Consider the following 268260-nt stretch of genomic DNA (forward strand, 5'->3'; position numbering starts at 1 on the left):
GTGCAGATCTCACAAAGGCAACATCAAGGTGTTAGCCAGCAGGGTTCTTACCTGAGGCCCCGGGATGCCTCTGTTTCCGAGATCATTCAGGTTGTTGGCACAATCAGGTCCCCTGAAGGTTCAACTGAGGTCCCTACTTCCTTGTTGGCTGTCTTCTGGGGCCACCCACTCTTAGCTCCTGGAGGTCTCTCTACAGTTCTTGTATGTGGGTCCCACACCTCAAATCTCACAAAAATACACAAAAATTTTCTCTGAATGTCCCTTCTGCCCCATCTCCCTTATGCCTTCCTCCTCCTCTTCTAGCAGGACAGAGTTCTCTGCCTTGAAGGACTCACAGGATTGGATTGGGCCCACCTGGACAGCATATGAAACAGGTTCCAGGAATTAGAGGGGGGCCGTCTTTGGGGGAGAGGACTTCCCTGGGAGCTCAGCTGGTAAAGAATCTGCCTGCAGGAGATCCTGCTTCGATTCCTGGGTCTGAAAGATCCCCTGGAGAAGGGATAGGCTAACCATTCTAGTATTCTTGGGCTTCCCTGGTGGCTCAAATGGTAAAGAATCCACCTGCAATGTGCGAGACCTGGGTTCAATCCCTGGGTTGGGAAGATCCCCTGGAGGAGGGCACGACAACCCGATCCAGTATTCTTGCCTGGAGAATCCCCATGGACAGAGGAGCCTGGCAGGCTACAGTCCATGGGGTCGAAAAGGGTTGGACACAACTGAGTGACTCAACACGGCATGGCATCTTTGGGGAAAGCCATTATTCTGCCCACTGCATGTCCAGACTGTCACCTCCAGCCCCCAACTATGCATGTACACTTCCATCTCACATCCACACCACTTGTTTCCACTCTCATCTTTTTTTTTTTCCTGGCCATGCCACACAGTGTTGGATCTTGGTTCCCAGACTAAAGATCAAACCCATGTGCCCTGCATTGGAAGTGCACAGTCTTAACCCTTAGACCACCAGAGATGTCTTCCTCATTTTTATCTTCTCCTTCCCTCTCAAATCATATGCTGACTCCATCTTGACTCGCTCTGTTTCTCTTTCCCTTTGTCCCTCTGTCTGTCCCTCCATGCCTGGCACTTCAGACTCCATCTTTGAGAGCTAGGCCTGCTGCCTCAGCCACCTGGAAACTCACAGTCCCTGTCTTGGGCACCCTGTCCACTTTGCCCATTCCTTCCAAATCCTTGGAGCAACTCCTATTCCCTCCAGAACACCTCCCTCAAGACACACCATTGAGAAGGCACATCTGGGTCTTTAGGTGCTGGGTCCTGCAGGGGAGGCAGACACAACGTGTGTTTTCCCCCCTCGAAGCCCAGGTTCCAGTTGGAATCACCCTGCACAGAGACTCAGCACATTCAGGAAACTAGCAATATGTGAGTGTAAATAAAAGAGAACTTTCTTTTGGGGGGAAAAATAGATTTTTTTTTTATTATCCCAAATAAGCATCAATATGTCTTCATGGAGAATATCAAAACCTGATTGGCCTTTCCATACCTTCTCTCCCCAACCCACCCCCAGTCCCATTCACTTTCCCACCATTGACAACTATTTGTGTTTAATGTTTATTTTTGGTAAGTGTATTTTTGGTATATTAGTCAGCTAGGACTGCCCTAAGAAAATACCACAGATGTGAGTGACTTAAACAAGAGACATTTATTTTCTTACAGTTCTGGGGCTGGAAGTCTGAGATCAAGTTGTTGACAGGTATCATGTCTTCTAAGGCCTCCCTCCCTGACTTGTAGGCAGCCATCTTTGTATCTTCATGTGGTCTTTTCTCACGCACGCACACATCTGTGTCCAGATTCCCTCCTCTTATAAGGACATCAGTCATTTTGGATTAGGGCCCACCCTAGAGAACTCCTCTCTTTTTTAAAAAGAAAGATATTTATTTCTTTGGTTTTGAGGGGTCTTAGTTGTGGCATATGGGATCGTTAGCTGTGGCATCTGGGATCTAGTTCTCTGGCCAGGGACCGAACCCCAGCACCCCCCTGTATTGGGAGCACAGAGTCTTGACCACTGGACCACCAGGAGGTCCTGAGAACTCATCTTAATAATTCTTTTTTTAGATTTTTTTCTAATGTGGACCATTTTTAAAGTCTTTATTGGGTTTGTTACAACACTGCTTCTGTTTTAAGCTTTGATTTATTTTGGCTGCGAGGCATATGGGATCTTAGCTCCTCAAACAGGGATCAAACTCCATCTCCTGCACTATATGGCAAATTCTTAACCACTGGACCTCCTGGACCTCCAGGGAAGTCCCATCATCTTAATTATCTCTTTAAAGATCTTTTCTCCAAATATGATAGAATTCTGAGGCACCAGCAGTAAGGGCTTCAACATATGAAATTTCAGGGGACACATTTCAGCTCCTAACAGTAAGTAGTCTTATTTAATATAATTCCTTTTGATGCATGTATCTTTAATTTTCATTGGAAAAGATGATGGGAAAGATTGAGGATACGAAGAGAAGAGGGCGATGGAGGATGAGAGTTGGATGGCATCACCGACTCAATGGACATGAGTTTGAACAAACTCCGGAAGGTAGTGAAGGACAGGGAAGCCTAATGTGCTGCAGTCCATGGAGTTACAAAGAGCTGGACACGGTTGAGCTACTTGAACAACAAAAAATTTTAATTTACATTGGTGGTATTACATATGTCATTCCGGTGGGCCTTTTTCTTTTCAGTACCATCTTTACTTATTTTCTTGGTTGAATTGTGGAACATATGGGATCTTAGTTCCCCAGAGAATGAACCCACACCCCCTGCAGTGGAAGCACGGAGTCTTAACCACCGGACTGCCAGGGAAGTCCCTCAGTACCATCGTTAAGATGCCTCCATATTGCACTGGTACATCCAAAATCCACCCAGTTCCATGGTCAACCTCGCCACCCTCTCAGTGATCCACACCTGAGTTGCCTCTGATTTCCCACCATTACAAATAATGGTACAATAAACACTGGTAGAGAGCTTCGCGGGGCTTCCCAGGTGGCACATTGCTGAAAGAATCCACCTGCTAATGTAGGAGGAGGAAGAGACACAGGTTAGAGCATTGGGTTGGGAAGACCCCCTGGAGAAGGAAATGGCAGCCCACTCCAGTATTTCTTGCCTGGAAAACTCCATGGACAGAGGAACCTGGCAGGCTACAGTCCATGGGGTCGCAAAGAGCCAGGTATGACTAAGTACAGCACAGAAGCAGCAGCAAACACTAGTATATAAGCCCCTTTGTGGTCCAGAAGGACAGGATGGGGGGCGGGGCTCTAATCAGCAAAAGAATTGCTGGGTTGTAGGGGATGTATCTACCTATTTTGATTAGGTAGAATTTTCTGACAAGTCTGCTCCCTCTAGCAGACCATACATGCATGCTAAGTTGCTCAGTCGTGTCCAACTCTGTGACCCCACAGACTGTAACCCGCCAGGTTCCTCTCTCCATGGGATTTCCCAGGCAAGAATACAAAAGTGGGTTGCCATTTCCTCCTCCAGGGAATCTTCCAGACCCAGGGATCAAACCCACGTCTATTAAGTCTCATGCATTGGCAGGTGAGTTCTTTACCACTAGGGCCACCTGGGAAGCCCCCAGTCCATAGGGATACCATAAACCTTAACCACATCTGGCATCTGGGGAAACAGATGTTTGTCTGCAGAACAGTTGAAGTATGCATCCACATGTGATCCAGATACTAATATTAAGACACAGATTTTAAAGTAACTATGATGAATAAGTTCAAAAAATAGATGAAAAGATGGAGAATTTCATCAGAAAACTAGAATCTAAAAGAGAGGGGAAAACAGAATAAAAGAGAGGGGAGAGGGAGATGGAATCCAATGTATATTTTAGAATTTATAAATTAAAAAATCAGTAGATGAGTTTCACAGCAGATGGGACACAGTGGGAAACAGATCGGGAGACAATATCCAGACTGGGGACTTCCCCGGTGGTCCAGGGGAAGTCCACACTTTCAGTGGAAGACTCCTCACTGTGAATGCAGGGGGCAAAAGTTCAATCCCTGATTGGGGGGTGAAGATCCCACATCCTGTGCAGCCAAAAATAATAAACTCAAAAAAAAATCTAGATGAATCACACTGAATAAGGACAGAAAATACAGGGCATTTCCTGGTGGTCTAGTGGTTAGGATTCAGCGCTTTCACTGCTGTGGACCTGGGTTCCATCCCTAAGATATCCCACAAGCCAGAAGGCATGGCAGAAAAAAAAGAAACAACTTATATCTAGCTTTTAGGCAAATAGAGAAGGGCATCTATATCTGTTTCTCGACTGTCTTCAGCTCAAAATGATCCTTATGTCATAGTGGGATATTTTGGGAGTGGTATATTCTGCTACCCTTCACTGTATATAATATTAACCTACAAAAATCAATTATATCCCTAAACATTATGAACAAAAAGATTTTTACTGAAATTTTTAAAAATATGATTTGAATCAGCATAACAAGCAAAATACCTAAGAATAAACCTAACAAAAGATTTGCTAGATCTCTAAACAGGAAACTATGATACATTACTGAGAGTAATTAGAGAAAATCTAAATAAATAATTCATAGTAACAGTATTCATGGCTTCCCTGGTGGCTCAGTGGTAAAGAATCAGCCTACCAATGCAGGAGACACAGGTTCAGTCCCTGGTTTGGGAAGATCCCACGTGCTGCAGAGCAATTAAGCCCGTGCACCACAACTACTGAGTCCGTGCGCTGAAGCCCAGGAACTGCAACTACTGAAGCTTAGGCACCTAGAGCCTGCACTCTGCAAAAAGTGAAGCCACTGCGATGAGAAGCCCCAGCACTCTGAATAGAGATTAGCCCCCGCGCATCCCAACTGGAGAAAAGCCCGTGCAGCAACAAAGATCCAGCACAGGAATCAATCAATAAATAAAATTCTAAAACAGTATTCATAATTGCCAAAAAGCAGAAACAACTGATGTCCATTGAGAGTAAAATGGTTCAATCGTGGCATATTCAGAGACTGGAATATTATACGACAGTGAAATGAATGACCTACTGCCATGGAATGGATTTTATAATGTTGAGCAAAAGAGGCCATAATTAACAGTGGTCACCTTTAGAGGGGCAATAATTAGGAGGAAATGTGAAGACTTCTGGGCTGCAGGCAATATTCTCTTTTTTTATATGGGTGGTTTCATTACTGTATTACTCTATTAAAAGCTTAATTGACCCATAACCTAGAATTTAGCACTTTATGTATGTTACAATTATACTATAAAACAGTTTTTAAAATTATTTTAGGTCTTACAAAATTATCTTCCTCAAAAAAAAAGGGAAATAAACAAGAACTACTGAAGGAATAAAATGAAAAATAACAAAAAAGAAAAAAATGAAAGAATGAAATCATATTAATAACGTCAGCAGGGTCCACCACTTGTCAGCCGTGCTAAGAAAACACTAGGCAAACATTCTTATTGAACTCTTATAAGACTCCATAAAGTGGCTATTGTTTGTTCCCATTTTAGGGAAGAAGGGGAGGCTCAGAGAGGTAGAATCACTTGCCAAAGTCACACAGCAATGGCACTAGGCTTTCTGATTTCAAATCTCACACTTTTAACCAATCACCACATCACTTGTTAAACAGGTTCTTTCCAAATGTTATAACAAGCCACCACATTATAGCCAAAATAATAACTATCACCCAACAAGGATTACTACTTCAAGCCCGCAAGGTACCTAAAAAGCAATTATCTCCATTTCTAGGTGAGAAACCTGAGGCTCAGAGAGAGGGTAAGCCTTTGTGCCAAGGTTACAGGTAGAGAGTGATGGAGTCAAAATTAAAACCCAAGAATGTCTGACTCCAGTCTTATCATCATTCTACACAGTCCAACAGTTTTGAGGCGTAGATTCTGTCCCTTCATTCATTCGACAAAAAATGTTTGAGAACTCACCCTGGGACAAGGATATTCTAGTTCCCAACAACCTTCTACCGCTAGGAGCTCACATTCCAGTAGGGGGTGACAAAGACAGTGCACAAATACAGACTATTTCACGGCGGAGAGACGAGCCTCGAGGACGAATAAAAAACTAAGTAGAGAGATGAGTCTGAATTATAGACTGTGTGTCAGAGGAAGGACTCTCTGAGGAAGTAACAGCTGAATGAACGATGATGGGATGAATGGGAGAATGTAAAATGATTTCTGGGTCTGGGCTAGCAAAGAGGCCGAGTGAGTGGGTCACGTGTGCATGCTAACTCGCTTCAGTCGTGTCCGACTCTTTGTGACCCTTTGGACTGTAGCCCACCAGGCTCCTCTGTCCATGGGATTCTCCAGGCAAGAATACTATAGTGGCTTGCCACGCCCTCCTCCTAGGGATCTTCCAGACCCAGGAAGATCTCGCATCTCTTAAGTCTCTTAAGTCTCTTGCATTAGCAGATGGGTTCACTAGCGCCACCTGGGAAGCCCGGGTGGGACATCTTTTATCCTAAATGCCCCTCGTTAGGAGTCTGACGGGCTACAGTCCATAGGGTCGCAGAGTCGGACACGACTGAAGCGACTGAGCACGCTCAGAAGTCAATTTGGGATGTAATTCTCGAGACGTAAGAGACGCGGGTTTGATCCCTGGATCGGGAAGATCCCCTGGAGGAGGGCATAGCAACCCACCCCGGTATTCTTGCCTGGAGAATCCCACAGACAAGGGAGCCTGGTAGGCAACAATCCATAGGGTTGCAAAGAGTCAAGTGAGATTTAAGTGGCTTAGCATGCACCTCTCTCTAGCCCGAAAAGCTGAGGTTATCTTTCCTCTGCTGCTAAGTCACTTCAGTCGTGTCCGACTCTGTTCGACCCCATAGATGGCAGCCCACTAGGCTCCTCTGTCCCTGGGATTCTCCAGGCAAGAATACTAGAGTGGGTTGCCATTTCCTTCTCCAATGCATGAAAGTGAAAAGTGAAAATGAAGTCTCTCAGTTGTATCTTTCCTCTACTCTTTCCTAAAAGGGAGGAATGAAACCGTTTGGGAAAGAATCCTTCGGGGACCTATTAATACATTGTGACTGGAGCCGCAAAAAAAGGCATGGGAGTAGTGAGGTAGGACAGACAGGACATCATTGTGACGGATTGGCAGCCTGGCACGGAACAGAGGGCAAAAATGACACAACTTAGTGGCTGATAAGAAGTGGGGGGGGGGGGGGTGGACAAAGGGTCTCTCAGGCCAAGTTTCCCTTGCCTGGGCCCATTTCACCCAAGCTTGAGGTCGCAGAGAAAACCCCAGCCTTGAGCACTTCTAGCAACCTTAATCTCTTCCGCCTTTATCGACTCAGCCAGTACGCATGCGCCCGCTCCACCAGTCGGGGCACGCCCGGTCAGTCCTACGCATGCGCGGCCTCGCAGGTAACCGTAGCGACAGGAGAGCTCCTTGTCCCGGTGTGCGCCTGCGTCCCGGGGAGGGGCCCGGGAGGGGCGTGGCTTAGACCCCTCGTGCGCTCCCAGTCCCGCCCTAGCACCTTTCTTTTTCCGGTGGGAACAGCGCACGCGCATCTCCTCAGGACCCAACTGTCGTTTGTTTGTCGTTCGTGGCCCTCATTTGTGTCCCGAGACTGGAACACTGCGACGTGGCTCCAGGTGCGCCCAGGCCGTGGCGAGGCTTCCCAGAATAGCCGTGTCAGAGCCCCTCCCGAAATCCTGGCAAGCCCCCAAATCCTAAGGGAGAGTCCCCAATATCAGGGCCTTCCAAGTCTTGTTAAAGGTCTTAAAATCCTGACCAAACTTCCTCAGAAATACTGAAGGGAACCCTCCAGGAAATCTCGTAGATGACCCCTGAAATCCTGTCAGAATCGTCTAGAAATACTGTCAAACTTCAAAAACTGTCAAACTTCTCCCTCAGAATGTCAGACCCTCTAACTGCTCCCAGGACTCAGGGGAGGCTCCCCAGAGGAGCTGGAACCCTCGGCCTGGGAGAACCAGGAAAGATGCTGAGTCCCCCTGAGCCGTGAGGGACCTGGAGGTTGGCCAGGGTAGAGAAAAATGACAAGAAGCCAGGAGTTGCAGGAACCACTCTGTGCCACACCAGCCCAAAAGGCTAGGTAGTTAGTCCTGAGGTTACTAGGGAACCATGGGAGGGCTGGAAACAGGAGAAAGATGGGGTTCAAACTCAAGCAGGAGGCCAACAGTTCCAAATACAGGCTGATGGGCGAGAATGTAAGTAGCCCAAGGCACTGTGGGAACCCAGGGACATCACCTAGCCCAGAAACGGTTTCCAGAGGAGGGGACGTGGGAGCCGAGACAGGAAGGGCAGGCAAGAAGGATGTCCCAGGCAGAGACCTGGAGGTGGGAAGAACCAGCCCAGTTTGGTCAACAGCACAGGATTCAGGGTTGCAAGTGGGTTTGAGGGTGGCGGATGCACGTGGGATCAGGCCAAGCTGGGCCTTCAATATCAAGTCCAAGGTCTAGGCTCTGTCCCTAGGGTGCTTGGGAGCCATGGGGCAACACTGTGCAGGGGATGGGCAGGTCAGCGCTTGTGAGGATGAACTGGAGCGGGAGACTGGAGGCAGGAGGCTGAGGAAGAGGCTGGGCCAAGGAGCCAGGAGGGGAGGTTGAGACCTGACCCGAGCTGTAGGGAAGGCAAGGAGGGGAAAGGGAGAATCATAGGGCAGGAGGGACAGGGCTGGGGAACTTGACAAACTGTGGGGAGGAGGGGTGGCAGGAGGGAATGACCCCCACCCACCAGCCCCGCTTTGATCTCTGCCACCCACTCCTTAGGCCCCCATTTTCCCAGCCCACACCTCCAATCCATAAAACAGGTCTGAGCGAAAGCTGCTCTGGTCTTGGCAGGGGTGGGCAAACAGGTTCTGAGAACCCAGAACGGCCTGGGGCACAGGAGGGGCAGGGCGGGTCCCCACCCTCGGGTGGCTGGTTGAGGAGGCCATTCCCGTTTGTCCTTCTAGGAGCTTGGGGAGCAGCCAGTCCCTTTTTGGTCCCTTCCAGCGACGGAGGGGAGCTGTTAGCTTCTCCACCAGCTGCAGAGCAGCCAGGGTGGCCCATGGACATGCCAGAGGACCAGGCAGGTGGCCCCACTGCAAAAAGTAAGTGACTGGGCCCCTGTTTGTCCCATGCGAGGGTGGGGAGGGAGCAATGGTGAGCAGGGCACCAGGTTGTGATTCAGGGACTTGGAAGAGCTGGCTTGGGGTGGCTGAGCCTCCACTTTGAGGCAGGGTGGGATGCAGAGAACAATCCTTGATGAGGTGCCTGCTGTGTGCCCACCTGTCTGGACACCTTATTTGTTCTGGGGAGGCCAAGCTGCAGGCATAGAAACCTCTGTGCGTGCCCCCTGCCTGCAGCACCCCCTCCAGTGACGTATAGACTCACCGTCACTTCTTGCAGATCTCTGCTTTCTGTAAAGGAGCTCCCCTGTTACTCTCTCTCTCCCCTTTCCTTCTTTACTTTTCTTCAGAGGACTGACATCTCTTCATCTGTCTGTATAGACTTTGTCTCTCCGACTAGAACGTGAGCTCCACAGAGCAGGCTCAGTTTTATTCACTCTGGTATACCCAGCCCCTGGAGCAGTATTGGCCAACATGCAAACCACATATGTATATATACACACACATACTTTTAAATTTGTTAATAGCTACATTGAATTAAAAAGAAGAAACAGACAAAACAGATGGCAATAATAGTATTATTTAACCTAATACATCTAAAACAGTGTCCTTTCAGCATACAATCAATATAAAAATGTACTGAAGTTATTCTCTTTTTTTAATACTAAGTCTTCAACATCTGGCATGTACTTTACACTAATGTGAGTGTGTGCATGCTTAGTCACTTCAGTCGTGTCTGACTCTTTGCAACCCTATGGACTGTAACCCACCAGGTTCCTCTGTCCGTGGGATTCTCCAGACTAGAATACTGTAGTGGGTTGCCATGCCCTCCTCCAGGGGATCTTCCTGACCCAGGAGTCGAACCCACATCTCCTGTGTCCCCTGCATTACAGGCGGATTCTTTACCCACTGAGCCACCTGGGAAGCCACTTTATACCAATAGAGCATGTCATCTCTCACCACAGTTCAGGTCTCAAGAATCACTGTGGCCGTTGGCTATCCTGCTGATCGTGCTGCCCAGGAGCAATACCTGACGTATAATTGGAACCCAGTTACTAACTTTTGAATGATCAGATGGACACAGACCAAGTGGGTGTGAAAGTAGCTTCAGGAGGAAGATGTTGGGTTGTCCTTTCTGAAACTCATCTATTAAACAGTGAGACAGCCCAAGGGAGACTCCCACCCTAGAAGAGAGACAGGGCCCCTTTCTTAGAGGCTCCTAGCATCTAGCCTCAAAGCCGGTGTCTTTTCTCTCTGGCCTCAGGAGGCTTGCCAGGTGAAGGCAGGAGGCAGACACCTGGGCAGGCTGACCAAGTGACCAACATCTGAACGTGTAAACTTCATGTGCACCAGCAGAGGGTGTGCGGCCACCGAGGAACGTGTGGCTGCCGGCTGAGCCAGCTTTGGGAGACTCCCAGAGGAAAGGGGAGGGACACACCCAGGAGAGATGGAGACTGAGGAAAGCAGCAGGTGAAGAGAGAGAGAGAGTAACAGTGGAGTGAGGAGAGAGAAGCCTTGGAGAGTGGAGAGTCGCTGAGTTACGGGAGAAGCAGCACAGAGACCGAGAAGAAGATGGGGATGGAAGATGTGGAGACAGGCGGGTGGGACTTGAGGGCCAAAGAGATGGGGAGGAGGATGGCAAGAGTCGGAGACAAAACTAGAGAAAGGACAGGACAGACAGACAGGTAAGAGACACTGAGGAAGGAGAGAAGCAGAGTGACATCTTCCTGAGGGGCCCCGGGAGGCTGAGGGTCGCATCTGCTCTGTAGATCCATGCAGCTCCTCAGATCCCACAACATCTGGAGCCAGGCAGTCCTGGGTGACCTCACTGGGCCACAGGGTCCTCCTGCATAATGTAGGGGGGCACCACGTCTCCCCTAACTGTAGGTCCTGCTCCCTTTCCCTAAAAGCCAAAGTTCAAACCCAAAGGGGCTGAATTTTTAGCTCAGTACAGAGAACGCTTGAAGAGTTAGTGGGATGAGAAATGGCAGTCAGATGTTGAACATGTGACCTTGGGCAAGTTTCCCACTTGTCTGTGCCTAAGCATCCTGGTTTGTAAACTGGGACTAATCATAGCAGCCGCTGTGGTTCATGTCAAATGCTCAGAAGAGGTTTAGTGTTAGTCGCTCAGTCGTGCCCGACTCTTTGCAACCCCATGGACTGCAGTCCACCAGGCTCCTCTGTCCATGAGATTTTCCAGGCAAGGATACTGGAGTGGGTTGCCATTTCCTTCTCCAGGGGATCTTCCCAACCCAGGGATCGAACCCGGGTCTCCTACACTGCAGGCAGATTCTTTACCGACTGAGCTACAAGGGAAGCCCCCAGAAGAGGCTTGGCTCCTAGTAAATGCTGGATAAATGTTCAGTTTTATTATCGAGCTTCCAGATTTTATTAATATCTTATCTCCTCTCTAGGAGGGAAGTAACCCCCACTCACCCACCCACTCATTTTCCATAGGAAGAAACTGAGGCTCAGAGAGACTGAGTCCCTTGCCCAGGTTGCGCTTGAGTCTGCCAGACCTTGCAGCCTGCACTCTGCTATACCCAGCTGTTAGGGGCAGGGCAGGGAGCTTCAGCAGTCACTTCCAGCCCTGGGAAAGATCTAGTGGGTCCAGGGGTGGAGACTGTATAGGCTCTTGCTATATCTTGGAGCATTTTTTGAGTGCTTCTTTGTGTGGGCACAGTGAATACAGCAGCAGACAGACCCCAGGATGTTCAGTTGTGCAGAGGTGGGAAGCAGGAGGTGCTCTTCACTTACACAGACCTCACCCTCCCAGCCCCAGGGAGGGGGAGGATCAATCTATCCACCCATTTTACCGGTGGGAAAACTGAGGCTCCAGAAGGAAGACAGACTTGGCCACAGTCCTGTGGCTGGAACTCTGAGGTTGGAACCGCTCCCCCACCATTCACCCTGCCTGGATTGTCCCATCCCCCTTTGTTTCAGGTCCCAGCCCGTGGGTGCTGATGACGCCAGCCAGCCTCGGGGATGTGGGGAGGAGAGACCCAGCCATGAGGCGGGCTGGGAGACGGGAGATCTGTGGGCAGGCGGGATCGATCCAGGCTGCCCGCGCAGTATCGGATTGTTCCTGGCTCCTGGGCCCCCTTCACCCTCTGCTTCTCCCAGAATCCTCTCTTCTTCATCCTCCTCTGCCCCTCGCCCCCTCTAAGCCAGGGAAGAGAGGAAAAAAGGGTATAAGAGGTTTTGTTCAGTATTGTGGGCTCCTGAGCCGATTGGACACAAGGGATTAGACAGCGGGGGCACTTCCTGGCCTGAAAGATGGGGGGAGCCCACATTCCCAAATCGGGGGATGGGGAAGGTGACTCAAAGACCCTCACCTTGTGGCCCCCACCAGCCCAAAGCCCAGGCAGCTTGGAATGAATTCCTTCCCCTCTGCAGGAGCCCCTCTTTGTTCTTCATCGGCCCCCTCCCCACAGATGGGCTGGCCCTCTTGTCTCCTCAGTGTACCTCTGGGACCAGGCAGAGGATAGAAGCCTGGGGACACTGCTCAGCTTAGAGGAGCAAATACTCAACTCCACGTTCGAAGCTTGTGACCCCCAGAGAACAGGTCAGAGAGTCAAGGAATAATAAGGAACAGAGCTGGGGGGCTGGGAACTGGGGGGCCACAGAGAGAGGGATGGGCTGGGGTGATGTGGGTGACTGGGAAGCTTCAGGAAGGAAATGGATAGGGGACGGTGAGGGGAGGAAACCTAGGGGAGGAGGGTAAGCAGAGGAAGGCGGGGCTTTGGAGCCTGGGGAAGGGGGGAAAGGCAGCCACTGGGGGCTTGGTGGGCTCAGCTGGTCCTCTTTGGTCCAGCTCTGAGGTGCAGATGACTGGGCCCCGTTTCCAGGTGAAAACGTTGACTCGGGGAAGAGGAGGGAGTTGCCCAAAGGGCACGGTGCAAGGGTGCCACCAGCCCAGCCAGTGGTCCCCACCCCTCCGCCTCTCCTGGCCCAGCCTCCCTCACAGCCTCTCTGTCCCCAGGCACTGTGGCTGTGACCCATCTACTAGCCTACCTGGAGGCCGTGACTGGACGGGGTCCCCAGGATGCTCGCCTCCAAACACTGGCCTGCAGCCTGGACCCCAGTGGGGAGGGCCCTCAGGCCACCGTGGACTTGGACACCTTCCTGGTGGTCATGCGGGACTGGATCACTGCCTGTCAGCTGGATGGGTGGGTCCCCGCACCTCCATCCCCCACCCAGCCCCCCTCAGAAAACCTTTCCTAAGACCTAAGCTCATACCTGCTTACTGCAGCCAGCACGCTTTGGGCAGAGGGACCTGCTGTGGTTGGAAGGAGGCTGAGAAGAGAGGAGAATAGAGATGAGGTTGGGGTGAGGGGAGGGTCTGAGGACAGAAATGAAAGGGGCTGGAGAGAGGAGAAGGGGGATATTGAGGGGCTGACAGAGGCCCCTCCCCAACCCTCCTCCAGGGGCAGTCTTTGCCCCTCCTGCTTTTCCATCTGGCCCCAGGCGCTTGCCATCTGGCCTCACCTTCCTCCCCACGGTGCTTGCTCTCACCTGACCTGGCCCCTCCTCCCATCACCCGCAACCCCCTGTCGGAGGCTGGTCAGGATTGGGGGAGGTGGCTGCAGGGGCCCTAAGCCTCATCCCTTTGATACAGCGGATTAGAGCTGGAAGAGGAGACGGCCTTCGAGGGAGCCCTGACCTCCCAGCAACTGCCATCTGGTGAGATCACTATATATAGAATGAAGCAGGCAGGCCCAGGGTCAGACAGTGGGGGGTACTTCCCATGGGGCCAGAGCAGGGGATAGGGCCGGACCCCAGAGACATTTGTTCTAACCTAGCTTTCTAGGCACCTCCATGACTGCCTCCCCACGTGCCCTGAGCTCTGGTGTTTGCTTTTTTTTCCCTCATCGGTTGTTTTCAACTCCTCCTCCTGACACCAGTCCTGCCACGGAGGTCCCTCCCACCTCTTACCATCATCACCCCTCCCTGCACTCTAGTTTCTGCATCCTCTGTCCCTTTGGTCTTGTCCCCATCTCCCGCCTGGCCTGGGCTCAGGCTGTTTCCTCAGCCTGAACTTTCCACGTCTTCCCTCATCCTTCACTCGGGGTAGGGAAGCCCTGGTGGGGAAAGCCTGGGATGCTGCAAGTGAAGGTCCCTTTCTCTCCAGCATCCTCAGCACAGATCTGCATCCCTTCCCTGTAGAAATATGATTATGACTCATTACCTGCCCTCTTGTTTTGTCAGTTGATTTGCTCACCATTCTGCCCCAAAGCCTTCAACACAGGAGGTGCTCCATAAAAAAGTGCTGGTGTTACTGGTGTTACATTTCTCCAGCCTTATAAAAACAAAAACCAAAAAATAGAGCTTTCTTAACATGCTCTTGAACCTCCTCCAACGTGGCTTGGGGGCAGTCAGGGGAGGGTTGTGCGAAGGAGAGAAGATGTTAACTCTGGGGGAGGAAAGACCCCTTTGGGGCTGAATGAGGAAAGGACAGGAGGGAGAGGCTGGAGGCCAGGGTGGAGGCTGTGGTGAGGGTCCAGGGGGAGAAGGTGAGAGGCCCAAGGCAAGAGGAGGGAGGGAGCCAGGACGGCCCAGGGGCTGGGTGAGTAAGTGGGGGAACTGAGAGGAGAGACAAGGTTCAGGGCAGCTGGAATGCTGCCCAGGGTCTGGCGTGATGAATGTAGGGTGGTTGGGCCCCATGGGGAAATCTAGCCTGAGCTCAAGGTGCCCATGAACAAGAGGCTTTCTGGATGGTGGTATGAGTGCAGCCCCAGGAGCAGGTGGGATCACCTAGAGTGAACGCAAGGGTGGAAGCCAAAGGAGGACCAAGGCTGGAGTCCGGGGGTTGCTAACATCTCGGATCGCCTGGGAGCCCACCACCCTCTGTCTCCCTCTAGGATGCCCAGAAGTTGAGGATCCGGCCAATCTGGAGAGCTTCGGAGGCGAAGACCCCAGACCTGAGTTGTACCTATCCTCAGTCCCTCCCTGCCCTCCCCCTGCCCATGCCCTCCAGCGGCCTAGGGCCCAGGGCCTGGCCTAGGGCCTAGGGTCCTCCGGGGAGTGGGTGAGGGAAGCAGGCTGGGCTAATAGCTCAGGGAGAACAGGGCTGTCTCCTGTTTGTCTGGAGGAGCCAATTTCCCTGCCACCGGCACCTACCCAACCTGGGGAACGGAGGCCAGGGCTGCGGACAGTGACCCTGCCCCTTCCCTGCCCCCAGGCCTGCCACTGCCGACCTGCTGAGCAGCCTGGAGGACTTGGAGCTCAGCAACCGCCGCCTGGCTGGGGAGAATGCCAAACTGCAACGTAGTGTGGAGACAGCCGAGGAGGGGTCCGCACGCCTTGGGGAGGAGATATCAGCCCTGCGCAAGCAGCTCCGCAGGTAGGCCAGGCCCCACGTCCACTGTCCTGCACCCTCCACGTCCCACCTGCCCACAGGCCCAGGTTCCCTCCCACTTTCTTGGTATTTGAGTAGAAACTGGGTCTCTGTCGCCCACTCTGTCTCTTTCCTTCATTTTCTCGCTGGGTCTCTGTGCCCCTCTCTGTAGGTCTCTGTACCCACCCCTCTGAGTCTCTGAGATTTCTCTGTTGCTCTGAGGGGATCTACCTCTGTGACCTCTACCTGTGACCACAGGATCTTCCTCTCTCTCCTGTGGCCTACCTCCCCACCCCCACCAGTACCCAGCAGGCTCTGCAGTTGGCCAGGGGCGTGGATGAGGAGCTGGAGGACCTGAAGACTCTGGCCAAGAGCCTGGAGGAACAGAACCGCAGCCTTCTGGCCCAGGCCCGGCACACGGTGGGTTTTGGGCAAGGGGTACAAAGTTGTTCTCTTCTTCCCACTTTCTTGGAGTCTGAGCAACAGAGCTTGACTACAGAATGGGAAAGGGCAAAGGTCACCCAGGTCTCCCTCAATCCCTTTCCTGCTCACCCCAGACTTTGAGTAGGATGCTTGCCATCCCTCTCATGACAAAGGGGGGCAGCAGGAGCCAGCAGGCCTCCTCAGACCCGTTCCCCCAGCCCTGCTCCTCCATGACCCAACCTGAGTCATGTTCCCAGGGGTGGGAGAAGGGCAGCGTGGGGGCAGAGGAGCCCCAAAAGAAGCCTTTGTTCTCTCTTTGGGCTTGGTCAGGAAAAGGAGCAGCAGCGTTTGGTGGCCGAGATGGAGACTCTGCAGGAAGAGGTGAGCTGAGGCCCAGCACCCCCTCCCACCCCTTCCCCAGTCCTCAGGATCTTCCTGCCTACTGCCTCCCCAAACACCCTTCAGTCTGGTGAAGGAGACCCCAGAATCACAGTAACATGTGAATGTCCCTGAAGGTCATGTGGCTGCATGAAAGGGCTGCTACAGCTGAGAAGAGTGTGGGGCGCCTGGCTGACTCCTGGTTTTGGTGAGGCTGCTGACATCAGCCTGGGCCAGTCCGCCTCTCTGTCTGCCTCGGTGTCCTCATCTGTGATAAAGGGCAAAATATCAGACTCTCCCTGGTTGGATTGTGTGAAATTTAAACAAGGGGATGATTACAGCTCGAGGCACAAGGCAGGACACATGGGAAGAGCTCCCTAGAAGCTAGCTGTTACTGTTCATGTATTAGTATTTTTTTATGATGGTAAGAAAACAGGCCTTACAGTCAGCCCTGATTCAAAGTCCATCCCTGCACAACAGACAGCCTGCAGGTGGGTGACCTCCCCTTCCCGAGCCACAGATTTATTCTGTAAGAACAGGAGAGAAGGGTATCTGTTCATTAGGATTGTTGTGGGAATTAAATGGCCTCTGTTATCCCGGAACCTCGCACATAACATGAACAGGCCCAGTCCAGCCTCAGGTCAGATTCAAGCCTCATTCTATCCGAGACAGAAAACATTATCTTAGTTAATTCGCGGTCCACTTAGTCCTTTTAGGGGGAAATAAACCCCACACACAAGGTGGCATCTGAGCTGCTGGAAACCCACGCAGCGTCTCAGTGCTCCTCACTCAATGTCTGTTCTCTCTGCTGGTCACAAGATTGATGCTCTTTGTCCCATCTGGTCCTCAGCCTTAGTCACCACTGCGTGCTGGCATCCACTGGGAGGCTGACATTGCCTTCTGGTCTCTGGGTACCGTCCTCACTGCATGTGATGGTGGTGGCCCTCGTTTGGACCCCACGACCCAGGAATACCATTGGGGGTTCTCCACACCCTGTAGGGGCACAGAGGAGATCTAACTGCTTTCCTGTGACTTTGTGGCTACAGGGGCCTCACTGGGCCTTCTAGGCTTTTAACTCCTCACACCACCACCTCTATTTTCTTACTCACATATGTTTCTGGTTCACAGACTGAGCTAGGAAACAACCTCCAGATGATATCCCAGAGGTTCTGTGGTTTAACTATATCCATCCTCCTCTCCAGCCCTCTAACCGGTTGCTTGGGGCTGGCCTGGAGGCATTTGCACTCTGTTTTTCTCTTCCTTGACTCTCCTGAACTCCTCCCCAGCCCTGAGAATCTCTGCCCAGTCCAAGCAGTAATACTCATTCCGTCTGGTATCTGTTCATTAGTTTTCCAAAATCTCTTTGTCCTATGTCTGTATTATGGCTTTTACATTCAAACCAAAAAGTATTCCACTACTGTTCCCTGGCTCTTTCATGAAAATTCTCTCTGTTTAGGGCAGTGAGAATCTTGCTGCAGAACAGCTACCATGGTGTGAAGCATGGGCTGCAGGCAGGATGTGACTGTTCTTTCCAGAACATTTCTTTTTAAGAATAAGGAGAGAGACTTCCCTGGCAGTCCAGTGGTTAAGACTATGCACTATTCAGGGGACATGGTTTCAATCCCTGGTCGAGGAACTAAGATCCCACAAAAAACTTGAAAATTAAAAAAAAAAAAAAAGAGCAAGAAGGAACTTTCCCTGAAGCCCCATGATGGGATCTCCCTCTTATATCTCATTGGCCAAGAAGACTTCAAATGATTATAGCCAAACCACTCCCTGGCATGGGTAACACAGCCACTGACAGGTCTGGACTACTTTCAGCTCCAGGGAAGAAAATGCCGAAGACGCGGCAGCTTCAATATGAAGAACATTAACTGACAAGAGGTTTTGAAGGTTCTGGGCTAGTCTGGCAGCTTTTTGGCTTGTTCGTCTGCCTGTGGCCTTAGGATCCCAGATGGCTGCAACAGCTCCAGACGTCATGTTCTCACTCAAAGCAGGACAAAGAGGGACAAATGCTCCTCTCGTGGCTCTCTCTCTCTTCATCAGAAGGAAAAATTTTTCCCGGAGCACCCCCACTCAACCCCTGCAGCGACAAACTTCTCTTACATCTCAGTGGATCACGTGACAAGAGAGGCTGGGCCTCTGCAGTGGGAGGCAAGCGAGTAAGAGGCGGTGAGAATGGCCTCTGGGTTAGCTGACCAACCAGATTCCGGGTGTCCGGAATCTGCTAAGATTTTCATCTTGATTCACCTCTAAGCCTGGGGCTGGGACCCCCTCTCCCCGACTCCCGTGGAGAGTGGACCCCCCAGGAAAGCAGGGCAAATGGCAGTCAGCGGTGGTCTCTCCTTCCAGCCCAGAAGGCCTGCTGCCAGGTGAAGTGCTCTGAGCAGCGCCTGGGACATCCTAGGCGCTCGATAAATCAGCTATTCTTGGTTCCTTCCCCCTACCTTTCCCCTCTCAGCAGCTGCCTACAGAGCATCTATAGATGGAGTTCTCAAGTTACCGCAGAATAATGCTGGAGTAAGGGACACTCAGACACTCAGCTTTCCTACAGACCCCACAGAGCGGGCGGGGCTCAGGTTACTGCAGAAGAAGCCAGAGCGGCTGAGTAACCAGGTTCCCTGCCGAGCGGCCCAGGATCCAGCCTGCAAATCCCAGCCAGGTGGACAGATGTTGACACAGCATTCCTGGCTCCGTCCTTCCTCCGCCCTTCACCTGGCAGCCCAGGCCCGCTGAGACACAGGGAGTGAGGGCAGCTGATGGAAGACTTGGAGCTGAGCTGGGTTGGAGTGAGGGAGGAGCTGGCCTTGATTTCCCCGGGGGCACCAGGAGGAGAGGTGTGGCCAAGGAAAGTTGACTGCCTCTGTGCTTTGAAATGCTTTCCCCATATAGAAACTCAGTGCAGGGCTTCCCCCGTGGTCCAGTGGTCAAGAGTCCACCTTGAAATGCAGAAGACAGTGGTTCGATTCCTGGTCTGGGGAGATTGCACATGTCTCCGGGCACCTAAGCCCCTGCAGCACAATGACTGAGCCCACACTAGAGAGCCTGCAAGCTGCAACTGCCAAGCCCATGTACTGCAACCACTGAAACCCCCACACCTAGAGCCTGTGCTCCACAGCAAGAGAAGCCACTGCAGTGAGAAACCCACACGCCACAGCTAGAGAGAGCCGGCATGCAGCAATGAAGACCCACTACAGCCAGGAAAAGAAGTGCTGAAAAAAAAACAACTCAGTGCAGCTTGCTAGGTTTTTGGTGCCTGGAAGCTCTAGGCTACAACTTGGTCCATTTTATCAGGTCCCATTTTTGGCTGGTGTGAGCTGCCCTCTGTTGGCCCCCTTATTTTCCCAGATAACTGCCTTCCCTCTCCCTTGAGGACTCAGCCTCAGCACAACCTCCTTGAAAAGCTCCCAGAGGGTTTTTGCAAGGAGGCTGTGGGCTCCCACAGGGTCCAGGTCCTAGGCCTCCTCAGAGTCTACCTCAGGCATTATTATCATATGCTTCTGTGTCAGTCTCCACCTCCAGTGATGAGCAACTTGAGATGAGGGGTGAAGCTGGTTCCCCATTCTCACCCAAGCTCCAGAGGAGAGTGAGAGCTAAAAGTGCAGGATTTGGAATCAGACTTGAATTTGACCTTATTCTCCATGTGAACTTGGTCAAGTTTCTTAGCCCCTACACTCCTTAATTTCTTCTGTAGAACTGGGGATGGTGACAGTGTAAACATGAATAGTTGGGACAGCCAGACTTTACATTCTTCTGATGCAGATGTGCCATAGTTGTGGGCATTGTTACATTGTGCCATTGTTGCTCGACCATGTTGAACATCGTTGTTCAATTGCTGAGTCATGCCTGGCTCTTTGTGACCACAGTACTGCATCACACCAGGCTCCTCTGTCCTCCGCTATTTCCCAGACTTCGTTCAGATTCACATGCATTGAGTCGGTGATGCTATCCAACCATCTTGTCCTCTGCCCCTGCTTCTCATTTTGCCTTCAATCTTTCCAAGCATCGGGGTTTTTTCTAGTGAGTGGGCTCTTTGCATCAAGTGGCCAAATTATTGGAAGTTCAGCTTCAGCACCATTCCTTCCAATTAACATTCAGGGTTGATTTCCTTCAGAATTGACTGTTTTGGTCTCCTTGCAGTCTAAGGGATTCTCGAGATCTCCAGCACTGCAACTCAAAAGCATCGATTCTTCAACACTCAGCCTTCTTTATGGTCCAGCTCTCACATCCATATATGACTACTAGAAAAACCATAGCTTTGACTGACACAGATAGGAGAGTAGCGCCCAAGAAATCTTCCTGCCAAAATATTGAACAAAAATCTGAACAAGGCCCTGGATCTATCCATCAGTTTATAGGGAATAATGAGGCAGGAGGAACATGGAGACGGTCCTGCACAGGAAACAAGAAGACAGTAAAGCAATTCTACAGGGAAAATAACCTGGTTTCTTCCACAAATGAAGGGCCTGGAGAAGTGCCCGGATTGGGAAGGTGGGGGAATCACTGCCGGGTGAAATGAGACATTTCAACCAAAAGCCATGGTGGACCTTGTCTGGATCCTCATTCAAACAAACTAAATGTGAAAAAAACATTTGTGAGACAACCAAAACCAAAAAAGAGCACTAGGTGTGCGATGATACAAAGGAATTATTCTTAACTTTGTTGAGAGTGATCCTTGCGTTGTGGTCTTACTAAAGGAAAAGTCTTCAAGTAGCAAATAGAAATGCTGGAGTAGTTATAGGTGAAATAATAAGCCTGGGGTTTGCTTTAAAATAATCTGGTTAAACAAAGCAAACTCTTGGCGCATAGAGAAGAAACAAACAGGGAAAATGTATGTAATTACTGAAATTGGGTGACAGATAATGGGAGTTCATAATTTTTTTTTGGCAGAGTCGAGCAGCTTGTGGCATCTTAGTTCCCTAACCAGGGATTGAACCCCAGGCCTTTGCAGTGAAAGTACAGTCTTAACCACTGGACCACTGGGGAATTTCTGGGTTCACCACTTCATTAGTTTTACTTTTGTGGGTTAAAAATTCATAATACAAAGTTTTAGAAATGTCTTTTTAATATAACACCAAATTTTGGTATATGCTAGGCATTGTTCTAAATGTGTTTGTGTTCATTAACATATATTAAACGTGTATTTGCATGAATTCCCATGTATATAACCTGGGCAAAGTTGCTCAGTCTTTCTGTGAGCCAGTTATTTTTGTCTTCATTTTATCTATTTTGGCCACACCTCACAGTTTGCAGGATCTCAGTTTCTGTACCAGGGACTGAACCCAGGCCACCGTAGTGGAAGCGCCAGATCCTAACCACTAGACCACCAGGGAACTCCCATCTTTATCCTTAAAAGAGGGCACAGAAGTAAGTTAGCACTGGCAAGGTGCTCCGTAAATGTTAGCAGTAATTATTAGTTCATTTAATCCTCACATGCATCCCATCATAGCTCCATTTTTGCAGCTGTTTTTATTTTTTCATCTGCAAATCAGAGCTGAGATCCTATAGGATTGTTGGAGGGATTAAATGGGCTGAAACATTAGGAAGAGCTGAGCACAGGGAATCGGAGAAGGCAATGGCACCCCACTCCAGTACTCTTGCCTGGAAAATCCCATGGACAGAGGAGCCTGGTGGGCTGCAGTCCATGGGGTGGGTAGGAGTCGGACACGACTGAGCGACTTCCCTTTCACTTTTCACTTTCATGCATTGGAGAAGGAAATGGCAACCCACTCCAGTGTTCTTGCCTGGAGAATCCCAGGGACGGGGAAGCCTGGTTGGCTGCCGTCTATGGGGTCGCACAGAGTCAGACACGACTGAAGCGACTTAGCAGCAGCAGCAGCAGAGCACAGGGAATAGGGGGATGGATAGAGGAAGAGATAGTTAGGGAGTTTGGGATGGACATGTACACACTGCTATATTTAAAATGGATAACCAACAAGGATCTACTATATAGCACATGGGACTCTGCTCAATGTTATGTGGCAGCCTGAATGGGAGTGGAGTTTGGGAGAGAATGGATGCATGTATATGGCTGTTCACCTTCACTGTTCACCTGAAACTGTCCCAACATTGTTAATCGGCTATACCCTGATAAAAATAAAAAGTGAAAAAAAAGTCTTAGGAAGGCTGCCATTGAAGGATAATTAAAGCCGCATCTAAAAGGCTCAGAAAAAAGAAAGAGTGCCAAGCATGAGGCCTGATGCACATCATGTGCTCAGCACATGTCTTCTCTGAATATTAACATGGCCATTTGCTGAAGTGATCGTGACCAGGGTCCCTTCTTCCAGAATGGGAAGCTCCTGGCCGAGCGGGATGGAGTGAAGAGGAGGAGTGAGGAGCTGGCCTCGGAGAAGGACATCTTGAAGGTGCCACCCCTCCCTAGTGCCTTGACGATTTCCTACCTCCCCAAGGCCCGTTTTTACCCTCACCAGTTTCAGCCCCTGTGGTCTGGTGAGATCAGGGACTTGACTCAAGCCCTGAGGTCCCCAGGGCCAGTGGGCAGCTCACTGAAGTCCCCCTCGGTGTAGCTGATGTCCAGAGACATGAAGGGAGGTTGAGGAGAGGAGCTCCAGAGAGCGGGATAGGCCAGGGAGGGCAGGCCAGACAGATGGACTGGCTCCTTCCTTGGCAGCGGCAGCTCTATGAATGTGAACACCTCATTTGCCAGCGAGACGCCATCCTCTCCGAGGTGAGTGGGCTGGAGGGAAATGTGCCTTTGATGTGTCTCCTGCCTCAAGTCTACAAAGGAAAGTCCTCCTTGGCTCTGGGGCTTCCCAGGTGGCACTAGTGGTAAAGATCCCGCCTGCCAGTATAGGAAACATAAGAGACACGGGTTCAATCCCTGGGTTGAGAAGATCCTGTAGAGGAGACCATGGCAACCCACTCCAGTATTCTTGCCTGGAGAATCCCGTGGACAGAGGAGCCTGGCGGGGTACGGTCCACGTGACTGAAGTGACTTAGCCATGCACGCATACTAGACTCTAATGCTTGGAAACTCAGCCCAGAGAGGTCAGAGGGTTTCCAGGGAAGCTGATGGTCTCTTCAGGTCTCGCTCTGCCCCCAATCCCATCCCATCCATCCGAACCCCCTTCCCCCGGACCTGACCTCAGGGTCTTTGGTGGGTTGAGCCCAGCCTCAGTCAGCTTTGGGCTTTCCCAGCACACTCGCCACGCGGAGAGCCTGACCGAGACCTTGGAGGAGTACAGAGCCACAACCCAGGTAACCCCCTGGCCCGGCCACAGGCCGCGCTTCTCTTTTGCCATCTCTGGGGTGTCCTGCCTCCTGTGTCTGATGATCTTTTTCTGAGTCTCCACCTCTTGTTTCTACCATCACTGCTGTTTGACTGTGTGCGTGTCTCTCCCTCTCCCCTCTCTCTGCATGTTCACTTTTCCTCTGTCCTTTCTCTCTCTCTCTGTATCTCCATCTCCCATTCTCTGTGGGTGATTTCTCACAGCATCTCCCCTGCCCCTGTTTCTATACCTCTGCCTGGCTGGTTTCAGTCTCTGCCTCTCTCTGGGTCAGTTCCTCCGTCTCCTGGGGTGACTCCTCTCTCTGTCCCTTATCTTCAGAGTCTCTTGCACCCCATCTGTGTGTGATAGGGGTGTAGACACCCCTTTCTGTGTCTCTCGTTTTCCCATGTGTTTCCATCCCTGCTCTCCTTTTCTTAGTTTTCCTGACTGATAGGTTAGATTCCGGGTTCCTGTTGCTCTTTACCTCTCTTTGGCTTCCTAAGTTTGTGCTACTGTTACTTCCCCTTCTCTCCTTGTCTGTATGTGTATGGAGGATCCTAAAGAAGTCAAAGGAGTGGACCTGGCCTTGGAAGAGGAGCCCAGTCGTGGGGCTGGGGAAAAGGCAGAGCCAGGGATCCTTTACTCCTTCCTTTGCAGGAACTGAGGCTGGAAATCTCCCACTTGGAGGAGCAGCTGAGTCAGACCCAGGAGGGGCTGGATGAGTGAGTAGAACGACGGGGGAGGAGGAAGCAGGAGGGGAGCCCAAGGACAGGGAGCCCCCACCGTGGCCTCCAGCCCCAAGGTGGGCAGGGCAGTAGCCTCATAGGCTGGCTGACAGGTGGTTGGGCATGGAGGCAGCCTTCCCTCTCCTGACTGTGTGGCCAGGCTATCCGAAGGGGCCCAGGTGAGGAGAGTGGACTGCACCAACCTGCTGCCGCCGTCGCTGGGTGTGGAGCTCCAGGCCATTCAGCAGGTGAGCCTGACACCCCCAGAACACCCTAAGCCACCACCAGCGGCAACTCTGAACCCGCCCTGACTCTCAGCCCACCCCGTTTCTCCCAGGACCACCTTGGTTCTTAACCTCATCCCTACCCCAGTCCTTGGTCGGGGCACCAAACCCTTCCCGGTGCTGCCTCGCTGACCCCCAGCCACCCTCATATCACTCCCCCCGCCCCCATCCTCGTGCCTTAGCCCATCTCCATGCCACCCCTGACCTCTGCCTTCACTGGCCTCTCCCTGGCCTCAGAAACAAGAGGAGAGAGCCGTTGATCTCTCCAGCCCGCTGTGTGGAGTGTGGCTGTGGGAGGAGGTGGTCAGCGAGATGGATGGGGAGGAGGGGCTTCCTCCTGAAACCCCTCCTGGGGGGCAGGTGAGCACGGGAGTGCCCTGAGACCGCCAGGTCCAGGGGCTGGGAGCAGGGCCCAGGACGCTTTCACTGTTCCCCATCCCATAGGCAGGTGTCGACTGAGGGCCTGATGGGTGCTGGCCTCAGAGCCCCTGGCCAGACAGGACACCACCCCTGCCCTCCAGGGACTGGCCTGCTGATGTGGAAGTGAGCCAACCAAACATGCAACTTTCATGGGGGTGGTGGTGGTTTCAAAAACACTGTCTCGGAATCACCTTATTTAAAATGTTACAAGGTGGGAAGGGAGGAAGTGAACTGTTCTTCCTGATACCATGTAGGTACTTTAAGCATTTACCTTTTGAATACAAGTCACTTTTAAGAAAAAACTTAACAAGCCCACTCTGTAATCCAGAATCCAACAATAGCCATCATTTTATGACTTCTGTATTTACCTGAACAATATTTCAGACCTCATTTGAAACAATGAAGACAGCTCATCTTCAGTGTTCACAGTTGAAAAGTGAGATTTGTAATCTGTTAGTGACAGGAGGATTTTTTTTTTAAGAAAATATTGCTAAAAGTTCTGTAAACAATGCTTTATTGTCTTGAAAATCATACTGCTTCCTAGCTGCTCACCACCCTTGAAAGAGAACGTTTCTCTGTTCACTTTTTCCCTGAGCTGAGAGAATCTTCTGTTGGATTCCTCGCTGCCCTCTCCCACTGTCTCTGAGGGCTGTAGGCACCCTCATCCCTCACCCTGTTATTCTTGGGAAACTGAGGCTCAGAGAGAGATCACACAGCTTGTGGGGGCCACAGCTGCATCCCTCAGGGGAAGCATACATTTTAAAAATTATATTTAATTTTGGCTGTGCTGGGCTTCATTGCCGCGAGGGCTTTTCTCTAGTTGAGGCCAGCGGGGACTGCTCCCTAGTTGCTGTGCGTGGGCTTCCATTGCAGTGGCCTCTTGTCGTGGAGCATGGGCTCCAAAGCAAGAAGGCTCTGGAGCACAGGCTTAGTAGTTGCGACACACGGGTTTAGTTGCTCCTCCATATGTGGGATCTTCCTGGATCAGGGATCAAACCCATGTCTCCTGCAATGACAGGCAGAGTCTTTCCTGCTGAGCTGCCAGGGAAGCCCACGGGTGCACCTTAGAACTGCTGCTGAGAGCGCTCAGGTGCCTCCTGGAGGGGAAGACTGAGCCAGGCCTCTGGGTACTGCCTGCACTGGGTCCTGGGGACCCCTTGGGGCTCAGGACCTGATAGATCGTGAAAATGGGCCATCTCAGTGCAGGATGATCTGTGTGCGAGGGGGTCAGGGGGTGGGCCCTGCGGAAGCCCAGAGAAGGGAGTGCCTGTGTGGAGTAGGAGATACCACAGGGAAACTGACACTTGAGTTTATATTGAAGAAAAAAAAGAGAGAAGTTAAGTGGTGTGAGAAAGGAGAGGTCTTTCAGGCAGTGGGAACAGTATGCAGAGAGGACATGGGAGCGTGAAACCACATAACACGTTTGGAAGGTAGAGGGCAGTTGGGGGCGACTAGCCAGAGATGAGGTAAGGCCGGATCATGAAAGGAATCCCCTGCCAGTGAGGCTGAGAGGCTGTGCCTGGGGAGGGGCAGTCAGCTCTGGATGTACTGCACAGAAAGATCCCTCTGGGGCCACATGGGAGGCTGGGAGGCCAGGGAGGAGGCTGGGGTAGTGGTCTAGAGTTAGAGGATGAAGCTGGAGCCAGGCCAGGGCCCTGGGATGGAGAAAAAGGGACAGGCAGCGAGAATTAGGCAGGGGAGACAGAGCTGCCAACTCACCAACAGGGGGCTGAGGGCTCTGGGTTCTGGAAAAGGGGGTAGACAGACACTGAACCTACCTTGTGACCCCCTAAGGGGAGCACCCTGAGGGATGAGGGATGCTGCCCCGGAGGCAGTGGGTGCACAAGGGTGGAGCTCAGTGATGCATTTAGAAAGGTGTCTAGTTGGTGGTTGAGGCCACAGGCAAGGCTGGATGTCTCCAGAGAAAACAGAGAGGGACGTGGATGCCCACGACTGGGAACCTCAGAGGAGAAGGGGGTTGGAAGGGAAATGCTGAGCCTCTTTGGGGCCCAGACGAGTGAGAGAGGCTTGTGAGTGTGAAAAGTTCAGGAGGACCTGAATTCCTGGTCCCAAAGGAAAACTGGTCCAGTTTCAGGCTTCTGCCCCTGGAGGGAAGGTAGAGCCACCCTCGAGGAGGAGCCCAGGAGAAGGGCAGGTTTTAGAAGTAGGTGGGGAAGCCCAGGATACCTAAGCTTTTCTTTCCCACAGAGAAACTTGCAGGAAGAGTCAGCGCACCCTCAAGAAGGAAGGGAGGAGCCATCGACGAGGTAAGGAGATTGGTCTTCCCTGAGCCATCCCTCTGCCCCAGGGTGACTCTGAGATGGCTGGAGTACAGGCCTGGAAGAGCCCCAAGGGAGGCTTACACAGAGGCGTGACCTCTGGGCGCCTCACTCCCACGGAGGCGACCCTGGGCCCGCGGACCAAAAGGAATCAGACCAGCCTTACCCCCAGACCCTGGTAGTTCAGGAGGACATCTAGCCCCTGACCCCGCCTGAGGGGAAGACTTGAAGGAAGCCCTGCGTGGGGTCCTCTGGGAGTGATATTCATGTAGGAGACCCATAGGCAAGAAGACAGTCATCAGGCGGATGGGACAGCTCAGTCACTCAGTCACTGTGACTGAACACACTTCTCCAAGGCTCCCAAGGAGCCCTGGGGCAAATGAGACCCAGATTGTGCCCCAGCAGAGCGCTCAGACAGCTGGGAGACCCTGGGGTCTGTGTGATCACACAGCCTGGGTTCAGATCTCCGCTTAGTTACTCTGATGGGATGGGGCAAGCCCGTGCCCTGTGACTGTTAATCGACTATTACGAGGCTTATGTGCCGCTTCCAAAGATAGGGAAAGCACCGGATGTCTGGGCCCACCCTCCTCCACGGGGCCTCTGCCTCCCTGCAGGGCCTCTCTCTCCCTCCTCCCCTCTTTCAGGCTCCTGGCTGTGACAGCTAATGAGGCTGCCTGCCACGGCCTCTAATTGGACTTGTCTGGGAAAGCTGAGATTGGGCGGGATGGGGGCCCCCGGCGCTGTAACCTCCCCCTGCGTCACCAGGAAATGGAAAGAAGACAGCGCTGAGCAGCAGCGGGGACCAGGGCTGGTGCAGAGGCTGGGCATCCCAGTCTCCCTGGGGCGGGGGAGGGCAGTATGGCCCACAAAGTGGGAAGCCGGGTGTGAGGGAAGTGGTGAGTCCTGTGGCCCAGGGCTCAGATACTGAGAGGGGCCGGGTCCCCCCACCCCACGTAGAAATCCCAGGGGATCAGACAGCTGGTTATCTGACTGGACCAGAGGCTGGGGGCCAATGAGCCTGGGTGCCTTACTGAATCGGAGTTGAGGAAACAGCTGTATCCTGAGGGTGTGGGGTCTGAAACTGGTGGCTAAGGCTGGATCGCCGGGTCCCTGGTCCCCAGTAAAGGTGGTGATGGGTGGTGCAGACGTCTCGGCCTCCAAGGGACGTTGGGGCTGGGCAGTTTGTGTCTTGAGCCCCCAGAGAGGCGCCTGTTTCAGGGGCTCAGGCAGCTGTGACCACGGGGGGCACAGAGGCTGGGGCTTCCATACCTAAGAGAAATGACTTGGGATGGGGGTGGGATCCACAGAGTTGAGTTCTGGAGTCAGGGAAGCCTCAGCTGGAGTCCCAGTTGCAGTGAGACCCAGACTCCCTGAGCATGGCCCAACCCACCAGGCAGGAAGCTGGGGCAGGAGGCAGGGTCTCAGAGATGTCTGAGACCCAGAAGCCTCTGATCACCTGGGGGACCTGCTGGGAAAGGAGCAGCTGAGAAAGCCAATAAGGTGGAGGGGCCCCTGACCCTTTAGGGGTCACACACAGACTCTCTGGGGAATTTGGTGAAAAAATATAGATGCTAACCTACACGCAACAGTCTGCTCACGGGGCTCCAGGGCACCCTCCAGGTCCATGTACGTGAAGACCCCCTGCTTTAAAGGTCCTGCCACACAGCTGGTGAATGGGAGCCAGGCAGGGGAGACGGATGCTTGCAGTGACTTTGTTGTTGCCCCAGGTTGCCCAGAAGAGAGGAAGAGGACGGAGCAGAGATCCAGGTCATGGTAGGCAGTCCCCAGCACCAGGCCCTCAGATGAGGCTTCTGTAGTCACAGCTCCTCCCCAGCCCCTGCCCACACCCCCAAGCAGACAGAAAAATCGTTTGGCCGAGAGTTAACAACGCCCTCGCTGTAGCTAATGAGAGCAGACGGTGCTGTAGTGGGAGGCTTCAGGCCAGTGGGCAGCCAGAATGTTCCCAGGGGACCCCCACACACACACTGCACACGGGGCCACAGCCTTTACGCCACATACGTGGCTACACCCCCGGATTGTGGAAATGCACACGTATGTACGCCCACACTCCGGAAGAGCCAGACCTTCCCCGGCCAGCCCAGAACTCCTGGGGCACCGCATCTGTCATAGCTGCCCTGCCGGCACCACACACAGCAGATCCTTTGCTCCTCAGAGCGGCAGGTGACAATCCTGGTGCTCAGGCAGAGGAAGGGAGGGAAGGAAACATGAGGTCAGAAGCCAGAAGGTGTGCCAGCTTCCATTATGGGCACCTGGGACTCTTCAGGGTCCACACTGACCAAGATGCTCTCCCTGGCCCACCTCTTTCCCACCACACCACACTCCCGTCTGTGGAGACTGGGGCCCGCCTCGGCTTCCTCATGGCTAGTGTGACGACGATCTTACCCAGCTCCCACGGTGGGGATGAAGGTTAAGGATCGCATCATAAAGTGCCTGGCACAGAGCAGACGCACAGTAGGTGACAGAGGTGAAGACAGTGGCTGAGACCAGGGTGTTGCTGGAACTCCTCATTTATTATTGTATTGTTACTGCCATAGTCATCATCCCCAGACCAAAGGCATGCATGAGAAAGCCTGAGGTCTACAGAGCGAACACCCTTTCAGAAAGACACAGGGAAAAAGAAACACATGGGGGATGAGGTGGCAAAGTAAGGAGTATTGGGGGCTTTAATCTTAAAATACCTGCTGGGCCCGGTGCGGGGCAGGAAGATGGACCCAAGGAGTGTCCATGCTGCACTAGGCGCAGGCCAGGGCTGGGTTCCTGGAGGAGATAGTCTTTGACCTCAGGGGGCTTGGGTACTTCCAGAGTCAGACAGAAAATGGAAATAATAATACTGAGTAGCTCACATGGTTACTGGGTGCTGTCCACCAGACACTGTTCTAAGCTCACCTCCTGATAGTTTAGGTTTTGCCCACATTTCTCTCATTCATTTTCCACTTCAGCCCTTTGAGGCGGGCGTTGCCATCTCTTCTGTCTGGCAGATGGAGAAAGTGGGGCCTGACAGGTGGGGTGATGTGCAGGCGACACTCGACAGGAAACTGGCAGAGCTGGGAGCCTGGCGCAGCAGCATGTGCTGGGGAGGCGCTCGCACTGCACCACTGTGTCCCGCCCCCTTCCGCGTGCTCACTTCTGTCCGGTGGGCTGACTCGAGCGCCTCTCCTGGTCCAACAAACCTGAGGCCGTTTGTCCCCTTTGTCCTTCCAGGTGGACCTCCCCCTCCATCCAGAAGACTCACACCCTGGAGACATCCTCGGAAACCCTCCTGAGAGGTAGCGGGACCCAGGGGCCTGGGATGGGAGTTGGGGGCCCAGGAGAAGACCAACACCATTGCCCTGCCTTCCTTTGTCCTTAGCAGCCCCTCAGAACCACAGCTGCAGCAGGCCCTGGTGCCCATGGTGAAGGAGCTGGTCCCAGTCAGGAGGCCGGTCTGGGGCCAGCTCTGCCTGTGGCCCCTGCACCTCCGGCGGCTCAGGTGCACCCCACAGCATCTCCAGAAGGAGGGTGGTGGTCAGACATCTGGGACACCACGGGCCCCCCAGGGCGCCGCCAAGCACTGTGCTGCCTCCCCGCAGGGTCACCCGGCACCTCCTGATCCCAGCGCCACTCCTGGGCCTGCTGCTGCTGCTGCTGCTCTCCGTCCTGCTGCTGGGCCAGTCCCCGCCCCCCACGTGGCCCCACCTCCAGCTCTGCTACCTCCAGCCTCCTCCAGTGTGAGCCATGCCCCCTACCCCTGCAGAGCAATGTCTAGTTCGGTGACTTCCTAGGGCTCTTTCTCCTGTTATTCCCGTGGTCGTGCTACTGTGACTTGGGATTATCCCGCTGTCTGGGACCCCAGATACAGTGCTCCAGGAGCCACACCTCTGTATTGGGTTTTTATGTGAAGTCTCTTGGTTTTGTAGTGATAGCAAAACGCTAGGGGTTATAGTTTCCTCACAAACCAAGTCTGAAGAAGGGCAGCTGTCAGCCCACAGCTCAGTCTCCACAGCACTGGGGCAGAGTGCTGTAATTCTCTCTACCTCTCTTGGCCCTTCCCTTGTGCTCAGGAGATGACACTATAGCTTCACAAGTGATGTCTGCAGGGAGAAGTGGACACACATCCCCTCCTTTTTATAAAGGAAAGCTATAGCCTTCCCAGAGCCAGCAGCAGACTCTGCCTTGTTGGCCAGAACTGTTCGGCATGACCACTCCTCACTGTAAGGGCAGCTGGGAGACTCCTGGCAGAAAGAGGGAGAATGAGATGTGGGCCACCACGCACACACACACACACAAATGTCACCAACAGCAGGAAAGGATGTGCTCTTTGTTCATTCAGCTCATTCTTAGTGATCATCTATTTGCCATGGCTAGATCTATAAGACAGAAAAGCAGACCCTCCAATGCCAGGCTGAAGAGTGTTGATTTTTTCCTGAGGATGACAGGGGTTTGGGGATGTTTTGTTACTTGTTTTTGGTTATTTACTTTGTAATTAAGCTGTAACTGACATACAGTGATAAATGGACAAATCCCAAATATCAGCTGGGTAAATTATTGTACATGTAAACACCCATGAAAGCAAAACCCAGGTCAGGATATAAAGCAGTTTCAGCACTGCAGAGACTTCTTCAAGACAGCTTTGAGCAAGGGAAGGATTGTGGTAGAGGTGGCCCAGGCTCTGTGAGAGCTCAGAAAAAGCACCTATCCCCGCCTGGAAAGTTAGAGATTTCTTTCCAAATATGGGACAGATTTTGCATTTAGTCTTGAAAGATGGATAAGGTTGGTTATAGTGAGCAGAGGCGGCGAAGCGTATCCCAGGCAGAGGGAAAAAATGAATGTGTAACGACCAGGTGGATGGAAAACTTGTCTGTGTGCAGAAACATAGCACTATGTTGCTTGAATTAAAAAAAAAAAAATGAAGCCAGAGATGGATTTGGTGCTTTAAAGTTGAGAGAAGTAAGATGGGTAGACAAGAGTCCATTAAGCGTTTTGAACACCAGCTTGAGCTGTACTGCCAAGTGTCTGAGAAAGGGCTCTGATCAGAGAAAAGGCAGAATCAACTCTAGGTGGGAAAGAGACCGCCTGAGCCTGTACAGGGGATGGATAATGGAGTGAAACTGGAGGCAGGAAGCACGGAAGAGATAGGAGGGCATGAGGCCTGAGCTGGGGTGGGTGGGTGGATGAAGCGCAGGGCAGAGAGTGGTAGAGCAGGAAGGACAGCACCAGGCCTTGAAGGAGGAAAGCAAGGGCCGGCATGTGACCCAGTGACTGGTGGACAGTGGAGCCATTCCCAATGTGGGGACCCCATGAGAAGGAGTGGGTTTCGGGGGACACTGAGCTCATGTGGGGTGGAGTGTTCCAAGAAGGCTGGAGCCCTGAACCTTGAGCTCTGAGTCTGGAAATGGAGTCTGGGTGTTACTATCTATGATGGTGATTGAAGTATGGAGATTGCTGAAATTTCCTGAGGAGAGAGGAGTAGTGTGAGAAGGGAAGGGGTTCCAGGCACCATTCTCTGAAAAGCCTCAAATGCTAGGAAAGAGATCTGGGGAGGAGAAAGTACAGGAAGAGCATAGGCCAGGATCCAACAAGACACAATTACCAGGCCCTTCAGCAAACAGAAGATAAGCCTCCTCATGACATTTTAATTCTGTTTCTCCATGAAAGTAGAGGAATGATCAGACTTCTGAAGTTGCACATATTTGGGTTCCAGTTCTTCTGTCCTTTCCTAGTGCTGACAACCTGGGAAAATGCCCTCAGACTGCCGGAGTCTTGTTTGTAAACTTTGGCCAACTCCTTGTTTTTGTGACATGTGCATGCTCAGTCATGTCTGACTCTTTGCGACCCCATCAACTGTAGTATGCCGGGCTCATCTGTCCATGGAATTTTCCAGGTGAGAATGCTGGAGTGGGTTGTCATTTCCTACTCCAGGGGATCTTCCCGACCCAGGGGTCGACTCTGCGTCTCCCAGGTCTCCTGCGTTTACTGCATCGGCAGGCGGATTCTTTACCACTGAGCCACCAGGAGTACAGTTATTCATTGCTTAGTATTTCTGAGTAACAGGGAAATAGGCCCCACCCCACAGCCTAACGGCCAATTAGGGCGCGATCCGCCTCTCGGAATGCAAATTATCGGGGAACTTACCAATCACAACGTGCCAGCCCCGCCCCCTTTCCCCACGATGACGTGCCCAGCTCCTCTCTTCTGAAGCCCAATCAGAGCGCGGTCCGCGCGAATTGCCCCGGGAGCATGACTCAGAACCCCCTGCGTCCGGTTAGGGGAGTGGGTTGCCATGGTCACCACTGAAGGGCAAGACTGAAGGGCCAGCGGAGCCTCCAGACACAGGCAAAAAAAGCAAGGGGCAGATTCTGATAAGCTGCTTCCTCGCTTCCTTCACGGGTGGGCCAGGTGTTTCCCCGCCTCCGTCTCATGCCTCCTGGAACCTGTTGCCTGTCTCCTTTCTCTTCTCCTCCTGTCCCGACTGGCACCCGGATCTGGAAATCGCGCAGTTCGAACAACAGCCTGCAGAAACTGCTGCAGGCTGCTGCAAGAGAGGCCTTTTCTATTTTTTTTAAGGGTGGGTGGGGTTGCGCTCCGTTTGACTTGTGGGATGTGTGTTCCCGACCAGGGACTGAACCCACCCCAGCAGTGAAAGCGTCGAGTCCTAACACTATCACCAGGGAATCCCCAGAAACCCTTTTCTGATAATACATTTTGCTTCCAGAAGGGCACTGTATTTAAGTCTTCTAATTGTATATCTGGTTTAAGTCTTACAATAGATGAGGAGAAGGGAGCTGAAAGGTTAGAAGCCCTTCCCAATACCACACAACTAGGTTTCGGGGAGTCTGATTTTGAATAGCAAGTACTTCTCCAGGGCCCGCACCCCATTCCACCGCCTCCGATCTTTCCACTGCGCCCAAAGTAGAAGTCGGGAAGTGATGAGAGAGTGAGAAAAAAGGAATTCAGAGAAAATGAGAGCTGGATGAAAAAGATGGAGACCTATAGGAAGAAAGGGGTAGGGGGGAAGAACATGAATGAGTCAGGCAGAGAAAAAGTGATTAAGAATTGAAGGAAGGTGCTCACTTCAGCAGCACATATACTAAAATTGAAACGATACAGAGAAGATTATCATGGCCCCTGCGCAAGGATGACATACAAATTTGCGAAGCGTTCCTTATTTTTCAGAAAAAGGAATTGAAAGAAGAGTTTTAGGCATAAAGAAGAAGAAAGGAGACGAAGAATCCCCAGAGGGCCGGGAAGCCAGGAGGAAGGAAGAGACTTATAGAGACTCCGAGAGAGGAGGACATATACCCAGTGAGCTATAGAGACCCAGAGAAGGGCCAGTGACCCAGAGGGGACAGAGACCAGGAAGGTTACAGAGAGCAAGAGAAGGGGGGAGGATGGAGACTCAGGGTAGGTTGGGAGCAGGTATGCGAGTGGAGAGGGACAAAGGCACAGAGTGGGAGCAAGGGGCAGAGCTGGGGCAGAAGTGTAGAGGAGGTGGGGCAGAGGGGAAAAAGAATGAGTGCAGGGAAAAAGAACAGAGGGGACGGAGGGGTAGAGGCCAGCGTAGCGGACGCAGGGCCCGCCCCCTGCACGTGTACACACACACACACACACACACACACACACACACACCACCACCACCACACGCACACGCACACGAGGCGCAGGAAGGAGGCGCAGTCGGGAGGCACAGCACGGTCTTTATTGAGGTGGGGCGGGCAGGCGCTCAGGGCGCGTCCAGCACCAGCAGCTTGTGCATGTACGAGTTCAGCCAGTGGCGGCGCTCGAGGGCGGCCAGCAGCCGCGCGCGCTCCCGGAAGGCCGCGTCGTCCGCCAGCGCCAGGCTCCGCCGCGACTGGGGGGTGGCCGGACCCGCCCGAGCCTCGCCGGGGGTGCGGAGTCTGCCGGGAGATGGAAAGAGGCGGTTACCGTGGGTCTCGGCCCGCGGCCCGCCGCCTGTTCTCCCCGCGGTCTAACTCGAAGCCCTGTGACTGCACCAGATGCGGAGGGGCTCGGTCTCTGTCCCCTGTCTCTTGCTCTGTGTGGGTCTTCGGCTCAGTGTTCACCAGTTCCGAGCCTCCTGAGTACAGAGACCGAGTCTGATGCCCCTGTCCCGCCCCAGCGCTCGGCGCACGCGTGGCACACACCCCAGACCCAATAAACGTTGCTCAAGGAACAAACTCGTTCCTGCTTCGACTCCTTTCAAGTCTCTCAAAGCCTTTCTCAGAATCCTTTTGTATCTCTTTATTTTGCAGATTACCTACCTGTCAACCTCCTATCTCTGGCCTCCTCTCTGGGTCTCTATTTCCCCTTTCTGAGTCTTTGTTCCCCATTCTCTTCGGGTCTCTTTCCACCTCTCGGAGTCCCCACCCTTCCCTGGGAGACTTGGATGTCCCACTTACCTGAAGACCCCCGCAGGAGGTAGGGCGACTCCTGAGGCCGTGCGGTGGCCCCAGGACACAAGAAGCAGGAGCAGCAGCAGCAGCCGCACCCGGGGGCTCCTGGGTACCTGGCGGGTCTCCATCACCTGTGGAGAGACAAGAAAGAGCTCAGTGATGCCCGTGTCTGGGCCCAGAAACCAGACCCCATCATCCACCCACCCACCCCCGAAGCCCATTTGCAGGGTGCCCTACCGCGCAGTGGGCTCCCGGCAGCGAGGCTGGCAGCCCCCTTATATCGCCTCCACAGCCCCCGCAGCGGCCAGTGACGCAGACCAGGGGGCCGGGGGCACCGGGTCACCCCCACCCCAGGCTCATTAGGAGCTGCCAGCGGTAATGAGGAGCCGGGGGTGGGGGGCCAGCCGCTGCCTTGGCGGCCACCCACTAATTGGGACCAGGAGCTGGGACCTGAGGAGAATCGGGAGGGGGAGAGACAGACAGACAGAGAAGTGGACACAGGGGGTGTGTCAGAGGGATAAAAATAGAGACTGGCGGAAGGACCATCAGAGCAGAAGCCAGAGACACAGAGAAAGAGAGACAGGGGAAGGAACAGAGGAGGGACAGATGGGGAGATGCAGAGACACAAAGAGATGAAGCAACCATGAGAGGGAAGGACAAAGACTGACAGAGAAGAGGAAAGAGAGGGAGAAAGGGAGCAACAGAGGAAGTAAGGAAAAGGGAAGGAAGAGAGAAAAGAGAGGGAAAAGGGACCAAGAGAGCAGCTATGAGATGGAGGATCAAGGGAACGGCACTTGGAAAGACAGAAGGAGATGAAAGGACAGCCAGCCAGCCTGGGCAGAGATGTCCAGAGACAAATCCAGGCAGGCAGAGACCAGAAAGACTGGGAGGTGGGAGACGGGTAGGAAAGAGAAGGCAAAGGGGATGTGTGGTGGTGGGATGTGAAGGCAAGTACAGTGACAGGCAAAATCAGGAAAGTCTTAGCGACCCTGCACAGAAGGGAAAAAGACAAACAAGAACCCTGACTACCCTGAAGTTGTGTCCAAGCCCTTCCCGCGGAGGAATTTGGGGGTGCTGTGAAGATAAGGCCCATCCCCCCAATACTGGCTCTTAACGGGGTGAGCTCTTCACCATGGGATGGTAGGCAAAGGTTGGGAAGTCCCAAAAGGCAGCAGCAATCTGGGTCTCAGATTGACAGGACGTGGGAACCAAGACTCCTAGTTCCCCAGAGGAGGGGAACAAGGCCTGGGTCTGGGAACCTGGATTCCTGGATCTGAGGGGAGAGGTCTGGGGGGAGGGGTCCCAACTCCTGGATATTGAAGTGGGAGGCTACCAGAGACCTGGATGCTTGGTGTGGGTGTAGGAGAGGGCAGAGGGCTGGGACCCTTGGGTTTGCAGGGAGGAGAGCTGGGTTGGGTCACACCCCTCAACCAAAGGATCCAGTCCCTAACTCCCTCCCCCACTCCAGAGACACTATCCTTTATCTCTGGCCCTTTAAGAGCTCAAGCTGTCGCTAGGCTCCCAGGATCCCAAGGGTGGGGATCAGTTGCATCACCTGTGCCCCTGGGATCCTATGTCCCGCCACCCCACCCAGAGCCATTCTGCAGCATTCACCGATCTCTGCATTCAGCTCTGTTCACCTGTTGTTATCTTGGACCCCACTGAGCAGGTAAGAGACCTCAAACCCCAAGAGGCCCCAGCCCATTTGGGTGTATGCCCACCCCACCTTCACCTAACCACAAACCTAGGTATCTCTGCCCGAGACCAGCATGAGACCTGGGGATCCCAGCTTCCATCCTCCATAGAGATACGAGTCCTGCCCCAAGCTGTCTCCTCCTGAAGGCTGAGGAATCCAGACCCCTTACACACCCATCTCTGGAGGATAGGAGACTCAAGAGTTCCCAATCTCCTTCTAACTCAGGACCCAAGAGTTCCAGACACCCATTTCCTTTCTCTCCTGCAATCCACAACCCACCCACCCCCCAAGCTTTGCTCCCTCAAAATTCTAGGCATCTGAACCTTCAGGCCTCTCCTTTCTAGAGAATTAGGAATTTAGACCCACATTGCCCTCCACCCTCTGGGAACAAGGAGTCTGAACCCCAAGCAGCCTTCTTGACCAGGATCCAGGAGCCTTCTGCCTCCTCAGATTACAGGCATTTAGGTCCCCTCATCTCTCAAATCCAGGGGGTCAGGCCCCCAAGTCGTTCCTTCTGAGCTTCCTCTAATGTAAACAACTGTTGAGTCAAGATGTCCCCAGGGACCTTGAAGAGGAATTGATCCCATGTCCCCTCAGAGGTCTACACACTTCGAAGCCAAAGTCAAAGATCTGGGGGCTCGGAAATGTGTCTTTCTTTCCCAATGTTCCTGGGACCCCCTTTGGGTAAACAAATAAGGAAATTTACTATGACTCCCAAGAAGCCCTGTGCCTCAGTCTCCCTTAGCTACCATGGCTTCCACCCCACAACCTACTGGGGAGTTGCAGGTGGCATCTCCTTTTCCTGGCTCTGACCTGGGCGGTGCTAATGTGGTCTATCTGGGGACCACTGGGCGTGGCCTCCGGAGTGGGCAGAGGGTCCTCCCGGGAGGCTCTGACCTTAACCCCTTCCTTCCCGCTCCCCTGCTGCTACAGGTATCACCCAAAGCTATGAAATCCTTCAGACCAATCCTCTTCCTTCTCGGCTTCCTCTTCACCTGGCTGGGCTCCAAGGCCGCCCCTACAGTCTCACTGCCTGCGGGCTCCGACTTCTTGGGGATAGACCACCCCTCCCAGCCCTACTCTCCGGCTTCTGAAAATTCCACTCTCTATGGACCTAACCCAGAATCTCCAGGGGCTGCTTATCCTGAGCCCTCTAAGACACCTCATGCGGTTTCCCCGGAGCCCTCCCCGCTTGCCTTCACTAAGACCCCCAGTACTGACCTCCAAGAAACCCCCCACCAGGAGCCTCCTAAGGCCCCCAAACCTAACTCATTCAACACCTCAACACCAGGGTCCCTGGACACCCTCCAAATTAACCCCTCCAAAATGATATATCCAGAACCATCTGAGACCCCCAAAGCTGACCTGACTGAACTTCCACACACAGAATCCCCTGAGGCCTCTACACCTAATTCCTCTAAAACCTCACACCCAGCATTTTCTGAGACCCCAAACCCTGACCCTACCCAAACTCCACACCAAGAATCCCCAGAGATTTCCAAGGTTAACTCCATGGAAATCTCACAGACAGAATCCCGTGAGAATCTCAATTCTAATCCCTCTAAAACTTCACACCTAGGATTTTCTGGGACCCCAAACCCTGATCCTACACAAACTCCTCATCAAGAATTCCCAGAGATTCCCAAACTTAGCTCCCCTGAGATGTCACTTGAAGAAACTCCTGAGACCCCAAATTCTGACCCCACCAAAATCTCTGACATCAAATCTCTGGAAACCCATGACTCTGACACCCCAAACCCTAAATTCCTCCAGACCCTCCATCCTGACCCTACTGAAACACCCCACCCGGTATCTCATATAGGCCGCGAGCCCAACCCCCCTGAGATTCCCCAAACAAAATTCCCCACAACCCTCTACCAAGACTCAACAGAGATACCCACAGCCTCTGACCCTGAAATCTCCACTAGCCTTGCTCCAGAAACTCCTGCACCCTTCAAAGAAGAAGTTACTGCTCTTAATGAGCAATCCCTGAATCCCAAACCAGAAGCACTTGCAGTCACCCAGCCCACCACCCTTAAATTGCCCACCTCAGATTCTCCGGGGACAGTTGATCTGAAAGCCCTCCAGAACTCCAGCCCTAAAGGGCTCGACGCCCCTCCTCCCTCAGCCCGGATTGCAGGGCCCCCTGCTCCTCCAGGGCCCCCCAGTCAGCCGGCCCCAGCCACTCCGCGGGCCCCCCAGCGGCGCAGCCGAGGTGAGAGAGTCAACACTATCATCGTGTTGGAGAGAGTGCAGGAGACCGGTGAGGGGCTGGGGAGCCGGACCCCTGGGTCTGGGGGAGGAGGGGCTGGGGTCCTGGATCCTGGGACTGGGGGAAGAGGGGCTGGGGGCTGGACCCCTGGGTCTGCGGGAGGAGGGGCTGGGGGTCTGAACCCCTGGGTCTGCGGGAGGAGGGGCTGGAGGTCTGGACCCCTGGGTTTGTGGGAGGAGGGGCTGGGGGCCTGGACCCCTGGGTCTGCGGGAGGAGGGGCTGGGGGTCTGAACCCCTGGGTCTGCGGGAGGAGGGGCTGGAGGTCTGGACCCCTGGGTTTGTGGGAGGAGGGGCTGGGGGCTGGACCCCTGGGTCTGCGGGAGGAGGGGCTGGGGGTCTGGACTCCTGGGTCTGCGGGAGGAGGGGCTGGGGGCCTGGATCCTGGGTCTGGGGGAAGAGGGGCTGGGGAGCCGGACCCCTGGGTCTGGGGGAGGAGGGGCTGGGGGCTGGACCCCTGGGTCTGCGGGAGGAGGGGCTGGGGGTCTGAACCCCTGGGTTTGTGGGAGGAGGGGCTGGAGGTCTGGACCCCTGGGTTTGTGGGAGGAGGGGCTGGAGGTCTGAACCCCTGGGTCTGCGGGAGGAGGGGCTGGAGGTCTGGACCCCTGGGTTTGCGGGAGGAGGGGCTGGGAGCCTGGATCCTGGGTCTGGGGGAGGAGGGGCTGGGGGTCCGGACCCCTGGGTCTGCGGGAGGAGGGGCTGGGGGCTGGTCCCCCGGGTCTGAGGGAGGAGGGGCTTGGGGTCTGGCCCCCCGGGTCTGAGGGAGGAGGGGCTGGGGCCTGGACCCCCCGGTCTGAGGGAGGAGGGGCTGGGGCCTGGACCCCCGGGTCTGAGTCGGGAGGGGCTGGGGGTCTGGACCCCCGGGTCTGAGGGAGGAGGGGCTGGGGCCTGGATCCCCCGGTCTGAGGGAGGAGGGGCTGGGGCCTGGACCCCCGGGTCTGAGTCGGGAGGGGCTGGGGGTCTGGACCCCCGGGTCTGAGGGGGGAGGGGCTGGGGTCTGGACCCCCGGGTCTGAGGGAGGAGGGGCTGGGGTCTGGACCCCCGGGTCTGAGGGAGGAGGGGCTGGGGGTCTGGACCCCCGGGTGTGAGGGAGGAAGGGCTGGGGGCCGGGACTCCCGGTTCCGAGGGCGGAGGAGGGCGGGATCTGGACTCGGGTCTGAGGGTGGAGTGGGCTAGGAGGTTAGATTGCTCAGTCCCTGGGCCTCATTCCTCCAGGCGTGACCCTGGTGGGGCGTCCCCGGGGCGCGGCAGGCGGGGCCCTCTGCCTATTCCTCGCCGGGATCGGGCTGCTCATTGGCATTTTCCTGCTGCTGTGGTGTCTCTACCGCCGGGCGGCTCGACACCGGCCCTTCGCACACCACCGACTCCCAAACGACGGAGATGAACCGGGTGAGCCACTCCTGCAGCGTCCCGCTCCTTAAGTGCTTGCACGTTTCCTTAACCTGGTTTCGCCTGGCACTTAAGGGCGCCCTACCTAAAAGTACAGGTCCCCATCCAAGGTCAGCAGAAGCCCTGACACCCATTTCTCTGGAAATTTCACAAACACCTGTGAAGTTGCGCCCCCAGCGCAGCGCGGAGTTGCCCCAGGCAGGGGAACTGCAGGTCCCTACAAGCCCCGCCCCTTTCCCCCTCCTAGCGCGCGGCATGCCCCGCCCCAGCTGCGCGGACACCACGCCCCCTTGATATTTAAGGCCCCTTTATTCGAAAACCCGGTTCCAGTGGAAGCTTGGAGTCCTCGCCCCCGTCTCCTCATCGGCCAGCGGCTCAGTAGAGGGGACAGGCCCCCAGTCAGACCGGGGACGACCTCGCTCTTTTGTCCCCATAGTTATGCATTTGGACGCCCCGAAGGAACCCTACGACCTCTACTTTTACGCGCCGGACGCCTGGGTCCCTTCACACATCGCTACCAAGCAGCCACCACCCACCCCCCCGCTGCCGCCCAAGCTGCCTCCGCCGCCCCGCGGGGGCCGCCCCCAGCGCCTAGAACCGCTCTCCCCTGCCACGCTCCCAAACAACTTCCTGTGAGCCTCTCCAAACCTGCGCCAGCCCCAGACGGAGGAAGCACCCAGGGGTCCTGTCCTCAGGGTCAGCTTTGCTACCTAGTGGTCCTCTAGAATAGAGGACACCCTGAAATGCTTTAGATGTCAGCGGAGAACACAGTCTGAGACCGAATAAATCGCATGTTCCCACAGCTAGACAACTCCTCTGGCCTAAGACCTGGGAGAGGAGGGTGGCTGGGGTCAAGGAGACTGGGGGCTTGGGCTCCTCGGTCCGAGGGAGAAGGAGGTTGGAGATTCCCAAGGCCAGTGACGACGGAGTGTGTACACCGAAGCATTTTATTGGGAGAGGGGCAGGGCAGGATTTACAATCACAGAGACAGAGACACAAAGACACAACCCTGCCCCGGGGAAAAACACCCCTTTTCCCCAGCCCCATTCCCTTTCCTGGGATTCTGTGACTTCTCCTTTACATATGTTCCCCCAAATTCTAAGCCGAAATAGGGGAGTCTGAGAGGGGAAGGATCCCAGATTTGGAGTCATTTAGCCCCTGAGGGACGCAATAAATGGCCACTGAGAAAATGAGGGCAGTTCAAAACCACCCAGGAGAATAAAGTGCAAGGAATTGGGGGTAAGGGGAGCATCTTGAAACCACCATGGGGAAGTTCAGTGGCGGTGGCTTCAAACCGTTGAGTTGATGGACTTGAGCAGCCGCTCTTCTTAGACCTGAAAATCGTGTCAGAAAAAGTGCATGGGGGTGAAGAGAGGCATATTGTTAAAACTGCCATTTTGGTTGTTTCCCTAGGCAATGTGCTAAGCTGGGAGAAGGTTTTGGGGAAATTTGGTGCTGCAGCAGAGTCTGCTGGTGGGGGAGGGATGAAAAGGTTGGGTGGGGGTACTTGAAACTGCCATTTCCCCTCAGAAACGCTGGTGAGAATCAATCCCTAGAATGGCAGGGATGGGTGATTAGTTAAACCAACTTGGAAAAAGCAGAATACAGTTGGGAGAGATTTGAAACTTCTAGAGGAAGACCTTGAATTTTTTTGAAAGAGGAGGGGGGGTTGAGTAATCTCAGGGGTTCTCCTGAGAGTCCCAGGGGTTCAAGGAAAGGGGGAGGTGCCCAAAACCACAAGAGAGAGGAAGAGTCTGAATTGTCCATTCAAATAAAGCCCTGAAAGGAGAGATTTGAAACCACTGAGGCAGAAAAGAGTGGAGAAGAGAAGCTTTAGGGGAATTTGGGTATCCTTGAAACTGCCAGTCTGCAGCTTCACTACCCCTGAGAGGCAAATAGGATGGGAGGAGGATCTGACAGCACTGGGAGCAAGGGAGAGTGCTTCTTAGGCCTGAGGCAGGACAGAGAGGACTGGGGTTCCTTGACACTGTCATTCAGGCCAGAGATATGAGGAATGGAGGTCCTGGAAACTGCCATCCAGTGGGAGGCACATGGTCAGTAGTCCCGGACAGGGGGTGGGGGTCTTGGGGGTTGAACTGTGCTGTGTGTAGCCCCATAGGATGGAGGGGGAGCAGGGGGTGCCCCGGGGGGCTCAGCCTCATCCTCCATTTCGCTTTCGTCGCTGCCAGCCAGCTGGTCGTGGCCAACGAAGCCACATTTCTCTTCGCTCATCTCCTCAGGCTCCGCCCACGGCTGCTTCTCTCCCGAAGCGAAGACCCCGTAGAAGATGACGCCCCCATAGTGCACCAGGGAGGCAATGAGGAACACATACTGCCACTCCTCCCGAGTCTGTAGGGGGGACAACGGGGAAATGAAGTCAGAGGACAGATAGGAGAGGGAAGGGGCTGGGATAATACGAAGGGGGCGGGCCTTTTCTCTGGAAAAGGAGCCGGAGATCCAGAGAGTTGACGTGTGTCAGGAAGGTGCTGTACACAGATTTGGAGGGCAAGTGGGTCAGGGCCCAGGCACGGACCTTGTGCTTAGTCATGGCACCCACGATGATGGGGCACACCATGCCGGACAACGTGCCCACGCCGTTGGAGATGCCCATGAGGATGCTGGCATAGCGCGGGGCGATGTCCAGATGGTTCACGTTGAACCCTGGCGAGGCGAGCCGAGAGGCGTCACAACCGATTCCCACTCCAGTGACTCCTCCCCCAGCCTAGCCTCCCCGACCTCCCGGCCGCTCCGCTTTTTCCAGTCCGCCTTTCGCCAGGCTGGGAGGTGCTCTACCTGAGCCAGGAAGTTCCCCACTGAGCTGAGCAGAGTCCCCCCACCCTCAAGCTGCAGATCGCCGGTTCTCACCGGAGATGGCGAAGCCGCTGAAGCCCACGGCGAGGACTAGGAAGGAGATGGCCACGCCCTTGGAGTGCGAGTAGCCGACCACCAACAGCAGAGTAGCTTCCATGCCAAAGCCTACGGAGGGCCGCCCCCTCTGAGCACAGGCCGCCCCGCACCGCCTCTCCAGACCCACTCCCGGCTCCCAGCCTCCCCCAGTTTGACCCTGTCCTGCCACTTCCACGCCTGTCCCTGGCTTTGTCCTCCATTCTGCCCGCGCCCGCCCTAACCAAGCCCTCAGTTCTCTAGTGCCTGGCCCTTGACCACGTGCACAGGCTTCGCTGCCCCAGCTGGGACCTCAATGGCCCCACCCCCTGACTAGACCACGCCCTGAAGACCGAGGGTGTAGGCCCCACCCCGGCACCTTCACGGCTTCCCTCTCAGTCCCCATTCATTACACTCACACCTTTGTCTCTCCGAGTGTCCCTCTTCATCACCCAGTTCCCATCCTACTCTGGCCAGCCTCGTATAGGCCCCGTCCTTCCAGACCCAACGTGGTCTCACCTTTGCTTCACCTGGGCAGCCACACCCGCCTTGCCCTTCTACAGACACTGCCCCGGAGGCTGCCACCTGAGATTCTGTTCCTGCCAGACCTGGTCTCGCTCCGCCTCCGCCTTTTTGGACACGCCCCCATGGACACGCCCTCTGACCCCGCCCCATCCGCCATGGTCCAGCCCTCTAGATCCGCCCAGCCATGCTCCGCGCATCCCAGCCCGGTCCCATACCAGATCCAGGCCCCGCCCCACTCACCCCCACAGTTCATCAACTTGCGCACGTTGGTGGTGGACATGATGCGGCGACTCCTCAGGAAGTCGGCGATCTGGCCTCCAATGGGCACGATGATGGTCATCACCAGGTGAGGCAACGCTGACACCAGGCCCACCTGCGCCGGCGGGCGTACAGGGAGTCGCGGCTCAGCGGCCACCTGCCCAGGGCTCTCACCACGGCTCAGGTACCATGGGCTTCCTCCCTGCCCCCTTTCCAACCCCTTGGGATCCAGGTTCCTCTCCTTCCCGCGCTCACCCGCCCGCCGCGCCCGCAGCTCTCCCCTTCCGGGCCCAACCTTGCTGATCTCGAAACCGAACACTTCTTCGAAGTAGGCAGGCTGGGAGATAAGAAGCAGGTAGAAAGTCCAGCTACGACAGAAGTTGGCCACGATAATGGCGTAGACTGGCATGGACGTGAAGAAGCGCCTCCAAGGTGTGTTAAATTTCTGTGGTGGGCGAGAGGAGGGAAGGGCTGCTAGGACAAAGAACAGTCCCAGGCGCTCTCCGAGTCCCTTCAGGGATCCCACGATAGTCCCGCAGAGACCCAGATTTCCCTGTCTCACTGAAGCCGCCGAGGAGGCGGGGTTGCCGGCCTGATCGCGTCCCTATGGGAACGCTGACATCCTAGCCTCAGTGGTCCTCAGGCTGGTGGGTGTCCAGACCCCATGCTGACCTTCAGAGAGTCATAAATGTGGACCCAAGAGTCTCCTTCCACCCAATTATGCCCCCTAATTCGATCCTCACCCATCCTGAGGTCTGAGCAAAACCCCACATTCTAATCCGCCTCTGCAGGTTTAACCAGGCCCATCAGTGGTTCCGACCACCTCGCCACCTAGCCCTGCTCTCCGCACCTCCTAACTCCGTCCTCCCTGGGCTTTAATCACGCCTCCTAGGTTCTAGCGCCATCCAACTGGCGATCCCATCGTCTCCTCTAAATGTCTATGGAAATGTCTATGTAGATCTACCAAGATCCACACGCAGTGCGGATTCAAAGCCCCTCTTCCTCCCGTCTCCCCTGCCTTGATAGCTCTCCTCTCCCCACCGCGCCCCCACCCCCCAGGCTTGGGCCCGGACCGTGACGGGGTTCATGAGCTTGGCGCTCTCGCCGATGGCGTCCTCGATGTACTTGCGCTCCTCCTCCGAAATGCTAGGGTGCAGCGCCGGGGACTCGTAGGAGACGAGCAGCCAGAACAGGTACCAGAAGATCCCGAAGCTGCCTGGTAGGTGGAGGGGGTCAGGAGGAGGATGGAAGCGAGGTGACCACCGGCCTCGCTCTGCCCCGGCGCCACCCGGACCCAGGCGTCCGGGCCCCTCACCATAGACGTAGAATACAGAGCTCCATCCTGAGTACTGCACCAGGACTCCGGCGAGAGGCATCGCGACCACCGCCCCAGCATAGGAACCTAACGGGGAGGGTGCAGAATGGAGAAGAGCGCATCTTTCTTCAAATGCAGTAGTGCGGATTCCCAGACCCTACCTTCCTGGGACACAGAAGTACCAACCACTGCCCCTCCTCCCTCAGACACATAGGTCTGGGTCACCAGCCCCCTCCTCTCTCAGATCCGGGAGTTCAAGCCCGCAACCCACTCCTCCTTCCACCGAAGAGTCTAGACTCCAGCACCCCCTACCCACGAGTCCGGATCCCAGCCCCTTCCTCTCACCGCAAAAGGCTGTCGTCGCCAGGCGACTCCGCTCTAAGGGCGGGGCCCATTTGCTCCAGATCCCGTGGCAAGCAGGGTACGTGACCCCCTAGGGAAGAGAAAACCAAAGTCAACGAGAAAAGATGGGGTCGGAACAGCAACGGGGTCATAGGGGGCGGAGCTTTACCTCTACCAACCCCTGCAGGATCCTCACGAAGATGACACAGCCATAGTGGACACGGGCAGCCGAGGGAATCAGCATGTTTAGAGTGGAGGTAGCCACAATAGCAAAGCCGAAAACCCTGGTAGGAAAAGTTTGTGTTCCGAGAAGAGTCCAGCTATCCTGCCAGACCTAGGACTCTGCCCTTTCCTCCTTCAGCACGCCAGGGCCCGGGCCAATCAGAACCCCAGGTCCCACCTTCTATGAGACTCCCCGCTTCCACAATACAAACCCCACCTTTCTCTAGGGCCTCGGCCCTGAACCCAGGCTCCTCCGGTTTTCCCGGAGTCAGCCCCCAAATGCAAGGCCACAGCCTGTAACTCCACCCACACAACTGTAGTTTCTGCCCACTTTGAGACATCCGCCCCGCCCCCCACATACCTGTTGGCTGCGAATTTTTGGCAGATAAATCCTCCAGGAATCTGGGTGACAATGTAGCCCCAGAAAAAGGAACCGTGAATGAGGCCAACAGTCTCTGGATCCCAGTTGAACTGAGCTTTCTGTGGGCCAAAAGGCACATCAAACCAGCACCCCTGCCCCAGATGCTCTGCTTCTCCACCAATCAGCACCCGCAGACAGTCCCTCGGCCAATCAGCAACAAGGATCCCCTCTCGCCTTCAAAACACCTGCCAATCAGAGCTCGGGCCATCTACCCCAACTTTGCTCCTCCATGTTGCTAGGGCCGCACTACCTTAGCAACAGAGCCTGTTGCTGCCTAGAGGCCTAGCTCTGTCTGCTTGCCTGCCTCAGGGTCCCTTATGCGTAGGAGCCCATATATGGGGTGGGTTTCTTCCTCCACTTCTAACCAATGTACAAACTGTTTGCAGATTGGATGCGTTCTAGGAAGAGACAAGAAGTAGCCAAAGGGTTGGGCATGATTGGAAAAGAACAGGGGCAGGTAGGCCACAGCCCAAATCAGGATTTTTTTTTTGGAGGCAGGGGCATGGCCTATATGGAAATTAAAACAGAAAATCTGAGACGAAGAGGGGCTTCAGGTTAATGGCCAGAGCAGATGGAGAAGGGATGTAAGCAGCGGTGGAACTTTCAAAAAGCCAGAATCAAAATTCACAATGGGGCCTTCCTTGGCGGTCCAGTGGTTAAGACTCCCCCTTCCAATACAGGGTTTGATCCCTGGTAGGGGAACTAAGATCCCACATGCCTTATGGCCAAAAAACCAAAACAGAAGCAATGTTGTAATAAATTCAATAAAGACTTTAAAAATGTCCCATATAAAAAAAGAAATCTTACAAAAAAATTTCACGGTGGAGGGACTTCCCTGGTGGTCAAGTGTGTAGGACTCCCTGCTTCCACTGCAAGGGGTGCTGGTTAGATCCCTGCTTGAGAAAGTTCCGCAAGCCGCAAGTTACGGCAACAACAACAACAACAAATTCACGGAGCCTGAGTTGGCCTGGGAGTAACATTCAACACTGGAACAGGTGCGGGAGATGCAGGTGGAGCGAAGTTGCTAGGATGCCCAAAATGAAACAGGAGGAGCCATATCATAGGGAACCAAATGCTTGGCAGAGTCTACACTTTGACAGCAGAGAGGTGAAACAAACAGGAGCGGGGCTTCATTTAGATAAGGGCAGGACTTAGGAAGGGAGAGCCCTGAGGTGAGGTGGAGCTGAGGTTCTGTGCCAAGTGTCCGACTCTTTGTGACCCCATGGACTGTAGCCCACCAGGCTCCTCTGTCCATGAGATTCTCCAGGCAAGTATACCGGAGTGGGTTGCCATGCCCGTCTCCAGGGTATCTTTCCCACCTAGGGATCGAACCCACATCTCTTATATCTCCTGCATTGGCAGGCAGGTTCTTTACCACTAGCGCCACCTGGTTAGGGCCCAGGGTGCGGCAGCGCAAAAAGGCGGGTCTACTCAGGCCTGGGCGTGGAAGGGGCGTGGTCTGGGCCTCGCGTAGGTGAGTGTGACGTCATCAGAGGGCCTGGGCAGGGTTTCCCCCAGCCTCAGGCAGCTCCCGGCCCCGAGCTACCTGCATCACCACGTGGCCCCCGCGGTGGGTCGTGCTGTTGTTGACCATGGAGACGATGGCCACGCCCAGGTTGCAGCGGATGCCAAAGCTAATGCAGAAGCCCAGACCGCTCATGATGGCGATAATGTAGCGGCGAGGGAGGCCAAAGCAGGTGCAATCCACGACCGGCGGGTCCCGGGTCTGCGTCGTGACCGGGCGCCCATCTGCACTCAGCTCCAGCGTCTCGGCACCTTCTTGCCGCTTCTCCAGAAGACTGCGGCGAGGCAGCAAGGATCAGACTCGGACGTCCGGGCCCCTAGCCCCCTCCTCCCCATGACACGAGTCGGGGCAAAACTTCTTGCTTTTCAAGACCAGGGATTCTAAACCCGCAACCCCTCTTTCCCCAAGAGTCCAGCCCCAACTTCCTTCTCCCTCCAGGGTCCAGGAATCTGGACCCCTGGTCTCCATCTCCCTCAGACGAGGAATTCCCACGCGCCCCCAGCCCCTTCCTTCCTCAGACTCGAGTATGGAACTCCCCAGTTCCCTTCTCCACTAGCCTTGTCACCTCTCAACTCAGTTGTTTTAGACCCAGGCTACCCTTTGTGATCCAAAACCCTGTGCCCTGAGCCCCCATCCGCAAGGCCCAGACTCTCTCCAGCCCCGTCTTCCAGATATGAGTCTATTTGTGGAAGCAAAAGGCGCTAAGGAGATGCCTCAGCAAAGGTGTCAAAAGAACAGATGCTTCTCAGCCACATCTGCTATATATACTGCATCCCCTCCCCTGGCCCGGGACATGCCCTGCCGGGCTTCGAGGCCCAGGTGTGGGCTGACATCCAGCTGACTCCATTCAGCCACTGGAAGCCCACTCTCAGGGATCGGGGGTGGGGGTGGGGGGGGAGAGAGGTCCAGGGCACTGGAATCCAGCAGCCCAGCTGGATATATCTGGGGAAACTTGAGTTCAGGCTGTCAGTCTAGGGGGTGGGGAGGAGGAGTGGCGGGTGGTGTCCTGGCAAGGGACAGATGGCCCTGGTAGGGGGGTTGGCTCAGTCCCCAGCGTGACTCTCGCCCCCGCCTGTTCTGGATCCAGGATTGAATCTGTGACGAGGGATAGGGTACTTGGAGGGCCACCTCCATTCCAGAGAGAGGCTGCAGGGATAAAGAGGTGCCCTGAGACAGACGTGGAAAAATTCAAAAGGAGAATGTCAGAAATGGAGTCGGGGGGTGGAGAGAACAGAGACTGAGAGAAAGAGGATCAGAAACACAGGAGGGAGAGAGACTCAGAGAGAAGGAAACAGATACCCAGAGAGGGAGAAACAGACAACCAGTCTGAAAGAGACCGGGGCAGAGACCCTGAGAAAAGATGGGGGAGGGGCAGGAAAGAGACCCTGAGAAGGAAAGGGACTGAAACCCAGTAAGGGACCCAAACACAAGTGGGGACAGAAACCCAGGAGAGAGAACGCAGAGACAGAGACCCAGAACGCTGAGAGAAAGACGGAAAGACAAGGAGCCTGAGGAGAGACAGGCTGGGGACATGATGTGTGAGGCGTGGCTCTTCTCCGAGGCCGGTAGGCAGCCAGGGGATCCGGCTGGATCCCAGGAAGGGGCTAGAACAGATGGAGGCGAGGGAGACTGGGACGGGGGAGGAAAGAACAGCCAGACGGTCTGGGAGGAGGCGGGTGAAAGAGATGGGAACACAGCAACCCTCCCCATCCTGGAACTTAAGGAAGTGGGGGAGGGGGTTAAGAAAGTGGGGAGACTGGGGGAACGGACAGAAACTAGGGGGATGAGGAATAAGACCCTGGGTAGGGGACAATGAGCCAGATAGTGGGGAACAGAAGCCCCCCAAAATGAATAGTGCACGGTGGTAGGGACTGGCCCCTCCCATCAGAACAGGTCGGCCAATGAGATTAAACTTTGACCCAGGTTGCCCTCCCATGCTGTTTGACCCTGAAACTCAAGATGGGATTGCAGCCCCTGAAATTTGATATTCATTGTTAATATGAAGACATAGATCTCGGATCAAGGTTTTCTAAACCACGGAACGCAGTCTCAGTATTCTGTATCTGTAAAATGGGGGCACGAGTAGAATGTGAGGTTACAAGGAGGGAACTTCAAGGTGACATTGTCATTTCAGGAGAACTAGAGACGCAGAGGTGAAGGTGGCCCCAATGCTTCATGGAGGGTAAGAACAGATCGCTTTGCCCTCTCAGAATGCCTGGAACTCAGGATTAGGAACTTGGTGATGATGAAAGGCAGTGGTTAGGGAGCACGTAGGTCACTTTCCTGGTGGTTCAGACAGTAAAGAATCTGCCTGTAATGCGGGAGACCCGGGTTAGATCCTTGGGTCAGGAAGATCCCCTGGGGAAGGGAAGGGCTACCCACTCCAGTATTCTTGCCTGGAGAATTCCATGGACAGAGGTGGCTGACAGGCTACAACCCATGAGGTCGTAGAGTCAGACTGCCCCCTTCCACTTTCTTTCACCCAAAATGAAGAGTGTCTCAACCTCCATCTCTGGGTCTCTGCCTCTGCTTCTCAGAGATTCTCAGCCCACCCCCCTACTCCCCCCTCCCCAATCTCTGTCCTCATGTCCCTTTGGTTCTCCCTTACCCTCCCATTGTACAACTGAGAAAACTGAGTCTCAGGAAACAGAAGCAGCATGTCCAAGGTCACACACAAGTAGCAGTGGGACCCGATCACTTCCTGGTCCTCCAAATTGCCCCACCCCAGGCCTGGCTCTCAAAGGAGGCATATTGGCTCCTGTCTCTTGCTGTATTCCCTCTCCCCCCTGGTCCCTGTCCCAAGTCGCCCTGGGTTGCTACGTGTTTCCTGATCTGAGGGAGTTTTCCACCCACTCCAGCAGCACTCATCTCGAGGAAATCTGCAGCCCCCACCCAAGACTTGGGCGGGAGACTGACCTGGGTTCAAAAGATTCCATGTGTACTCAGCCACTGACTTCCCCCCTTTTCCCAATGGTGCATCAGTTTCCCCAGCTTTGTCTAGAGGATTAAAAGGAGTCAGGTGTGGGCATTTCCCCCTCTCAGCAATCACCAGAGCAGACCCCAGGATTCAGATGCGATTGTTCTCCTGGGCTCAAACTCCTTAGTGACTGTCCTGGTGGGAACCCTGAACTCTGGGGTCTCTAGGGGCTCCCAAGGCAGCTGAGAAAGGTGATGATCAGGCAGAGTCAGATAGAGAGAAACCCAGACACAGGAGAAGCGGAGACTGAGGAAGAAAGAGAGCCTGAGAAACACATTCCTCCTCCCTCCATCCCCCTTCCCAACCCCCTCCACCAGCACGTCTCTCTCCCTCTCCTGACTTCACGCTGATGTATTTTGAGAAACTCGTGAAAGGAGGTGAGAAAAAGGGTGGGGAGGGGCTGGAAGATTGGGAAAAAGAAAGGGTGAGGTTATCTCAGCTCCTCCACCCCCTCCCTAACACTGCGCCATCCTCCTGCCCCCCTCCCTTCTGTCCAGCTTTATTCCTATCTCTCAGGTTACTAAAGGGTGGGGTAAGTTTGGAGCGTGGAGGTAATCTGCAGCAAGCAGGACTAGTGTTAGACTTAGAGAAGGACTTGCATGGTCTAGTGAGCTGCACTGAAGATCAATCAAAGATAGGGTCAGGGCTGTGGGCCACGGGGACCCCAGGGTCTGAGGGAATGGCAGCAGGGGCATGGTGCTGATGAGGCCCCAACTCCTCCCTGCACTGTGGCCAGATATTTTTAGGCTTCTCCGCAGCTGAGTAATTTCTCTGACTTGGAGCCAGGGCTGGGGTTGGGGGTGAGAGACTCAGGAGAGGTGTAGCAGACTGCTCTGGGGACACCCAGGTCATTGGGGTCATCTCCTTGACTGGGAGGAAGTCCCTTTCAGCCCTAGTCTATACCCTTTGGAAAGTCCATCCTACTCCAGGAGCCTAATGTTTGGCCTGCAACTTCCTTCTCCATCAGAGACCCAGGATACCCTGGCTTCTTCCAGCTTAGCTCTCCTCAAGGACAAGGACCAATGGACCTCAATCCGATTTAGCTTCAGATTAAACTCTCTGAGAGATGGCAACTGACAAACACACAGAGATGGAGAGATCTGGGATGAGGTAGTAAAAAAAAACCAGAGAGAGTGCCAGAGTTCCTAAAGGAGAGTGTCAGAAATCCTAGGGCAGGGAGTTGGGGGACAGAGACTCAGAGAAAGACACAAAGACCCAGAGAGAGGGTTGTAGAGATCTAGTGAGAGCAAGAGAGAGGGACGGGAACTCAGAGATAAAAGGAAATAGAGACTTGGAGAGAGTGGACAGAGATTTGGAGAGAGGAGGCAGAGAGAATATAGGTGAAGGGAGACCTAGAAGCCGGCGAGGGAATCAGAGATCCAAAAGAGGGGGATATATATTTATAATCCCAGAGAAAAGGGCAGAGAGCCTAGGGATGGGGTGGGGCGCAGAAAAATGATGGATGAGACCGGACCGTCGGAGACCGAGGGAGAAAACTGGACAGATGGGTGGCCCCCCCACGCATGGGTACCGCCTGTCCAGCTGTTCATCTGCGCCCAGGTGGGAATGAGCGTCCTCCTCGGACCCTCGCGTTCTTCCACGCCCAGGACCCCCACCACGCTCACCGGTGTAGCTTCCCGAGGGCGCGACCCGCTAGCTTCCGAAACTCCTCCTGGCGGAACTCCATGGTGGCCGCCCCTGCTGCCGGACCCCCCCGCCGATCCCCCCGCCCGCGGGCCCGGGCGGCCGCGTCCGGGTACCCGGGGTCCGCCCCGGCCCGGCCGGCCCCGCAGCTCCGCTCGGGGGGAAGGAGGCTGCGAGTGCGGGCTTTCTGGGGGCTGTCACCGGACTCAGCGTCGGGGGCGGGGTGGGGTGGGACGAGGCCCCGCCCACCCTGCTATACCCCGCCCCTTGTATTCTAGTCCCGCCCACCTTCCGCTGCCATTCATCCAGGTTCTCGCCTCGCCCAAGACCAAGCCTCTGGGTTTTGAACTCACTTGTCTGGGTTGCATCGCTCCCAAATCAGTCCCTTCCCGGAGTTACTTCTCCCTCACCCATTCCCCACTAGCTCCTTCTATCCCAGATTCTCTCTCCTCCAGAGTTCTTTCCTGAGATTTGCTCCCGCCGCTTGTTTCCCCTAATTTCGTGCTCGCATTTTCATCTTCCTCTAAATATCCTCCAGCGTTTGTCCTCCCAGTCCTACCTCTCCGAATTTCTGTGCCCCCCAGTTCCTCATCCTGCCCAGGCATGCCATCCCCAACCCGCCGCTTCCTCAGTTCCAACTTTCTCATTCAGAAGGTTCTTTTCTCATTCAGGGAATTCCTTCCCCTTTCGTAGATTCCAACCCCCATTTCGATCCACCCATTGTCCCCTCTAGTTCTTCCCCATCCACCTGTTTCCATCTTTCCCCTTTTGGATTCCATGTCCCTCCAGTTCTATTTCCCCTCTTGGCCCACCACCCCTTCCAGTTCCTTCATTTCCGATTTCCTTCCCTCTGGGTTCATCTCTTCAGTTATACTCCCCCTACCCTCCTGCAGGTCATTATTCCCTCCCTAGCCTCGGATCTATCCCCGCCCTTTTATTTCTCTCATCCTGAGTTCTGTCCCCACCCGTTGAGTGTGTCCCCTTGGATATTTCTTTACCCCTGAGTTCTGTCCCCTCCCCTGGGATCTATCCCTGCTTTGATTTTTGCCCACACCCTCTGGAACCCGATCCAGGTATACATCCGTGAGTACTTTCCGCGCCCGTGAGTTCTAGTCCCTCCCTCTGGAATCTGTCTCCGCCACCTGGGATCTGTCCCCGCCCTCTGAACTCTTATTGCACCCCCTGAATTCCAGCCCTGCCCCTCTGGGGTTGAACCTCGACTGTCCTCGGCCATCTCCAGCCCGAAGGCAGGTTCTGCTCCGCTCCTTTCGCCGCCAGCCCCTTTCCCCGACGCCGAGTCCACCTCCAGATACAGCCCCCAGCAGGGTGCTCCTTTCCCCATCGCCTCCCTGCGTCGGGCCAAAAATGCACTTGGGATTAAAATTTCATGATGTGGCACAGGTCCGCGAGGGAGTGGGAGGGAGCAGCCAGCGCGGCGGGCGGGCGCCAAGGACGAGGCGCAGCCTCTCGCCTCTAGCTTTGCCTCGCTGAGTCTTTGGGTGTCACAGTTTTGCCTGTGTTTGAGAAAACCTCGAATTCTTAGGGAGGAGAGGCTGGGGGCTGGGACTCCTGGGTTCGAGGGAGGAGGGAGCCGGGAGCTCGGACTCCAGAGTCTAGGGGAGAAGCCCGCGGAGCCGTCCGCACGCGCCACCCTGCGGCGGCAGAATCCCCGGTCTGGGTGTGGAGGCGGCGGCCGCGGCTCCGAGCCAGGTGTGAAGGTGGAGCAGATGGTGAAGAGGAGGGAGTGGGAGGGGAGCCCCGCCGCTGCCAGATCTCAAGCTTTCGCCGGAACCATCACCATGGAGACCGCGGAAGGCAGAGAGGACCCAGCCCCACATTTTCGGGACCCGGGAACGAGTTCTTCAGCCTCCCACGGAGGGTTCCTTTGCAAACTACAAGTCCCAGCGGCCGCTGGACTTCACCGTTTTCTTCTGAATGACTGCATACTCAAAGGGCTGCTGGGAGTTGTAGTTCTCTGAGACAATGGATTGAAGTTGCTTTGCGCCCTCTGTTGGACACGAAGCCCAAATTCACTCCTGAGGACCAAGGGATCCTATTCAATGTCATCCCCACAACATTTGACTTTCTCACCACTCAGTTCATTCATTTTCAGCCACATTGGCCACCTGGCTGTTCTTTCAACATCTACCACTGAGGCTCCTGCATTTATCTATCCTCCTAGGATTCACTATGGAAGAAGAGGATGTTGGCAATCATTCATTAACTGAACAAATAGTTCCTACTAATGCTGAAGCTGAAGCTCCAATATTTTAGCCACTTGTTGTGACCATCCGACTCATTGGAAAAGACCCTGATGCTGGGAAAGATTGCGGCAAAATGAGAAGGGAGCAGCAAAAGATGAGATGGTTAGATAGCATCACCGACTCAATGGACATGAATGTGAGCAAACTCCAGGAGATAATGGAGGACAAAGGAGCCTGGCAGCCCATGGGGTCAAAAACAGTTGGACAGACTTAGGGAGTGAACAACTGCGAGTCAGGCATTGTCACACTATAGGGTACATCGCACTAATGAGAGTAACACTGAGTACTGGGGACCACCAGAGGAGGAAACCAGGGAAAATCAGAGAAAACCTGAAGAATTGAAAGGCTTTCCAGGGAAAGCGCACTAAAAAGGAAAATTGGGAGGGTGGGGGCAAGGTGTGGGTGGAAAGTCAGATGAGCCCTGTGAGGGCAAACGAGATGTACTGGAGTAGATCTGGGTAGGTGTACTCGAGAAAAGGATCCTACGAAGGGGAACTACAGAAAGGTGCAAAAAATCAGTGTGGTTCACCGTGACTAGCCTGAGTGACTGGAAGAGACAAAATGGAGTGTGAAGGGGACCGGATAGCACAGAGCCTTGAGTGCTCGGCGGAGGGGCTTGGACCTTCTCCCAGGGGTGCTGGAGAGCCAAGGAGGGGCCGTGAACAGGAGCCGGGCAAGGTCAGCCCTGAGACCTTGTTGGGGACAAACAAGGGGTAAGACAAGAGGTCAGGAGGCCAGGGAGAACATCCGGGGAAGAGGACGAGGCCTGAGCTGGGGCAGTGACCTCTACGGGACTCCAGCCCAATGTCCATCTTCCCTCCCATTCCCCATGTACTCCTAGCCACACACAAGACAAAGGCAAACATCTTTTATTTCAGTTTTAGAGAAGCCACCAGCCTCTCCCCTCAACACAGAAGCATAGGAAGACATCCGGTCAAGAAGGCACTGACAGAAGGGGCATGGCCACCATCAGTTGCTGAGAAGAGAAAACAGAGAGAGGATTCAGAGCCCAGGGGTCCAGCCCCCTGCCCCCTCTTCCCTCAGATCCAAGAGTCTAGGCCTCCCAGGGTTCCTAGCTTCCCCAAACCCCCAGCCCCCCAGGTACCTTTCTCTTCTGATGGAAGGCTGCCTTGCTCTCATCACAGTTGATCCGCAGGGGGATGTAGGTATCCAGATGGTACAGCTGCTGGGGGCCCCCCATCACCAGGCGATTCTCCCCAACTTCCAGCGACAGCCCCAGAGCACCATCCTGGAGGTGTGCGAGAATCAGCCCACCCTTCCCTTCCCAGCAGCAGGATGATCAGAACACAGACCAGAGAGAGAAGCCTCACGTGTTGGGGTACCATATTAAAAGAGTCTAATCTCCCAGGAAAAAGGTGAAACTCAAAGTGTTAGTCACTGTCGTGCTCCACTCTTTGAGACCCCATGGACTGTAGCCCACCAGGCTCCTCGGTCCATGGAATTTTCCAGGCAAGGATACTGGAGCGGCTTGCCATTTCCTTCTCCAGGAGATCTTCCCAACCCTGGGATTTAATCTGGGTCTCCCACATTGCTGGCAGGCTCTTTACCATCTGAGCCACCAGGGATGCCCCGGAAAAAGGTGGGACACAGTAATACAGGTCTGAGCACTGTAAGGACAGCACCGGAAGTGGGCCTAAGGACCCCGGGGAACAGAGAAGGCAGCTGGGCTCACGGGGCAGCACTAGCCAGGCTCACACTGGTCTAGCAACATTTGTTGCAATCTCTCCCATCACTCCCTGTCCAAGACCCCAGACCTCAGGGGATGCGCTCACCAGTTTGGGGAGGTCGATTTCAGCCAAGAGGAGGTCAGGGGCCTCCAGCCAAAGGCTCAGGTGAGGCTTCTCAGGGCTGGGGAGGAACAAGACCCAGAATTCAGGAGAGCCGCCAAGACTTGGCCAGGACTATTGCCTCTCTTTCTCCCTCCCAGTCCTGGGGCCTCAAGACACCTTCCCAGGTGAAATTCCACTTCGCTTCCTTCTGTGTTCCCAGAGCCCCAGGACCCCGTCCCGAAGTGGAGCGAGATATTACAAAGAATGTCGGGGAGACAGGAGATGGGGGCCCCGTTGAATGCTCACCCTGCCTCAGGTCTCGGGGAGCTGGGCGTGTGTAGGTTCCCCAGCTCCTGGATCCGAGGACGCTGCTGGGAGCGGATATTTTGCTGGGAGATGGAGCCCAGGAAAGGTCTGTTCTTCAGTATGCGCCACTCTGAGGGGAAGGAGCACAGGGTCAGAGGTCACATGAGTCCAGGTTTCCTTCCGTTCTTTCTCCGCAGGGCAAGAGGGTCCTGTGCTGGGAGAGCCTCACAGGAGAGGCTCTGCCCTCTGCCTAGGAGGCCAGGCGTCTGACCACACCCGAAAGCTAGACTTTAGAAAGCCTGTCTGCGATAGCCCCGCCCCTTCGGGTTCTTCAGACCCCGCCCTTCTCTGAAATCCTGGGCCTCTTTCCCTCTCCTCCCAGAGCCCTCTCCCCGAACTCTACAGCCCAGAGTGCATGCGCTGTCTCTTCAGTCATGCCCAACTCTCTGCGATCCCGTGGGCTGTAATGTGCCAGGCTCCTCTGTCCATGGAATTTTCCAGGTAAGAATACGGGGGCGGGATGCCATGCCCTCCTCCAGGGGATTTCCCCGAGCCGGGATGGAACCCCTGTCTCCTGCGTCTCCTGCAGTGTAGGTGGATTCTTTACCGCTGAGCCACCTGGGAAGCCCCCTACAGCCCAGAGGCTAGTATAATCCCTGCCCACACTAGTCCCACTTCACGCGGGAGCTGCCCCCGAACTGCACTGGGCCTGGCTCCTCCCGGTGGCCCTGGCCCCACCCCCTCACCTGGATTCAGCTGCAGGCCGTATTTGTCCTCAAGGCCCTCCCTGGCGATGGTGATCACGAGCTCTCGCAAGAAATCGCTGTTCTAGGGGTGAAGAGAGGGAAGACATGCGGGACGCTGAAGAGGTGGAGGGAGAGGCCCCGGCCCAGGCCTCCCCCGCAGCCCCGCCCCCAACCTGCATCCTCCGGAAGAAGTCGCTGTTGACAGCTACGTCGTAGGCGGTACAACCCTGGCCTTCTGCAGGGAGAAAAGGGGGTGAGACCCCCAGCCCTCGGTGGGAACCCCAAGGCCCAGGCAGAGTTAAGGAAAACACAATCAAGGAAAGCAGCCACAGACCCAGAGAAACCCAGAGACAATTAGGAAGTCAAAGACACCAAACTTGCCAGTTGGACTCATACCCACCGCCTCGTCTCCAGTCTCTTCCCCTCTGGCCCTTTCCCACCAAGTCCCAGAGCTCACCCTGTTCACCCTCCCCAGTTCACAGTCCTCCCAGGGCTCCCCAGCGCCAATGGGAGAAGGCTGAGTTCTTCAGCCTGGCGCTGGAGGCCCTGCGTGGTTAGCTCCCTTCCAGCTGCAGAGAATTTCACTTCTCCCGCACTTCGTCCCTGTAAATTTCCTCCCATCACTACTGTTCACTGACCAATTGAATCATTTCTCTGGCCTCTGGACCCCTCTCTCCTCTCTGCCTAAGACCCTCTTCTCTACCTTGGCCTGATGAACTGCTCTGATTCCTTCCAATCTTATATCCAATGTGTCCTCCTCCAGGAAGCCTTCCCTGATCCTTTAGTGGGAGTGAAGAACGCCCTCCAGCCCAGCACAGAATCACACCATATTGAAATCGCATCTGTCTCCTTTGCCCTCATCCAAGACTGAGAGGTTTTTCAAGGGCAGGTTCTGGGTTTTGATAAGTGCCTACTCCCCAAGGCACTGGCCAAGGCATCATCCCAAAGGCTTGATGGGGACATATGTGAATTGAAAAAACAAGGATACAGAGACAGAAACTCAACAGAGACGAGACAAGGCAGAGACATAGAGACAGGGGAGAAGGGTGCAGAAGAAAACAGGGGTGAGTAAGAGCTCGCCAAGGACTAGAGTCAGATCAGCTAATGAGCACCTGCTCAGCCCCACTATCTCCTGGGGTGAGGCACGGAGAACTGCCAGCCTGGCCAGTTGAGTAGAACCAGGACTTCCCAGTGAGATTGTGGATATCCAGGAGGTTAGAGGGAGAAGGCGATGGCACCCCACTCCAGTACTCTTGCCTGGAAAATCCCACGGACGGAGGAGCCTGGTAGGCTGCAGTCCATGGGGTCGCAAAGAGTCGGACACGACTGAGCGACTTCACTTTCACTTTTCACTTTCATGCATTGGAGAAGGAAATGGCAACCCACTCCAGTGTTCTTGCCTGGAGAATCCCAGGGACAGGGGAGCCTATTGGGCTGCCGTCTATGGGGTCGCACAGAGTCGGACACGACTGAGGCGACCTAGCAGCAGCAGGAGGTTAGAGATATGCCTTGGGGAAAAGGATTAGATAGAGGGTTGGGGGCGCGGGGGAACAAGTTTCTAGGTTCTGAGGGAGGGTGATCCCGGGTCCTGGAATCTTTGGTCCTAGGGAAGAAAGGATCATGGGGGTGGGGGTGGGGGGTAGATTCCTGGGTCTTCTCAAGGCACTGACTTGCATCCAGTTCCGCATGTGGCTCTCCCAGACTCATGGGGATGCGAAACCCGGCCTGGTCTTCCTCCAGCATTTGAAGCAGCTCATCCTCAGTCAAGTCAGCCGGTGGAGGGATGGAGGGAGAGTGACAGATGTTGATGAAAACCTTCCCTTCAGCTGAGTTGGTCTTGATGCAGAAACCTGGTGGCAATGGGTTTGTCCTTGACCATCTGTCTCTGTGTGGGTCTCAGTGTCCATCCTTCTTTTGATCTGTTCCCCCTCCTTGAGTATTAGTCCTCCACTTTCTGGGTCTCTTCCTTGGGATTTCTGATTCTCTTTGAATCTCTGGCCCCCGAGTCACCCATTCCCTCTATCTCTTTTTAAAAGTTTTATTGGAGTATAGTTGTGTTACTTTCTGCTACACCGCAAAGCAAGTCAGTTCTACATATATACATACTCACTCTTTTTTAGATTCTCTTCCCATACAGGTCATTACAGAGTACTGAGTAGAGTTCCCTGTGTTACACAGGAGGTCCCTATTAGGTTTTGGGTGTTGTTGTTGTTGTTGTTGTTTTTTTTACTTTTTGGCCACTCTTAGTAGCATGCGGCAGAGAAGGCAATGGCACCCCACTCCAGTACTTTTGCCTGGAGAATCCCATGGACGGAGGAGCCTGGTAGGCTGCAGTCCATGGGGTCGCTAAGAATCGGACACGACTGAGCGACTTCACTTTCACTTTCCACTTTCATGCACTGGAGAAGGAAATGGCAACCCACTCCAGTGTTCTTGCCTGGAGAATCCCAGGGACGGGGGAGCCTGGTGGGCTGCCGTCTATGGGGTCGCACAGAGTTGGACATGACTGAAGCGACTTAGCAGCAGCAGTAGCAGTAGCATGTGGGGTCTTGGTTCCCTAACCAGGGATTGAACCTGAGCCCTCTGCAGTGGAAGCTTGGAATCTTAACCACTGGACCGCCAGGGAAGCCCCTAGTTATCTATTTTATATATGTGTGTGTTAGTAACTCAGTCGTGTCTGACTCTTTCCAACCCCATGGACTGTAGCCTGCCTGGCTCCTCTGTCCATGGAACTCTCCAGGCAAGAATACTGGAGTGGGTTGCCATTCCCTTCTCCAGGGGATCTTCCCAACCCAGGGATCAAATCCAGGTCTCCTGCAATGCAGCCGGATTCTTTACCGGCTGAGCCACCATATAGTAATATATATATGTCCATCTCAATCTCCTAATTTACCCCTCTCCCCTCTTTGGATCTCAGTAACCTCCCTGCTTTCTCTGGGTCTCTGTTCACTCTCGCCACCCTAGGCCTCTATACCCCACTACTGTGTCTCCTTCCCCCCTCCTCTCCCTATGCTCCCTGTCCCCAGCTCTCTCTGGGACTCTATCCCTCTCTCCTTGGGTTTCTGTCTTTCTCACCAGGTTGAGGCTGTATCTGTGTGGATTCGGGTCTGCTTGTCTGGGCTTGCTGGAGCTCCTTGGAGGCCTGTGTAAAGAAACACAATTTCCAGGTTTGGCATTTGTGCTCTCAGAACCCCCTCATTTGTTCCTCAAGGGTTCAGTGAGTACTGTTTACCTATATGAGCCAGGCAGGGCCTAAGACATACTATGTCCCCTTCCTACTTTGAGGAACCTGAAGAACAACCCCAATCTTACTCCCATTTCATCCAAAGAGTAGCAAATTTAAACAACTACAACTCCCATAGGCCCTGTTGCCTCCCCAGTGCATGCTGGGAACTGTCGTCCCCTTTCTTAGCGCGCGCGCACACGTTCACAAACCACACCCCACCAAAAAAGAAAAAAAAAGAAGAAAAAAAAAAAAAAAAAATCCCCTGAATCCCCTGGGACCCAGGAGTCCATTCAGTCTTCACCTGCAGCAGCAGCTCCTCGAAACGCGACGTCTCAGCGCCCATGGTCTCTGCATCGTTCAGCTCCGGCACCAGCATCTTCGAGTCGGCCATGGCCCTGCAACAGACCTAGGCGTCCTCAGCAACCCCGACGTGGGGGAACCTTCACCGGGAACCGAACTCTGAGGCCTGCTTCCCGGCCCTCAACCGACTCCCGACACCCACAATTCTGTATGAAGATCTGCGAACCTGGCCTGAGACTAATTTCACTCAGACCAGATACTGCGTCAAACCTCTCGGGAGCCAGTATCTCTAGACTAAGTGCCGAATATGTTAATAACAACCCCTCTTCCGGTCTCTGCGTAACAAAGAACTCTGGTAAGCCACACTTCCTACTACCGCAAAGCTCATTCACCAATCCTACAACCGCATTCCTAATCACCAATCCAGTCTAAGTCTGTAGCCACGCCACTATCTCAACCAATCAAAACTAAATATTGGTAGTCACGAAATGACACACTTCCTGTGTGGTTTAAAGCCACACTTCCGCCCCTTCCCGCCAGCCACAGAAGCTACACTTCCGCCCCTTCCCGCAGCCACACCCGGCCAGATTACTGGGCAAAGCTAGCACACTTTTAAAGCCTTAACCTCAATGAAGTGAAAGTCGCTCAGTTGTGGCCAACTCTTTGTGATCCCATGGGCTGTAACCCGCCAGGCTCCTCTGTCCATGGAATTCTCCAGGCAAGAACACAGGAGTGGGTTGCCATTCACTTCTCCAGGGGATCTTCCTGACCCAGGGATCGAACCTGTGTCTCCTGCATTGCAGGTGGATTCTTTACCGTCTGAGCCACCAGGGAAGCCCCTTTACCTCGGTGTCCATCCTAAAAGACTCCTGTCTGATCTCAATCACCTCGTCCTCAAGAGGTAGATTCGATTCTCAAGTAAAGGTATTTCGAACTAAAACCACACTTTCGATCTCCAATATGAACAAGGTGATGGGAAGACACCAATTCGGCCACTCTTCTAAATCTGAAGGCCTCGGAACTATTTGAAGGCACCCATATTTTCGTTCTGGGCTTCCCCGCTGGCTCAGCGGTAAAGAATCAGTCTGCAATGCAGGAGCCGCAGGAGACAGGGGTTCGATCCCTGGGTTGGAAAGATCCCCTAGAGGAGGGCATGGCAACCCACTCTTGTATTCTTGCCAGGAGAACCCCATGAACAGAGGACCCTGGCGGGCTACTGTCCATGTGATCGCAAAGAGTCGGACACGACTGAAGTGACTTAGCACACACATTTTCATTCCTCCGCCTTTGAGCACTGCGCATGCTTCAAACCACTTCCCACGCACAGACCTATAAGCGGAGTAACCGGGTGCTAAGGCGGAGTTACGCCCTGTGTCCTGTAGCTCCGCCCTTTGGGCTAGAGGGGGCGGTGCTGCCCTTCGGACCTCCAGGTTCCTTCGGGCAGAGAGCCCCGCAGTCCGTGGAAAAAGGTCTGAGAGAGTGATGGCTGCGACGCGGACAGCATCGCGGGCCTGCGAGATCTTCACGACGCTGGAATACGGACCGGCACCGGAGAGCCACGCATGCGCACTGGTGAGGGCTTGCCTGGATCCGCGCTGCCTATCCCCCTTCGCGGTCTTCAGGGCCCAGTTTTGCGCGCGGACTCCCGTGATCCACCGCGGCAGCTCAGCAGCTCCGCCCCCTCGGCTCCCGCTGCTTCTTAGGATCCAGGCTGGAGGGCGTTCCCTTGGCCTTTGACGGTTGTTGTGTCTTTGCCGTTTAGTCTGTTCTCGCGAGTCTTCGTGCCTGTTCTGTTCCACGCCCAAAGACTCAGTGTACCGCTTCTCCGAGTCTTCAGAATCCGTCCAGTGGGTCCTGTCGTTTTTCAGGGTCCCCTCAGAACCTCCTGTGATCCCCGCGGACTCAGAATTCCTGTGGCGCTCAGAATTCTGAGGGCGCTCAGAGCCTGGGTAGATTTCCTGTGATTCCTCAGAACATCCTATGGCTCCCGGGGTCCTAGAATTCCAGGAGGAGGTCTCCTTTGACCATCTGGAGACCTCCAAAGAGTCCCCGGAATTCCTTAGCCATCACTTCAATACTTGTGAAGTTTCTATAGTCTCAGGAACTCTCAGAACCCCAGGATATATCAGAACTTCCTATAATTATCTTCGACCCCGCAAAATAATCTCTTGGGGCTCCAGTGATCCCTCAAGAGTCCCCCAGAACGCTCTTGGGGTTCCCTGTATAAGTAGTGAAAGTCGCTCAGTCATATCCGACTCTGCGACCCCATGGACTATACAGCCCATGGAATTCTGCAGGCTAGAATACTGGAGTGGGTAGCCTTTCCTTTCTCCAGGGGATTCTTCCCAGCCCAAAGATCGAACCCAGGTCTCTCTCCCACATTGCAGGCGGGTTCTTTACCAGCTGACTCACAACAGAAGCCCAAGAATACTGGAGTGGGTAGCCTATTCCTTCTGTATCAGTAGAGTGCCTCAAATTTTCTATACAGGTCCCTCAGAATCCCCCACGGAGCCATCCTGATCTCATAGGGCCCTCTAGCACCCACGTGTGAGAAGCTTGGGCTTCTCTGGAGGGAAAGAGGAAGAGGTTAGAACAGTGGTTCACATACGTGGAAGAAGATAAGACCAGAGCCTGGTGTGGGCTGTAGAGATGGGGAGGAGGGGATGAGGCAGAGATGCAGGAGGAACAGGGTTTGAGATACTGAGAGGGCAAGGACAATGCCTCGTGTCTGGCCCTGTCCTTGTCCTCCCACCTCACCCAGGAAGAGTAGGGTCGCAGAAAGGTTGGGCTTGGTTATCACATAGCTATGATGAGAGGGACCTGGGGACAGCCTTGGGTCATGTGCAGGAGTCAGATACTGCCTGTGCCTGGGCCTCAGATCTGGAGACAGGGAGCTCACAGAAGAAAGAGAATTGAACAGTGGGAATGATAAGATTATTTAGAAATGTAGTGCAGGGCTTCCCCGGTGGCTCAGCGGTTAAGAATCTGCGTGCAGTGCAGGAGACATGGGTTTGATCCCTGGGTCAGGAAGATCTCTGGAGGAGGAAATGGCAACACACTCCAGTATTCTTGCCTGGAAAATCCCATGGACAGAGGAGCCTGGTGGGCTACAGGGCATAGAGTTGCAAAGAGTCGGACATGACTGAAGTGACTGAGCACGCCACAGTGTAGACTCAAATAAGTGGATCTGGGATGGAATACAGAGAATTCCCACACTTGGAGGTTGGTTAGAGATAGACTATCCTGAAATAGTAATAATGGCATAATACTCAATAAATTGCTTATATTTGTTGGGTGCTTTCTATGTTCCAGCCTCTGTGCTTAGCAAGTGCTTAGTCACTCAGTTGTGTTCAACTCTGCGACCCCATGGACTACAGCCCACCAGGCTCCTCTGTCCATGGGGATTCTCCAGGCAAGAATACTGGAGTGGGTTGCCATGCCTCCTCTAGGGGGTCTTCCCAACCCAGGGATCGAACCCAGGTCTCCCACATTGCAGGCGGATTCTTGACCGACTGAACCACCAGGGAAAGCCCTGTGCGCAGCATGATATCATTTAATCCCCAAAACAGTTGTGAAAGGGGATTATTGTCATTTAGTGATAGCACACAGAGGCTTAAAGAGGTAAGTAATAGGCTGATGGTCAACACAGCTTAAATGTCAAACTGAGATTTGAACCTGAACCCTGGATTCCAGAGTCCATGGGCCCCGACAACTCTCACCACCACCCCCCTGCTGCCCTGCAGCTCAACCTTACAATCTGTGGACCAGATTCAACCAGCTAACATGTTTTCTTTGGCCTGAACTTTATTTTTTTTAAATGTGCATTAGTGGACAACTAATTTCAAGTAAACATCCGGGATTCCAGCTTCTCTTGAAAATAAAATTCCAAAGTTTGGCAACCTTTGGCTCACATTCCCTGACAAATACCATCTGGATCCAATAGCTAACCGTCTTTTTAGACAAGTCCTGAGTTCTTAGTCTCTACCAGTGGCCTTTTCTCACCCCAGCATGGCCTGCCAGGACCTTGTGGAACATTCTTTCCAGGTTTTGTTTTTCTTTGGGGGTGGAATTTTGCAAACTTTCACAGAGGACTTAAATTATGAACTCTAATTCACCCATCACTCAATGTCAACAGTCATCCAGTGTTGTAGCTCTTTGTTTTCTCTTTTTTTTCCTGGAGTGATTTAAAACCCGATGACCTGTTAACTTCTCATAAATATTTGAATCTTCATTCCTAACAGATAAGGACTCATTTTGCAACATAACCACCAGGCCATTTTCACATTAGCAACATGAACAGTCATTCTTTAATATTGTCTAGTGTCCAACTCATGTTCACACATCCCCAGCTTTTTCCAAAATGTGACTTTCCATGGGGGCCTTTGAATTTGGAACTTCTGAATTTTTACTTTACTTAAAAATTGTTTAAAGAGAAATGAGGGCATTTCCCTGGTGGTCCCATGGTTAAGACTTTGTGTTTCCACCACAGGGGCTGTGGGTGCAATCCCTGGTCGGGGAACTAAGCCTGGCATGCTGCATGGGATGACAAAAAATAAATAAGAAGAATAATATTTTTTAAAGAAGAGAAAAACGAGGACTTTCCTGGTGGTCCAGTGGCTAAGCTGTGCTTCCAATGCAGGGGGTGTGGGTTCAATCCTTGGTCAGGGAACTAGATCCCACATGCTACAACTAAAGATCCTGCATGCCAAATAAAGATAGAAGATCCCACTTACCACAACTGAGACCCAGTGCAGCCAAGTAAAGAATTTTTTAAATCTTATTAATTATAAAAAAAAGTAAATGAGAAGGCCTACCTGGTAGAGTAAGAGAAAATCAGGAGACTGAGGCATTGGGGATGCAAAGAGAAAACAGTCTGCAGAAAGAAAAAAGTAGGAAGGATATCAGATTTAGCAAGCATTTGGGGAAGACAGGACCAGGGAGAGAAAGAAACAGGAAGCAGAGATGGTGAAATGCAGTAAAATTAATAGAAAGTCTTAAGTAAGTGCCCTTCTGAGCATATGACACATAGTGATCCATTTAATTCTCACCACTGACCTGTGACATAGGGAGGGACTGATTATCCCCATCTTCCAGATGGGCTAGCCAAGGCCCGAGTATTATAAGATCCAGGCTAAGAGTGCCCTCACACAGGAAGATGTGGAAGCCACCTGGCTTAAAAGTCCCACCTCCCAAAGAGACCCTGTAGCAGTGGTACAGTCATTAGACATTGCTTCCAGGGTCCTGGCAAGGGACGTGTCCAGCATAAGAATGCAGAGCACTCCAGCAACGCTCGATTGTTGTTGTTGTCCCGTTGCTAAGTTGTGTCTGACTCTTTGTGACCCTTGCTCAAACTCATGTCCATTGAGTTGGTGATGCTGTCTAATCATCTCACCCTCTGCTGCCCCCTTCTTCTGTTGCCCTCGCTCTCCCGGCATCAGGATCTTTTCCAGTGAGTCGGCTTTTCATATGAGGTGGCCAAAGTATTGGAACTTCAGCATCAATTCTTCTGGATTGCTTTCCTTTAGGAGCGACTGGTTTGCAAGCAGTGATCTTCGGCACCCAATCTTCTTTATGGTCCAACTCTCTCATCCGCATGTGACTGCTGGAAAGCTTTGACTTTGACTTCCGTATAGCTCTGACTATTCGACTTTTGCTGGCAAAGTGATGTCTCCCACTGGATTTTTATGGTCTATTCCCAGTTTTCCCAGTCCAGGTGTAGTGGATCAGTCAAGGGTCAATGTTGTCTAGAAATATAACTAATTTTATCAGATTTCCAGGGAAATCATTTCTTTTTTTTTTTTTTTCTTTTTAGCTGCATCGGGATCTTAGTTCCCTGACTAGGGAGCAAACCCATATTAGAAATGCAGATGCTTAACCACTGGACCACCAGGGAAGTTCTAGTCATTTCTATTCAAGAAGGTCATTTCTCCATGGAGAAGAAAAAGTTTTATTAATGCTTTGTTCACATTCTCCATGTGTAGAAGTCAATAGGACATCCTTCATACACTGCTGGTGGGAAATGTAAAGTGGTTGCTATAGTTAACAGTTTGATGTTTCCTGCATAAGTTACTCTGAACATTGCTATATGATCCAGCAGCTCTGGGGTACATATACCCAAAAGAAGTACACAGGTATTCAAAGACTTGTACATGAATGTTCACAGCAGTACTATTCACAATAGCCAAAAGGCAGAAAATAACCCAAATGGCTATCAACTGATGAGTAGATAAACCAAATGCCATCACTCCAGACAATGGAATATCATATCAAAAAAAAAAAAAAAAATGCTTGAGCTGAATAAAAGTGAAAATACAACATATCAACTTAAAAAAACAGAATTTAAAAATGGTGAATTTAATGTTTTAAAGTGGTAAGGAACCTGTCTGCCAATGCAGGAGATATAAGAGATGCAGGTTCGATCCCTGGCTTGGGATGATCCCCTGGAGAAGGTCACGGCAACCCATTCCAGTATTCTTGCCTAGGGAATCACATGGACAGAGGAGCCTGGCAGGCTATGATCTGTGGGGTCACAAAGACTGAGTGATTTATCACACATATATATTTATATGTATTTTCTTCCTACACAGGAAAATAACTGATGAGGTAAAGGGGGCAGATATTCCTCTCCCAGAGGACTCTGGGTAGGGGTCCAGCTCCCCCAGCCACCTCTCAGATCCCTTTCCTAACTGTTTCCACCTCCCCCAGGCCTGGTTGGACACCCAGGACCGGCACTTGGGTCACTATGTTAATGGACAGTGGTTAAAACCGGAACACAGGAGTTCAGTGCCTTGCCAGGATCCCATCACAGGTATATGATGTCCCCCAGACGTGGGAGGGAGAGGTATCTATGGCCCCAAGTGTCCCCACCAACAACACACCAGTCCCTTTGCTCACGGCCCTGAGGGCAGGGAGCAGCTGGTGGGAGAAGAAGGCTGAGATTTCTGGCTCCCTTTGATAACAGTCTTCCTAGCTATGGTCCTAAGCCCCTCTGGACACTTTTGAAGTTGCTGTCTCATAAAATCCCATCCTTGCCTGTGGGCAGACCTATGTAGATTTATCTCCATTTGTCAGATGATAAAACTGAGACCCAGAGTGGGGCAGGGGACCAGCTTTACTGCCTTGGGCTACTCCTGGGCTCCAGAAATGTCAGCCCCCTCCAGTTCTGACAAAGGCTCCCCCCACCTTCCAACTGGGTCCCCCCATTCATCTCCCTAGGAGAGAACTTGGCCAGTTGCCTGCAGGCTCAGAGCGAGGATGTGGCAGCAGCTGTGGAGGCTGCCAGAGCCTCATTGGAGAACTGGAGCACGCAACCCGGAGCGATTCGGGCCCAACATCTGACCAGGTGATGCACTCGAGGTGTGGACCCCAGGGGATGGAGACGGATTTGAGAACAAAGACTCTTCCCCAACATCACACTGAATTCATTGGCAGCTCAGGCTCATGTTCCCAGCTTGCCTTTGAGCAGCTGAAACATCCATTTCCCACTGTTTGCTGAGATTTGTAATGACAAAGCCTGATTCCCTGAATATCCTTGGGACTCTTCAGGGCACAATTTCTCAACAGCTCCTTGGGGCTGGTGAAGCCCCCAAAACCGTTTTTTGGGTTTTTTAAATATTTATTTATTTGGATGTGTCGGGTTTTAGTTGTAGCATGATGAGTGTGTGCTAAGTCGCTTCCGTCGTGTCCAGCTCTTTGTGACCCTATGGACTGTTGCCTGCCAGGCTCCTCTGTCCATGGGATTCTCCCAGGGAAGAATACTGGAGTGGGTTGCCATGCCCTCCTCCAGGGGATCTTCCCCACCCAGGGACTGAACCCACGTCTCCTGCAGCTCCTGCACTGCAAACTGATGCTTTACCACAGAGCCACCAGGGCATGTGGGATCTTTAGTTGTGTCATGCAAACTCTTAGTTGCGGCATATGGGACCTGGTTCCCTAATCAGGGATTGAATCTGGGCCCCCTGCACTGGGAGTGCAGAGCCTTAACCACTGGACCACCAGAGAAGTCCCACTCCAAAACACTCTTGGGGAAGTTAGAGACAAAGATGCCATTTCCCCAAAGAACAACTGAGATTCGAGGTTAAGCTTTCATTTCCTGGCACCTTTGGGGGAGGTGGCCAAGATCTTGACACAGCAACCTGAGGTTTTGAGTATTTCCCAGATTACATTTCTCATCAACCTTTGGTGCCCTCCACCCCTGGTAAATAGTGTGGGGATGCCCCAAGGGCTCCTGGGAACTATAGTTCAGGGACACAGCCTGTGTTCCAAGACTCTACCTGGCCAAGGGGCGGTGGGAAATGGGCATTCCCTGCTGCCTGCTCCACAGGCTGGCCAAGGTGATCCAGAAGCACCAGCGGCTGCTGTGGACCCTGGAGTCCCTGGTTACTGGACGGGCCGTTCGAGAAGTTCGAGACAGGGATGTGCCCCTGGCCCAGCAGCTGCTCCAGTACCACGCAGTCCAGGCGCACACCCAGGAGGAGGCGCTGGCAGGCTGGGAGCCCATGGGTGAGCCGCAGGAGTTCCAGCCCCTAGCCCCCACCGCCCTCGCCCTCCCCCCGGGGCCTGTGCCCAGTCTCCTCTGTTCCTGCAGGAGTGATTGGTCTCATCCTGTCCCCCACCTTCCCCTTCCTGGACATGATGTGGAGGATTTGCCCTGCACTGGCTGTGGGTAAGTGGTCGGTGGGGTCTGGATCCCGGGTCTGAGGGAGGAGGGGCTGGGGCCCTGGATCCTGGGTCTGGGGAGGAGGGGCTGGGGCCCTGGATCCTGGGTCTGAGGGAGGAGGGGCTGGGGGTCTGGACTCCTGGGTCTGAGGGAGGAGGGGCTGGGGGGTCTGGATCCTGGGTCTGAGGGAGGAGGGGTTGGGAGTCTGGACTCCTCGGTCTTGAACTACCTACTTCCCCCAGGCTGCACTGTGGTGGTCCTGGTGCCCCCAGCCTCCCCGACGCCCCTCCTCCTGGCCCAGCTGGCAGGGGAGCTAGGCCCATTCCCAGGAATCCTCAATGTGATCAGCGGCCCTGCCTCCCTGGGGCCTGTTCTGGCTGCCCAACCTGGAGTCCAGAAGGTGGCCTTCTGCGGAGCCATCGAGGTATCTTGGAGGCGGGGGGGCGGGGCCATGGCTGGGGAGGGGCCAGCATGCTCCGCCCCCTGCTGAAGGCTGTGCGACACCCCTAGGAAGGACGCGCCCTACGGCGGACCCTGGCAGGCTGGGTTCCCGAGCTGGGACTGGCATTGGGGGCTGAGTCGCTGCTGCTGCTGACGGAAGTGGCGGATGTGGACTCGGCCGTGGAGGGTATCGTGGATGCAGCCTGGTCTGACCGCAGCCCGGTGAGACTCCTGCGCCCGTGGGCCCCCCATCCTGGGGGCTGGGCATGTCCGTCACCAGAGCTTGGGGCCGCCTGTCTTCTTTCATTTTAATTTTCAGTTCTTTATGGCTCCAGACTCTTCTATCTTTACACCATCGCTTGTGCCAGACATCGCCCCTCAAGCTTCTGAGTCTCCACGTTCCTGCCTCTCCCGGTCCTGCAGATGAGGGGGCTCTGTGTCTATCTTTCATTGTTACTTTAGTCGCTGAGTCGTGTCCAGATCTTTGCGACACGATGGACTGTAGCCCGTCAGGCTCTTCTGTCCATGAGGTTTCCCAGGCAAAAATATTGGAGTAGGTTGCCATTTCTTCCTCGAGGGGATCTTCCCAACCCAGGAATCGAACTCATGTCTCTTGTGTCTCCTGCACTGGCAGACGGGTTCCTTACCACTGAGCTACCTGGGAAGCCGCTATTGTTCTTTAGGACTCTTCCTTTTTCTAAGTGTCCACGTCCTAGATTTCTAAGCTCTCTGTTCACTCTGCGTCACCAGCTTGCTGTAACTCCACATCCTGCCTAGGGTTTGGAGCCTCAGGGAGTCTCCAGGGTCCTCGGCCTCTTCGACCAGACCCTCCTCTGACCTTTACACGATGTCCCCCCATCTTGGCCCTCTGTGGGTCTGTGGCCCATCCACGTGGGCCCTGAGTTAGTCCACTCTGACACCTCCCTTCTCCTAACAGGGGGGCCTCAGGCTCCTCATCCAGGAGGCTGTGTGGGATGAGACGATGAGGCGGCTCCAGGAGCGGATGGGGCGGCTGCGCTGCGGCCACGGGCTAGACGGGGCCGTGGACATGGGAGCCCGGGGGGCTGCCGCCCGTGACCTGGCGCAGCGCTACGTGAGCAAGGCCCAGAGCCAAGGTGCACAGGTGAGCTGGGGTACAGACTCTGGAGTTCCGGAGGAGGAGGGGCCTGAGAGCTCACTCCTGGGCCTGGGGGAGGAGGGGCCGGGGGCCTGGACCCCTGGGTCTGAGGGAAGAGGGGCTGGGGGTCTGAGTCCTGGTTCCCTGGGGAGGAAGAACCAGAAGGGACTGGCAGGTCTTTTCCTCTTTCTCCCAGGTCTTCCAGGCTGGCAGTGAGCCCTCAGACAGCCCATTCTTCCCCCCGACTTTGGTCTCTGATCTGCCTCCAGCCTCCCCATGTACCCAGGCAGAGGTGAGCCCTTTAGGTCCCAAAGGCCCTACTCCGTCCACCCATCTTCTGCTGGGCATGGGCAGCAGCAGCACACAGAGGTCGCCGGGGTGGCCATTTGGACTGGGTCTGGGGGCTGCTAGCTGTGGACCCCTAAGGTGTCATGGGGTGTTGGAGGGAGGGACCAGCCAGGCCCTCTGAGCCCCTCTGTCACCCCCTCCAGGTGCCATGGCCTCTGGTGGTGGCCTCCCCCTTCCGCACAGCCAAGGAGGCCCTGGCTGTGGCCAACGGGACGCCCCGTGGAGGAAGTGCCAGCGTGTGGAGTGAGAGACTGGGGCAGGCCCTGGAGCTAGCCTACGGGTCAGTGGACGCCTGCTGGGGCACACAGGGGGTCTGCTGGGAGGCCCCAGCTTCCGTCTCCATGTCTTCCCCCTCTGTGGGTCTCTCCCATCATCCCATCCTCACCTCTCCGACTCACCACCCCCCCAACTTTCTACGTTTCTCTCTGATGTCTCCTGCTTCCCACAGGCTCCAGGTGGGCACGGTCTGGATCAATGCCCATGGCCTCAGGGACCCTGCAGTACCCACGGGTGGCTGCAAGGAGAGCGGGTCTTCTTGGCATGGGGGGCAAGATGTGAGTAACCACCTCCCTGCATGGCACCACCCCTTCATCTACCTTGTGCCCATCTCACGGCCTCTTGACACTGCCCCTCTCCCAGGGTCTGTACGAGTATCTGCGGCCTTCGGGGACCCCTGCCTGGATTCCCTACCTGTCCAAGACTCTCAACTATGACGCCTTTGGCCTTGCTCTTCCTTCAACCCTACCAGCTGGACCTGAAACAGGGTGAGCTAGTGTAGGGACTACAACTCCCAGAATTTGTGGAGGGTGGAGGGGAAGAGGGGAAGAGGGGATCCTCCCTGGACTGAAGGGAGGGTCTTTAGGGCCATGGAGGAGGGGGTCCCTGAGTCCCGCTGAGAATTGCTTTCTGAGTCTTAACAGCCTCACCCCCAGCTGCCAGGCCTGACAAGAGTCTCAGTTCCGCTCAATTAAGTTCTGTGCTCCCCCAGAGATTCACGGGGCCAGGAGTGCGGGGTCCTGCAGAGGCTCGTGGGAGCCGGAGTGGTCCATCCAGGGAGGGGTGAGGGTGGGTTCTGGGCAGGGGCGGCCCTGACCCATCCCCACCCCTCATCCTCCTGCAGCCCAGCACCCCCCTATGGGCTCTTTGTGGGGGGCCGTTTCCAGGCTCCTGGAGCCAGGAGTTCCAGGCCCATCCGGGATTCACAAGGCAGTCTCCAGGGCTACGTGGCTGAGGGCGGAGCCAAGGATATCCGCGGTGCTGTGGAGGCAGCTCACCAGGCCGCCCCCGGGTAAGTCGGAAGGGGGAGGCGGGGTGCATTGCTTGAGATAGGCCAGGGGTCATGGGGTGTTAGAGGACAGGGTCTGAAACCCCAGGGCTGGACTCCAGGATGCGGAATCTGAACTCTCAGAGCTGACAGGATGTTTCCAGCCCCTCACTTTCCTCCCTGGGCAGACGGGCAGTGGGGCCTGGATCACCAGGCTAGGGCCTGTGAACAGAGGTGGGGCACTGGGAAGAGCCAGGATGAGGAAGCCAACCCCCAGTGTGCACGGTCGCGTCCGCCCACAGCTGGATGAGCCAGTCCCCAGCGGCCAGAGCGGCCCTGCTGTGGGCCCTGGCGGCTGCGCTGCAACGCCGAGAGCCCAACCTGGTCTCAAGGCTGGAGAGGCACGGCGTGGAGCTCAAGGTCGCCAAGGCGGAGGTGGAGCTGAGCGTGAAGCGGCTTCGGGCCTGGGGGGCCCGGGTCCAGGCCCAAGGCTGCGCCCTGCAGGTGAGAGGGGTCTGTGGGCCGGCAGACAGAGCAGGCAGTCTGGAGTGGGGTCAGAGCAAGGGGTCCGCAAAGAGCCAGACTGGAGGTCCAGTGGCTCTCTGGAGCCTGCTGGTGGGACCATCTATGGGACAACTCCTTTGGGAAACAGTTTGGCACTTTCTTAAAAAATTAAATATACTTTAAACATGATTCCTAGGTATTTATCTAAATGCAATTTCTAGGTTTTATCCCAAGAAAAATAAACACATGTATCCATACAAAGACTTATGCACAAATATGTATAGCAGTGTTATCCACAGTAAACCAAAAGAGGAGTCCAAATGTCCCCCGTAGGTGAACAGAGAAAGAAATTGTGGTCCATCCATACCATAAGGACTTCCCTAGTGGTCCAGTGGTGAAGACCCTGGGCTTCCAATGCAGGAGGTGCATGTTTGATCCCTTTCAGGGAACTAAGATCCCACATGCCATGTGACGCAATTAAAAGATTTAAAAAAAAAAATCTTTTTTTAAGGCATCCATGCAATGGGGTCCTACTCACACTCAGGAAGGAACAAGTTACAGCATGTGTGAAGCTTAAAATGGTTATGCTGAATGAAAGAAGCCAGATAAGAGAGTACAGACTGTATGATTCTATATCTAGAAAATCCTAGAAAACACACACTCATTTATAAAGAGAAAGCAGATCACTGGTTGTCTGAGGACAGAGGCAGAGGGTTCAAGTAGAGGCAGGAAGGAAGGGTTATCTAGGGGTACAAGGAAATTTGGGGGGTGACGCTCATTATCTTGATTGTGGTTGTTGGTTTTGTGGGTATATACATATATCAGAACTCATCAAATTGTGCTCTTTAAAGTGTGTGCAGTTTAGGTGAATTCCCTGGCGGTCCAACGGTTAAGGCGTCCTGCTTCCAATGCAGAGGGTGCGGGTTTGATCCCTGGTTGGGGAACTCAGATCCCACATGCCTCGAGGTGGTGGAGCCAGAAAAATAAAAGTGTATGCCGTTTAGTGATAGTCAATTATTAATATAGTCAGGAAAACCTTAAAACACATACACACACACACATGCAAACAAGCCCATAGGCCAGGTTTTGAGATCTGTACACATGTTAACCGGAGAGGCAACGGCACCCCACTCCAGTACTCTTGCCTGGAAAACCCCATGGACGGAGGAGCCTGGTGGGCTGCAGTCCATGGGGTCACTAAGAGTCGGATACAACTGAGCGACTTCACTTTCACTTTTCACTTTCATGCATTGGAGAAGGAAATGGCAACCCACTCCAGTGTTGCCATTGAAAGTGAAGTCACTCCAGTGTTCTTGCCTGGAGAATCCCAGGGATGGGGGAGCCTGGTGGGCTGCCATCTATGGCGTCGCACAGAGTCGGACACGACTGAAGTGACTTAGCAGCACACATGTTAACTCATTCTATCCTAACAGCAAATCTCTGAGGTAGGCACTATTATTATACTCATTTTAAAGGTGAGTGACTGAGGCACAGAGAGGTTAAGTAATTCACCCAAGGTCACACAGCTGATGTGAATGTCTACATTATGATGATTGGAATTGTCATGGAGAAGCAAACTGGGGGTGAGAGGAGAAAATGGGCCAGTGATAGAGAAGGTTGGAGGAGGGTAGTCAGCTCCCCTGCTCTGCCCTTGACCTCCTTCCCGTCCCTGCAGGTCGCAGAGCTGAGAGGCCCCGTGCTTCGGCTGCGGGAGCCGCTGGGCGTGCTCGCGATTGTGTGCCCGGACGAGTGGCCCCTGCTTGCCTTCGTGTCTCTACTGGCCCCTGCCCTGGCCCACGGCAACACTGTGGTCTTGGTGCCCAGTGGGGCCTGTCCCATCCCTGCCTTGGAGGTCTGCCAGGTACAGTTGCGCGCCTGCCTGCCGCTGCTCCCAGCAGCCTGGGGAGCAGCAGAGGGGATGAAAGATGTCCCATGGCTTGCAGGAGCTCAGGTCTCACCCCCACCCCCTTGGTAACCATGTAACCCACATCCTGGTACCTGAGCCTTCAGTCCTGGTGGTCCCAGTGATGGTTCTCTCCAGACTGTGAGCCTTTATCAGTCATGACCCCAGTCCTGACCCCAGTCATTCCTGCCGCGACCCCCATGGCCACTCCCTAGATGCTCACTGCTCACCCTCCCGACTGCCCCCAGTGTCTCTGACTCCCTTCCTCCCAGCCCTGGATGACCCATTCTCCCATCCGCTAGGAGATGGCCACCTTACTGCCAGCGGGCCTCGTGAATGTGGTGACAGGAGACCGGGACCACCTAACCCGCTGCCTCGCCTTGCACCAGGACATCCAGGCCCTGTGGTATTTCGGATCTGCCCAGGTACTTTTTGTTTTGCCATCTCCAGTGTCTTAAACTTCACCAACAAACTCTACCTTTTCTGGGATCCTGGCTGCACCCCCTTAGAGTTCCCATTGCTAAAGGGGAGAAACTTCTTGGCAGCTAGGTTCTGAGGTCCTGCCCCTTTAGAGCCCCTGTTACTAAGGAAGAGGATCTCCTTAACAACAAGGGCCTGATGCCCAGCCCAAAGACCTACTCTCATTGGACAACCCATTGCTAAGGACCACACCCTAGCAGCAGAGTCAGAAGCCTACAGTCCACCCTCTTGGTCTCCTGATAGTAACAGATGGAAACTCCTCGTCAACAGTTACCGCTGGCCCCATCCTTTTGAGTGTGGGCTGTTACGGAGAGAAAGTTCCACAGCCATAAAGGTCAGCCTTGTTTCTCTCAGCATCTGGAAGGTTTGCTTGCTGGGAGCTGAACTTTCTAGCCACAGAGCCTAGGTCAAGGGTCAAGCCTGTCTTCTGTAATAGCCCTTGTTGCCAAGGAAGCGTGTGCTTAGCAACCAAGCCAGTAGATATGCTGACCATGCCTCTCTGCCTCTCCCCACACCAGGGCTCCCAGTTTGTGGAGTGGGCCTCAGCAGGAAACCTCAAGCCGGTGTGGGTGAACAGAGGCTGCCCACGGGCCTGGGATCAGGAGGCTGAGGGGGCAGGCCCGGAGCTGGGGCGGCGGGCAGCACGGACCAAGGCCCTATGGCTGCCCATGGGGGACTGATTGCCCAGCACTCCCACTCCATCTCGGACAGAGAAGACATGGACCCCAACTGACGCCAGACATCTGGAACTTGCCTTAGTATGGTTCCCGTGCCCTCCAATAAACTCTGACCAATCTTGGCTGTGCTTCTGAGGGGAGGATGGGAGGAAATAGCAACTTCTGGCCTATTGAGGCCATTTCATTCAGAGACTCAGCAGCCCTGTGGGCTGGCTCCAGGACAACGCAGTGCTTGTGAAACAGATAAAGGGGACGCAGAAGCTTTGGACAGGGCTCTAGGGACTCTTGTCTCTTCTCGTCTTTTCCATCCAGTGGCTCCTGCTCCCTGGCTTTCTCTAAGTATGCCTTGCCTCAAAATCTGTGATGTGCTGGTGTAAAGTAAACTGCAAACACACACACAAAAGCAATTATACTCCAAAAAGAATAGTAAAATACAGTGGCTTTCTGGAATAAAATAAAATCCCTGGTGAGTAACTTTGGCCAATGTCCATGGTGTGAAATCTACTGTGTCAATCTTAAGTTCCAAATGATTGAACCGCTGGCTGACGACTCCTGAATTTTTTAACAGTCAGCTCCTATGAGCCACTCCAGCATACTACTGTTTTGAGAATTCCTTTTTTTTAAAAAAATATTCTCTTATGTTTTCATACAGTGTTTTTTTTTTTAATTTTTTAAAAATTATGTATATTTATTTTTGGTTGTGCTGGGTCTTCAGTTACTACATGCAGGCTTTCTTTAGTTGCAGTGAGCAAAGGCTATTCTCTGTTGCGGCACACAGGCTTCTCACTGCGGTGGCTTCTCTTGTTGCGGAGCACAGGCTCTAAGCTCACAAATGAGCTTCAGCTGTGGCTCACAGGCTCAGTAGTTTGGTGCATGGGCTTTATTTGCTCCGGGCCATGTGGAATCTTCCTGGACCAGGGATTGAACCCGTGTCCCCTGCATTGGCAGGCAGATTCCTATCCACTGTACCACCAGGGAAGAAGTCCTCTTTGAAGATTCTTTTTGATGCAAGGAACCCACTCACACTAACTTAGGGTAAAAGGGCATTTTTTGGACGGCTACAGAGATATGGAAAATAGGGCAAGACACACAGGTCCTAAGAACCTGAATGCAAGCAGGAAGTGTATTCAGGTCTGGTCTCTGGGTCACGTGATCTCTTGGGTCTCGTATCTGTCGATCTACTTATTCTAAATCCTTCTAGCCATGTGACTTTAGGAAAGCTTCTTAACCACTCTGAGGCTTGGTTTCCTCATCTGTAAACTGGGGCTAATAGTTCCAAGCTCACTGGGTAGATTCTGTGATGGGTATGCAAACATGCTGTTAGGGGTTGATTTTGTCCTGGAGCAAATGGAAACGGACACCTTCTATCAGCAGTTGGCTAAAGCTGGGCAGAATAAATCACCTCTCCCAGAATCTGGATGTTTAGACAGGAAAGACACAAGGAACATCTTGGAGGAAAGTCCCTGGAAGGCTGTAGTTCCTCTGAGGTTTGATAACAGCTTCCTCCCGGATTCTATGGGCTGCCTCAGTGACCTTCCGATTAGTCCTGAGGCTTTAATTAGTCAAGGCCAACTACAGCAGGTCTCCATAACCCCAACAAAGACCACAGAGGACAATGAATGCCACAGGTGTCTACTAGTGGTCCAATCATCTCTGGCCAAGAGGCAAGAGCTCCTGGTTAAGACAGCCATCTAGTCAGTCAGCAAAAATCAGTTGAGCGCCTGCTGTGAGTGGGGTGCTGGGGACAGCCATGAACGAGACAGAGCTTACTTAGCCTCATGAGCTCATGTAGTGGATGAGAGGCGCATTCACTTCCTGTCAGTGCTGTAACGGCGACCACAAGATAGTGGCTTAAATAAAACAATGCAAATGTATTATCTTAGAGCTCCAGAGATCAGAAGGCTGCAGTGGGTCTCACTGAGCCAAAACCAAGCAAGGTGTTAGGACTTCCCTGTGGTCCAGTGGCTAAGATTCCAAGCTCCCGGTACAGGGTGACTGGGTTCAATCCCTGGTCAGGGAACTAGATCCCACATGCTGCAACGAGGATGTGGTGCAGTCAAATTATTTAAAATAAAATGAAGATGTCAGCAGGGGCTGGGAATTTGTCTCAAGGGCACTTGGGAGCCAGAGAGAGTTTGTAAACAGAGGAGAGGTGGGCTCAGCTCGGGTTAAAAGACACACAGACATGACATACGGTGACAGGTAAAGTACTATAGAGTAGAAGCAGCTCGGGGCACTCTGGGAGCCCAAAGGAGACACCTTTCCCAACTTAAGTGTGTGTGTGTCTGTCTGTATATGAAGTGAGGATGAGAGATGGCAGGAATCTCCACAAGGCAATTGCCATCCTCATTGAGTTTTTCCCCCAGCTTTATGGAAGTATGATTGACAATTAAACATTGTATATATCAGTAGTTCAAGTCTACAATGGGATTTTTTAATGCACTGTGAAATGAGTATCACAGTTAACACATCTGTCACCTATTTGTGGTGAGGACAAAAGATCCACTCTCAGCTACTTCTCAGTATATAATCCAATCTTTTTTTTTTTTTTTTTTTTTTTTGCCGCACTGCCTGGCATATCGGATCTTAGTTCCCCAATCAGGGATTGAACCCACACTCACTGGACCATCAGGGAAGTCCCTATTTTTTATTTTTTGAGGGACCTTCACACTTTTTTCCATAGTGGCTGTACCAAGTTACCAAGCTCCACAATCCCCTCTCCAACATTTATTTATTTTATTTATTTTGGCTGTGCTGCTTGGCTTGTGGGATCTCAGTTCCCTGACCAGGGATTGAACCTGGACCCCAGCAGTGAAAGCACCAAATCCTAACCACTAGACCACCAAGGACCTCCCCCTCTCTGTCATAACCTGTTAGCCAACCTAACAAGTTATGTGAGGTGATAATCTCACCATGGCTCTGATTTGTATTTCCCTAATGAATAGTGATTGCATTGAGCCTTGAAGGGCAATGAGCATCTAATTAGAAAAGGTGTGGTGGGGGAGGTGGCGGGCAGGGAGCATCCCTGGCAGAGGAAACAGCATGTGCAAAGGCCCAGAGATGAGAAACAGCTTTGAGGGAACTAGCGGCTTCAGTGGTGGCGCCACCAAAATACTTCCTCATCCATGGAACCTATGAATGTGATCTTACTTGGAAAATAATCCTTGAAGATGGAAGTAAGTTAAGGATCTCAAGATAAGATATCCTGGGTTATCCAAGTAGACCCTGTATCTAAATACAAGTTTTTTTTTTTTATAAGAGACAAAAGAGGAGGACTTCCCTGATGGCTCAGTGGTAAAGAATCCGCTTGCCAAGGGGACACAGGTTCAATCCCTGGTCCAGGAAGGTCTTACATGCCATGGAGCAACAAATCCCGTGAGCCACAACTATTGAGCCTGTGCTCTGGAGCCCGGAAGTCACAACTGCTGAGCCCAGGTGCCACAATTACTGAAGCCCAAGTGCCCTAGAGCCTGTGCTCCGCAACGAGAAGCCACCAGTGAGAAGCCCACACACTGCAACTAGAGAGTAGCCTCCGCTCCCTGCAACTAGAGAAAAGCCCATGCAGCAATGAAGACCCAGTGCAACCAAAAATAAATAATTCCAAAAGAGAGACAAAAGAGGAGAGGACGGGGAAGAGAAAAAGCCATGTGAAGTTGGAGACAGAAGTTGAACTCAATTTTTTGCCTCCTTCCCTGAAAGTTGAAGGTGAGAGGTTGGAGATTGGAAGTGAGAAGTTTCAGCCCTCTAGTCATGTGACTGGACTTTCTGGTCCTGCCCAGCCCCCATCCTGAGTCACCTCATTAGTGTAAACTCAGATGTGGTCAGGGAGCCCTTCTTAATAACAGAGACACGCCTATCTGGAAGTTCCAGGGAGTTAGGGGTTGTCACCCAAGAAACAGAGCCCAGGAGCAGGTGCGTTATCCAGTATATGACAACAACGCAGAGGGGGCCAGGATCCTTTTGTTCATTCATTTAACAAATATTGATGGAGCACCTGTGAGCCAGTCATGGTTCTAGGTGCTGGAGATCCAGCAGGATAAACAGATACTGTGGTCGTCCTGGAGTTGAAGTCCTAATGGGGACAACTGACAATAAAGAAGATAAATGAACTGCAGTGGTGTGTCAGAAGCTGATAAGTGACAAGGGAGAAAGCAAAGCTCATGTGTGTGGGAGTGCTGGGAGGGGGTTGCGACTTGAAAGAGGTTGGTTGGGGAAGGCTTCACCTTGTGTATTTTTAAAAAAAATTTTTTTGGGGTTGCACTGGGTCTTCATTGCCATGCTCTGGCTTTCTCTACTTGAGGCGAACAGGGGCTCCTCTTCACTGCAGTGCGCGGGCTTCTCATTGCCGTGGCTTCTCTTGTTGCAGAGCATGAGCTCCTGGCACACAGGCTTGAGCAGTTGAAGAAGGCGGGTTCGGTAGTTGCAGCTCACCTTTGCATCGTGTATTTGAGCAAAGACCTGAATGAGATCAGGTTGAGCCATGTGGGTATCTCGGGGAAGGGCATTCCCGACTGAGGGAACAGCCAGTGCAAAGGCCCTGGGGCAGGAATGTGCCTGCCTCAGGCCAGTGTGGCCGGACTGGAGAGAGGCAGGAGGAGAGACCAGCTCTGTTTAGGCCACAATGAGGATTTGGACTTGTGTGGCAGGTGCGCGGGTAAGGGGCCAGCGTGGAGCAGAGGAGGGAGGTGAGGGGACTTAGATCTTCACAGGCTCCCTCAGGCTGCACATGGAGAACAGACTGGCAAGCGAGGGCTGAGGCAGGGAGGCTGGTAGGGTGAGGAGGAAACGATTTTCAGGTGGGTGACGGTGGTGGCAGTGGCGGGGGTGAGATGCGGTGGGATTCTGAACACATTTTGACGATCAGCCAACAAACTTGCTGATGGATCGGACTGTCAGTGGGCGGTGAGAGGCAGACGGAGTCACAGGTCCCCTCCAAGGCTTTGGGCCCGAACACCTGGAAGGTTGGAGCTGTCACTTACTCCCTGTGGAAGGAGATGGGGGTTGGAGAGTGGGGGTGGGGTTTCAAGGCAAAGGTGAAGGGCTCAGGGTGACCTCCTCCTTTCCCGAGCTGCGTTGATTCTAGCCAGAGACAGATCCACGTTGGAGCCCCCGCGCCACATTCACTGTGTCCCACCCGGGCTATCAACCCAAGCTCAGACCCCTTGAGCGTAAGTCCCGCTAAAGCGCCCTCTGCGGCGTCAGCTGCCACCTGTCACCACCAGGTGGCGCCCCTTGCACCAGCCCGATCCACCCCAGCTCACTCTCCCCCCAAAATTTCCTTTCACTTTCGATCTTTGGCTGTCACCCGGCGTGGCCCCTTCCACACCCAGCTGGGGCAAGCCTGGTGCGTGAGGAGAAATGGACTCCGGGTCCCCGAAGGGCGGGGCCGGGGTCCCCCTCCTGGGGCTGAGCGCAGACGGCGGGGGGTCGGGTTCCTGGGTCCCTGGCCTGAGCAGAGTTGCGGGCACCGGACGTCGGAGTTCTTAGAAGGGGAGATGAGGAGTTTTCACCGTAACTGTGCTTTACGCAGGAAGCCCTATAGAGTAGGAGGCGGAAACTTAGCCACATCAAAGGACCGAGGGAGGGGCGGGGAGGTGAAGGGGCGGGCAAGGAAGGGGCTGGGGTGTGGGGGTCCGAGACTCGCTCTTCTGTCCCTTCCAAGATCCGGCCACAGGCATGAAGGGCCCCCGGCAGAAATGGTAGTGCTGGCGCCAGCCTGGAGCCCAACTGTGCGTATCCCTTGGGGTTAAGGTGGGGGAATGGCAGTGTCAAGATGGGCAGAGCTTAGAGGGGAGGTGGACAGAGTTGGGGTGGACACGAGTGGGGAGATGAACAGGGGTGGGGGGAGATGGACAGAGTTGGGGTGGTCAGAAGTGAGCAGATGGACAGAGGTGAGAGAGATGGACAGAGGTGAGAGAGATTGACAGGGGTGGGGGAGATGGACAGGGGTGGGGGAGATGGACAGAGGTGGGGGAGATGGACAGGGGTGGGGGAGATGAGATGGGCAGGGGTGGGGGAGATGGACAGGGATGGGGGGATGGACAGGGGTGGGGGAGATGGACAGAGGTGGGGGAGATGAGGAGATGGACAGAGGTGGGGAGATGGACAGGGGTGGGGGAGATGAGGAGATGGACAGGGGTGGGGAGATGGACAGGGGTGGGGGAGATGAGGAGATGGACAGGGGTGGGGAGATGGACAGGGGTGGGGGAGATGAGGAGATGGACAGGGGTAGGGGAAATTGACACAGGTCGGGGGACGTGGACAGAAGTAGGCGAGATGGACAGGGGTGGGGGGAAGAAACAGGGAGATGGGGGCAAATGGGGAAGATAGGACTCAGATCTAGGGAAAAACAGGAGAGATGAGCATGAAAAGACAGAGGAATGGGCAAAGATGAGAAAATCCTGGGCAGAGGTGAGCAGAAGTGGAGAGAGATGGGCTGAGGTGCGGAGATGGGAGGTGAGACAGACAGAGCGGGCAGAGGAGGGTGAAAACTGGTCAGCACGTGTCCAGAAGCAGAGAGATACAGGGAAAGATGGTCGGAGGTGGGCACACAGGAGCGAAGCGGAGGAGGGGCTGAGAAGCGGGAAAGCTGGAAAGGGGAAAGAGGGAAGAGAGAACAGGGGGCTGCCGGAGGCAGCCTCCACGAGGGAGGGGGGCGTGTGTGGAGTCCATGGAGCCCCCGCCCTGTCCCGCCCGCAGACCTCCCTTCTGCTGCTGCTGTTACTGCTCAGCCCTGGCCTCCAAGGGACCCCCGACTGCTCCTTCCGCCACAGCCCCATCTCCTCCACCTTTGCCATCAAGATCGGCAAGCTGGTGAGCGTCCCTGTTCCCAATCGGAGCCCGAGGTGCTGTCTCTGGCTCTGACTTCCCCCTGTCAAGAGTTTCTGTAGCCCCCTGCCTCCTCCCTCTGGGTTCCCATCCGTCGTCCGTCCCCCTATTCTTGCCCCCTTCGCTATGGGTCTCTGTCCCCCTTTCTCTGGGTCCCCATCTCCCCACCCTGGATCCCTGCCCCCTTCTCTCTGGGTCCCCGCCCCCCCTCTGGGTCCCGGCCCCCCTCTCTCTGGGTCCCCGCCCTCTCTCTCTCTTGGTCCCCGTCCCCTCACTCTGGATCCCCGCCCCCTCACTCTGGGTCCCCGCCCCCTTCTCTCTGGGTCCCCACCCCCTCACTCTGGATCCCCACCTCCTCTCTTTGGGTCCCCGCCCTCTCTCTGAGTCCCCGCCCCCTCTCTCTGGGTCCCCGCCCCTCTTTCTGGGTCCCCGCCCCCTCACTCTGGATTCCCGCCCCCCCCTCTGGGTCCCCGCCCTCTCTCTCTGGGTCTCCGCCCTCTCTCTCTGGGTTCCCGCCCCCTTCTCTCTGGGTCCTCGCCCCCTCACTCTGGGTCCCCGCCCTCTCTCTCTGGATCCCCGCCCCCTCACTCTGGATCCCCACCTCCTCTCTCTGGGTCCCCGCCCCCTCTCTCTGGGTCCCCGCCCCCTCTCTCTGGGTCCCCGCCCCCTCTCTCTGGGTCTCCTCCCTCTCTCTCTCTCTCTCTCTCTCTGGGTCCCCACCCTCTCTCTCACTCTGGGTCCCCGCCCCCTCTCCCTGGGTCCCCGCCCCCTCTCTATGGGTCCCCGCCCCCTTCTCTCTGGATCCCCGCCCCCTCTCTCTGGGTCTCCTCCCTCTCTCTCTCTCTCTCTCTGGGTCCCCACCCTCTCTCTCTCTCTCTCTGGATCCCCGCCCCCTCACTCTGGGTCCCCACCCCCTCTCTCTGGGTCCCCGCCCCCTCTCTCTGGGTCTCCTCCCTCTCTCTCTCTCTCTCTCTCTGGATCCCCGCCCCCTCACTCTGGGTCCCCGCCCCCTCTTCCTGGGTCCCCGCCCCCTCTCTCTGGGTCCCCGCCCCCTCTCTCTGGGTCTCCTCCCTCTCTCTCTCTCTCTCTCTGGGTCCCCACCCTCTCTCTCACTCTGGGTCCCCGCCCCCTCTCCCTGGGTCCCCGCCCCTCTCGCTGGGTCCCCGCCCCCTCTCTCTGGGTCCCCGCCCCCTCTCTCTGGGTCTCCTCCCTCTCTCTCTCTCTCTCTCTGGGTCCCCACCCTCTCTCTCACTCTGGGTCCCCGCCCCCTCTCCCTGGGTCCCCGCCCCCTCTCCCTGGGTCCCCGCCCCCTCTCTATGGGTCCCCGCCCCCTTCTCTCTGGATCCCCGCCCCCTCACTCTGGGTCCCCTCCCCACTTCTCTGGGTCTCCGCCCCCTCTCTCTAGGTCCCCGCCCCCTCACTCTGGCTCCCCATAGTTTGTTTCCTCCCGTCTGCGCAGGCCTGACCCCGTTTTCTCCCGCAGTCCAAGTACCTGCTTCAAGATTACCCGGTCACTGTTGCCTCCAACCTGCAGGACGTGAGTCACAGACGGGAGGGGCCCAGGATGGAGGTGGGAAGGAGAAATTCAAGATTCACCGCCCCCTTAGGGGCCAGGCTAGTGTGCCCACCAGGCCACCCCCTCCCTGGGGACCCAGGAGTCCTGGTCCCCAGCCCCCTCCGCCCACCCGCGGGACCCAGAGCCTGGGTGGTCTCCCCCCAGGACAAGCTCTGCGGGGCGTTCTGGCGTCTGGTCCTGGCCCAGCGCTGGATGGGACGGCTCAAGACCGTGGCTGGGTCGGAGATGGAGAAACTGCTGGAGGATGTCAACACCGAGATACACTTTGTCACCTCATGTGCCTTCCAGGTCAGCCCTGAACTTGGGGGACAAGTGCGGAGAGCCTGATGCTTTCCTAGGGATTGGCAGCAAAGGTCTGCTAGGCCTTACTGGAGGTTTCCCCTTGACTGGGAGCACCCCGAGGGAGGTGGAGCTGGAACCTCAGACCTGCTGGGGCCTGGTGTGGGAGGTGACACTTCTCTAAGTACTGGAGGATGCCCAGGGGTAAGGGCCAAAGGCATCAATTCTGCTCATTTCTCAGGCCCTGTTGAAGGATGTTGCTAAGGGGTTCTTACCCCTAGCAACAGGGAGAAGGAGGGTACCCTAAACACCCTCCTGATCCAGGTCTGACTGGGCCTGGTTGTTAGCAACCAGGGGGAGCAAAGGTCCAGACTCTCCATGAGACCCAGGCCTCACCCTTGACCTGAGGTGACGCTGGGGGTGATGCCGTGGTGACGTCTCCCTCCCGTGCCCCCAGCCCCTTCCCAGCTGTCTTCGCTTCGTCCAGGCCAACATCTCCCACCTCCTGCAGGACACTCACCAGCAGCTGGAGGCCTTGAAGCCCTGGATCACCCACCGGAATTTCTCCCGGTGCCTGGAACTACAGTGTCAGCCGGGTAAAGCCTCCCACTGCCCCCAAGCCCACGGCCCCACCCACTCCTCACCCATTCCACTCAGGGCTCCCATGGGCTGTGTGACTTGGGCCTGTTTCCCCAAGCTCACCCCCCTCTGGGTCTCAGTTTACTTGTCCCTGAGAAGGGAATAACCAGCCTTGCCTGTTTCTCTGAGGCAACTCTATCCCATAGAAACAGAATGAGAGTCACATGTTTGAGTGTAAATTTCCTTATAGCCATGTTTAAAAAGTTTAAAAAGGTAAATTCACTTATTTTTCAGGATTTTTAGTGTTTGTTATTTTTTAGTATGTTATAGGTGGGTTTATTTTTAAAACTTTTTTACATTGGAATAATTACAGATTCACAGAAAGGGGCAAAGAAATGTACAGGAAGGTCCTGGACACTGTTTACCCAGCCTTCCCAGTGGTACATTTTGCTTGGTAATGTTAATTACAGCACAAGAAATTGACAGGGGTGCAATCCACAGAGTTTTTCAGAGTTTATCAGTTATGTATGCATAACTGCAGGCATGCATGTGTGTGTAGTAAGTAGTGTGTATCAGCTGCTGTAACAAGGTACCACCAACCAGGTGATTTAAAGAGTAAAAGTTCATCCTCTTGTAACTGAGGAGTCAGCAGGACTGGCTCCTTCTGAGGGCTGTGAGGGAAGGATCTGTTTCAGTTGTCTCCCTTGGCTTGTAGATGGCCAATTTCATGTTCGTGGTGCTCTCCCCCATGCATATCTCTGTGTCTAGATTTCAATTTCTTATAAGGACACTAGTCATATTGGATTAGGGCCACTACTAACCATCTCATTTTAACTTGATCACATCTTTGAAGACCTGATCTCCAAATAAGGTCACATTCTGAGGGACTAGGGATTAGGATTGCATCTTATGAAAAAAAAATTTTTTTTTTTCTCCTGGCTGTACCACACGGTTTGTCGGATCTTAGTTCCTCAACCAGGGATGGGCCCCGTGCCTCCTGCAATGGGCTAGGAGTCTGAACTGCTGGACTGGACTGCCAGGGAAATCCCTGAGTTTGCATAACTTGATCCTCATTCCCAAACTCCCACCTCTCTGCCCTGGCAATCAGTAATGCTATTTAATTTAATTCTCATAGTTTTATAATTTTTAAGATAATTATTTCAATCACAAAGAGCCCTTTAAAAAATAATTTTATTTACTTTTGGCTGCTCTGGGTCTTTGTTGCTGTGCGTGGGCTTCCTCTGGTTGCTGCAAAAGGGAGCTCCTCTTCCTTGCGGTGTGTGAGCATCTCATTGCGGTGGCTTCTCTTGTTGGGGAGCACAGACTCTAGGCCGGAGGGCTTCAGTAGTCTTGGCACACTGACTTGGTTGCCCTGCAGCATGTACTGAACCTGCATTAGCAGACAGATTCTTATCTATTGCACCACCAGGGAAGTCCTCCTTTTTTTTAAAAAGGTGTGTGTGTGTGTGTGTGTGTGTGTGGCTGCGCTGGGTCTTCATTGCAGCACATGGGCTTTTGGTTGGTGTGCAGGCTTAGTTGTCCCTTGATGTGTGAGATCTTAGTTCTCTGACCAGGGATGGAACCGGCATCCTCTGCATGTTAAGGTGAATTCCTAACCACTTAACCGCTGTTTGGTGTTCATATTTACATGCATCACTAATTATCCATTCAACTAAGTTTTACTAACCATCTCCTTGATGCTTGGCATTGGAGACACAGCACAGAACAAGACCAAGTTTGTGTCCATGGGGCGCTAACCTGCTGATCAGGGAGACATGATAAACATGTAAACATATAAATAAACAGGAAAGTGTCTGAGTGTAATGAGTCCTATGCAGGCACATTAAAACGGGGTGGTGGAATCATGGCTTGAAGTGGTCGGCTGGAAAGTCACCCAAAGTTGCAAACCAGGGAACAGGTAGTGCAAAGGTCCTGAGGCAGAAACCTGCCTCCCTGTTTAAGTAATCAAGAGGGAGCCCCAGTGGCTGAGGCCAAGTAAGCAAAGGGGAAAAGGTGTGGAGTGAGGGTACAGAGGGAATAAAGGGGGCCAGCTCAAGTGGGGCCTAGTGAGCTATCATGGCTTCATACAGAGTATCTTTCATTGTTCTATTATCTGTCCATTCACTCAGATATTTAATTTATGTAAATTAACTATTTGGGCTTCCCTGATGGCTCAGCCTTAAAGAGTCTGCCTGCCGATGCAGGAGATTTGGGGTTTGATCCCTGGTGCCTGGAGAAGGAAATGGCAACCCACTCCAATATTCTTGCCTGGGAAACCCCATGGACAGAGGCGCCTGGTGGGCTACAGTCCTTGGGGTCGCAAAGACTCGGACATGACTTAGTGACTAAACAACAACAGTAAGAAATATTAGGTTCTGGCAATGTCTCCTGTCACCCTCCTGGACCTCATAGACTACTGGGGGAAGAAAATGAATATATAAATCAATAGGTAAGCACTAGACACACGTTTGTCCAATTCTAAAATGCAGGAAATTTCCTGGTGATCCAGTGGTTAGGACGCTGCACTTCCACTCCTGGGGGCCTAGTTTCAATCCTTGGTCTGGTCAGGGAACTAATATCCTTCATGCCTCAAGGCCAAAACAAGTAAAATGATATATTTGAAATAAAGAATTATTGGGACTTCCCTGGCGGTCCAGTGGTTAAGACTCTGAGCTTCCAATGCAAGCAGCACAAGTCTGATCCCTGGCTGGAGAAGTAAGATCCCAAATGCCACCCAGTCAATAAACAAATAAATAAAAGTAAATAATAAAAATATTTTTAAAAATTTATAGGGTCTGGTTAAACAAGTAAACAAGCATACCAATTTAGAAAGTTATTAGTGACTATTTTTTTAAATATACTTTTGGCTGTGCGGGTTTTCGTTGCTGCCCTTGTTGTGGGGCTACTCTCTAGTTTTGGCGTTCAGGCTTCTCATTGCAGTGGTTTCTCTTGTTTTGAAGCATGGGCTTTATTGCATGGGTCAAGCAGTTGTGCCCAGGGGCTTAGTTGCCCTGTAGCATGTGGAATCTTCCCAGACCAGGGATGAAACCCATGTCCCCTGCATTGGCAGGTGGATTCTTAACCACTGAACCACCAGGGAAGTCCTATTAGTGACTTTAAAAAAATCAATAAAATGCAACCTTACTATGTGCTAGGCACTGTTCTAAGCACTTTCTGTATATTCACTCACTTAATCTCTGTGACAACCTTATGAAGTCGGTATAATAATTATACCCACTTGATGGATGAGGTGACTGAGGCCCAGAGAAGTACACAGCCTACCCCCACCCCCTCCCCCAGGTCACACAGCCAGCACCAGGCAGGCCTTTTTTTCCCCTTCCCTGGCCTGGCCCTACTTCTCAGTCACCTGACCTCTCTCCTGGCAGACTCCCCGACTCTGCTGCCCCCAAGGAGTCCTGGGGCCTTGGGAGCCACGTCCCTGCCGGGCCCTCAGTCCCCTCTTCTGCTCCTCTTGCTGCTGCTGCTGCTGCCAGTGGCCCTCCTGCTGCTGGCCACTGCCTGGTGCCTATGCCGGTGGAGGAGGAGACGGAGGACACGCTACCCTGGGGAGAGGGTGAGCCAGCAGGGTGCGCAGAGTGGGTGGAGAGGGTCCAGGGGGTGACCGGAGGTGGTGGATTCCGTGGGCGGCACGGTACCCTGCCCCTCCCACCCCCAGGATGCTCTGCTCCTGCGGCTCCTGGAGGACCCTGGACTTGTTGATGTGGGGGCCATGGGGGTGGGGGATGACAGAGTGGAAGCAGGGAAGCGGTGGGCTAGCTCTGGATGTAAGAAGACCCCTCATGGAGGGGGACAGACTGGGACAGACAGACTGGAGGCCAAGGAGGAGGCCAGGTGAGCGTCCAGGAAGAGAGGACAAGGTCTGAGCAGGGGCTGGGACAGGACCACGGGGTGGAGAGGAGGGGACAGGCAGAGTCAGGGGTCAGGAGGGACGGGGCTGGAGAGTGACAGGCTTGATGGGGTCGAGGGGAGAGCAGGGAAGGGGAAGGGGCACAGGCAGAGGACGCTGGGTCTGGCCCAGCGGGAACCTGGGAGGAGGAGGGACAGTCCGCATTGGGCATTCTGAACAGTGAAGCTCAGCGGGCGGGGAGGTATTTGGATACAGGAGTCTGCAAGCCAGGAGAGAGCCGCCTCCAGGAGCAGGGTCTGCAAAGCCCTCCAGGTATGAAAAAGCTCAGGTTATTCTAGCAACTTTGTCCAGTCTGGGAGTGGGGTGAAAAAAAAAAAGCAAAACGGCACTGGGAGATGTTTGAGGTTACATCTTCCTTACCTCAAAGGTAAGGAAGAGAAGCTGGGGCTTCCTACCCTGGGGAAGCAAGAAGCCTCCGAGGCGAACCTGGGAACCGGTTTGGGGGTGGAGGTGGTTACCTGAGGGAGAAAGGCAGGGAGGGGCCCGTGGGTTCCTTAGTGCCCAAAGGAAACACTTGGCAGCACTCGCTCACCTGTTGTGTGCCTCAGTGCCTCCGGCCTTGTGCTGGAGCTTTCTACAAATTAACTCACTTAATTGAGAAACTGGTGGCCATTATCCCCATTTCCCCTTGGCGGACACCGAGGCTCAGAGAGGTCAATCATTTGCTGAAAGTCACACAGCTCCTGAGTGACAGCCAAGATTGGACTCTCGGCCCTCTGATTCCAGCATCCGTGCCTTTCACTCTTCTGCCTCAGTTTCCTTATCTGTACAATAGACTCATAATCATCCTTCATGCTAGAGTTGTCAGGAGGTTAAATGAAAGGACCACAAAAAAACCCCCTAGAGCAATGCTGTCCATAGGAAACAGAATACAAGCCACACACGTGACTTTAAATTTTCTAGTAGCCGCATATATTTTTTAAATTTTTAATTGAAGTATAGCTGATTTACCACATTGTGCCAATGCATCTTTTTAAAAGTAAAAACAAACAGGTTACCTTAAAGAATTTATGTTATTTCACCCTGTGTATCCAAAATCTTGTCATCTCAACATGGAATCAATACTTTAAAAATTTTGAGATATTTTGACATTCTTGTTTCCATACCAGGTTTTCAGAATCCAATGTGTAATGCGATGCTCACAGCACATCTCAATTCATATGAGAAACTTTTATTAGAAATACTTGATCTGTATCAAGATTCCATGAAACTTACAGTTGCATAAGTAGATTCCTATACTCAAGTTCTTTGAAACCTACAGAAGTTTTCCAATAACTGGATCAAGGAACAGTTTCTAAATTCAATGATTTTCTTTTCATTTCAGCATTTGTTTTGGACAGTACTTTTTGGTTTTGAGATACAATTTTCTATTGAGAAATTGTTCTCTTATCCTTGTCCCTTTTCATACCCTGTTTTCCCACGCTCCCAATAAACACACTATTAGTTGAAGCTTAAATTAGATGAAATGAAAAACTAAGTTCCTCAGTTTTGCTGGTCACAATAGGAATGCCCAGTTTTCACATGGGGCTGGTCTCAAGGGCTGTCTTGGAAAGCACAGATCTCAAACGTGTTCATCATTGCACGAAGTTTTCTTTGACAGCAATGCCCAAACACACAGTGAGTGCTCACGGTGAATGGAGTTGTTTTCGGGCATTAAGTCTATACTTGAGCTTGTACCCTGAGCTTCTTACTTTCCCCTCCTCTGTCCATGGAACCTCAAACAGTCTAGTGAGTCATCTATCATCCCCTTTTACAGCGGAGGACACTGAGGCCCAGAGAGAGCAGTCACCTGCCAGCGGACACAGAGTCGGAACTTGGAGGAAGTCAGCTAGAACCTGGTCCTTTCCTTGGCCACCCTGCTCCTGTCACTGTCCCCCCGGGATGGAGGCAACGCCAGCACCCACCATCGGCTCCCCCTTCCCCACTTTGTACAAAGCCCTTGTCCCCAGGAAATTGTATATAAATCATCATTTTCTACCAGCTCTGGCCAGGTTTGTTTGTGGATGGGACACGGTGTGTGTATGGGGCCGTTTGGGTTCGGGTTTGGTTTTTCAGTTAATGCAGTGTTTCATTCAATACCTATTTTCTGAGTCCTCCCGGGGCCCAGGGCCAAAAGAGGGCAATGCTGGGACCCAGACGTGAGTCGGAACCAGCCCTGCCCTCTCAGGATTCCTGGTTCAGAGGGGAGAGACATCGGCCCCAGAGAGCCCCAGTACACGATGACACACGCTCTAATGGAGGTGGCGTAGGCACTGTGGGAGCCCCCAGGCGGTACCTGAGCTAGCCTGAGCGATATCAGGGAGGTTCTCTAAAGGGAAGGACTCAAGCCAGATTTTAGAAAACGGGATGGGGGTGGGGGTAGAGGGGACGGCAGCCTAGTCAAGGGACACTGTGAAGGCAAAGGCTTTGTCCAGAAAATCCAGAAAGTGAGAAGCTCCTTTGGGGAACACTCAGGCATCTAGAGAAGGAAATGGCAACCCACTCCAGTATTCTTGCCTGGAAAATCCCATGGACCGAGGAGCCTGGTAGGCTACAGTCCATGGGGTCGCAAAGAGTCGGACACGACTGAGCAACTTCACTTCAGGCATCTAGAAGTCATTCTTTCATTCGCCAGCTCTCAAGCTGAAGACTATCCCCACCTGGGGACACAAGCCCATACACGGCCAGGGATTTAGTCAGATCACAAGTCAGACAGGCACTGGAATTCAGATTTCTAAGCCTTGGCGGAGCGCTGAAGGGCAAGCCCTCCTGGCCCCCTGCAGGCCACCACGTGCCCTGCAGCGCGACTTCGCTTCAGGGGGTAACCGCCTGTCCTCCAGCATTCTTGGCCCCGCCCATCAGCAAGCAGCGGGCAACTCACGCGAGGCTTACCAGCCCCTCAAGAATACTGAGGCTGAAAAGCACCGCCCCCTACCCCACGTGATCTCGCCCGGCTCAGCCATGGCCGCCTAGGCTCGATGGGAACGATTCCGATTGGATAGTCAGAAGATGACCCGCCTCCCGGTGGGGCATTTCTGCGCACGCGGCTGACACTCTGGCCAATGAGAAGACAGAAAGCGGCCGTGTTGCGTCACTTCTTCCGCCCCTGTTTCAAGGGATAAGAAACCCTGCGTCTAAGGTTCCTTCTTTCCCAGGCAGCTGCCGAAGATGGCGGAGGGGCAGGTACAGGCTCCGCGCGGGCCGGGGCGGCGTGGGGCCGGGTGGGGTCCAGGCCGGACCGGGGTTGGACCTCTTTTCTCTCGTAAGTGTGCTGTGGAACTTAAGGACATAAGGAACTTAAGGACATAACTGAGCAAAGCAGAAAGCTTTCGGGGTAAGAGAAATCCAAAACGGGAATATAAAGCAGTTTTTGCGCTTTGGGCTGGGTAAGAATGCGGCATTATTTTTTCTTCGAGGGGCAGTCATCTTTGCTTCCTACACAAAAAGAGTTACTTTAAAATTAGGCCTCATTTATCTAGATCTTGGCGGAATTGAACCGGTGTGTCCCCACCAATGGGAAAGCACGCTGAAGGCGGCTACGCCACCTGGGGACGGTGAGAAGCCGGGGGTAGGCCAAAATGGAGAGTATTTCCGCCCTGCCCAGGCGCCGGTTGCTTCGGCCACGTGAAAGTGTGCATCAGGGTTCCCCTGCAACTGGGGGTAATTTGGCACGAAACCTTTGCTGTAGGTTGGGAGAGCTCTTGCATGTGGGGCAGGCACAAATTGGTCTGCTTTGGGGTTAGATGGAGTCTAAAAGTGCTGGTGTTAGCAACTGGACTGAATGAAATGTTCCAGATCCTTGAAACATCCTTAATTGTTTAACCAGCTAGAAGGCCTCATGGAAGGTAGAAGCTTACGACTGACTCTTCTCCGGCTCCTTCCTTGTGTAACCTATTACTGATAAAGGGAGGGAGTGGCTCTGGAAGGGGTGAACATGTGATGGGGTCTGTGGTTCAGGAAGGAAAATTAAGTTTGAAGCCAGGGAAGTGGTAGAGTTCTCTGAACACGGGTCTCTGCGTTCACATAATATGCACTTGGTAAGAGCTGGAACTTCTGAAAAGAAGCCAAGGATTAGATTAGTATTTGAGCTGTGAAAGCTTCCCTAAGGATGCAGAGCTAGTTAGTACCAGAGGAAGCTTGGGTTTTTGACCACCCTGCCTAGCTTCACTGGCTCTTAACCTGTTTGCTTTGATACTCACACTAGAAAGCTACCTTTGAGATCAGAACAGAATCAGATTCTGTCCAGGTTCTACAGGTTGCGTTCAGATTACCGGTTCTTCTAACTGGGTGATCAGTGTTGATTCAGATTGTAGCTCATTCTCTGACCATGGAACATAATCTGGGCATAAAGATGTCTGCCCTTGAAGCAGCTGAAATGTGAGGGATTGGTTTATTTTGTATCTTAGCTGCTCACTGAAATTCTGAGTCATTTGCTTTCTTGGCCATCTCTAAAGTGAGCCTTAAGTTCTAGTTTTGGGTCTAATATCTGGTTAGCAGGTGTTCTGGGAGGTAAGTTAACTAATGGAGAGGAGTAATTGGTTGAGGTGGGCAGTCAAAGTTGTGGGTGCCTCTGAGCCCTTCTGAGCTCTTAAACCTGTCTCCAACAGGTCCTGGTGCTCGATGGCCGAGGCCATCTCCTGGGCCGCCTGGCGGCCATTGTGGCCAAGCAGGTGCTTCTGGGTAAGTCTGCCCGCTGCCCACAGCTCCCATCAGACATGAGCTCAGCAGGTCAGTGATGAGCAAAAATCACCATCTTTCGTTTGAGTCTCACGACCGTGAGATCAACCCCATGCACCGCTCTGAGACCTGCCAGCATCCTCCCCTCCCGGGTCAGGGGCTGTGAATTCAAAACATGTTTTGTTGGAGTAACAAATTGAACTTGAGCATGAGACAAGCTCCACCAGTTAGCGCTCTTTGACTTGGGGTAGGAGATTTGGTGTCTTCTGGTGTGTTTGTGCACAGGGGCCAGTTTCAGGCAGGGCTGGGGTCTCCTTTCTGGGCAGTAACTGGGCACCTGGCTTCCTGACTTTTGCCCTCCTTGATTGTTCCATTTTCCATTCCCTCTAGGCCGCAAGGTTGTGGTCGTGCGCTGTGAGGGCATCAACATTTCTGGCAATTTCTACAGAAATAAGTGTGAGTTAGGGCCTGGAAGGTGGGCTGGAGAGGCTGGATCTGTGTGGAGCTCAGGCTTCACAGACTTGGGAAGCAGACCCCCCAGTGGTGGGACATGCAAGTCTGAGTTCCTTAGCAGGCCCTCAGAAGTGAGGTCGTGGCGTTGGAAGGAGTTACTGCCTGGCTGGGGACTCCAAGGCCTTACACGCTCTCCCTTCTTCCCAGTGAAATACCTGGCCTTTCTCCGCAAGCGGATGAACACCAACCCCTCCCGTGGCCCCTACCACTTCCGAGCCCCCAGCCGCATCTTCTGGCGGACAGTGCGAGGTGAGCTGGGCTCGGGGACCGCAGGTGCTGAGGGGGCAGGTAGCCAGTGATGAAGACTTCTCCCACTCGTGTTCGAGTTTCCCGACCGTGAGATGACTCCACATGCACTACCATCTGAGGCCACCTGTCTGCCTGCCTGGGCGGGACAGCGGCTCCCCCACGGGCCCCACTGAGCAGGCCTGCCGTCCTCTGTCCACAGGCATGCTGCCCCACAAGACCAAGCGGGGCCAGGCTGCTCTGGAGCGCCTCAAGGTGTTTGATGGGATCCCACCACCCTATGACAAGGTGAGCAGGTCCCAGCTCCCTGACAGTATCCCTATGGCTGGCGTCGGTGATGTTCTGCAGTTACCTACATTGTTTGATCCCTGTGAAAAGAGCACCGGCTGAGACGCCTGCCCCAGCCAGCCTTCTTCCTGTCTGTCCCTCGCTCCAGGTCTCTAAGCCCCTCTCCTTCTCTAACAGAAAAAGCGAATGGTGGTTCCTGCTGCCCTCAAGGTTGTGCGTCTGAAGCCTACTCGCAAGGTGAGCCTCCAGATTTGCTGAGTGATGCCCTTGGAGTTCTGAGGCTTCCTGGGAGGGTGCACTTAGGGCCCTAGGACTGGCAGATGATGGTTTTTTTTCTCACGATGGTCTGCGGATGCCACTGCGGGCAGTGCCGAAAATGCCAATGGCTCAGCTGATGCCAGGAGGAACGGGGAGCATGGCTCCCTGACAAGCTGGAAGGCTCTAGGACAGAATGTTAACACCCCTCCCCTAGTCACCCTGGCCTCCTTTTCTAACAGCTTCGTTTCTTCTCTCTCCCCTCTAGTTTGCCTACCTAGGGCGCCTGGCTCATGAGGTTGGCTGGAAGTACCAGGCAGTAACGGCCACCCTGGAGGAGAAGAGAAAGGAGAAGGCCAAGATCCACTATCGGAAAAAGAAGCAGCTCATGGTGAGCATGGGATTGGTACTGGAGGGGCCCCACATTCCCAGGCAGCTGGTAACTCTCGCCTCTTTATTAGGCTTTTGGAAGTCTCTGCCTAAGGCCCACTGTGGGAATGGGGCGTGGGATTGGGTCCCTGGGATGACAGTCCCAGGGAGCAGCCACTGATCACTATCTGTCATCTTGGCCCCACAGAGGCTACGGAAGCAGGCCGAAAAGAACATCGAGAAGAAAATTGGCAAATTCACAGAGGTCCTCAAGACTCATGGATACCTAGTCTGAGCCAAATAAAATTGACTGTTTATTCTTCATGCTTGGCCTGGCCTGCCCTTCCTCCATCGCCACCCTAGGATGTGGGGGCCCCCAGGGGCTGCCGTGCATGTGCCACAGGCAGACGGGTATAGCCGAGGGGCATTAGTCAGTGTAGGCGGGTCCAGGGGCTGTGCAGGCATCGTTGGTCTGCAGCCTGTTTGTTCGTGAGACCTTTAAGACATGAACAGTTGGAACAACCAGTCCAGTTGCAGTATTGGCAGACGTGAGCTGGAAGACTATTGGAAGGGATTGGCATGACTTAAAGGGAGTCTGTTCATGCTTCCCACGTGGTCGGATACTATACTCTGCAGCTGTTAGGATGTGAGAGAATGCCCAAAAAGTATCTCTGGAAGAGAAGTTCCAGCCAAGGGATCACAGGCATCGCCCTCGTGTCTTCCCTATATTTTGTGATCCAAAACCAATAAATTATTTTGTTAAAGAAATGTGGCGTCTTTTCAGTGTGTGTCTGCTGTAGAGGCAGGCCCGGGGAGCAAGGCTCTCGGCTGACGGGGGACTTGGAGAATAAGGCTGGCTGTGCTCTTTCCACAGGTGGATCAGAAAACTGCCTTTCATGGAAGAGTTGACCTTGGTAGAGATTTTACATGCCAAGGGATTTGAGATGCCTGTGGATTTGTGGGTATTTATGGCCTGTAGAGACAGGTGTTGCCCATTTTACATAAAATTGTCTCCCTAATTCAGCTGCAAAGTATGGAATTGGCCACTCTTCCCTAAAACCAGTCCCTCACTGGGGCATGTGGGCTGTTCAGTCTATACCATGCCAGACTGTAATGCAGAGATAAGTGATGAGGTATTAGAGAAGTGAGAAGGGTTTTTTTTTTTTAAGATTAAAACTAGACCTGTTAGATCTGCCAGGATGAGTCCCTGAAAGGGTCAGGGTACCCAGCCCTTGGTCACCTCCCAACACCCAGGTGGGCCCGCTGCCCCATCTTACTGAGGAGGTTCTGTGCGGTCAGTGGTGTCGGCGCTGATGACACCCGGAGGGGTCTGGCTTGACCAAGGTACATCCATCTGTACTGGGAGGAAAGCTAGGTTCCTGCTGCCCTTTGAGACTGGTGGGCAGTACTTGTGTGTTGGTTCACTGAGCAGGTAATAACTTCTACACTGTGCCATTGTATTCTGCTTAGTCTCCAAAATGTCCAAGACAGGCTCAAGTCTCAGGATCATTTTGCAAATGGGTGGTGTCCCTGCTACTCCTGGGGCTCCTGCTCCAGTAGAGCTGCCTCCAGAACCAACTGAAAGTCCCAGAGTTTAAATCTTATGACACTATGTTAGAGCAGCACAATAGGCTGCCCAAACCACTTAATTTTGGCTTAAAACTTACCACTTCAAAAGACATGCAACATTGGGACTTCTGTGGTGGTCCAGTGGCTAAGACGACTACGAATGCAAAAGGCCTGTGGGTTCCATCCCTGGTCAAGGAACTAGGTCCCATCTGCTGCAACTAAAGATCTAAAATCCCATGAACGGGAACTAAGACCCAGTACAGTCAAGTATTAAGCCAAATGTTAAAACACTTTAAGAAGATGACATGTCAGACTGGGAGAAGGTATTGGTGAATCATGTCTCTTGAAGGACTTGAATGCCAAATACATAGAAAAATACTTAAAACTCAGTAACAATGAGCCAACCAACAAAAACTTAGGCCCAGATTTGAAAACAGCTTTCACCAAAGAAAATACACAAATGCTAATAAGCATGTGAAGAGATGCTCATCATTCCCCATTAAAGAAGATAAATGAAATCTTCAGACATAACCTTAATCATTCCTGGGGGAGAAATACAGGGAATCAGGACCTCTGGGCCAACAGAAGGGACGTTCCAAAACTGCCCAAAGCGCCCTGCAACAGCACTCTAGTCCCAGATCAGCTTCAACCCCTGGGCTACAGCAACCTTGGACACTACAGAGGAATGGCTTGTTTTAACAGGCATTTCAGTGCTCACTGAGGAGGGGGCCGTTCTGTACTCTAATATGTGCATTTCCCTTGTGAAATGCTAGGAAATGTCTGAGATCTGTCAGAGACAGGGAAATACACCCTCAAGTGATAAGTAAAGTTGGCTGAAGTTTGTTACTGAGCACCAAGGCTGTTCACACCGCAGTTCAAAAAATTCAAGGTGGTGGTTTGTAAGCAGCCTTAAAATAGTAATGAAATTGAATAGAAATGAAAAGAAAAAAAAATGTATTACAGAAGGTAAAGTGAAGTGAAGTCACTCAATTGTGTCTGACTCTTTGAGACCCCATAGACAGTAGCCTACCAGGCTCCACTGTCCATGGGGTTTTCCAGGCAAGAATACTGGAGTGGGCTGCCATTTCCTTCTCCAGGGGATCTTCCCAACCCAGGGATCGAACCCAAGTCTCCTGCATTGCAGGCAGACACTTTACCGTCTGAGCCACCAGAGAAGGTAAAGGAGAGAGTTAAAAGACTTAAAAATCAGACAAGTTGACGAAGGCAGAGGAGGGTGAGAGAGATAAGTGTGCTTGGTCACAATACAAAAAGGATTTCCTACTGTGAGTTGTGATCAACACCTAGAAGCTAAGGACCTAAACATCTCCAAACTGCCCTCACCCCCTCAGAGTGAAGCAGTATTTTTTATTTGCTCTTCCCTTATCATCAAAATCTCACCAGCTGCTCTTAGCAATTTGCAAAGTATTGAGCATTTAAGACACAGACAGGAAATCATACCTAATCTCACCACCTGGAGATGTAAACCACTAGGTCGCTGTCATGTATTTCCTTCCAGGCTTTTTTCTACATTAACTTTCATACACAGTTTAGCACATATTGTAGGCAGCAACTCCAGGTCCCCCCTTTTTTTAAACTAAATATAAATCCTTTCCAAGTTATTCAAGAACTCTAGAACTTTTTTCTTCAAAAAAATAAATTATAAAACAACTACTAGGTCACAGAGGAAGATACAGCAGGTTTTAAAACAAAAAGTCTCTCTTCCTTAATGCTATCCCAGAGGGACTGAAACAGTGACAATTAAAAATGAACCATTCCTCACTTATATGTGAACTCTAAAATAGGACACAAGTGAACTTATCTATGAAACAGAAATAGATTTTGTAGAGAACAAACCTGTGGTTGCCGTGTAGGGGGTGAGGGAGGGATGGATTGGGAGTTTGGGATTAGCAGATGCCAACTATTATATATAGAACTGATAAACAACTGTATAGCACAGGGAACTATATTCAATATCCTGTGATAAACCATAATGGAAAATACGAAAAAGAATGTGTGTATATATATATATATATATATGCAAAATTGAATCAATACACCTGAAACACAACATTGCAAATAAACTATAATTCAATTTTTTTTTAATTGGAAAAAAATCAGAAGAATATTTTGTGACCCCTGTAGAAGTTTGTTAGGAGCATAGATTGTATATTCTAAATGCAGTGCTTAAAAAAATTTTTACTAGACTTGTAAGTGGAAACAAAAAAAAAACCTCATGTTTTCATCTAATATATAGCTTCTTTTCTTCATGGCTTCATTTCTCAAGCCTACCTAAATTTTATCCCTACACATCAGAAATTTACGTTGGCATAAAGTAGGAACTAGGTATCCAACTTTATCTTCAGATGGTCTCCCACTTGTCCTAACACAAAATTACTGAATAATTTGTATATTCCGCAGTTTTTAATTGCACCTGTCATCATATGCTAAATTCTCAGAGTTGGATCTATTTTTGGACTTCCTAGAAGATACATTTTAAATATTTGCATTAAAGAAGTTAACTTTTTACTTAAATGTGACATAATATTTGCTCAAATATTTAAATATTTATATTGAAGAAACCAACTTTTATTTTTAAAAGAAATTGCATTTAACACACCCACAAAAATATAATAATGTACCAGGATTTCTTTTAAAATGATTAATTCAAAGGCAATTCGAAGCAGAATAAAACATACACTTAAGTCTTATATATATTGATTATGAACTCAGTACAACTTTGTACATTGAACTGGAAAAGTCTAGCAAAAGCCTAAATTTGAGGTCTTTGGTAAATGTGAAGCCTCAGCGAGAGCGCTGGGAAAATTCAGGCCAAGACTTAATTAAGGAAAGAGGCCAAAGTCTGGAGTTCGAATTCTCCCAACAAGGCCCAAGTCAGCACTCTTGCCTGGAAAATCCCATGGACGGAGGAGCCTGGTGGGCTGCAGTCCATGGGGTCGCTAAGAGTCGGACACGACTGAGCGACTTCACTTTCACTTTTTCACTTTCATGCATTGGAGAAGGAAATGGCAACCCACTCCAGTGTTCTTGCCTGGAGAATCCCAGGGACAGGGGAGCCTGGTGGGCTGCCGTCTATGGGGTCACACAGAGTCGGACACGACTGAAGTGACTTAGTAGCAGCTGCAGGGTGTTACAAGACAGAGGGTTGTTGCCAACACTGGCCAGAAGGGGGCGCAGTACGCAAAATGTGCGACTGGTGCTAAGTCGCTTCAGTCGTCTCCGACTCTTGGCGACCCCATAGACGGCAGCCCACCAGGCTCCCCTGTCCCTGGGATTCTCCAGGCAAGAACACTGGAGTGGGTTGCCATTTCCTTCTCCAATGCATGAAGGTGAAAAGTGAAAGTGAAGTCGCTCAGTCCTGTCCGACTCTGAGCGGACCCCATGGACTGCAGTCTACCGGGCTCCTCTGTCCATGGGATTTTCCAGGCAAGAGTACTGGAGTGGGGTGCCATCGCCTTCTCCGAAAAAGTGCGAAGTGAAGGTAAAAAGGACTCTGGTGTTCCTTCTTAAAAAGTTCATTTAAGTTCATCCGCTCAGTCGTGTCCAACTCTTTGCAACCCCATGGCTGCAGCACACCAGGCCTCCCTGTCCATCACCAACTTCCGGAGTTTACTCAAACTCATGTCCATGGAGTCGGTGATGCCGACTCATCTTCTGTCCCCTTCTCCTGCCTTCAATCTTTCCCAGCATCAGGGTCTTTTCAGATGAGACAGCTCTTCACATAAGGTGGACAGCTCTTCACATAAGGTGGCCAAAGTACTGAAGTTTCAGCTTCTACATCAGTGCTTCAAATGAACACTCAGGACTAATCTCCTTTAGGATGGACTGGTTGGATCTCCTTGCAGTCCTAGGGACTCTCAAGAGTCCTCCACCACCACAGTTCAAAAGCATCAGTTCTTCGGCACTCAGCTTTATAGTCCAACTCTCACATCCATACATGACTACTGGAAAAACCACAGCTTTGACAAGACGGACTTTTGTCGGGAAAGTAATTCTCTGCTTTTTAATAAGATGTCTAGGTTAGTCATAACTTTTCTTCCAAGGAGCAACCGTCTTTTAATTTCTCTAAAGGTAGGTGATTAAGTAAGGCTGGAGACAGACTGCTCAGGTTAAATTCCCAAATTCCCAACTATGCCTCAGTTTCCGCATCAGCAAAATGGGAATAATTAACAGAGCCATCCTTAGTGTGTTAGCACAATTCTGCGTACATGGTAATTGCTATTAGATTTTTGCTTTCCAAAAATTGGTAAAATAATAAATTGATACTGATTTAGACCTGCACTGACCAACGCAGTGGATAACTAGCTCCATGTGGCTATTTAAATCGAATAAAATTAAAATTAAAAATTGAGGTTCACAGTCACACGCCCCCCACTTACAGTGCCAGTGACCACTGTATTGGACAGCGCAGATAGAAAATATTTGCATCATAGCGGGGAGTACTATTGGACAGCGCTGTTCAACAATTAGCAGAAGGCCTTTTTGTTTTTTTTTTAATTCGAATTAAAATTGTCTTTTTTTTAATTTGAATTAAAATTTTCAACGAAACCACTCTCTGGGGAAAAAACGGCCCACAAAAGAAACCGACTTTTATTAAACTTCAGGAAGTTCATGGGTAGTGTCCGTCCCTCACAAAGATGGCGCTTCGCAGCGCGTGCATGTTCCTAACACTTTCTGGTCTCTCGCCCCGCAAAAAGATGGCCGCCGCCACGGCCCGTTCAAACCTTGCACGGAAACAGACACGAGGTCCCAAACCCCACGCGGTCTCACTCATCTCAGGAACATGGCCGCCTTCCGATAAATGTCGCGATAACATAGGCTGGTTAAGGCTGGCCACGCCTTCCCAACGTGACCTAGCATGCCGGCGCGCAATGATGGCGTAAGACTCTCGCGAGACAGTGTGCCGCTTCCCGCTCCTCTGCCTTGACCATCATGGCAGCTTTCGTTTTGTCTGCGAATCGCGTGCTTAGGTAGGACCGTTCGCCAATCAGAGTCTCGCCAAGGCACCGCCCCAAACCGTGTTTGTCCCGCCCCTTTGTCGTCACTTCCTCTCTAACCCTTGTGCAGTCGATAAGGAAACCCGGACGCCGCCGCGGCCTTCCTTTTTTCAGGCAGCCGGAAAGATGGCGGACATTCAGGTATGGGCTACGTGCCGATGCCGACTCTGCGGGGTCTGGGTTTCAGAGGCGAGTCCTGGAGAGTGGGACTCCGCGCTCCAGTTTGGGGGTTAATTTCCCAGGGGTTAAATCGGGCAGAGGGCAGTTGTCTTGGCGTTAATCTCGATTAGCACCTCCTAAATGTTCCTTTGTAGCTCGGTCGGTAAATAATCTGTCTGCAGTGCAGGAATCCTGGGTTCGATCCCTGTGTCGGGAAGATCCTCTGGAGAAGGAAATGGCAACCCATTCCAGTATTCTTGCCTGGGAAATCTCATGGACAGAAGAGCCTAGTGGGCTGCAGTCCATGGGGTCGCAAAGAGTCGGGCACGACTGGACGACTAACACTTAAATTTTGGAGGCTCCGCATTTGGGGTTTAATTTAAGGTTCAAGGATTTTGGAAGTTGTCTTTTCAAAAATCAAGATTTACAGAGTACTTTTTTTGGGGGGGGGGGAGGCTTTAGGCTGTAGGGTTAATCCTTTGAGAACTGACGTCTAAGGGCCACTCCAGGGAGCCCGTCAGTTTGGTATTTAATTCTGGAGCCGCCTATGTTAGTTAAGGCGTGCATCCTGGTTGGATGTTTTTGTGTCTTGAATAATTTTTGCTGAACAGTTTTGGTGTTTAAGGCTTGTTTTGTATCGCTGGGGCTTTAAGGATTGAATGCTCCAGGTGGTAGGAGGTGTTTTAGATCATAAATACTGATGTAACCCTGGGTTCAGAGTTGAGTCTGAATTAGAGATATATTTGGGTTAGTGTCTTGGAAGATAATTCTGGGGTGCTTGGCGCTGGTGGCCAACGTTCAGGGAGTTAAATACCCGACAAGGTGGTATTGGGATTTTGTGAAGCTTTCCAGGCCAGGTTGTTGCCTGCTCGGGTCTTACCTGCTTCCTCCTCATCCCCTTAGACAGAACGTGCGTACCAAAAGCAACCGACCATCTTTCAAAATAAAAAGAGGGTCCTGCTTGGAGAAACTGGCAAAGAAAAGCTCCCTCGATACTACAAGAACATTGGTCTGGGCTTCAAGACTCCAAAGGAGGTACGGGCACCCTCAGAAGAAAGGAGGAGACCCCTGTGTCCCTGCACATGTGCCCAAACTGAGTTGACCTATCCACATCTCAGTGGCTGCTGCTGGGAACTGTAGTTTGTGTGTTTAGAAAGGCCACGCCCCTTGTTCTTTTCAGGAACTATTTTCAGAGTTCCCTAATCCTCCTTATCCCTGCAGGCCATCGAGGGCACCTACATTGACAAGAAATGCCCTTTTACGGGTAATGTCTCCATTCGAGGGCGGATCCTGTCTGGTGAGTGAGGACCTTCCTGGGTCTGAGGGAAGAAGGGCTGGGGACACTGAGGCTCCAGGGTCCTGGGTTGGGGAAGGGGTTGGCAGACTTCTGGTGACCCCGGGGGCACACTTTTGGCAAATGATGTCTGTTTCACGATGGTCTTCAGATGCCCACCCTGGGCAGTGCTGAGAAGGCCACTTGGCACAGCTGATGCTGGAAACAGGGCTTCCTGGGAACCCTACTCAACGGCCCCCTGCTTCCTGGACACCCCGGGCTGCCCATGGCTCCCTTCCCTGTGGGGCCTGACCAGGAACTGCCCCCCGTCCCCCCAGGCGTGGTGACCAAAATGAAGATGCAGAGGACCATCGTCATCCGCCGAGACTACCTTCACTACATCCGAAAGTACAACCGCTTTGAGAAGCGCCACAAGAACATGTCCGTGCACCTTTCTCCCTGCTTCAGGTGAGCAGGGTTGGCTGCCCTCCCGGGCAGGGAGGAGGGGGTGGGCTGCACAGGAGTGAGTGACGTGGGACCAGACCTGGCTGTTAACAGGACGCCCTGGCTGCCGTGTGGAGGTCATCAGCTGTGGGGGCGGGTAGTAAAGGGGTCATGCATCACCATCTTTGTGAGCCTCCAGTGCCCTGCAAAGGACATGACAGATGGAGGCCTTCTGTCCCTGGAAGGGTCGGCCCATCCTCCGCATGGCCTGGAGCCCGGGGTCTTACACGTAGTTTGTGCTCAGTAATTACCTGGGGACAGGTGAAACTGGAAATAGCAGCTTGGTTGGGGTTTGGAGGAGCCAAAGCTGAGAGGCTCCACCTAGAGACAGGAAGACGCCTTCAGGGCCTGCTGAGAGCAGAGCCTCCCCTAACCCAGCCCTGCTTCCCTCCACAGGGACGTCCAGATCGGCGACATCGTCACGGTGGGCGAGTGCCGGCCCCTGAGCAAGACTGTGCGCTTCAATGTCCTCAAGGTCACCAAGGCTGCCGGCACCAAGAAGCAGTTCCAGAAGTTCTGAGACTGGACCTCTGCCTGCTGCCCCAAACACAATAAAGTTATTTTCCCAATCTCGGGCAGGCTCTGGCTGTCTGTGCCCCTACAAGAGGGAGGGGTTGATGTGGAAGATGGGATTCGTCTTCATCCTTTGGGGGCATAAAGATGGGGACCACATCCTGCCTCCTGCCCTCACGTCTGGGTGAAGACAACCTGTATCAAGACGCTGCCCTCCTCTGATGTTTTGGTCTTTGTTACCTTTTGGTGTTGTGCTCATAAGGCCTTTCTACCTGGTGTTGAGCTCCCCCCGCAAGTCTCTGGGGAGGAAGTGAGTGAGGGTGGAGGTTCCTGGGTTCTCTAGACTCTGAGCCTTTTCTGGTCTCTGAGGGGAGGGGGAGGAAGAAATATCCGCCCTCTTGGCTTTGCTGGGTGTCAGCGTCGGTGGGTTGGGTGGGCTTGGGTTCAAAGCTGCCTGTTTGGGAGTTGAAGGTCTTGACCTCAAGCTGGGATTGTCTTCTGACGGGAAGGCAAGGCACCCACTTTCCCCCTACACATCCCGCCATCCCTCCTAAGTGAGCACCATGCCTGTTGCAGATGAGCAAACTCATCTGAGGGGGCAAGTTCTCTGCTTAGGATCCCAGGAAGTACCTGAGCCACAGGCATCAGATGATGGTGACTACTTTGCCCAAAAGTCCTAGTGAGGAAAATGGTCTAGAGGGCATAGCGAGGCCAGCTAGCAGTGAAGGTCACAGGTGGCTGCATGGATAGGAAGTCCCTCAGGTGGGACTGAATCAGGACAGACCAGATGGGGTGGCTTTGGGTGAGGAGAGAAATTGGAGATGGGGAAAAATGAGGGTAAGGCAAATGAAGGGGAAGAGATTTCTGACAGAGCCAGACAGGGCTACCTTGAGTGTCGGGGTAAAAACTCAGGAGGAGAGAGCTTAACAGTTGGTATTAACAGGGAAGGCTTTCTGCTAGAGGCAAATGGGGAAAGGAAGAGGGACCTTGAGTGTCAGATACGGAGATGAGAGATGTGAGACACCCCTCTGCTGGACACCAGTCAGAGACAGAAGCAGGTACAGAGACATGCATGGAGCAGGTGAGGCAGGAGGGTGGCAGGTGCAGACAGATGCCAAGGAGAGGGAGACAGCAGAGACCCTCACCTGAGCCACAACAGGGCAGAGATGGATGCTCAGGTTTAGGGGAGGCACTGGTTACCCCGTTAACTCCAGCCCGGAGGCCTGGCGCTGCTGGGATCCCCCAGGTCCCTGCCTCCCCGTACCTGTACCAGGGTCTGAGACACACACTGGTACAAGGGTTGGGAGACAGGGCCGTGAGGAGAGAGGAGCCGCCGCTGCCGCTGCCGCCTCCGGGGACTTTGCGTCTGGACCGGCCCGGGGGCTCCTTTTTACCCAGGCCCGGTGAGGGCGGGGGTTCCTGCCAGAGGAAGTGGGGCCGCATCAAAGAGGGCAGGAAGGGGCAGGGACGGGTCAGAAGGGGGCACGCCCCGAGGTTCAGCCTGCGAGCCTGCCCCACCTGGTGCTGGAGGGTGGGAGACTCCGCGGAGGGGCACTGGGACCCAGAGAGCGGGGGACAGCGATGGGGGACAGGGAAAGGCAGATCGGAGAGACAGGACGGGGAATAGAGACCCAGAGGGGGACCTGAGGCCGCTCCAGGAGCCCCCACCCACAGGTGTTTCCGTTCGGGGTGGGGCCACCGTGTTTACAACAACAACAGGCCCGCTCCCCTGTTTCCTCCCAGCGGTGGGTTGCTGGGCGGCTCCTTGGCACCCCATTGTCGGGTGCAGCCCTGACCTGGTGGGGACCTCCTGATGGTCAGTGCACAAAATCCAAGGAGAAAGCCCCCAGGGCCGTGTCAATTCTCTGTTGCGATGACCTGGATGGGGACATTACCTGCAGTTCTTCTGTTTGTTTTGGCTGCTCTGGGTCTTCCTGTGGCGAACGGGCTCCTTGTGGCAGCATGCAGCCTTTCTCTAATTGCAATGCAAGGGCTATAGAGTGGGTGGGCTCAGTAGTTGCCCCGCAGCAAATGGGATCTTAGTTCACCGACCAGGGCTCAAAACCGCGTCCCCTGCATTGGAAGGTGGATTCTTAACCATTGGACTGAGACAGGAGATAGAGGGGCTCCAGGTTAGACATTACAACTGGCCTCCTGTTTGCATTTCACGGAGCACAAAGACGTGGGCTTCAGGCTGGATCCTTAACAACTGTTAGCATTTCCTGAGATGAGATAAATGAGATCCAGGAGGAATTTACAATCAGCCTTCCGTTTGCTCTGCAAAATGGAAGTAACAACAGAAGCAGGGTAAATAGCCAGTGTTTGTCTGCTGTAAACACTTCAATAGTCATGGCAATAGTCAAGGTAATAGTCAGGGCAAGGACAAAGAGGGCAAAACCCTGTTTGAATAAAGGATTATGGGATCTTCACTCCCCCTCTTTTGGGACAAGGGAGACCCTACACATGCGCAAAAAGGCTCCTTGGAGGCCAAAAGTCGGGATAACGCCAGGCCATAATGATTCTTGCTCCTCCCAGAAGCCTCCACTTTGAGATCCATCTTGGCTGAGCGGTGCGTGTGCACCCAGGGTAAGGGTCCCAGGGTAGGCCAGGTGTGGAAAAAGGAATCAGATATTGGGCTAAAGGTAAACAAAGACCTGGAAGAACTGACCTATGTAAACAACTTAACCGCCTCTTTACCGCACTCCTCCTCGCTACGGGGGACGCCCACACCCTCTCTGGGTGTGCATCTCTGCCTTGCTTCTGTCTTAACAGAGCAAACCACTTCTGTGTGCTCTCCCCACACTTGTTGTGCTCTGTCTCTAACAATAAACTTTGTACCTGCCTTTATAGTTTCTGCCTCCGTGATAAATGCATTTTTCACTGGGGCCAAAGAGCCAGGGAAAAACAGTTTATAGCCTCTAGTCCTTGCTGGTCTGGTGGCCAGGATTCCAGGCTGCCCAGTTCAATTCTTTGGAAGGGAATTAAATCTCGCTTCAAGCCACTGCTCACTGCTGCCTCACTGAGTTCAGGACCACCAGGAGGGGCCCCACTTGCCCTTCTTAGAGCCCTGTGACAGCTAGAGACATGACTCCTGGGCACAGATCACAGCCTCAGAGCTTGCCCTCTGCCTGCCTGGTCCTCCCACCCTCCCTGCTCCCCAGACTTGCTCCCTCCTCTGAGCCTTTGCACTGGCTGTGCCCTCTGCCTGGAACCTCTAACCCCAGGCTTCTACCTGCTGCTTCCCCCACCCCTTAACCTCTAGTTCTCACCAACCTCTTTCCATCTGGCAGAACCTCCAGCCTTCCCAGTCCCCGCTCCCTGCCTGAATGTCCCACATAGACAGGAAAGCCTGCTCATGGCATACTTGTATATTTGTTGCACAGATCCTCTATGGCCTGGCACACTTATTAGTTAACCTGTTAACTGCTGGAATATAAACTCCAAGAAGGGGGGAAAATCTCTGCAACCCCAGCACCTGGAACAAACTGTTGAGTGCGCCTCACACATTTACCCGAGTGCATGAATCCTTTTGAGGTTAAATCCCAAATGAATTAATTTTCTAAAAAGTTAAATCCCCACATTCTCACAGGCCAGGCTTGACCCCTAGCAGTACCCCAGAACCATCTCTTGGTGGGTGTTGAGCCGAAAGACCCAACTGAGCCAAAGATCAGGAAAAGGAAGGTTTGTTATAACTCGCCACAAGTAAGGAGAACACCAGGGACCCTCCCCAAAGGAGTGTCTCGCCAGCAGCAAAATTGGGGAAGTTTTAAGCTAAGGGAACAAGCACATTCATCGGGGTGGGGGCGTGGAGCAGAGGAGAAATCAGCACAGAACTGGGGCAAAGTTCACCAGAGCCCTAACTGTAGTTATTGAAGTCTGGAGGGGCAATATCATTCTACCTTCATCTGGGTGGGGCCTTAGTTACTGCAGATCTCAAAGATTGTATCAGATGGTTCTGTATATCCTTTGAGGAGGAATTAGGACTCTGTTTTATTGTTTCTTGACAGCTTTTCCTTTTTCCTGTATGCCCTCTCTTCCAGTAAAGAATCTGTCTGCAGGAGACCAAGGTTTGATTCCTGGGTCGGGAAGATCCCCTGGAAAAGGAAATGGCTACCCACTCCAGTACTCTTGCCTGGAAAATTCCAGGGACAGAGGAGCCTGTCGCAAAGAGTCGGACACGACTGAGCGTCTCACACTTGCACACTTTACTTGCACACTTTACTTCCCTGAAGATCACGGATTACTGAGACCTGTTCAAGGGCGAGCACTGGACCCAGGCTTAGATCACAGATGGCTTAGGCCAAAATGGCTTCTCTTACATCAAGAAAGTCACTCCTGGTTCTTTGTCTTCAGGGACCCCCTAACCTATCCACTTACACTGGGTCTCAAGTCACAGAGTAACCGGAAGCAGTGAACATACAGAGAAATCTCCCAATGGTAGTATGAAGACTGCAGGCTCTGTTGCAGAGTCTAGCCCTACCCTCGTTAGCTGCATAACCTTGCTGGGAACCACAGGGCTTCAGTTTCCTAATCTATAAAATCTTGCCTCCCTGCCCCTTCGGGAACATGAGATACACTCACCTGTGTTATTGGGGGTAGAACTAGTTCTAGTAAGTGATACTTCTTAAGGAAGTGATTGTGTCACATTCCTGAGCCTATTGTAAAGCAAAGCCTAGTGAGACCTTGGCGAAGCCTTTGCTGAGTCGCCTTGGCCAGCCAGAGGACAAGAGTCTTTGGCAGGGGACTTCCCTGGTGGTCCAGTGGCTAAGACTCTGCGATTCCAACGCAGGAGGCCCAGGTTTGATCTCTGGCCAGGGAACTAGATCCCACATGCCACAGCTAAAGATCCTGCATGCCGCAAATAAGACCTGGTTCAGCCAAAGAAATTTAAAAACTAAAAAGTCTTTGGCAGAAGTCCCTAGAAGTATCAATGGTTATGTAATCCTGGATCTACTACAGCAAATCCTGGTGGTTTGTCATGGGATCTTGAGACTATTTTAGCATGCTTCTGGAATATTCTGTTGCATGCCTCTTATAGGTGTCCCCAGTGGTCATTTTCCAGGGAAATTAGCTCCAAGCATGTTTCAAAGCAGGGTCCCAGGTTATGATGACAGCAGGTGTCAGGCCTGTTACATGAAAACAGGGCAAATATTGGTTATATCATAACATTTTGTGGCCTCGCATCTATCAGAACAGGCCACAGGAATATTCTATTAGAGCCAGACTGGCGAGCATCGTTGCAGCCCCTTGTGGTATTAGAGTACGACCTATAATAGATTGTAGTGGGACCTCAGGGTCTTGTAACTTTTTTTTTTTTTTTAATTTTCCCTGTGGTCACAGTGCATGGTATGTGGGATCTTAGTTCCCCCACCAGGGATGAAACCTGTGCTCCTTGCTTTGGAAGCGCAGAGTCTTAACCACTGGACCACCAAGTACGTCCGTTGTAACTGGTGGTTGCAATACCTGGGTTATATGAGAGCCTGCACATGCATATTATGCGTGGAGCAGGCCCCTGGATTCATTAAACTGGCCCTAGGACTGCAAGTGGAATCTAGGAACATGGAATTGGAGCAGCTTCAGATGTGTGAGCAGCCTTGCTGTCATATGTTAGCACTTCCCTGAGTTTTCCATCATCGGAAAACCCTGGAGTTTCGCATTACAGTAGGTCCGAGCTCTGTTGTATTTAACAGAGACCCACAGATTGTTCCAGGGCTGCACATAGATTCTGCTAGAACATTCTAGAAAAGTTTTAGGGACCTATTAAACCTGCCCCGGGTCTTTCACTACCAGCTTCCTTCATTCTGCTGATGCTTCCTGTGCTGGCCCCTGGGGATGCAAGAGTGAGCGAGACAGTGCCAGGGCCTGCCTACCATCTAGTGCAACCCTGGGGACTTTCACCTCATTGAGTGGGAGGGAGGCAGTGTGGGGAACAGGTTACTTCTACGCTCTACTATGTGCCCCGTGCCAAACCTTTGATTCATTGAAGCCTCTCTACCGAAGGAGGTACAATTATCCTACTTCCCAGATGAAACTGAGGAACAGAGAAGCCCACCGGAAAGAGAGGGAGTTTGGTTTCAAACTCTGGTGTGATTGCATCCTTGGGTCAGGAGGGGGCGCTACAGTGCAGGGGAGAGAGGAGGGGTCGATGTTAAGGTGGTGATTCAGGAAGACAGCTCAGAACTGCCAGGGTCTATGTCCCCAGACACCAAGGGCGGCATCATGAGTGAGCTCCCTGTGCTGTTGTTCCAAAGGCACCTTGGTTCGTTTTGAAGTTGGAACTAAGCGCCCATATTTTCATTTCCCACTGGGCTCTGCACATTTCATAACTGTCCTGCTGTTTTCTATTACTTTATCAGGGGCCCCTGGCGATGTGATAGTAGGACCCCACGGAATCTAAAAGGTATAGGCAAAGGGACTTCCCTGGTGGTCCAGTGGTTAGGACTCGGTGCTTTTACTGCTGGGGCCCAAGGTTCAATCCCTGATCAGGGAAACTAAGATCCTGCAAGCTGCATGGCACACCCTGCAAATGCCACCCCACCCCCCAAAAAAAAACATGCATGAGCCGGGATCATTAGAGCATATGAGACAGGCAGCAGATGCTGTAAATGGTCCCTGAAGACACAGAAGGTTCCACGACACTTAGCAGCGATTCCTGGTGGGTATTAAGGGAACTTGAGAGCTTTTTCTTTTGAAGCAAGGAGGAGGAACATTATGAGGAATGTTCAGGTCAGACCTCTGAGAGGCCTCATGGCTAAACCCCGAGGTCATTCTGACAGGAGGAAAGGAAGACCTGAATGGGGACTCTACAGCAGAGCCAAGGGAGGGCACCCTCCATGACTGTGACCATGCTAGGCTGGATAGTGTTCCCCAAAGCTGCCTGTGCCCTAGAGCTCCAAAGCCTGTGATTACATGACCTTGTTTAATAAAGGGAACTTTGAAGATGTGATTAAATTCAGGATCTTGTGATGGGGAGATGATCTTGGATTATCCAGGTGGGACCAATGTCATCACAAGCGTCCTTAGAAGAGGGAAGGTCAGCAAGTTCCTGAGAAATGTGGAAAGTTTCTTGCCTGGTTCACCAGCAATGCAGGAGACAGCAACAGGAGCTGTGGGTTTGATCCCTGGGTAGGGAAGATCCCCTGGAAGAGGAAATGGCAACCCACTCCAGCATTCTTGACTGGCAGAAGCCCATGGACAGAGGAGGCTGATGGGCTACTGTGCACGGGGTTGCAAAGAGTCGGACACAACTAAGCACGCACAAGTACATGGTTAAAGACGTGTCGACTTGGCGGGGCCACAGTGCCTGGATGTTTGGTCCAACATTATTCTGGATGTTTCTGTGTGGGTGTTTGGGGGTGAAATTACACTGAAATCAGTGGACTCTGAGTAGAGCCGACCACCCCCCACCATAATGTGGGTGGGCCTCATCCAATCAGTCGAAGGTGGAAGACTGACCTTCCCTCAAGCAAAGGGGAACCCTGCCAGCGGACTGCGTTTAGATTTCATCTGCAAGATGAGCTCTTCTGGGTTTTCCAGATAGCCTGCCTTTGGACTTGAACTGTAATTCTTTCCGGCCACCTCTATCACATTTTGAACTCGCCAAGTCTTCACGATCACGTGCGTCAATTTCTTACACTAAGTCTCTTTCTCTCTATATATACACATCCTGTTGATTCTGTTTTTCCAAGAAACCCTGACTAATATATCATATGACCTAGCAAGTCCACTCCTGGAGAAGGCAATGGCACCCTACTCCAGTACTCTTGCCTGGCAAATCCCATGGACGGAGGAGCCTGGTAGGCTGCAGTCCATGGGGTCGCTGAGGGTCGGACACGACTGAGTGACTTCCCTTTCACTTTTCACTTTCATGCATTGGAGAAGGAAATGGCAACCCACTCCAGTGTTCTTGCCTGGAGAATCCCAGGGACTGGGGAGCCTGGTGGGCTGCCATCTGTGGGGTTGCACAGAGTCGGACACGACTGAAGTGGCTTAGCAGCAGCAGCAGCAACATGCAGGGAAAAAAAATGTAAAAAAACAACAACAACCTTGCAAGAAAATATTTGCAGCAGCATTAGTCATAATAGCCAAAAAAGTGAAAACAACCAAATGTCCATCAGCTGCTAAAGGGATGAACCAAGTGTGGTCAATGCATACGACGGAGTATCATCCAGCCGTGAAGAGGAACGAAGTCCTGCCGCATGCTACCATGTGGCTAAATCTTGAAAACGGCATGCTGGGAAATTCCCTGGCAAACCAGTGGTTAAGACTCTGCATTTTCATTGTGATCTTCTGCAAGTCCTGCGGGGAGGCCAAAAAAAGAAAAACCCCACAGTACACTAAATGAAAGATGCCAGATATAAAATGCCACATTAATTTGAAATGTCCTGAATTGGCAAATCCATGGTGACAGAAAGTAAATTTGTGGTTGCAGGGGCAGGGGGGAGAAGGGACCACTTAATGTGTCTGGGATCTCCTTTGGGATGATGAAAAAGTTCTGGAACTAGATCGTGGTGATGGTTGCACAACATTGTGAGTGCACCAAATGTCACTAATAGTAACTCCTTTGTCTTGGGCACTTTACCACAATAAAACAAGTGAATGGAAGCGTTATAGCAGGAATGTGGGCTGGAAGTGGGAGGCTGGATGATGTCCCAAGTATGGTGTAGAATATTGGGTCTGTGCATTACTGAGGTCATACCAGAAGATATCAAGGAATTGCAGGGGCACTTTAAGAGGCCCCTTGCGGGAGGAAGGAAGAAATGTGGAAGCTGGAGGACTTTTATCACCGCAGGCGTTAGTGACCTTTTCGGATGGGGGGCAGACAAGGAGGTAAGGAGGGGACCCACACAGACCTCCAAATTTGGCACTCGGATAATACTGATTCTCAACTTTGTCATGAATTTGCTGGGTGGCTGACATTCTCAAGATAAGAAAATCAGGGAGCAACAGTGCAAGAGAGAGAAAAAAAAAAAAAAAGACAAAAGTTTCTCGAGAGAGGCAGAGACGGACACTCAGCCAGACCGGGCCCTGGGCCCGGGGTGTGCCCTACAGCTGTAGGGGCGGGGTTGGATATTCCTGGAGTCGAAGAGCCGTCGTCTCTGGACAGGATGTGAGAGAGGAACTGGGGTCTCCAGTCACGGGAGCCGGCTGGGGCCGCAGAGGGAAGGGATCGCGGCTGCCAGTGAGTGAGTCCAGAGCTGGGGCCCCTAGACCGAGGGAGGAGAGGGCCGGGCGCAGGACTCCCGGGTCTCAGGGACTAGGGAGCCGGCGATCTGGACTTTGGGGTTCGAGGGAGGAGGGGACGGAACTCGCGGTCTGAGGGAGGAGGAGGAAGGAGGAGGAGGCGGGGCCGAAGTCTGAGCCAGGAATCTCAGCCTATCCAGGCTCTGTAACTAATTAACCAGCGCGGATCAAATTAGTGGGTGAAAGTTCATCGAGGAGGAGGGCCTTGTCATTCTCCCCGCGGGATCGAGCTCCTCCACCTGCAGCCGCGGGCGAGCTGGGTAGCCGAGCCGAGCCGGGCCTGGCCGGGCCGGGTCAGAGCTGCGGGAGGGGCGGGCCGGGGGTCCGGAGGAGTCACGTGCCCCCTCCCGCCCCAGGTCTCCCACTCAGGATGCGGCTTCCCCGGCCTCAGCCCTGGGGGCTCGGTCTGCTGCTCGTCCTCCTGCCTGGGGCGCTGAGCGCAGGTGAGGGGCTGCCGGGCACGAGGGAGGTGCCAGCCTCCGGGAAATGACCGAAATCCAAGATCCCCAGCTCGAGCAGGGGGACTTCCTTCTCGGCCGCATTTCGTCTGGTTTCCCACGATCTTTTCTCCCTCTGGCGGTCTGTCTGGAAAACACCTGTCCCCTTCTTCCTGGGACTCCGCCCCCCCCCCACCCCGCCAGGGTCTGGCCCCTCTGTCTGGGGTGGGGGTCTTTTCTCTCCCGGGGTGTCTGTCCCATCTAGGTCCCCCGCCCCATCTGCTTTCTTCGCCGGCAGAGAACTATCGCTCGCTCCAGTACCACTTCACCGCCGTGTCGGCCCCCGCAGCGGGGACCCCTGCTTTCTGGGTTTCGGGCTGGCTGGGGCCCCAGCAGTACCTGAGCTACAATAATCTACGGGCGCAGGCTGAGCCCTACGGCGCGTGGGTCTGGGAAAGCCAGGTGTCCTGGTATTGGGAGAAAGAGACCATGGATCTGAGGAACCAGGAGACGCTCTTCCTCGAAGCGCTCCAAGCTTTAGGCGAAGGTGAGACGGGGACTTCCTGGGCGGGGAGCCTGGATCCCGGGTCTGAGGGAGGAGGGGACGGCGGACCCCTGCTCCCGGGCCGCTCATCCGTGTGTGGGCACCCCAGGCCCCTTCACCATGCAGGGCCTGTTGGGCTGCGAGTTGGGCCCTGACAATGTCTCGGTGCCGGTGGCCAAGTTTGCCCTGAACGGCGAGGAGTTCATGATGTTTGACCCCAAGCTGGGCATCTGGGATGGTGACTGGCCTGAGTCCCGGACTGTCAGTATCAAGTGGACGCAGCAGCCAGAGGCGGTCAACAAGGAGAAGACCTTCCTCCTCTACTCCTGCCCACACCGGCTGCTGGGGCATCTGGAGAGGGGCCGGGGCAACCTGGAGTGGAAAGGTGAGCAACCCCTGATCACTGCAGGCCCCCTCCATTCCCAGGGCCTCATCCTCTTCCCCAGCCTCTCCCCGTCGGCGCCCCTGACTCCAGTCCACCCTGCTCGCCCACAATCACGTCTCTGAGGGTCTTCCTCCACCCCTTGTGGTCTCCAGCCCCTCTCCTGCACACAGCCCTCCCGTGGCTCCCAGAGCCTTCGGGGCACGGCTCAGGCCCCTGGCATTGCGATCCTACGTGGCATGGCCTCTGCCCCTCACCTCAGCCTCGCCTGTCTCCATCTGCCCCACTCAGCCAGACACAGTCACCCAGAGCCCCCTGAGCTCGCCCCAGCCCTCCCATTTCTCCACCTTTGCCAGTTTCTCTGGTGCCAGAGGCCACTGGTGTCAGGTTCCACTCTGGCCCTGAGGTTTTTCTCTCGCCTCCTTCAGACGCCCGCAGGACCTTATGTGACCTCCATTCCATCCATCACGTGTCACTCTGAGCTATAATTACAGGCATGTCTAGGGAATTCAAGGGCTGCAGTTTAGAGCTCTTTTGTCCGCAGCCTCTCCAACATTGAGTTTCCTGCTTCTATCTCAGCCCTCAGTTCAGACTCTCCTCCACCCAGGAGTCAGGTGAATGTTTTAAAACATAAATGAGCTCCCATCCCACCCATGCTTAAAACCAGACCACAGATTCACGCTAATCTTGGATGAAAATCCAAACTTGCCTCCGAGGCCTGCAAGCCCTGCATGGTCTGGCTGCTTTCCACCACTGTAATTTCACAATGCCCCCAGTGACACTGGACTTCTCCCTTTCCTCCAGTATGTAAGGTTCTTTCCTCCCTCAGGGCCTTTGCACCAGCTGTTCCCGCTGCCTTTTTTTTTTTTTTTAATTAATTAATTTACTTTTGGCTGTGTCAGGTCATCATTGTGGCAACACTGCAGGCTTCTCTCTAGCTGTGGTGCCCAGATGCAGTTGCCTCACGGCATGTGGGATCTTAGTTCTCGGAGCAGGGATCAAACCCCTGTCCCCTGCATTACAAGGTGGATTCTTAATCTCTGGCCCACCAGAGTAGTCCCCAGTGTTCCCTTTGCTTTTGATGCTCTTTCTTGGGCTCCGGCCAGGACTGGGTCCTTCTCATGCTAAAGGTTTGACCTTGAATGTCCACTCTTCAGTAGGGCCCTCCCTGGCTAAAGGGTGCCCCCCAGTCGTACCCCCATTATTGTCTCTCATGCCCCTGTTTTTTGTCCATTCATTCATTATAGCATCTTTCATTTTTTGTTGTTTTTTTTCTTGAGGTGTGACTTACCTATCTAAAGTACACTGCTCAGGGACTGTCCTGGTGGTTCAGTGGTTAAGACTCTGAGCTCCCAATGCAGGAGGCAAGGGTTCAATCCCTGGTCAGGGAAGTAGACCCACATGCCACACAGTGTGGCCAAAAAAAAAAGTACATGGCTCAATTTTTTTTTTTGGCTGTGCTACTCAGGGATCAAACCTGTGCCTCCTGCATTGGAAGCACAGTCTTAACCACTGGCCACTAGGAAAGTCCCTGAACCTGGAATTTATCTGTCAAGAAGTTTTATATTATGGATTAAAATTTTTAAATAGTTATAGGACCACTACTCAATTGTAAAATTTCTTCTTGTGTCTGTTCGGGAACATTGTGTCTCTCAGGAATTTGTCAAGTTCATTTAAATTTCAAGTGTGCTGGCTTGAAATTTTTCATATCCTCTATCTATTGAATGACTGTAGGGCCTGTCTTATTTTCCCTCACCACACTTTCATAGCCTGTTTCCCTTTCATTTATTTTAAAAATATTTATTTTTGGCTGTGTCTGGCCTTAGTTGTGGATCTTCCCTTGTGGTGCTCGGGGTCTTCATTTTGACGAGTGGGCTTCTCTCTAATTGTAGGGCATGGGCTCGGTAGTTGCAGTGCTCAGGCTTAGTTGTCCTGCAGCATGTTGGATCTTAGTTCCCCAACCAGGGATCGAACCCATGTCTCCTGCATTGGAAGGCAAATTCTTAATCACTGGACCACCAGCAAACTCCTCCCTTTCATTTACATATACACAAATATTCATTTCTCTGGTAGCTCAGAGAATCTGGTGGTAAAGAATCTGCCTGCAATGCAGGAGACCTGGGTTCTTTGCCTGGGTTGGGAAGATCCCGTAGGGAAGGGAGTGGCTACTTCCGTATTCTTGCCTGGAGAGTCCCATGGACAGAGGAGCCTGATGGGCTACAGTCCATGGGGTCACAGAGAGTTGGACACGACTGAGCAACTAACACACTCCTCTCATTAGAACACAAGCTCCATGAGGACAGGGACTTTTGTCTCTCTTGTTCACTGCTGTATCTCCAGTGTCTGGAAGAGTGCCTGGCACATCCCATGGTAGATGCGTGTGTCATTGTAGGAAGGACTGGAAGAGAGATGGATACCCTTGTGGTGGGCAGGTTGGATATCAGTACCCCTAAGAAGGCCTTTAGGCTCAGGACAGCATAGTGCACGATCAGGTGTAGTATGGGGGCTTCCCAGGTGGCACAGTGGTAAAGAATCCACCTGCCAATGTAGGAGATGCAAGAGACGCAGGTTCGATCCCTGGGTCCGGAAGATCCCCTGGAGTAGGAAATGGCAACCTGCTCCAGTATTCTTGCCTGGAGAGTCCCATAGACAGAGGAACCTGGTGGACTACAGTCCATGAGGTCACAAAGAGTCAGACACGACTGAGCGACTGAGCACACAGCACAGAGCAGCACACGGCACATGGTGAGACCTGCTGGGTAGAGGGGGAGGAATGGAGGCCTCTCTCCATCTCTGCGCAACTCTGGGCCTGGTCCTGGGGGGTCCCTGGGCCTGGGGCTTAGGCCTGTCTGCCTGTTCGTCTGCAGAGCCACCCTCCATGCGCCTGAAGGCCCGACCCGGCAGTCCCGGCTTCTCTGTGCTCACCTGCAGCGCCTTCTCCTTCTACCCACCTGAGCTGAAGCTGCGCTTCCTGCGGAACGGGCTGGCCATTGGCTCTGGTGAGATAGACATGGGCCCCAACGGCGACGGCTCCTTCTACGCCTGGTCATCACTCACAGTCAAGAGTGGCGACGAGCACCACTACCGCTGCGTGGTGCAGCACGCGGGGCTGGCCCAGCCCCTCACGGTGGAGCTGGGTGAGGTCCTCCTGGGGAACTGTGCTCCCGACTTCCGGTTGTCTTTTCTCCCTCTGCTGCAGCAACCCTTCCTGAGTCTGACTGCTTTCTGCCCCACCGCTGCCAGTTCGTCCAAAGCCTGACAGCCTCTTGTCCTGCGTTGCTTGCCTCCCCACGTCTGAGTGCCTTCCATCCTGGTGCTGCTGGCCTCGTTGATTCTGGCCACTCGTTAACTGCTATGGGACGTCCTCCCTAAGTCTGACCACCTTCCGTCCTGCTGCTGCTAGTCTTCAGGGAGTCTGACCATTCGTTGTCTGCTGCTGCCAGGCCTCTATGAGTCTGATGTTTTACTGCTCTGTGCCCACCCCTCCTCTCCAAGTTGGAACACCGCCCACTCTGCTGCTACAGGTCCCTTGACCAGAGTGATTGAGACCCCTCTTGCTACAGCTGGTTCTTATATCCAACCTGGGGGCTTTCTAGATCTAGAACATCCTGGGAGTGGCCTTCCCTTTACCCACACCCACTCCCCACAACCTGGTGCTGGGATCTCTGGGGTTGGGAGGGACTGCGAACCCCCCATCCCCTGTCCTGACTCAGATGTGGCGGAGGGTCCCTTAAATATCTCACAACATTGTCTGACTGCAGAATCACCAGCCAGGACCTCGGTGCCAGTGGTGGGGATCGTCATCGGCTTATTCCTGCTCCTGACAGTGGCTGCGGGAGGAGCTCTCCTGTGGAGAAGGATGAGGAAGGGGCTGCCAGGTGTGGGACAGGAAGAGGGAGGTGCCTCAGAGAGAGGGGTAGAGACCCCCTCCAAAATAGGGAGATTCATTCCTGCAGGGACAGAGGGGGACAGAGACCCAGAGAGAGATGGGGAGAAAGAAAACTGGAGGGGAGAAAGAGACTCAGAGGGGGATAGAAATCCATAGAGTAGGACAGAGACTGAAAAAGACACAGACACACACAAACAACACACACCACACACACACATACACACACACACGTGGGGAGGGGCAGGCAGAGACTTGGAGGATTTCAAAGTTTCTAATGATCTCCCCTGTCCCTCTTTTCTCAGCTCCTTGGATCTCTTTCCGTGGGGAGGATGTAGGGGCCCTCCTGCCCACTCCCGGCCTGTCCAAGGATGGTGAATCTTAGGATAAAAATGCATTCCCAGCAACTGCCGATCATCCCCCATCCTGGCTGTTACCAGCTAATGTCCTCAGGTCCTTTTCATGCTGTGAGACCTCCGGGAATCCTGGTATTTTTGAGCCTCCGGAAGGAGCCCGATGTCCTCCCTCTGGATTTCTCCTCCTGTGATCTGCCTCAGATCCCCCTCCTGATATATATGGTTCTTTTCCAGCTCCACATATAACATGGGTTTGGGCCCGAATCGTTGTGTTCTCATCGTTTCGACTTTTTTAGGGAATTGCGAGGGGGGATAAATGGTGTAAGCCTTGGGCTTCAAATCTCTCCTGAGGCTAACTTGTTGCCATGGTGGAATTTGCCAACTTTATATACCAAGTCATGTATTTTTAATGAATAAATTTCACAAATATTTACTGGATGTTTGTGCCAGGCATTTTGAGGAATTCTTGGCTGGAGTCTGATCTGACTTCTTGGTGTAGCAGAAGAGGTGTTCCCTCCTTGAGGGAAAGGAAAGCCTCCTCTGGCTCCTAGGTTCCCTTCCTAAAACCTGCGGACAAAGGGAAAGAGATTAAAATACATCTCCCGTGAGGCTTTGAAGCTAGAGCAACTGGAGGTGGTCGGGCAGGGCGCCCCGACGCCTGCCGGGAGTTGTAGTTCCCCCGGCCGTGTCTCTCCGGAGTTGCCCACTTCGCCGTCACCGGGAAGGGGCGGGGCCGAGCCTCGCGGGGCCGCGCTTTCCTTTGTGGACGTGGCGAGGGGCGCCCTTGGTCCGCCCTACTCTCTTTGACCCCGCCCCGTAAGGTCCTCAAGAGCGCTCATTGGCTGGGGGGCGGGGCCTCTGCACTTCAGGAGGCGGGGCCTGACTGGAGAGCCGCCAAATTGGGCATCTTTTTGGAGAACGCAGGGTGGAACGTAGAGAGCGAAGTGAAGCTATCTGACCCGGTAAAGGGAGGCGGAGGCGGGTGGCCTGTCCAGGGAGGACGGTTTGGGTCCGCTTGGGTGGAGGATTGGGGACCAGGCTGAAAGCGATGCCCGGGAACCTGCAAGATTTCTCTCTGGCCACGACCCTGCCCTGAACTACGCGTGGGAAGTGCGCCACGTCTCCTGCTTGAATCCTACCCTCTTGGGGTACTTCTCTGGGACTTCCTCAGAGGATTCAGTCCCCACAGCTGGTTAACCTCTGAGAATCCTGCCTTCCTTTCCCCCTTCCTGTCCCTTCTTCAGGCCCAAACTTTGCAACCAGCTACCAGCACTCTGTCCTGTCCTGGATCCCCCACCCCCCACCCCACACCCCACACCCCGTCCCATCCCTCCCATCCCCTCTCTGTCCTTTCCTCTGTGACCCTGACTCCTAGCCTCCGCCACTCCTCAGGGACTGATGATGTGGCCACCCTCACTTCTGCTGCTGCTGTTACTGCTCAGGCGTGGAGCCCAGGGGAAGCCATCTCCTGACGCCGGCCCTCATGGCCAGGGGAGGGTGCACCACGCGGCCCCCCTGAGCGAAGCCCCTCATGATGACGCTCACGGGAACTTCCAATACGATCATGAGGCTTTTCTGGGACGAGAAGTGGCCAAGGAATTTGACCAACTCACTCCAGAGGAAAGTCAAGCTCGTCTGGGGTAGGAGAGAGATGGAGGGGAAGGAGGATAGTAATTTTCAAGAGGGAGGTTAGGGGAGCCTTCAGTGAGAAGGTGATATTTGAGCCACGTGGGTATATGGGGGAATAACATTCAGGCAGAGGGAACTGTAAGTGCAAAGGCCCTGAGGCAGGAGGGGGAATGATGTGCCTGGTGTATCTGAAAAAGGGAGAGGTCTATGTGACTGGAACCCAGTGAGCAGAGGGAGAAAGTAGGAGGTAGTAGCAGAGAGAAGAGAGAGAGATCAGGTTGTGCAGGGCCTTTGGGGCCCCAGTGAGATGAGAGCTATGGAATGGCTCTGAAGGAGGAGGTGAGCCAACTTTGATTTTAACAGGATCCCTCTGGTTGCCATGCAGGGAACAGACTATAGGGAGCAAGAAGTAGAGAGCCCATTGAGGAAGGGACTGCAGTCTTCCAGGTGGGAGATAAGAGACCAGGGTATCCTGACTCAGGGTGGAGATAGCCGTAGTGGTCAGCTATGCTGACTGGAATGTTGTGCATGGATGGAGTTGGATGAAGTAGGCTAATGCGTTTGTGGTCGCGCTTACTACAATGCCCAGCACCGTTCAAAGGGCTTACCAGGCTTAACTCATTTAATCCCAACATCCTCAGTCTGAGGTATGTTCTATTATGTATTCCCATTTTACAGAGGGGGAAACTAAAGCACAGAGAGGTTATATGACGTGTCCACAGTCACACGGCCAGCAAGAAGAGGCAGCAGGATTTGAATCTTAATGTCTGGCTCTAGAGTCCGAGCTCTTAACCACAGCTCGAACCTCTGGGTAGCCGGAGCAGAGCAGAGACAACATAACGCTGGAGGGACGGGTCAGCGACCTAGGCAGGGCCATCTCAAATTGGATTCTGGGGACTGGGTCAAGGGGTTTTGGGATGGAGACAGGAAGAAGGGCTCCGTCAGCGGTCGGGCGAGGACACAGACCAATGACGGGACGTTACCAGGGATGGGACTTGGGAACCGACAGGCGTGGCCTGAGAAAAGGGGCATGAGGTGGTGGCCTAAAGGGGCTTGACCTGAGACAGAGAGGTGTGCAGGATCAGGCTGGAGTTCGGAGAGGAGTGGATGAAGGCCGAGCCCGCCGTGTTGGGGGTGAGAGTCATAGGGCAAAGCCTGATAACGGCTAGGAAAAACCAGGCGCAAGAGGAGCATACCTCGGGACTGCAGGGCTATTGGCCTGAGATAGACCCGCGCGGCCAGGGAGGGGGCGGGGAAGAGGGCGGAGCTAGAGGGGCTAGCGGGCCAGAAGATTGGCGGAGCCAGGGAAGGGGGCGGGCCAGAGACGGGGAGCGGTCCGGACCGCGTGTTGCCCTGGCAGTCGGAGTTCAGAGTGAATCTTGGGACAGGGAATCTGCGGGCGATGGGCGCGGTGTGATTCCCTGCCCTCCGTCCCCTCCCAGCTCTTTCAAGTGAGAGATGGAACGTGCGCAGGGTTGAGAGGTGGGGCCAAAGTGGAGGGTTGGACCTGGATTGTCATGGGTCCTTCCCCCACGCCGGCTAGTTGTAGAGCGGAGCGCCAGCCACAGGCCCGCTGCGTCTCGGCAGAGAGGTTATCGCCTTTGGGAGCGGAGCCTGGATTGAGAGGGCGGAGCCCTAAGATGGGAGTGGTCCTGGGATTGACAGACTCCTCCCCCCGGTTTGCCGGCGGGGACAGCATTTTCAGTCCTATTTGGGGTTGTGTCTCCAGTGTCTAGAAGAAGGCGGGACCCGGGGTGGGCGGGGTCCGAGACTGACGTGCGCCCACTCCGGCTCGCAGGCGCATCGTGGACCGCATGGACCGCGCCGGGGACGGGGATGGCTGGGTGTCGCTGGCCGAGCTCCGCTCGTGGATTGCACACACGCAGCAGCGGCACATACGGGACTCAGTGAGCGCGGCCTGGAACACGTACGACACAGACCGCGACGGGCGTGTGGGTTGGGAGGAGCTGCGCAACGCCACCTACGGCCACTATGAGCCGGGTACGCGGCGAGAACCGACCCCTGGTCCCCTCACACACCGTGACCCCGACATTTGTGACACCTTCATCCTGAGAACCTCAAGCCACGTTAACCAGATCCCTAACCTTTGACTTCTGACCCTTGACCAGGGCCCACCCCCAATCCCTGATCTCTGGTTTCTCATTCTGACATCCACTGGGTACCTCAGTTTCTTGACCAGGGACATCTAACCGCCGGAGCCCTATCAACCTGACCTTTGACCTCTGACTTCTCATCCTGAGAACCCCAAAGCCATTTCCTCTGCCTCTGCCTCTGAATTTCCGCCTATCATCACCAGGCCCAAGCCCTCTGCCCCAACATGGCTCTTATCCTCTGGCACCTGAACCCTCACCCCAGCCCCCCTCCAGACTTCTTCACATACCCTCAGGGGTATCGTTCCACACTCAGAGCTGACCCTGACCTTCCTTTGCTCACAGTCTCCCATGACTCCCCAGGGTCCTCAGGCTCACCCAACCTCAGCCCCACATCAGCCCCACCTCAGCCAACCTTCCACTTTCAATTTTCTGCATTTTCTGTCCCAGCTAAATGGATCTTCTGCAGTTCCCCTGAACTCACCATGCTCTGCAAACCTCTGTACTCTGCACATATCATTTCCTTTGCTGAAAATGCTCTTCCCTTCCTCTGTTCCCAGCAAGCTGAGTCAGTAAACTGCACCAGAGTGTGACTTCAGGGCCCAGAGGGCCAGTGTCAACTCACAGTCCATCCTTCCTGACTGCATAACCTTGGGCAAGTGATTTCCTCTCTCTGAGAGTCAGTTTTCTTCATAAAGTGAGGACAAACAAAATAACTCACTGTAGTCGCTTCTTGGGAGAATGAATTGCAGTTTGTAGATAAAGAGCTTAGCACATCATCAGGTCTCACTACAAGGTTAATTACTGTTAATTATTATTAATCGGTGGAGGTCTCCCTGCCGTGATTCCCCTGAGTTAGATCCCTCTATCTTCAAGCCCAGTCCACCAAAACCCCTCCTTCCCCAGGTGAAGAATTTCATGATGTGGAGGATGCGGAGACTTACAAGAAGATGCTGGCTCGGGACGAGCGGCGTTTCCGGGTGGCTGACCAGGATGGGGACTCAATGGCCACTCGGGAGGAGCTGACGGCCTTCTTGCACCCTGAGGAGTTCCCTCACATGCGGGACATTGTGATTGCTGTGAGTGGGGCCTGAGGAATCCGGCTTCTTACCTCCCTTCCCGGGACCTAGGCTTCTGACGCCAAGACTTGCGTCCCAGCGTTTACCTTGGGGGCCCCAGTGCCCACCCTCCATCCCCTAGTGTCTAATATCTCCTAATCTGGCCTCTCCCTTACTTTTCTTTTTTTAATATTTATTTATTTATTTGGCTGCACTGGGTCTTTGTTGCTGCACGTGGGATCTTTAGTTGTTTCCTGAAAACTCTTGGTTGTGGTATGTGGGATCCCATTCCCCGACCAGGGATTGAATGCATGTCCCCTGCATTGGGAGCATGGATTTTTGGCCACTGGGCCACCAGAGAAGTCCCTGGCCTCCCCCTTTCTGTGCTCACATTTGGGATCCAAGCACCCAGGCTACCTTCAGAAAATCACCCCCCTCCATAACTGCCTTAGAGGAGACCCTGTCCAAGCTGAATCCCAGGAAAATTCCGACCCTAGACATGGAGTGTCCACTCTGAGGCCATTTCTGCTTGCCCCCCATCTTCTATTATTTTATGATTTTTTTGCCAACTCTGTCTGTATTCTAGAGTGACAGGATTTTTTTTTCTCTTCTCCCTCTTTTTTTTTTCCACTAGACTTTAATCTCTAGAGCCATTTTAGGTTCATAGCAAAGTTGAATGGAAAGTCCAGACATTTCCCCTGTCCCCCTGCCCATGCTAGGGGTAGTTAAATTCTTCCACCTGTTCCACCTGGTGGGGGTTTCAGTATCTTTATTACATTAGACATCTCAAAGGATATTGCTCAGAATATTTTTTTAGTATTTATTTTTATGTATTGGGCTGCGCTGGGTCTTAGTTGTGGCATGCAAACTCTTTTTTTTAAATTAATTTATTACATTTATATTTGGTGGTGCTGGGTCTTCAGTGCTGTGTAGACTTTTCTCTAGTTGCGGTGAGCAGGTCCATTGTCTGCTTGCGGTGAGCAGGCTTCTCATTGCTTCTCTTGTTGTGGAGCGTGGATGTGTGGGCTTCAGTTGTTGGGGCTCCCGGGCTCTAGGCAGGCAGATTCTTTACCACTGAGCCACCAGGGACACCCTCATGCAAACTCTTGGTTGTAGCATGTGGGATCTAGTTCCCCATCCAGGGATCGAACCCGGGTCCCCTACATTGAGAGTGCAGAGTCTTGGCCTCTCGACCACCAGGGACGTCTCTATGGCTCAGAATATTATCTACAGCTCTTGAGAGGAACTTAACGACCAAACTCCTATTATTTTGTCCTGTTTGACTGCTTTCCTCTGTTTCTGCATTTTCTCAGCCCCGATGCCTCTTTCTCCCCAGGAAACCCTGGAGGATCTGGACAGGAACAAAGACGGCTACGTGCAAGTGGAGGAGTACATCGGTGAGTGGGCCAAACTCTCCCCCCGAGGATGCCTGTCCTCTCCACAGCCAAGGGTAGCAGCTGATACGTATCAGCCGTTAGAACAAAGACCCTCTGGAGTGGAGGCTGCCAGAATCCATTCACCCAAACACTCACGGAGCATCAGCTGTGGGTCAGGCCTGGGGGGCCTTTACCGATGATGTATACTTGCTGGGTTTGGGCACATTTTTTTTTAATTATGTATTTTTCTATTTATTTTTGGCGGTGCTGGGTCTTTGTGGCTGTGTAGACTTTTCTCTAGTTGCGGAGAGCGTGGGGGCTACTCTCTAGTTGCGGTGCACGAGCTTCCTATTGCGGTGGCTTCTCTTATTATCGAGCACAGGCTGTAGGGCATGGGGGCTTCACTAGCTGCGTCACAAAGGCTCTAGAGCTCAGGCTCAGTAAATGTGGTGCACAGGCTTAGTTTCCTCGGGGCATATGGGATCTTCCCAAATCGGGAATCAGACCTATGACTCCTGCACTGGCGAGCAGATTCTTTACCACTGAGCCACCAGGGAAGCCCTCCAGCAAATCTTGATCAAACACCCACTGGGTGCCAGGCCCAGAAAACATTTATTGACTTCCTTTGGTGTGCCAGACCAGAAAAGCATGTATCAAGCACCTACCGTGCGCCTCAGTTTCCTCATCTTGTAAATGGAGATAATAGACCACCTACCATGTAGGAGCTATATATATAGTCAACCCAAATGCCCATCAATGGATGAATGGGTAAACAGGAGGGGATCCAGCCAGGCCATGGAATACTGTTCAGCTGTAAAAAAGAATGAAGCACCATCCATATAACAATGTGGATCAACCTTGAGAACATCAGGCCAAGTGAAAGAAGCAGACATAAAAAGCCACATCGTACGTGATCCCATTTATCTGAAATGTCTAGAGTAGGAAAATCCATTGTGATAGAAATCAGATAATCGGTTTCCAGGGGGCTGGAGGGAGGGAGGAATAGGGAGTAACTCCCGAATGGGCACAGGTGTCTTTTGGGGAAATGAAGATGTTCTGGAACTAGAGGGAGGGGGTGACTGCACACTGAGAATGTGCTAAGTGTCACTAATGGTGAATCTTAGGTTGTCGGCTTTTTACCACAATTCCAAGAAAAAAAAAAGAACCCCATGTAACTTCCAGTTACTGTGGTCATCATTTCCCATAAGAAATGATGACTGGGACTTCTCTGGGGGTACAGTGGTTAGGACTGGGCGCTTTCACTTCCATGGCCACAGGTTCAGATCATGGTTGGGGAACTAAGATTCTGCAAGCCGTGAGGTGTGGCAGGAAAAAAGAAAAGCCTGAAGGTTAACTGGGTAATTGTGTGCCCAGCACCTGCTCCATTATTTTTTTCCCCTGCTTGCTCCATCTTTGATGACATCTCTAAGACAGCTCCCTGGTTCAAACCCTGAGGAGAAGAAAGCATTCTGTCCTAATTATGGTGGCTTTGTGTCTGGTATAAAAAAAGACTTGTCTGCTTGTAATGTCTTCCAGATCTATCTGTGGGCCCTTGGGGTGAAGGGTTTTGCAAACATTTACAAATGATTGCCACAAAGGAGGGGCTCCTAGAATCTTGAGGGATGTTCTGGATGTGGTGAGCTGTTCATAGTGTAGATTCAGAAGATCACCTATAAAAATTTTCACTCATTCCTCCTTCACATTCCTCCCCCACATGAGCACCTACCATGTGCTAAGCAGTGCACACTCTTGTGTCACGGGTGTATCAACCAAGTGGATGGATGATTCAATCAATCGAACGACCAATCCATCAGTGCAGTCAGTTTCAAGTGTAGCATAGGGATCACTGGAGAAGGGCATGGCAACCCACTCCAGTATTCTTGCCTGGAGAACCCCATGAACAGAGGAACCTGGTGGGCTACAGTCCATGGGGTCTCAAAGAGTCAGATACGACTGAAGCAACTTAGCACTCACAGCATGCATGCATAAGAGATCAGCTGTAAATCAGGTTTGTTCCTAATCAGATTTAAACAGAAGAGGAAATTAAGGCAAAGGACAGTGAAAGGCCCGGGATCCGGAAATGTCAGAACCAGGCTGGGAGGTCCCGGGAACCGCCCCTGATGTCACCCCCTCTCGCCCCCGACTCCCCCATCCCAGCTGACCTGTACACGGCGGAGCCCGGGGAGGAGGAGCCAGCCTGGGTGCAGACCGAGCGGGAGCAGTTCCGGGACTTCCGGGATCTGAACAAGGACGGGAAGCTGGACGGGAGTGAGGTGGGCCACTGGGTGCTGCCCCCCGCCCAGGACCAGCCCCTGGTGGAGGCCAACCACTTACTGCACGAGAGCGACACGGACAAGGTGCGTGGACGGGGCCAGCTGGCGGGTGGGTGGGATGCGCAGAAATGACCAAAACCCGGGCCTGGGGCTTTGGGGTTCTTGTTTGCAGAAAGGAAGAGGGACAGAAAGTTTGAGATGGGGAGGGAGAAGAGAGGGGGACAGGGACTTAGAGGGCGATGGAGATAGGGAGGCCATCCTTAGTTTCAGGGACGAGCCTCCCGGATGGGGTCCATTGCCAGTCCCCTGACCTCTGACCCCCTCAGGACGGGCGTCTGAGCAAGGCTGAGATCCTGGGCAACTGGAACATGTTCGTGGGCAGCCAGGCCACCAACTATGGCGAGGATCTGACACGGCACCACGACGAGCTCTGAGCCCCATGAGCCCACTGCCGCCTTGTCGCCCCACGGGCTGACCTGGGGCGCCCCAGTGGCCAGGCCCCCACCTGTCCAGCCCTGCAGGAGGTGGACACCGACCTCAGCGTCCCCCTGCCCCTGGGCGCTCCACGGACTCACCACTGGGTCAACTTCTTTCCCTGAGACACTGCAGCCCCTCCCAGCTCCCCAAAGGGGCTCACAGGCCCAAATGATGAGATGAGGGATCACCCCTTTCTCACTGGCAGAGTCTCCCAGCCCAGACCAAGGCCCCCCGACATCAGGCTCAGCCTCCAAAGGCCTCCACTAACCCCCCAGCTCCAAATCTGAGCTTCATCCCACACAACGGAGAAACACACCCCTGGGTGCCCTGAACTTGCCCCCAGCACCTGCCCAAAGGATGTCTCTTCTCTGCCAGGGAGGCAATAAAATCCAGTGCTGGGGCCTCAGCTGCGTGTCTCTCTGAAGGGGGGACAGGGGCCTCGGGGGCTGTGACTGGAAGAGGAACGTGTTGGGAGTTGGGGGACTGCTGTGGGCTGAAGGAAGGGACTAGGCATTTGAAGAGGGGGCTCTAGGGGTTGGGCAGGGTTTGAGGTTGTTCCTTAAATTATACATAATGACCCATCTCGGGGAACCCTGCCTCCCAGGTTATTGTTCGGTTGCTCAGTCGTGTCTGACTCTTTGCCACCCCATGGACTACAGCATGCCAGGCTTCCCTGTCCTTCACTGTCTCCCAGAGATTGCTCAAACTCATGTCTATTGAGTTGGTGATGCCATCCAACCATCTCATCCGCTATCATCTCCTTCTCCTGCCCTCAGTCTTTCCCAGCATCAGGGTCTTTTCTAGTGAGTCAGCTCTTTGCATCAGTGGCCAAAGTATTGGAGCTTCAGCTTCAGCATCAGTCCTTCCAATGAATATTCAAGATTCATTTCCTTTAGGACTGACTAGTTTGATCTCTTTGCAGTCCAAGGGACTCTCCAGAGTCTTCTCCAGCACCACATTTTGAAAGCATCAATTCCTCAGTGCTCAACCTTCTTTATGGTCCAACTCCCACATCCATACATGACTACTGGAAAAGCCATAGCTTTGACTAGACGGACTTTTGTCAGCAAAGGGATGTCTCTGCTTTTTAATATGCTCTCTAGGGTTGTCATAGCCTCCCAGATACTGAGCATTAAGCCAGAATACCTGTGTAACTCATGGGAAACCTACCTAGGTTCACCTGTGGGTGATTGTGGGAAGGAAGAAATGAACACATCCCCTCCAGGCTCTGACCCAGAACCCGGACCTGCTCTTTCCCCTCTTAGTATAAAAGAAGTCTGAATTCTAACTCAGAGAAAATGGTTCTTTGAGACACACTAGTCCACCACCTTCTTGGTCTGCTGACTTTGTGAATAAAGTCACTATTCTTTGCCCTGACAACTCATCTCTGATTTATTGGCCTGTTGTGGGAGGAGCAGTACCAGTTTTGGCAAAGCCAACTGGGAGCCTCCTTGCTCCTAGCCAACCCACCCCTGTTAGGGAATTTTGGGGTAAATCCCTAGCAGCTGTGAGACCACTTGTCCTGAGGATCTTCCCTTCAGAATCCCCCAAAGCAACACCAGCTGCCCCATCGCTTGGCAGTTGGAGCAAGAAATTGACCTGTGGGAGCCGCTGGGTTCCATACAACAGGGCAAGTCATTTCCGGAGGAAACTTTTCTTCCAGGTGGGGCTTTTTCCCTCCAGAATAAGCCAGTTTGTTTTGTGTTGAAGTGGGGTACCCTGTTGGAGAGAGGCAATGATTGCTGAACTTTTCCCTGAATTGTGAACCGGTTTGTCTGATGCTGGCGTTTGTGTGTGCTGTGTGCGTTTTATTTTTTCTTGTGTTTCTGTCTCTGCAAATTGAGGAATGTTCCGACTATCCCTAAAGAAAACCCTCTAGGGCACATCTTGGGTAGATGATCTGATTACAGCTACAAACCCGTGACTGAGAGGCACATAATACTTAATGCGTAACAATGTGTGACCACAGTACCTGTTAGGATCTCCACAAGAGGGTTGGGGAGGGGTCATCTTGGGACTCTGTGCCCCGTGTACCATCACCTTTGCTGTGTTAATTCCATCATCTGCAGTCTCCTGGGTCATTGGTCTGGACACAGCAGCTCTCCAAGGAGTCACATTGCCCAGGGGTTGAGTTGATGGTTCTTGTGATACGTAAAACCTCGAGGCCAAACTTGAGGATTTATTTAGAGTTCTGCTTGTGGTCTGGGGTTTTTAATTTCATTTTGCTTTGGTACCATTTCTTTATTTACACACTGATGTCAAATGGAGGAAAGGAAGACAGACACAGATACACATATACAGACACACTTGCTGATACACACACAAACACCTGTCCATCCCTGTCCCAAACTGGGAGAAGAGAAAGGTTTTACTTGGATCCTAAAATCACTAAAGGAATTATCCCAGAATTCAGCCCACTTGGTGGATGCCAAGGCCAAAAGTCATCTTTTAATGGTTAGAGATGCTCAATTGCTATGTATGGTTTTACAGGAGTCTTTGAATGGCTCTATAGCTATTCTGTGGTGAAGCAAGGAAGAGTAATGGAATTATCTAGGTGCAAGCATTTGTATATGACATCAGGGTGAGAAAAAGACAGTTGTCACTTAATGGTAATAGAAACCCAAGAGAATATCTATCATACAGGAAGAAAAGGAAGGGAGCGAGTTGACACAGAGTTGACACAAAGTCAGTCTGTCCACTGAGGATCAGCACATAGGCTTTACTCAAATGCCTTAAGCTGTGGGAAATTTCAGATACCAGCTTGTGCATGTGGACAGCTTTTTTTTCAGGACAAGTGGAGGCATTTCCCACCCAGACAGAAAAAGCCTCTGAAGTGGTGAAAACCCTCCTTAAAGAAATTATTCCCCAATTAAGATTACCTTACAGCCTTCAATTTTCTTGGGCTCCAAAATCACTGCAGATGTTGACTGCAGCCATGAAATTAAAGACACTTTCACTTTGGGGGGGGAAAAAATGACAAACCTAGACAGCATATTGAAGAAGGCAATGGCACCCCACTCCAGTACTCTTGCCTGGAAAATCCCATGGATGGAGGAGCCTGGTAGGCTGCAGTCCATGGGGTCGCTAAGAGTTGGACACGACTGAGCGACTTCACTTTCACTTTTCACCTTCGTGCATTGGAGGAGGAAATGGCAACCCACTCCAGTGTTCTTGCCTGGAGAATCTCAGGGACGGCGGGGCCTCGTGGGCTGCCGTTTATGGGGTCGCACAGAGTCAGACATGACTGAAGTGACTTAGCAGCAGCAGCAGCAGCAGACAGCATATTAAAAGTCAGACATAACTTTTCTGATGAAAGTTCATATAGCCAAAGCTCTGCAAGGAAATCCAACCAGTCCATCCTAAAGGAGATCTGTCCTGGGTGTTCATTGGAAGGGCTGATGCTGAAGCTGAAACTCCAATACTTTGGCCACCTCATGCGAAGAGTTGACTCATTGGAAAAGACTGATGCTGGGAGGGATTGGGGGCAGGAGGAGAAGGGGACGACAGAGGATGAGATGGCTGGATGGCATCACTGACTCGATGGACGTGAGTTTGAGTGAACTCCGGGAGTTGGTGATGGACAGGTAGGCCTGGAGTGCTGTGATTCATGGGGTTGCAAAGAGTCGGACACGACTGAGTGACTGAACTGAACTGAACTGAATGGTTTTTCCAGTAGTCATGTACCGATGTGAGAGAATATAAAGAAGGCTGAGTGCTGAAGAACTGATGCTTTCGAATTGTGGTGCTGAAGAAGCCTCTTGAGAGTCCCTTGGACTGCAAGGGGATTAAACCAGCCCATCTTAAAGGAAATCAGTCCTGAATATTCACTGGAAGAACTGATGCTGAAGCTGAAGCTCCAGTACTTTGGTCACCTGATGCGAACAGCTGACTCATTGGAAAAGATCCTGATGCTGGGAAAGACTGAAGGCAAAAGGAGAAGAGGGTGGCAAAGGATGAAATGGTCAGATAGCATCACTGACTCAATGGATGTGAGTTTGAGCAAACTCTGGGAGATAGTGAAGGACAGGGAAGCCTGGTATGCTGCAGTCCATGGGGTGGCAAAGAGTTGGACACGACTTAGCAACTGAACAACAACTTCCTTCAAAGGGACAGTGTCCTTGCTCTTGTCTCCAGTGTAACCAAACATATCTAAAGGATTACAAATCAATTGGAAAGTATATTCGTCCTGGAGATTACAATTAACAGGAAAAGCTGAGAAAATGAATCCTATGTTAAAGAGGAGCATTAGTAAAATATGTCATGAGACTAATTTAACTTTGGGTTAGGCCTAGACAGTAATTGTTTTGTCTTACCCAGAGTTTATAATTGTTACCTGTTGGAGGGTTGGAATTTTTTAATCTCTGTGGCTCAAAGCTTTTAATTATAACACACTGCCCCCTAGTGGCGGAAGGTGGAGACTCTGTTTAGGAAGTTCAGTTCACTTCAGTTGCTCAGTTGTGTGCGACCCTTTGTCACCCCATGGACTACAGCACGCCAGGCTTCCCTGTCCATCACCAACCCCCAGAGCTTGCTCAACCTCATATCCATGGAGTCAGTGATGCCATCCAACCATCTCATCCTCTGTCGTCCCCCTTCTCCTCCGCCTTCAATCTTGCCCAGCATCTGGGTCTTTTCTAATGAGTTAACTCTTTGCATCAGGTGGCCAAGTATTGAAGCTTCAGCATCAGTCCTTCTGATGAATATTCAGGACTGATTTCCTTTAGGATGGACTGGTTGCATCTCCTTGCACTCTAAGGCACTCTCAAGAGTCTTCTGCAACATCACAGTTCAAAAGCATCAATTCTTCGGCCCTCAGCTTTCTTTATGGTCCAACTCTCACATCCATACATGACTACTGGAAAAGCCATAGGTTTGACTAGATGGACCTTTGTCAGCAATGTCTCTGCTTTTTAATATGCTGTCTAGGTTGGTCATAGCTTTTCTTCCAAGGAGCAAGTGTCTTAATTTCATGGCTGCAGTTACCATCTGCAGTGATTTTGAAGCCCAAGGAAATAAAATCTGTCACCGTTTCCATCATTTCCCCATCTGTTTGCCATGAAGTAATGGGTCAGATGCCATGATCTTAGTTTTTTGAATGTTGAGTTTTAAGTCAGCTTTTTCACTCTCCTCTTTCACTTTCACCAAGAGGCTCTTTAGTTCCTCTTCACTTTTGACCAAAAGGGTGGTGTCGTCTGCATATCTCAGGTTATTGGTACTTCTCCCATATAGGAAGGAGTAGGGCAGATTTGTAGCTTTTTGAGAGCTGCATGGCTACTTGATGCAAAGAGAAGAACCGACTCATTGGAAAAGACCCTGATGCTGGGAAAGATTGAGGGCAGGAGAAGGGGGTAACAGAGGATGAGATAGTTGGATGGCATCACCAACTCAATGGACATGAGTTTGAGACTGCTCCAGGAGATAGTGAAGGGCAGGGAAGCCTGGCGTGCTGCAGTTCATGGGGTCACAGAGTCAGACACAGCTGAGCGATTGAACAACACTGTTTTAAAACTTTTTTTTTTTTTTTAATCAAAACAATAGACATAGCAACAAATTTGTAGGGAACAAATTATGATTAAAAGCTGCCCAGGGACTTCCCTGGCGGTCCAGCTGTTGAGATGCCACACTTCCAAGGCAGGTGGCTTTAATTAGTCACTACCCAATTCCCTCCTCCCTTCAGTCACTCAGTCATGTCCGACTCTTTGTGACCCCATGGACTTCAGCACTCCAGGCCTCCCTGTCTATCACCAGCTCCCAGAGTTTACTCAAACTCATGTCCATTGAATCAGTGATGCCATCCAACCATCTCATCCTCTGTCACCCCCTTCTTGTCCTGCCCTCAATCTTTCCCAGCATCAGGGTCTTTTCAAATGAGTCAGTTCTTCGCAAACCATTCAATATCACAGTAATCCAAGCCTATGCTGAAGAAGCTGAAGTTGAACAGTTCTATGAAGACCTACAAGACCTTTTAGAACTAACACCCCAAAAAGATGTCCTTTTCATTATAGGGGACTGGAATGCAAAAGTAGGAAGTCAAGAAACACCTGGAGTAACAGGCAAATTTGGCCTTGGAGTACAGAATGAAGCAGGGCAAAGGCTAATAGAGTTTTGCCAAGAGAACGCACTGGTCATACCAAACACCCTCTTCCAACAACACAAGAGAAGACTCTACACATGGACATCGCCAGATGGTCAACACCGAAATCAGACTGATTATATTCTTTGCAGCCAAAGATGGAGAAGCTCTATACAGTCAGCAAAAACAAGACCAGGAGCTGACTGTGGCTCGGATCATGAACTCCTTATTACCAAATTCAGACTTAAATTGAAGAAAGTGGGGAAAACCACTAGATTATTCAGGTATGACCTAAATCAAATCCCTTATGATTATACAGAGGAAGTGAGAAATAGATTTAAGGGACTAGATCTGATAGTGCCTGATGAACTATGGACAGAGGTTCCTGACATCGTACAGGAGACAGGGATCAAGACCATCCCCATGGAAAAGAAATGCAAAAAAGCAAAATGGCGGTCTGAGGAGTCCTTACAAATAGCTGTGAAAAGAAGAGAAGTGAAAAGCAAAAGAGAAAAGGAAAGATATAAGCATCTGAATGCAGAGTTCCAAAGAAGAGCAAGGAGAGATAAGAAACCCTTCCTCAACGATGAATACAAAGAAATAGAGGAAAACAACAGAATGGGAAAGACTAGAGATCTCTTCAAGAAAATTAGAGATACCAAGGGAACATTTCATGCAAAGATCGGCTCCATAAAGGACAGAAATGGTATGGACCTAACAGAAGCAGAAGAGATTAAGAAGAGGTAGCGAGAATACACAGAAGAACTGTACAAAAAAGAGCTTCACAACCCAGATAATCACAATGGTGTGACCATTCACCTAGAGCCAGACATCCTGGAATGTGAAGTCAAGTGGGCCTTAGAAAGCATCACTATGAACAAAGCTAGTGGAGGTGATGGAATTCCAGTGGAGCTATTTCAAATCCTGAAAGATGATGCTGTGAAAGTGCTGCACTCAATATGCCAGCAAATTTGGAAAACTCAGCAGTGGCCACAGGACTGGAAAAGGTCAGTTTTCATTCCAATCCCAAATAAAGGCAATGCCAAAGAATGCTCAAATTACCACACAATTGCACTCATCTCACACGTTAGTAAAGTCATGCTCAAAATTCTCCAAGCCAGGCTTCAGCAATATGTGAACCGTGAACTTCCAGATGTTCAAGCTGGCCTTACAAAAGGCAGAGGAACCAGAGATCAAATTGCCAACATCCGCTGGATCATGAAAAAAGCAAGAGAGTTCCAGAAAAACATCTATTTCTGCTTTATTGACTATGCCAAAGCCTTTGACTGTGTGGATCACAATAAACTGTGGAAAATCCTGAAAGAAATGGGAATACCAGACCACCTGACCTGCCTCTTGAGAAACCTATATGCAGGTCAGGAAGCAACAATTAGAACGGGACATGGAACAACAGACTGGTTCCAGATAGGAAAAGGAGTACGTCAAGGTTGTATATCGTCATCCTGCTCATTTAACTTATATGCAGAGTACATCATGAGAAATGCTGGGCTGGAAGAAGCACAAGCTGGAATCAAGATTGCCGGGAGAAATATCAATAACCTCAGATATGCAGATGACACCACCCTTATGGCAGAAAGTGAAGAGGAACTCAAAAACCTCTTGATGAAAGTGAAAGAGGAGAGTGAAAAAGTTGGCTTAAAGCTCAACATTCAGAAAACTAAGACCATGGCATCTGGTCCCATCGCTTCATGGCAAAGAGATGGGGAAACAGTGGAAACAGTGTCAGACTTTATTTTGGGGGGCTCCAAAATCACTGCAGATGGTGATTGCAGCCATAAAATTAAAAGACGCTTACTCCTTGGAATGAACGTTATGACCAACCTAGATAGCATATTGAAAAGCAGAGATGTTATTTTGCCAACAAAGGTCTGTCTAGTCAAGGCTATGGTTTTTCCAGTGGTCATGTATGGATGTGAAAGTTGGACTGTGAAGAAAGTTGAACGCCGAAGAATTGATGCTTTTGAACTGTGGTGTTGGAGAAGACTCTTGAGAACCCCTTGGACTGCAAGGAGATCCAACCAGTCCATCCTAAAGGAGATCAGTCCTGGGTGTTCATTGGAAGGACTGATGTTGAAGTTGAAACTCCAATACTTTGGCCACCTCATGAGAAGAGTTGACTCACTGGAAAAGACTCTGATGCTGGGGGGGATTGGGGGCAGGAGGAGGAGGGGACAACAGAGGATGAGATGGCTGGATGGCATCACTAACTCGATGGACATGAGTTTGAGTGAACTCCGGGAGTTAGTGATGGACAGGGAGGCCTGGCGTGCTGCGATTCATGGGGTTGCAAAGAGTCAGACACGACTGAGCAACTGAAGTGAACTGAACTTCGCATCAGGTGGCCAAAGTATTGGAGTTTCAGCTTCAGCATCAGTCCTTCCAATGAATAGTCAGGCCTGATTTCCTTTAGGATGGACTGGTTGGATCTTCTTATTGTCCAAGCGACTCTCAAGAGTATTCTCCAACACCACAGTTCAAAAGCATCAATTCTTCGGTGCTCAGCCTTCTTCACAGTCCAACTCTCACATCCATACATGACCACAGGAAAAACCATAGCCTTGACTAGACGAACCTTTGTTGGCAAAGTAATGTCTCTGCTTTTGAATATGCTATCTAGGTTGGCCATAACTTTTCTTCCAAGGACAAACGTCTTTTAATTTCATGGCTGCAGTCACCATCTGCAGTGATTTTCAAGTCCCCAAATAAAATCTGTCACTCTTTCCACTGCTGCTGCTGCTGCTAAGTCGCTTCAGTCGTGTCCGACTCTGTGTGATCCCATAGACAGAAGCCCACCAGGCTCCCCCGTCCCTGGGATTCTCCAGGCAAGAACACTGGAGTGGGTTGCCATTTCCTTCTCCAGTGCATGAATGTGAAAAGTGAAACGGAATTCGCTCAGTCGTGTCCAACTCTGTGCGACCCCATGGACTGTAGCCCACCAGGCTCCTCCATCCATGGGATTTTTCCAGGCAAGAGTACTGGAGTGGCGTGCCATTGCCTTCTCCGCTTTCCACTGTTTCTCCATCTATTTGCCATGAAGTGATGGAACCAGATGCCATGATCTTAGTTTTATGAATGTTGAGTTTTAAGCCAGCTTTTTCACTCTCCTCTTTCACTTTCATCAAGAGGCTCTTTAGTTCTTCACTTTCTGCCATAATCTGCATATCTGAGGTTATTGATATTTCTCCCGGCAATCTTGATTCCAGCTTGTGCTTCCTCCGGCCCAGCATTTCTCATGATGTACTCTGCATATAAGTTAAATGAGCAGGATGACGATATACAACCTTGACGTACTCCCTTCCCTATTTGGAACCCGTCTGTTGTTCCATGTCTAGTTCTAACTGTTGCTTCCTGACCTGAAAACATATTTATCAAGAGGCAGGTCAAGTGGTCTGGTATTCCTATCTCGAAGAATTTTCCACAGTTTATTGTGATCCACACAGTCAAAGGCTTTGGCATAGTCAATAAAGCAGAAGTAGATGCTTTTCTGGAACTTGCTTGCTTTTTCGAAGATCCAGTGGATGTTGGCAATTTGATCTCTGGTTCCTCTGCCTTTTCCAAATCCAGCTTGAACATCTGCAAGTTCACAGTTCACATACTGTTGAAGCCTGGCTTGGAGAATTTTGAGCATTACTTTACAGCATGAGAGGTGAGTGCAATTGTGTGGTAGTTTGAGCATTCTTTGGCATTGCCTTTCTTTGGGTTGGGAATGAAAACTGACCTTTTCCAGTCCTGTGGCCACTGCTGAGTTTTCCAAATTTGCTGGCATATTGAGTGCAGCACTTTCACAGTATCATCTTTCAAGATTTGAAATAGCTCCACTGGAATTCCATCACCTCCACAGCTTTGTTCTTAGTGGTGCTTCCTAGAGCCCGCTTGACTTCACATTCCAGGATGTCTGGCATTAGGTGAGTGACCATACCATCATGATTATGTGGGTCGTGAAGATCTTTTCTGTATAGTTCTTCTGTGTATTCTTTTTTTTTTTTTCTTCTGTGTATTCTTGCCAACTCTTCTTAATCTCTTCTGCTTCTGTTAGGTCCACACCATTTCTGTCCTTTATGGAGCCGATCTTTGCATGAAATGTTCCCTTGGTATCTCTAATTTTCTTGAAGAGATCTCTAGTCTTTCCCATTCTGTTGTTTTCCTCTATTTCTTTGCATTGGTCACTGAGGAAGGCTTTCTTATCTCTCCTTGCTATTCTTTGGAACCCTGCATTCAAATGGGTATATCTTTCCTTTTTTCCTTTGCCTTTAGCTTCTCTTCACAGCTATTTGTAAGGCCTCCTCAGATAACCGTTTTGCCTTTTTGCATTTCTTTTTCTTGGGGATGGTCTTGATCCCTGCCTCCTGTACAATGTCACAAACCTCAGACCATAGTTCTTCAGGCACTCTATCAGATCTAATCCCTTGAATCTATTTGTCACTTCCACTGTATAATTGTAAGGGATTTGATTTAGGTCATACCTGAATGGTCCAGTGGTTTTCCCTCCTTTCTTCAATTTAAGTCTGAAATTGGCAATAAGGAGTTCATGATCTGAGCCACAGTCAGCTCCTAGTCTTGTTTTTGCTGATTGTATAGAGCTTCTCCATCTTTGGCTGCAAAGAATATAATCAGTCTGATTTCGGTGTTGACCATCTGGTGATGTCCACGTGTAGAGCGTTCTCTTGTGTTGTTGGAAGAGGGTGTTTGGTATGACCAGTGCGTTCTCTTGGCAAAACTCTATTAGCCTTTGCCCTGCTTCATTCTGCACTCCAAGGCCAAATTTGCCTGTTAGTCGAGGTATCTCTTGACTTCCTACTTTTGCATTCCAGTCCCCTATAATGAAAAGGGCATCTTTGGGGGGGGTGTTAGTTCTAGAAAGTCTTGTAGGTCTTCATAGAAACGTCCAACTTCCCTCCTCCCTTCAGCCCCTGGTAACCACTAATTTATTTTCTGTCTCTATGGATTTGCCTATTCTGGACATTTTATGTAACAGAGTGTGACCTTTCGTCTGACTTTTTACTTTGTATAGTGCTTTCAAGGTTTATCCACGTTGTAGTATGGATCAGAACATCATTCCTTATGTCTGAGTAATATTTCATTGCATGGATTCAGCCCATTTTGTTTACCCATTCATCAGCTAATGGACATTTGGGTTGTTTCTACTCTGGGGCTATTAGAAGATTAGTGCTGCTAGAATCATTCATCGGAGAAGGCGATGGCACCCCACTCCAGTTATCTTGCCTGGAAAATCCCGTGGATGGAGGAGCCTGGTGGGCTGTAGTCCATGGGGTCGCACAGAGTCGGACACGACTGAGCGACTTCACTTTCAATTTTCACTTTCATGCACTGGAGAAGGAAATGGCAACCCACTCCAGTGTTCTTGCCTGGAGAATCCCAGGGACGGGGGAGCCTGGTGGGCTTCCGTCAATGGGGTCACACAGAGTTGGACATGACTGAAGCGACTTAGCAGCAGCAGCAGCAGAATCATTCATGTCGAAGTTTCTGCATGAACATTGTTTTCTATTTTCTTGGGTCTATGTGTAAGAGTGGAATTGCTATGCTCATTTTTAAAGGGATATGAAAATCTACTCGCACGATATCCTTTTGCATTTTAAAATTTTGATTCAGATAAAGTCCAGTTGTTTTTCTGTATAGGTCTATGAGTTTTGATAAATCAGTCATCCGACCACCACAATTAAGATACTGAACAGATCCATCATGCTGCCCCAAATTCTTATTATGCCAGCCTTGCAGTCAATCCCTCCTGCTCCCCTAGACACCAACAATTTGCTCCCTGTATATATAGTTCTCCCTTTCTAGAAAAGTCTCCCCATTAAAAAATCTCAACCAGTAATTATAATTGTCCTAAAATGCTGTCTGTGGGCTAGCTGATGCTGAAGGTCAAGATAAGCGCAGCATCCCCCACCCCATGCCCATTTCTTGCTCTAAACTGTAGACCACCATCTAGAGAACCTCTGCTGAGAAAAGACAAAATTTGTCTCCACTTCCCGTCCCACCCTTAGCTTCTGCTGTGGTCTGACTCTTGCTTCCTCTCCTTGTTACATTTGAAATCTTAAAGAAAACCTATTTCTTAGAGCTAAGACCTTGACTTGCACCCTACCCCTCCCAGGAAAGGGTATCTCAAAGGGCCTGTGAATTAAGGAGTGAGATTTAGGCTTCTTGTGGAAATCTGGGATTTCCAAGTTGCACCTTTAAGTCTTTATTTGGGGTGGTGAATGGCCTGTACCACACATAAACAGGATTGGAGTCCTTGGGTGGATGTGGTTCCAAGAGAAGACTCCGGGTAGTTAAAGGCTCTTAGGGAGGACAGAGATTGGGCGTGTTTAGCCTGGAAGATCCCATGGACGGAGGAGCCTGGTAGGCTGCAGTCCATGGGGTCGCTAAGAGTCGGACACGACTGAGCGACTTCACTTTCAGTTTTCACTTTCATGCACTGGAGAAGGAAATGGCAACCCACTCCAGTGTTCTTGCCTGGAGAATCCCAGGGATGGGGGAGCCTGGTGGGCTGCCGTCCATGGGGTTGCACAGAGTCGGACATGACTGAAGTGACTTAGCTTAGCAGGGAGGGCTAATCTCATCACTCTGGGTATAAAGGGATGGGGTGAGAGCTTGCCACAGTGGAGAGGTGTGTGGGTGGCAGTGTGTCAAGTCTGAGGGAGGAGGAAGCGTAAAATGATAGGGGGGAAGGGCAGGACTGAAGAAGGGGATCCAGAGGTGGCTGATCTCTGGGGGAACCTGGGTTCAGCTATGGCCTTGAGCAGTGTGACTTTGGGCCAGCTTTCTCAGCCTCAGTGAGCTATTCTGCAAAATGGGTACAAGCATTCTTCCCTCAAGATTGTGGCCAGGACTTGCACACACTGTAGACCGACAGGCCCAGAGGGCAAGGGCGCCCTGAGTGTCAGCAGCACCTCAGCTAGTTTCTGGAGACTGGGATCCCAAGAGCAGGGCATGAAGGTTCTAGAAATGTCTGAGGGAGGAAATGCTGGGTTTTGGGGGCTCCCCAGGGTGCAAGCAAGGATGACCCACCCTCCTACTGATAACTCTTCCCTGCAGCACCCCAGATGCACCCCCTGGTCCTACACCAGACATGAGCTTGCCTAGCATTCAAGGACACTTATGAATCTCGTCTGGGCTTTGGATGACAAGCCCATTTTCCAAAATGAAAGGGCAGAGACTGTTCAATGAACGGAGAAGTATGTGCATGGAAATCTCTTTGGTGGAAAAAACTCCTCTGAGAAAGACCTGGCTGATGAAGACCTGGCAGGACAGAACCCGGGGATCGCTCTGAGAGGCAGGACTTCCAGTCTTTATTTTTACACTCTTTGCCGTATTTTGCAGCTTTTAGCTCTGGTTCTCCACACTGCACAGGGTCTGTTTTTCTGACTCAACGGTTATTAAAAACGTAGCTTGAAAGGGCCCCCCTGCCCTCCCAGCCGAGTCCGAGCTCCAGGCAGGTCCACCAGACCGGGTTGCTCTGACCTCCTCCCACTCTTCACACCCGCCGAGCACATTGCTGCCTCTGGGCTTTTGCACTGCGGTTTCCTCTTCCTCTCCACCCTCCAGCCTTCAGCCGGCGGGGGAGGGGGTGTTCCTCACAGCCTTCTCTAGACCGGGTGCCTAACTTTCTCTCTCTCTCACAGACACAGCACTTCATTTCCTTTGGGTGTCTTATTACACTTTGCAATGGGAGACACGTGCCGCTAAAGCTCCCAGGCTTCAAATTTGGTTTAACTCAAAAGGAATGCGCGGGGATTTCCATCTAGCCCGTTAACGTGGCGCCCTCCGGTGGTCGCAGCTCACATTCCGACTTGGGGCCACTCAACCCATTTACAGCTGTGCGTTTGCATTCCATTCAGACTTCACTCTTAACGTGAGACCACACCAAACATTCCTAGACCAGGCTTTCAAAGCACAGTCATTCCGGAGCGCACGCCATTCCCGGGCTCCTGGGCTCCGGTGCGGTGAATGAAGGCGCCACATGGCCAGTAGCGTCCAAGCCCCTTTTATTTGGTTTCCCGCGCTCAGGCCTGCATCACCGGCCGGGACTTCTCCGCCTGCAGCTTCACTCCGGAGCCCGCGAAGCCGGTGCCGCCCTGTAGGAGGAGAGGGTGCCATGAGGGTTCCCTAGCTGCGGAGGTGAGGCTGGCTGCGGAGGCGAGGCTGGCTGCGGAGGCCCCGGCTTGATGAGGGCGGGGCTAAGATAAAAGGGCGGGGCCTCTAGGAGGAGGGCGGGGTTACCGGAAGGCCAGGGGGCGCCACTCACCCGCTGCAGCACGATGATGTCACGGTCCGTGAGCTTCTCCCCGGTCACCGGGTCCACCATGTCCTTGCGAATCAGCTTCTCCACGCACTCCAGGGTGACCACAGCCCCACTGCGGTGAAGGTGAGGGTGGGGGGTGTGGATCAGGGGCCCCGCCCCAGACAGTGGGCCACACCTGCGCCCGCCGCGTCCAGCAGGTCCCCGGCCTGTCCCCTTGGCGACTCACGAGGGCCGCAGCACGGCGCACGGCGTGGCGTTGCTCAGGCTGTCGCGGGTCACGGCGCACACGTAGCGCTCGCTGCGCGTGATGAGCCCCACGCGGTCCACGGAGCTGTCCAGCGGCGTGAAGCGCACCGGCGTCAAGTCGGACATGCGCAGCGGCTTCCCGGACATGGGGCAGGTCACGATGCGCGACTGGGGGTAGGGGTGGGGGAGGGAGGCAGGGTCAGCAGGCGGCGCTGGAGCCGGGTGGTGGGAGGATGGTGAGGGGACCTTCAGGACCCCCGTTTGGGCGGGGGGTGTGTGTGTGGGGGTGACCTGGCCCTCTCTGGCAAAGAGTACGCACAGGCGCGCGCTGGGGTAGGGGGCTCACCGGCTTCTCCAGCTTCGTGGCCTTCGCCTCGGGGGTCAGCGACGGGATCCAGAAGCTGGGCAGCGCTTTGTCCTTGTCCTTGCCTGCAGGGCCCGCACTGGACCCGGGTTGGGCATCGTCTGTGGGGAGGGGGGGAGGGGCTAGGATGCCGCACCCACGGAGGCACCTGTGGGACCCCCCCCCCCCCACCTGCAGACTCATCTCTCTCACCTGGGCCGTTCCCTGCCGAGGCGGCCTTGGGCGTGAAGGGGTTGAGGGGCCGGCTCACGATGGCTGCCTCCTTCTCCAGGAAGCCCCGCACGTGGTCCTGCGCCGCTGCCCGCTGCAGCTCCTTCTGCTCCTCTCGCCGGGCGCCCCGCTGCTTCTCGTAGGCCTGCAGGCAGCCAGGGAGCAATGAGCCGGGCACCCTCCTGTGGGTTGTGGGTTTGGGGCACCCTAGGTGGGGGCAGGGTGGCTCTCTGAATTTAAAGGAGGGTAAACCGGGACCCACCCAGGGGACACTCCGGGCAGAGGCTCTGTTTGGTGCCGGCTGGTGGCCGCAGTCATATGCCGTGTGTCTGCTGCCTTGGCTGGTTCCTCCCATCAACTGTAGGACGCCTGAACCATTTCCCTTTTAGCTGGTTTGGGACTCGGTGGCTTTTCTGTCCCTTGGCAGCAGAGTGGTCAACAGCTTGGCTGGAGACAGACTGCCAGAGCTCAACCCTGCCTCTGTCACTGATGAGCTCTGTGGCCTCTAGAAAGTGCTGTGACCTCTCCTGGCCCTAGTTTCTTCACCCATAAAACAGGCTCACCTTCATCTGCCGGGCAATTTCCTTCTTCTGGTGCAAAATGTACTCGAGGATTGCTTCCCGCTCATACAGGTAGCCATCTGGGCTGCAAAGACAGGATAGGACAAGAAAGCATGGCCAGTAGTTAACAGCCACCCGCCAAACATCAGCTCTCTGTCCTGGAGACCCCCTAAGCATCTTACAGGCAGCAGCTCACTCAGGGCTCTGCTTAGCTCTCTGAGGTGACTGCGCCGTTTTAACTCTCCTGGCTTTGTAATGTGCTCCAACACGTAGGGGAAAATCTCGTGCCATAAAGGGTTAGCTCAGGAAGCCAAGGTCGTCCACACCCTGCATATTCCAACCAAAGGCCTGGCCTGTGCCTGGCTCCTGGGAGGGTACTTCTAAGCCCTTGGAATGTCCCGCCTGATAAGGGTTTGCCTGGGGGGTATGGCTTATGTGGCATCAGCTGGATCTCTGCAGTCAAGTGAGGGAAGTGAAGTCGCTCAGTCATCTCTGACTCTTTGCGACCCCATGGACTGTAGCCTACCAGGCTCCTCTGTCCATGGAATTTTCCAGGCAAAGGTACTAGAGTGGGTTGCCATTTCCTTCTCCAGAGGATCTTTCCAACCCAGGGATCGAACCTGGGTCTCCCACACTGCAGGTAGACACTTTACCATGTGAGTCACCAGGGAAGCTTCTGCAGTCAAAAGGTAGATAACGGGAAGCACTCTGTGAACTGTTATCATGGGCTGGCGGTGTCCCAGGAGCCCTACCCTCTATTATGAGCGTATTCTCTCCCACACCCCGTGAAGTATACTAGGATCGTGCCCAGTTATCAGAGGGAACACCGAGGCTCCGGGAAGGTAGGTGGCTTGTCTAGGGTGCCTTGGCTGTACAGCCCCTCTTGCCCTTTGCCCCCCGACCAGCCCACCCACGTGCCCAGCTTACGTGACGACAGGGTCGTGGCAGGGCTGCAGCGAGAGGCAGCAGCAGTCGAAGTCCTTGACGGCATCCCGGCTCAGTCGAATGTTCTGGGTGCCATAGCCTGAGGCCGCTGGGGACAGGAACACACAGACGGACGGAGAGACAGGGGACGTGCCCCTGTGCAAATCCGGAGAGAAAGGCACAGCGAGGACACAACAGAGGTGGGGGGCGCTTGTGCCCGGGGTCTGTGTGTTGGGGGCGGGGCACATCCACAGGAGGTGTTCATCCCCAGAGGGTAAGTGACAGGCTCTGAGGCAGCCCGAGGGCCAGCTGAGGGAAGAGGCTTGTGGCTGACTCCCCTCGGGCCTTCTGGCTCTGGGACCCAGCTCAAGCGCCCGCATCTCTCTGGGCCTCAGTTTCCCCATCTGGAATATGGGCTGACAACACTGATTCCTTCCTCTGTGGGTGTTTAGGAGGCTTAGTCGAATTCAAGCAGGAAGGCACTTAATGTACAAGCAGGGAAAAGGTTGTTGGCTTGTGTGGGCTGTTATGTCTCTGGTTATGACCATCAGTCACATGGGCTATGTTAACACGGTCAGGAGAAAGACACACACAGCAAGCTCAACCAGAGGGGCAAAGTGAGCGACCTGGGCATTTTGGGGTCCATTTGCCCCCCTCGCAAACCCAGTACCTGTGTCCTTCTTTTTCTCATGGTAGGTGTAGACGGCCCCTGCTGTGCAGTTCTTGCCGTGCCGCGTCATCCCGGCGGGGAGGAAGGGGTAGCTGCAAGGCGGTGGTGACCAGAGGGAGCCCACACAGAGAGGACTGGACCTTTATGGTCCCCGAGCTGACCTGATGGGGAAGCTGGGAGTGGGGCAGGGGAAGATAGTTTTGTACTCATTAAATGGTTAAGAAAGGCCTCTACCCTCAAAAAAAAAAAAAGCACTCCATCCTGAAAAAGACCTGAAGTTTGCTTCTGGAAGTGGTGTTGGAAGGGGCACAAGTTGCGAGTTATCCTGAGGTGGTGGAAGGAGGGTTACGTGCAATCTGACAGAAAGTTCTGGCATCCGAGGCAATGGGTGGGGCCAGAACTCACGTGGGAGACGAAGCGCCAGGCAGATGCTCTGGGTTCTTGAGCCCATGTGGATGCTACACGCCCATTTCAACTGAGCGCGTCTGGATTCGCTTAGGTGCAGTGCGCCTGTTGCTCAAGTTGTTCCCTCATGTGTCATTTGCATTGGAAAAAATTCCAAGTTTTCAAAACAAGTGTTAGAGGGAGAACTGACTGGTAAATCAACCAGAAAAACCCAGCTACCCTGATAGGAAAACGCGCCAAGGGTGAGAACAGGTGAGTTACAGGAGCGGCCCAAAGACTGACAGGTGGATGCCTCAAGCTCTCCTCACAGGAGAACCAGGATGAGACGTCACTGTGCTCCTCTCTCCAGGGCGACGGGTGGCACCGTGAGCGCGTGCTAAGGCCAGGGTGAGGGCTGGCAATAGGAGCCCCCGCAGGGGGTGCTGGGGGAGCATGTACGAGGATGTTCACAGCGGTGTCATTTATCCTGGAGGGGAGCTGAAGGCAACTGAATATCCCACCCTGGTGAAACGGACAGTGAGTGCCCACCAAGGAGACCACCCAGCAGTGAGATGCAACTGACTGGGTGTGTACAGAGCATCATGGGTGGATCTTAAAGCCATGGCACTGGGTGAAAAGGAAAGAAAACAATCTACACGTGCACCAAACATTACATTTTGAACACCTGCAAACAAAAGGATCAAGCATGTAACAATGGCTGCCCATGTAAGGGAGGGGACTGGATAGGGGATGGATGCACGCATGCTCAGTCGCTTCAGTCCTGTCCCACTCTCTGAGACCCCATGGACTGCAGCCCACCAGGCTCCTCTGTCAGTGGGATTCTCCAAGCCAGAATATAGGGGTGGGCTGCCATGTCCTCCTCCAGGGGATCTTCCCAACCCAGGGACTGAGCCCACATCTCCTACATCTCCCACATTGGTAGGCAGGGTCATTACCAGCTAGTGGAAGACTAGGGGGATTACAAGAGTAATCCCCTTTTAACAAGAGTAAATCAATCGAACAAGCTAAGGGTTGATGGGATCAATGGAATAAGACCTTCTGCCTGGCCTTGGCCCTCTCCTGGCGGTGACTCTGGATGGGTAATTCCCTTTCAGCGCCCTTTGGGTAAGAGGTGCGGAGAACCATGGGCTGAACCTGATGTTAACTGGATGGCTGTGTGGATTAAATGAGGTCATATACAGAGTCTGGCTATGGAATGTTCAGGAAATTATTCTCTCCAGTTCTCCGGCTGCAAGGAGGAGTCAGAAAGCAGGGGTGGGGGCACCACCAGGGGCTCCCAAAATATGAAAAAGCAACTTCATCTTTATTTCTCTGGTTTGTGATGCTTTCAGAAACTTGCCTTTCTCTTTCAAAACATAAACCTCTCCTGGAACTTATGGACCTTGCACGCCCCCTACTGGCGTCTTCCTCCCAGTAGGTACATTTACAGAGAATAGATGCACAGACCCGTAAGATGCAGTTGATGTGTTTTGACAGATGCATACACCCTCCTAACTACTGCCCCAATTGCGATGTGGAACATTCCTGTCACTCCAGCCGCAGCCACTGTGCTGCATGCAGCGGTTCACCTTGGTGAAACACCCCAACTCGACCCACGGCCTCTCCTCAGGCTTCCCCTCACCCCCCAGCTTTGGAGCAGGTGTCAGGCACCTGCTGCCTCCCCAGCTCACCTGCCACCCCCCTCCTCCACCCTGGCCCCCTGGCTTCCGCCCCCATTCCCCCACCCATCACCACTCATGAAGGTCGAGTTCACCTCCGCAGGGACAAATTCCCCACTCTATTCTTAGTTGTCAACTGCCTTGACCCTCCGTGGTATTTGGCACTGGGCTGCCTGTCTTGTGGCCAAGCTCTTTGGCTTTGTGGACTGGGACATTTTCTCTCTGAGAAGAGAGGAACTGCTAGAGAGGGATCATCACTTCTCTGGGCTGTCACAGGAATAAGCACAAGGGACACTGCTTGACCCCTGACCCCTAGGCCAACTCCCCGCGGCCTCATGTCATCAAGCGTCCAACTTCAGCCACCCTCTGAGGTCTGCTCCATCGGCATCTCCACTTTGGAGAGAGGCAAACAGAGGCACAGAAGTGAAGCCACTTGCCTAAGCCAGTGGTTCTCAAAGTAAGGTCTGCCAAGACCCCAGGGGTCCCTAAGATACTTTCAGGGGGCCCACAGAACGATTTCCATGACATCAATATGTATTTGCCTCTGTTCCTCTCATTCCCTAATGAGCGTCTGGTGGAGTTTTCCAGAGGCTGTGCGACTTGTACTTGTACAACCCTGGCTTTAAAAAATGTCTGGTACGGAGTGAAAGAAGCCAGGTACAAAAGGCCCTATTGTTGATTCCGTTTATATGAAAGGTCCAGAATGGGCAGATCCACAGAAACAGAAAGGAGACTGGTGGCTGCCACCCGCTGGGAGAAGGGAGGACGGGAGTGGGGAGAGGCTGCTAAGGGGGATGGGGTTTCTTTCTGCAGTGATGAAAATGTCCTGAAATCCGAAAGTGGAGATGGTTACAAAAATAGTGATTATATGAAAAACCAGAGTTGTATACTTTAAGATGAGTTTTTTGTTATTTGAATATTTCAATAAAGACCCTTTCATGTCTGTTTTCATCTTATAAGGCAAGTCTTTTTTCCTTTGGCCGCACTTGTGGCTTACAGGATCTTAGTTTCTGGACCAGGGATCAAACCCAGGCCTTCAGCAGTGAAAGTGCGGAGTCCTAACCAGTGGACCACCAGGGAAGTCCCCTGATGTGGCCAACTATGATGGATCGAACTTCCACACACAAAAGCTTTTTGGAGTCCTTGCTGATTTTTAAGATCCTGAGACCAAGAAGTCTGACAACCGCTGACTGGGGTGGGCAGGTTTATGGTCTCCTCAGTTAGGACAGGCTCAGAAAACAGAACACTAGCACTTCAGAGAGGACACATCCAAGTAAGAGCAGCTATTATTTATCAACCTTCCCCTCTTAGAGAGGAGAAACCAGGCCCGTGGAGCCCCCCTGGCAACAGAGCCGGACTTGAACCCGGCACTTGGGCTCCAGAGCCGCCCCCCCTTAGTCACGTGACAGCTGGCAGTCCTCCCAGAGAGGTCACAATCCGAGAAGAAAGGCTAATCCACTCCCATTCTCCCAAGAAATCTTCAAAATCCACAGTCTAGTCCACCCTTTTAATATGTCTCGACTCAGAACAATTTTCACTGGAGGAACTTGTCCAACATTTTAGATTTCATAAAATTTACAGGAGCAAATGTACATTCACACGTCCTGGTTGCCCCAGACATACTTAAAAGTTTTCCAGGGACTGAATCCAGTATTGGTGCTTGAATGTAAATTAATTAAAATGAAGTGATTAAAAAAAAAAATACAGTCCCTCGGGGCCCTGAGACAAGTATCAAAGTGCGCCACAGCCTCTGGGGACTCGTGGCTACTGTGTTTAAAAAACATGATCACAATACCATGGATGCATTAATAATTCCTTAACATCATCTACTATCCAGCTGGTATTCAAATCTCCCTTATTATCTCCCCAGGTCTTTTTCTGCAGTCGATTTGTTTGAATCCTCAATATCCTGAGGTCAGAGATCCCTCTGAGAACTAAAGGATGAGAAAACTAAAGAAGAACTAAAGGATGCTACAAGTCCCCTCCCGAGAAGAGCATGGGGTCACATGGATGCTGCTGGCTGTCCCAGGGGGGTGTAGGCCTGTGTTGCTGCTGCTGCTGCTGCTAAGTCGCTTCAGTCATGTCCGACTCTGTGCGACCCCATAGATGGCAGCCCACCAGGCTCCTCCGACTCTGGGATTCTCCAGGCAAGAATACTGGAGTGGGTTGCCATTTCCTTCTCCAATGCATGAAAGTGAAAAGTGAAAGTGAAGCTGCTCAGTCGTGTCTGACTCCTAGGGACCCCATGGACTGCAGCCTACCAGGCTCCTCCATCCATGGGATTTTCCAGGCAAGAGTACTGGAGTGGGTTGCCAGCCTGTGTTAAGGGAACCCAAAGGGCCAATTACATTCAAGGAATTCACAGACAGATATAGGAAGTATCGGAAGCAGGAAGGAGGGAGGCTCCCTAAAAGCAAAGGGGAACATCTGAGATTTTTCTATTAATAGTGACTGGTATTCATCTAAGAGGTTTGGTAAACCCAGCCCTGTTATAAGCACTTTATACATGTTAACTCCACTGAATCCCAGGGCTTCCCTGATAGCTCAGTTAAGAATCTGCCTGCGATGCAGGAGACCCTGGTTCGATTCCTGGGTTGGGAAGATCCCCTGGAGAAGGGATAGGCTACCCACTCCAGTATTCTTGGGCTTCCCTGGTGGCTCAGACGTTGAAGAATCCACCTGCAACGTGGGAGACCTGGGTTCGATCTCTGTTGGGAAGATCCCTTGGAGAAGAAGGGAGTGGCTACCCACTCCAGTATTCTGGCCTGGAGAATACAGTCCATGGGGTTGGAAAGAGTTGACCAAGCGACTTTCACTTTCAGTCTCCACCGAATCCCACAGCACAAATGGCTGCTACAAACAAGGAAACAGAGGCAGGGAGAAGGTGCCCAGTGCAGCCGGGGGTTGCCCCAGGCATCTGCGTCTGTGGCCGAGGCCATCCCATCGCTGGTGCCGCCTGGCTGCAGGTGGCCCCAGGCTCTGTGCTGACTCAGTGTGGAATGGGCCCTACAGGCAGGGCCTGGCTCTGCTCCTGGAAATCCCTGTGGGCCTGGTGCACCCCCTACCCTGCCCTGGAAATCCCATCCGCTTCCTCCTCCCAGGACCCGTCAGGAAGCCTGAGGGAGGCATTCCTGATGCTCTGACAACGCCCTGATTTACCTCCATTACAGCCATCTCAGAATTTCCCCCTCCAGACTAGGAGCCCCCTAGAGGTGGGGCCTGGGCTGGACTCCAGGCTGGGTCCCAGCACTGCCTGGCACCTGGGGGTGGGGGCTGGGCACAGAGATGGCATGATAGTATCAGTTAACGACTTCCAACCATAGGGCCTGGGTAGGTGTGTAATCAATGAAACGAACCATCCATCCAGTCAATACATCACAAAAGAACTATAATAATAGAAATGACTGGACTTCCCTGGTGGTCCAGTGACTAGAAGACTTTGTGCTCGTAATGCCGAGGACCCAGGTTTGATCCCACATGCCATCACGAAGATCAAAGATCCCATATGCCACAACTAAAACCCACCACAGCCAAATAAACAAATAAATATTTAAAAAGAAAAAAAACCAGGATGGTGTGGAGGGGGAGACTGTTGGAAATTAAGAGGAATTTAAAAGACAAAACAATTATTTGAATTGATTCTGATTCAAACAAATGACATTTTTATTAGGGTTGCTTTTGTAAGTATTATGATAATAGTATGATATTATGATAATACAATTATGATAATAGTATTGTGGTCATGGAAGAAAATGTTCCCGCTTTTTTGTGTGCCTGAAAACGAAGATCATGGCATCCGGTCCCATCACTTTATGGGAAATAGATGGGGAAACAGTGGAAGCAGTGGCTGACTTTATTTTTCTGGGCTCCAAAATCACTGCAGATGGTGATTGCAGCCATGAAATTAAAAGACGCTTACTCCTTGGAAGGAAAGTTATGGCCAACCTAGATGGCATATTCAAAAGCAGAGACATTACTTTGCCAACAAAGGTTCGTCTAGTCAAGGCTATGGTTTTTCCTGTGGTCATGTATGGATGTGAGAGTTGGACTGTGAAGAAGGCTGAGCACCGAAGAATTGATGCTTTTGAACTGTGGTGTTGGAGAAGACTCTTGAGAGTCCCTTGGACTGCAAGGACATCCAACCAGTCCATTCTAAAGGAGATCAGCCCAGGGATTTCTTTGGAAGGAACGATGCTAAAGCTGAAACTCCAGTACTTTGGCCACCTCATGCAAAGAGTTGACTCATTGGAAAAGACTCTGATGCTGGGAGGGATTGGGGGCAAGAGGAGAAGGGGACAACAGAGGATGAGATGGCTGGATGGCATCACTGACTCGATGGACGTGAGTCTGAGTGAACTCCGGGAGTTGGTGATGGACAGTGAGGCCTGGCATGCTGTGATTCATGGGGTCGCAGAGTCGGACACGACTGAGCGACTGATCTGATCTGATGCTTTTTAAAATTAAAAAAAAAATTGTTGAAAAATTTTTAAAAAGTTGAGGTATAGTTTAATGTTGTGAAAATGTCTCTGCTTTTTACACATGTATCCTAAAGTATTTAGGGGTGAAATGTCACGATAGACAGGCTTTGCCTTATATATTTAATTAAAAAAAATACCCAGCCAATATGGCAAAAGTATTAATAAACAGAAACTCTGGCCATAGGAATTTTTATATTATGATCCCACTTTTATGTAAGTTGTGTTAGGTAGGAAGTTAGACATGAGCAAGGAGGGGAAGCCTGGCTGAAGGAGACACACCCAGGAGAGCTCACAAATATGCTACAAATATAACCACAGAGACTTTTCAACTCCTGCACAGGTATCCTATTCACACAGTGGATACAAAATGACCACAGGGGCCTCTCCAAGTAACCTTACCTGCGGTGAGGCAGTTAGGAGCCTATTAAGACATAACCAACACAGCCTGCAGCTATACAATTTATAATTAAATCATTGAGCGTATGCTCATTTCTATTCCCTTTCATTGACTGGTGGTGGGTAGAAGCCCTACTTTGAACGGGGCAAAGCCAAAAGAAGACTGGAAGTGTAAAGAGGGAGGCTTGACAGGAAGGATGAGGAGGACTCCTACGGAGTGTTGGATTAATAAAAGATTATCTGCTTGAGCTGAATGGAGCTGTAACTTGTCTGTTGTTCTACACCTTTTCGTCCATTGCTCCACATTTTTGTTGCCACGAGACAAGAACGGAGGAAGAGACATTAACCTGACAGGTGGGACACTTTCATAGTAAAATATTACAGTAAAACTGCTTTAAGGATCCATCAAGACCTCAGTTCACAACGAATCGGCAGCACCATCAAGGTGAGAACCTAGGACTGCCTAACCCCAAAGTTCCACAGAGGAAAACGTTAACCTACAGCAACTCCAAGAGGGAAGGGCCTGTCAAAAAGGTGCAAGGAGGCAGCGGCGGCGACTGCACAACCCTTCCCCGCTCTCCCCATCACGATCTGAGAAACTGAGGCCAAGAAAGGGGGTGCGGGGGTTGCTTCTCATTCAATATCACTCCTTAGACCTCCAGGAGTCCCAGTCTCTTCCGTGCCCTGGGATCCGCAGCCCATTCGTCTGCACTGGAATTAATACTATGGGGAGAACTGCCGGATGAAGGTTTGGCTACCTAAAGGGATTTAAAGCACCTCCAATTCGGCTTTAAACTTGAGGCACCTAGAGCGCTCTATTAATAACTGCCAGGAAGTCAGCATTTCAAAATATTGTCCCAGTCTCCCTCAGGACCACAAGACTCTTGCCCACAGGAAGGCAATCGCACTAACACTATTCTTCTACCGCCTAGAACTCACCTCACAGACGACCCTCTTTCCTCGGTGGCTACTTCAACAGTACCCCTACACCGGAAAGGAGCGCTGTTTTCCCTCTCCGCTCCGACGCTTCCGCCCGGGGAAGAGACCGGAAGTAGTTCTGCCCCTAAAGGCGGAGATAGCTCTTCTGGCTTCGTAAATTCTCCTTTCTTTTTTTTCCTCCCCCCGGAAACGTGAGTGGCAACTCGAGGGTTCCGGCCGGTGAAACTGGCGTGAATAGGGGGCGTGCTTAATGAATACTAGGCGTTTCCCTGGGCGGGCAATTTCCTGCTTGTTCCTAGGCTTTGCGTCTCTTCAAGCCTGTGTTTAAGGACTAACCACTTAGCCCAGAAATTGAAAAGCCCGCTTACCAAAGTATGCATCATCCACTTTTCTGCCGCAAAAGAAGAAACAATAGAGAAGGGACAGCTCCTCTGTCCCCACTTTGTAAATGGAGCAGTTGAGAAATCGAAAGTCAAAGCCTTTCAAATTGTCTTAGGAAGCAGGAATTTACTGCGGCATACCTACCTATCTCTAGGGACTAAGGCATACGTTTCCCTCCAGTTTCTAGATAGCTAGATATCTAGATGTTCATTTCCCTAGCTCAGCCTGGCGAGCTCTCTGGGGTGGGGTGGGGGGAGGAAATTATAGGAGGGGAGGGGAGGAGGCGCCTATCCAACACCCTAAGTGTCCCCATGGTGTCAGGAGACCCAGGCTCTCTATGAGGCTCTGGACGTTATACCCTTAATTATAAGGTCCCTTTATCTATTTATGTATTTTTTCATAAGGTCCCTTTAAATACTCTGTCCCTTACCTGAGTCCCGCCCAGGGCAGGTAATAAAAAACCCCGCCCCTCTTGCCTGGAACCAGGATTGTGCCGGCTTTAATGAACAAAGTACCCTCTGGTTCCTCTCCCCTCCCCTCTCCCCTGCCCCTCTTCACAGCTGGCCGCAGTTAGCCGAGGAGGCCCCGATTAAGTAGAGGACAGTGCTCAGAAGTCTAGGCAGGTAAGTGAATGTCCCTGGAGGCAAAGCTTGGCTTGGGGACCTTGGCGACCTGGCTGTTGGAGCCCCCACATCCAGGAGTCCAGGATCACTGCCCCCTCCCTCAACTGCTGGACCCCAGGATATGCCCCTCTGGTTTTACTTCTTGTATACTCTTTGATCTCTGTGGGTGGAAAGGTTTCCCTGGTGCTCAGGCAGTAAAGTATCTGCCTACAGTGCAGGAGACCTGGATTCAATCTCTGGGTCAGAAGATCGCCTGTAGATGGGAAGGGCAACCCACTCCAGTGTTCTTGCTTGGGAAGTCCCATGGACAGAAGAGCCTGATGGGCTACAGTCAATGGGGTCGCAAAAAGTCAGACACGACTGAGCGACAAAGCTGTAGGTGGATATGGCAATGGGCACAGAGAGATGGGTGTGGATGTGGCAGTGGGCACATGGAGATTATCAGGAAGAAAGGGATCCAATCAATGGACGTGTTTACGAGCGCCTGCTATGTGCCCAAACCCATGCTGGGTGCTGCATGCACAGCTGGGAAAAAGATAAGCTCCTGGCTCTGGTCTCTGGAGGGACACTGCGTTTGCTGAAATCCTGCCTCTGAATCTTGCAAACTGTGAACTTGGGCAAGTTCTTTTACTTCTCTGTGCCTCAGTCTCCTCCTGTATCAAACGGAGATAATAGCACTGTGATGAAAATGAAACTGAGTTGATAGAGGTAAATGACCTTGAACAGTCTCTGGTCCAGATTACAGGCCACGTAAGTGTCTGCTCTTATTATAATTCACGGACCACAGAGTCTGATCAGGGAGACCTGGCCTCATTCTTCAGTGGCTGAGGCACTTCTCATCTAACCACACCTGGTTCCTAGTGTCCACAAAATATGAGGGGCCGCCCCTCTGTGCTGCTGCTATACCTGGGATTGGCCACCTGCCTGGACACTTCACCCAGTGGGAAGCAAGGCCGAGGTGAGTGTTGGGGGGAAGAGCCAGAGTCCAGGCACCAACACCCACCTTCCTCTGGCCCAGGAGAAACCCTGCCTCCAGTCGCCTCCTCCCCAGGACCCCATAGCTCTCCGTCTAAGTTCAGGCTCCTTCATGTCCCCAAGGACTTGCCTGTAGCTCAAACAGGAAGGAATCTGCGTGCAATTCAGGAGACCAGGGTTTGGTCCCTGGGTCAGGAAGATCTTCCGAAGAAGGGAATGGCAATCCACTCTAGTATTCTTGCCTGGAGAATCCCATGGACAGAGGCACCTGGCGGGCTACAGTCTGTGGGGTCACAAAGAGTCGGACACAACTGAGCGACTACATTACACACACACACACACGTGTCAGTCCTAGGAGCCCTCCGTTTTCTGTCCCTTGTGTCTTTTGGGTTCCCCTGGAGGCTCAGACGGTAAAGAATCTGCCTCCAATGCAGGAGACCAGGGTTTGATCCCTGGGTCCAGAAGATCCCCTGGAGAAGGGAATGGCTACCCACTCCAGCATCTTTGCCTGGAGAATCTCATGGACAGAGGAACCAGTGCAGGTTACAGTTCGTGGGGTGGCAAAGAGTCAGACACAACTGAGCGACTAATGCCCTGTGTGTCTTTTGGGCCTAGAGGTCTTCCTGGACTCCCCAGAGGCACAGAGCTTCCTGGGCAGCCGTAAGCGGGTTCCAAGAGCCAATTACTGGGACCTGGAGTTGTTCACACCAGGGAACCTGGAGCGGGAGTGTCTAGAGGAGATATGTTCCTGGGAAGAGGCGCGAGAGTACTTTGAGGATAATATTCTGACGGTGAGGACCTAGGGTCTCCCGAGGAGTCCCCTCTAGGACCTGGGGGTGGGGTCCTGCCCCTCAACTCCCTCTGCCCTCCTGCCTCAGAGATCAGGGTGGGCTGGTCTGGGGATGTGGAATCTTCCAGATAATGCTTTTCAGCCTTCCCTCCTCCTGCCCATTCAAGGATCGCTTTTGGGAGAGCTACATCTACAATGGCAAAGGAGGTGAGTTGGGAGAGCTCTGTCATCCTGTACAACTAGGGCAAGGCTTTACCCGGGAGGCTGAACCACCATCCCCCACCCAAAACTGGCCCCCTCCAGATTCCACGCTCCCTGAGTTCCTGGAGGGAGTTGTCAAAGAAAGCCCTTCCTCTGAGACTAGAGCCCTTGCCTCAGAATCCCACCACACCTCACTGGGAGGAGGTCCCCTGTCCCCAAGAAGGGGGACAGTTGGAAGGAGAGGTTACAGCCCTGAGGCCTCAGACTCAGAAGCCCTGGCCCACCTGAGCCCATCTTTGGAGTCCAGAGCCTCAGCAGCTTGGTTGCTAAGGGGGTTGCTCCCTAGCAACGGGGCCAGGGTAGGCCAGTTGGTGGAAGCCTGTGTGTCTTCACCTGCCGGATCAGCCCAGGCCCAACCCCAACCCCTCTCTGAGTTCTGAGGCCCCCTTGGTGGCTGCAGCCTTGTTGCTAAGGGGGGGGTGCTCCTTAGCAACCAAGCCTGGCCTGACCAAAGAAGCCAGCAGCACTCACTACCTGGTTGGTTCCCCCTCCCCCACAACTCCATCCTGGCTTTGCCCTGGTTGCTAAGGAGGCCTTCTCCCTAGCAACCACACCTAGCCAGGCTCAGGACCCAAGGCCTCCTGCCCACAGGAGGACCCCCCTCCAGGTACCAGGCGTCTCACCCCTCTAGTGGCTTGGTTGCTAGGAGTGTATCCTTAGCAACAGGCCCTAAGTCTGGGCTAGAATCCTTACATTGGTTGCTAGGGGAGGTAACTGATTTGCTACAGGCCTATCAAGGCCTGGTGGCTACTTGAATCTACCTGAAGCGTGTCCAAATCAGGAAGCCCCACCTTCTGAGTGCAGCTTTTTGCGAAAAGGGCTAAAAGCCTGGGGTTTACTGTTTGAGGAAAGTCCCCCCACTACCCAATCCTAAAGGAAACTTCCTCAGCAGCAAGACCTAGCAAGGCCTCAGGAAGCCAGGGTCCTCCCTGTGCCCCACCCCCATTTTGCTCAGATATGAAACCTTGATTGCTAAAGGTACTTCACCTTAGCCAAGGGTCCACATGAGTCCTAAACCCCATTGCTCTGTGACTGAGGGGCGATGTCCCCCTTGATAGATGAGTTTTTCTGACCTGTGTGGTGAGGCCCCGCCCCTCTGTGGGCTGGTTGGTAAAAGGGACTGCATTCCAGAGGGGACAGGGTTGCCAGATAAAATACAGGATTGTATTTTATCCCCACCCTACACCCCCAGTTAAATTTGAATCTCAAATACACAGGGATAATTTTTTTTTTAGTATATCTCATATAGTCCATGAGACATATGAAAAAGTTACTCATTGTTTATCTAAAATTCACATTTAACTGGGTCTCCTCATTATTATTTGCTAAAATCTGGCAGTACTCAGCATGGGGGCTCAGAAAATTGTCTACCTGAACTCCCTACCTTAACTAGGCATGTCAACTGCAAACACCCCACCCCCCGCAGGACGTGGACGAGTGGATGTCGCAAGCCTGGCTGTGGGGCTGACAGTAGGCGTTGTGCTCATCATCCTGGCCGGCCTAGGAGCCTTTTGGTATCTACATGGCCGTCGGGGCCGCAGGCAGCGTTCCTGTCCTCAAGAGTAAGGGGCTTTGGGGGCTTTAGAGCTTTAGAGCAGGGTGAGCAAGGGAGGGAGGGTCATCCTAAGGAGACAGACCAGATCGGGGGCACGTAGGCACTGCTGAAAGATCTGAGGAGATCGTCCTGTGAAGAGTCTGTGAGATTCTGTGTCCAGTTGCAGCATCCAATTATATCCACAGCGCTCGGCACCAAATAGGGACTCCGTCAATATTTGCTGCCTGGCTGTCTTTGCAGTACCCGGTTTACCAGTGATCTTCATCCTGTGGATGCTGTATCTGATGAGGCTGCAGCCTGTGGTCTGTGGGTGTCTGTGGGATGTCAGTTTCTGGGGTGACAGGATGAGGCTGTCTTTGTGTGTGTGTCCGTGTGAGTTGTCTAGGTGTGTCTTTCTCAGTGACAGAGTGTAAGAGAGTGCTGGAGCATCCGTCTTCAAGTGGAGTGGATTTGGAGGTTTCCAGGAAGAGTTTGTTGGAAGAGTGGATCTGGGAAATTTGCGCCTGAGTGTTTCCCTGTTGTGTCTGTCTGTTTCTTGTGTGTTCTCTGCAGGGCTGTCTGTTTCTCCATGACTCTGCCTGTATCGGGGCATATGTGTCTGTGAATAAGCCTGTCTCAGCAACTGTTGATTTCTGTGACTGCCTGTCATGGCGTGGTGCTTTTCTGTGTGCAGAGTTCGGTTGAAGGTGACCCTCTTTTTCCCTGGTCTATCTCCCTTACTTTGTCCCCCTACAACCCTCAGAGTCTCTGTCTCCCTAAGTCTGACCTTTTCCCAAGGCTCTCTCTCCTGTAGGTTTCCCCTGCTAACAGTGCACCTTCTGTCCCCAGTGTCGAACTCATTAGGCCCCTTAGCGATCTGAGCCCGCAGACGCCCCAGCCTCCACCCCCACCTCCAGGCCTCCCCACCTACGAGCAGGCGCTGGCGGCCTCAGGGGTGCACGACGCACCTCCGCCCCCCTACACCAGGTACTGGGCTGGGCTTCGGCCTGGGGGCGGGGCGCAGAGGGAGGGCACGGCCGGAGGAGGGGCGTGGGCTTAGGGGCGGGACTTAGAATTTTGAGCTTATTATCCAGGGAGAGGCTTGGAGAACGGGGGCGTGGCCCAGCCGTGTGTATGTGTGTGTCTGGAATATTATAGGAGGGTGGGTCTTGTGTGTGTGTGTGTGTGTGTCGTGTGTGTGTGTGTGTGTGTGTGTGTGTTTGTGTGTGTGTGTGTGTGTGTGTGTGTGTGTGTGTGTGTGTGTGTGTATATGTCTGGTATATTGTAGGAGGGCGGGTCTTGAACCCAGAGGGTCCGGGATTGGCTGAGACGCCCAGGGCGGGTCGGAGTGGTCTTGGTTGATGGGGCAAAAACAGCCGGGCCTTTGACTCCGCACTGTTATCCTCCCCCTGCAGTCTCAGGAGACACAGCTGAAGAGCGGCTTCGGAGCGGAGCCGGGGTTCTCTGAACCGTGCCCCAGATTCGCACCGGATTCCGGAAACCCCCAGGCCTCTTAAACTCCGGAGCTGAGCTTGGAGGGGTGATGGGAGTAGGGGTCGTCCGGCCCGAGGCCTACCCTAGCACACGTGTTTCCGCTGCGTACGGATACACGCAAGTTCCCAGGCAACGTGTTCCCGCGTCCCGGCCCCTCGCAGGCCCCCACGGTCTTCTGACCTGGGGGTATCCGCCAGCCCTGCCCCCGGGGTAGGAGTGCGTGGAAACTCGGACCCAGGAGCGCAGTCTGGGTGCGCAGACTCGCATGTGAGCGGGTGTGACACGGCCATCGCCCTCACTGTCACGGACCACGGACACGCAGAGACTCGCCTGTGCACACGCGTGTTTCCCTGCGCTCCCCGTGCGTGCACAGGGGCACTTTGCAACCCAGGAAAAGATGGGGGGGGGGGGTGCGTATTGCAAGCGAGCTCGGTTGGGGGCAGAATCACGCTGCACCTGGGGGACTGGAGTTGAGCTCTTTCCCCAAATAAAAACACCTTGGAAAAGAGATGCAAGAGTGAAATAATGCAAAAATTAAAAAAAATCAAATAAACTGAACTGCGTTCCCGGGCGCGTCTGCGCACGGCGGAGCTGGCTTTCTGTACAAACGCTGCACCCTACACCCCCAGGCCCTGCTAGCGCCCTGTGTCTGCCTCTCTCTCTCTCTTTTTTTTTTTTTTGCATTTGCACGGGATTGTGGGAGGAAGCGGAGCGCAGCCAGACACCCCGCCGCCCGCCCCCCCTTCCCCTCCCCCCTCCCCCAGCCGCCTTGTGCAAAGATGGCTGCACCGTGAGCGCAGAGGAGGAGGAGGCGGCGGCGGCGGCGGCGAGAGCGAGCACCCAGAGCCCGCACCCACCCCGGGGCCGCCCGGGACGCCCCCTCCTGAGCGCGCGCCCCCCCTTCTCTCTTGCAAGGGCCGGGGCAAAGGCGGAGACAGCGGGGTCCCTCCTCCCCCCTCTTTCCCTCCAGGGGGAACCCCCCTTCCCCCCTCCTTGGCTCGGCGGCTGCACCCCCTCCCTTGCCCGCCCCTCCGCCCCTGTCCCCTCCCTCCCCCGCCCGGGGCCTTCCCGGGCCTTCGGCGGCTGCAAAGAAAAAAGAGAGAGAGAGAGAGAGAGAGAGAGAAGGGAAAAAAAAGCAACAGCGGAGGGAGAGGCGGCGGAGGAGAGCGCGCGCGCGCCCCCTCCCTCCCCCCTCCCTCCCCCTCCCCCAATTTCCACCGCGGCCAATTCATGGACAGGAACTACCCCAGCGCCGGCTTCGGGGACCCGCTCGGCGCCGGGGCGGGATGGAGTTACGAGAGGTCAGCGAAAGCTAGGTAAGGAGCCGGGGGTGGCCTGGAGGAAGGGGCCAAGGGGTGGGGGCCCAGCCCGGCCGGGCCCGCCCGGCTACGCGTGCATCGCAAACTCCCCTCCGGCTTGCAAGGGAGCGGCCTTCCTCGGTTTGCAACAACGCCGCCGCCCCAGTTTGCAAATTGCAAACTCCGCCAAAGCCAGCTCCGGCATGCAAAGAGAAAGATGCAGCGGGGAAATGGGGGTGCAAAACAATTTCTGATCGAGAGGCCTTGGGAAGGTGGGAGGGACTGGCGAAGCAAGGCCTGGATTTCCCCCCATCCTTGGATTCCCAGCTTGCTGACCCCTCCCCCTCGCGCCCCAGGCTCTGCTCTTGCAAAGGTGGGAAGGAAAAGAGAATTAGAACGCAGACCTGGGGGGCGCGCCCCCCCTCCAGGTCCTATTGTTCCGGGACTGCGCGAGGCCGCGCAACGCGGGCCCCCCCCCCCGAAATTCCGCGAGCAGAGTGGGCACGGGGCCCCGCCCCCTTCCTAAGCTGGGGTTCTGTGTGTGTAAGGGGGGGGTCCTGGCATCAGAGACACGCCCCCTTGAGCTCCCCCACCCGCAAAAAAAGAGAATCCTAGTTGATGGCGAGGAGTGGAGTGTTTGACCTCTTGAGTCCGGGCCATGGATGGGGGCCGCTGCATAGGAAGACGAGGCTGTTTTTCCAGTGTGTGGTTGTGTGTGTGAGCGTGGGCCCAGGCGTACATAGCTGGCAACCAGTTCACCTGCGAATCTGCCCCTTTTCTGCTGTTTGTGTCACGCCCTCACTCTTCACCTGCCCCCTGCTCCCCTCTCCCCACACACCTGGGTTTCCCAGCCTGGCAGGGCAGGACCCCACGTGAGTTAGTATTTTCCATGTGGGACTCCTCGCTCTGTATCTTGCCCCACGAGTGAGTTGAATACTGGTTTGCACACATACCTGGCCTTGCACAGGCCCATGCATCTGAACCTCAATCCGGGGGATGGACGACGTTCATGTTCACACTTGTACCTGGTACTTTCCCGGAGTCCTATCCTCACCCCACCTCCCCATCCCTGCTGTTGGGGAACAATCTGCTGCTGACCCTGGCTCGGTTTGCACCATCTCGTGAGGTTCAGGGCCTCTGTTCCCACGTGTCTGAAGAAGAGGGGGCGTCCCTCGGGGTTGGCCCCAGGGCTTTGTGTCACCTACAGGGTGGGGGCCCTGGGAGCAAACTCCCTGTTTTCAACTTAAGACACTTTTCTCTGACTCTTCAGCCTGTCTCCTTCCTGTGCATGTCTGTGAGGCTCTCTGGGATCTATTTACTGGGGCTCGAGTGGGGACCATGGCTCTTTTAAGTTGGGGACCCCGATTCCCTTGTCTTTCCTTTATGGCCCAAGGTTCCTGATGATAACCCCCAGTCAGCTGGAAGATTCTCCCGAACTCCCTGGGGGATTTGCTGAGTTCCTCACTCCGAGGGCAGCTTCGGAGGAAACCCTAACACCTCCCTTTCCCCCCACCCCCGCCCAGCTTGGTCTATGGCAGCTCCAGGACCTCACACCCCGAGACGGACATCTTACACCGCCAGGCCTACGCGGCCCCCCACCCACTGCAAAGCTATGCCACCAACCACCACCCGGCAGGTACGGCCCCTGTCCCGCCCCGCCTGGCCCTCCCTCCAAAGCGGCTGATTGGCTGCTGAAAGTTCCACCCTTCCTAATTGGCTGTGCCCTCCGTCCTGGCTCGCCCCTTGCCACTTCTTCCCTGATTGGTTGTTCTGAGACTGGTCAATTTCTCGCCGGATTCGTCCGCTCCTGTTTCTGGTCCCGCCTCTTTAGCTCCAATTGGTCCGGTCCTCTCAGCCCCCAAATCCCACCTTCTCTTCCAGGCTTTTCCGCCTCTCCAGCCCACCCGGTCCCTTCCCTCTGGATTTGTCCATCCTCTTGGTTCTCTGAATTCTTTCTTCCTGATTCCCTTTCTTCCTGATTGGCTCCGATTCTTGGACCTCCGCCTCCTCGCTTAGATTTGCCCACTACCTGATTCTTCTGTGACCGGGCCTCTAGTACCTCGGGTTGGTTCTCCTTTGATCCTGCCGCTTCCTTTCCTAAATGGATCAGCAACCAGACTGTTGTCCAGTTTGACCCTAAGACCCTCTTGGTTGGCTCCTTCCCTTTATCCCTCTCCCCACCCCCACCTTTTTTAAAAAATCCGGACCCTCTCACTAGGACTCAACCCCTTTCGACTTGTTCTCTGGTTCTTCCCAGTGGCTCCAGTATCACCCCATCTCTTCCCCTTTCTTGTTAGAATTGCCTAACTCCTTTGGCCTCCCTTGGACCATAGGAACTCTCTGTTTCTCCCACTTTTTTTCACTTCTGGATTTTTCTACTTCTTTGTCTACCTTTCCCCTCCTGGGCTCCCTGCCCTTAGGATTGCATCCTACTCCATCCTGTTTACTGTCTCCTTATTTCTGCCTACTTTCTCCTCTTTGAATCTGCACCTTCCATCCAACCCCCTTTCCTGACCCAACTTGCCTTTGGCTTGCTCTTTTCCCCTTTCGACCTTGCCCTATCCCCCACCTAGCTGACTCAACCCCTGCCCCCACCCTTGCCAGGCCTCTCTGGACTCTTCGACACTGGCCTCCATCACGCAGGCTCAGCAGGGCCCGACGCCTCCGTCATGAACCTCATCTCGGCCCTGGAGTCCCGGGGCCCCCAGCCTGGCCCTTCTGCCTCCTCTCTCCTCTCCCAGTTCCGCAGTCCTTCCTGGCAAACAGGTAAGCCCGCTGCCAGCCCAGGAGGGCCAGGGTGGGGCTGGCTTGTGGTCAACCCTCACCTGTGGTCTCCTCCCTCATTCATCCCTAGCCATGCACACGCCAGGCCCCACGGAGCTCTTCATCTCAGGCGCCCTGCCCGGTTCCAGCACATTTCCATCCTCCTCCGCCCTGTCGGCTTATCAGCACCCGGCTTCCTTTGGCAGCCGCCCCTTCCCAGTTCCCTCTTCCCTCAGCCTCCAGGATCCCCCATTTAGTCCCCCAGCTAATGGGCTCCTGTCCCCTCATGACGTGCTGCACCTGAAGCCCTCGCAGGCACCCACGGTGCCCTCCTCGCTAGGTTTTGAGCGCCTGGCGGGGGGTGGTGTCCTGGGGCCCGCTGGTCTTGGCCCAGCCCAAACCCCACCTTACCGCCCTGGTCCCCCAGACCCACCCCCACCTCCCCGCCACCTCCCGACTCAGTTCAACCTGCTGGCTTCCTCTTCTGCTGCTGCCGCCGCCGCTGCCGAACAGTCCTCTCCACAGCTCTACAACTTTTCGGGTGCTGCCCCCGGCCCGCCACCCCCCGAGCGGGCCCTGCCCCGCCAGGACACGGTCATCAAGCACTACCAGCGGCCCGCCAGTGCCCAGCCCCCCCCACCCCCACCCCCAGCCCATGCCCTCCAGCACTACCTGAGCTGCGGAGGCAGCTACACCTCCATGGGCCATCGGGCCAACTTGGCCTGCAGCCCGCTGGGCGGTGGAGAACCCTCGCCTGGCGCTGGTGAGCCTAGCAAAGCTGGGCCCAGTGGAGCCACGGCCGGGGCATCGGGCAGGGCCGCGGGCCCTGAGGCAGCCGGAGGAGGTGGGGCAGGGGGTGGCGGTGGAGGTTACCGCCCCATCATTCAGTCGCCTGGTTATAAGACGGGCAAAGGTGGTTACGGGGCAGCTGCGGGCGGTGCCAGTAGGCCCCCACCAGCCCGTTCGACCGCCACGCCCAAATGCCAGAGCCTAGGTGGGCCAGCAGCGGCCTATGCCACTGGGAAGGCCTCCGGGGCTGGAGGGGCCGGAGGCCAGGCCTATTCCCCCGGTCAGCCCCAAGGGCTTCTAGGACCCCAGGCCTATGGGCAGGGGTTCGGAGGGGGTCAAGCACAGGACTTGAGCAAAGGCCCTAGCTACTCAGGGGGGCCACAGCAGCCCCCGAGTGGTCCCCCGCCTCCTGGCCTAGCCACGTGTCAGAGCTATTCCCCAGACCAGCTGCAGGGGCAGCTGTATGGGGTGCAGGGTGAGCCGTATCCGGGGCCAGCTGCCCACTCCCAGGGTCTGCCCACAGCAAGCCCCTCGCTCAGCTACAGTACTGGCCATTCCCCAGCACTCTCGGGCCATGGAGGCGGTTGGGGGCCCAGCTCCCTGGGGGGCGGCGGAGAGGCCAGCCCTTCTCACATCATCCGCCCACTACAGTCGCCACCTGCCCCCGGCCGCCCACCCGGAGTCGGCTCTCCAGGAGCCCCTGGCAAATACCTGAGCTCCGTCCTGGCCTCAGCCCCGTTCCTGGCACCCCCAGGGGCCAGCAGCTATGCAGCTGGAGCAGGTGGCTACAAGGGCAAGGGGGATGGCTCCGAGCTGCTGGCGGGCCCTGGTGGGCCTCCCGCTGAGCGCACGGAGGATGAAGAATTCCTCATTCAGCACCTCCTCCAGGCGCCCAGCCCTCCGCGGACCTCAGGGGCAGATGGCCTGGTGGGCGAAGATGGGGCAGCGGATGCCTCCAAGGGACTTGGGGGCAGTGGAGGGGCTGGGGGTCCCCCAGGCACACCCTACGAGCTGGCCAAGGAAGACCCCCAGCGGTACCATCTGCAGAGCGTCATCCGGACCAGCGCCAGCCTTGACGAGGGTGCCACCGCAGCCCTGGAGCTGGGCCTGGGGCGGCTGAAGGAGAAGAAGAAAGGGCCGGAACGGGGTGGCGAGACCCCTGAGGGGCTGGCCACCTCGGTTGTCCACTATGGGGCAGGTGCCAAGGAGCTGGGGGCCTTCCTCCAAAAGAGCCCTCCGCCCCCACAACCCACGGCCCAGTCGGCCCAGCCTGCCCCCCATGGCCTCCTCCTAGAGGCAGGGGGCCCCGACCTCCCTCTGGTGCTGCCGCCCCCTCCTCCCCAGCTGCTCCCCTCAGTCCTCAGCCACACTCCCAGCCCCTCCTCCAGTGCTCCCAAAGTCGGCGTCCACCTCCTTGAGCCGGCCACCCGAGATGGGGCACCCCAGCCGCCCCCGCCACCTCCCCCACCCCCACCGCCCATGCCCCTCCAGCTTGAGGCCCACCTCCGCAGCCATGGCCTGGAGCCTGGTGCCCCCAGCCCCCGCCTGCGGCCGGAGGAGAGCCTGGAGCCACCCGGCGCCATGCAAGAATTGTTGGGGGCCCTGGAGCCGCTGCCTGCTGGACCCGGTGACACTGGCGTGGGCCCACCCAACACCGAAGGCAAGGATCCCTCCGGTGCCTACCGCAGCCCCAGCCCGCAAGGCACCAAGGCCCCCCGCTTCGTGCCACTCACTTCCATCTGCTTCCCTGACTCCTTGCTCCAAGACGAGGAGCGCAGTTTCTTCCCCACGATGGAGGAGATGTTCGGCGGAGGGCCGGCGGATGACTATGGCAAGGCTGGGCCACCCGAGGACGAGGGTGATCCCAAGGCAGGGACCGGGCCGCCCCCCGGTCCCCCTGCCTATGATCCCTATGGGCCCTACTGCCCTGGCCGGGCATCTGGAGCCGGCCCCGAGACTCCGGGCCTGGGCCTAGACCCCAACAAGCCACCCGAGCTGCCCTCCACAGTCAACGCTGAGCCTCTGGGCCTGATCCAGAGTGGGCCGCACCAGGCGGCGCCCCCGCCCCCGCCTCCCCCTCCGCCGCCGCCGCCCCCTGCCTCGGAGCCCAAGGGAGGCCTGACCTCGCCCATCTTCTGCTCTACCAAGCCAAAGAAGCTGCTCAAGACGTCCTCTTTCCACCTGCTGCGGCGCCGCGACCCGCCCTTCCAGACGCCCAAGAAACTGTATGCCCAGGAGTACGAGTTTGAGGCTGATGAGGACAAAGCCGACGTGCCCGCTGACATCCGCCTCAACCCGCGGCGCCTGCCTGACCTGGTGTCCAGCTGCCGCTCCCGCCCGGCTCTCTCTCCACTGGGTGACATTGACTTCTGTCCACCCAATCCAGGCCCCGATGGCCCCCGGCGCAGAGGTCGCAAACCCACCAAGGCCAAGCGTGATGGGCCGCCCCGGCCACGTGGGAGACCCCGGATTCGCCCACTGGAGGTCCCCACCACCGCCGGGCCAGCCTCAGCCTCCACACCTGCTGATGGGGCCAAGAAACCTCGGGGCCGGGGCCGGGGCCGGGGCAGGAAGGCCGAGGAGGCAGGGGGCACTCGGCTGGAGCCCCTGAAACCACTGAAGGTGAGGGGTGGGACCCTAATGCCTGGGGGTTGGAGCCACATTTGAGGTTCTTGGGCAGGATAGGGAATGTGGTATGAACTGACTCCCAGGAGAAAATGAATCAGAGGGCTCAAACTCCAGAGTTCCACGCTTGGAGAGATCTGAGAGTTGAAATTTGTGTGTCCAGAGGGAGGCTGGGAGATAGTGCTTGTGTTCTTAGGTTCTAGGTCCCACAGGACTATTGATCGTGGGGATCCTGGGTTCCTGGGTCTTGTGGGAGGGAGTCAGTAATGAGGGAGGAATATCAGTCCTGTCATTCTGGAATCTGAGCAAAAGGGTTTGTGGGATTCAGTTCTAGGTCTGCAGGCTGAGATTGCTGAGAACTTGAACTTAATAGTCTTAAGCAGGGAGAGGCCTGGGGCCCCAGACTCCTGAGTCGGAGGGAGGAGGGGACTTAGGGGCCGGGACACGTGGGCCCTGACTGCCCACTGCTCCCACATCTAGATCAAGCTGTCTGTGCCCAAGGCCGGCGAGGGTCTGGGAGCCTCATCGGGTGATGCTGTGTCAGGAGCTGACCACAACAGCCTGGACTCCAGCCTCACTCGGGAGAAGATCGAGGCCAAGATCAAGGAGGTGGAGGAGAAGCAGCCCGAGATGAAGTCCGGCTTCATGGCTTCGTTCCTGGACTTTCTCAAGTCAGGCAAGCGCCATCCACCACTCTATCAGGCTGGCCTGACACCCCCGCTCAGCCCCCCCAAGAGTGTGCCGGCCACTGTGCCGGCCCGGGGCCTGCCTCCCCAGCCCCCCACCGCCCCCACTGTGCCACACCCCCCACCCGCCAGCGCCTTCGGGCTGGGGGGGGCGCTGGAGGCCGCCGAGAGCGAGGGGCTGGGGCTCGGCTGCCCTTCACCCTGTAAGCGGCTGGACGAGGAGCTGAAGCGGAACCTGGAGACCCTGCCCTCCTTCTCCTCTGACGAGGAAGACTCTGTTGCCAAGAACCGGGACCTCCAGGAGAGCATCTCCTCAGCCATCTCTGCTCTCGATGACCCGCCACTGGCCGGGCCTAAGGACGTCTCCACTCCAGATGGGCCCCCCTTAGCTGCAGAGGCTGCAGTCCCCGGGCCACCCCCGCTCCCGGGGCTCCCCAGCGCCAGCAGCAGCGGCACACCTGGTGAGAGCTGGGAAGGAGGTCTGTGGGGGCAGGCCAGGGATTCCCCAAGATTCAGGGCACAGGTCTGATGGTGTAGGTTACACACTGGTCAGCATAGGTTGTAAGTGATGGGGACAGGTGGGTGACAGGGTCGGAGAGAGCTTTTAAAACTGATGAGGGGACATGGGATGTGTGAAGACCTCTAGGGGTTAGAGATGTATGACAGAGGACAGAAGAGGGTCTGGGGGAGCAGACAGGGACTTGGGGAGGGTTGGTTAAAGAAACATGCATTAACAACGACTAGTCAGATCGTGGGGTGTGGGGCATCAGGAAAGGCTAGGGGTACAGTCATGTCTGAACGGCATTTAGTCCTGAGAGGGCATGTCGGACAAAATTTCAGGGGCTTTGATAGGGGCATTGGGGATGAAAGAGTTGAGGTTTGGGGGAGGGTGTTTGGAGCAGTGAATGAAGCTTAGGTGCTCAGAGGAGTCTTATGGAATGGTGACGTCTTCTGGAAGGTGGGAAATGGGGAGTAAGACAGTGAGAGACTAAAGGAAAGCATCAGGGAAGAGATGGGAAAGACTGGCAAGTTCTATGCAGAGCGTCTGGATCGGCTGTAATGGGAGAGAGCATCATGGAAAGAGAGGGCCTTGGAAGGGTCAGGAAGGCTCACGGCTAAGGACCCAGGGATGGATCAAAAGCAGTTTGAAGAGTCAGGAGATCTCAAGGCGTTGGGCTGGGTGAGTGAGGATGTTTCAAATATCATGGGTATTTAACAGGAAGGAGAGGGCATTGGCAATTCCGAAGAGCAGGCTGAGGAAAGGAAAGGAAAGGGGAGAGCTTGGATAGAGGAGGATGAGATCTCTGAGCAGATAAGGAACAGGTATACAGAGGGGATGGCCCAGGAATCAGGAGGGACATTAACAAATGGGAAGTAAGCACCAGACTGGGACCCCAAAACAGCAAAGGTAATTCTGGACTACAATGGACTCTGTGGGAACCTGTTTCAGGGGCTCAGAATCCTCACTGGAGTCTCAGGGAGGGATGCTGGTGTGGCAGGAGGACTGTTGGGGAGCTGAGTGGCAATAAGGAAGGAGCCAAGGGGCTGTTGGCACAGGGAGAGACATTCACGGACAAGAGCAGAGGTGCTGGGATGGAGAATGGTATTTGCAGACTGGGGGGCAGGGCAGGGCCAGAAGATTTGTAGGGACTAGGCTAGGGAGCCAGGAGGGGGGTTTGATGGGACCAGAGAGGCCTCCTGGCCATTGTGGTGGGGGGACACTAAGCAATGCAGTTGGGTTGCAGAACTGCCCTATGACACTGGGGGTCTGCGAAGACCGGGGAAAGATGAGGACCAGAGTGGCATGTCTGCCTGAGTGCCTAGTCAATCAGTCACGTCTGACTCTTTGTGATCCCCTGGACTGTAGCCCGCCAGGCTCCTCTGTCCATGGGGATTCACCAGGCAAGAGTACTGAAGTGGGTTGCCATGCCCTCCTCCAGGGATCTTCCCAACCCAGGATTGAACCCAGGTCTCCCACGTTGCAGATGGATTATTTACCATCTGAGCCACCAAGGAAGCCCATTAGGACATTAGAAAGAGGAGTTAAAGGAACGTGGGCTTCTTGTAGGTGTCGGGGATGGGGCGGGTGTTGAAGGTCAGGGAGAGGACAGTGAGCGGGTCAGACAAGGACCCTCTTTGAAGGAGGAGAAAGGGCAACAGAAGAGTAATGGAAAGTAGAAATGGAGGGGGGTTGAGGCCAGAGATGGTTGTTAGGTGAAGAGCTCAGTTTGTTCAGGAGGGATGTTGGGATACAGGGCAGGAAGAGGACTGTGTTGGGAGCCCCCCCCCAGAATAGGCTGAGAGAGTTTTCACCGTCAGCAGGTAACATGTTTGGTGGGAGGGTGGGTTGAGGGGGGGCTCCAGCCCTGATGCCCCTCTCGCCCCTAGAGCCCCCACTGCTGGAGGAGAAGCCCCCACCCTCGCCGCCTCCCGCCCCAACACCGCAGCCGCCGCCCCCACCGCCGGCCCTGCCCTCGCCGCCCCCGCTGGTGACCCCAGCACCCAGCTCGCCGCCACAGCCACAGCCGCCGCCGCCGCCGCCTCCGGCTCCGGCCCTGCCGGCCCTGCCGTCGCCGCCCGCCCCCGTGCCCCCACCGCCGCCGCCGCCCCCGCCGGCCACCGCGCCCCCGCCGCTGCCCCCGGAGGAGCCCGCCGCCCCGTCCCCCGAGGACCCGGAGCCACCCGACGCCCGGCCCCTGCACCTGGCCAAGAAACAGGAGACGGCGGCCGTGTGCGGGGAGACGGACGAGGAGGCGGGCGAGAGCGGCGGGGAGGGCATCTTCCGGGAGCGCGACGAGTTCGTCATCCGCGCTGAGGACATCCCTTCTCTCAAGGTGAGCCCCCGCCCCCGACCGCTGGCGTCGCGGGGGACCAGCAAGCCTGCTGCCGAGGCTGCTGGAGAGGCTGCTGGAGAGTTCGCGGAGCCCTTGTTGGATGACAGGCCCGGTGCTGGGGGCTGCACGTACCGCGGTGGCGGGGCCTCTCTGCTGCACCTCCTAAGACCCGTGGCAGGGCAGGTGGATGGGACCTGCTAGTCAGTGTGGAGGATCCCGGCCTCTGAGCTGTTACTCGGTGTATATGCATATGTCACCGGTAAATACGGTGAAATGATTGTTGGCAGTTATTCCAGATACTCTTACTGTGAGTGTTAGGGTCATACTAAGGGACAAAGCTGAAGCAGGCGCTTTTAACAAGACGATGGGTGCTGTAAAGGCTACTTGTCACTTATAGATGGAAAGGTGAGGTATTGATGTGACCCGTACCTTTGAAAACACACACCTATACAGTCACAGCTGATGGTTTGGGAATGCCTGTGTGTCAGGCCACATCTTAAACCCTTTTTAATTTTTTTTGCCTCACCATAGGGCGTGTAGGATCTTAGTTCTGTGACCAGGGATAGAACCTGTGCCCTTTGCAGTGGAAGCAGTGTTAACCACTGGAACACCAGGGAAGTCTGTTAAATACTCTATATACACCAGCCCATTTACTACTTCCAGTTACTTCATACAGGGATGGGTGCACTATGACACACACACACACACACCCCACCTGGTTTTGGAAATTAAGTTTTATTGGCACATGGCCCCGCCCATTTATTTACATATCATATACATAGGCCGCTTTTCCCATCCAATAGCAGAGTTGGGTATTTGCAGCAGAGCTGAGCTGACCCACAAATCCCAAAATACTTCTTGTCTACTTTGTTACAGAAAAAGTGTACTGACCTCTCCTGTGGTCATTTGTTCATTGAATAAGGTAATTGGATCAGAGGGTTAATGTCAGTGCTTGATAAGGGTAGGTGAATTCAGATGCCTGTGTGGTGCTTCTCACAGGGCATGGGGCTAGAAGGAGTTCTCAGGTCAGCAAGCCATGATCACCCTGGTCAAGATACCAAAGGCTAAGTAAAGCCATTCTTTATGTTAGTTACTGTCACTGACTGGATATTCACTAGGGGGCAGGAACCATGTATCTTAACTTTAATTTCACCTTGGGTGTTGTTTCTTGTCAGTTACAGATAGAGAGGTTGTGGAATGCATTCATTATAAAGATAGACACTATTATTATACTTTGTTACTAAGAGTGTGTTTTGGGAGATGAGCTTAATGTGCTTTTTCCTGTGTTGTTTTCAATTTATTTTATTATGGAAAGAGTAGAGCAAATAGACCCCACTCTACTACTCTTGCCTGGAAAATCCCATGGACGGAGGAGCCTGGGTGGGCTGCAGTCCATGGGGTCGGTAAGAGTCGGACACGACTGAAGCAACTTTACTTTCACTTTTCACTTTCATGCATTGGAGAAGGAAATGACAACCCACTCCATTGTTCTTGTGTGGAGAATCCCAGGGACTGGGGAGCCTGGTGGGCTGCCGTCTACAGGGTCGCACAGAGTCGGACACGACTGAAGCGACTTAGCAGCAGCAGCAGAGCAAATAGAGTAAGGGGGCTGTGTGTATCCATCACTCAGCTTTTACCTTATCACCTTTTTCTTGGTCCTGCTTCCTCTCCACCCTGGCATTCTTCTTCTGCTCCTTTCTTTTTCTTCTGGCCCCACATCGCAGCATGTGGAATCTTAGTTCCCCAACCAAGCATCAAACCCATGTTCCCTGTATTGGACATGTAGAGTCTTAACCACTGGACCACCAGGAAGGTTCCACCATTCTACCTCCTCCGCCCCAGCCCGCCAATCCCAGGCTGTGTCTTCTTACCCATTGTTTTATCGTCTTCATATCATGGTATTCGATAACATACAAACGAACATTCACGAGAGATAGGTAAGTTGTAAAGCAGAGTGAATGCTAGCATGAACTCTCACATCCCCACCCCTCCGCCAGCGACGGGACCATTCCCGATGCCTTGCGTCTCAGTATCCCTCCCTGCCCGGTCCTCCCACCTCCCTCACGGTCGTGCTCACTCTGCTAGTGCCCTGTGCACATCATTTCATTTGACGTCAAGATTTCTGAGACTCTTTGGCCATCAGCTTGGACAAGCGATGGAGATGTCAGATGAACAGCAGTGATGGGAACTGCTACCAGTTCTCAGGGGATAGGATTTTTTTTTTTTTGGGGGGGGGGTTTATTTTTGGCTGCACTGGCCTTTCTTTGCTGCATGTGGGCTTTCTCTAGTTGTGGCTATCTTGTTGCAGAGCATGGGCTCAGGAGCTCAGGGTCAGTAGTTGTGGAACATGGGCTTAGTTGCTCTGTGACATGTAGGATCTTCCTGGACCAGACATCAGACCTGGGTCCCATGCGTTGGCAGGTGAATGCTTAACCACTGGGCCACCAGGGAAGTCCAGGGTTTAGGATTCGGGATGCATCACATTCAGGATTTAATTTGTTTTTTTTTTTCCTTTCGGTTATGTTTTTTGGTTTTTCGGTTATGTATGATAACCGATACACATCATGAAGTTTATCGTTTTAACCATTTTTTTTTCCTTGGGAGGGGGCCATGCCACACCGTATGTGGAATCTTAGTTCCCTGACCAGGAATCGAACCCACGCACCCCCTGCAGTGGAAGCACTGAGTCTTAACCACTGGACTACCAGGGAAGTCCTTGTTTTAACCATTTTTAAGTGTACCATTCAGTGGCATGAAGTATTTTCACATTGTCATGCACACCATTGCCCCCACTTGTAAATTTTATCTTTGTAATCACTTTCTTTATAAGGATTACTATCCTTCTTTTACAGGGAAGGAAACTGAGGCTCAGAGCATTAAAGTGGCTTTTCCAGGCTTTTGCAGCTTGGGACCTGGATACAGTTACTGGCCCTGGGAGCCCACGCTCTCAGCACTAGGGTCAGCTGTTCTCTGGGTATTAGAATTCTAGCAAACACTAGTAGTGCCTCTGGGCACCCAGTACTGGACGAGATGAGCCAGGCTCTGGGACCCTGACCATTCCCAGTTTACAGATGAGGAAGTTCACATTCAGGGTGAGGGAATCATTTGGCTGGCGAGTGCCAAGCCAGGATTGGAGCCAGGGCCATCTGATACCACCTCCCAGCTGGCATGGGGCAGGGGAGGGGGCCAGCCAAGGACTCAGATGCTTAAAATACAACACGGGTATGTGTTCTGATGGGGAACTCAGAGCTCCAGGATTGAGCCACTCGTACAGATGAGGACTTGTTCGTGTCTCTGGAATCCGGGTGGGCTGGCAGCATGGTTATTAAGAGCCCAGCTTTGGCACAAAACTGATTGGCTTGAATCCGTGCCACTTCCATGCTGGACTAGGGTTTGACCGTCCCGAGCCTCAGTTTCCTCATCTGTAAAATGGGAGCTGATTGTGTTAGAATTCCTTCATATAATGTGAGGACTCAGGTGTTACAGCCTGTCTGGTGTTCTGATTGTGGGTGGCATGTCGAAAGCACCCTGTAAACTTTGCTTCTGGGACTTCCCTAGCAGTCCAGCGGTTAAGACACCACACTCTCAGTGCAGGGGCCACAGGTTCGATCCCTGGTCAGGTAACAGATCCCACATGCCTCATGGCCACACAGCCAAATAAAAACAAAACAGAACTTTGCTTCTATTATTCATCTCAGTGATCTTGGGCAAATCTCTAATGTAGAGCTTGGCAAACTTTTTTTGTGAAAGGCTAGAAACCTGGGCTCAATCCCTGGGTTGGAAAGATCCTGTGGAGCAGGGCATGGCCACCCACTCCAGTATTCTTGCCTGGAGAATCCCAGGGACAGAGGAGCCTGGCAGGCTACAGTCCATGGGGTCGCAAAGAGTCGGACACGACTGAGCGGCTAAGCACAGCACACATATAATAAATACTTCAAGCTTTGCAAGCTGCTTATGGTGTCTGCCAGGTATTCTTTTGGTTTTGTTTGGTTTTTGATTTTCTTTTTCACAATCCTTTAAAGTAGAAACCATTCTTAACTCATAGATTTATAGAAATGGGCCACTGGCCATAGTTTATGGTAAAACAAGGGCAGCCCAGTATAAATAATCATACAAGCCATGTTCTTCATTTAAAATTTTCTTACATCTACACTTCTTTAAAAAAAGTTAAAAGATGTGTGAGGTTAGCCATAGGGTTTTCTTTAACCCAGTACATCTAAAATATTTAGTTTCTGGACAGTTTAGGAAGAGTTAGTGAGTTGTTTTACAGTCTTTCTTGTTTACCAAGTCTTTGAAATCCAGACTATATTTTACACTTACAGAACGTTGATTCAGGTGAACTGGGTTTCAAGTGCTCAAGAGCCATGTGTGAGGAGGGCTTACTGAACTGGACAGTATAGGGTTAACAGCCCTCTCTGCTTCAGCTTCCCCACCTGTAAAATGGGCATGAGAATATTAACTCCCAGTCCTTAGGAATGCTGAAGATTTACCAGGAGCTAATCTCTGAGCATGTAAGTTTATTGGATAGAGAAAAGTATGTGGAGGGCAGTCCAGGCAGAGGGAATAGTCTGTGCAAAGGCCCTGTGGTGAGGCATGTCTATGTGATGTGTTGGGATGGAAGCAAGGGCTTAAGTGTCTGGACAGCAGGAGCCGAGGCTGGGAAGGTGGGCAGAGTCCAGATCATGCTGGGGTGAGATCAGGGGTCCTTGCTTGAGAATCTGCTTTGGGTTGTCTGGCTGCTTCTCTGCCCCGGCCAGCAGGGAGGTGGCTGGGAACCTGCAGTCCTGTTGACAGTCTGTCCACTGCCTCAGTTCTGTGACAGACTCCCCTGTGTCTGACCCTGTAGCTTTCTCCTTAATGGCCAAGCTGGGTGCCTCTACCTTACTCATATCCTGCTGCTTACTCCCCTTGTCTCAGCTGGTCACCATTCACTTTCCCAGAAGACAATCTGATTGGTCCAGCACAGCATTTGAAGTAAAGATGAGCTTCATGGTGTGCCTGCTGATTGGCTGTCCTTGTCAGGTCTCCTCCAATCAGCTGTGGCTTCTGTTGAATAGGGGCCATGGGTGGGGCAAGTTTCCCACTTAGGGGAAGTGGGTGTGGTCTGTGATTTGATTGACATGGGGAAAGGAAAGACGTGGCTTTGGGACTAACGGACCCTGGTTTGGGAGAAGGCAAGGAGGATGTTGCCAGGGCCTGGATGATTGGGGGATGGTGGGATCCTGGGAGGAAGAGTGGTTTGGGGAAAGAAGCCAAGCCCAATCGGGATGTGGTGAGTTGAGGGCCCCACGTCCAGTTAAGAGAAATAGCTGGCTCCTTAGAGAAAGGAGATTGGCAGTGGCAAGAGACAGAGAAAGAGGTGCTCTAATGGATTTTTTTCAAAAACATCTGAGAACTGGAACAAGGAACGTTATATCCACAATGAGAGGGAAAAAAAGGCACCCCTAGTCAGGGGCCCCTGCATATTCAGAGACTTGAAAGTCAGAGAGTCTGGGCTTTGGGTGCTGAGCTTTGAGGGCCACCCCAGGATGGCCTGGGATGGGAGAAAGGAAAGGAAACTGAGGCTGTCTCTATGCCAGGCTGTGGAATGTGCTTTGGAGGCCCTGGTGGAAGGTTTTGGAGCAGGCAGGATGTAAATGGACTTTTCAGTCCTTGAAAAGGATGGGAAATAGACTTTTTGATCTTCGGACTTCTGACCTGAGGAGCCAGGAGTGAGGATTGAAAACTGGTATCCTTGGGGAAAGCACTTGGGGTGAGAGGTCTACAGCCCTGTCTCATCCTGCCTCCTTTTTTTTTTTCCTTTTCTGCCTTATTCTGCCCAATGAGATTGCAGCCAAGAACCTCTCTGACCCTCATTTTCATTCGGTTGTTTTAACTCCTCCTTTCTGTTCCCCTGGCTGATGTGAAGGATACAAAAATTCGTGGATGTGAAAACATTTGACCAAAAACCAAGAGTAGATAACCAGTACGTGGCATTCAGGCTTCTGAGCTGCAGCTGCTGTCAGCAGCAGACATCACTAACTGATCCCAGCACTTGCTGCTCCTGAGCCTAGTGCTCAGGGCAGCCATGATCAATCCATTGGCGTTATCGTCTGAATCTTGTTTATCACTTGACTGTGGAGTCTTTGAATGCCAGGGCTTGCCTGTCGTTCATCTCTGGGTTATCACAAAGCCCAGTGCGTATTTCCCACTGTGTTCTTATTCTTTACTTACTGATGCCTGTCAGTTGCTCTTTTCTAGAACCATAGCTGTCCTACATGTTACCTGGCGGTCCCTGGTCATCACCCAGCCCCCTCATGGGAGACACAGCCTCATTTAGGTGTCACTTCCTCAAGGAAGCATTCTTGGATTGAGCCTGAGTCCAGAGTCCTTCTAGGCTTCTGGGACACCTGCCATCAGCACATTTATTACTTGTGCTGCTATTTTTTTTTATGCCCAAGCCTGGTTCCCAGGTACCCCTCTTACTCCCTGAGATCAGATTCTGGGCCTGACATCCTTTGTTCTCAGTGCCCTACTGGGATACATAAGCCTTGGGTTTGGGGATGGGGGTCTGAGTATGCTGAGGGGAGTGTAGATTGGGGAGCCTTTGTGTCACTGTCCTGCCCTGCAGTGGCCAGGCTGATGAAATAAATGGTCTCATGTAACCTGCCACGCGTCTATTCTAGGCACAAGCCACTACCTCACCCTGTTTTGTTTCTTTGCTTGTCTTATTATGTCTGTAATGACGACCCCAAAAAAGGCTTTGTCAGCCTTGTACTCTGCCTTACCATGGTCCCCATCACCCTATCTAGAAGATGGTGGGTGGGTGAGTGCTCAGATTCTGTCATTTCTTTGAGTCATGCAGATGGCTTGTTCCAGAATAGATTCAGGGAACTAGATCTGGTAGACAGAGTGCCTGAAGAACTATGGATGGAGGTTCCTAACACTGTATAAGAGACAGTGACCAAAACCATCCCAAAGAAAAAGAAATGGAAGAAGGCAAAGTGGTTCTCCGAGGAGACCTTACAAATAACAGAAAAGAACAGAAGTGAAAGGCAGAGGAGAAAGGGAAAGATACATCAACTGAATGCAGAGTTCCAGAAAATAGCAAGGAGAAATAAGAAAGCCTTCTTAAGTGAACAATGCAAAGAAACAGGAAAACAGTAGAATGGGAAAGACTAGAGATCTCGTCAAGAAAATTGGAGATACCGAGGGAGCATTTCATGCGAGGATGGTCACAATAAAGGACAGAAACAGCAAGGACCTAACAGAAGCAGGAGAAATTAAGAAGAGGTGGCAAGAATACATGAAGAACTATACAAAAAAGGGTCTTAATAACCCGGATAACCACAATGGTGTGGTCACTCATCTAGAGCCAGACACCCTGGAGTGTGAAGTCAAGTGGGCCTTAGGAAGCATCACTATGAACAAAGCTAGTGGAGGTGATAGAATTCCAGGTGAGCTATTTAAAAATCCTAAAAGATGATGCTGTGAAAGTGCTGCACTCAGTATGTCAGCAAATTTGGAAAACACAGCAGGATTGGAAAAGGACAGTTGTCATTCCAAAGAAAGTTTAAACTACCGTACAATTGTGCTCATTTCATATATTAGCAAGGTATTGCTCAAAAGCCTTCAAGCTAGGCTCCAAACAGTACGTGAACCGAGAACTTTCAGATGTACAAGCTGGATATAGAAAAGGCAAAGGAACCAGACATCAAATTGCCAACATCCGTTGGATCATAGCAAAAGTAAAGGAATTCCAGAAAAATATCTACTTCTGCTTCATTGACTATGTTAAAGCCTTTGACTGTGTGGATCACAACAGACTGTGGAAAATTCTTAAAGTGATGGGAATACCAGACCACCTTAACTGCCTCCTGAGAAACGTATATGCAGGTCAAGTTAGAACTGGACACAAAACAATAGACTCCTTCAAAATTGAGACAGGAGTTCATCAAGGCTATATATTGTCACCCTGCTTATTTAACCTATATGCAGAGTACATCATGTGAAATGCCAGGCTGAGTGAATCACAAGGGGGACTCAAGATTGTCGGGAGAAATATCAGCAACCTCAGATATGCAGATGATACTTAATGGCAGAAAGCGAAGAGGAACTAAAGAGCCTCTTGATGAGAGTGAAAGAGGAGAGTGAAAAATCTGGCTTAAAAGTCAACATTCAAAAAATGAAGATCATGGCATCCAGTCCCATCACTTCCTGGCAAATACATGGGGAAAAAGTGGAAATAGTGACAGATTTTATTTTCTTGGGCTCCAAAATCACTTTGTACAGTGACTGCATCCAGGAAATTAAAAGGTGTTTGCTCCTTGGAAGGAAAGCTATGACAAACCTAGACAGCGTATTAAAAAGCAGAGACGTCATTTTGCTGACAAAGGTCCATCTAGTCAAAGCTATGGTTTTTCCAGTAGTCATGTACAGATGTGAGAGTTGGACCATAAAGAAGGCTGAGTGCCAAAGAATTGTTGTTTTCAAATTGTGGTGCTGGAGAAGACTCTTGAGAGTCCTTTGGACTGCAGGACTGCAAGGAGATCAATCCAGTCCATCCTAAAAAGAAAATCAGCCCTGAATACTCATTAGAAGGACTGATGCTGAAGCTGAAACTTCAGTACTTTGACCACCTGACGTGAAAAGCCAAGTCATTGGAAAAAACTCTGAGGCTGGGAAAGACTGAGGGCAAGAGAAGAGGGCAACAGAGGATGAGATGGTTGGATGGCATCAACGACACAATGGACATTAGTGTGAGCAAGCTCCGGGAGATGGTGAAGGACAGGGAAGCCTGGCATGCTGCAGTCCATGGGGTTGCAAAGAGTTGGATATGACTGAACGACAACCACAATCGCACGGTAAAGCTATGATAAGTAAAACCTGGTAGCACAGAATGAACAGCCTATTTGTAACAGCGTGAACCGAACTAGAGATTATGGTACTGAGTGAAGGAAGTCAAAGACAAATACCATGTGAAAACACTTGCATGTAGAATCTACAATACGACACAAGTGAATTTAACTACAAAGCAGAAACAGACTCACAGACATAGAGAGCAGACTTGTGATTGCCAAGGGGGTGGTGGGTGCGGAGGGAAGGATGGGGAGTCTGGGATTACCAGATGTAAACTGTTGTGTATTAGATGGATAAACTACAAGGTCCTACTGTATAGCACAGGGAACTATATTCAGTGTCCTGTGATAAACCATAATGGCAAAGAATATAAAAAAGAATATGTGTAACTGAGTCACTTTGCTGTACTGCAGAAACTAGTGCAACATTGTAAATCAACTATACTTCAATACAATGAAACACACAAAAAACAATAGAATGAACAGCCCGGTTGGAAATACACATTGTCCTCAGTGGTTCAGTTCAGGATTTTCCAATTTGACGGTGATGCAAATGCAATAGGCATTTAATTTTGAATTCTTTTCTATTCCTGGGCTAATGATACACGCTTTGATACTCTAGTGATGGTGGGCAGTAGCAGGGAGCAACAGAAACCTCCAGTTCGTGGTCAGCCACGCAGTTAATCACAAGGGTGAACAAGTGATACACTTTCAAGCCTCCCGTATCCAGACAACCATTCTGTTTTTCACTTTCAGTCCAGTATTCAATAAATTACATGAGATGCTTTACAGTTTATTATAAAATAGGTTTTGTGTTAGATGACTTAGTGTTCTGAGAACGTTTAAGGCAGGCTGGGCGAAGCTATGCTGTATGGTGTATTTAGGTGTATTCGGTTTATTGGGAGGGAACTCCATGGCAAGTCAGAGAAGCTCTGTTGGGTGAGCTGTAGGAAGGCAGGGCAAGATGGAAGCTGCAGCCCCAGAGCTAAGAGCATCAGGAAGCCAAAGATACCCATCAGCTGCGTCTTGGTTGATTCTTGTTGACGACGATGTCTTTTCTCTTAAGGGGGTATGGAGGGAGGAGAGAGGTCAGGAATTGGGTCTGGAAGGGCCGGGGTGGGGGTTGACCTTGCGGTCTTGCTGTGCCCCCCCTCAGCTGGCCTTGCAGACCGGGCGCGAGCCCCCACCCATCTGGCGAGTCCAGAAGGCGCTGCTGCAGAAATTCACTCCGGAGATCAAGGATGGACAGCGGCAGTTTTGTGCCACCAGTAATGTGAGCCTGCGGAGGACAGCGAGGGCCAGGGGCGGGGGGGAGCCGGGGTCCCCCTCACACATGACTCTGATTTACCGTGGGTCTAAGAGGCGTCCCGAAGGGGCTCTCCAGCCCCCGGCAGGCTCCCGCGGTAGCGCAGGGCGGGGCTGGGAATGCTGGGTGTTGGGTTGCCCATCTGCGGTGGACGGGAGTTCTTCACGTGCTCCTTTACTTTCGTAGTATTTGGGGTACTTTGGGGACGCCAAAAACCGGTACCAGCGCCTGTACGTCAAGTTCCTGGAAAACGTCAACAAGAAGGATTACGTGAGGGTCTGTGCTCGGAAACCTTGGCACCGGCCCCCAGTGCCTGTCAGGTACCTTGGAGGCTGCGGGGCAGGTCATGGGCGGGGCGAACAGTCCTAGGGGTAAAACATACTGGGATATTGACATAAGATCAACCATTTTAAAGTACAAAATGCTTCTAAGCAAGAGTCGGGAAGGGGGTGCAGAGACCCTGAGAGGGGGCCTCAGAGAGACGGGGACAGAAACCAACTGCGTAAGAGTCTGTGCTTTCAGCTGTGGGCTAGGTAGTGGGGGCTCGGGTACCCCAAGGGGGACAATTTGGGTTTTGGGGGCTGCTGAGCACAGTCCCATCTATGTCTCCTTCCAGGCGCTCTGGGCAGGCCAAGGGCCCCGTGTCTGCTGGGGGTAGCTCTGCACCGCCCCCCAAGGCCCCGGTACCACCTCCTAAGCCCGAGAACCCTGACAAGACGACGTCGGAGAAGGCCCCAGAGCAGACAACTGACACGGCCGTGCCTGAGCCCCCTGCCCCCGCGAAGCCCTCGCCGCCACGGCCCGCTGAGAAGGAAAAGGAGAAAGAGAGGGCAACGCGCGCGGAACGGCCGCTACGGGGCGAGCGGGGCATGGGTGGCCGGCAGATTCGGCCAGATCGGAACCTCACCACGGGCCAGCCCGCCACCTCCCGGCTGCCCAAGTCCCGACCCACCAAGGTGAAGGCCGAGCCGCCCCCTAAGAAGAGGAAGAAGTGGCTGAAGGAGGCGGCAGGCAATGCCTTGGCGGGTGGGGGCCCACCGGGCAGCTCCTCGGACTCGGAGTCGTCCCCCGGGGCCCCCAGTGAGGACGGTAAGGGGCCATCAGCAGTCGTTGGGCTGGTGGGGAGGTGACCCCATGGTTTTCAGAAAGAGGCATGGTTGGTTATTATACAGAGGGCTCCAGGCAGCGTCATCAGACAGTCGTAGTAGTAATAAGTTAAAAATCATAGCTATGGCTGACGGTTATCTGGCACCTAACCATGTGACAGGCTGTCCCATAAGTTGTTTATACATGTTAACTTGCTTGATTTTTTTTACCGTGGCCCTATGAAGTAGATACTCCATATTATCCTCAAATACAGGTGAGCAAACTGATGTGGAGAGAGTTCAGCACAGCTGGGTGTGGGTGTGGAATCCCACCTGAGTTGGCTTGCATCCAGCAGAGTCTTAGGCTGTGCCTCCACACTGTTTTGGCTCAGAACAGGCACGTTCTCGGGCTTCCTAAGGTGGCTCAGTGGGTAAAGAATCTGCCTGCAGTGCAGGAGACCTAAGAGACAGGGGTTCGATCCCTGAGTCGGGAAGATCCCATGGAGGACAGCATGGCAACCCACTCCACTATTCTTGCCTGTAGAATCCCATCGACAGAGGAGCCTGGCGGGCTATAGTCTATAGAGTTGCAAAGAGTCCCAGGAGTTGCAAGTTGCAAAGAGTTGACTGAAGCATGCACACGCGTAAGCAGGTTCTGAGGAGCTCTGGGGACCAGCATCTATCCTGGAAGCCCATAGACAGTGGTGTTCCCTATGACCCGCTGGGTGACTCTAGGAAACAGGCGGCAGCACCTCAGTGACCTCACCTGTAAAACGGGTTAATAATAAAGTCAAGTAAAGTAAAAAAAATTCACAGTAAAGCATGTAGGAGGGTACTCGACTATAGTGGGCACCAGATGGGAGCTCCATTGCTTAGAATGATGTCTGGTTTATTATGACAGGAACAACAAAAATATATGTGCACATATGTATAAAAATATAATAGCTGACTTAGTTCTTTTAAGTGACAGGCGTCGTTTTAAGCATTTTACACATTGGCTCATTTTATCTGTAGATAAACCCTGTGGGATTAGGTACTTTAGAATTCTCATTCATTTTAAAATATGTATTATTTCATTTATTTGGCTGCACCAGGGTTTGGTTGTGGCATGTGGGATCTTAGTTCCCCAGCCAGAGTGCAAACCCAGGCCCCCTACAATGGGAGTCTTAGCCACTGGACCACGAGGGAAGTCCCTAGCCTCATTTTATTGTCAACCATTTTTTAATTAATTAACTTATTTATTATCCTCATTTTTAAAGATGAGAACACTGAGGCCCTGGGAGGTGCCATGACTTGCCCAAGGTCACCTACTCTTTGAGGTGTAGTGCAGGGGTAGCTGTTTTAATGGAGGCTAAACATACAGCTCGTCAGTCAAATGAGAGAGATGGAGTTAATTCTCTTTCCATCGAAGTCCTGATGAAGTAGAAGATTTGTGGAGAATAAGAGGCTCCTCTCAAGGTTGTCCAGGTCTGGGTTTCTTTTCCTCTTGTTGCTCTGCCGCCCCCAAGCTTGCTGTCGTCGAGCACGTGGTGAGAGGCATAGCCCAGCAGCCCCACAGCTCCAGTCCTGCCAGTAGGAAAGGACCCAAGGGTAGCGATAGACTGGCCTTCCAGCTCAGTGCCAGATCCGGGAATGGCCCACATCCTGTCTCCTCTTCATCCCACTGGCCAGAACTCATAACATGGCCACACCTAGCTGCAAAGGAGCCTGGGAAATCCAGTCTTCTGTGGGTGGTGGGCTCAATCTGACCAGGTGGAGGCACCCTTGGCCAGTTACAGCTGGGTCAGGGGAAGATGCTGGCAAAGGAGGAGCTTAACCAAAGGCCCAGATTTGCAGGACTTGTTTCTTAAAACAGTTTAATTCTTTTGACTTTTAGTGTAGTCAGAGCTGTGTATCCATCTGGCAATCAACTTTAGAATATTTTCATTGCCCCTAAAAGACACTCTGCTTCCTTTGTCCATCACTTCCCTTACTCCCCCTCTTCATCCCTAAGCAACCAGTAATTTACTAATTTCTATAGATTTGCCTATTCTGTATATTTCACGTAAGGGATATCACACGATGTGCACTCCTGAAGCACTAGCAACTTTGCTTAGCGTGTTTTTGATGTTCATCCATGTTGTAGTGTGTATCAGTACTTCATTCTTTTTTTTTCTAATTGAACTACAGTTGATTTACAATACTAGTTTCAGGTGTACAATATAGTGATTGAACATTTTTATTATACTCCATTTAAAGTTATTATAAAATATTGGTTGTGTTCCCTGTGCTGTACAGTATATCCCTGTAGCTTATTTATTATTATACATAGTTGTTTATAGTATTTCATTCTTTTTTATGGCCAAATACTATTCCATAGCTTGGATATGCCACATTTTATTTGTGGACTGGTTGATGGGCATTTGGGCTGTTTCCACTTTTTGGCTACTGCTGCTGTGAACCTATATGGACAGCCCAGAATTTTCTGAACCTATGAAATGGGAGATTCTAAATTCTACACCCTAAAAAAAAATAAAAAATAAATTCTACACCCTTTGGGGAAGCTGTTCCCCAGCCAAGGGTCAGTATCTTTCTCTCAGTCTGGTTCTTTGTCCATTCACCCCGTTTGACCAGGAGCCCCTCCAGGGCAGGGTGAACCTGACTCCTGTCTGGGTGCCCTGAAGGTTCTGCCCAGACAAGGAGACCTCAGACCAACCCTCTCACTGGTCTAAGACTGGTGACTCTCCTTGTGCTAGAAGCTGATGTGTCTCCTTGGATTCACAATGAAAGTTCTAAAAAGGGGCTGTGCCCTCCCTTCCTTTAGTCCACTCTCAATCTGGCTTTCTCAGTCCCTTTCTGCAGATGTTAACTGAACACCTACTATGTGCCCTGAACTGGGGGTTCTAACCCTGAACAGAGTAGACAAAAACATGTATCCCCATGGGAGTTTACCGACTCTCTGGGGGAGTTGATCAGATAAAGATGTTATGTAATAGAATTTCATAGAAAACTATGAAAAACCATCAGTGTAAGGCTGGTTGGGATTAAGGGCAGTAGAGAAAAATAAATCTGGTAAACAGGATCCGAGTGGGATCCTGGGTGATTATTTTCAGGAGAGGGGGGAGTAGGGGAAGGTTTCTGGAAGTGACATTGGAGCCAAGATCTGAAGGCAACAGGGCTGGGGTGGTGTGACATTAGGGGAGAGAACATTCTGGACTGGGCGTGTCTGAGGATCAGGAAAGAGGCCAGGCACTGGAGGAAGTGAGGGCAGAGAAGGAACAAGACCAGATCCTGGAGAGACAAGGAACTTGGGACTTTGCAGCCCTACTGGCAGGATTTTATCACGAGCGAGACAGGAGCCATAGGAAGGTTCAGGCCGAGGCTTGACGGGGTCTAACTTCTGCTGCCAGGTGGTCACTCTGGGCTTTTGAAACTGCTGTCAGCGAGGACCGTCCATGTGGATAAATCAGGCGGTCATTTCTCGGGCCTCTTCCTAAGGGATTTTTTGGGGTCTTCTCATGCGTGGGCCCCCTGCTTCTGTTTTCTCCCCGCTACTCCTTCTTGAGTTGCTAGTGGGTGTCCCTCCAGTGCTATCTTTGGGGGATTCTCTGGTTAGGACTCTGAGATTTCACCGCAGAAGCCCGGGTACCATCCCTGGTCAGGTAACTAAGATCCCATGATCCAGGTGGCATGCACTACAAAAAGTAAGAAGATGATCTTCCATCCTGTTGCTTGACCTTCCGTACCTCTCACTTGGCCGGCTCCCTCCACTTTCGTGAGCCTCAGACTCCTTTCTTTACCCTGGCCATCCTCCAAGCCTACCCCCATCCCCCTTCCAGAGTTCACGGAGCAGGTCCTGGTTTCTGTATCTCAGATGCAGCCCCACTAGCCACCCGCTCACCAGGCCAGACCCTCCAGGCCCCTCCCTCACCTCTGCAGCTCGGAAACCTCCAGTCCCACCCCTCCAACCCCAACTGTCCCCACCCTACTGCCCTGTCCCACAGCCCTGGCCCAGACACTGGCCCTCCTGCCCCTCAAAATCTCTGTACCTGTCCCTCCAGCCCCATCCCCGCCTTGTTCTTTCTCAGCTGCTCCATTGCCCTGGCCTCTGGTCTCCCTCTCCGATCCATCAACATGGCCTCGGAGAGGTTGCTCTCCAATTACCTTCACCCTTCCCTGCTCACAGCTCTCTCCCATGGCTCCCTGGGACCCCTCCCTAAAAAAGCCCCTGCCCTTTGCACCTCATCTTGGAGGCCCCATGTGGTCTGGCCTAGACTAACCTTTGCAGTCTCAGTTCCCACCTCCTCCCTCAACCTTGCCCTTTGTGATCTGATCTCTCAGACTTGATTCACCGGTTTGGAAACCAATTCTGCTGCTGCTTTAGACTTTACAGAAACTTTGTGGAACTGGTCAAACACAAAGGTCACCGACCTGGAATTCTCTTTCCGATCTCAAGATTTGGTGCTTGTATGACCTTTAATAGCTTTCCCTGACTTGCCAGGCTGAGCTCGTGATGGTACCTGTGATTCACCCTTAGAGTTATTGTCCTGGTATTGGAGCGTCTTCCCTCAGTGGACTCAGAAGTTGGAATAATGGATCCATGTCTCCTTTTTTTTCTCCCCAGAGCGGGCAGTACCTGGGCGTCTGCTGAAGACCCGGGCGATGCGGGAAATGTACCGGAGCTATGTGGAGATGCTGGTGAGCACGGCACTTGACCCAGATATGATCCAGGCCCTGGAGGACACACATGGTAAGTGGACGCAGACCCCTAACCCCTGCTTTCCTCCCACCATGTATTGTCGTGGGGCTAAGCTTTTCTGATGTCCCTCCTCCCCTTTCAGACGAGCTGTACCTCCCACCCATGCGGAAGATTGATGGCCTCCTGAATGAGCACAAGAAAAAAGTCCTGAAGCGGCTGTCGCTGAGCCCAGCCCTGCAGGTGCTTGGGGGGCTGGGCAAGCGGTGTCTGGGACCCAGAGCTCAGGCCCAGAGGAGACACGTGCACGTCAGCCACTGTGCTCCTTCCCAGAGCTTTGGGCCCTGGAGGGGGTGATCATTGGAAGGCTCAGGCTTGGCCAGGAGAGTAGTGGAAGGCTGAGATGTTCCATGGGGATCTCTGGGCCCAGCATCCCCACCCACCCAGATAGAGACAAGCTGCGATGGCCTGGAGGGGTCATTGTCAAGGTCTGGGCTGGGCTGCTGGGCAGGCCCAGCAGAGCATGGTTATGGAGTACAAATTTGGGGACAAAAGGTGAACTAGGACCTGGACCCAGGGCTCGCTGGAGCAGAGTGTCGAGCAGATTCTGATGGCTTCTCTTGTCAACATAATTCAGGCTCTTTGAATTTCAGGCTCGAGCATGAAGTTGTCTATGTAATTTCCCTTCTGGGATGGGATGTTAGGGTGGCTCCGGAGATTCTGGGAGATAACACTAATCTGGCTCTGAGAATTCTGATGGGGATGTTAGTGTGGTGCTGAGAATTGGGCTGTGAAATATCAGGACAGCTCAGAATTCAGCCATGGAATATTAGTCTGGCCCTGAAGGTTTGTTGGGGGGGATGTTAGTCTAGTTCTGAGAATTCTGGGATGGATTTTAGGCTAGCTCTAAAAATTCTTACTGAGATATTAGCCTAACTATGAAAACATGGGGTAATCTGGTTCAGGAACTCTGGGTGGGATGTCAGGATGACTCTGAGAAGCCTGGGATTGACTATTCGTCTGGCTCTGAGAAGACAGGGCTGGGTGTTGTGCTAGGATTAAAAATTGCGCTGTAATGGGAATTCCCTGTGGTCCAGTGTTTAGGACTCCATAATTTCACTGATGAGGGTACAGGTTCAGTCCCTGGTCAGGGAACTAAGATCCTGTAAGTCTTGTTGGCATGCCCCGCCTCTCCAAAAAAAAAAAATTTACATGGTAGAACATTAGGGTATGTCTGAGCATTATGGGATGGAATATGAGTCTGGTTGTATAATTCTGGGGTGGATGTTAGGGATTCTGGGTTTCAGGCCAACTCAGAATTTTGAGTAGGACGTGCAAGTGACTCTAGAAGCTTGGGTGGGATGTTAGCTGTCTCGGGAAGGCCTGGGCTGAGCCACAGAGCACATGATAAGGGTCACCAGCCTGGCCTAGGTTTCTGCCGTCCTTGGAGGAAACCAAGACGCTTGTGTCTTTTCTGATGGGTTTTCTGGGTGAAACCCAGGCATCTGACCACTCGGAATCTGAGAACCGGGGAGGTGGGTGGGTCTGGGGTGGGCGGGTCCAGGGAGGTCCCCCTGATCCACCGGATTCCTGCAGGACGCCCTGCACACGTTCCCCCAGCTACAAGTGGAGCAGAGTGGGGAGGGCTCCCCCGAGGAGGGAGCTGTGCGGCTGCGGCCAGCTGGGGAACCCTACAACCGCAAGACGCTCAGCAAGCTCAAGAGGAGCGTGGTCCGAGCCCAGGTGCGATGGGTAACCGGAGAGTGGGGCCTGGACGGGAAGGTGGGGGGACAGGGGCGGGGCCTAGACTGGAGGTGTGTGGGTCAGGGCCGGGGCCTGAGAGAGGTGTGGTCAGGGGCGGGGCCTTGCGGGAGGGCGGGGTCCGGGCGGGGCGTGGAAGAAGGGGCTGCCTCGTGCTGGGCAGGGTGACTGAGGCTTCTCCTCTCCACTTGCCCAGGAGTTCAAGGTTGAACTGGACAAATCGGGATACTATACGCTCTACCACTCACTCCACCACTATAAGTACCACACCTTCCTGCGCTGCCGGGACCAGGTGAGCCCATGCACGCCCCGCACGTATCACTCTGGGATTCTGCCCATCACAGGCTCCTGGCTGGACCCTGGCAGTCCAGGTCCCCGACCCGTCTTCCCTCAGACCCAGGAGTCCCACTCCCAGCCCCCTTTTCCCTGAGACACTGACCCCGAGGCCCCCAGCCCCCTCCCACCCCAGATCTACGTTTAATCCCCTACAGACCCTGGCCATCGAGGGCGGCGCGGAGGACCTAGGCCAGGAGGAGGTAGTCCAGCAGTGCATGCGGAATCAGCCGTGGCTTGAACAGCTCTTTGACTCCTTCAGCGACCTGCTGGCCCAAGCACAGGCCCACAGCCGCTGCGGGTGACCCCACCCTGGCCTGGGTGGGGGGCACCTCCTCCATGAACCAAGAATGGGGACAGAACTGTGCCCTCAGGAGTTAACCCCTGGGCCCTGTTGCTGGGGAAGGGGGGGTCACTGGTCAGGGTGTGTCCGTGCTGCCCCCACAGGGCAGGGTTCAGAGTTCGACTCCCCCCACTTCCCAAGCCCTCTCCACTCCCTCCCCTTTCCTCCCACTGTCGGGTGTACAGAGAAATTATTTATATATATGTATAAATGTCTATTTAGTAACGGTTTCCCTCCCCCACCTTGCCCCGATCCCCGCCTCCATGGCCATAGCCCCAGCCCCCTCCACCTTGTACATAATGTACAGGAAAAGTCTATGTATGGTTGAGGGGGGCGGGGCGGCTTCAGAGAGCTGGGGGACCCCTTCCCCCTCCCCGCAAGCCCTCCCTCACAGGCCAAGATCTTTGCTAAAGGCCATTCCCTCCCCAGGGCATTTGGCGTCGGGTGGGAGGGGGAAAACGCATCTTGTTAATTATTTTTAATCTTATTTATTGTACATACCTGGGGCGGGGGTCTGGGGAGGTGGAGGGGGGAGAAGGGTCCCCTCCCTTTACCCCTCCCACTCCTTTTCTACTGCGATTTGTCTGTGTCTGCTCCCTCCACCCCCACCCCCTTGTCATCTGGATGTGGTTCTATTTTTTATCAGTCTCTTCTCTCCTCCTCCCTCTCTCTAACCCCTCTGCTCCCATCTCCCCACCACCCTTCGTCTCTTGCTCTTTCTTGGGCTTCTGTACAACTCAACTTGTATACACTGTGTACACACAACCAGCCAAACGAAAACCCAACGGCAAACACTTTATCGGCTGGCTGGAGTGCCTCTGTCCTGCGGCATGGTGGGGCGGGGTAGGGGGGGTGGCATGGGCAGAGTCTGGAATCTGGAATGTGGCTTTTCTAGAGCCCTGGAAGGTGGTTGGGCTGGGTCACTGTTTTCCATTATGTCTTGCTGTGTAACAAATTAGCCCATCCCAAAACTTAATACCTTGAAAACAACAAACATTTCTATCATAAGGTTTCTGAGTTCAGGAATTTGGGAGCCAGTTAGTTGGGTGGTATTAGGGTCAGTCGTGAGGGTGCAGCCCTCATGGGTTTGACTGGGGTTGAAGGATCTGCTTTAAGGTGGCTCTCTCATGTGGCTCTCGGCTGGAGGCCTCAGTTGCTTGCTGTGTGGACTATGCCTATAGGATGGCTTAAGAGTCTTCCACGCGTGACAGCTGGCTTCCCCCAGAGTGCGTGATTGAAAGGAGAGATCAAGGAGGAGGCCACTTAATCTTTACGTCCTAACCTCAGACAGTGTGCTCCACTGCTTCTGCCACACTGTTCATTAGAGGGGGGTCATTAAGCCCAGCACACACTCAAGGAGGGGAATCAAGCTCTACTTTGTGAAGGGGAAAGTATATGAGTTTGGAGGTGTTACCTTTAAACCAGTCCAGGCCGTGATGGGTGTCAGGAGTTAACCAGGTTTCTCTTAGCTCCCTGAGGTAGGCTTGAGGGTTCTCAAACTTGAGGTAGGGTTAAGATCCTAAGTGGGTTGGCATTTTAGAGGTCAGCCTGCAGAGTTGAATGTGAATTCCTGTATTCTCACGCCTTCCTGGAATCCTCAAAGAGCTGGTAGAGATGTAGACTCTTGGGTTCTTTCTCAGCCCTGAGTCAGAACCCATTTTTAAAATAAAATCCTGGGAGGATTCTAATACGCATTCAAGTTTGAGGAACAATGTTGTAGAATAAGAATGTTAACAATTTGGAGGTCACCTGGTGTCTACTAGAACCCAGCCTATAAGGTAGTGAGTAAGCCATTGTTCTAGTCGTGGACGCATCCTCAAAAGGAGACCACTGGTATTTTAGAACTCTGGAGTCAGCGTTGAGGGTGGCTGGTCAATGGATAGAGACCCAACAGAAAGTGTAAGGTGGATTATCAGCATACTAGATTCTCTTCCAGATGAAACTGAGGAAGAACCCCTCTTCTAGAACCTTGGATATTGGCTAGATCATAATCAATGTGATAAATTTTAGAGACCTGGTTTTATAGAATAGAGGACTGCTAGTAACATTTGAGGACCATGACAGAGTGAATGATGAGCCATTTACTTTCTAGAATCATGGAATTAAGATGAGTCATTAGTGCCCTTGAACTCTGACCTATAGCACATGAGTGCAGCCTCTGTGAGGGAGTCACATTTCTGGATTCTGGGCTGCTGATGTCAAATTGGGACCAAAGTTCCCTGGATTGTCCCAGAGTAGAGATCCAGGGTAGAATTCAGAAGAAATGTTCAGAAGGTGACCTGCGGAGGCAGTATCATCCCTTTGGGGACAGAATTACCCTGTGGTTGGCCTTCAGAATTCAACTGTCCAAATTCCTGTATCAGCTCCAGCATTGACCAGACAAGTTGGATAATAGCCTCTACCCTCAGCTTTGTGATCTGTAAAATGGGCTTCTGTCAAAAAGGAAAGCTATTTGTTTGAAGCACTGTTCAGTGCATAGCAGGAGACCCTGAGAGGTTTGGTAGCGGTCCAAGAGATGGTGAAAAGGGAGGAGAAGCAAAGAACTATAAAGATGGATAAAGCGAGGGACATTAAAACCCCCAAGGGATTTGAAATCATTGACAAGCCCTGCTAAGCCCAGGGGAGGGCAGGAACCTGAGACTTACAGGCACACACTTCACCTAGGCAGATGCCAACTGGGCCAGCCCAGCCTCTTTGCTGTTGTCTGACCAGCTTTGGCATGGTGGTGGCTGCAAACTTTCCAAAAATGGCCTGCCAGTTGTCATGTGGGTTTTGTATCTGTGCCTTTTTTAGGGGCAAGCAGTAGCTTTCGTCACTTTCTCAGAGTGCATCTTGGTCTTCTGAGAAACGAGGTGTCCCAGCCAGAACTTAACCCCATTAGACCACACAGAAAAGACCACTAGCGGCGAGACTGGTAGGAGCCGGGGAGAGAGGAGTTAGCAGGGCCCCCCCTGGTTCCTGTTGAGAGGAGCTCGCCCCTGACTGGGGCTTAGGTGGAGATATCAGATCTTAAGTGAAACATCCCCGTCCCACAAGGGGAGGCCTTTGCTGAACAGAGGTTCTTCTGGGGGAGTGGACACTGGGGAAGGGAGGGGAAACGCAGCACAATACATCTGAACCACGCTTATTCCCAGGGCGGAAGGTTGAACCCAGGCCAAGGATTCTGTGATAATGAAACCCGGAAAGGGATCTTTAGCTAATCGTTGTTCTAATCTGGAATACAGAGGGACCTTCATGCTTCTAAGACTGGAGAACTCTGTCATTGCTCCTGAGCGCGGAGTACCTCCCAGGCCCTGCTTTCATCCTCTGGGTGCAGGTTTGGTTCCGAAAGGCCTGTGGCCATGGGAAGCAACTGCAGTCTCCCCCACTCTGTAGATGTGAAAACTGAGAAGCACGCACAAAGGCACTTGCCTAGGAGAGTCAGCGCCGGATTGGAACCCAGGCAGCCTGCTGCCAGGGGCCACGCGGGGTCATCGTCCACCCCAGAACCGGGAAGCAGGTTCTGGGCTGGGTGGGTAGGTGTGAAGGGAGCGTTTTGGGATCAGGGCCCAGAGATTCTGTTGAGAATTAGCCAATGTGAGGGTAGGGGGAAGAGATCATTGACTGTTAACAGTAGTCAGGTGGGGACCAAAGTTCCAGGAGACACAGACATCTTGGTTGAGATTTCTGGTGTGGTGTGTTGGAGTTCAAAGATGGTCTGTCTGGGACTTCTCTGGTGGTGCAGTGGCTGACTGAGTTCTCAGTGCACATGGCCTGGGTTTGATCTCTGGTCCAGGAACTAGATCCCACATACCAAAACAGACCTGGTATAGCCAAATAAGGAAATATTAAAAAAAAAAAAAGATGGCCTCTCTGATGGGCCTGGGCGATGGGGGAGTGGTGTTCTCCGGTTCTGGCTCCAGTCTTCGAAGTTAGCAGCTGCGGTACAGAATTGGGGGCCCTGATCCCCAAACCGTTGTCACCCTACACTTCGGCCCCACCCCCAGAGGAGAGGCTGGCAGGGAGGTTCCTCCACACCAGCCTCCAGTTGAATTCAAGGTTGAGAGTCAGACGTCAGCCCAACCGAGACCTTTCTGGAACTGAGAACCTGCCTGTCTGCGGCTTAAACACCATTCAGCCCACCTGTTCCTTCTCCCCTGCGCAACCAAACCGCCTTTCTCAGTACACATTGGAGGTGGGAGGCAGGTGGGCACGGTTCGTAGCACTTGCTGCTCGTCTCCAAGGTCTCCTAGAACACCACTTCTGTCCGACAGACCTTTCTGCAGTAATGAGAATATTGTGTATGTGCCCTGCCCACGGCGGTGGGGCTGGGGTGTGGGTAGTAGCCACTAAGTCACACGTGTGAATACTGAGCTTTTGAATGTGGCTGTGTGACTCAGGAGCTGAGTTTTTACATTGAAGTTAATTTAAATAGCCACATATAGCTTCCAGCTACCAGACTGAAAAGTGCAGTTCTAGAACTTCCCAGAAAAAAAGATTTTTTTATTTACGCCCCCCCACCCCCACCCCAGCCCCGGTCACCAGCTCCTCCCTGCCTGCCTGCCTGTGGGAATCTTAGTTCTCTGACCAGGGATCCAACCCATACTCCCTGCCTTGCAAGGCAAAGTCTTAACCTCTAGACTGCCAGGGAAGTCCCCCCTCAAATATTAATCCTCATCCCAACAAAATGCCCATTGAGACAGAAAAGGGTGGAATCTGTTAAGAGAGGAAGTGGGGGTCAGATGGCTGGCTCAGCTTGTCTCTGCCCTGAGCAAAGGGTCTTAGATCTGATGGTTCTCGGTGGCGCTAGGCTTTAGCAAGTGTGCACAGGCCTGGAGTTCACCCGGTCCCTTTTATAAAAAAACACCTCCTTGGCAGTGACGTTTATTTCTCTGGGGAGGGGAGTTATATACAGCAGTGACCCGGGTGCCCGGGAGCCCTCACCCTGGGGCTCGGGTGGGGGAAGGCAGCGGTGACAGAAGGCACAGGGTGGTCACGGCCCCCCGGGGGAGGCCAGGAATCGCGGGTGGGGGTGTAGTGTGTCCTGGGAGACCCAGATCGGGAAGGGGGCTCAGCGAGAGCAGCTTGTCCCTACAGAAGGACACAGGGGCAACCTCCGGCCTTCTTCCTGGGGGCGCTGGGCGGGGAGGGCGGGAGCTCTTGTTCCTGGTACTTCCTGTGGGAAGAGGCTGGTGAGTTTGGGTGAAGTAGGGGCTTAGGGGACGAGGAGGATCACGGGAAGGGGGCTCAGCTCACCGGACAGCCCGCACCAGCTGCTCGAAGGCTTCATCCACGTTGAGGCGCAGTTTGGCAGAAGCTTCGAAGTAGGCCACGTGGTGGGAGGCACTGAAGGTGGAGGCTTCAGATCGAGGGACCTGGGGCACGGGGGGCATACGGAGGAGTCAGGTGCCTGCTGTCAAGGCTAGTCCCAGCCGGCAGGGCGGCAGAAAGACAGACTGTGTGCTCTAACTGGGGTAACGTACTGTGGAGGCTCAAGTGTAGAGGAAAAGGTCCGGGGTGATCACGACAGAGGAGCCCAAGGGGCTGGGTGCCATGTAAGTAGGGAGTAAGAGAAGGCGCCACAGACCTTCCTGAGTTGTCAGGCAGAGAAAAGTCAGGGTGTTCCCAGCAGAGACCCAAGCAAAGCTCCAAGGCCTTAATCGAAAAGATGAGTTCTGTGTGGAAATCACAGTCTGTGTGTATAGGGAAATGGTGAGAGCAGAGGAAGGAAAGGACAGGACCGCGGGGGTGGGCATCAAAGGCCAGGTGGCTGAGCTGGGGTGTGAGCAGGGGAGGGGCAGGTGGAGTGGGAGGTTGACTGGAGGGGAGAAATCCAGAGGAGGCCGAGGCCAGGCTCCAGGTGGGAACAAGAGGAGGGGTCAGGACAGAACAACACTGGGGCTGGTAGACCCTGGGAAAGACACCCTTTTTCCTTTTTACCATTCAGCCACCTCTCCTGAGAACCCCCGTGTGGGCAATGCTGGGGACTCAGAAGCTATGACTAGTGGGGTGTGTGGCTGCAGACCGAGGGAGTCAGAGGAGGATGCTGACGTGAGGAGCCTCAGGAGGTGGCGCCAGAAGGAACCTCCCAGACTGAGATGGGGTTGGGGTCGGGGGTAGAGGGGAATCCCAGACCTGGCGCTGTGTTTCCAGATCCGCCTTGTTGCCAACCAACACGACGGGGAAGTCGTCTCGGTCCTTGACTCGAAGGATCTGCGTGAAGAGCTTGCCCACTTCGTTGAAACTGCGGATGAAGCCAGAGGTCCAGCCAGCTGCTCTCTCCCTGCGCCCCCTGCCGACCCCCCCCACCCCCATACCATCACTCTCACCTCTGCCTGTCATTAATGGCAAACACCAGCAGGAAGCCATGGCCTGCACGCATGTACTGTTCCCGCATGGCACCAAACTCCTCCTGGCCGGCGGTGTCCAGAACTGCAGAGAGAGGGAGAAGGGTCTCCAAGGGGACGGGGGTCCGGCCAGCCACCCCCGCGAGCCCTCAGCCCTGCCACCCTGCCCCCACCGCCGCCCCTGCCGCCCTCACTGTCTAGCCGGGCTGGGACGCCATCCACAGTGCAGATCTTCGTGTAGGAGTCTTCGATAGTGGGGTCGTAGTCAGACACGAAGTAGGACTGGTGGGACGGGGAGAGGACCTCGTTAGTGCGGCGTCCCAGCCAAGGTGACGCAGCCCGGCCTCCAAGCCCTGGCTTTCTCGGCCTCCTTCCTTCTGGGTCTCTTCCTGCCCCTGAGTTTGTCTCCCTCTCTCTGGGTCTCTGGGTCTTCCCATTGCCTTCCCCAGGCTCTTCTCTCTGTCTCCTGGTCCTCTCTCTCTTTTTCTGGCATAAAGTACATTCCTGGCATCGTCATTACATCCTGGCTGTGTGGCACTGGACGAATCACTTCCCTCTCTGAATCAGTTCCCCTCTCTGAACCTCAGTTTTCTTATTTGGAAAATGAGGATAAAAATAGCTGTAGGCTTAATCCAGGGTTTGTGAGATTCAGGGAAAACCCCTGTTCAGTATTTAACACATCACTTGGGCATAGTAGGTGCTTGGTTATTGGGAGCTGTTCTTGTGCAGAATCTGCCTGTCTAGCTCTCTCTTCTCCTCCTCGTTTTTCTCTTCCCTTTCACCCCCTCCTCCTCCCCCTTCCCCTCCTCCTTCTCCTCCTCCTCGGGCAGTGTCTCCTCCCAAGGGAAGGTCCGGGTTCCAATCCGGCGGCGAGAAACTGCCCCGCCCGCAGGCCGGCCCCTCCCTTCCTGCCCGGTCCCGCCCGCCTCCAGCCAGGCTTTGGGCCAGTTTTGGGTCTGCCCCTGGGTGCAAGGGGCCCAGGGCTGGGGCCTTTCTCTACACAGACAGGGGCTCCCGGGCAGGTGCTGGCCGGGGTCTCTTGGTGGGAGAGCTCTGCGGTAGCATCTCAGTAGCAGACAGACACCTTTCTTGGGTTTCTCTGAGGTGGGAGGGTTTCCCCTGGCAATGGGGTGGAAGTTTCCCACGCAGAGGTGGGTTTTCAGGAGAGAAGTGATGACCTGGCAGCTGGTGGTCTGCAGGCTGCATTCTGCCTGTTAGAGGGGTGTTTGGTGAGGGAGGGATCTAGCCCTAGGGGACTGAGGGGTGTGTCTGCAAAGGGGAAGCTCAATGGTGAGAACTGGGGGCTGGGCTCAGGAGCATCTGGGAGATTTGCCCTAGAATATAGAGTCTAGAGAGTCTTAAAAACCCTGGAGACGTATTTAAGATATCAGAGACACTCTCAAGGGGCAGGTCTGTCGGGGGTGTCAAGAGTCTGGGGGCCTCCTCCATGGAGATGATTTGAGGACTAGCCAGATTTTCAGAGAGGGACTCGGGGAATCGGAGTGGAGGACGACTCAAGATGGAGGAGTGGTTGGTTTTCCTTGGGGAAGGCTGGCAGGGGGGAGGGTATCGGTCTCAGGGGATGGGGGATTCCCAGAACTTGGGATCTCAGAGTTCTCTGGAATGGCCAGAGGGCAGAATCTGACTAGGGGAATCTCAGGGGCGTTTTCCCAGTTAGGTTCTGGGAAGCTGGGATCTGGGATTTGGGGGAGATGGGGCTCAGGGTTGGGGGAGGTGGCACCTGGTGGGGGTGGGGGCCCATGAGAGTGCTTAGGGTCTGGATGGGGTGACTTCTGGATTTAGGGTGCTCCCAGGAGGCACTCAGGGTCAGGTCAGCAGGGAAGTGGGGTTCTGATTACTAGGGATGGGGTGATGGGTCTCAGGACACACGTACAGGAGGAACGTCCCTCGTGTGTGGGGGGTGGAGGCCCCAAGGGGCTCAGAGTCACATCTGAGGGGATTTCTTTTAAGATTAGAGGGCCTCATAGGAGGGGTTGAGTGATGGATCGAGGGGCAACGGGAGATCTGGGATCCCGCAAAGGGCTCAGTTCTAGGTCCCGGGGGCACCCCCCCTGGTGAGGGCCCTCTACCTGGATGAACTGGATGGTCAGCGCGCTCTTGCCCACGCCGCCGCCGCCCACGACCACCAGCTTGTGTGTCTCGCTGGGTGGGGGGTCCCCGGGTCCCGGCACCCCGCCCCGGGGCCGCCCCCGCCCTGTCCCGGACGCCGCCCCGCTGCTCATGTCGCCACCGCTGCCTCTGCCGCCGCTACCGCCTGGGGGGGAACCGGGCGGGGCGTAGGGGCGGGCCACGCTAATAAGGCTACTGCATAATCATGAGCTCCAGCGAGAAAGGCTTGTGTCTCCGGACACTTAAGGAGGAGGCAAGGCCTGGGAAAAGGAGGAGCTATGCTAATAAGGGTAGGCGACAGGCGTTCGCCAAGAAGGGGAATTCCAAGTGGAGCTGGAGAATGTTAACAGAGAGCTGTGCTCACCCGGAGCAGCGCCACGCGCTCTCGGCTGCCGGGCCTCCTGGGGGCGGAGCTATGCTAATAAAGGCCTCATTCTCTCGGCGGACGGGTTGAGAAGCTCGTTCGGGGTGGGGCTATGCAAATAAGAAACCCAGGGATGCAGTTTCTTAGGACGCCATCCCAGAGGCCTCGTTCTAGTAGGCGGAGCTCAAGGACTCGCGCTCGGCCGTATATAGGCGCGCTCCGAGAAAGTAGCAAGTCTTGAGGGGAAGCTCAGCCTCCGACCTGGGATCCTAGCCAAGCTCCCGACCCGGATGTCTGGGCTGGATGCTAGAGGCTCCGCCCGCTAAGGGACCCAGGCTTCCGGTCCCTGCTGTCCCAGCCAAGCGGAAGACAGACTGGGAGGGAAGATGGGGCCCTGGAGGGGGACAGCGGCTAGCTGGGCAGGGAGGGGCCGTGAGATCACTGCATTCCTAATTCATGAGCCAGCTCGCTCAAGCCGGGATGCCTGGGTTATGAACGGTCTAGGGTCAAGATGTCTGGGTCATGAGAGAGGAGAAAGCTGAGACCCCAGGGTCTCTAGGAGGGAAGCCCAGACCCCTGAGTCCCTAGGAGAGAATAGCGCTGAATGTTTGAACTCCTGGATCTTTGGAAGGAGGGGGCCAGGGGGTCCTTAGTACTAGGTTCGGTAAAGGAGAGATCTGAGAACCCAGACTCTTGGATCCAGTGGTTGCAGGGGCTAGGGACCGAAAGTTCTGGACCCGAGGGAGTTAGTGAACCCGAACACCTGTGTTAGTGTAAGGTATTTGCTTGAGACCAGGAATGGTCTGTGGAAGACCAAAGGGCCTGACTCCTGGATCTAAAACGCAAGAAGGGCTCAGACTTCTGAGTCCCATGTGTGCTTAGTCGTTAGGTCATGTCCGACTCCTTGCGACCCCATGGACGCAATCTGAGCCCGCCAGATTCATGGACTGTAGGCTCCTCTGTCCGTGGGGATTCTCCAGGCAAGAATACTGGAGGGGGTTGCCATGCCCTCCTCCAGGGAAACTTCCCAACCCAGGGATCGAACACAGGTCTCCCGCATTGCAGGCGGATTCTTTACCGGCTGAACAACAGTCCCATGGAGGAGGGAAATATGAGTTCGGATACTCTGCTCTGAGTGAGAGGAGTGTGGGCTTTTCTGTCCTAAATGAGGAGGAGGCTGTAGGGTCGGGCTCCTAGGTTCTAAATTTAGCGAGGACTTGGTATCCGGATTCGGGGATCCCTAGAATGTAGGCGGGGCAGCTCCCAACCAGTCCTGCATTTTTTTCCCTACGGCACACTCCGCGGAACTACAACTCCCTTGCTTCTGTCAGGCTGACCGCTCTTTACGTAACTTCCTTTTCCGCCGCTCTTTCCGCGCGCGTGCAGGGCACTATGGGGCCTAATCGCGGGCTACCGCAACCCCGCCCACTTCACCCCTCATCTCCTTGCTGTCCCCGCGCGGCAAAGGCGACGCGCAGACTACGCCTCCCGGCGTGCATCGCGCGCACCCTGCCCATGTGTCCCGTTGGCTGCCGGGAAAGTGAGTCCGGAGCCTTCTCACCAGCCTTCGCCGCACCGTGCTCGGTACTTGAAGTCCCGGCAAGCTCGGCGGCGTTTTAGCTCCACCCCTCCCCTCCCTCTGCTCGCGAGCCCCGCCCCAGCCCGCCCCGCCCCGCGCCGGGGCCGGAGCCGCAGCCCGAGCGGCGGGGTAAGATGGCGGCTGAGGTCCGGGCAGCGGGGCTCGGGCCTATTGGGGTGGGCGGGGCGGAGTCGGGTCGCTAGTTGTCCAGGGGTCCTCCCGGCACGCCGCAGGGCCTGGAGGGCTTGGCTGGGTGGCCTCGGGCCCGGTAGCGGTGGCAGAAGCTGGCGCCCAGAGAGGGGCCTTCTGAAGGCCCCGGGACGCGTCTGTGGTGCCGGGGGGCATCCACGGGGCGTCCCCGAGAGGACTGGGGGCGTCCACAGGGCCTGGACTGAGACTGAAGCCTGCCTTCCATCATATAGCTGCCTTGGGTCATTTCTGTGGGCACTCTTGAGCGTCTTTATGAGCTGACCGGAGGCTAGGGTCTGTTTAGAGGGTTCTGGGGCCATCTTGAGATCTTGAGATATGTCCCAGGGGTTAAAGAGATCTGCAAGAGCTGGAGAGTATCTGCAGAGCCAACTATAGCGCCTGGGCTATGTCTGTTAGCGCTGGGAAGTGTGTGCACGGGCTGACCTAAGGATGCGGCTCACCTACATGGGTAGGAGCCATTTAGGTGGGCTCTGAAGAACTGTTTCAGGACTGGGAAGTCTTTTATAGTCACCCAGAGGAGCCGGATGTACCCACTAAGGGAAGGAGACAAATCCTGAGATGTTCTCAGAGAGGCGTGGATGGGTTTCCAGCTGTCTGAGGAGTGTCTAGTCTGGGTGACAGAAGGCTTGGGGCAGTTAGAAAGACCTGGAACCATCTAGGTGGCTTTGAGTGTGACTGCAGGAGTGCAGTCTCTATGTCTGGAGCAAATTTGAATGTCTTTGGGGACCTGATAATTGCATGGAAAATAAGACAATGAAGAGATTTGGAAAGTTTGCTGGGCTGTGTTGTACTTGCCCTTTCGAAAGTAATTGAAATGCAAAATGTTGAAAAATTCTGCATGGCCCTGGGGCTACAGAGAGAGTTAAAATTAGTCCACATTGGTCTGGGAAAGTCCATAGGATCATCTAGACCCATCTATTGCAGTGCTTCTCAAACTCTTTTGACCTTGATCTACAGTGAGAAATACATTTTTCATTGAGACCCAGGGTACACCGTCATATGAATGTAGTACTCAAGTCCCATTAATAGTATTTCCATTTACTTGTGCTGTATGGTGAAGAACCTTGTGTGTTCAATTTGCTTTGATGACAAGCTATTTGTGAAGCACTCAATTGCTACCAAGTTTGGGAAACTGATCTAGAGTGACCAAGCAGTGTTTGCAGAGGCTTCTCTGGTCTTAAAAGATGTAAGGAGCCCAGGGTGTGTCTGCAAAGCCTGAGGCATATCTAAATACACAAGGGAGGATCTGTATACCACAGAGGGTTTGAGGCTATGTAGGTCTGTAGTCAACACGTCTTGATTGAGCATCTCTTACCTCTTAAGACACTGCCCTACCATACAAAGTATGTGCTTCCCCCCAGAGGTGCCCGAGAGCAGCTCCAGGGTCGGGAACTGTCCGGGGGGTGGGGGTGGGGGCCTGATCAGGATGAGAGGTGTCTATTGGAGTTAGGGAAGGAGGTGCAAGCTCTTAGAGAGCTGGGAGGCGGCACAAGAGCTTTTTGAAAATCTGGGATGAGGCCAACCAGGACCGAGGTTTCTTTGTTTTGCAGGTATGCAACTAGCGGTGTGGGGGAGACCACAGTAAGGGAAACCTGGGTATTAAAGGCTAATGATAATTATTGTTACTCTGTATAGAGGGCTTGGGCTGTTAACTCTTGTGTCAGGAGGCAGTCTCCTTTCTCTTGAGAAGAGTTTCCTATTGGACCCACTTGGAGTTAAGTGGATGGAGTTGGGGGTTAGGGGTTTTGAAGCTTTCTAGGAGCTGTGGGACTGGATGCTGTTTTCAGAGTAGGAGATTTGATGGTTGCAGGGAAACGTACAGTGAAATAGTCAACTTTTTCTGAAGCCCTAATCAAGCCCCGCCCCTCCCTCAATCAGTCTGAAGAGTGATCTTTCAATCTCTGTGTGTTACCTAAGAATTTCTGTGACAACGCAAAGGCTTTAGCCACACTTCCATACAAGGGGGCAGCTAGGTGATCGGAGGTTGCTTCCTGTGGTGTCTGGTGGACAGCATTCCTGAAATGCGTGTTTTCATCTTCAAGATGGCACACTGGTTTTGTAGATCATTGTATCCTAGTTCCATCTTCTGTGTTTAAATACATTTTGTCGGGTCCCTCACCATTGAGGAAAATCGATGCTTGAGGAAGTGGCGTGGCATTTGAGGCGCACGCGAGCACACTGGCACGTATCTCAGTTTGGGAAAGGTGGGTTTCTGAGACTTCCGGACGCAGTATTTGACATCACAACTGGCCAGAAAAAAGTCTCGGCTCCTGTGGGGTCTTAAAGTTTGGTTGTGGGGGAAGCTGTGGGAACTGGGGAGTGGGATGTGGACATATACTGGGAAGGCTGCCCTTTGACATAGGGGGTATCTGAAAGTCAGAAAGAGTTGCCCAAGCCCCTCCAGGGTCTGCACTGGGCCTGGAGCTTAGCGCTGGCCGGGGATGAGGTGGGGGTTGGGGGAGGATGGATGCTGAAGCAGATGCAGTGCTGGAGGCCACTGAGGCCTCCACGTCCGTCGTCTCCTTCCGCCACCTGACACCACCATGCGCTGCCCACTGGCCTCCACTCCAGACTCTGCCCCGCTCCCCCACCAGGTGACCATGGAGGAAGAAGATGAGTCTCGAGGGAAGACGGAAGAGTCAGGCGAGGATCGGGGCGACGGTCCGCCAGACAGAGACCCTACGCTTTCTCCTCCTGCTTTTATCCTGGTGAGGCTGTCAGACGCCTGGGGCCGAGGGAGGGAGGGGCGGGGAGCCCAGATTCCTGGGCCCTGACTCCTGGACCCCCGAGGAGGCGGGCTGGGGCCAGGACTCGTGGCCTGTCTGTAGGGTTTGAGTCTGGCTGTAGAGGTGTCTGGAATGGCTGTCTCCTAGCAGCAGAGCTTGTGACCTTTGGCATGCATCTCTGACTCATCTTTGTTTCCACCCTCTTCCCTCTCACCTTGCCTTCAGCGGGCCATTCAGCAGGCTGTGGGGAGTTCCCTGCAGGGGGATCTGCCAAATGATAAAGGTATGATGGTGTCTGGTTCCTCCGAGACTCCTGCCCCATCTCTGTGTTCTTTCTCCTGCTCTCATTCATACATGATTTCCCCGGGTCTCCCAGGTGCCCCCGCTGGTGCTGGCACAGGGAGCCCCAGATGGGTTGGCCTCCGTGGCTGCCTTGGAGGGGCTCACAGTCTGGTGGAGGGGAGACATAGTCCCATCACAGAGGTAACCCAAGGCAGCCCAGCTAGGGTAGTGTGGGGAGAGATGGAGTCCAGGAAGGCTTCTGCGAGGAAGTGACAGGTGACCTTGGTCTCTAAGGCCGTAGGAGCACTGTCTGGTGAAGAGGAAAGCCTGAGAGGCAGCAGGTACACGACCCAGAGGCCGCTGGACTGAGTTATGGGTCTTTGGGGCTGGCGGGCAGAGGGTGTTGGCAGGAGAGCCCAGTGAAGACTGGGTTACAGCAAAGCTCAGAGGCCAGGCTGACCTATCTGGACTTTATCCCAAAGATGGCTGGGGGCACAAATCGGGTGAGAGAGTTGGGGCCTCTGAAAAGTGTTGGTGGGACCCGGCTTGGGAGATGGTGGGATGGAGGCCAGGAAAGTAGGCAGATGTTCTCGGTTCCCTTGTCAAGAGCGAGGCGGTCTCTTTCTTCTCTGCTGTGTAAGGTCTCTGCCTCTAGTCCCCTGTCTCTAGTCCCGCATTCAATGTCTCTCCAGATGGCTCTCGGTGTCATGGCCTTCGATGGAGGCGCTGCCGGAGCCCACGATCGGAGCCCCGTTCCCAGGAATCCGGGGGGACTGACACGGCTACAGTAAGTAAGAAGACAGGGCTAGGTACCTGGATTCCTGGGGCTGGGGCAGGAAGGTCACTGGGGCCTGGACCCCAGAGATGGGGCTGGGGGACCCAGTCTCCTGGATCTGGGGTGGTGATCAGGGGCAGTGTGGAAGAGTCTGAGGGCCTGGTCCCTTGGGTCCTAGAGGCAGTCACATTGAGGGAATTGGTTGGATCCTTGTGTTTTCTTAGCGTCTCAGGAGTCTGGGTTACTGAGAGGTTGGGGCCTGGGGAAATGGGATGTGTGGTCCTCACATGAGCAGGGACAGGGTGGAGCCCCTCCTGGCCTATTCCAGGTGTTGGACATGGCTGCCGACGGCCTCCTTGCGGGGCTGGTGAGCATCCTGGATCCCCCAGACACCTGGGTTCCTAGCCACATGGACCTGCGGCCTGGCGAGTGAGTATCTGGGCTGCTGGACTGGGAGAGGCCCTGGCGTGGGGGTCGGACACACCTCTGAGGCTCCCTCCTCCCTGTCTTGCAGAAGCGAGGACATGCTGGAGCTGGTGGCCGAGGTCCGAATTGGGGACAGGGATCCAGTCCCTCTGCCGGTACCCAGCCTGCTGCCCCGTCTCAGGGCCTGGAGGACAGGCAAAACGGGTATGTGGGGCCAGGGCCGCCCTGGCAGGGGTCAATCGAGGCCTTAGCTGTCGCTGGTAGCAGTGGTAGTGCTGTTGCTGTCATTTAGACAAAACCTGTACCTTAACGTCTTTCCTGCTAGACTTCAGGAAAGGCTGTAAGCACGCACGTGTCGATGTAAGTAAAGCTGAAACTGACGTGAGAGCTAGTGCCTGGGAGCAGTGAGCGCGTGTCCAGGGCTCTGTGTATCAGTGTAGCTGTGTTAGGAATTCAGCTTTCCGTGATGGGGGCTTCTCAGGAGCGCTGACTCCAGGGGGAGAAAAGTCTGAAAGAGGGAAGGTTCTTCCTCGAGGTGGCACCAGCAGTTGCTTCATGGTGGTCCTGGGTCTGGGGCCTTCTCTGTGTAAAGCTGGAGTTTTTCTCGTCCAAGGTGGGCACCTGTCTGAGGGAGTGTCTGCTCCCAGCCCCGCACACAGTGCGGGCTGAACTCCTGAGCACTGTAGAGCAGAGGGTGTCCCAGCTCTGGGCGTCTGAATCACCACAGAGGACTCGTTAATCCATGAGTGGCCTGGCCCAGGGATGTGTGTGTGTGTGTGTGTGTGTGTGTGCTCAGTCACTTCAGTCGTGTCTGACTCTCTGGAATCCTATAAACTGCAGCCCGCCAGGCTCCTCTGTCCATGGGATTCTCCAGGCAAGAATCCTAGAGTGGGTTGTCATGCCCTCTTCCAGGGGACCTTCCCCACCCAGGGGTCAAACCCACGTCTCCAGAGTCTCCCGCATTGCAGGTGGACTCTGACTAATTCCCCGGTTTTGCTGCTGCTGGTCACTGGGGCGCTGATGAGAACCCTGGGTTTAGTCTTCCCTTCTGCGTATCCATACGTATCGGGAGCGGTGGGGAGGAGAGGAAGGTAGGGCACTGGGTCAGCTGTGAGCAGCTGTTCTGCCAGAGGCTCGCACATCCTGTGAAGCAGGTCAGGTTTTATCTCTTTTTTCCCTCACATATGCAGGATGACTTCCTTATCCACTAGACTCAGCGAACATGGTGCTGGGGGCCCATCAGACTCTTGGAGGCCCTCAGGGGTCTTTTCTTTTATTATTTTAAAAAGTTTATTCATTCAGGCCTCACCACTCGGCCTGCGGGCTGTCAGTTCCCCAGCCGAGGGTTGAGTCCCAGGCCTGGACAGTGAAAGCCCCGAATCCTCAGGCCTGGGTCACCAGTGGCCACCCTCTTCCTTTAGAATCGGGAGCCATAGGGGATAAGTAAACAAGTGGGCGGACACTGTTACCTACTTACTTATTTACAGTCAGACCTGATGTACTAAAACAGATGGTGGGCGGGATTTGGCCCCTGGGCCAAAGTGATATCCATAGGTGGGTCTGGAATAGCTGTCTTCAGTAGGATCCTGAGGTTATGATCTGTTGTCTTTTTTTTTTTTTTTTTTTTTTATGGTTTATTTATTTTTGCTGTGCTGGGTCTTCATCACTGCACTCGGGGAGCGGGGCTACTTTCTAGTGGTGCTGCGTGGCCTTCTCGTTGCGGTGGCTTCTCTTGTTGCGGAGCACGAGTTTAGTAGTTGTGACACATGCGCTTAGTTGCCCCATGGCAGGCATCAAACCCCTGTCCCCTGCATTGGCAGGCGGATTCTTATCCACCGGATCACCATCGAAGCCCATGGGCTTGTTTTTGTTAGGTGTTTTTTGGTCTTTATTTGGAATGTGTTAAGAATGCAAGAAAAAGAAAAGAAACTCACCTGTAGTCCTATTTTGCAAAAACAAAAACAAAAACAAAACAAAACAAAACTGTAAAGAAGCAGATGTTTTGCTTTGCTTCAATCTGCAGGCTTGGTTTTTGCCTGAGGTGGTTGTAATAACAGCCAGGGTTGTCAGAGCTCCTGGCCAGAGAGTCCTTGAAAGCAGAGATTTTTATCTCTGTGTGCCGTTGTACTCTCAGTACCCCAAACTGCTCCTAATCAGTGATCAGAAAAAAGTGCTGAATGAATGAGTAGACTCCCATTTCATAGATGAGGAAACTGAGGCAGACAGGGGTTGAGTCGCTTGCCTGTGGGCAGGTTGAGGTTGAGGGCTGGGGCCTGGGGTCCAGGTGGAAGGTGGCCCCTGGTGCTACGATCTCAGCCCTGGGCTTCTCCAGCGCTGTCCGCATGACCCTGCCGAGGTCCACGTGACCCTGCTGAGGTCCCTGCTGGTGCAGGAGCCTGGCTGTTACGTGTGGTTGAGAGAGTGGCCTCTGAACTCTGATGTGTGTGTCTGAACCCTGGCCCTGTCACCTGGCCTGGGGGCAGCCCTGGTCACTTGGCTCTACATGTGTATGACTTGTGGTGTGGAGGCCATGAAGTGCTTCAAAAGCAAGATCTTGGGAGGGCAGAGGAAATAAGGGAGGAAAGCCCGCTGCCTGGCCGGGTCATTGATGTCTGAGTCCTGAGCAGATACTGCCCCGGGGATGGGGCTCATCAGACGGCCGGGGGCACACGGGGACTCAGCCTGTCGGGGCTTACCGGCTCTGCCACTTCGCACCTTCTCAGGCTCCTGATAGGCCTTCTGTACAAAGGGATGGATTCCCACAAGAGGGGCTTGACCCTGCAGGTGGCGCTAGGTTGGAACCTGGCTCTCCAGTCCCGGCACATGCCTCCTGTGGGAATGTCAGTGCTCTTGTTGGTCAGGGCGGTCTTGGGTTGCCGGCCTGCTTGCCTCTCAGGATATCAGAGGGCAGCCTCCAGGGGTCACTTGTACCGCGCTGACTGCGCCCTCAGGGGAGATCCTGCTGCTCTGGGTCACAGTACCTACGGCATGGAGCTGTTAGGAGCGTCCTCCGTGTTGACTGCATGAAGCACTGGGCGCAGTGCCTGCTGGAGCAGTGAGGGCTGAGTGAGGGGGCCCAGCGGACGGGGTGCTGCCCGCCTGCGGGCCCCTTGCCACACCGGGACAGGCCCCTGACCTCTGCTGTCTCCGCTCTTCCTTTGCAGTTTCTCCGCAGTCTCACTCTTCTCGACCCACCTGTGCCCGCCACCTCCTCACCTTGGGCACTGGAGACGGGGGCCCTGCCCCTCCCCCTGCCCCCTCCTCTGCATCCTCCTCCCCTTCCCCTTCGCCCTCCTCATCCTCCCCTTCCCCGCCTCCCCCTCCACCACCCCCAGCGCCCCCAGCTCCTCCTGCACCCCGGTTTGATATCTATGACCCCTTCCACCCCACCGACGAGGCCTATTCCCCACCGCCTGCTCCGGAGCAGAAGTACGACCCCTTCGAGCCCACAGGCTCCAACCCCAGCTCATCAGCCGGGACCCCTTCACCTGAGGAGGAGGAAGAGGAAGAAGAGGAAGAAGAGGAGGGCCTGTCACAGAGCATCAGCCGCATCTCTGAGACCCTGGCGGGCATCTACGACGACAACAGCCTGAGCCAGGACTTCCCAGGTGACGAGAGCCCGGGCCCCGACCCCCAGCCCTTGCAGCCGACTCCAGCCCCTGGCACACCGCCCCAGGCCGACTCCACCAGGGCCGACGGAGCCACCCGCCGGCGTGTCTTTGTAGTGGGGACCGAGGCGGAGGCCTGTCGGGAAGGCAAGGTCTCCGTAGAGGTGGTGACAGCTGGCGGAACTGCCCTCCCGCCCCCTCTGCTGCCTCCGGGCGACTCGGAGATTGAGGAGGGCGAGATCGTCCAGCCCGAGGAGGAGCCCAGAATGGCGGTTTCCCTCTTCCGCGCCGGCGGCCGGGCAGCGCGGCCCCCACCCGTGGCCCCCTCTGCGGCCCAGCCCCCGCCCCCGCCGCCCGCACCCCGGGCCCCCGAGGGGGACGACTTCTTGTCTCTGCACGCGGAGTCCGACGGCGAGGGCGCCCTGCAGGTGGACCTGGGGGAGCCGGCCCCCGCGCCGCCAGCCGCCGACACGCGCTGGGGCGGCCTGGACCTGCGGCGCAAGATCCTGACCCAGCGGCGCGAGCGTTACCGGCAGCGATCGCCCTCTCCGGCCGTGGCCCCCGCCCCCGCCGCCCCCACCGGCCCGCCCACCCGCAAGAAGTCGAGGCGGGAACGCAAGCGGAGCGGCGGCGAGGCCAAGGAGGCCGCCTCTTCCTCCTCCGGAGCGCAGCCCGCCCCGCCGGCCCCGGCCTCCCCCTGGGACTCCAAGAAGCACCGCTCGCGGGACCGCAAGCCGGGCTCCCACGCCTCATCGTCCACCCGCCGCCGCTCGCGGTCCCGTTCCACCCGCCACCGCTCGCGGAGCACCGACCGGCGCCGCGGGGGCAGCCGCCGGTCACGGTCCCGGGAGAAAAGGCGGCGGCGGAGGCGCTCGAACTCACCGCCTCCGGCCACCTCATCTTCCTCGTCCTCCCGCCGCGAGCGGCACCGTGGCAAGCACCGCGATGGCGGTGGCAGCAAGAAGAAGAAGAAGCGGTCGCGGTCTCGGGGCGAGAAGCGTTCCGGGGACAGCGAGAAGGGCCCTCCCCCGGCCCAGCCGCCCTCCGGCTCCACCTCCCTGGGCAGTGACCGGGACAGCCGCCGGCGGGGGGCCGTTCCGCCCTCCATCCAGGACCTCACGGACCACGACCTCTTCGCCATCAAGCGGACCATCACCGTGGGCCGGCCGGATAAGTCTGACACCCGAGGCCCCTCCCCGGCCCCGGCCTCATCCCCCAAGCGGGAGGTCCTGTACGACTCGGAGGGGCTGAGCGCCGAGGAGCGGGGCGGCAAGAACAGCGAGAAGGACCGGCGGCGCTCGGGGGCTGCCTCCTCCTCCTCCTCCTCCCGGGAGAAGGGATCGCGGCGGAAGGCGCTGGACGGGGGGGACCGGGAGAGGGACAGAGACAGGGACAGGGACAGGTCGTCCAAGAAGACCCGGCCCCCCAAGGAGTTGGCACCCTCTTCGGGGCCCCCGCCAAAGCCTCCAGTCAGCAGCGGCTCGGGCTCCTCGTCCTCCTCGTCCTCGTCGTCTTCCCGGAAGGTGAAGCTGCAGTCCAAGGTGGCGGTGCTGATCCGCGAGGGCGTCAGCAGTACCACGCCGGCCAGGGAGGCCTCCTCTGCCGGCCTGGGCTCCATCGGAGTCAAGTTCAGCCGCGACCGGGAGAGCCGCTCCCCCTTCCTCAAGCCAGACGAGCGGGCCCCTGCGGAGGTGGCCAAAGCAGCTCAGGGCAGCACCAAGCCCAAAAAGACCAAGGTCAAGGCCAAGGCTGGGGCCAAGAAAACCAAGGGGACCAAGGGAAAGACCAAGCCATCCAAGACCAGGAAAAAGATCCGCAGCGGGGGCAGCAGTGGCCCGGTGACGCTGAAGAAGTCCAAGGCGGATAGCTGCAGCCAGGCCGCGGGAGCCAAGGGGGCCGAGGAGACCTCCTGGTCCGGGGAAGAGCGGGCAGCCAAGGCCCCCAGCACCCCACCCCCCAAGGTGGCCCCTCCACCCCCTGCACTGACGCCCGACTCGCAGACTGTGGACAGCAGCTGCAAGACACCTGAGGTCTCCTTCCTGCCAGAAGAGGCCGCTGAGGAGGCTGGGGTCCGGGTTGGGGCAGAGGAGGAGGAGGAGGAGGAAGAGGAGGAGGAGGAGGAGGAGGAGGAGGAGCAGCAGCCGGCCACCACCACAGCCACCAGCACGGCGGCGGCCGCGCCGAGTGCTGCCCCGAGTGCAGGGTCCACAGCTGGTGACTCGGGGGCGGAGGACGGGCCCGCTCCCCGCGGCTCCCAGCTGCCCACCCTGCCCCCGCCCATGCCCTGGAACCTGCCCGCGGGCGTGGACTGCACTACCAGCGGCGTCCTGGCCTGTGAGTGTCCCCCGGGGACCTAGGGCAGGTGGGGGCAGACAGACGGGATCCAGGAGGAGAAGGTCATTTGGGGATGAGCTTGGAGGCAGCGGTGGAGACACCTTGGAAGGACTGGGTGTATAATGACCAGGACCGGGAGGGCCTCAGGTGGGCGAGGGCCAGTCAACATCTGTCCAGAAGACTCCATGACGTCTGGGTGTGCTGGAAGAGAGCAGCAGGGTCACAGGGGCAGCAGGCAGCTGGGCCACTCCAACACAGCCGGGAGGGGTGGGCTGTGTCCTGGGGTCTGCGTAGAGGCAGCCTGGAATAGGCTTGGTGGAGGAAGAATGGAGAGAGCAGGGTCCCTTAGGGGATGCCAGGAGTCTGCTACACTGCAGATGTGGGGAACGGCCACAGGGGCTGGGGACCAGCCCCACGCCCACACACCTGAAGTCCTGAGAACACACAGGCTGTGGGCGGGCCCTCTCAGTGCCTGAGGCCCCCTCCTCCTGGTTGGTCCTGAGCGGAGACCTGCAGCCAGGGTGGGAGCGAGGGGGCAGCAGTGGTTGGGGGAGGCTTACCCTCTCCTCTCGCATCAACTCCCGATCCCCACCTCCTGCAGTGACTGCACTTCTCTTCAAGATGGAAGAAGCCAATCTGGCGAGCCGAGCAAAGGCCCAGGAACTGATCCAGGCCACCAACCAGGTGGGCTTCCTGGGGAGGAGTCCCCGCTGCCCCCTTTCCTGTCCCCTGCTTCGGGTTAGGAGAGGACTACAGCTCCTGGCAGGCTCTGGAGCAGGGTATCGGCCAGAAGAGGAGCCTGTCGCCTCTGGGACTGTTGGGAAATCAGGGTGGGAACGGGTACCGGTTCCGTCATCCCCTCCTGCTTATCCTCCAACCTTTCCCCACAGATCCTCAGCCACAGGAAGCCACCCTCAAGTCTGGGGGTGACCCCAGCTCCTGTGCCCACCTCCCTGGGTCTGCCCCCTGGCCCCTCCAGCTACCTGCTGCCTGGCAGCCTCCCCCTGGGAGGCTGCGGCTCCACCCCTCCCACCCCCACTGGGCTGGCTGCAGCGTCTGACAAGAGAGAGGGCAGCAGCAGCTCCGAGGGACGTGGGGACACAGACAAGGTGAACTGGGCTTGGGAGAGGTGGGTTGATGGTGACGGTTCTGCTGAGATTACAGATAGATACTGAGATGCAGGGGCTTGAGGAGAGCTGTGGACTGATGCCCGCAGATGAGGACTTAGATAAAAGGGAAGTCATTCAATTGTAAGGAAGGAAACTTGTCCTTGATTAGACGAGTGGGTGGGAAAAGAGTGCTAGGCAGGTTTTTTAAGAGTTTCATACAGTGGTGGGGATAGAGAGAGATGGACATGAACACACACTGATATTTATATGTATACCCACTGCAGTCTACCCCTTGGTTACCTGTCTCCCTTTCTCTGACCCCAGTCTTTTTGTGTAAGCGGGGCACGGGGTGGTATACAAATGAAAAATCAAGCATCTCTTGCTGGACGGAGGGAGGAAGAAAGGATACAGGGCAAGCAGGGGTTTTTTCTGCTCCTCTAGCTGGCTCCTGGGTCTCGGCTTGTGCACCTTTTTTTTGGTCTGGATGCTGGTCACTATTGTCTTGTCACCAGATGATGGCGCTGTTCACCCTTTCTGCAGCCCACGTACGGTGCCAGAAGGCTGGCAGAACAAACTCTTGTATTATAAACCCCGTATAAACGGAGATGGGCCACAGCTTTGATGGACACTTGTCTGTGGCCAGTGCCATGGGCTGCAGGACAGGAACAGTATGGGCTCTGTGACGAGCAGCAGGTCCCTGTGCCGCCGGCGAGGCTGCCCTGTATGTTCCCTGCCGTTGTTGTCTCGGCACATCTAGACAGAGGTGGGCCACACCCCCTTTCTCTTGGCCGCATGTCTAGAACCCACTCCTGTGGGGCTAGGGAGGCCTGAGGAGACGCCCTGGGGTGGCCATGCCTCCCCCAGCAGCTTGCCCGACTGCTGGCATTCTTGTCTCCGGGGAGATGCTGACCCTGAAGTGTGGGGTGTCCTGCCCTCCCGGGCCTTGGTTTTGCTGCTCCCATCTCTCTGAGGCAGCAGGGAGCAACCTCCTGGCTCAGGTCTGTCTCCCTAATAGACTAAAGGGCAGCGGACACGTGGATCCTGGTCAGGGATGCCTGGGCCAGCCCAGGGTCCAGCCTGGAGGAAATGCTGGTGACACTGAGGCCCAGGCCTGGCCTGGCTGGCGGGGGTGACCACAGCAAGGGCAGACCCTCAGCAGGACTTCACCTCCAGGAGTACCTGGGTGGTCAGGAAGTCTGAACCTGCAGGCCGGTGAGCGAGGCAGGGTTCTGCAGAAACTCACCCGGCCTCTGCTGTCCCTTCTTCCCACCCTGTCACCACCTCCCAGTATCTGAAGAAGCTGCACACACAGGAGCGGGCGGTGGAGGAGGTGAAGCTGGCCATCAAGCCGTATTATCAGAAAAAGGACATCACCAAGGAGGAGTACAAGGACATCCTGAGGAAGGCCGTCCACAAGGTGGGGCCCGAGGAGACAGATGCGCGGGGGTGGGCAGAGGGGAGACAGCGTGGTGGACGTGAGCGGACAGGCAGACAGGGATGGTGGGTCAGTCTGGAAGGTGAGAGGGAGATAGGATTTCCTCCAGCCGGCATCAGCGGGGCAGGTTCAGACGGCCTGGACCTGAGGGTGGTCCTCCCACCCTGGGGCCCTGGGGGCTGGTGGTGACTGCGGCTGCCCCTTGCCCCCCAGATCTGCCACAGCAAAAGTGGGGAGATCAACCCCGTGAAGGTGAGCAACCTGGTGCGCGCCTACGTCCAACGCTACCGCTACTTCCGCAAGCATGGCCGCAAGCCAGGGGACCCTCCGGGGCCCCCGCGGCCACCCAAGGAGCCAGGACCCCCTGACAAAGGCGGCCCGGGCCTGCCCTTGCCCCCTCTCTGAGATTCTCGGCCCCGCCCCTTTCTTCCTTCGCTGCCTCTCTGGAATTCTGGACGTATTTATGGCTCCGTCTCCCCGTTTCCCTCCCCCGTCAGTGGGATGATTGGGGGAGGGCTGCTGCGGGAAAGAGGAGAGCCCCTGCCCCGTCTCACGCCCATCTCCCTTGCCCCAGAGCCTGTGCCCCGCGCCCAGACCCTTTGTTCGTGCCCCTCCCTCAGTTTCATTAAAGGTTTCATGAAATGTTATCCCTGAGCCCCATGATTTTTAGCCCTTCTCAGAGTCCAGTTTGGGAAGTGTTGGGGAGGAGACTTGGCCCAAGTGAGAGGGTGGTTAGCGGGGAGGATAGACAGTGTGACTTGGGGAAAGTGCAGCCGTCCCACCGGGCCTCACTCTTCGTGTATAAAGTGGGGGCTGTGAGGATTAGGAAAGACCCAAGGCGGGTGAAGCACTTAGAACCAGACCTGGCAGCTCCCCAGCTGTTGCTCTTGACAGTGGTGAGGGGAGGGCAGGGTCCCCACCCACCTGATCACTGCCTGCCCAGCTCAGGGCACCTGCGTGCTATCTGCCTGCCTTGGAACTGCCCCAGAAACCGGATCTTTGTCCTCCATTGAATTGGATCCTTTCTCCCGCTTCCCTGAGGCTGGGGTCGTCTAACTGACTCCCCCGAGATGGAGGGAAGCTGAAGCACAGCGTAGCGAGGGCCACACAGTAAGTCAGGCCTCTGTCAGCCCGTTTTTTTTTTTTTTTTTTTAAAGTAGAAGTAAATAGAATTGTGTCAGATGGGTTGATAGGACCTTGAAAAGGTGTTTGTTATTTTTTTTAAACTTTATTTTGTATTGGAGTATAGCCGATTAACAACGCTGTGATAGTTTCAAGTGGGCAGCAGAGGGACTCACCATACGTACACGTGTATCTGTTCTCCCCCGTCCATCAGTCCCTGTTACCCAGAACCAGGAGTGATGAGGCGAGGTGGGGGCATCCAGCCCATGGGGTGGGTCAGAATGTCTTTACAACTGGCCCTTGCAGGCCCACACAGAGGGGGCCCCAGGCCCAGAAAGGCAAAGGACTGGTCTGCCCAGCAGGAGTTGAGAACGGCACCCGAGGCTCTTGACAGAGTCTCTGCCTCTGGCCGTTGGCTTGAACTGTTTATAGGCAAGATGGACGTTCCAAATTGAGCCCAAAGGCCACCCTCAAAGAGCAGCCATTTAAGAATGAGACCTGGATTCTGACCTGCCTTGTTTCCCTATTTTGTGACCTTTGTTCCTCTCCAAGACTCGGTGTCTTGGTCTCTAAAACGGGTGACTCACTAGGTCCCAGAGAAGAGAGGTAAAGTGTCAGCTGCCCCCTGCACAGTGCCTGGCCCTCAGGCCATGAGCACCTACGATGTGACTGGCTTGCACAGGTGGATAAACAGGCCTTAAGGAGGAATAACCCCTTGTTTGGGTCAGGGCTGGCCCAGTGACACTGAACACCAGATACACAGTGATGACCATGGCCAGAACCAGTTTATTGGTCGAGGTGAAGGGCTTGGGCTCAGGCCTCCCCAGCAACCTAGAAATCCATGTCTTCGGCCAGGTCCTGGAGGCAGGCCATGTACTGGTCTGGGGTGAGGGAGAGGGGGTCGCTGTTGGAAATGTGCAGGTCGACAGTGTTCTCCAGGGAGGAGGCACCCCCTTGCCGCGCTATGTCTACAAGAACCCTGAGACACATGGGGACAACCTGTGGGAGATGGGGGAGAAATTGTCAGGAGACAGCCAACACCATCCTCTACCCAGGATGGGGTTGAGTAGACTACAAATCCCAGTATCCCCCACTGTAACCCAGGATGAACCATTAGGCCCAGGCCTGCTGGGAGTTGTAGTTTTCCCCATATTCACGCCCAAGTTCAGTTTAGTTCAGTTCAGTCTGTCAGCCATGTCAGTATCTTTGCAACCCCATGGATTGCAGCACGCCAGGCTTCCCTGTCCATCACCAACTCCCGGAGCTTACTCAAACTCATGTCCATCAAGTTGGTAATGCCATCCAACCATCTCATCCTCTGTCGTCCCCTTCTCCCGCAACCAAGGGAGGCCACAAAAACTAGGGCTAAGGCTGCTGAAGGGGTTCCTAGAAGCTAGGGCTCAGCAGCTGGTGCTCAGAAGGATTCTTGGAAACTGAAGTACCTCACACAGGCTGCTAGGACTTGTAGTCCACCAACTTCCACATGGTTGAGTGAACTCAAAATTGGCTCTGGGAGAAAGGCCATTGGAGGGACACCCAGAAGCCCCTGAGGAAGAACTGGCAGTTGCAGAGACTGCCAGAAGAACTATGGGAGTTGTAGTTTCTGGAAGCAGCCTCTCTTTTAAAATCCACCCCTCAGCTCCAGGAGCCTGGGGCTGGCAGTACCTTGACCATCACAAGCCTCTTGATCCATGGCTGGTCCTGGGGCCATGACTGCCCCACACAGAACCAGAGAGTATAGAGTGGTGAACGTCTGCTTCCTTCAATGAAGGTGATCAGATCTGGGGGCCAAGGAACAGAGAGTCAGGGATGGGAAGAAGACCTTCTACCTGCCCCTCTCCTCTGCCCCCAAACCTCATTAACATCCTTACCTTCTCTCCTGATCAAAAGCCCGGCATACCTCTGCCACCATGACTGGGGGCTGTTAATTTGGGGAAAGCCCCTCCACTTACGCACAAGCTTAAATGTTCCTCCTCCCTCCCTCTCATCAAGATGGGGCTGGAAGGTGAACCCCACCGCACCCTCCACCCCGCCCAGAGCCCCAGCCTTTGGATGGGGAAACAGGCCCAGGAGGGGCGTTCTCCTCCCCACGGATTCTCAGTGGTTCTGGAGTACCAGATCGCTGGTGGTAACTGCTCTTTAACCCCCCAAGCCCACACTGTCCACTATGTAGCCATTAGCTATGACTATTTAAGTTTTAATTGTATCTAATTAAAATCAAATAAAACTTAAAATTCACTTCCTCATTTTCACTGACCTCATCTAAATACTGAGCATCCACATGCAGCTAGTGGATACGAAGCTGGGCAGTGCAAATACAGTGCTATTTGCATCCCTGCACAAAGGTCTATTCGGATAGCAAGCCTCTAGAGGGTATCTTTCTCCTGCATCTGTCTTTCCACCACAATTGGTAATAACGATAACAACTCTGGCAGCTAATTCCCTGAGTGGCTTCTGTATGTTGGGCCTGAGCCCCCTGCCAGCTCCAGGCAGGTAAGGAGAGGGAGGAGACAGTCTGCAGATTTCACAGGTTCAGAGCAGTCCATCCTTCTCCCCAGGTTCAAGCACAAGCAGAGCCGCAGGGTCTGAATTCAATCTCCAACCTCCTGACCCCAGAGATTTTCACCACTGTTGCCTCCTGTTTCCACAGCAGAGTGAAGGGCCTGTATCACTCACCTGTTATGAAGGGCCCCAGGTTGAACACACCTCCTTCCCTGTCCTTCGGGACCTCGCCGTCAGGCTTGTGGCCACAGCTGGGGAGGAGCTCCTCGCCTATGGCCCAGTACACGTGGCAGTGCCCCAGCCTCTGGGCGCAGAGCCACTGCCCGGCCCGCCACAGGGCCAGCCCCCCGCCCAGGCAGCTCAGCACACGCTGCACGTAGTCTGTCACGCTCTTGTCTGTCAGGGACGTCGCAGGGTCCGGCAGTCGTATAGGCTGCCCAGGCAGCATCCTGTCCCCTGCTTCTGATCCCACCAGCCGCAGGCCTCCAGGGCAGAAGACAGTCTGCTGGAAGACTTGGCAGCCCCGGTAGAAGGCAGTCACCTCGAACTCCCAATCTGAGCAACAGCAGCCATAACGTGAAGGGGGAGAGAGCATGAGAGGGTGTGAGGGGGTTCTCGACCCGGGTCCTGGCCCCTCCTGCCCCGCAGCTGGCACTCACCTTCCTCGTTTGCCAACAGCTGCTTCAGGGGGTTTTCAGAGAGTCCCGAGTTTGGGCAAAGAGCAGGGATGTCTGAGTCGGGACTCTGCAAGAACTGAGGGGGGTTCTCAGAGGCCATAGTCAGATTCGAGGGCCCTCCTGGGCTCAAGTCCATGTCACTCAGTAACTTCTCCAGAGTGTCTTCCTGGACAGGAAAAAATAAAGATCCAGGTGTTTCCATGGCCTTTTCTGGACATTTCTCACTAACCAAGCTTTGTGTTCAGCCATGTGGAGACCCAGAGAGGAGACAGACCTGAGCTTTGCCCTCAAGGGGCTTCCAGCCCAGGGGAGACACAGCCACCAGCACAGTAAAAGACAGACAGCCTGGGTGTATGCTGGGCACTACAATGGCCCGAGGGGAGCAGCTAATTCCAACCTGAGGAACTGGCTCTGCAAGCAAGACGTGGGCAGAGGGCCTTCCCTGGTGGTCCAGTGGCTAAGATTCCGTGCTCCCAATCCAGGCAGCCCGGGTCCCATCCCTAGTCAGGGAACTAGATCCCACATGCTGCAACTAAGCGTCTGCATGCCACAGCTAAGACCTGGTGCAGCCAGATAAATGCTTTGTTAAGAAGACCTGGGCAGAGAAGTCTCAGGAGAATTTCAGAGAGGACTTTCCCCGGCACAGACATCAGCAAGATCAAGGATAGTGAGGTTCTGAGCTCACAAGAGGCTGAGAGAACCCTGCACAAGGAGGAAAGCTGTCAAATCCTGGAAAGTGGATTGGGGCCTCGAATGGCTGGTGAAAGCTCTGAGGTTTCTCTTGATGATGGCGCTGGGAAGCCATGGGAGGGCTGTGAACAGGGAAGAGTCAGGGGCAGACCTGGGTCAGGTTGGGGACAGACTGCAGGGGAGAGAATGGAGCCTGGGGTGACGGTCCCGGGGGAAGAAGTTGACATCTGGACAAGCTGGTGAGAACACAGAAAGAAGATGGGGTAGAGGCTGAGGGCAGCATGGTTGGGGAGCCTTCTTACCTGGGTATCAGAGGTATTGTGTCTGCCATTGTCTTGAGAGGTATCTGGCTCAGGGATGTCCCTGACTCCTATGGAGAAAAGTGGGCAGTGTAGTAGCGGCCCTGGGGACACTCGAAATCCCATCCCTCTAAGGAAAGCCTCATTCCCAGCACACCTGAGTTCACAAACTCATAGATTTTGTGTGGGTCTTGGGAGTCCTTGCTGTGGTCCTCCGCTAAACGCAACACTTCCTTCCGGTTCAGGGCAGACCGGAAATTCCTCTTCCAGGTCGGCAGGTCGGGCTTATCCTTCCCAGGAGTATAGGCACCACTGGCTACAGCCCAGGCCTAGGGGACCAGTGGTTCCGAGATAGTGGGGAAGATGACTTAGACCTTGCTCCAGGGGTCCTAACCCTGTCTCCTCGTGCCCGAACACCGTCCTCTCCGCGGGCACGTTCTAACTTGTCAGGGTTTCATCCCCAAATTCTCAGATTCTCTGTGCCCCAAGTCCCACTACCTCCGCCCTTCGAAAACCTGTGCTTGCTAAGCCAGCCTTCCAGGTCCCTTTGAATGTCTGCCACCAACTTGTCCGAGGACACGCTCTGTAATAACCTCGGCCCCTCGCACTCTACTTCGGCTTACCACCACCGGTGTATCCCAGTTTGGTGGTAAGAAACCTTAGCTTCAGGGCCAAGTCTTGCCTCTAATATCCAAGACCGGCCCTCAGAAATCCTACAACCAAGATTCCCACCCCAGAGGCCTCTGAACCCCCTAGGATGCATTTCCTTCCTTTTCCGGTTCTATTCCCAGAACCAGGAGACTCCAATCCTGACTGCTCTCCCACACCAGTCTGCGGATCCTACCACCTTCTCCCTTTAGAGTTCTAACTCCACCCACTTCCACCAGCCAACAAAAATACCGGGCAGCTCCAGGTGCGCTAGCCCCGCCTTCTCGGCCCCGCCCGCTTTGGGACCGCCCCGCCCTGCCCCACTCGGGGACGGCCCCTCCCCGCCGGCACGCACCTGGAAGATGCCGAAATCCTCCTGCTGGGCATCCTGCCGCAAGCCGTGCTTCCAAGGGATGCGGAAACGCGTGCGGCTCTCGCCCAGCCAGGCCACGCCCTCCAACTCCCCTCGGTCCAGCTGAGATATCAGCCAGGGCAGTATCCGAGGCTTTTGGGTTCCCATGGTCTGGCCTGCGCGCAGATAATACTTCCTGGGCACAGGCGGCCTCCCAGGCCCGCCCAGTCGGAGAGTTCCGCACCCAGACCTCTGTCTCAAGGGCCACGTCGCAGGTCTCTAACATATTTTCCTGGGGTACAGACCTGCCATCCTCCACGGAGGCTCTCTAAATTCAGCGAGGACTCCCTCCCAAGCTCATTCTACACCCCTCCCCTCTTTCCCCCAGCTTCTGATGTGTAGATATATCTACTTCCGTCAATTCCGCCGGTGTAGACCTCTCTTCCATTGAATACCTCTCCCTCCCACCTACATAACCCCGTGCAGATACTCCCACCTTCAAGGTAGCGCCCTCCCCCTAGTTACTGCGGTGTAGATGCTACTGACCTGTAGACCTCCACCCCCGCACTTACCCCAGTGAAGAGACCCTTCCACAGTTCCCCCCGCCGCCATGATCCTTTCACCCATTTCCACCGTAGACCATCCACAGTCTCTCCCAAACAACCTCCCCCAGAGCATATCCTCATTTTCTAGAGTGGACTGCCTCCCATTCGCAGTGATCCTTCTCTCCCGAGATTCGCCAATATAGATGCCTCCTCTCCCCTCCTCCTTGCAACTCCGTTTGTTTTTGTTTGTTTGTTTGTTTTACAGCCGACCTGGGCGTCTGCTATTGCTTCACTTTTCCCCCTGCTTGTTTCACTTTCCCCAGATTACCCGCCTTCCCCACTGTCAATGCACACCCATCCTTTCTCCGCTTCCTCACTCCTGGACGCCACCAGGTCTTCAGTTTTTCCGTGTTACCTAAGTGTTGGGTCGGGGCGCGCAGGGTGCCAGGGCCCAGCCCTGTCTTTGGGGTCCCGTAGCTCTCGAACTCTCAGCTGCACACCCCCACTTCCCGTCAGTTGAGCTTTAGAGGTGGGGCTTCTTTTTCTCTCGATTTCTCGAAATAAAAAGGGCTTGATCGTCGTTTGGGTGACAGACTCCAGAACCAAAGAGGCGGCTCGGCGAGTCGTGACGTCCGTTCACCTCCCATCCCTTGCCCTTCTTAGGTTTTCCGGCCATTGGCATGCTGGGAAAGTCACAAGCAAATTAGGCGGGACCCAGCGCTCCGCCCCTCTGTGTTTGGGCCCTCACCAATCCGAACCAGTGCGCAGGCGCGGGAAAGTTGTCCTAAGAAAGGAAACTTAATACAAGTTCAGAGGAGGAGGAGGAGGTGGTGGCGGCGGCGGGGGCCCAGGATCAGGTGAGCGGGACGTCAGCGCGGGCTTGGAGAGGAGGAAAGAAGAGGGAGCCGGGATCCAGGAGCGGGCAACTCAGTCCTATTCCCCCGACATCCAAGCGTCTTCAGTCTCCCAAATTCTAGCGTGAGTCAGAGAGTAGAACTATACCTCCCAGCAGGCTGCGCGGCGAACCAGTAACGGACCGAGGGGAATGTTTGCTGCGAAGCCTGCTGGGATTGGTAGTTCTTGATCCTCTACGGATTTCAGTCTCTTTGCATCTTCCTTCAGAATCCAGAAGTCGGAGCCCTAGAGGCCCTTCTTCCTCGGGGATTCAGGGGTCTGAGGCCACAGCCCCAACCCTAACCCTTCTCTCTTAGACTCAGGAGTTCAAACCCCCAGCCCTCTTCTCCAAAAACTCAAGCGCTCAGGCCCCAGACCCCTCCTCCCTTAGACCCAAGAATCAGAATCCCCAGACGTCTCCTCTCTCAGGATCAAGGTGTCTTTGTCTTCATTCCTCTTCTCTCTCTAGAGACAAGCATCGGGGCTCCCAGACCCCGAAACTCCCATAAAATACCTGGGATCCCCTTCCCTCTTTGGGGATTCATTAGTCCTGGCTCCCTCCTCATTCCCGGACTAGGAATTTGGGCCCCAGCCTTCACTTCGCTCTGAACCCTAGAGCCCATCCTCCATTTCCTTCTCTCACAGGTGCCCCCATGGCGGGCTCGGAAGAGCTGGGGCTCCGGGAGGACACACTGAGGGTCCTAGCTGCCTTCCTTAGGCGGGGTGAGGCTGTGGGGTCTCCCATTCCGACCCCACCCAGGTAAGAGGGAGTTGCCCTCCTTCCTCAGGGTGCTGCATTTGGGATGGACCCCTCTCCAACTCTTGCTCCTGGACTCAGTCTGTCTCTTTCCCCGCCTCTTTATATCTCGCTCTACTCCTTGTCCTGGGGGTTGCAGGGAAGGGCTCTCAGGAGGACAAAGGGACTGCTTGCAAAGAGCTTCTGGGATCACTCTCTGAGGTCCCCTTCCCCAGGAGCCCTGCCCAGGAGGAGCCAACAGACTTCCTGAGCCGCCTTCGAAGATGTCTTCCCTGCTCCCTGAGGCGAGGAGCCGTTCCCCCTGAGTCCTCTCGGCCTTGCTCCCTGCCACTCCGGCCCTGCTATGGTTCAGAGCCTGGTAAGAGATTTCCTTCAATCATCCAAGAACTGGCAGGGTCAGCAGCTTTGATTCTTAAAGCATAGAGAGGATAAGGAACTAGTTTAAGATCACCCAGCTAAGGGAGTAGCTCTGAGGGGTCTCCAGCACCTACCTTCACCCCTGACACCCAGCTGGATTGCTATCTGTCAGTTCTGTGAGCTGCTTTAGGAGAGCTTTTGGTCCCTCTCTATTATCTCTCTCTTTCTACACGTGCTTCCTTGCCCCTAAACTTTTGTAGCCACCAGTACCCCCAGTACTGGATTTAGAAAAGGCAGAGGAACCAGAGATCAAATTGCTAACATCCATTGGATGATAGAAAAAGCAAGAGAATTCCAGAAAAAATCTACTTCACTGACTATGCTAAAACCTTTGACTGTGTGAATCACAACAAACTGGAAAATTCTTAAAGAGATGGGAATACCAGACCACCTTACCTGCCTCCTGAGAAATCTGTATGCAGGTCAAGAAGCAACAGTTAGAACCAGACATGGAACAACAAACTGGTTCCAAATTGGGAAGGGATTATGTCAAGGCTGTATATTGTCACCCTGCTTATTTAACTTATATGCAGAGTACCTCATGTGAAATGCCAGGCTGGATGAAACTGGAATCAAGATTTCCAGGAGAAATATCAGTAAGGTCAAAAGTGCAGATGACACCACCCTTATGGCAGAAAGTGAAGAGGAGGAGCTAAAGAGCCTCTCAGCGAAAGTGAAAGAGAAGACTGAAAAAGCTGACTTAAAACTCAACATTCAAAAAACTAAGATCATGGCAAATAGATGGGGAAACAATAGAAACAGTGCAGACTTTATTTTTCTGGGCTCCAAAATCACTGCAGATAGTGACTGCAGCCATGAAATAAAAAGACGCTTGCTTCTTGGAAGAAATGTTGTGACCAATCTAGGCCACATATTAAAAAGCAGAGACATTACGTTGCCAACAAAGGTCCATCTAGTCAAAACTATGGTTTTTCCAGTAGTCATGTATGGATGTGAGAGTTGGACCATAAAGAAAGCTGAGCACTGAAGAATTGATGTTTTTGAACTGTGGTGTTGGAGAAGACTCTTGAGAAGAGTCCCTTGAATTGCAAGGAGGTCAAACCAGTCAATCCTAAAGAAATCAGTCCTGAATTTTCCTTGGAAGGACTGATGATGAAGCTAAAGCTTCAATACTTTGGTCACCTGAGGCAAAGAGCTGATTCATTAGAAAAGACCCTGATGCTGTCAAAGACTGAAGGCGGGAGGAGAAGGGGATGACAGAAGATGAGATGGTTGGATGGCATCACTGACTCTATGGACATGAATTTGAGCAAGCTCCAGGAGTTGGTGATGGACAGGGAGGCCTAGTGTGCTGCAGTCCATGGTATCGCAAAGAGTTGAACATGACTGACTGACTGGACTGAACTGAACTGTACCCCCAATAGGGAGGCAGGAGACCTGATTTTCAGTCACAGTTGCCTGGCCGTTTCGGTTACATGAACCCTTTTCTCCAGTAGCAAAGTAGGAATGAAGAGGGGTGGGAATTGGACTTGATCAAGAGTGATAGGTAGGTTTTTTCTCACACATGAGCCTGGATAGACTAGTAATGGCTACTGCAGGGGCTTTGTTGAAGAGGATTTCACAGCTGGGGAGAAGAGTTCTGTGATGAGTTGCCTGAAAAGGACAAGGGGTAGAATGGGATGCTAAGGGTCATTAACCTGGGGTGTGCCGTATGTCTGCCTTCCTTAGATGGGATCATCTTCAAGGTCCAAACACTCTTAAGTCCAGCTTGGGGAAGAGTACAAGGGGTTTTTTAGTCAGGTTTGCTCATTGGTCTTCAGTTTACCCCACTCTGAAGTAGAAATCCTTGCTACCTGGCAAGATGATTGGGAGGAGAGAATACCCAAGTTCCCGATGTTGGGTCCAAAGTTCCTAAAGACCCATCGCTGGCTCTTTTCATTCCAGGCCCTGCTACCCCAGATTTCTATGCCCTGGTGGCCCAGCGGCTGGAACAGCTGGTGCAAGAGCAACTGAGATCCCCACCTAGTCCAGGTGAGGTGCAGAGGGGTGCTGGAGAAGGATGCATGTAGAAGGGTCACCAGGGTTCTGCCCCCAGCCAAATTCTCTTCTGCCTCCAGAATTACAGGGTCCCGCACCCACAGAGAAGGAAGCCCTGCTGCGAAAACTGGTCGCCTTGCTGGAAGAGGAGGCAGAAGTCATCAACCAGAAGGTGATGGGTGGTCTGTTCCCCCTTTAGCTAGGATAGGAATTGCAGCATGGTTCCACACTGGGACCTGAAGCTGAATCTGCATTCTCACTGGATGGTCGGACAGGGAACGGTGGTACAAGGCTTCAGTGAAAGAGTGAGTAGAAGGGTAAGCCAGGGCAATACCTTAAATTACTGCCTTTCATTGATCGCTAGAGGGGGGTGGCTTATAGGCAAAGATTGTGGCCACCAGAAACACATTCTAGGAAAGAAATTGGGACCAGGTGAGGAAGTAAGGGACTGTATGGTGATGGGAAAGGGTGGGAGGTGTGGTTTGAAGCTGCTGATGCTGTTTAGTTGCTAAGTCGTGTCTGAGTCTTTGCAACCCAATGTACTGTAACCCAAAGGCAGCTATCTAAAATCTGAAGACCTGATTGACTATATAGGGCTATGACTTAGAATGTAGGAGAAATGGACTGCCAGAGGGAGTGTGGCTTGTGGCTCTGTCCTGGAATCTAGTTGGCTCAGGAGCTTGGGCAAAGTGTACAGTCTTATTCATTGTACGGTAGAAGGCAAGGTTGTTGTAGACACTGGCTTGGCCTCTGGGTCTCTGGGAAGCCCACAGAAGTGTCGCTATAATATTAGCAAGCTAGAAGGCAATGGCACCCCACTCCAGTACTCTTGCTTGGAAAATCCCATGGACGGAGGAGCCTGTTAGGCTGCAATCCATGGGGTCGCTAAGAGTCGGACACGACTGAGCGACTTCACTTTCACTTTTCACTTTCATGCATTGGAGAAGGAAATGGCAACCCACTCCAGTGTTCTTGCCTGGAGAATCCCAGGGACGGGGGAGCCTGGTGGGCTGCCGTCTATAGGGTCGCACAGAGTCGGACACGACTGAAGTGACAGCATAGCATAGAAAGTTTAGGGCTTGGCCCTGATTGGCTGTTGGGGCCTTGGCAGGGGCGTGGCTTGGCTTCGCCGGTTCTTGGCCATCTTTCTGGGAGTAGCTTGGCTGAGATCTTATAGTCTAGTTTGTGATTGGCTGATGTGCTGGATAGGGGCGTGGCCTAGAGCGTCAGTTACACCTAGAACTCGCTTGAAGCCACGCCTCCGAGCTTCCTATTGGCTAGCTACGAGGGTGTGACTGAGGCTTACCTTAGCTCTTCCTCTCCCTGTCCCACAGCTGGCTTCAGACCCAGCCTTACAGCGCAAACTGGCGCGCCTCTCTGCCAGTTCCTTCAGCCGCCTAGTGGAACTCTTCTCTAGCCGAGAGGTCAGCCCTCGCCCAAGCCAAGCATTACCGTGCCCTGGGCCTCCGCCACCTTCCCCGGAACCCCTGGCCCGCCTGGCCCTGGCTATGGAGCTGAGCCGGCGCGTGGCTGGGCTGGGGGGCACCTTGGCCGGACTCAGTGTAGAGCATGTGCACAGCTTCGCGCCCTGGATCCAGGCCCATGGGGGCTGGGTGAGCCGCCACAGCCTCTCTGGGCTTCTCTTTACCTAATTGTCATTGTATGTGTGTGTATTGGCGGGGAAGGACGGGGGTGGAGTCTTAACCTTCCTTTCAGACATCACGGGTGTTCTCCCGCTTCCACCGTTCGTCCGTTCTGTGTTTGTTGAGCACCTACTGTACACCAGGCACTGCCGTGATAACTGCAGATGCCCTGCCCAGCTTTAACCACTCTGGTATACACAAAAAGTTATGTCAGAAACAAATTCCCTCATCTGTAAAGGCAGGAGAACTCCAATACCTACCTCAAAGGGTTATTGTGAGGATTAAAATGGGATCATCCTTGTAGGTACTTGGTCTTTGTGGGATGACTGTCTGTGCAGCACTGCCTGCGGGAATGCCTTTTCCCCAATATCCCCCTTCCTTGCTTCTTCTGCCCATCTGCTCAGGTATCACCCCCAGTGAGGCCTTCCCTGGTCTTCATTTAAAGTCGCAGTCACCCCCACACCCTCCCACCTTACCATGCTTGCTCACTGCTTTAAATCCAGCGCTGGGCTCAGAGCTGGATGGGGCTCCTGTGTACGGACTAAATGACCTTTGGCTGCTGTCCCCGTCCCCTTGAACATCAATTTCTGGCTGCTTAATGGACACCATCTCATTTACCGGCCTCATCACTGCCAGGCTGTCATTGTTTCACAGACTGGCAGAAACTGGCTAGGTGTGTTTGAGGAGCAGAGAGGCAGCCAGTAGGGCTGGAGCAGGGTGGGTGAGGGGGAGAGGATGGGAGATGAAAGCAGGAGAGGCGGCCAGATCGTGCAAGTCTTTAGGCCTTGCGATCATGCTTAAGAACTTGCACACAGAGTGAGCCCGGAGTTGTAGGAGGGCTCTTTGTAGAGGGATGCAAGCTGACTTGGGTGGTCACGGGCGCCCTCTGGCGGCCATATGGGGACTAATGTAGGGGGCAAGGGCGGAAGTGGGGAGCCCCAGAAAGATACCAGCGCTGGTCCAGGGAGGAGATGAGGGTGTATCAGACCAGGGTCGGGGCAGTGGAGAATTCCGGATTTAATTTGGAAATAGACCTGACAGATTTTGCTCACGGAGTGAATGGGGAGACCAAATGGGAGACAGGAGTCGCGGATGATGCCGAAGATGCCGACCTGAGCAGCTACAGAGCTACATCTGATGTCCCCTGAGACCAGGAAGAGCAGAGTAGAGGGGAAGGTGGGGGGCAGGTTTGGGGAGGAGTTAGAGGTGATCGGAGGTGGTTCAGTTAAGGGAGAGAGAACCTTCAGACCTCAATGCAAGATGATGATGGAACAGTGGATATTAGGGTCCAGAGCTCAATGCAGAAGCTGGATTAGTCGTAAGAACATTTTATTCTTTAAGGAATAACAGGCAAGCTTGGCCAGGTGCTCAGGCAAGGCCTTTAGTGGAATGATCCCATCTATACCCCTCAACCACCTTATAGGATTCGATTATTATCCTGGTTTTATGGAGGCTGAGGCAAAGTCCTTTATTCAGGGTGGGGAATTGGAATTAGGACTTTAACGCAAAGTCAGGGCTCTGTATTGTTAAAGCCCCAGGACTCTGTTCCCCTTCTTTCAGTCTCTCTACCCCAGCTGTGGGGCTTTGCCTCTCCCACCCACCCCCCAGGACCGTTTCCACCCACCCCAGGTCTCTGATCCTTTCTTGGGGTCTCCATCCCTCACCTCTCATCCCTGTCTGCCTCTCTCTGGGTCTCTGTCCCCTCCTCCTCTCTGGTTCCTTGCCTTCCCGGTCTCTGCTCTCACTGGGCCAGCATGGACACTGCTGTGAGTGGAGGTGGACACTGCTGTGAGTGGAGGACGCCTCTCCGCTCACGGGGATCCGCCACTTTTCCCTTCCAGGAGGGCATCTTGGCAGTTTCACCTGTGGACTTGAACTTACCCTTGGACTGAGCTCTCCCTCAGAAGTTGCTGCAAGATCAGACCTCATGTCCCTGCACCCTCTTTCCAAGCCTTCCTATTCTACTCAGGGCTGTGGGGTGGTGCCTGCCCTGTTTTTTTGCCAAAAAAAAAAAACTGTTTAAAATGTTTTCACATTAAAAAGTTTTTCAAGTATTTTATTATGTGTTCTTTCTCTCAAAAACTAAAGGACTAAGTAGAGGAGATTTGGTTCAGGGAGCTCTCTAGTTTATAAATTGGGGAAAGAACCAATATTTTCATTCCTTCTGGAAATATTCATTTGGGGCACCTACAAACTCCTGCCACCTGAACAGCTATCTCCAGAACAAAGCTATGCTCTTCCTTCACGGGGCATCCAGAACACCATCCGCTTCTCATTTTTCTCTTCACACCGCTCCTTCTGAGCCTTTTTTGCTGGTTTCTCCTCATCTACCAGTCTACCAGAGGTTGTCACCCTCTTAGGGCTATCACTGCCTTCACTGAATTATGTCTGTAAATGCCTAAAATGAAAAGTACAGGATTACAAAGGAAGCCAAGTACAGTCAAGCCTCGGTATTCAGATTCCGGATTTTCGAATTCGCCTACTCTTGAACATTTGTCTGTAGTCCCCAAACGAATACTCACGTACCTTTGCACTCACTGGTAGGCGTGCACGTGCTCAGGGCAGCTAACGATGGGACTGACCCAGTGGGCACCCTTCAGCTCAGGTCGGCGAGGCAGCGCTGCCTTCTCGTTGCAGCTCTCACACTGTGTACACACATCCTTTCCACAGTCTATTCAGTGCCACATTTTTCACGTCTCTGTGCTACTTGTGGTGATTTCGCTGTCCCAAAGGGCCCCAAAGCATAGCCCGAAGGTCCTAGCCAGCATTCCTAAGTGAAGGAAGGCTGCCACGTACCACAATTAAGTACAGTCTGTCATAGCTCGTTTTCGTTATAGTGCTGTTGGCTGCAAGACCAATGTGAATAGGCCCACTATACATTAAATAATGTCTCTACAAACAAAATACACAGAAAACCTGATTACATTTTGATGGGTTGATGAAAGTGTTGTGACAAGACACTTGTGGCAACCTGACCCTGTATCTCCCCCAGGATCAAGGCTGAACAAGGTGTTCGCCAGTTCAGTGTTTGTGATGACTTTGTGGGATGTAACCAGTGCAAATAAGGATCGAGTGTGGAAATAAAGCTTTCAAGATTAATATAAAAATTAGTGGTATAATAATAGACATGCCTCCTCATTAATTAAAAACACCTACGGTGGGTCTCATAACCATGATTTCTAAGTAGAGCAGGAATGACATTTGGAGATGGATCACTTATGGTCGTGTGACAAATCATACACATTTAGCGGCTTACAACAATGCATTTATTAATCTCAGTCTCTGTGTGTCAGGGGCACGGGTGCAGCTTAGCAGGGTGCTTGGCTCAGGGTATGACTATGCTGCTATCAAGGTCTCAGCTTCAGTCTCACCTGAGACTGGGGGCCTCTTGCCAGTGCTGGTTTTAGCAGAATCATTGCGGCCTCATAGAGACACCCAACTCTTCAATTTGACTCAGGTCTTCTGACCACCTTTCTAATCACACGAACTCTCCAGTGATCTTGTCCATTTCGTGGTCTATGACCTAATGCAGCACTGGCCAACAGAAATATAACATGAGCCATAGGTGTTATTTAGAATATAATAGTAGCCCCATGAAAGCAAAGTAAAAAAGTTAAATTAATTTTAACAATAATTTTTACTTACCCCATTTATCCAAAATAGAATCATTTTAACATGTAATCAATATAAAAAATATGAATGAAGTATTACAGATTCTTTTCTTACCTGAAGTCTTCAGAATCTGGTGTTTTACAGCCATAGCTTATCTCAGCTAAGACTAGTCATGGCCCATTACTCAGTTGTCCCATGTGGCTGCCATCTTGGAGAAGGCAGAATTTGACACTTGAGACTCCCCCAGTTTTGCTTCCAGCCCAGACCTCCCCGCTGTACTCTCTGTGGTGTGGAATTCACTCAGTCGTATCCAATTCTTTGCGACCCTATGGACTGTAGCCTGCCAGGCTCCTCTGTCCATGGAATTCCCCAGGCAAGAATACTGGAGTGGGTTGCCATTCCCTTCTCTAGGGGATCTTCCCTATCCAGGGATCAAATCCTGGGTCTTCTGCATTACAGGGAGACTCTACCATCTGAGCCACCTGGGAAGCCCCTATACTCTATACCCAGTGACATTGGTTTATTTCCTAATGTTGTAGAGAATGTGTTATAATTTTTCCTTCTTCATAGCAACACAAAAGCAAAAGTAATTGATTGGGTTAACTGGAAATCAGAAAAAAAAAAAAAAAGATAAGACACGAAAACCCTGCTGAAATATTTGGAGAAATAGAAAAAAAAAAATTCCACACAACATATAAAGATCAAGATGTGGGTTCAGATAAAGTCTCTGCTTTTCAACAGACAACATTAAGAAAAGGAAAAGACAGGTCACAGATTGGGAGAAAAATGTAAAGTCAGTATACCTGACAGAGACCTGTATCTATAAAGAACGTTTACAGTTGATGAATAAGAAAACAACTCTGTTTGCAAAAATACACAAAAGACTTGAGCAGACACTTGACAAAAGAAAATACACAAATAGGGGAACTTCCCAGGTGGTCCAGTGGTTAAGGACCCGCCTTCCAATGCAGGAGATGTGAATTCCATCCCTGGTTGGGCATCTTGCAGCAACTACTGAACCCACATGCTCTGGAACTTGTGCACAACTAAAACCCGAAGCAGCCAAATTAGAAAAAAAAAAATATATATATATATATATATATATTTTTTTTTTTTTTTAAGAAAGAAAACATGCAAATAGCCGATAAGCACAGGAAAACATGAAAAGGTGCTGAATAACTTGGCGGTCAGGGCAATAATGCAACTCACAACCAGGAGATAATCTCTTCCTACATAGGAGAGTCGTTAAAATTATAGACTGATCTTATCAAGTGCTGGAGGGGATGTGGAGCACCTAGAACTCTCACGCATCACTGATGGAAATGCAAAACGGTAGAACACCATAGGAAACTTTGGGGCAGTTTCTTATCAAGTTAAACATACACCTTGCATAGGACGCAAGCATGTCCTCCTAGATTGCCCCAAGAGAATTCAAAGTGTACATCTACAGAAAGGTTGGGACACGATGGTTTATAGCCACTTTATTCATAACAGCCCCAATCTGGAAACCACCCAGATGTCCACCAAGAAGAAAATGTGATCCAGCCACACAATGGAATACTCCTCAGCAATAAAAAGGGTTGGACAATCGTTATATGCGACATGAACGAATCTTGAAAACATTATGCTGAGAAAAACAAGACAGGCACAAAAGAACACATACTTTTATCGGAAATTTTAGAAGCTGAAAAGATACACTATAGTAACAAAACACAGTAATTGCTTCTGGGGTTGGGTGGGAGGGCGGTGTTGACTAGAAAGGGTCGTGAAGGAACTTTCTAGGGTGATGGATACATTCCACAAGTAGCAGTTACCTTCATTCAACAAGTAACTTTTTCTACAGGTCGAGGGAAGCTACCTGGAGGATGTGGCGACTGAGTTGTGTCGGGACTGACTCATGACGGCCAGACGAAGCGGGTGGGTGTTCCCAGCGTGGTAGGACTCGGCAAAGGCCAAGTGCTTGAGTTGGGGTCACTGGGTTTAAAAAACTTGTAACAATTAAGTAGAGGGCTAGAGATTAAATACCTCGATGCCTGAGTCCCATTTCTGACTTGATTCGGGATCCTGGCCAAGACCTCCCTCTCCTTGAGCCTCTCACTGCTTCAGTTTTCCCGCAGGAAAATGGGCACAAGCTCCTTTATTCCCCCTTGGATTCCCTACAAACTGGGAGAGCCACAGAGTGGACGATGAGTGACAGTTTGTTTGAGCCAATCTCTGAAGCCTAAAGCCTGCTTTCCTTTCTCGTGGGCCAATCGTCACGTTCTCCTTGCGGCCAGCCGCTTGGTGGAGGCAGGCCGAAAGCCTCATGACGTCACATCGTTAATAAACCAATAGCAGCTATTAAGAGGCGGGTACTTTTGGTGATAGCTCTATTTCAAGATGTCCGCTCAGCGCAGGGTCCGCCGGGAAGCTTTGAGGCGGTACTGGAGAAGGGGCGGGAACTCCCAGTAGATTCTGCCCAATCGTCAGTCGCGCTTCTTGCGATAGACGGGCAGTCTTTCCCATCCCCGTCGACTTAAGGGGGCGGGGTTCGGCACGCCAGACTAGGCGGGCACCTCAGCCTTGATGGGCGTCTCCTTCGCCCAATGGCTAAATGGCATTTCCACACAGGTCACCTCCGCTACCAATGAGATCTCCTGGCGGGGTCGCGGTGGGCGGGCCGTGGACCCTCCGGTATAAGGCGGTCCCGGGGGAGTGCGGAGAAAGGGGGGGGTCTCGGCGGCCGGAGGAGGAGTAGACGCGGGTGAAGATGGCGGCAGCCGAGGCCGCGAACTGCATCATGGAGGTGAGCGCCAGGAGCGCCGCCGGGGGCGGGGGGCGGTTTGGAAGTCGGTGTTTTACGCCTCCGCCGTGGGGAAGGGGCTCTGAATCGCCGGATTGGGGTTGAAGACCCCCGGCTGTACGGAGGGGGGCGTCGCGTGCTCCGTGTCCGAGGATACCGTTTGAAGTGCGGGTTCCTTAGCTTTCGGGGGCCTGAGGCGCCACGCCAAGCCGAGGGCCTACTGCCCCCTCCCACGTGGAGGAGGGCTGGGGGCGCTTCCGGCCTGGCCCCCACGTGGCCGCGGCACGGTGGGTGGGGAGGGGGTGTGCCGTGCCCGCTGGCCCGGCGGGTTCCACGTGCGGGACAAAGGCCCCGCCCCCGGCCGGGGGAGGGGCGCCCCGGGGGGGGGGGCGGAGAGGAGGCTCGGACCCTCCCTCCGAGGCCCCCTGCCCTCCTCCCCGGGGATCGTGACAAGCACCTCGGGGTGGAACTTACGTGGGGACCTCCGCGCAGTAATGAGGCTCTTGGGAGGGACAGTGTGTCTCGACCCTCAACAAACCCCTTCCTGGGACCAGGGCATCTGCTTAGGCATCCGTCCAGGTTTCGTGCACTCTTGCGTTGGGACTGGAGGAAGACGAAGAATTGGTTCCCTCTGGGACCCCTCCTACCCTCCAGTTTCTTGTCTCTGGATTCTCCCCCTCTTTGGGAGCTGGGGGGATGGGGCATGCCCCTGTGACCTCCCTCTGGTCGATGGGGGGGCATCGAGCTGAAGGAGATCTTTCCCGATTAGGCGCTGTGCACCCCCTTGTGGCCATTTCTGGGTGTGTGGGCGGGACATCTTTTTCATGGGGCGTGTCTCCAAGCCCCCCTCCCCGTCGAAGCCCTCCCGGGCGAGGGAGAGAAAGGGAGAGAGAATCTGTCCTGGGAAGGGGGTGTGAGGCAGTGGAGGCAGCGGATTTACCCCCTTCTGGCCCTTCCTCTCCCTGGGGTATTTGTGAAGGTGGGAGGTGACTTCCTCCTCCCCGAACCCCTGTTTGAGGGTCTTGAGCCTGCTTGCGTGAAATGGTGTCCTGTGAGGTGTGATTCTCCTGCAGCTATGTGGGGCTTGTCCTGATGTTGTGTCTCAAGCGCTCTGGGGGCATGTCTGGCGGTGATGTCGGTGGTGTAGAGAAATGGGCCCCCGTGGGAAGTCCCCTCACCCGCCGTCTTTCTGTATCCGCGTCATTCACTGGCTTGGGGAGGATGGAGGTGGGGCTTGGAGCCCAGGGGTTATGTCTGTGATTTCACGCTTCTTGGCGCCTGGAGAGTGCTTGCATCTGGAAGAGCTGTAATCTGTTTGGCCCTCTTATTCTCGCCTGTTAGCTTGTAGCAGTCTCAGGAATGGGAGATGAGGTCCCAAGATGCATATCTTGGGGGGCAGCCCCCAGGAGTCACTCCAGTGACACCCCCCCCCCCGCCCCGCCTTGGCTCTCTGCTAAACAGGGCCTTCTTGGCTGGAGGAAATATCTTCCTCAGAGGGGGCTCCAGGACTCGGCCCCTCCCCTGGGGAGTTTCGGGGCCTGAGATGGTGGTTCGAATGGGGAGTAGAGGGGCTTGGGGGGTCCAGGGTTTGGCCTCCTCCGTGGGACTCTGCCCTCCTGTGCAGAGGGTCATGATCAGGAGATTGGCGCTCCCTTGTTTTGTTTGGGACTCCCTGAGTCCCAGGCAGGAGCTAGCAGCCCACGTGCCAGCTCTGCTGGGGGCGCCTGTGTGCCACACCTCCTTTCTGGAATCCTCTCAGATGAGAGACTGCTTTGCAGAGGTGGCAGATGCCCAGTGGGTACACCCTGCCAGTCCCTTCCCCCAGCTACGAATGGTACCCCAGGATGAGGCTTTGTGTCAGGAAGTGTCATCTAATCTGGGGAGATTAGACGGTGAGGGGGAGTGACAGCTGGCAGTGCCCTTGTGCCCGGCGGGTGCCAGTTCCTTTGGCCTGGATGGGGGAGGCGCGTGTGCTCAGGTGCCTGGCCCAACAGGGGCCGTTGTGGGGGCAGGCCGCCATCTCTCCAGCCGCAGCTGGGACAGAACCCCCTCCCTGCTCCCCCCACATCTCCCACACCCCTGTTGAAAACAGCCTTGCCTCTTTACTTGTTCCTTCTCCCACCACTGCTCACAAAGGAAAAACAAAATTGTAGGAAACATATCTTTCTCCCCCAAGAGCCAGAGTCGCCTGGCCTGGCCCTCCCCTAGCCGCTCCCGGTAGCTAATCCTTTCTCCGTGTTACTCTCTCCTAGAATTTTGTAGCCACCTTGGCTAATGGGATGAGCCTCCAGCCGCCTCTTGAAGAAGTAAATATCCTTTTGTGAGACCCCTTCCCACATACACATATCTCCTCACATGTCAGGCCCTTTTTAGTGGTCTGACTGATCCCTCTGGCTTCAAATCACTCTACCCTTGGCCCCGAAACACTTAGTCCAGACTCCGTCCAGGTTTTGGCCCCCACCTGGCCTCCCCCAGTACTGTGGCTACTTCCTTAACTCCATTTACAGCCCCCCACCCCACCTTTGTCTTTCCCCGTGTCTGCCCTGCTTCTGCCTTCCTCTCCCCTCCCTTCCCCAGCTGTGGGCTGAGCTAGAGACGGGGGCAGAGAGACTGGAGAGATGGTAGGCCTGGCTGAGGTATTGGGCGTGCCCTCCTGGATGGTGTTCTGGGGGTGGGGGGTTCCTGGGAGAGGCACGACGGCAGCTGGGGGCTGTAGGGTTGCCGTGGTACGGTTTGGGGAGTGTTCTGTATACTCCAGGGAGCAGTAGAGACCTGCCTGGAGGCTTCCGAATCTGTGGGGAGCCCCCAGATGTGACCCCATTTGCTCCCATTCACCCCCTCCCAGGTCTCCTGTGGCCAGGCAGAAAGCAGCGAGAAGCCCAACGCTGAGGACATGACGTCCAAAGATTACTACTTTGACTCCTACGCTCACTTCGGCATCCACGAGGTGAGTATGGACAGACAACTCCTAAGGCTGCCGAATCTTCCGGGGGGTCATGTTGGGGAGGGCTGGAGCTTCACCTCTGACGCATGCGCACTCCCTTCCCTGGCAGCGGGCCACCCCCTCTGCGCAGGCAGAGCTCACACTCCGGGGTCGCCTCGCGCAGCCGTTGCCTGGGAGACGGGGTTAGCCTGGCGGTCTACCAGTCCTCTCCTGGGAGGCCGCCGTGGGAGCGCGCATGTGCGTCTGAGACGGCAGCCTGAGGTCAGGGCCTACCGGTCTTTGCCGCCCTCTAGTGATCGGCAGCGGCACTGTCCCCCAGCGGCTCGAAAGTCTTCTCCACCCCTTTTGCATGTGGTGGAGGCTGAGGTCCCAGAAAGCAGCAGAGATGGGGTGGGAAAATTTTTCTCTTTCCTTTTTTTTTTTAATTGTTATAAAATATGCATAGCAAAATTTACCATTTTCACGTGGGCGGTTTAGTGGCTTTGGCTTACTGAGGACTTTTTAAAGTCAAGGCTCTACAGGGAGGCGGCAAGGGTAGAAAGCGCCTAAGATAGGATTTTGGTCCATCCGGTCCAATTTCATGTAGGGAAACTGAGGCGTGTGGAAGGGAAATAACTTGTCCCAAGGGGACTAAAGCAGGTTTGAGGACTGAGTGCTGGTCCTCAAGCTGATCAGCGTGTTGGAGGCCAGGACACCCTGGTTTTCGGGACGCCAGTCCCCTCATGATCTCTTTGTTCCCACCCCTGCCAGGAAATGCTGAAAGATGAGGTCCGCACCCTCACATACCGCAACTCCATGTTTCACAACCGGCACCTTTTCAAAGACAAGGTGGTGCTGGACGTGGGCTCGGGTACAGGGATCCTCTGCATGTTTGCCGCCAAGGCTGGGGCCCGCAAGGTCATCGGGGTGAGTGTCCTCGGTGGCCAGCCGGGCCTGGGCCTAGGGACGGAAAGGGGGCCCCTTGGGGCTCAGGGATTGGGTGGAGGGGAGTGGGGGCGGAGGGTGGGACTTGGGGGGGTCTCACCCTCCCTTCTTCCTGGGCCCCCAGATCGAGTGTTCCAGTATCTCTGATTATGCGGTGAAGATCGTCAAAGCCAACAAGTTAGACCATGGTGAGCCCAGGAAGAGAATGGGGTCTTTGGGGAGGGAGCAGGGGATCCCAGCTTCCCTGGGGCCCCTCGGCAAGGGAATGGGGGCCATGGAAGTCAAATTCAGGCGTTCATCCCCTGTGGGCTCTGGGCTGCCGACAGCCCCAAAATCCAGCCTTCTCAGAACCCATCACCTGATGAGCCATCTTAGAATCTGCATGTCGAAGTCACAAGCTTAGTGCTTCAGTCTTTTATTTAAAGAAAAAACAAAAAAAAAGTTCAAGAAGCATCTTGAGTTTTTTCAGTGAGTTGGCACATGAAGCCCATAGTAAGAAGTCTCCCGCCCGCCTCTCAGCCACTCTTCTCTAAGTGCAGCCAGCTCTCCCTCCTGGAGAGGTTCATACCGGTGAACAAACAAGCGTGCGTATGGTTCTGCATTCACGTGCTGGTTTTTGACACAGATGGTGTTTCATATGTGCCCTTTGCGATTTTTGCCTGTGTATCGTGTAGTTTAGCACCTGACACGATGTTGAGAGGATCTTGCTTTTTGATGACGGCCATCCTCTATTTGCACATACACCAGCTCTGTTAACCAAGTTCCTGCTCATGGGCATTTGAGCTTCCAAGACTTCCGTCCCCCACGTGTAATGTCATCATCAGTCATATATGAACTAGTGTTATCTGTGAGGTCAGTTCATAAAAGTCGGGTTGCATGGATCAGAAGTGGAAGAAAGTTGGGCAGAAGGTGCCACATTGCCCTTCCCACCTGCAAGGTTTGAGGGGCGGAGAACATGGGAACGTGGGGTTTTTTGATATGAGGGCCCTTGGCATTCTAGAAGCTGAAGGGGTTTTTTTTTTAAAAAAAAAAAAGAGAAACTAGTGTAATGAATCCTCAAGTTCCCATCACTCAGCTTTAAATACCTCCTTTTGAAGCAAATTCTTTTTTTTTTTTTTTTGCAAATTCTGACTATAAATCCTGCCATGTGTCTCTAATAGATAAGGCTATTTAAAAAAACATGACCACGGGAATTTCCCGGCAGTCCAGTGGTTAGGACTGCTTTCACTGCTAGGGCCCCACTTCGATCCCTGGTCAGGGAACTAAGATCCCACAAGCTACACAATGCAGCCAGAAAAACAAAACATGACCATGGCTGTTAGCGGCAAAATCTCTTTTTTAAAAAAAATTTACTTTTCTGCGTCAGGTCTTGGTTGCAGCGTGTGGGATCTAGTTCCCTGACCAGGGGTTGAACCCCAGTCCCCTGTATTGGGAGCACGGACTCTTAGCCACTGGACCACCAGGGAATCCCATGGGCTGACTTCTAGTAGATTTCAGGGAGGGCGCTGCTCTGCCCCATACAAAACCCTGACCCAGAACCAGGTTGTCTGCAAATGGTTTGGCACCAGGTTCCCCATGAGTGTGTGAGGCGTGACGGGTAAGAGGGTGGCCGCCTTTCCCATTCCGTGTCCTAGAGCGAGGGGCTGTCTGCGCCGGGTCCTGGTCCTGCCTGTTAATGGCAAAATCTTAACGTCACCTAATACCTGATTCATGTCAAGTTCTGTTCCTGCCTCAGAAATATCCCATGATGAATGAATTTTAAAACTTAAGTTGACAGGGTGTGGCTTCAGCTCACAGAATTCTTTAAAGATGCCCCAACACAGCCCCCAGCCCTTCCTTGAGAAGACAAGGCTGTCCCAGTGGGGTCCCCAGGCCCTGGGGTGTCCCCACCGCCCCCAGGGGAGGCAGGCAGACGGCTGTCCTCGGGGCTGGTGGCATGTGCCCTTGTCTGCCCCACAGTGGTGACCATCATCAAGGGGAAGGTGGAGGAGGTGGAGCTCCCAGTGGAGAAGGTGGACATCATCATCAGCGAGTGGATGGGCTACTGCCTCTTCTACGAGTCGATGCTCAACACTGTGCTCTATGCCCGAGACAAGTGGCTGGTGAGGCCCCCGGTGGGGCGGGAGCAGCTCGTGCAGGCTGGGGTCCTGCTGTTGAGCCGGTGTGGGGGTCCAGGCAGAAAAGGAAAGCCATGCTCGGTACTTCCCACCACGGGGACTGAGTACAGGGGCTGGAAGACATCTACACGGATGTTAGGAGGCCCACGGGCAAGATGGAGGAGGCCCAGTACCAGAGGCTAGACAGGGACAGGGAGATGGTGCTGGAAAAGAACCACAGCAGGCCAGAGGGATTAGGAGGGACTATGGACCCAGGTGCTGTCACAGCAGGCCTCCCAGGGAGCTGACCGAGACCTGAACCCTGGACGGGGAGGAGCCACATGGGATCTGAGGGGCAAGGCACACTGGACAGAGGATTTTGGGCAGTGCAAAGGTCCTGGGGCAGCAGCGAGTTGGCTGTGTAGGGAACCTGCAGTAGAACGAGGATCTGGAAGGAAGTTGGAGGTGAGGGGTGGAGGGGTCTATGCAAGTCTCGTGGGACCTCATGGACGTGTAAGACTGCTTTACTCCTCAGAGGGGCGAGGTTAGGACGGGGTCTGACTTAGATGCTCCTCAGAGCCATCAGGCAGCTATCTGGGGAGTAGACTGAGGCTGGGGACCAGTGAGGAGGCCACAACAGGGGCCCACCTGGGAAATGCTGAGCCCAGACCAGGGCGGTGTCGGGTGGATAAAGAAACAAAATGGGGCAACCTTGCCCAGTCCCCCCATCCTTCACGCCCTTGCCCTGCTCCCCGTAGGCACCCGATGGCCTCATCTTCCCAGATCGAGCCACGCTGTACGTGACGGCCATCGAGGACCGGCAGTACAAAGACTACAAGATCCACTGTGAGCTCGGGGCCCGGGGAGCTTACGGGGTGGGGACTGGCTGAGTGCCGGTTACCCCGTGGGCTCACCGCTCCTCCCCGCCTCCTCCCCAGGGTGGGAGAATGTGTACGGCTTCGACATGTCTTGCATCAAAGACGTGGCCATCAAGGAGCCCCTGGTGGATGTGGTGGACCCCAAGCAGCTGGTCACCAATGCCTGCCTCATCAAGGTGAGCGGGTAGGGTGGCTGGGGGTCGCTCAGGGTCAGCCCAAGAAGAGCCAGCACCTGGCCCATGTGTGGGACCGTGAATGCTTGCTTGTTTGAGGTCTCGGGAGCTTATATACACACGTGGGTCCCTGATATACCGACAGCCATCATTTTTTGAGGATCCCCTTCTCAACCCCAGTATCAACTCTCACAAGGATACGGGAGGCAGGCCAAACTGGGTGGAGGAGGGAGTTTGTGGACGGAGATGGGGAGGGGCAGACGCCCTGACTGGGCACGCCTCCGTGGCCTGAGGCAGGACCCCCAGTTTTACCCTGAGCAGTCAAAGGATTTTAAGCAGGGCTGTGACGTGATCCGTTTCTAGGCTGTCAGGCTGTGTGATAAGGGATGTGGGAGGAGAAGGCGGGAGCCATGGAACCTTGTTAAGATGCTGCCACAGCGGAGTGGGGACACTGGCTGGGGGCAGGCATTGGAGAGTGGAAACTGGGTGATTCTCCAAGGAGCGGTACTCCTTCTAGGAGGTCGACCTGTCAGATTCGGGGTTGGGGTTGGGAGAGCAGGGGATCCAGCTGGGCCCCCAGGTTTGACCGCTGGGCTGGAGGTCAGGGAAGGGGGCTCACGAGGCTTTTCCCGCAGGAGGTGGACATCTACACAGTCAAGGTGGAAGACCTGACCTTCACCTCCCCCTTCTGCCTGCAAGTGAAGCGGAACGACTACGTGCACGCCCTGGTGGCCTACTTCAACATCGAGTTCACCCGCTGCCACAAGAGGACCGGCTTCTCCACCAGTGAGGCGGGGCGCAGGGGCGCGGGCACAGTGGGGCCTGCGACAGGAGTGGTCAGAGGGAGCCCCGGGGGCCTGGAGGCTTCTGACAGCAGCTCTGCCGGCCAGTCCGAGTGCACGGTGCTCCAGTCTCTGCGCCCGAGAAAAAGCCCGTCCCAGGCTTGATCGGGGTGAAGGGACCACAGTCACTGCGCAGTCAGTGGGCTCTGGAGGGCGAGGGGGTCCCGAGGAGGGAAGGTGGGGGTGGGGAGGGACAGGCGGCGAGCTGGGTGGGCCGGGCTGATGCCGCCCACGCCCACCCCCAGGCCCCGAGTCCCCCTACACTCACTGGAAGCAGACAGTGTTCTACATGGAGGACTACCTGACGGTGAAGACAGGCGAGGAGATCTTTGGCACCATTGGCATGCGGCCCAACGCCAAGAACAACGTGAGGCTCTGGGGCAGCTTGGGGGTGGGCTCGGGCACCTCTGCCTGTTCTGGGGCCCGGGGACCTCTCGGCCCCAAACCCGCCAGCTAGCCTGCTTACCCTCTGTTCTGCAGTCATCTGTCTGGCCTGTGCCCCTCACACTCCCACCCCCGGTCTGCCTGTGACCAGTTTCATTGAGCACCTACTGGAAACCAAGGGACCCCAGGGACCCAGGCATGATCAGGCCGGACCCCTGCTGTTCAAGTTCTAGACACAGGAGAGTCATGTCAGTGCCAGCTGGTCATGACTTCTGTGCTCAGCTGGGAAAGGGGCCGGCAGGTACTGGAGCAGATGGAGACAGGGCCGGAGGATATCCTGGCCCAGGAGTGGGAGCGAGAAAGGAAAGGAGGGCTGTTTCATCTGCTGAGATGTGGCGGGGAAGCAGGTCTGGGAGAAAGTCAGGAGCTCAGGCATGGGTGGGAGGACTCCTGGGTTGGCGGGAGGAAGGTCTGGAAGTTGAGGGGCGTGGCCTGAGCTGGAAATGTCAGTGGAGCAGGGAGTGGCACTGCCTGAGCTTGGAGGGGAGACCCCAGGGTGGCCCCACTTTCTAAGTCAGGGAGGAGTGGCACTGCCTGAGCTTGGATGGAAGGGAGACCCCAGGGTGGCCCCACTTTCTAAGTCAGGGAGGTAAGAGCTGGTTTCAGCAGCTGTTCTCAGCCAGGGATGGTATTGCCCCACCCCCCCCCCACGTCATTGTCTGGAGACATTTTTGCCACAGTTGAAGAAGGGGCACGGCTGGCATCTAGTGGACAGGCAAGGGAGCCGCTCCGTGTGCAGGGCACAAGATAAGACTCCCTCACAGGAAAAGAGTGGTCTGGTAGCGAAAAGGCTGAGAAAACTCAAACCAGAAATTGAAAGAGACCCAAAGAGGGAAGAGGGACCCAGGAGTGACGTGCAGTCAGGTCTGAGGAGGGCATCAGTTCTTGAGGTTGTTGGTGGCTTTGCCCCAGTCTTTTCAGGGGTTGCTGGGAGCCCAGGCCACAGGGTGGGCCCCAGGAGGGTTGGCCTCCAGGAAGCTTTGGAGGAGAGGAAGAGGGGGGCGGTGGGGTGGGGCCCCAGAGTTTTTTGAGAGGAGGAAGTTTGCTAGAAAGAGGTTTGTTTCTTGTAAAAGAAGAAAGAAATAACTTTTGCTGATAGGGTTGGTTTTGATAAAGGAAATCTTAACGATGCAGGAGACAGCAGTTGCCCCTCCCTTCCCTCTCCACCCCCCACCCCCCAAGGCAAGGGATTGGCTGGGTTCCAGGTGGTTTTGAGGATGTCACGTTGAAAACCTCACGGGGAATCGGGCACCCCGGGTCAAGACAGATGCTGGGTGTGGGAGCAGCAACACGGCGTCTCCTGGGAGGGGGTGTGGACCACTGGGGGCCTGCGGCACCTCTGGCGGGCTGTGCTGTCCTCCCCCTTCCCCCCGCTGCCCTCTGTCTCTGCCTGCCCTGTCCCAGCCCCCCTCATGGCCGCACTCTCCCCACAGCGTGACCTGGACTTCACCATCGACCTGGACTTCAAGGGCCAGCTGTGTGAGCTCTCCTGCTCCACTGACTACCGGATGCGCTGAGGCGGCGCCCGGCTTCTCCCACCCCAGCCAGGCTGGCCCTGCAAGGGCCCAGGGGCTGTGGCGTTCTTAGGCGGTTTCGGGGCTCCCCCTTCCTCTCCCTCCCTCCCACAGAAGGGGGTTTTAGGGGCTGGGGGTGGGGGGGGCACATCGTGACTGTGTTTTTCATAACTTATGTTTTTATATGGTTGCATTTACGCCAATAAATCCTCAGCTGGGATGGCAGCTCAGCTTCCTGGGGGGCACGGTGGGGTCGGGGTTCTGTCTGCAGGTGTCCAAACCACCCAGGACACAGAGACAGCACCCGCTGGTGGCTTCAGGTCTCTGTTACCACTTCTGTGTCTCTGGGTCTTGCTACCTTTCCCCAGCCTCCTGGATTCCACAGCCTCCACTCTCAAGTCCCACCTGGCCCTCAGCTCACTCACAGGGTGGTCTCCACTGGCTCTCAGAGTCTGCCCCCCGCCACCCCCATCTAATGTCTCCTCCTGTCACAGGGGCCTCTGCCGGGCTGGGGGAGGGCTGGGGTGTGGATTTCCAGCACAGCTGGCCTCTGAGGTTTCCCAGAAGCCCTCTCTCACGCCTTCCCCCATCACACACATTGTTCCTCTCGGGCTGTTTTTTCCTGTCCAGGACCCTCCAAGGCCAAACCAAGGCTGATTGGCAGTGCCTGCTGCCCTGCCCTCTCCACCTGGGGAAACTGAGTCGGGGGTGGGGGGGCGGTTCTTTGTTGGGGTGGCTGCCTGCTTCCTCCCTCAGCCTGGCTTGGAACTCAGGGGGTTCCCACCATCTGCCCCACCTTGGAGATGCACACTGAGACCCCACTGGCCTTCACCGCTCCCAGTGACTGGCTCTCCAGCCTCTGCTGCAGACGTGGTACCTGCGCCTGCCCACCCTGCCCTTCCCAAGGCCATGTCCCAAAGTCACTGGCCCCCTAGGTCTCTGTCCACACGACCTGGATCACCCTAGACAGAACCCATGACCTTTCCATGACCTTCCTACGGCTGCTTCAGTACAGCTGAAATGCTTGGCCTGCTGGCACCCCACACCCATCTGCACACATTCCTCTTCTACCAGCATGGTGTTAGGGTCCAAGCTGACTCCACGACTTGAGGTGCCTCAGTTTGCCGTCTGTCCCAATTGTCAGTGCCCCGCATTGCCCAGCCCCCGCCCTGGAAGTCGCCTGTCCCTTGACATTGCTGTGCCAAAACAGCAGAAGAGGGTGAAGTCGCGCCTTGCAGCATCCCCGCCCCCAGTCCTTTCCTGGAAGCCCTAAACTGCGTCGCCACTCGCAGGTGTCGGCTGCCCCGCCCCTCCTCCTTCCGCCTTAAAGGGGTCGCGTCTCCCGGGGCCTCCCAGGGGCATCGACGGCACCGCGGGTCCCGTGAGGTCTCCTTGGCCGTGGTGCGGGAGGTGGGCATTCCGAGTCCTAATCCTGCCCTTCTGGCGTGGTGTGGCTCATTCGGCCTCAGTTTGCACGGTCTGAGAAGTGGGGCCGCCCTGATTTCCTGACGCTAAAGAAGGCGCTCAGGGCATTTTCCAGGCCCGGGGAGGGGGCGGGGCCGCACCCCGGAGGAGCCGCTTCGCCCACCGGTTTCTCAAACGCCGGTCCGCCCCACCCCCACGATGACCGCCCACATTCTCTTGCTGTTGCTCGTCGCCTCCTCCATCCTGGGGGACCCGGACTCGGCGGGCAGGTGAGAAACGCCGAGGGCAGCGGGGACGGGGCGGGAGGGAGACCGCGGTGGGTGTGCGCCCTCTCTAGGCCGTTTTCCGCTTCAGTGGAATGGGAAGTTGGCCAGGAAACGGGCCCCGCCCGTCTCGGAGTTCTGGGTACCCCCCGATCCCCCTTTCTCGGGTGGGGTGTTTGAACCCGGTCTTCTCCCACGCTCCATCCCCAGGCGGTCCCAGCCCCAGGTCTCCCAGCAGCGCGGGCGCCTCTGTTCCCTGGGCACGTGCCAGACCCACCGCCTGCCAGAGATCATATACTGGCTCCGGTCTGCCTCCACCAAGGAGCCCTCAGGGAAGGCTGGCCGCAAGCCTCAGGATCCCCACAGCTACGGGCGCCGCCGGCGGCGCGAGGCCAGAGTCCCGCTACGTTTCCAGGACCCCAGCCTGCGGCAAGGCCAGCGCAATGCCCACCTCGCTGGCTGATGCTGGGCACATCTCTGCACGTCCCCTGACTTCAGTTTACCCATCGTGTATTGGGGCCGTGACCTCAAGTTTCAAGACCCCCTAACTCCACCTCCTCGGAGGGAGGGCTGGGCTGGACTGGGCTGGACCCACGTGCACACTGGCCCCAGCAGGGACAAAGAATATTAACGACCAGAACTGAATAAAACGAGAGTTCCGTGTTTCGGTCGGCTTGTCTGTGCCTATTCTGGCCTCCCAATTTGAGCCGGGTCTCTAATATATTTTCCGCTTTATCCAGGCAAGTCCACCCCCCAACGGAAGCCCCTCTGATTAACTTGAATCCGACCCGCTGTAGCACCTCCACGCCAACTCAGTCCCTACAGCTGCATCTCCCGTGGGTGGTTTTGGTGGGTCTACCGGACCCCAAAGCAGTCCCCTCCCTCCCCTGGGTGGTGGGGCTGAAATTCGCTCCGGCTCCCACGCGCGTGGGCTGAACTCTAAGCTGAGCTTCTTTCCTCGAAGAGAAAGGAGAGAAAAGAGACAAAGAGTGGACTCCGGAGCCGAAGAACATGGGGTTCGGAGGAGAGGTGCTGCGTAGAACAGGGGAGGCCCAATGGTGGAGAATCAGGCGGGTAGGAGTCTGAAGGCAGGGGATGCAATGGAGGGAGGGGATTGGACGCTGCAATTTGAAGGGGGCGGGAACTGAGCGAGAATTGAAGGGGGCGGGGATAGAAGATTAGAAGAGGGCGGGGATAAAAGCCGGGGCTTGAATACCCAGCGAGGAACCCGAGAGGCAGAAATTGGGGTTCCTGGATTTTGGATAGTCGGAGGCGACAGGAGCTCCGGAGGCGCATCAACCAAGTCGTGGACTCACAGCACTGGGACATATGCAAGTGGGAGGCTCCAGTCCGGCGTTCTAAATAGGGGGCGGGTGTGTATGTGTGCTCGGGCTTGGTCCCCAGGATCCGGTCGGCGGACCCCTGACTCAGCGTGGTAAGTGCTGGACTGTAGGGGCGCGAACTCCTGCGGGGGCCTGAGGATTGCGTCTTGGGCTGGGAGTGCGGGCATCTCCATCACTTGTCCTCGACGCTCGCCTCTGCTCTCAGCCTCAGCATCCCCGAGGCATGCGCAGCAGTGTGCCTCCTCCCCCATCCCCTTCAGCCCGGGGCGGGGGGAGGGGACCCTGGGTCACCCCAGAGCACATGAATTTATCAAGAACCCCCCTCAACTCTCCTCCGCCCCCGCTCCCTGCCACAAGTCCCTCACCCCCAGTCCTTGCCTCGGAATGGGAAGCGGAAATGAAGTGGACAATGCCAACGTCCGGCAGGTGTTCATTTCAAAATCGGTTTGGGAATAACGCTTTTTCCGAGATCCCGCAACTCACCTTGGACCAGTTTCCCGCCTCGACCCCCAAATCTTGAAAGTCCTTTGGAGGGGGCCACTGTCCCCGCACCACGTTCTCAGAATAGCCACAAAAGGGGTTAACGCGAATTATCCGCCCTGCCTTTCTGTGCGTTCACAGAGGTCCCCGGCTGAAGCCCCCCCAACACTGGAGTCTATGGCCAGGACCCTCAGGACCCCGCAGGTGTTAGGGAAGGTTGAGCTGGCGTCCTACATTCCTGGGTCTGCGGAGAAGGGGCTGGGGGTCTGGGGAATGACCCTCTGTCCTCCTCCCAGGGCTGTAGCCTGACATGGCTGAAGCTCACCAGGCGGTGGGCTTCCGACCCTCACTGACTTCGGACGCGGGGGAAGTGGAGCTCGGTGTCCCGGTGTTACAGGAGATCTACCTCTCCGGACTGCGCTCTTGGAAAAGGCATCTCTCCCGTTTCTGGGTGAGAAGGGCTGCGACGCGGTTTCCTTCCGGGAATCCAGTTACCTGTTTCCAGGATACGCGAGGCTCCCTTCCTGGCATCCCGGGTGGTCCCGCTTCTGGGAGTTTTCATGTCCACTTCCAAACCCCCTTAAAGCCAATTCTGGATTCTCTGTGGCTCACTGCTGGGTTCCTCAACCTCGCCTAGAACTGCCATTCACCTGTGGTACCCACTTCCTGGACGCTCTTCACACTCTCCCCACAAACACAACTTCCATCCCAATTTCTAGAACTCAGTCCCCTTACCTGTGGTGCGCCTCTCACCTTTCCCTTTCATCTCCAGGCTCTAAACGAGATGCTCCCTGTTCCAGAACACCATGGCCTGATCAACGACTTGGGTAGCCCACACCCCAGTCCTGAAGGCCCCCTTTCCCAAAGCCCTTGCCCACTGGCTCTCTGCGCCACCTCCTTGCCCCTGCTGTCAGCCCCCAGTACCCTCTCCAGTATGTGGCACACCCTCCCTCTGGTTCTGAAATGTGAACAACCTCCACCGACTGAATTCCAAACTCCCACTTCTTGCCTTTGCCCTAGAATGCCTTAGAATGCTCACATCCACCTAGAACCCGTGTCAGCCCCGGGGTCCCCAGTTCTAGAAGTCTGGCACCATCTATGGAGTCTCCCTGGAGTAGGAAATTGCAGCCCACTCCAGTATTCTTGCCTGGAGAATCCCATGGACAGAGGAGCCTGGCAGGCTACAGTCCATTGGGTCGCATAGTCGGACATGACTGAAGTGAATTAGCATGGGCTCATGGAGTCTCCCTGCTGGCCACACCCTCTTTGTGAACACAGGTCTTGAATGCCTTTGCAGTCTACCAGGACTGGGTTTGAGTCCTGACTCTGCCACTGACTAGCTGTGTGGCCTTGGGCAAGCGCGTCTCTCTGAGCCTCATTGTCCCCACATGTGAAACAAGAGTGATGGTAGCACCTCCCTCACAGCACAGTTGCAAAGATTAAACAAACTCTCACGTGTAAGCCTTGAGTCGAGTGCTTGGCCCATGGCAAGTGCTGAAGGTTAGCTTTTTTTTGGCTGCACCTTGAGGCATGTGGCCTGGAGAAGGAAATTGCCACCCCCTCCAGTATTCTTGCTTGGAAAATTCCAGGGACAGAGGAGACTGGCGGGCTACAATCCATGGGTCGCAGAAAGCTGGACATGATTGAGCACAAGGCATGTGGAACTTCCCTGACCAGGGATTGAACCCGTGTCCCCTGCAGTGGAAGCGAGGAGTCTTAACCACCGCACCACCAGGGAAGCCCTCTGAGTGTTAGCTTTTGATTATAATATGGTTTTTCATTTGCAAAATATCTGTGGAGCATTTGTGAAGGGCCTGGCACCATTTGAGGCCCTGGGGACATGGCAGGGAGCAAGACAGACAGAGTCCTTTCCTCATGGGGAAGATAAGTACTCAAAATGTAGAGTATGTCAGATGGTGACGTGCTGTAATGGACGATAATGTGGGCAGGGAAGAGGGAGCATGGAGATGTTAGAATACAACCCAGGGGCAGCCCAGGGTTCTCTCTGGAAGCTGCAACATTTGAGCAGGCTGGATAGCACTTCTATGGCCATATTGGTTGTTAAAACGATTATTAAAATAGGGATGTATCTGCTCCAGTGAGTAAATAGCCACTAACCCAAACCCCCAGAGAACCCCTTTCAGCCCTACCCCTGGGAACCCTTGGGCCTCAGGCCAATCCAGCAACCAAAGTGTTAACTTGTGGTTTAATAAACACACACATACATACACACATAAATAGGTATTTAAACTAAGATGTAATTATATACAGAAAAATGAGGATGTTTTAAGTGTACAGACCTTGAATTTTGTAGTATCTTTGTAACTGGGGTAATACCTATGTAACCAACTCCCCAACAAAACAGCATAGCCATCATTCTAGAATGTTCCTTAGAGCCTCTTTCCTGCCAGTACCCCTTACCTCGCGCTCACTGCAAAGCAATCACCGTTCTGATTTCTATGCTTATAGACGGATTTGAACTGGTGCTGCTATGTCGAAAAATTTTATCTGTAACGCCTGTATTCGAGTCAGCTCTGAAACTCCTTTCTGACTCAAATGCCACTGATGGTCAGTGGCCCCCACCAGACACTCATATTAGTATAACTGATAATTGTAACAGTGACTCTTTCCTTTCAGTTACATAGCTGCCTCTCACCCTGATGGTCACTTGGAGTTCTCACATCCTTCCTTTCCAGTCAGGGACCCCAGGAACCACCCTGAAGCCGTAGCTCCTGGAACTGGGTCCCAAGGAGAGGGCTGTGCCCTCAGTAACACCAGAGCTGTAATTCCATAGACTCATTGCTAAGCCTGAATTTCTTCACTTAAAAAATGGGAATCTTGACAGCCCTTGCCTTGAGGGACTGTTGTAACCATTAGTTGTCTTAGGAGAAGGTCTGACTCACAGAAGTCACCACTCCAGCATGGCCGTTCTTATCTCACATACCACACAGGTGCTGTGTGACCTCTGGCATGTTAGTAACTTCTCTGGCCTTCTGCTTCCTCATTTCTAAAACCATACTAGAGAGTAATAGATCTCAGGCTCTATACCAAGCAAACCCTTTGAATGTATTGCTCATCTGGTCCTCATTAAGACCTCTTTTTTTGTCATGCTGAACGACTTGCAGGGTCTTAGTTCCCTAATCAGCTAATCAGTGATTGAACCCTGGCCATGGCGGTCCTAACCACTGGACCACCAGGGAATTCCCTCATTTAGAGCCTTCTAAGGGAAGCCCATCATTAGTCCCATTTTACAGATGAGGAAACAGAAACTCAGAGAGATATTTTCACTTCCCCCAGGTCACACAGCTGCCATGATGCAGAAGTAGAGGCAGACCTGGAAGAATTAGAAGTCTGGCTCTGGAGCCCATGCTGACTCCTCACTATCCTGGGCTGCTTTTCTAGAACATGGTCTCAGTACTGATGCCCACGAGTTGCAAATTACACGCAGTGGGTCACCTGGGCCAAGCATGTGGCTTTGGTGTAGGTGGTTCATTGGCAGGAGATTAGAGTGTTGCCTGAGATGGTTTCCAAACGGATATGAAATTCTGAGATACAGAAGACTTCAGAGTATGGTACCCTCGTCCGCCTGGTTTGAGTGATCGACAGTGCCCTCTGGAGCCAGGAGACTGGATTCGAATCATGCCTCCATCACTTCCTGGCCATGTGGCCTGGGATGAGGTCTTCAAACTTTGTGTCGCCTCCGTTTCTTCACCCATATGATGGAGATACGAATAATTACTATCTTACTGAGTGTGACGGGGGACGAAATGATTTAATGATGCTCCTGGTACTTGGGAAATGCTATAGAGAAATTTTCTGATATTAGGAAGCCCCTGTTCTGTTGCAATCTAGAGCCCCAGATAGGAGCACTGAAAACATCTTTTAAAAAAAGAAAAACTAAACAACAAAAATAACCAGGTTCGCCAGTAACCTCCTTCTGCCAAGCCAAAGGGAGATTGCCCAGTAAATAAATCCCCAGTGAGAAGAAGATTAGCGACAAAGAGGACATGGTAATATTTACTGAGGTCCTATGGTGTGCCTGACTCTGAGCTATGCAATTGACCACCCTGTGCCACCCTACCCCACCCCCAGCCCTCTGCTTCATTTTCTCCATAGCACCTCTTGCCATCTGACTCATTCCACTAGAGCCTGTATTTATGTAGGTGTTGTCTCTATCCCCCATGAGAGCAGGAATCTTGCTGTCTTGTCCCTGCTGTTGGACTGCAGTAAGCCTTTGTGGAATGACATTTCCTCATCCAGCCCTCGTGACAGCCCTATGAGCCAAGTACTGAGATTTGGATTGTTCCCATTCTACAGATGAGGAAACTGAGACACGGAGGTAAAGTCACATGCTTGCAGTCACTCAGCTAGGTAGTGACAGAGCAGAGATTTGAGCCCAGAGGGTGGGGACTCCAGAGCCCAAGGTCTTAACCATGATCTCTGGGAATTTCCTGGCAGTCCAGTGGTTAGGATTGTGTGCTTCTCTGGAAGACTGCAGGAGGCACAGTTTTGATCCCTGGTCAGGGAACTAAATTCCCGTAAGCCGCACAGTTTGTCAAAAAAAAAAAGTTTATACTTGTAAATGGCACCTGGCATGTAGTAAGCACTCATTAAATGTTAGTTATCACTTCCCTGGGAGTTGGGAGTTTGGTTAGTTACCCAGCAGCTTGTGGGATGTTCCCTAACCAGGGATTGAACCCTGACCATGACAGTGAAAGCGAGGAATCCTATCAACTTGACCACCAGGGAATCCCAACCCAACATTTTCATTCATTCCTCATTCATTCCAAGGCCAGCCCCTGAGCTCCGGACCCTGCTGTATCAATTGTTTTGCCTTTTTGACAGTCTCACCTTCAGGGTCCTGCCTGAGAGTAACCCCTCCTCCGGGAGCCCTCCCTGACTCCCTCAGCCTGAGCAATCTGCCTTATCCTATCACCATGACCACTCACTGCATTCTGGTCTGACCTCCTTGGGGGCAGGACCCAGATCTGTTTATTCCTCACGGTATCTTGGGCATGCATCTCAATGCTAAGTCAACATCTAAGAGTGGTGCTTAGCAGATGGGATAAGTGACTGAATAGGTGACCTTTCCTCTCCACAGAATGACTTTCTCACAGGTGTGTTCCCTGCTAGCCCCCTCAGCTGGCTTTTCCTCTTCAGTGCAATTCAACTTGCCTGCTTCCTCCAGCTGGATCCTTCCTTAGGACTGATGGAGAAGATCAAAGAGTCTCTGCCAGACTGGTGAGGTTCCCCACTTCAACCCAGTAACCTCCTAACCCCTTGGCCTCCACCCAGGACATTTCTGTATCAGCATGTGTGCCTGTTAAAGAAAAGTCACCTCTAAGACTTACCTGGGGTCAGATTAATAAAGGTAAAGCATCAAGTAAAGGGAGGTGATTTCCTCTATTGTCTCTGCACATTTTTCATCCTGGCTGCTTCTTGCTAAAGGGAATGTTGGCAAACTAGACAAAGGCCAGGTATGGTTATATATACTAACAGAAGTATGAGTTCTGCTAATCTACAGTTGTGTGGTCTTAGGCAAGAGACCTCACTGTTCTTGGTGTCAGGGGCTTCACGACCCAAATGAACTTTTGGGCCAAAACAATGATTGGTTTTTAGGGTGGTTGAGGAATTAAACAAAATCATGCATGTGGAATATATAGTACAGTACTAGGAGGTACTAGGATCTACCCTGGTGGCTCAGACGGTAAAGCGTCTGCCTACAATGCAGGAGACCTGGGTTCAATCCCTGGGTCAGGAAGATCTCCTGGAGAAGGAAATGGCAACCCACTCCAGTATTCTTACCTGGAAAATCCCATGGATGGAGGAAACTGGTTAGGCTACAGTCCATGAGGTCGCAAAGAGTTGGACACGACTGAGCGACTTCACTCATTCACTCATTAGGAGGTTATGAAATGGGAGTAGTTGAATGATTATTGTTGTCTGGAAATCAGATGTAGGTGAAGTTGTCAGATAGCCTGAAAGGGCAGATCTAGGATCGGAAGTAGAAATTTCCAGAAAGGCTAGATTTACCTAATCTGAAGAGGGTAAGTGACTCCCTTCAAGTCCTCCAGGTGGGATTCGCTCATAGTCTGTCCTATTGCAACTTTGCAAACATGTTGACTTACTGTATCTTTAGACCAGCCATTCCTAATCTTGAGTTTGTATTAGAGTTATCTGGGAGGCTTGTTAAAACACTGATTGCTGGGCCTAGGGCCCAGGAATTTGTATTTCTGACAAGCTCCCAGAGGGTGCTCTTGCTGCTGGTCCAAGGGCCACACATTGAGAACCTCTGCCTCAGGGTGTAATTTCATATCTGGTATAGTGAAAGTAGCTCAGTCTGCCAGACTCTGGGATCCCACAGACTATACAGTCCATGGAATTCTCCAGGCCAGAATACTGGAGTGGGTAGCCTTTCCCTTCTCCAGGGGAATCTTCCCAACTCAGGAATCAAACTGGGGTTTCCTACATTGCTGACGGATTCTTTACCAACTGAGCCATCAGGGAAGCCTGATAACTGGTATATTTCAATAGAAATAGCAGCTCGCATTTATTAAACTCCTACCAATTTCCATGGGATGTGATTAGAAACTTGGTGTCTCCATATTCCTGAGGGGAGATGGTGGGCACACCAAGAGAGAGAATCACACCTCTAGCACTTCACAAGTGAGGAAACTGGACTTTTTCTGACCGACTCTAATTCTACGGGATATTCCTCCAACAGCCAAAAGATCAGAGTCAGAGAGTGTTAGGAACAGCAGGCGCTGGGTAGGGCTGGAGGGGAGGGATGTTCTGAGGCCAGGAGATGCTGGCCTATTCTTTTTCTCTACCCGCCCCCAGGGGTGGACAGCATCACAGGCTGCGGGGGGTCCTGGCGGCCGCGCTGTTTGCGTCCTGTCTGTGGGGAGCTCTGATCTTCACGCTTCATGTGGCCCTGAGGCTACTTCTGTCCTACCACGGCTGGCTCCTCGAACCCCACGGAGCCATGTCCTCGCCAACCAAGACCTGGCTGGTACGGGAGAGGCAGAGCCCTTGATCAAGCCCCCTCTGCCCTGTTTTCTCTGTGGAGTGCCACCCTCGCCGCGCCCCCACCCCCACCCCAGCACCTTGGCCCCGGGCTGCAGTGAGGCGTTTAATAAACTACTAATTCCTGCTCCCCACCAGGCCCTGGTGCGCATCTTCTCCGGCCGCCATCCAATGCTCTTCAGTTACCAGCGCTCTCTTCCGCGTCAGCCTGTGCCCTCCGTTCAGGACACTGTGCGCAAGGTGGGCCAGGTACCCCAGGATGGGGAGGGAGGCGGCCGAGCTGGTAGGGGGTTGTCTATGGGACCTGCCCTCTTCCCTTCCGTGCCCCGCAGTATCTGGAGTCTGTCCGACCCGTCCTCTCCGACAAGGACTTCGACTGGACCGCGGGCCTAGCGCAGGAATTCCTGAAGCTGCAGGCCTCACTGCTGCAGTGGTACTTGCAGCTCAAGTCCTGGTGGGCGTCCAATTACGTGAGTACCGCGTCCTGTAGGCGAAGCTTCTGAACCGGCGCTCCTAACTCTGCGAGTTCTACGTCCCGCCCTACGCCCCGCCCACAACCCCAGGCCCGGCGGCGATTGGCGCTTCACTCCAGATGTGAGCCCATTGAGTCCCGCCCCCACGCTCCAATAGTTTAAACCTAGCCCAAGATGCTCCAATATTCTGGGCTCCCCTCACCTCTCCAATATTTTGAACCCCATCCATCCTGTGCTAACATTTTAGGCCCCATCCCCGACGCTCCCACATTCGGAGACTGGGTCTTCAATGATCTAGCTCCGCCTCCAGGACCCGCCCACATCGAGAACTCCGCCCCCAACCCTCTAGTATTTAAGTCGGAATTCCGGGCCCTTTCTAACATTTCAGTCCGTCCCCTGGTGGCCAGAGACTCCAAGCCCTACCCCTAGAATAGTTCTTTTCCTCTGCCTTCTGTGCGCACAGACGCCTGCCCTAAACGTACTTCCATCTGATTTCAGGAACTAGGGTCCTAGAAAGCACTCTGAGTTAAACTCCTTGAGAATCTGAGGCATAGAACCAGGCATCGAATTGCCCTGTAAGCGGCTTCCAGGTCTCTCATTCTGTAGGAAGCCATAAATAGCTGCCAGGCAGCATGTGATGTGCTGGAGGTAGTGAAGAAGAAATAGATGTTATTTTTTTTTAGGTTCCATGTATAAGTGATAACATATAATATTTGTCTTTGTCTGACTAACTTTACTTAGTATGGTAATCTCCATCACTGACTCGATGGACATGAGTTTGAGCAACCTCCGGGAGTTGGTGATGGACAGGGAAGCCTGGCGTGCTGCAGTGCATGGGGTCACAGAGAGTCGGACACGACTGAGTGACTGAACTGATGTTGCTGCAGATAGCAGTATTTCATTCTTTTCTATGCAAGCCTTAGTTTTAGAGGGGTTTTTTTCCTTCATGTTCTTAGACTAGAGTCCATTCTTAAAAATATATATATATATATATAAAACACTTAAATAACATAATAATTATACAATGTATAAATAATGTACATGTATAGTTATATAAATAATATATATACACACCATATGTATATTAATTGATACATTTCATTATACCTCTAAGGCACTGTCAGCTGTAACATGCACCATTACCTTATGGACAAGAAACGAAAAAGAATTAAGTCTAACACAGTGCTTTCTTATCACTTATACAGATCAATCCTCATTATTCACACATTCTGTATTTGAGATTCTTCTACTTATATTTGTAACCCCTAATCAGTACACGTGGCACTTTCGTGATCATTTGGAGAGTTGTGCAAGGTTGCAAAAATTTTGACTTGGCTTGAAGTGCACATTTCACTGAGGTGAAACAAGAGTGGAAGGAATCTGACCCTGTATTTCCCTTTGGAAAAATGGCTCAGTGTTGGCTAATCAGCCTTCACTGGCACTTTGTAGGACATAACGACCTTGAGTAACAGGTGTATATTAAAAAGAGCTCACTTAGGGACTTTCCTAGTGATCCAGTGTTTATAGAATCTGCCTTCCAATGCAGGGGACACTAGTTCAATCTCTGGCCGCGGGAATGAAGATCCTGCGTGCAGCAACTAAGACCCAATGTAGAGACATCACTTGCATATACTGTTGCATCACATGGATATAATGTTACAATATTATACATATAGTAAAACACACACGTCTTACACGTACAGCTTAAGTTTTATGTATGTATATAACCAGATAACCCCTACTTAGATCAAGGTATAGAACTTTTCTACCATTTGCTGGAAACTTCTGGATTTTTCCAGAATATGTTGCCTATTCCCAGGGAATGACAGCTACATCCTGGCTGGTCTAAGTTTAAGGAAATGTACGATACCACCAACTTAAAAAATCCCAAATGCTGCAAGGAAGACCAAAGATCCTGTGGGCTACTACTAAGACCCAGTGCAGCCAAATAAATAAGTAATTAAATATATTTTTAAAAAATAACCTTAATAAAAAGGAAGGAAAATATCTAGAAAACACTAAAAATCTCTAACCACCTCCCTTTTAATTCTTGTCCCTCCCAACATTGCCTGTGAGAAACACTTTGGTCAGAGTCTTTTCTGAGTGTATGTATACATATATTGATACCCAGGGTTATGTAGATATTCTTCAGGTATATATATTTTATTTATAATATATAATTTTAATATATTTAATAATATAACATGTTATATATCATATTACATGTTTAATATATAGTATATAAACACACATAACATAAATATATATAATTTTAATTATGATTCAAATGTACATAATATAAACTTTGCCATTGTAACCATTTTCCAGTGTACAATTCAGTAGTACTAAGTATAGTCACAATGTTGTGACCCCATGGACTGTAGCCCGCCAGGCTGCTCTGTCCATGGGATTCTCCAGACAAGAATATTGGAGTGGGCTGCAATTCCCTTCTCTAGGGATCTTCCCAACCCAGGGATAGAACCCAGGTCTCCTGCATTGCAGGCAGATTCTTTACCATCTGAGCCACCAGGGAAGCCACATAACATAAATATCATATAATTTTAATTGTGATTCCAAGGTACATAATATAAAATTTGCCATCGTAACCATTTTCCAGTGTACAATTCAGTGGTACTACTAAGTATAGTTACAGTGTTGTATAACCATAACTACTATTTATCTCTAGAGCTTTTTTATCATCTCAAACAGAAACTCTCTGTGCCCATAGGCAAAACATTCCTATCCCAGGGACTTCCCTGGTGGTCTAGTGGCTAAGACTCCGTGATCCCAATGCAGGGGGCCTGGGTTCGATTCCTGGTAAGGGAACTAGATCCCACATGCTGTAATAAGACTCAGCACAGCCAAATAAATAAGTAGAATAAACATTTTTTAATATTTATTTACAACAAGTGGCATGTGGGTTCTTTTGTTGCGGCGTATAGATTTCTCTCTAGTTGTGGCCCGCGGGCTCAGTGGTGGTGGCGCACAGGCTTAGTTGCCCCGAGGCACGTGGGAATGTTAGTTCTCTGATCAGGGATTGAACCCACATCCCCTGCACTGCAAGACGGATTCTCAACCACTGGACCACCAGGTACGTCCCTAAATATTTTTTTTAATTCCTGTCCCCATTCTCTGAAGCCCCAGGTAACCTCTATTCTACTTTCTGTCTCTATGAATTGGCTTATTTTAGATTTTTCGTAGATGTGGAATCATACACTATTAGTCTTGTTGTGTCTGACTCATTTCAGTTAGTGTGTTTTCAGGGTTCATCTGTGTTGTCACTCTGAAGAATTAGAGCTTCATTCCTTTTATTCTGTTGTATAGATAGACCACACTGTCTATTCATCCACTTGGTGGACAGGTTGGGTCTTAGTAGAATTTTTTTTTTTTAATAAAATGCGATCATTTCACATTTCTTGTTGTTTGCCTATCCTTTTTCACTGTGCAGCCCTTCTTGGTGCTCATTCTCTGTCAGTAATATAGATGTAACTTATTCTTTTTAAACAGCTATGTTATTCCACAACGTGAGGGTTGCACGGTTTAGCTAACTGGTCCCCCATGGATGGACATCTAAGTTATTGCTAGTTACCTCTCTTGACACCTGCTTCATTGAGCTCGACGCTCCCCATTTGACATAGCAAAGTCTGGAGGGACCACCCCCTCATTTACCCCCTCCCTTGACCCCAACCACCCCAGCTGTGTGTCTCTGCCCCACTCCCAGGTCAGTGACTGGTGGGAAGAATTCGTGTACCTGCGCTCCAGGAACTCACTGATGGTGAACAGCAACTATTACATGATGGTGAGAAGGGGAGACGGAGGTTAGGAAGTGGGCAAGGGATGGGGTTCATTGTTCCTCGGGTCTAGGGCTGGGGTGTCTGGCTAGAATGTGGGGTTTAGGGTCAGTGACCCCAATCACAGTCTGGAATTCACCATCCCGCCTGTTGGGATCAAGACCTGTGTTTGAGGTCAGTGCCTCCATCCTGCGCAAACCTGACACCTGGCCTGGCCCGCAGGACTTCCTGTACGTCACGCCCACTCCTGTGCAGGCAGCGCGCGCGGGCAACGCAGTCCACGCCCTCCTTCTGTACCGCCACCGCCTGGACCGCCAGGAGATCCTGCCAGTAAGAGGGCTGCCCCTGCGGGCTGGGGATGGAGGCTGTGGTCCTCAGATGTGTGGCCACCACCTGGGTCCTGGGAGGCAGGTCACGAGCCTGTGATCTCCTGCAGACTTTGCTGATGGGAATGCGACCCTTGTGCTCTGCCCAGTATGAGAAGATATTCAACACCACGCGAATTCCCGGGGTCCACAGAGGTGAGGCCCCTCTACCCCTCTCGTTAATAGAGGTAGAACAGTATAGTGGCTAAGAACACGCTCTCTGGAGCCAGCCTACCCGGGTTCGAATCCCAGCTCCGTAACTCCCAAGCTGTGTGACCTTCAGTTCAGTTCAGTGACCTTGGGCAAGTTATTACCCTCTCTGAGCTTGAGTTTCCTCTTCGCTCAAGTGGGACAATAAGGGTACCCGCAAGCCACTTGGTAAGTGGCTAACAAAGGTCCTTATTCTTACAACGTATCCCCCCCAACCCCAGATCACATCCGCCACCTCCGTGACAGCCGACACGTGGCCGTCTTCCACCGGGGCCGGTTCTTCCGCGTGGGGACCCACTCGCAAAGCCGCCTGCTTTCCCCGCGGGCCCTGGAGCAGCAGTTTCAACGAATCCTGGACGACCCCTCTCCCGCCTGCCCCCACGAGGAGCATCTGGCGGCCTTGACCGCTGCTCCGAGGTGAGGGTCAGAGGTCTGGGGGCCCCAGGCCCGGCCAGAACCCTGAGGTCGCAGGCCTGGCGGAGGCTGGGCAGGGAGGAGGGTGGACTCAGTCACTCCTCCGGCAGGGACACCTGGGCCCAGGTGCGGAGGTCTCTGAAGACCCAGGCCCAGGAGGCCCTGGAAGCTGTCGAAGGGGCCGCTTTCTTCGTATCCCTCGACTCAGAGCCCGCGGGGCTCACCAGGGAGGACCCCGCAGCTTCCTTAGACGCCTACGCACATGCCCTGCTGGCCGGCCAGGGCCACGACCGGTGAGTCAGCCCGCAGATCTGGCCCCCACCCGACCTGCGACCCCAGACCCAATGCACTGAGACCTGGAGACCTCTGAGGTCGTTAACCTCTAGACCAGGGACCCCAGATTTCAGGACCACCAAACTCCTGACCTGGATTCTCAGACCTTGAGAAACTCTAGACCCAGACTCCAGACTCACAATTGCAGACACAGGGACCCCAGATCTGAGGATTAATAGGTGCCAAATCTAGGACCCAGGGAATCCGCCAGCCAGACCCTAAGCCTGGGGACCTCACACTCAGAACTTCAGACCATGGAATCCTCGGACCTTAATGTAGGTGCCCCAATTCAGGACCTCAGCCCTGGGACCCCCTACCTAGAGATTCTCAGATAAATTCTTAGATGCCCACAAGGCACCACTCTGATTTCTGAGACTCCTGGGAGAATTTCCCTAAGCTCTCAGCACCTGTAAACCCTGAAAACTTTTAAAATTTTTTCTGAATTTTTTTTGAACTTAAAAAAAAAAAAATGTTCTCTCAAAACCCCTGAACCCTATGATCCTGAGATACATTTCAGAGATGATCAGAACCCCCCACTAGAGACCCCTACCTTCTTAGGGATCCCCACACCAGGCCCCCAGCCCTGATTCCTAGATCTCCCAACCAAAACCCACTCAGTTCCCACAGAGAGTCCCCTGACTTCCCTCCTGGCCTCTTTGACTCTTTGGTGACCGCTTTGAACTCTCTCCCGGCAGCTGGTTTGACAAATCCTTCTCCCTAATCGTCTTCTCCAATGGGAAGCTGGGCCTCAGCGTGGAGCACTCATGGGCTGACTGCCCCATCACAGGACACATGTGGGAGGTACGGCAAGCCAGCTGGCCCTCCACCCTGGCGACCGCCACCCTCCCCCCACCATTTCCAAAGACCTTCCTCTCTGGTGCCTTAAGGTTAGAGGAAAAATGAGACTCAGAGAGAGGCAGACACCGGACCAGGGTCACCCAATAAAGAAGGGTATCTAGGATTGAAAAGGGAGAGTGTTAGTTACTCAGTCTTTGCAACTCCATGGACTGTAGTCCGCCAGGCTCATCTGTCCATGGAATTCTCCAGGCAAGAATACTGCAGTGGGTTGCCATTCCCTTCTTCAGGGGATCTTCCTGACCTAGGGATTGAACCCCGGTCTCCTGCACTGCAGGCGGATTCTTTACCATCTGAGCCACCAGGGAAGCCCATCTAGGATTATGACCTTTCTTTTTTTTGGCCTATGCTGCTTAGTTTGCAGAATCTTAGTTCCCTGACCAGGGATGGAACCCAGGCTCCCACAGTGAAAGAATTGAGTCCTAACCATTGAACTGCCAGGGAACTCCCTATGACCTTTCTTTGACAAATAGGCATTTGGGACTCAGAAAAAGGAACTGATTTGCCCAGAGTAACAGAGTTAGAAGCTGCCGAGTGAGAATAAAAATCCAGAATATTCTGAGACCAGAGTGAGGCCTTCCAACCATATCACCCTGAGTCAGAACCATCCTCTGGCTCTGGGTTGCTGTGTGACCTTGGGCAAATTACTCCCCTCCTCTGAGCCTCAGTTTCTGCCTCATCAAGTGAAAGGGTTGTATTTTCTTTCATTTTTAAGCTCCTGTGCAGTCCTGAGAAACTTAGCCTCTCTCTCTTCTCTGTTTCATTTAGTCTTTAAACCATCGGGGGTGGTGTCTGCATCCCACTGGGTTCCCAGTCTTCCATAGTGTTGCATGAGGGGTTGGCTAGGGCCCAGGGTGAGGATCAGGCATGTATGAGAGGAAGGAGGGCTGATTCTAGATCTTGAGAGCAGCCCTAGCTAAGCACTGATTCCTCTGTGCCTATTTTTTATTTAAAAAATGAATTTTTTTTTTTTTGCCTTTGATTATATTGGTAAATGACACTCTTAATTCAATTTAACCTCAGACCCTACAAGACACTTCCTGTCATCTGTCATCTCTGCATATCATACTTTGAACCAGTCAGAAGTACAAGGGCAGTAAGCACCAACTGAGTATTAGTATTAGCCTTGCTCTCAATGACTGTGACCCCAAGATCCCACCTGTGACCATCCAGAGGTTTCTGTTTCTCAGAGATTGTCCTGACTCCCTTAAGAGGGGACTTCAGAAAAGGGGGGCCTGGTTCGATGCCCCTTGCTTGGTCCAGCGGGAGGAGGGACTCTGACAGCTTCAATCTGCACGCAGTTCACTCTGGCCACAGAATGCTTTCAGCTGGGCTACTCGGCAGACGGTCACTGCAAGGGGCACCCTGACCCCTTGCTGCCCCAGCCCCAGAGGCTGCACTGGGACCTTCCAGACAAGGTGAGGCCAAGTTTCTAGGTTCCTCTTCCACATCCCCAAATTCCTGGGTTTGCCTCTAATCTCATCCCCAACCCCAGTCTCAAGCAAAAAATCAATCCCATCCCTAAGCCCAATTCCAAACCCACATCCCAAATCAAGCCAAACCCAAACCCCAATCCTGTCTCTAATCTAACCCCATCCCAACCACATCCTCTGTTCTAACCCTAACCCCAAACTAACCCTCTTTCCACCACCCCTGCTCAACCCCAATCTCCACACCATCCTCAACCTCAATTTACTTCTATCCCAACTCAGATCCAACTTTGTCTCCATCCCAAACTCATATCCACCTCCATCTCCAGCAGCATTCTTTTTTGGTTTATTCACTCATTCATTCATTCATTTGGCTGTGCCGGGTCTTAGTTTCATCTTGTGGGGTCTTTTTGGCATGTGGGTCTTTTCGCTGGGGCATGCGGGATCTAGTTCCTTGTCCCGGGCCCCTACGTTGGGATCATGGAGTCTTAGCCACTGGACAACCAGGAAAGTCTCCCCATCACCATTCTTAAATTCAATCCCATCCTCAACCCTAACCCCATCCCATGCATCCTAAGTGGCCTCAGTCATGTCCAACTCTTTGCCACCCCATGGACTGTAGCCCACCAGGCTCCTCTGTCCATGGGATTCTCCAGGTAAGAAGACTGAAGTGGGTTGCCATGCCCTCCTCAACCCCATCCCATACATAACCCCCATTCATATCCCATCCTATACCCAATCCCAACCCCATTCCCAGTCCTAATTCATTCCTCATTCCCAGCTCCATTCCCTGTCCATCCCATCCCTGTCCCCAAACCTCAATCCCATCCTGATCTTCACTGCCAGCACCAGCCCCAACTCCAACCTCCTCCTGTCTGTAACCCCCAGCCATTCCTCCCTCCCTCCTTCTCTGGCAGATCCATCTATCCATCTCTCTAGCCCTGAGGGCAGCCAAGACCTTGTCTGGAAACATCGACTGCCACGTCTTCCCCTTCTCCCACTTTGGCAAGAATTTCATCAAACGCTGCCATCTCTCTTCAGACAGCTTCATCCAGACCACCTTGCAGCTGGCCCACTTCCGGGTCAGTTGGGTTCCTAACCCCAGCCCCCCTCTCAGGACCTCAGTTCCCCTGGGCCCCCAAGACCCGTATTGTCGAGCCCTTTCATGACTCCTTGGTGGTGGGTCTGCCATCTTGATTAAGCTTCCATCGAGCCCTCTCCCAACTGCATGTTCCCGGGTGGAAGGAGGCTGGAGGGCCACACAGAGGTGGGTCAGGTCTGTGAAGGCTTCCTGAGCCTGGCTGACAGGCGTGTCTCCTCCTTGTCCCCAGGACAGGGGTCAGTTCTGCCTGACTTATGAATCCACCATGACTCGCTTGTTCCTGGAAGGCCGCACAGAGACGGTGCGTTCTTGCACGAGGGAGGCCCGCGACTTTGTGAGAGCCATGGAGGACAAAGAGAAGACAGTGGGTGTGGGCCTCATTTGAGGCTTCGGTCATTTCCACCTTCTCATTCATACATTTACAAACACTTAAGGAGCGCCTTCTGAGGTCCAAGCTCTGTGATGAGACAGGGGAGGAACAAGCCGAGTCTCTGACCTTAAGGAGCTCACTGATGGGGGAGACAGAGGTAGTTCAGCATAGTGTACTACATGCTTTAATGGGGATCACACAGAGGGCACGAGTGGGCACCCGTTTCCAAAATGTAGGTCTCTTTATTTAACCTCTGTGTGACCTTGTAGCTTTCATTTGTACCATTCCTCATGTTCCCTACATAATCTCTCGCTCAGAACCCCGCAGGCACCTCTGTTTCCTCTCCCCCTACTTGTTTTGAGGCCCAGTGAAGGGAGTTTGGGCCCTCGATACCTGGGAACCCACCTGATTCTGCCTTGCTGTGTGACCCTGGGCAAGTGACTTCCCCTCTCTGTGCCTGTATCCCTGCTGCGAAGTGGAGTTGATATCTCTGCCTTGCAGGGAAGTTGCAAGCTGGGTTGAGGCCGGGGGTGCGACAGGCCCCAGCAGTAAGCCCATTTCCTGTCTTTCCATGACCTGTGACCTCCCCGGGGGTCCCCAGGACGCACAGTGCCTCGCCCTGTTCCGCCTGGCGGTGGATAAGCACCAAGCTCTGCTGAAGGCAGCGATGAGTGGACAGGGGGTCGATCGCCACCTCTTTGCTCTCTACGTCGTGTCCCAGTTCCTCCACCTGCAGTCTCCATTCCTGGACCAGGTTGGGAGCAGGGAAAGGGTTAAAGAAGAGAAGGGAGGCACTTCAGGGCAAGGAGGGTGATGTTGGAAAAAGGAGTTAGCAGCAGAGGAGAGAGCTAGGGAGGCCAGGTAAGAGAGAGGGAAGGAGTGGAGAGGGAAGTGGGGCCTAGAGAAGGGGGCACGGTTATGGAAAGGATGTGAGGGGCGTGGTCAGGGCGGAGGGGCGGGGCCAGTGGGAGAAGAATGTGGTCTAGAAGACAGCAGGGTCAGGAGTTGAAAGGGAGAGGGGCGTGGTTAGGGGCGGGGACAAGGAGAGGGGCGGGTTCTGAGTTGGTGAGAGGGGCGTGGTTAGGGCGGGAACAAGGAGAGAGGGTGTGGTCTAGAGGGGAAAGATCACACGGTGACGTCAGGAAGGGGCGGGGCAGAGTGGCACATCTTGAAGAGAAATTGGCAGTTCAGCAGCCGTGGCTTGTCTTTAGCGCACACGTGACCGACTTCTGTCCCTCAGGTTCACTCAGAGCAGTGGCAGCTGGCCACCAGCCAGATTCCTGTTCAGCAAATTCACCTGTTCGACGTTCATAATTACCCCGACTATGTCTCCTCTGGTGGTGGATTCGGGCCTGTGAGTGGAACTGGGTCCTGAAAGAGGAGGGGGCTGGGAGGCCCGCCGTCCCACCTATGGCGGGGGGATGGGACCTAGGGCTGTGTTGCTCCCCTCACTCGTCCCTCTGCAGGCCGATGACCATGGTTACGGTGTGTCCTACATGTTCATGGGCGATGACGTGATCACCTTCCACATCTCGAGCAAAAAATCAAGCACAAGAACGGTGAGGCTAACCCACCCCGGCCCCTCCTCCCTGGGGACTTCCGCCTCCCTCCTCTCCTACAGCTCAGGATTCCAGACTCCCAGCTTGCCGCCTGCCCACGATCCCGGAGCCCCAGTGCTCAAACCCCGCAGCCCTCAGGCCCAGGGGCAGGGACCCCAGCCCTCTTGTTTCTCAGCCTCTCGGAACCCCTCTCCCAGCTTCTCTTGCACGTGACACATCTCTCCTTCCAGGACTCCCACCGGCTGGGCCAGCGCATCCAGGACGCCTTGTTGGACGTGGCCGCCCTCTTCCCGGAGGGGCAGCGTCTTAAGCGCAGAGTGTTAGGGGAGGAAGACTCGGGTTAGGGGAGGAGGACTCGGAGCACAGCTGTGGCTCTCTCCCCTGCCTTACCAGGGGCTCCAGAGCCCCCACGACAGCCACTAACTTTTGACGCCTTCCAGAGGGGAGCTGGTCTCCCCAGGAACTAGGGGGAAGGTCTCTGCAGCTGGGCTGGTGCAGGACAGAGGCAGCCTGTCTGGGTTTGGAAATCCCACATCCTGACTAATAAAGATGTGTAAGCTGGGGGTGTGATATCTGCTGTGCTCTTGGGCTGGGCAGGGATGGGTGAGGTGAGGGTCATGGTGGAGGAAGAGAAAAGTTCCCATCCATCCCCAGGCTCTGCCATGAATTCTCAGTTACAGTCACCATGTCAGCTATAACCCTGGCACCTGCTTAATTTACTGCCTTTCAGCTCCAGTCACACCACACCCAACCATGCAAGACCCATCCCAATCAACCCCACAAGCTTTCATGAGCTCAGTTCCTGCTGCCCCAACACCTACTGCCCACCCCGCATTTTAAATATATATATATATATATATATATACTTATTTATTGGGCTGTCCTGGATTTTGACTAGGGATTGGACCTGGGGGCCCCTGCCTTGGGAGCACAGAGTCTTAGCCACTGGGCTACCAGGGGAGTCCCTGCCCACCCTAAACTTAAAAGGTTGAGAACTCCCAAATGAATCCCCCAATATTCTTAATGCGGTTTTGATTCTATCTTCCATCTTCATAGCCGTCGTTGTTGCATCCCTCTATGCCTTTCTCCACTAGTCATACCTCCTGTGACTGATTCCTGCCATCTAAGGACCCTTGTGGTTGGACTGAGCCCATCCAGATGATCCAGGATTAGCTCCTAATCTCAACTCCAACTGATTAGCAACCTTAATTCCCTCTGCAACCTAATTCCCCTTTGCCATGTAGAATACCATATGCACAGGGTCCAGGCATCTTTGGGGGAACCATTTTCTGCCTACCACAGGTGCATAGATGAAACCAGACTGGCCATGAGTTGGTAAGTGGGGAAACTAGGGGAAAGGTCATTGGGGTGGGGCTGGTTCACCAGAGTGGTTAACAAGCTGCCTAGTGGTTGCAGAGAGCGGCTTCGGGCAGAAGGCCTGACATCAGGGGGACTCCTCAAGGGCTGCGGGGTTCTGGGGGCGGGGGGGCTCCTAGTTGTGCTTAAGGCTGAGCTTTTCAAACAGATACTCGCCCAGCCAAGCCTGGGGACCAGCCAGCCTGCGGAGGTCAGTCAGGTGATCACCCATCTTGCAGATAAATGTCACCGGCTCACCTAGGCTGAGGATCCAGGAAGTCACAGAGGTGGGAGTCTGCACAGGGAGAACCCAGGGCGTGTGGATCCATATGGGCCTAGTTCATGGAGGTTCTTCTCCATGAACACGAAGGCTTCCGTAGCATCCTGGGTTTTACCCCACTCATCTTGATACAGTTTCTGCCCGTCTAGGAAGAGGGCATGGCAGCCATGCTGGTTTTGCAGTTTCAAGAAATGGTGGGTGCCCTGGCGCTTCTCCTAGAGCAGTTCAAGGAAAAGGGGGCTCACGCTCTCGAGTCACATTGTGGCAGTGGAAAAAGAAGCCCAGAGGCGGGTAGGTGTAGGAGGCCTGCAGATACTTGTTGACCAGGTGGTGGACAGCGGCCTCTACCTCGGTGAAATGATTCTGACGAATCTGGGAACCCATGGTTGATCGGTAGTAAGGAGTTAAGCTCAAAAAATGGTGTCAGCTGGTCTTGGTGACCGAGGATAGCTGCGTAGCTGATTCCAAAGATTGCAACTGGAAAAAAAAATGTTGGAGGGTGGTGGGAAGCTGGAGGAAGGGACATCCCTGGGTCTGTCGCATCCAAACACTGTGGAAGAAAGAGGGTCTGTGAGACCACCACGTGCACTCTATAACAGCGGTCTCCAACGTTTTTGGCAGCTTTCGTAGAAGACAATTTTTCCATGGACCAGTGCGGGGGTGGGGGGATGGTTTCAGGATGATTCAAGTGCCCTACATTTATTGTGCACTTTATTTCTACTAGTACTGTGGCAGCTCCACTTCAGATCATCCTGCATTAGATCCCAGAGGTTGGGGACCCCAGTCTATAAAACCCTTCCAAAGAAAACAGGCGCAAGGCTTCATGACATTGGATTTGGCAATGACTTCTCAGCTTGGATGTGATAGCCAAAGCACAGGCAACAAAAGGAAAAAAAAAAGATCCATGGCATTACAACCAGATTAAAAAATTCTGTGCATCCAAGGACACGATCAATGGAGTGAAAAGAGCTGGCATGTTGGGAGACTATAATTTGCATATTGTGTATCTGATAAGGAGTTAATATCAGATATATGACACGACTCCTACAATCCAACAACAAAAGCCAAGCAACCCCATTCAAAAAATAGGCCAAGGACTTGAATAGACATTTCTGCACTGAAGATTCACAAATAAGCCCATGAAAAGATGCTCCTGGCAGTTGCCAGGAGCTGGGAGGAGGGAGGAATGGGGAATGAGGAGGTTTTGTTTAATGGCTACAGTGTTTCTGTTTGGGAGGATGAAAAGCTCTGGACATAGACAGTGGTGATGGTTACCCACTGTTGTGAGTGTAATTCATGCCACTGAATTAGACACTTAAATATGATTAAAAGGGTAAACTGTATATGATGCATATTTTGCCAAAATTTTGAAAGCCAGTCATTCAATATGCTCACGATCATACAATCTGGGTTGAATTGGACTCACTGGCCTTGTTGTGGTCACCAGTCATTGGTCATTGCATTAAGCTGAAGGGTCACCTGGGAAATGGGATGGCCAGGGCTCTCTGTGTCTGTGGGGTATCTTCAATAAGTGTTCCCCAAAGAGCAGCCTGATTTGTTCTTTTTTAAACTTTTTATTTATTTTTCTCTTTTTAAATATGATTTTTTAAAGATACTTAGCTGTGCTGGGTCTTTGCAGCATGCAAATTCTTAGTTGTGGCATGTGGCATCTAGTTCCCTGACCAGGGATCAAAGCTGGGCCCCCTGCATTGAGAGCTCAAAACAGTGTCTTAGGCACTGGATCACAAGGGAATTTCCAGTGTAACTTTATATTTTAACATACTGGCTGTAGACTTATCTTATTACTCTTCTGTAGAAACAAAAAACTTTGCTTCTCTCATCTATGTGTTTCTTCAGGAGACCTTTAGAATAATTGGGTCAATTCCTTTAAAAATAATCTCACTGGGATTTTGATTGAATTTTCATTAAAACCACAATAGAATTTGGATAGAATGAACATCAGCACAACATTCAGACTAGTTATCCAGGAAAATAATTAGTCTCTCAAGTATTCAAGGACTCCTTAAAAGATGCATTTGGGCCTTAGGGGTATGGAATTGGATTACTCATAATCGCTGATCATCGGTACACACTCCTGTTACGTGTGCCAATTATTAAGCTATTATCTCTCGGATTCAAATTCCCTCCCTTGTGAATCTGGGACACCGAAAACCACTTTTTCTTTGCCAACAGGCTGTTTTCGACTCTGCCAGTAGGGGGCACCAAAGGGACTGAAGGAAGCTAAGAGACTGGGCTCTTCCGGTTTGCGCTCTGCTTATTTCCTGTCAGTTTTTCCTACTCATCGGTTATCACCCAGCATAGCTTCTTTATCCCAGCTGAGGCATTTCCTTCCTGCAGCAGCTGCTAAGTTCAGTTTGCAGTTTTTCCAAATCTTGCGCACCCTGAGAAATGCCAGTACCATTTTAGCATGGTTTCAGAGAAGGCCCCAGTCCCTGGTGGTCCTCTAAGCTCAGATAACATCTGCAGCAGCTGAGCAATCCCCCCTCCTCATTGTCCTCCTCGGATTTCATCTTCGGTGAGCCTCTCACCCAAGTGCTTAGTTTTCATAATTCTGAGCCATATTTGTTTGTCCTTCACCAGTGTTATAAGCTGCTTCCACTGCCACGAGTTATTACCACTATGATACCATAGCGCTCTCTTTTTGCCTTTTCAGTTTCCTAGTTACCAACTCTTTATACCTAAGTAACATTTCCTTATATGAAATCATCTCTGTAAAAATAACCAGTGTGATTTCTGTCTCCTGAATATACCTTGGCTGACATCAATATTTGCAATAGGAAGTGAATTCTCAAATTTGGTTTGGGAAATGGTTTAGTTGGTTCTTAGGATTTGAACATAGTGATGAGCTCCTTGTCAAGAAATGGAATGCTGATATTCCACAGTCTGCAGTGGCATCATGGTAAATCATATATTAGCATCCATCTTGACTGTTACGAGGTTCTAACTGAAGTCTGTGACTTCAGGGATGAGCGGCTGCTGCAATGAACCATCAGGGCACTAACAATGGCCACAAGGAGAGTGGCATTCAGTGGCTTCTTCTGAGTGCCCTGACAGGCTTAATGAAAGAACATTATGAGCTCAGATCTTTGAAATATTGCTTCTATGTTTTGTTTTGTTTTTTTTGGCTGCAAAGCATGTGGGATCTTAGTTCCCCAAACAGGGATGGAACCTGT

The 268260-nt window shown here is 53.4% G+C and overlaps 21 protein-coding genes, 3 long non-coding RNA genes and 6 other non-coding genes across 65 annotated transcripts; 22 read left to right on the forward strand and 8 right to left on the reverse strand.

The window, feature by feature from the left end:
* Positions 1-7152: 7152 nt before the first annotated feature.
* On the forward strand, positions 7153-31660 carry KASH5 (KASH domain containing 5). 10 transcript variants are annotated; one of them, XM_070771469.1, is made up of 20 exons: positions 7153-7347; positions 8901-9038; positions 12517-12621; positions 13039-13225; positions 13675-13739; positions 14918-14984; positions 15238-15399; positions 15696-15813; positions 16147-16197; positions 22482-22559; positions 22826-22882; positions 23353-23412; positions 24081-24145; positions 24309-24396; positions 24670-24792; positions 27061-27119; positions 28859-28904; positions 30354-30418; positions 30502-30621; positions 30722-31660. In XM_070771469.1, exons 1-20 carry the CDS (start codon positions 7287-7289, stop codon positions 30861-30863), a joined length of 1857 nt encoding a protein of 618 aa, XP_070627570.1. In that variant the 5' UTR covers positions 7153-7286; the 3' UTR covers positions 30864-31660. The 10 variants fall into 10 exon arrangements, 9 of the variants coding, with proteins under 9 accessions (XP_070627570.1, XP_070627572.1, XP_070627571.1 ...); XM_019980241.2 differs by lacking the exon at positions 7153-7347 and adding an exon at positions 7426-7578; XM_070771475.1 differs by lacking the exon at positions 7153-7347 and adding an exon at positions 7585-8154.
* A 2534-nt stretch (positions 31661-34194) lies between these two features.
* Positions 34195-34301, forward strand: LOC139177418 (U6 spliceosomal RNA). Its single transcript, XR_011561860.1, has one exon. It is a non-coding gene; the product is annotated as a U6 spliceosomal RNA (small nuclear RNA).
* A 516-nt stretch (positions 34302-34817) lies between these two features.
* On the reverse strand, positions 34818-35649 carry PTH2 (parathyroid hormone 2). The gene is made up of 2 exons (XM_019978853.2): positions 35528-35649; positions 34818-35026 (listed from the first exon to the last, which is right to left on the reverse strand). Exons 1-2 carry the CDS (start codon positions 35647-35649, stop codon positions 34852-34854), a joined length of 297 nt encoding a protein of 98 aa, XP_019834412.1. The 3' UTR covers positions 34818-34851.
* A 2064-nt stretch (positions 35650-37713) lies between these two features.
* On the forward strand, positions 37714-41511 carry GFY (golgi associated olfactory signaling regulator). The gene is made up of 4 exons (XM_019979009.2): positions 37714-38754; positions 38893-39480; positions 40702-40875; positions 41312-41511. Exons 1-4 carry the CDS (start codon positions 37968-37970, stop codon positions 41509-41511), a joined length of 1749 nt encoding a protein of 582 aa, XP_019834568.2. The 5' UTR covers positions 37714-37967.
* Positions 41512-41804: 293 nt separating this feature from the next.
* Positions 41805-53075, reverse strand: SLC17A7 (solute carrier family 17 member 7). Its single transcript, XM_070771478.1, has 12 exons — positions 52969-53075; positions 48388-48640; positions 46782-46900; positions 46368-46482; positions 46202-46289; positions 45857-45943; positions 45615-45757; positions 44837-44986; positions 44524-44656; positions 43741-43851; positions 43409-43536; positions 41805-43224 (listed from the first exon to the last, which is right to left on the reverse strand). Exons 1-12 carry the CDS (start codon positions 53028-53030, stop codon positions 42931-42933), a joined length of 1683 nt encoding a protein of 560 aa, XP_070627579.1. The 5' UTR covers positions 53031-53075; the 3' UTR covers positions 41805-42930.
* A 3029-nt stretch (positions 53076-56104) lies between these two features.
* On the reverse strand, positions 56105-63081 carry PIH1D1 (PIH1 domain containing 1). 2 transcript variants are annotated; one of them, XM_019979596.2, is made up of 10 exons: positions 62949-63081; positions 61621-61714; positions 61169-61235; positions 59764-59943; positions 58267-58328; positions 58094-58175; positions 57348-57477; positions 57045-57120; positions 56357-56500; positions 56105-56227 (listed from the first exon to the last, which is right to left on the reverse strand). In XM_019979596.2, exons 2-10 carry the CDS (start codon positions 61708-61710, stop codon positions 56186-56188), a joined length of 873 nt encoding a protein of 290 aa, XP_019835155.1. In that variant the 5' UTR covers positions 61711-61714; positions 62949-63081; the 3' UTR covers positions 56105-56185. The 2 variants fall into 2 exon arrangements, with proteins under 2 accessions (XP_019835155.1, XP_019835156.1); XM_019979597.2 differs by lacking the exons at positions 56105-56227; positions 62949-63081 and having other exon boundaries at positions 56395-56532.
* On the forward strand, positions 63059-77491 carry ALDH16A1 (aldehyde dehydrogenase 16 family member A1). Its single transcript, XM_019979595.2, has 17 exons — positions 63059-63191; positions 68325-68427; positions 68835-68961; positions 69943-70121; positions 70207-70284; positions 70521-70702; positions 70789-70941; positions 71657-71842; positions 72033-72128; positions 72328-72464; positions 72633-72738; positions 72824-72948; positions 73305-73472; positions 73751-73952; positions 75628-75813; positions 76158-76280; positions 76854-77491. The coding sequence occupies exons 1-17, from the start codon at positions 63102-63104 to the stop codon at positions 77013-77015; spliced, it is 2403 nt and encodes an 800-aa protein (XP_019835154.2). The 5' UTR covers positions 63059-63101; the 3' UTR covers positions 77016-77491.
* Positions 77492-82247: 4756 nt separating this feature from the next.
* On the forward strand, positions 82248-92359 carry FLT3LG (fms related receptor tyrosine kinase 3 ligand). 5 transcript variants are annotated; one of them, XM_019980187.2, is made up of 8 exons: positions 82258-82356; positions 82675-82741; positions 83712-83825; positions 85324-85377; positions 85561-85704; positions 86207-86291; positions 89661-89848; positions 91959-92182. In XM_019980187.2, exons 2-8 carry the CDS (start codon positions 82709-82711, stop codon positions 92163-92165), a joined length of 825 nt encoding a protein of 274 aa, XP_019835746.1. In that variant the 5' UTR covers positions 82258-82356; positions 82675-82708; the 3' UTR covers positions 92166-92182. The 5 variants fall into 5 exon arrangements, with proteins under 5 accessions (XP_070627582.1, XP_070627581.1, XP_019835746.1 ...); XM_019980185.2 differs by having other exon boundaries at positions 82259-82356; positions 86153-86291; XM_019980186.2 differs by lacking the exon at positions 82258-82356 and adding an exon at positions 82376-82555 and having other exon boundaries at positions 86153-86291.
* Positions 92360-93276: 917 nt separating this feature from the next.
* Positions 93277-96853, forward strand: RPL13A (ribosomal protein L13a). Its single transcript, XM_019979650.2, has 8 exons — positions 93277-93364; positions 94789-94861; positions 95249-95314; positions 95519-95620; positions 95820-95905; positions 96083-96142; positions 96429-96551; positions 96738-96853. The coding sequence occupies exons 1-8, from the start codon at positions 93350-93352 to the stop codon at positions 96822-96824; spliced, it is 612 nt and encodes a 203-aa protein (XP_019835209.2). The 5' UTR covers positions 93277-93349; the 3' UTR covers positions 96825-96853.
* LOC139177443 (small nucleolar RNA Z195/SNORD33/SNORD32 family) lies at positions 94907-94990 on the forward strand. The gene has a single exon (XR_011561882.1). It is a non-coding gene; the product is annotated as a small nucleolar RNA Z195/SNORD33/SNORD32 family (small nucleolar RNA).
* LOC139177442 (small nucleolar RNA Z195/SNORD33/SNORD32 family) lies at positions 95660-95744 on the forward strand. Its single transcript, XR_011561881.1, has one exon. It is a non-coding gene; the product is annotated as a small nucleolar RNA Z195/SNORD33/SNORD32 family (small nucleolar RNA).
* Positions 95944-96014, forward strand: LOC139177444 (small nucleolar RNA SNORD34). The gene has a single exon (XR_011561883.1). It is a non-coding gene; the product is annotated as a small nucleolar RNA SNORD34 (small nucleolar RNA).
* Positions 96221-96309, forward strand: LOC139177386 (small nucleolar RNA SNORD35). The gene has a single exon (XR_011561832.1). It is a non-coding gene; the product is annotated as a small nucleolar RNA SNORD35 (small nucleolar RNA).
* Positions 96854-103096: 6243 nt separating the features above from the next.
* On the forward strand, positions 103097-105618 carry RPS11 (ribosomal protein S11). Its single transcript, XM_019979923.2, has 5 exons — positions 103097-103254; positions 104176-104307; positions 104494-104569; positions 104884-105013; positions 105446-105618. The coding sequence occupies exons 1-5, from the start codon at positions 103240-103242 to the stop codon at positions 105567-105569; spliced, it is 477 nt and encodes a 158-aa protein (XP_019835482.1). The 5' UTR covers positions 103097-103239; the 3' UTR covers positions 105570-105618.
* Positions 104685-104771, forward strand: LOC139177385 (small nucleolar RNA SNORD35). The gene has a single exon (XR_011561831.1). It is a non-coding gene; the product is annotated as a small nucleolar RNA SNORD35 (small nucleolar RNA).
* On the reverse strand, positions 104883-106806 carry LOC139177166 (uncharacterized). Of its 2 annotated transcripts, XR_011561646.1 has the most exons (3): positions 106708-106806; positions 105301-105370; positions 104883-105192 (listed from the first exon to the last, which is right to left on the reverse strand). It is a non-coding gene; the product is annotated as an uncharacterized lncRNA (long non-coding RNA). The 2 variants fall into 2 exon arrangements; XR_011561645.1 differs by having other exon boundaries at positions 104883-105370.
* Positions 106807-114598: 7792 nt separating this feature from the next.
* FCGRT (Fc gamma receptor and transporter) lies at positions 114599-120848 on the forward strand. Of its 5 annotated transcripts, none has more exons than XM_019979312.2 (7): positions 114599-114743; positions 115162-115248; positions 115541-115789; positions 115896-116171; positions 119036-119305; positions 119930-120046; positions 120360-120848. In XM_019979312.2, the coding sequence occupies exons 2-7, from the start codon at positions 115176-115178 to the stop codon at positions 120437-120439; spliced, it is 1065 nt and encodes a 354-aa protein (XP_019834871.1). In that variant the 5' UTR covers positions 114599-114743; positions 115162-115175; the 3' UTR covers positions 120440-120848. The 5 variants fall into 5 exon arrangements, with proteins under 5 accessions (XP_019834871.1, XP_019834870.1, XP_019834872.1 ...); XM_019979311.2 differs by having other exon boundaries at positions 114610-114747; XM_019979313.2 differs by lacking the exon at positions 114599-114743 and adding an exon at positions 114925-115065.
* A 374-nt stretch (positions 120849-121222) lies between these two features.
* RCN3 (reticulocalbin 3) lies at positions 121223-129740 on the forward strand. Its single transcript, XM_019979315.2, has 7 exons — positions 121223-121372; positions 121803-122050; positions 123838-124040; positions 125057-125229; positions 126545-126605; positions 128742-128941; positions 129184-129740. The coding sequence occupies exons 2-7, from the start codon at positions 121809-121811 to the stop codon at positions 129289-129291; spliced, it is 987 nt and encodes a 328-aa protein (XP_019834874.2). The 5' UTR covers positions 121223-121372; positions 121803-121808; the 3' UTR covers positions 129292-129740.
* Positions 129741-138323: 8583 nt separating this feature from the next.
* On the forward strand, positions 138324-142847 carry LOC139177167 (uncharacterized). Its single transcript, XR_011561647.1, has 2 exons — positions 138324-139074; positions 142485-142847. It is a non-coding gene; the product is annotated as an uncharacterized lncRNA (long non-coding RNA).
* Positions 142848-143417: 570 nt separating this feature from the next.
* On the reverse strand, positions 143418-154681 carry NOSIP (nitric oxide synthase interacting protein). Its single transcript, XM_019979316.2, has 9 exons — positions 154542-154681; positions 146666-146838; positions 145999-146104; positions 145075-145156; positions 144494-144656; positions 144284-144402; positions 143918-144105; positions 143695-143803; positions 143418-143524 (listed from the first exon to the last, which is right to left on the reverse strand). The coding sequence occupies exons 2-9, from the start codon at positions 146733-146735 to the stop codon at positions 143453-143455; spliced, it is 909 nt and encodes a 302-aa protein (XP_019834875.1). The 5' UTR covers positions 146736-146838; positions 154542-154681; the 3' UTR covers positions 143418-143452.
* Positions 154682-154819: 138 nt separating this feature from the next.
* Positions 154820-161109, forward strand: PRRG2 (proline rich and Gla domain 2). Of its 2 annotated transcripts, XM_070771486.1 has the most exons (8): positions 154820-154913; positions 155483-155545; positions 156407-156503; positions 157136-157311; positions 157478-157517; positions 158965-159133; positions 159955-160092; positions 160521-161109. In XM_070771486.1, exons 3-8 carry the CDS (start codon positions 156419-156421, stop codon positions 160537-160539), a joined length of 627 nt encoding a protein of 208 aa, XP_070627587.1. In that variant the 5' UTR covers positions 154820-154913; positions 155483-155545; positions 156407-156418; the 3' UTR covers positions 160540-161109. The 2 variants fall into 2 exon arrangements, with proteins under 2 accessions (XP_070627587.1, XP_019835813.1); XM_019980254.2 differs by lacking the exon at positions 154820-154913 and having other exon boundaries at positions 155389-155545; positions 158998-159133.
* Positions 161110-161364: 255 nt separating this feature from the next.
* PRR12 (proline rich 12) lies at positions 161365-190733 on the forward strand. Of its 3 annotated transcripts, none has more exons than XM_070771487.1 (14): positions 161365-161915; positions 163421-163533; positions 164502-164663; positions 164752-168071; positions 168555-169221; positions 171149-171594; positions 181588-181704; positions 181924-182057; positions 182354-182826; positions 187426-187551; positions 187643-187740; positions 189094-189240; positions 189455-189550; positions 189750-190733. In XM_070771487.1, the coding sequence occupies exons 1-14, from the start codon at positions 161830-161832 to the stop codon at positions 189894-189896; spliced, it is 6132 nt and encodes a 2043-aa protein (XP_070627588.1). In that variant the 5' UTR covers positions 161365-161829; the 3' UTR covers positions 189897-190733. The 3 variants fall into 3 exon arrangements, with proteins under 3 accessions (XP_070627588.1, XP_070627589.1, XP_019834364.2); XM_070771488.1 differs by having other exon boundaries at positions 168576-169221; XM_019978805.2 differs by lacking the exons at positions 161365-161915; positions 163421-163533 and adding an exon at positions 163777-163961.
* Positions 190734-194784: 4051 nt separating this feature from the next.
* On the reverse strand, positions 194785-198550 carry RRAS (RAS related). The gene is made up of 6 exons (XM_019978806.2): positions 198351-198550; positions 196455-196542; positions 196243-196345; positions 196049-196157; positions 195170-195288; positions 194785-195089 (listed from the first exon to the last, which is right to left on the reverse strand). Exons 1-6 carry the CDS (start codon positions 198501-198503, stop codon positions 195005-195007), a joined length of 657 nt encoding a protein of 218 aa, XP_019834365.2. The 5' UTR covers positions 198504-198550; the 3' UTR covers positions 194785-195004.
* Positions 198551-200324: 1774 nt separating this feature from the next.
* Positions 200325-213885, forward strand: SCAF1 (SR-related CTD associated factor 1). Of its 2 annotated transcripts, none has more exons than XM_019978808.2 (11): positions 200325-200462; positions 203138-203251; positions 203495-203552; positions 204244-204338; positions 204655-204755; positions 204841-204956; positions 207917-210694; positions 211296-211378; positions 211585-211803; positions 213092-213220; positions 213452-213885. In XM_019978808.2, the coding sequence occupies exons 2-11, from the start codon at positions 203144-203146 to the stop codon at positions 213641-213643; spliced, it is 3879 nt and encodes a 1292-aa protein (XP_019834367.2). In that variant the 5' UTR covers positions 200325-200462; positions 203138-203143; the 3' UTR covers positions 213644-213885. The 2 variants fall into 2 exon arrangements, with proteins under 2 accessions (XP_019834367.2, XP_019834366.2); XM_019978807.2 differs by lacking the exon at positions 200325-200462 and adding an exon at positions 200525-202747.
* Positions 213886-215126: 1241 nt separating this feature from the next.
* IRF3 (interferon regulatory factor 3) lies at positions 215127-220644 on the reverse strand. Of its 3 annotated transcripts, XM_019978809.2 has the most exons (8): positions 220489-220644; positions 219532-219704; positions 218686-218857; positions 218532-218599; positions 217522-217705; positions 217037-217417; positions 216026-216141; positions 215127-215359 (listed from the first exon to the last, which is right to left on the reverse strand). In XM_019978809.2, the coding sequence occupies exons 2-8, from the start codon at positions 219694-219696 to the stop codon at positions 215192-215194; spliced, it is 1254 nt and encodes a 417-aa protein (XP_019834368.1). In that variant the 5' UTR covers positions 219697-219704; positions 220489-220644; the 3' UTR covers positions 215127-215191. The 3 variants fall into 3 exon arrangements, with proteins under 3 accessions (XP_019834368.1, XP_070627594.1, XP_070627595.1); XM_070771493.1 differs by lacking the exon at positions 220489-220644 and having other exon boundaries at positions 219532-220105; XM_070771494.1 differs by lacking the exons at positions 218686-218857; positions 220489-220644 and having other exon boundaries at positions 219532-220105.
* Positions 220645-220815: 171 nt separating this feature from the next.
* On the forward strand, positions 220816-227836 carry BCL2L12 (BCL2 like 12). 6 transcript variants are annotated; one of them, XM_019978812.2, is made up of 7 exons: positions 220816-220930; positions 221613-221727; positions 221940-222082; positions 224047-224133; positions 224220-224311; positions 225474-225752; positions 227624-227836. In XM_019978812.2, the coding sequence occupies exons 2-7, from the start codon at positions 221621-221623 to the stop codon at positions 227672-227674; spliced, it is 759 nt and encodes a 252-aa protein (XP_019834371.2). In that variant the 5' UTR covers positions 220816-220930; positions 221613-221620; the 3' UTR covers positions 227675-227836. The 6 variants fall into 6 exon arrangements, 4 of the variants coding, with proteins under 4 accessions (XP_019834371.2, XP_070627598.1, XP_019834373.2 ...); XM_019978814.2 differs by lacking the exon at positions 220816-220930 and adding an exon at positions 221031-221051; XM_019978813.2 differs by lacking the exon at positions 220816-220930 and adding an exon at positions 221193-221403.
* A 1189-nt stretch (positions 227837-229025) lies between these two features.
* On the reverse strand, positions 229026-231923 carry LOC109572780 (uncharacterized). Its single transcript, XR_002182849.2, has 3 exons — positions 231420-231923; positions 229509-229602; positions 229026-229316 (listed from the first exon to the last, which is right to left on the reverse strand). It is a non-coding gene; the product is annotated as an uncharacterized lncRNA (long non-coding RNA).
* Positions 231924-232032: 109 nt separating this feature from the next.
* On the forward strand, positions 232033-242211 carry PRMT1 (protein arginine methyltransferase 1). 3 transcript variants are annotated; one of them, XM_019979863.2, is made up of 11 exons: positions 232096-232179; positions 234429-234482; positions 235022-235123; positions 235871-236026; positions 236169-236232; positions 238004-238146; positions 238899-238986; positions 239079-239194; positions 239827-239977; positions 240279-240400; positions 241911-242211. In XM_019979863.2, the coding sequence occupies exons 1-11, from the start codon at positions 232144-232146 to the stop codon at positions 241992-241994; spliced, it is 1116 nt and encodes a 371-aa protein (XP_019835422.1). In that variant the 5' UTR covers positions 232096-232143; the 3' UTR covers positions 241995-242211. The 3 variants fall into 3 exon arrangements, with proteins under 3 accessions (XP_019835423.1, XP_019835422.1, XP_070627597.1); XM_019979864.2 differs by lacking the exon at positions 234429-234482 and having other exon boundaries at positions 232033-232179; XM_070771496.1 differs by lacking the exons at positions 232096-232179; positions 234429-234482 and adding an exon at positions 234775-234797.
* Positions 242212-242777: 566 nt separating this feature from the next.
* Positions 242778-244172, forward strand: ADM5 (adrenomedullin 5 (putative)). Its single transcript, XM_019979866.2, has 2 exons — positions 242778-243685; positions 243890-244172. Exons 1-2 carry the CDS (start codon positions 243615-243617, stop codon positions 244140-244142), a joined length of 324 nt encoding a protein of 107 aa, XP_019835425.1. The 5' UTR covers positions 242778-243614; the 3' UTR covers positions 244143-244172.
* CPT1C (carnitine palmitoyltransferase 1C) lies at positions 244168-263993 on the forward strand. 4 transcript variants are annotated; one of them, XM_070771491.1, is made up of 20 exons: positions 245827-245953; positions 248800-249512; positions 249694-249841; positions 250604-250743; positions 252343-252514; positions 252667-252768; positions 252861-252998; positions 256723-256800; positions 257015-257122; positions 257229-257313; positions 257589-257784; positions 257892-258074; positions 258810-258915; positions 260271-260387; positions 261317-261481; positions 261731-261865; positions 262473-262625; positions 263112-263225; positions 263338-263430; positions 263661-263993. In XM_070771491.1, exons 4-20 carry the CDS (start codon positions 250712-250714, stop codon positions 263772-263774), a joined length of 2091 nt encoding a protein of 696 aa, XP_070627592.1. In that variant the 5' UTR covers positions 245827-245953; positions 248800-249512; positions 249694-249841; positions 250604-250711; the 3' UTR covers positions 263775-263993. The 4 variants fall into 4 exon arrangements, with proteins under 4 accessions (XP_070627591.1, XP_019835734.2, XP_070627592.1 ...); XM_070771490.1 differs by lacking the exons at positions 248800-249512; positions 249694-249841 and adding an exon at positions 244168-244753 and having other exon boundaries at positions 245799-245953; XM_019980175.2 differs by lacking the exons at positions 248800-249512; positions 249694-249841 and adding an exon at positions 244866-245114 and having other exon boundaries at positions 245799-245953.
* Positions 263994-268260: the final 4267 nt, after the last annotated feature.

This window comes from Bos indicus, chromosome 18 (genome assembly GCF_029378745.1).
Source record: "Bos indicus isolate NIAB-ARS_2022 breed Sahiwal x Tharparkar chromosome 18, NIAB-ARS_B.indTharparkar_mat_pri_1.0, whole genome shotgun sequence".
NCBI classification, from domain to species: Eukaryota; Metazoa; Chordata; class Mammalia; order Artiodactyla; family Bovidae; genus Bos; species Bos indicus.

What these genes read in the sequence shown, in the direction of transcription:
- KASH5 (XM_070771469.1), top strand. Translation starts at nt 7,287, where the DNA reads ATGCGCCCGCTCCACCAGTCGGGGCACGCCCGGTCAGTCCTACGCATG. An exon ending in ACGCATGCGCGGCCTCGCAG is followed by an intron (nt 7,348 to 8,900) that starts GTAACCGTAGCG and finishes TTGTCCTTCTAG; the next exon opens with GAGCTTGGGGAGCAGCCAGT. An exon ending in TGGCCCAGGCCCGGCACACG is followed by an intron (nt 15,814 to 16,146) that starts GTGGGTTTTGGG and finishes GGGCTTGGTCAG; the next exon opens with GAAAAGGAGCAGCAGCGTTT.
- PTH2 (XM_019978853.2), bottom strand. Translation starts at nt 35,649, where the DNA reads ATGGAGACCCGCCAGGTACCCAGGAGCCCCCGGGTGCGGCTGCTGCTG. An exon ending in CCTCCTGCGGGGGTCTTCAG is followed by an intron (nt 35,027 to 35,527) that starts GTAAGTGGGACA and finishes ATCTCCCGGCAG; the next exon opens with ACTCCGCACCCCCGGCGAGG.
- GFY (XM_019979009.2), top strand. Translation starts at nt 37,968, where the DNA reads ATGGCTTCCACCCCACAACCTACTGGGGAGTTGCAGGTGGCATCTCCT. An exon ending in AATCTCACAGACAGAATCCC is followed by an intron (nt 38,755 to 38,892) that starts GTGAGAATCTCA and finishes TGTCACTTGAAG; the next exon opens with AAACTCCTGAGACCCCAAAT. An exon ending in AAACGACGGAGATGAACCGG is followed by an intron (nt 40,876 to 41,311) that starts GTGAGCCACTCC and finishes TTGTCCCCATAG; the next exon opens with TTATGCATTTGGACGCCCCG.
- SLC17A7 (XM_070771478.1), bottom strand. Translation starts at nt 53,030, where the DNA reads ATGGAGTTCCGCCAGGAGGAGTTTCGGAAGCTAGCGGGTCGCGCCCTC. An exon ending in TCGGTTTCGAGATCAGCAAG is followed by an intron (nt 44,657 to 44,836) that starts GTTGGGCCCGGA and finishes CCGCCGGCGCAG; the next exon opens with GTGGGCCTGGTGTCAGCGTT. An exon ending in CAGCGGCTTCGCCATCTCCG is followed by an intron (nt 43,537 to 43,740) that starts GTGAGAACCGGC and finishes TCGCCTCGCCAG; the next exon opens with GGTTCAACGTGAACCATCTG.
- PIH1D1 (XM_019979596.2), bottom strand. Translation starts at nt 61,710, where the DNA reads ATGGCCGACTCGAAGATGCTGGTGCCGGAGCTGAACGATGCAGAGACC. An exon ending in ACAGATACAGCCTCAACCTG is followed by an intron (nt 59,944 to 61,168) that starts GTGAGAAAGACA and finishes CATTGCCACCAG; the next exon opens with GTTTCTGCATCAAGACCAAC. An exon ending in AAATCGACCTCCCCAAACTG is followed by an intron (nt 56,501 to 57,044) that starts GTGAGCGCATCC and finishes GCACACCTCCAG; the next exon opens with GATGGTGCTCTGGGGCTGTC.
- ALDH16A1 (XM_019979595.2), top strand. Translation starts at nt 63,102, where the DNA reads ATGGCTGCGACGCGGACAGCATCGCGGGCCTGCGAGATCTTCACGACG. An exon ending in CCTTCTGCGGAGCCATCGAG is followed by an intron (nt 70,703 to 70,788) that starts GTATCTTGGAGG and finishes CGACACCCCTAG; the next exon opens with GAAGGACGCGCCCTACGGCG. An exon ending in CCCAGAGCCAAGGTGCACAG is followed by an intron (nt 71,843 to 72,032) that starts GTGAGCTGGGGT and finishes TCTTTCTCCCAG; the next exon opens with GTCTTCCAGGCTGGCAGTGA.
- FLT3LG (XM_019980185.2), top strand. Translation starts at nt 82,709, where the DNA reads ATGGTAGTGCTGGCGCCAGCCTGGAGCCCAACT. An exon ending in TCACCTCATGTGCCTTCCAG is followed by an intron (nt 85,705 to 86,152) that starts GTCAGCCCTGAA and finishes CCGTGCCCCCAG; the next exon opens with CCCCTTCCCAGCTGTCTTCG. An exon ending in CACGCTACCCTGGGGAGAGG is followed by an intron (nt 89,849 to 91,958) that starts GTGAGCCAGCAG and finishes CCCCTTTTACAG; the next exon opens with CGGAGGACACTGAGGCCCAG.
- RPL13A (XM_019979650.2), top strand. An exon ending in TCCCACCACCCTATGACAAG is followed by an intron (nt 95,906 to 96,082) that starts GTGAGCAGGTCC and finishes CTTCTCTAACAG; the next exon opens with AAAAAGCGAATGGTGGTTCC. An exon ending in GGAAAAAGAAGCAGCTCATG is followed by an intron (nt 96,552 to 96,737) that starts GTGAGCATGGGA and finishes TTGGCCCCACAG; the next exon opens with AGGCTACGGAAGCAGGCCGA.
- RPS11 (XM_019979923.2), top strand. An exon ending in GCTTCAAGACTCCAAAGGAG is followed by an intron (nt 104,308 to 104,493) that starts GTACGGGCACCC and finishes TTATCCCTGCAG; the next exon opens with GCCATCGAGGGCACCTACAT. An exon ending in CACCTTTCTCCCTGCTTCAG is followed by an intron (nt 105,014 to 105,445) that starts GTGAGCAGGGTT and finishes TTCCCTCCACAG; the next exon opens with GGACGTCCAGATCGGCGACA.
- FCGRT (XM_019979312.2), top strand. Translation starts at nt 115,176, where the DNA reads ATGCGGCTTCCCCGGCCTCAGCCCTGGGGGCTCGGTCTGCTGCTCGTC. An exon ending in GCCTGGGGCGCTGAGCGCAG is followed by an intron (nt 115,249 to 115,540) that starts GTGAGGGGCTGC and finishes CTTCGCCGGCAG; the next exon opens with AGAACTATCGCTCGCTCCAG. An exon ending in GCTCCAAGCTTTAGGCGAAG is followed by an intron (nt 115,790 to 115,895) that starts GTGAGACGGGGA and finishes TGGGCACCCCAG; the next exon opens with GCCCCTTCACCATGCAGGGC.
- RCN3 (XM_019979315.2), top strand. Translation starts at nt 121,809, where the DNA reads ATGATGTGGCCACCCTCACTTCTGCTGCTGCTGTTACTGCTCAGGCGT. An exon ending in CTACGGCCACTATGAGCCGG is followed by an intron (nt 124,041 to 125,056) that starts GTACGCGGCGAG and finishes CTCCTTCCCCAG; the next exon opens with GTGAAGAATTTCATGATGTG. An exon ending in GCAAGTGGAGGAGTACATCG is followed by an intron (nt 126,606 to 128,741) that starts GTGAGTGGGCCA and finishes CCCCCATCCCAG; the next exon opens with CTGACCTGTACACGGCGGAG.
- NOSIP (XM_019979316.2), bottom strand. Translation starts at nt 146,735, where the DNA reads ATGACGCGGCACGGCAAGAACTGCACAGCAGGGGCCGTCTACACCTAC. An exon ending in TGCCACGACCCTGTCGTCAC is followed by an intron (nt 145,157 to 145,998) that starts GTAAGCTGGGCA and finishes CTGTCTTTGCAG; the next exon opens with CCCAGATGGCTACCTGTATG. An exon ending in CTCGGCAGGGAACGGCCCAG is followed by an intron (nt 144,403 to 144,493) that starts GTGAGAGAGATG and finishes CCCTCCCCACAG; the next exon opens with ACGATGCCCAACCCGGGTCC.
- PRRG2 (XM_070771486.1), top strand. Translation starts at nt 156,419, where the DNA reads ATGAGGGGCCGCCCCTCTGTGCTGCTGCTATACCTGGGATTGGCCACC. An exon ending in TTGAGGATAATATTCTGACG is followed by an intron (nt 157,312 to 157,477) that starts GTGAGGACCTAG and finishes TGCCCATTCAAG; the next exon opens with GATCGCTTTTGGGAGAGCTA. An exon ending in CATCTACAATGGCAAAGGAG is followed by an intron (nt 157,518 to 158,964) that starts GTGAGTTGGGAG and finishes TACCTTAACTAG; the next exon opens with GCATGTCAACTGCAAACACC.
- PRR12 (XM_070771487.1), top strand. Translation starts at nt 161,830, where the DNA reads ATGGACAGGAACTACCCCAGCGCCGGCTTCGGGGACCCGCTCGGCGCC. An exon ending in AGGACATCCCTTCTCTCAAG is followed by an intron (nt 171,595 to 181,587) that starts GTGAGCCCCCGC and finishes GCCCCCCCTCAG; the next exon opens with CTGGCCTTGCAGACCGGGCG. An exon ending in CGCTGAGCCCAGCCCTGCAG is followed by an intron (nt 187,741 to 189,093) that starts GTGCTTGGGGGG and finishes GGATTCCTGCAG; the next exon opens with GACGCCCTGCACACGTTCCC.
- RRAS (XM_019978806.2), bottom strand. Translation starts at nt 198,503, where the DNA reads ATGAGCAGCGGGGCGGCGTCCGGGACAGGGCGGGGGCGGCCCCGGGGC. An exon ending in TGACCATCCAGTTCATCCAG is followed by an intron (nt 196,543 to 198,350) that starts GTAGAGGGCCCT and finishes CCGTCCCACCAG; the next exon opens with TCCTACTTCGTGTCTGACTA. An exon ending in CGTCCCAGCCCGGCTAGACA is followed by an intron (nt 196,346 to 196,454) that starts GTGAGGGCGGCA and finishes CTCTCTCTGCAG; the next exon opens with TTCTGGACACCGCCGGCCAG.
- SCAF1 (XM_019978808.2), top strand. Translation starts at nt 203,144, where the DNA reads ATGGAGGAAGAAGATGAGTCTCGAGGGAAGACGGAAGAGTCAGGCGAG. An exon ending in GGATCTGCCAAATGATAAAG is followed by an intron (nt 203,553 to 204,243) that starts GTATGATGGTGT and finishes ATGTCTCTCCAG; the next exon opens with ATGGCTCTCGGTGTCATGGC. An exon ending in TACCAGCGGCGTCCTGGCCT is followed by an intron (nt 210,695 to 211,295) that starts GTGAGTGTCCCC and finishes CACCTCCTGCAG; the next exon opens with TGACTGCACTTCTCTTCAAG.
- IRF3 (XM_019978809.2), bottom strand. Translation starts at nt 219,696, where the DNA reads ATGGGAACCCAAAAGCCTCGGATACTGCCCTGGCTGATATCTCAGCTG. An exon ending in ACAATACCTCTGATACCCAG is followed by an intron (nt 217,706 to 218,531) that starts GTAAGAAGGCTC and finishes TTTCCTGTCCAG; the next exon opens with GAAGACACTCTGGAGAAGTT. An exon ending in GCTGTTGGCAAACGAGGAAG is followed by an intron (nt 217,418 to 217,521) that starts GTGAGTGCCAGC and finishes GCTGTTGCTCAG; the next exon opens with ATTGGGAGTTCGAGGTGACT.
- BCL2L12 (XM_019978812.2), top strand. Translation starts at nt 221,621, where the DNA reads ATGGCGGGCTCGGAAGAGCTGGGGCTCCGGGAGGACACACTGAGGGTC. An exon ending in CCCATTCCGACCCCACCCAG is followed by an intron (nt 221,728 to 221,939) that starts GTAAGAGGGAGT and finishes CCCCTTCCCCAG; the next exon opens with GAGCCCTGCCCAGGAGGAGC. An exon ending in TCCAGGCCCATGGGGGCTGG is followed by an intron (nt 225,753 to 227,623) that starts GTGAGCCGCCAC and finishes TTTCCCTTCCAG; the next exon opens with GAGGGCATCTTGGCAGTTTC.
- PRMT1 (XM_019979863.2), top strand. Translation starts at nt 232,144, where the DNA reads ATGGCGGCAGCCGAGGCCGCGAACTGCATCATGGAG. An exon ending in TCCAGCCGCCTCTTGAAGAA is followed by an intron (nt 234,483 to 235,021) that starts GTAAATATCCTT and finishes ACCCCCTCCCAG; the next exon opens with GTCTCCTGTGGCCAGGCAGA. An exon ending in CTCACTTCGGCATCCACGAG is followed by an intron (nt 235,124 to 235,870) that starts GTGAGTATGGAC and finishes CACCCCTGCCAG; the next exon opens with GAAATGCTGAAAGATGAGGT.
- ADM5 (XM_019979866.2), top strand. Translation starts at nt 243,615, where the DNA reads ATGACCGCCCACATTCTCTTGCTGTTGCTCGTCGCCTCCTCCATCCTG. An exon ending in GACCCGGACTCGGCGGGCAG is followed by an intron (nt 243,686 to 243,889) that starts GTGAGAAACGCC and finishes CTCCATCCCCAG; the next exon opens with GCGGTCCCAGCCCCAGGTCT.
- CPT1C (XM_070771490.1), top strand. Translation starts at nt 245,813, where the DNA reads ATGGCTGAAGCTCACCAGGCGGTGGGCTTCCGACCCTCACTGACTTCG. An exon ending in GGCATCTCTCCCGTTTCTGG is followed by an intron (nt 245,954 to 250,603) that starts GTGAGAAGGGCT and finishes TCCTCTCCACAG; the next exon opens with AATGACTTTCTCACAGGTGT. An exon ending in ACAGCAACTATTACATGATG is followed by an intron (nt 256,801 to 257,014) that starts GTGAGAAGGGGA and finishes CCTGGCCCGCAG; the next exon opens with GACTTCCTGTACGTCACGCC.